This window comes from Battus philenor, unplaced genomic scaffold (genome assembly GCF_028537555.1).
Source record: "Battus philenor isolate CCGP_79_NKW_IND1 unplaced genomic scaffold, ilBatPhil1.0.hap1 SCAF_15, whole genome shotgun sequence".
Classification (NCBI taxonomy): Eukaryota; Metazoa; Arthropoda; class Insecta; order Lepidoptera; family Papilionidae; genus Battus; species Battus philenor.
The window spans coordinates 13897180-14185537 of record NW_027181677.1 but is presented as its reverse complement, the minus strand read 5'-3'; the positions used below and the strand labels follow the sequence as shown (position 1 = coordinate 14185537).

The 288358-nt window shown below is 35.8% G+C and overlaps 8 protein-coding genes across 12 annotated transcripts; 2 read left to right on the top strand and 6 right to left on the bottom strand.

Annotated features, from left to right (window-relative positions):
• Positions 1 to 60358: 60358 nt before the first annotated feature.
• Positions 60359 to 61033, bottom strand: LOC137918920 (sarcoplasmic calcium-binding proteins II, V, VI, and VII-like). The gene has a single exon (XM_068761855.1). It carries the CDS (start codon positions 61023 to 61025, stop codon positions 60474 to 60476), a length of 552 nt encoding a protein of 183 aa, XP_068617956.1. The 5' UTR covers positions 61026 to 61033; the 3' UTR covers positions 60359 to 60473.
• A 2667-nt stretch (positions 61034 to 63700) lies between these two features.
• On the bottom strand, positions 63701 to 64425 carry LOC137918778 (calexcitin-2-like). Its single transcript, XM_068761677.1, has one exon. The coding sequence runs from the start codon at positions 64397 to 64399 to the stop codon at positions 63848 to 63850; it is 552 nt and encodes a 183-aa protein (XP_068617778.1). The 5' UTR covers positions 64400 to 64425; the 3' UTR covers positions 63701 to 63847.
• Positions 64426 to 70772: 6347 nt separating this feature from the next.
• On the bottom strand, positions 70773 to 71499 carry LOC137918725 (sarcoplasmic calcium-binding proteins II, V, VI, and VII-like). Its single transcript, XM_068761608.1, has one exon. It carries the CDS (start codon positions 71470 to 71472, stop codon positions 70921 to 70923), a length of 552 nt encoding a protein of 183 aa, XP_068617709.1. The 5' UTR covers positions 71473 to 71499; the 3' UTR covers positions 70773 to 70920.
• A 6009-nt stretch (positions 71500 to 77508) lies between these two features.
• On the bottom strand, positions 77509 to 78143 carry LOC137918914 (calexcitin-2-like). The gene has a single exon (XM_068761849.1). The coding sequence runs from the start codon at positions 78111 to 78113 to the stop codon at positions 77562 to 77564; it is 552 nt and encodes a 183-aa protein (XP_068617950.1). The 5' UTR covers positions 78114 to 78143; the 3' UTR covers positions 77509 to 77561.
• A 28513-nt stretch (positions 78144 to 106656) lies between these two features.
• Sec31 (secretory 31) lies at positions 106657 to 142695 on the bottom strand. Its single transcript, XM_068761998.1, has 26 exons — positions 142645 to 142695; positions 142225 to 142451; positions 140732 to 140868; positions 134781 to 134950; positions 133385 to 133467; positions 131596 to 131712; positions 130632 to 130776; positions 129495 to 129644; positions 128003 to 128158; positions 126433 to 126504; positions 125126 to 125226; positions 124128 to 124240; positions 122486 to 122568; positions 121552 to 121608; positions 119622 to 119706; positions 119424 to 119534; positions 118529 to 118726; positions 117724 to 117932; positions 117222 to 117362; positions 115174 to 115357; positions 114728 to 114823; positions 114183 to 114649; positions 110470 to 110640; positions 108764 to 108889; positions 107706 to 107777; positions 106657 to 106914 (listed from the first exon to the last, which is right to left on the bottom strand). Exons 2-26 carry the CDS (start codon positions 142425 to 142427, stop codon positions 106726 to 106728), a joined length of 3636 nt encoding a protein of 1211 aa, XP_068618099.1. The 5' UTR covers positions 142428 to 142451; positions 142645 to 142695; the 3' UTR covers positions 106657 to 106725.
• Positions 142696 to 143494: 799 nt separating this feature from the next.
• On the top strand, positions 143495 to 159853 carry LOC137919034 (trichohyalin-like). The gene is made up of 12 exons (XM_068761996.1): positions 143495 to 143650; positions 145039 to 145214; positions 146527 to 146730; positions 147459 to 147579; positions 148499 to 148669; positions 149634 to 149755; positions 150834 to 150977; positions 152374 to 152473; positions 153404 to 153580; positions 156958 to 157131; positions 158557 to 158634; positions 159800 to 159853. The coding sequence occupies exons 1-12, from the start codon at positions 143495 to 143497 to the stop codon at positions 159851 to 159853; spliced, it is 1677 nt and encodes a 558-aa protein (XP_068618097.1).
• A 47-nt stretch (positions 159854 to 159900) lies between these two features.
• Positions 159901 to 284240, bottom strand: LOC137918944 (putative leucine-rich repeat-containing protein DDB_G0290503). 5 transcript variants are annotated; one of them, XM_068761885.1, is made up of 38 exons: positions 284105 to 284240; positions 282762 to 283874; positions 279730 to 280445; positions 278511 to 278646; positions 277588 to 277728; positions 276374 to 276463; positions 273835 to 273903; positions 262121 to 262228; positions 232396 to 232502; positions 231282 to 231416; positions 228324 to 228580; positions 226571 to 226683; positions 224642 to 224772; positions 222818 to 222962; positions 221849 to 221896; positions 217356 to 217523; positions 212643 to 213002; positions 210169 to 210300; positions 209791 to 209943; positions 190402 to 190566; positions 188868 to 188976; positions 188328 to 188486; positions 184185 to 185875; positions 183684 to 183880; positions 182826 to 182936; positions 182616 to 182712; positions 180689 to 180750; positions 179327 to 179464; positions 178665 to 178788; positions 177606 to 177776; positions 177041 to 177213; positions 175790 to 175907; positions 174322 to 174543; positions 166477 to 166637; positions 165144 to 165290; positions 164304 to 164506; positions 163604 to 163670; positions 159901 to 162064 (listed from the first exon to the last, which is right to left on the bottom strand). In XM_068761885.1, the coding sequence occupies exons 1-38, from the start codon at positions 284147 to 284149 to the stop codon at positions 161965 to 161967; spliced, it is 8382 nt and encodes a 2793-aa protein (XP_068617986.1). In that variant the 5' UTR covers positions 284150 to 284240; the 3' UTR covers positions 159901 to 161964. The 5 variants fall into 5 exon arrangements, with proteins under 5 accessions (XP_068617986.1, XP_068617987.1, XP_068617988.1 ...); XM_068761886.1 differs by lacking the exon at positions 221849 to 221896; XM_068761887.1 differs by lacking the exon at positions 273835 to 273903.
• On the top strand, positions 168127 to 172097 carry LOC137918945 (uncharacterized). The gene is made up of 5 exons (XM_068761890.1): positions 168127 to 168267; positions 169248 to 169359; positions 170616 to 170733; positions 171308 to 171428; positions 171824 to 172097. The coding sequence occupies exons 1-5, from the start codon at positions 168212 to 168214 to the stop codon at positions 172095 to 172097; spliced, it is 681 nt and encodes a 226-aa protein (XP_068617991.1). The 5' UTR covers positions 168127 to 168211.
• Positions 284241 to 288358: the final 4118 nt, after the last annotated feature.

Sequence of the window (288358 nt, the reverse complement as noted above, 5' to 3'; positions counted from 1 at the left end):
ACAGAGTTCTGGTAGAGCTGCTGTTAGGGCACTAACAGCAGCACTTTCTCTACTGTTCTCACTATTATCAGCCTTCATGTTTTTCACTTCTCTTCAAGATGTAGACTGACTTAGAATGCCTCCAACATTGGCTTTTATAGTCGTGAACAATATTGAATCGAGCATTCTAGAATGTTATTATTTTTATATTTGAAAGTTTTAAATTAATGACATTGTCAATTTTATTGCAAGCCAGCTGCAGTATAAAACCTCTACAGTCGTTACAAAATTATAATTTGGATACTCGTTGTAATAGATCCTAGTCATACCAACTTCTTGAACCTTTTCTAAGCATTTTGTGTGTAAGAAAAGGATATTTAACCACTTCAGAGTCACAAATATAATATTTAGCCATGACTCTGTGTTTGGCACTAATCGGTGTAACATAACTCCTGAAGATGCCCCGTGGAGGGATGAAACACGTGTTGAGTAATTTGGCGGTGGCGGTTGTGTGATTCGCATTGTTTGCCGCATACGCATTTATCAGCGGGCTGGCGGGCGGTGCATTTTGTTGCACGACTACTACTGCATGTGCGGAAGTGGCTAAATATTGGTCCTTTTCTTACTTAGAATGGACTTCCGCAAGGTAACGCCTGATTTCATTAAATATTTTGTTTGTGACAGTTATATTGACGTTTCCTGCCTTCGTGACAATATATATAAAAAATCCTTTAATGTTTCTAATAACCTACCTCGTTAATAGAGACAAATGTCTGTCTGTTTCAAATGATAAAACAAGCCGGCAGCTCTTGCGTTTACCAGATGCATGGCACGCGGCGAATGCAGATGATTTGATTACTTTAGAGTTATTAAACTGTAAATGGATATAGCGTGCCGAATGAAACGTCCGGGAGTGTGGTAAAATTCAATGATAATAATTAAAAAAATCGCAGACTTTCCGGTATGACATACCAGCTTACTGACATCTTTATTTTACATATTCAAAACTCCAACTATGTACCATCGCCTTGTTTTAAGTTTTATTAATATGCCAAGGTGATCTATTTATTTATTAGGATATATATTCTATAGACACTAGCATCTTTGCCATTGTTTTTACAATAACGTTTTTTCATATCGCAGTGTTTAAGTCTCTTAATCTATTTACTAACTTAAATAATAAACCATTTAAAACTAAGTTAAAGTCAAGTAATTATTATATTTTTTGTAAATTATTTGGTGTCTTGTTTATTTTTTACGTTCCCTTAACAATGTTTTATTTTTAAAAATATGATTCGTGCTGTATTTTTTTTTTGACAGCAAAATACTTTAAATCTTTTGCATCACTCTGAAAAATGTTACTTTTATTTATTTATTTTTTCTACTTGAATGCGACTGACCAATACGTTCCCGAAATAATAAGTGTATAGAGACAGCGAAATATTATTGTATTTCTTTTTCTTCTTTTCAGGCTTTTCGCCCTTTACTGAAAATCAAACGCCTCTTTCAAAGATTGTCATGATAACCATTCCTGTCACTGCATGTATCCAGTGATTTTTGGCGATCTTTGCTATGTGTGTTTATGTGGGTCCATCTAATGGAGGCTTACCTACGTCGAGTCTACCAACTCGTGGTTACTACTCGAAAGCCTTTTTGCCCCAATGGCCATATCGGTCGTGGAACAGCCGCTTCAGAAGAGCAATTGTTCGAGTCACATCGATGATCTTAATTCTTCTGCCTGTCTATACATTTCTGCTTCGACATCGCAGCGTAACTCCGAGCATAGCGCTCTCCATTGCGGGGTGGGGTGACCTTGACCATTGTTATGAGACCCGTCGTAAGTGATTTATTATTATATAATATTAATTAAATATTGATATTAATTTTAATATGTAGTAAAGTAAAGTTTGAAAACATTTTTATTATAGTTTGTCCTTTATGATTTTTCAATTTTTAAAATCGTCTTTTTGAAAAATATACAGCTACTGCAAGAGAGGCCACTCCCCAAAGATATTTATATATATATATATATATATATATATATATATACATGTGAGTGGGAATATTTAAATTTATAGTTCATGTATATTTGTAATAGACGATGTACGTCAGGTGAGGTGTATGCGCGATGTAATAAAGAACAAGAAGAAAATAAAGCATTTTCCGTTGTTAACGATTGTGTTGTGCCTCAAATAGAGCCACACACACACACGCATGCATGCACACACACACACGCACACACACGCACATACACGTATGCACACACACGCGCACACTCACACGTGCGCACACACACACACAAACACACATACGCACGCACACATATACAGAGGACGTCGCCCATGCTCTGGAAATATGATTAAAATAAAGAATGTGTCTACAGAATCGAACCAACGACCTGTAATCGCATCTATAATATTATTCCTCTAACACTACCACTGGTACCAAAGCTCAACACACCATACGTTAGTTAACAGCAAAAGAGCCATACTTTTAAAATTCTAAATCAATCACACCTGTGTAAAATGCGTGGTAAATATTCTCCTTAAAATGTTAATAGAAGAGGGGTTTAAAATCAGATAGTAATAAATGCTTCAAATTTAAAAAGAGAATCTGCCCCTGCAGATCTGTTAGAAAATTTTTTCTACGACTTTAACATAGTTAGTAAGCGCGTGAGCAGTGGCAGTTGTGTGATTCGCATTGTTTGCCGCATACGCATTTATCAGCGGGCTGGCGGGCGATGCACTTTATTGCACGACTACCACTGCATGTGCGGAAGTGGCAAAATATTGGTCCTTTTTTTACTTAGGATGGACTTCCACGAGGTAACGCCTGATACCATTAAATATTTAACATAGTTACCTGGTCACTTCGTAGGAGAATTTTATATTCTACACTTGACGGTGCTTAGGGCCACTTCCAGAGTCACACTGGCCTGTCTGGGTTACTTTCGTTTTTATTTTTTTTAATTTTGAAAGACTAAATAAATGTATCTAATAACATGACATTCTTCTCTCGGCCTATACAAGACTTTATTATGTAATATTTATTAGTTATATTTATGATTTAGGGTATTTAAAAAAGTAAATAGATTAGCAAAAGTTTACTAAAAACAAATATTAATACTTAGTACGATGCACAAAAGAATTTCAACGCTAATTGTAAAAACACATAATTAGATTTTAATATTCAAACGTATAAATAATTCAAACGCCGCCACAGAACTGGGACAATAATTGTTCTTTTCTATTATTTGTAAACCCTCTTTTGTAATTAGCGAAAGGATCGCGTTCCAATATGCTTTCTCTTGTGTGAGTTTTTCTTTTTAATATTGCTTAGAAAATGAGGTCGTTGTTATGCAATATTTCATTATTTTCCAGCAATCTTACCCATGAGATACGAGAATGGCTCAATTATTTATTTCCTTACACTTTATTTTACACTATAGACAAAAAATAAGAAAATAAACAATTTATATAGAGGTACAAAAGGCGATTTTATCGCTCGAGGCTATCTCTACTATACAACCTTTTGATGGAGATGAGAAATATGAAGAAGAGGGCAGTTTAGAGTGTACATAGTCTAGCCATAAGTTTTCTTAAAAATAAATCTTAACGCACTAAACTTGTAATTGAAAATGTCCATGCTTAGGTTAAACGCACACTTTTAAACGGTCGGGCCATTCGTCGATGGATTTACGAACGGTTTCCATTAGAAACTTGGTCACTGCTGCAGCTGAAGATTTCTTGAGCGACTCAATATTTGGTGACACTTCCCCAAGTGTCACCCAAAGACAGATGAAATGTAGGAAGTAAGTAAAAGAATGAAAGTTCTTAAGACGTATGGAAAAAGAGCTCGAAAATAATATATGTGAAAAGATTAATTAAAAGAAAAATAAAAATCTCTTTTCCAAACTAGTTAGGGGTACGACAAGCTCCCAATAACGGGAGCAAGTTAAAAAAAACTCAGAAATATGTCAAAAAGGGTCGAGAAAGATCCCAAGCTAGTGATGAATAAAGCAATATAGGTTTCGTTAGTAAGAAAAAATAATAAAATAGCTATTATTGTTTAAAAATAAAACTAGAGATAAAAATTACAACTAATAGTAAAATGTAAATCAAAAGGAAAAAATCAGTCAAAACTGTGATAATGTAACAAACTGTGGTCCAATCCAGAACATAAGATGAGGTAAAGAAGGTGATGCACGGGAGATGATTTAATTATGAAGAAAGATATAGATTGAACAGAATAAAAGGAGAAAGAAAAGAATAAAATGAAAAAAATATTACCGAAGTTGTAAAGTGCCTGTCCAACAAAGGCTTGGTGGAACGAAAGAAACAAGTGTATATATATTTATGTATATATATAGACATACATACATATATATAAAAACTGATGCGGTCCGGATAGGCACGCAGCTGTAAACAAAAATAATTTGAACTTTCTCATGTTCCCTCAACTAAACATCTCAATCGGTTACTCGGACATTTTGACAGCAACCTTCCTAACTTATCAGTTGGCTTAACTTAACTCTCTTTCTACATCAACTAACTTAAGTTTTACGCCTTTCAAGTTTTATGTACAGTCATGCACAATAACATTAAAGCAATTATAAACTTTACTGATATATATTATATTAGTTTTAACAACATTTTCTTGTAACGTAAATTCTGTTACAGGCTGTTTACATACATAAAGAAAATTAGCTTCGGCTTTGGACTTTCAATTCTGGTCTGTGCTAGAGGACATGGCCTGCTCTAAGCGTAACGCAAATATAGAGTCGCTTAAGATATCTTCGGAGGCAGCAGTGACCAAGTTTCCAACGAAAACCGTTCGTAAATCCATCGACGAATAGCTCGACGGTTTAAAAGCGTACGTCAAAGCTAAGGGTGGATACTTCGAATAACTAGTTTAGTACGTTAATATATATTTTTTACTCTACATAATTACGTATAAAACTTTAAAATAATATTATTTTTTTTAGAAATTATCAGATATTTTTTATTGTAACAGAACTTATGGCCAGACTATGTATACATACATACATATATATACCTCCTTTTTCTTCCTCCCGATAGACTTTCTATAGGAATGTTAAGAAACCTCCTGCATCCAGCGTTTTTAACGACTTTAATAAGGCTTTTTATGCCCTAATTTTAAGGCTTTTCGTACTTGCCATCCGTAGATGAACGAGGAGGTTTTTCACTAAAATATTTTTCCCATAATCTTTTTCCGTTTTCTTTTTCTTTCTTCTATTACTCATCAATTTTCTTGCATTCTTTTCTAAACCTTGTTTTTCTTCTACAAATCGTCTCGCTTCCATCGCCGTACCTCCAGAATACTACCAATTACAATTTCAGGAGGAGGCCTATTCCTAGCATGATCGTCTATGGGATAAAACAAACTAACTAACAAATATGAAACGGTAACAAGTGATACGTGGACCTAGACATAGTAAAAGTCATGAAAAGTCGATAGATGCAAGCAGTACAAGACCGTTTATCGTAGCAATTTTTGAGAGAAGCCTTTCAGTGGGCGTGTTTCGGTTGATATAATGTTGATGATGAACAGGTGATTGTACATAAAATATGATGATTAATATAAAAAGCTACTACAGTTGTGTCGACAAAATCTGTACTCACATGAATGTTGGAAATTGCTTTCGTATCACGTTTAAAAAAATATGTATTCAGTATTTTCATACGTTCAAATATTATATTGTATGAAAAAGTAAAAACTTAAGTTCTACGCCGGAGTAAGTGTTCTAAATGAGTCGTTATACTCGCTCCTCTTGACGGAAGTGGGGCAATGAGTTTGCAACGTCTTTTAGCCCAGTTTACAATCATCGCCCACATTGCTTTAATGTCCTTTGTTCTTTGGAGGCTGTATTGGATCGGCTGCAAAACATGCTTCTTATTTCTTTGCCCCATATTACAATGTTCATGCATTAAATGATACATATTTCAAAAAAGTTTTAATAATATATTAAACTTATCTCACTTTTTCACTTTTGTATCGTATAAATGCTAGGCATTGGTCCTCTGTCTCGCCTGATGTAAGCGATGACGAGGTTAACGGTATATGCTTGCCTAGATAAAACCTATTCACTCTTGCCTTAAGGACTCCTAAGTTATAGTTTGTTGGTACGGGGCACGGGGGGTTCCCTGAGTACCTCCACAGGTTCAAGCTCAAGGAGGACCCCTCGTCCTTCTGTGAACCGGGCGTGGACCAGACCGTGATCCACCTTGTGGCCCAGTGTCCCGCATTCGGGGGACTCCGGCTCGAATTCGAGTGCCGGTCTGGCGTTAAAATCAGGAAGGAGTCAATAGCCTCCCTGATAGGCGGAAAGGATACTAGGGAAGAATTCCTCTCATATTGCAAGGAAATAATTAAAAAAGTAATACAAAAAAATAAAAATTAAAGAAAATAAGAAAAATTTTAAATAGACGATTAGAAAAAATGTGATAAAATGTAACTCAAAATGTGATATAAAATGTGATAAAAATGTAAACGAAAAGAAATAAAGATAAAATGTAACATGTATGAGGGAGGAATCAAAGGTCACAGAGTAAAAGGGAAAGATAGCAGAAATGTGGCTTGAAAGAATAGATTGAAAGAATACGTGAAAAACGAAAGGAGAGAGTGGAAATAATAAATAATTATGTGAAAAAATAAATTGCCCGTAAAGACCCTGTCCCACCAAAGATAGGGGTACGAGAGGCCCCCAATAGCGGGGGCCATTAAAAAAAATAGTTTGTTGGTTCTAATAACACCTGTAGGCTGTTCCACTCCTTGGCTGTTCGCACTATAAAAGTTTTAGCGAAACGATTAGTGCGTGTGAAAGAAATTTCAACCGTATACGGATGTAATTAGAAATATGTTATAAAATATGTATACGAGTAATATATATGGCTTCTTCTTTTCAGCCGATGGACGCCCACTGCAAGCGTTCCCGCATCCAGCTACTTCCCGCGACCTTTTGTCCACTATGTCATCGGACCACTTAGTGGGGGCCTATCCTGTCACGTTTACCAACTTGAGGTCGCCACTCGAGAACCTTTCTGCTCCAAAGACCACCGGTACAAGCGATATACCCCGCCCTTTACCACTTTAAACAGGCATATCATATGCATATGTTATCTGTCGTACATATACAGTCCGTCTATAACATTTATCAAGCATATGTCAAAAGTTGGATTGCCTCGTTTGGTTCCAAAATTACATTTTTTGGTAAAAAAAAAAGCTTTAAGCCCTCGTCTGGTATCGTCCTGCAACCACCGCATTCGCCTGATTTGGCTCCGTGCGAATTCTGGCTATTTAGCAGGCTCAAAAGGCTTATGCATGGAAGCCGTTTTGTTACGATTGAGGAGACAAAAACCTTAAAAAAAGATCTTGAAGGCTATACGGGAAAAAGACTATTCCAAATGTTGCGAGGCATGGAAAAGGCAATTGCAAAAGTGCGTTTTATAAAACGGAGATTACATTGAAGGGTTTAAAATTGATTTGGAAGATTAAATAGATAATTTACATTTTGTAAATAAAATCAACGTACTTTTTGATCACAGTTTTATTTCTCTTCATCAACCTCTTTGTTGTAATAAATTTTATTTTATGTACCTGGTACTTCGTCTAGTAATTATGTGCCTCTGACAATCACTATAATAGATAACATAAAGAGTTATTAAAATAGGTGTTTACACTTAATAAATAAATACATTTAAAAAACTTTTAAGTTAAACGGTTTTTTGATACCTATTTTGTGGTGGTTGTGGAAAAATATGTACCTAGTCCGCCATATTGGAACGGCGTCCATCTTGAATTTTAAATTTTGACATAATCATCGTGTTTTACTAGTGTAGCCCTTTCATTTGATACCCATATTGAGGGGGTTAAGGAAAAATACGTAATCCGCCATTTTGTATCGACGGCCATCTTAGATTTATAATGTTATTGATTTTATTATATTGTATTGTCATCTAAATTAAATGTGTGTACCAAATTTCAGATCAATTTGACAACGGGAAGGTGCTTAAACTTCAATTTCTAATTTTGATCCGAATAAATTCCATACGGGTCGAACTAAATAAAACCGTTTAAAAAGCATGGAATGAGTGAATGTAAAGATCATTTGTCAACAAAAAGCTTCAAAGTCATGCATTCTTTAATAAATGAATGTACGAAATACTGTGAACCGAAAATACTGTCCTATTATTTTGCTATTAATTCTAAAAATGCCCATTTAAAATACGTATTAAAAGTAAAATTTAAAAAAATTACTAAATGCCACAAAACACCAACAGTGTCTTAATCTCGATCCTCCTATACAGAGTGTTTAGATAGTAGATGTAAAAGCTTTTAAAAATTTAAATCATAGCTCATTTGTCAACAGGCTTTAAATATTCTACACCAAATTCCAATCAACCTGTATAAAGTTATCGCTCTTAAAAATGTTTCATTAATTTATTTTTCCATTACAAGGTATCAGACAAACTTAAAGTTTTGCAAAGCCTGCGGGGACAATTGATAAACATGCATTAATTTTAGTACATAGTAAACCGAATTTTATAAACACTTTTTCTTATTACATTATCATTACGTCAATTATTATTACTGAAACCATTTATTTTGAATAAGGTACTGACAGTAAGCGAGCAGTACTTTGACCCTTTAAAGCCTTTTACCATACACCCTGTATATATATTCGAATTTCTCTATATTAACGTAGTAGTGATGTACTAATAATCTATCGATAGAAGCATCTATCGACAAAGATCACGCCCGTTCCAAATAACATCACACGGACAAGACCGTATTACCAACCATAAGTACACACTGCAAAGGCTCTAGGATAGCTCTGCCGACACCCTTTGATCGGCGAGCCGTGAGTCAGCCCCGGGAACACTTCACTGACCCTATTAGGGTACACCATTATCCCTGGATGCGCCGGAAGAGGGTTCGAGGAATTTATTTTCTTTTACACGGAACATTGGTAAACTTGGTTCTATAATAAATAGTATTGGAACACAAATCATATAGAACACATAAAAGTAATTATAGTTCCACCTGGCGTAGCAGTGTAGTGCTACGAAAGTGCTACAAAATTCGTAGCAGCTACGACTTGACCAACACTTTATATAAACTATAAAGATACTTCGTCACCATGAAAGAGGAATAGAAGACAGTATGCTATTTTGGCTGTTGCTCAGTCGGAAAAATAAGGACATGAGTAGGCAATCTAAATATACTTCTTTAACAACCTATTGTCAAGTCAAGCCAGTTTTACACATACCATCAAGCGCAGCCAAAGAAGTTCACACACAAGGTGAATAGATACCATGTTAAGTGCATCAGAAAAATAAAAATAAGCTAAATGTAGGCTGCTTCGAACTTAATATGATCCACTCTGATTCCGAGGTCGAGATATAGAAGAAGATCGGAGAAAGCACCATCACCTCCTTCATGAGCGTCGAAAAATGTCGCCTTATATTCTAGAAATCTCGAAATAGGTAGTACAATATACAATAAAAAAGAATAAGACTCAATAGTAAATCTAAAAGAGTGGAGCAAGATTTAAAACTAATCATGAATAAAGCCAATATAAGTTTAGTAAAAAAGAAATAATAATAAAATAGCTATAATTTTCTAAAAATAAAAACAGAAATAAAAATACAACAAAAAATAAAAAGTAAAAAATCGAAAGGTTGAGTCAAAACTGGGATAATGCAGCAAACTGTGGTCTATAAGGGAAGGTGAGAGAAGGATGGTAATGCACGGGAGATGACTTGAACGTGAAGAAAGATAGGTATGGTGAAGTATGAAAGAAGAAAGTAAAATAAAAGAATGAAATTATAAAACACTTTACCCGAGTAGTAGCGTTCCTGCACTATACATGATAGGAGGGTATGAGCGGTCCGCAAAAAGGAGGACCATTTTGAAAAGAAAAGTTACTTCCACTTCCGAAAGCAGTAGCACTGGGGAAGAAGTAGTGGAATAAACACCAGCAAACAGCTCTAAATATAAGATCTAGAATGTTTGAGGGTTGACGACCCCTGTGATACACGAACAGACCTCGATTGCGAGGCTACAGTTTTTGAAAGGCTGTTTCAAGTCACGTAATCCTGTTTTTGTCGTAAATATTTAAATTGTTATTTTAGTAAGAAAAAGACCAATATTTAGCCACTTCCGCACATGCAGTGGTAGTCGTGCAACAAAGTGCCAAACACAGAGTGCCGCCCACTCTGTGTTTAGCACTAATCGATGTAACATAACTCCTGAAGATGCCCCGTAGAGGGGTGAAACACGTGTTAAGTTATTTAACGGTAGCAGTTGTGTAATTCGCATTGTTTGTCGCATACGCATTTATCAGCGGGCTGGCGGGCGATGTACTTTGTTGCACGACTGCCACTGCATGTGCGGAAGTGGCTAAATATTTGTCCTTTTCTTACTTAGGATGGACTTCCGCAAAGTAACGCCTGATTCCATTAAATGTTATTTTAGTATTAGGATAAAGAACTCTTGTTAGAGGAACGAGTAAATAAAAGCAAAAAAATATATAACCAAATATTTGAAATCTGAGATGACATATATCCAACGTTGGACGTCATTCGATTGAAATGATGATGAAATACAATAACATATGGATATGTCTTGTAATTTTATAACATCGAGTTTTCATAATTATATTTTAAAATCACGATACCCTGGAGGTATGTCAATATTAATAAATACGTTCTTATCTCTAACTGACTGACAGAGTTTTTACTATCCAGAAGTCACTGAACGGTGGTGTTTAAAAAATTATTAATGATATTTTTTGGTCATCGCCTAATTATGATTTAAACATGAGATAAATCAACTTGATGATCGATAAATATTGTCTGATGCAATATGAATGTACAGTGCGTAACCTGTCAAACGTGCGAGATTAAAATCGTAATACTCCAATACGTAAAATTTTAATTGTCATATTTTCAAAAGTTTTTCAAGCTTTTTTTTGAAGAGCTATTTAAAAAGTATTATTAGGCTTTTAAATATATATAAATATATGTATGTTATATTTATTGATACATTTCATTTCATTTTTTATAGAAATTTGTTGTACAATACGGTGAAAAATAAATAAATAAAAATCACTAAGTTGTCTTTATATACATATTAGTGCGACCGTAAAATAATGTCACTTTAAGTTAAATTCATACGACTACATTTTTAACAAGTGTTTATTTCTAATCAACAATATATTCACCTTCGTTATCTACCTAACCTTTTTGCCATTTAGTATAAAACGTATTCAAAGTGCAAATAATGAGCTACCAAACGACAAACAAATATCGAGGTACGCAGAAATATATATATATAATGCTATATAAATACATATACATATATATATATATATATATATATATATACATACATTTATACATATTTATTTATATATAAATTCATATTTTTGTGTGACTGCTCGACTGTCTCAATTTTGACAAAACTAAATAATTACTAACACGTATGAATATTCGAAAAATTAAAAATATAATCAAAATGCACACAGATGAACGTATATATAAAGACACATACACACAAATATAAATATACACGTACAAAAGTACAACACATCAAAAGAGAAGTTTGGTATAATTTATAAAAATTTCAACAGTTACATTTTTCTTATAAAGAAAACTTCGTACAATTGACGTGTCAATGTCGTAAATTAAATTCGCGAAATAATTCGCATGTGTTCGCACCGCAACTTACCCTCATACGGACAGGCCCTACCACCCACCATTCAACCTCCTAAGCCTCCCCCCCTCTGCTCGCCATCGCCAAATGAAGCGATCGCGTGATCACAAACCATTCGTCAAAATTCAGGCCGTGGTTACATTTCTATACATACAGGCTGCACGGGTACTTCAACATCACTGGACGGTATTTGCTACGTATTGTTAACTTAAAAACTAAAAAATAATATGCGACAGTGATATTATATTATTCCATACAAATTAGTACTCGACATACAATTTTTGATTGCACTGGTATATTTTTTATAAATAATCGCATATTAAACAAAATAAAAGCTGTATGTTTTTTAATGGCCTTAATGCATTACAAGTATATGTCGCATCAATAAAAAAGTCACCTCTTATATATCTTTTTAGTTTTTTAATATTTGCAATCTGCAAATTCCAATACAACTTTTCAATTTTTTCCATAATTTTCTGGCACAAAATGGCGGCGATAGACAAAATGAATAAAGAAGGTAAAGTACCTACATGACTAAAAAGATTGATTAATTTGAGTAAAAAATTCACTCCTATCCGAAATGCAAATAATAAATACAATAACGTTGTTATAAATATTATCACTGCTTGAGTATCCAAAACTTTTGAGACATAACCAATATATATTTTTTCTTGTCTCCTGAAAAGTTGCATTTCAGGACTTGCTAAACTAGCTATACCCGCGACATCGTCCGCGGGGAATTAAACAAAATACATTTTTTTCAATAATTTTTCATTAGTAGAAGTAGCCTAAGTTATTTTTTATTACATTACCTACCTGACAATAAAGTCTCGTCAAAATAAGTTCAGTCATTTCAGAGATATCTCGAACAAACACAGACGGATAGAATAAAAAAATACATATATTATTTTGATACATGTACCGTATATATACATATATATGTATGAAGTAAAATGCTATTATTTTAACATTACAAACACACTACAATTTTATTCGTATGTATAGTTATGGCGTATATTTTACGAATTCAAATAGTGTCAATAAATATATACCTTAATACTATGGTATATAGTCTTTTATCCCTGAAGTTATTAGATAAATATATATATATGCAAAGAAAAATATCACTAACTAAATTCCGAACCAAAACGCATACCAATAAACACTAACTTTACAAAAAATTGCCTTTTATTTATAAAAATTCTAATTGAATATTAATAGCTAAAGTAGGACATGTCTATTTTATAAACCAATGTCAATTAATGTCCAATTAATATATACGGTACCTGCCATCTGAACACCCCTATCAGTTCAGTGCGAAGCATTGGATTCCCCTGGTATGACGTTTATCATTTCAGCATTGCTTCTTACACTAGACACTTGAATCAGAATTCTAGAGAGAGAAATTGGACGTTTTTTACATATATTTTGTATATATACCTCGTGCAAACAATTTTAGTTGCATATGTGACCCAGCGGTGGACTTTATTCAGTGCTATGCTATAGAGATCGAGCTAGGAAGGAAGATAGAGACTGGAGAGATTCTTACATATCCGCTAGAAGATCATAAAAGTTTTATAAATAATTGCAATATAGTGATAAGAAAAAAAAATAGCAGCTGAGACAAACAAATGCAAGGCAATGTATAGAATGTAAGTAGTAATGTATATAAAAAAGTTATAAAGCCAAAGATATTGTGAGAGAAGAAGAGAGAATGCGACATTATATGAAGAATGGAAGAAGGAAAATGAAGAACAAGACACTGAAAAAAATATTTCGTGAGCTCCAGAAAACGGCCATAAAAATAGTTAAAGTTTATATGTAATGTCGTAAAACTATATGTAAAGATCAGTATTAGTCTTTATTAAAAGATAAATGTTGTGGAGTTTCTTCCTCCTTCTTCCCCATAATTATAACACCTTACGAAGCAGAGTAGAGTCAATAATAAAATAGATTAAAAAATAGAATAGATAATAAGTTGACGATCAATATAAATTCTTTTGAAATTTCCAAAATTTAATAAACGAATTTTATTTTTTATCTTATCATAAAAACATCTTTGAAAATTACAGTTTCATTTATATTTTAATTCTGTCAAAATCTTTGGAGCTCTACCATGTTATTCTATTCTCTTGTTTAATTTTAGAATGTTATTCTAGAATAAAAATTTATTTATCCGCATATGTTTACATATAACCATAAAAATAAACACCCACTACCACAGCTCTGATATATACCAATGACGTTAGTAAAGTTGTTCGAGTAAGTAATCGCGCTGACGTGCGATGGTTAAAAACAAATTATTTCATAGCACCCTGTAGTTACATTCGTCATGAGACCACGCCGTAATGTGCACGCCTATGGATATAGTCTAGGAGCTGTAAATATTTATTACATAAAAAATTGCAAAACACAAATTATGGATTTTAATTAGCAAACTAAAAATATTAGAGAAGACATCTTATTTAAAATTACGTAAAATATAAAAACACAGTCTTTCAGACAAGGACGTTCAGGAATCACAAAAGTTTCTGAAATAAACATAATAGACAAGCCGACTACGTATAATCAAATTTAACTAACTTATAGAAAAACATAAAGTAAACACAAAAAACTTTGAATGATGTTTATTTTCATATAAATGTTTAAAACGATTAAATTTTTGAAAATCGGAACTCAAAAACGCTACTTAGAAGAATATGAAACCATTTTTTTTTCTAATTTTCCGTTTTTTTTTTATCTCAGGTGTAGTAGTTTACCATCTTAACATTGTGTATACATTATACTGCCTTTCCTTTATATATGTTTGCTTTTCAAAAATGGACAAGTCAAATAAGACAAAGAATAATGGAACGAAGGTCCAGTATATTCGTAAAAATATTCTTGGGGTCAAATATAATAAACCTGTTTTAAATTACTTAGTTTCGTACAAAATGTCATGAGTTTATAACACTTTCTTCCGTTTCTCTAAAACTTTTATGTTGTTCAAATTCCCAAAAGACTTATGTTGTATATTATGTTAATTTAAGTTTTAGTCATCTTTGACTTTTTATTTCATATTTTTATGTACTATTGTACTAATTAGTGTATCAAAACGTTAATATTTATCTATTATCTAAAGCTGGCAGAACATGTTAATAATTGTTACCACTACTAATAGGTCCAATAACAGACCAATTTTATGTACCTTTGGTTATAAATTTAAAAAAAGGATGAATGAAAAAAAATGTTTCGTCGTTTACAGCTCTCGGACTATAATGTAATCCAGATGTTACGTGGTGTTACGTTTTTTTCGTAGCACTCGCCGCGGTTTAAATAACAAACAAAATTAATACGACCGCCGCCGAGGCCGCCGAGTGGCGCTTAATCTGTTTTTAATTATAGACGAAGCGCCTGTGATATTTTTTTATGGATTAACAACGTCGATATAAAACTAACCTTAATAAACACACCTGTTTGGAATCTTTGAACTATTTTTACTGAATAAATCTTTCGATATTTTCTTATCACTTAGTACAATTTTTACAAAATACCTATAAAATATATTCTAAGATTGGATTTATTATATGACATTTGTTTAGGTGTACAATTTATAACATCTATTAAATACAGCACCCGGCGGTAAACATTGCACATCGACCTTTGGTAAGAGACAATCGGCTAATTTCGTCTTCGTAGTGCGTCATTTCTGTCGCACGAAATACAAACAGTCCGGTATCTATTAGGAGCTGTTAAAACAAGTATCATTTGCTTCTTTTGATAATTATTTTTATTCTCTGTATTAAATACACCAATTTTTCTATAAGTGGTGGCTTTAGGTTGTTGTAAAATAAAATAAAAAAAACATGTTCACATTATGTTTACGTATTTAATTATTTAGGAAAATTACAACTGTACGTAATAAACACAATTATACCTATTGTTAAAATAAGACATTGCAATAAAAATAATAATAATTCTAATTCTCAGTTCCTTCCATTTCACTACCTATGCTCTCAAAGAAGTTAGGTTTTATTACAATATCTTATACAAACAATAAAAATAATTATCAAAAGAAGCAAACGATACTTGTTGTAACAGCTCCTTATAGATACCGGACTGTTTGTATTTCGTGCGATAGAGATTATGCTCTACGAAGCCGAAATTAGCCGATTGTCTCTTTCCAAATGTCGATGTGCAATGTTTATCGCAGGGTACTGTAAATAGTATTACAACTTTATTACGCTGTCCTCATTTAACATTTCACGCCTACTGCAATACATCTGTCTCCTTCAAAAAATATATATCTATGGGTGGATATACCATAATTGACATACTTTCTGGCGTAAAAATCAGGGAGGAAACCATAGCCTCCCTGATATGCGACGAAAAAACTAAAAAAGAGTTCATTCACCTCTGTGAAAAATTATAGGAAAAGCAATAGATAAAAATAAAGATTAAAAAAGTAAAAAATTGTAAACAAACAACACAAAGATAAAATAAAAGCAAAATAAAGTAATGTGATATAGAATAAAAATAGAATATAAGTAAAAAATGTGATATAGTGTAACGTTGCAAGTTAACGTCCCATAAATCTTAGTTAAAATTTTAACCAAAAAAATATAATCACGAGAAACGTCTCATAAATCGCAATACAGCAAAAAATTGTTCAACCCTTAGCGGGCAACGGTACGTCTCAAGTGGCGTGGGGTCGTGGGAGCATGCTATTGGTTTAACGGATCTTTGTTTTTATAACAAAAATTCCAATGCGCCCGCGCACCAGCACACAGAGTTTACACCAGTGCTCGGCAGAAGGATCCTGGCCTCGGTCGCGTTCACTAGCTAGGTGTCGTCTCACGCACCGACGCACACTCTTTGTGTCGGTTGCGTTCACCAGCTATGTGTCTTCATACGCGCCGGGGCCAATTAGAATTTACGTTATAAATTCACGCCTTGGTCCTATTCATTCTCCGGGCATCATTTAGTTCACGCCACAACCTTTACATCGTCTCGCACCCCAAGGGGTAAGTGTTGAACAAATATTATGAAGACATCATTATTAAGTAGCGTTTATCTATAAGTTAGAGCTCAACATTTTGTCTGTGTCCATAGTTCCATCATTATGTAATCATTATTACTTTTCAATTTGTTTAATTGTTTATCTCTCCTATTATTGTTTTACATGCTTTACATTTTGTAACTCCGTTCTGACAGTAAACAATCACATCAACTGCTTTCGGTTTCTGCCCTTACTTCATCGCAAGCCATCTCCGGGTTTACTGTTAGCGGAGCAAATTGTACATATACTTATATATGTATATCATAACTGTGACATTTATTCACAGGTGCTACCTTTATGCTGCAAGTTTTATGCAGCGACTTTTATGCTGCGACTTTTACATTGCAAGTTTTACGCTTCGAGTTTTACACCGTTGAAATTATATCACCGTGCACCGAAACCGACACATACTGCAACCTACCGGCGCTCCCTGCTCTCGACTTGCTGCCGCCTGACCAGTCCTGGGAGATCGTGCAGCTGCCTACCACCACCATCAGGGGCGTACCGAACTGCGGTGTAAAATTAGACCAGGCTTTCTGCCCACTACCCTTAGATAATTAATTAAATACATAAATATATTTCTTCTACCGTTACCCTTTATTAATTTAAAATATATATTTTTCTTCAAAACGGCACAATAGAATATAAGAAAATGTAAAAGTAATGAGGAATGAATGAAAGGCGATACAGAGAGAAAGAGAAAGATAGTGGAATCGTGGAAAGAAAGAAATGAACGACAGATAATATAAAGTATGAAAGAAGAGAAAGAAAATAAAATAAAAAAAGTATGTGAAAAAATAAAATAAATGTAAACAAAAAGTCCCTGTCCCACTACAGATAGGGGGTACGAGAGGCTCTCAATAACAGGAGCCATTTAAAAAAAAATTGACACACTTGGCAGACGGGTTTGAATCGCAGTGTGGTATTATGGTACGCAGAAAACGCTGCTCCCATACTTGGATAACTTATCTGTGAGCGGTGGCAATCCTATATAATTAATGCACAAAGTTTGATTTATATAAAATTGTGTCTCGGGAATCGAATCCGCGACCTACGATCTTAATTACACATTTTCTTAACCTTTCTCTTTTTATCGTAGACAATAAAAAAGTTCTTCACAAGTAATAAACATGTAATTTAAAATGAACAATATATTCACCCATTTCAATCTTTTATATCTATAATTCTGTATATAAAGAGATATCAAAGTCCTATTTTTTCATGAAACACCTTTATGTTGATGTAAATATATATAAACGGAATACCAGCGTAACATTAGGTGTAGAGATCGTTTACAATCGTGTCGATATCTCCTGGCACGTGTCCAATACTCTCGAGTCCTCAGGATAACGTGAGACGGGAATTAGGTCGACCTAAGTGCACTAGGTCCTTGGAGAATCAGATAGTCCTTAACCATCGGTTATATCGTCAGATCATATCACCTACATCTTAAGTACGAAATAAGTAAGAAAAAATATAATTCTTTAAGTATCATTTTAAGGATCAAACGCCACATAACCTTCCACAGTTTTACAATACGACCTTAAATATTTAATTGAATCAGGCGTTACCTCGCGGAAGTCCATCTTAAGTAAGAAAAGGACAAATATTTAGCCACTTCCGCACATGCAGTGGTAGTCGTGCAACAAAGTGCACCGCCCGCCATCCCGCTGATAAATGCGTATGCGGCAAACAATGCGAATTACACAACTGCCACCATCAAACCACTCAACACGTGTTTCACCCCTCCACGGGGCATCTTCAGGAGTTATGTTACACCGATTAGTGCCTAACATAGTCCTAAAGTATAATACGTAAAATACGACCTTAGCTAGGACATCTGTTCACCTTGTAGTTGGCTGCCCTATACTACGCTGGCAGGTGCGAGGTTTCCATTCCAGATCATTAAGGCTCTATCACACCTGTTCTGAGTGATATGTTACCTGCTCACGTTGAATCATGATAGTTTCAACTTTTAAAGGCCCTCTACAAGACATAGGCTTCCCAAAGATATCTGTATATGGATATACCATAATCACCACGCTTATCAGGCAGGTTTGCGATCGTATTATCGTAGTATATTATTATGATGGGAATAGTAAGCTGCTGTTCATCCTCTGGGAGCTTGTTTAAAATTGATATAGTATACCGGGAATCAGAACAATGATTGCATGTCTTATTACTCTACTAATATCACTGGTGTGGTACCAGCGCTATTGGTAGAGATGCTAGACCAGAGTTCCCCAAACTTTTTTGTGTTGTAGACCCCTACTTACCTGATATTGATTTCCTATAAATTTCTAACTGTAGTGAAGTTTAGTGTTAAAAACTTAAAGTAAAAACACATGTCAATTTATAAATTTATTAATTGAATTTAAATTAAAACTACTCGAAATAAAATTTTGTATCAGTTATGTAAAATATACGTTACATTATATAAACAAAATAACTATATATAAAATAACATAAACAATATTTTTTTTTACTTCATAGGTACTTTTATAAATAACGCAAATGTTTTGATATTATAAGATAGTATGATGTAAGTAAATAGATACTATCAGTGTATGTGTTGAGATAGTGGATCTCAACACACATCGTGGACCCCCATTTTCATTTCATAGACCCTCAATTTTTTATAGCTGACGTAGACCCCTTGCAGGTTGTCATAGACCCCTAGGGGTCTATACAGACCACTTTGGGAATCACTGTGCTAGACCTACACATGACCTGTGCTAGACATAGACATAGTGCTATACATGAGTGGTTAGTTCATCCTTTTCAAACAATTACACATGTTACTAATAATCTTGGGGCCTCCCCCAAATATGTTTATGGTGGGATATACCACAATCGCCACGTGTGGTATTATGATACGCAGAGGATGGTGCGGCTAATTTTCTGGAAACTTGTATGTGAGCAGTGACAATCCTATATAATTAAGGCACAAAGTGTCATTTAAAATTGTATTTCGGGAATCGAACCCGTGATCTACTATCTCAAGTCTTACTCCTCTACCACCGGGCTACCACTGCTCTACTATCATTTCTACTTCACAATAAAATAAGCAGTGAAACCTTATATATTTATAGAACAAAGACGAATAGGTGAGCTAATAAGTTTTTTGTTGGAATGCACTAGTTTGACTCCTGACAGACATACATAAGGTAAATAGTATTAAAGTGAAATTTACTTTGAAAGTTCATGAAACAAAAATTATTAAAATATCTTGTTATATTGAAAATTTTATTTTAAGTGATAATACAATAGGAGATTGAAATATTCGACTGTACTAAAGAGTCTCTATGAGTACGAGCGATCTCTACTCCAGTAGTTTAAGACCCAAGCGAGCTTCCGTTCTATGCTCTAGTTACTCGAGGTCCAAAGCTAAGGTCTAATTTACAGGATCGTCTCCTTGTGGACATCCCTATAACTTAAAGCCCCAGAGGTCAGATAATTCGACGGTTATTTAAATTTTTACTAACATAAATTAATATCAAAGAAAACAAAACTATTACATCTACTGCATCGAACTAAATCTCCCGTTTCAAATAAATACCGATAAATAAATATGTCGCATCAAATAACCGGTCACGTACGCGAGCGGAATCAAAAACCGATTATCGCATCGAAACAAACCGATTACAACAAACGATTATCCTCTGTTTGTTTTTGTTTCAGTTTTGTACGATTTTAAACGCATGTATGCGGTTAACAATAATACACGTAGAGCGTACTCTTTCATACAACATTCTCTTTCATTTAAAAAAACTGAATGTTATTAGTTATATTCAAAGTTGTTTAAATCGTTGAAAGACGCCGGATATATGCCTCAACAGGTATATATGGTGGAAAGAGGCCTAATACAGTGGAATAAATAAATGAAATCTAAGTTCACTTATAAATGATGATTATCTATCTGTTAATTCATTTCTTTTTCTCCCTCTGATACTCTATTGTTTCTGAGGCAAGTGCAAGTGCAAATATACCTTATTATAAATATATATGTTATATACATATGTATGTATGTTTATGTATGTCTGTGTATGTTTATGTTCGTTTATTTTCAAATATGTATGTTTTGTACACGTAAACTACCCATTATTAGTACTTCTACCTTTTAAATACTATGGTTGTCTGTAAGAGGTTGCCTTGTGTGATAAGACCGCCTTTTGTACTTTTTTGTACATTATTGTGAAACCATTTAAATGTATCCTAACTTGTACAATAAAGAATGTGAAATAAAATAAATTTAGCATAAAATTCCAGTCTTAGATATATTCCACGATAGCTTATAACAGAATATTTAAACAAATGCCTGCCATCGATATATATCTCGGCTCTTATGGTGTTTAGAAATCGTCTTAATAATTCACAATATAAATAATCACACAGCCTTGAAAATTGCGTGCAGTAGGAAACATTTTCAAGTTAAAAGCTCTTTTGGTGTCTAAATTCGTAAAGCAGATGTTTCCTCTTACATGTTATCACTTTTCTCTTCAATTTGATCTTTCTGCGATGTTGTATAAAGTAAATTTTTAAAGTCGTGTCTGCTATAAAGGAACATGTAGCAGAAACTATATTTATAGGGTAACTTTTTAAATACTTACTCCGCTGGCTCAGTGACCCAAAGTGGGTCTTGGCCTCCGAAGCGAGAGACTTCCACTTTCCTCTATCTTGCGCCATCGTCTGCCATTGGTTGACATTCAATTCGCGCAAGTCTGCCTCAACGCGATCGATCAGCGATACCTGGGTCTACCCACTGGTCTTCGACCCCTCGGTTTTTCCAGGTACACTACCTTCACGCTCCGATCCGATCCTATTCGCTCCAAGTGACCAAGCCAGCGGATTCGTTGAGCTTTATATTCGCCAATGATATTTGGCTGTGCTACTAAAGTCTCAATTTCGGCATTCATTCGGAGCCTCCAAGATCCGTCTTGATTTCTCGCTGGTCCCAAGATCTTCCGCATGATTTTGCGTTCCGTCACTAGCAGTTTAACTTTTAATATAATTTTTAGTTATACTGCTGGTATATCTAAATAAATAAATAACTCACTGGGAACATAACTAATTTTTAAAATGCCTTTAGTATTCTAACATTGACCAGACAAGTCCATAGTCGAGCCGTTAATAAGAATCAGTACTTCTTTTATAAAAAGATTAATATATATGTAATACAATAAATTAAATGAAAACCCCAATCATGCTTTCATAAGTTGAAAAATAAATAAACTATGCAACACATCACAGTGAAGAGTACGTGAAAGCGATACAAGAAACAACAAATTAAAATCAAAACATTTCCATAGAATATCACCCTCTACCCGCAGACACGTCAGCCGTCAGCCCTTAGTCGGCATTCGTCACGCGCGGCGCGCGGACGTCAGGTATATTGCGAGGGGAAGCCCCGAACGGGGGCGCGCCGCCTTGAAATGACAAGGGACGACGCGTGTGAGCGATATTGAAATCTGAAACTACAAACAGTTTTCACGTATAGGGGATTCACGAGGGTTCTCGAAATACAGACATTCCAAATCTGAATAAACACTTCGCTGTTAAAATTTAAATTTATATTTTCATTTTAAATGTTTTATATTTGATATTGTGTGTTTATATATATTAACGGAAGAGTATATACTATATACGGGACTGCAAAATAAGTAGAGATAGACCAAAATGGACAGAACGGAAGTGGAAACTTTTTTTAACCTCTCATACAATATGTATCGTGGGTGGAGAATGTCTTTATGTACATTATAATTTTTCAAATAATTTTTATTAATTGCTATACTCGTCTTTCGACCTTTTCAATATCTTTAATTTTTTCCTCTAATTTCCTTCGCAATATCTTTCATTCCTTTCCAATTGGAAAACTTTAAAGGGGGCTTTTGTCGCATGACAAGCTGAAACCACTTATTGACCGATTGCTGATATTTATGTATAAATCTTCCTCCAAAGATCACGATTTGCCATGCCCACTGCCACTTGAGATGGGCAGTTCTTCGAGCTATATCGGTGATCTTGGTTCTTCTCCTCATCTCTGATTAGATCTCGCAGCGAAACTCCGAGGATAGCTCTCTCTGGTGCTCTCTTGCCTTCTTATTATGCCCGTCGTATTTAACCACATCTCGGATCCGTGTGTCATCACCGGCAACACACATTAGTCAAAGACCTTCGTCTTCAAACATTACTATTACCCGCATAATATTATTATTATTTTGTATAGCGTTATCGCTGAGAAAAAAGTGGCAGAAGAAACTCCTGGAACGCTTCCGTCTGGGATGAAGGGGTGTTTGCTTTTAGCCATTCTCATTGTCGAGCACAAGTTGCTTTTGATAGGCTGTGTATTACTTTATTATCTGTCTTATTATCCTTCCTCCTTATCTTCTCCCCCTTCCTTATTATCCTACTAGTCCTTTCGTCTAGACCCGTCTAGAGCATGTAACCTCTGAACGATGCGACGGCTGAAAATCCTGAGAGATTGTTTTTTAGGTAGCACCCCCTATAATAAACAAACTTGAATAGATAGCAGTACTGATTTTCAAAGATTACATTTCAATTTATGGAGTGGAGACCAGACAGAACAGACCGACAAACTTATCATAGAAAGTCCACTCACAATCTTCTGGGAATAGGCATACCAGCAGTAGAATCCTAACGTCTGATGATGATATGTCGATTACTAAACATGAAAAATAGAAAAGAGTTTATAAGTAAAAAGGTTTTACATATGCCACTAAATTTTTCTGAATATATTTTTCACGAACAGTTTACTGTTATTTATAATCTATATCTCATTTTCACGAACGCGCAAACCTTGTTGTAACTGACATAGATAACTTAAAATAGACTTATAGCTTATGTATTAAGGTTGTATTTCGTGTAACATATGTTTTTGTACGATATTTTCGGTTAACGCCCGACATGATAAATTCCAGCGATCCGTCATTTGTCATAACACTACTTATCTGTGTTGCGGTAAAATTCTATTTACGGAAATTGCTAAAATGTCCGATCTATTGCTATACATATTCTGATATCTAAATACGTTACAATTATATATCGGTAGAAGTGCTATTTAACGACACATGTAGACATTGCGACTTTTAAAAACACCAAAACTATATTTAGACTTTATATTTCTATTCCATTAAAGAAAAAATTACGCTAGAAATAATTACAAGTTAATATTGAAACTTCAAAACAAAATGTATCTTAAGTCTTATAAAACACGGTATGAATTACATGAAAAATAGATAATTAGCAAATATATTATGTAATATACAGGCAATAAAAAAAAAATATCATCAACAAACACATTCTTCTACTTCTTCTCTACCATTTAACGGTAGAGGTGAGGAGTGACAAAAAAAACTCAACTACCTTTAATTTGTACGTTGGTAACAATTGTCGATATAATCGCTATATATAGCTTTACTGTCGTAGAACATCCACAGCTGAACAAAAGCCTTCCCTTAAGTTGTATAAAAACTAAATACTTACTAAGATAAAGGAGTGGGATAGGCGTAAAGGAATCGTAAAATAGCCATGAACGGGGCAGAAAAGTAAAAATTATTAAGTCTATATTATAAAAAATACCGCCATTTAACTGTATATGTGAAGAGTGTGACAAAGAAATTCAACCACCTAGAATTTGAATGGACAGAAATTCATGGTTCATAATAATTGATATCAGGAGTGATAGTTTTAAAGCGATGAACATATTAAACATATTTTAGTAACTTTCTATATTTTATATAGCTTCAATATGATATGATTTTTAACAAGTTTTTTTTTTGTTAAATTTTTGAAATAATTTCTTTTTAAACGATGAATGATAATGAAAAAATGTAGAAAGTAACTAAAATATGTTTATTATGTTCATCGTTTTGAAGCTTTTACTCATGTAACTAATTATTCTGAACCATTAATTTCTGTCCTTACAAATTCTAGGTGGTTGAATTTTATTATCATACTCCTCACATCTACAGTTAAATGGCTTATATATATATATATATATATATATATATAGAGAGAGAGAGAGAGAGAGAGAGAGACTTGATAATTTTTACTTTGATTTATACATTTTCTTTATCTGCCCCTTTCTTAGCACTACTATGATTCCATAACACCTATCCTACTCCTTTATCTTTTTTTTATGGCCCCCGCTATTGAGGACCTCTCCTTCCACCCCCTATTTAATTGGGAACAGGGTTTTATATTTCTTAATAAATTTTTTTTCACCAGAATTTTTATTTTCGTTCTCGTCTTCCATAGTACACAATATCTTTTTTCCTCCTTCTATCATTCTACAATTCCATCTTCCTTTCTCAATCATTCCATTCCTTTCGTACATCCTCAAACACTTCAGTTATCCATTTCTTTAGTATCACAGTTTTAATTGGTTTAATTATTTTCTCGTGTACATCAATTTTATCACGGATTTATTTTACAATTGTTTTCTTTTTAATGTCAATGAATTTATTTTAATAACTTTACAATGTTTTATCTTATTATCTAAATATATTTCTTTATCTTAGTAAGGATATAGATCTTATACAACCTACTACTAAGGGAAGGCTTTTGTTCAGCTGTGGATGTTCTACGAGAGTAAAGTTACAAATATATTTAATGGAATAATACCAACAATTGTTGCCAACAAATCATTAGTGTGAAAAATCACACGGATATCATTGCAAGGCTCCAAATTGAAGGTAATTTTTTTAAATTGCCCGTCGCATCGCTGTTTGCAGAGCACAATACACAATCATTGAACTACTAAATAAATTACAAATGCATTTAATGGAGCGAAATGAGAGTTCGTTGTCTAGTCAAGTACATAAAATCAAATTGTCGAAGTAAAATCAACCACAAATGGTTTCGCAATCCGCGAACTTAATTGTTGGAATTCAATTAGTGAGATCGATCGTTTGTTTTATATTGCTATCGCGATATTTGATTCGTCGCATCATGGGACCATTCGTACTTCAATATAGAATCTAAAATTTAAAAATGAGTTCACGAAACTTTCGATTTCACATGTTATTGAACTATATATATATAAATATATTCAACTTTCGTATTCATTATTGTGGAGGTCATTTAACAAAAATATTTCACACGTACACACCCCTGGGTTTCCTTTTGAATATTTAAATTTAGCATTTTGATTAATATAAATACTAATACTAAATAATTAATTAAAAATATAATTAAGGTGTCTTATATGGGATTCGCACAATAATAATCATCATAATATAAATATGTTCTATTGTTTGCTTTTAAGTGTAGTATTTTTTTATGGTAATTGTCTTATTTTTGGTATAGGTATAAGTTTGTCATTTCACCTTTATTTATGCGCTCTTCTTTTAATTATCTTATGTTCTTTCGTATTTTTTCTACATTTTTTTTCTACATTCTACATCTTTTCTTCGTTTCTCTTTTATTCGATACCTTTCTTTCGTCACCACGTTCCTCAATTTTATATTTGTTTATATTTTTTTTATTCTATTCTACACATTTTGTTTTATATACATACTTATTTTTATTTACATTTTTTTCTATTTAATTATTTACTATAGTTCTTATAATCTAACTTTAATATCTATTGATTGTATTTACCGCAATACTTCTGAACATTTTGAGGTAATTTGGTCGTGGTCCTTCATCCTTTATCAGCGAGGATATCAAGCCCTCGCTAATCTTTGAGTACTCCGAATGCTGGACAGTCGGCTACCAGGTAGACCACGTACTGCTCCACGTCCGGTTCACAGAAACACAAGGGATCCTCCTTGAAGTTAAACCAGTGAAGGTACTCGAAGAACGTCCTGTGTCCCGTGAAGAACTGGACCAAGACCGCGTCCACCTCGATACTGCGGAAGACGTTATAGACTGAGATGTGACCGGGAAATATTTCCGCGATGTCGACGCTGACATGCCTTTCATATACCTCCTATTCCATTCATCAAGCGTGCTTTTTATGGTTACAGTTGCGAACGCCTATTATTGTTTATTTATTTATTTCCTTAATTGGAGATAAACGTACCAAAAAGTAGTAATAAAGTACAAACTAGAAGCATAGACATATAAAATTAGTTACAATTGCTACCTTATAACTATTTCACTGAAAACATTTAATGATTTATGGTCAAACAATGACAGAACAAGTAAAAACATTAATAAACAGGGGTCAAAGACTATGGTTTATAAACTTATATTATGTTTGTTTATATATCTATATCATATATTTATATTATGGTTTAAATTGTATTGTGTGTACCCAATAATTTCGAACGAAATTGTCTTTTAAAAGACACGAGAGAGCACGAGAATATATCAATATCACTAATATATGAATTGTGGAGGTCACAATTGGTAAATATATTTAAATTTGTACCATATTTTACTAAACTTTTCTGCCAATGGATGATCACTGCAAGGCATAGAACTCTTCCTAAGATCGCTATGATTGCCGATCCTGCACTGCCCAGTGACATCCTGCGACCTGAACTATGTCATCGGTCCACCAGTGGGAGCTTGCCCACGCCGCATCTACCTGCTCGTGGTCGCCACTCTAGAACCTTTTGGCCTCAAAGGCTATCGGTTGCACGAGCTATGTGCCTCCCTTCCTACCAATTCAGACGAGCATATATAAAGATAAAGCAGAGTTCCCCAAACTTTTTGTGTCGTAGACCTCTTGCCATGTTTTTCCGTCTTGGGTAGACCCCCTACTTACCTGATATTGATTTCCTGTAAATTTCTAAACGTTGTGAAGTTTAGTGTTAAAAACTTAAAGTAAAAATACATATTAAGTTATACATTTATTAATTGAATTTTAGTTAAAACTACACAAAATAAAATTTTGTATCTTTTATGTAAAATATACGTAACATTAAATAAACATAAAATATATACTTCATAGGTACTTTTATAAATAATGTATATGTTTTGATATTATAAGATAGTATGATGTAAGTAAATAGGTACTATCAGTGTATGTGTTAAGATCCACTATCGTGGACCCCCATTTTCATTTCATGGACCCCCAAATTTTTTTTTCGCTGACGTAGACCCCTTGCAGGTTGTCATAGACCCCCAGGGGTCGATGTAGACCACTTTGGGAATCACTGAGATAAAGGAATACACGAACAATGTATATTAAAGTATAGCTAAGATATATTTTCGCTTCAGTGATTTCGTTTTAGTCGATTCATCGAATAGCCAATTAACAGATGAATTGACGCAGCTAAGCTGGTACATTACAAAATATTACCACGGAACCCGGCAGACCGTCAAACGCATTCGAAATTTCACAGTCGGCTGGTGCATTATTGAAAAACTCTATCAGTGCATCGAAAATCTACGTTTTAATCCCCTATCATGGAATTTTGAATTGTTCGACGATTCAGCTTTTAACGGAGAGTAATAAAAATATATTCATCTGGTGTAATACAGATAATATTTATTTCTACAAAGTTACCTACTGTATATATAAACACTTTATATGATTGAAATTATAACACATATGCGTGAAAAATTATTTTACTATATTCAATCATCCTATATAAATTGATCGATTTGAAATATGGTATATTAATTTACTTTATTTTTTTTTCTATTCAAATCTGTCAGGACAATAACTTCTGGTAGTACAAAGTCTAGGACAAATAGTGAATAAAAAAATAATTTTAATATTTATTTTCAGCCCACACACGTCCACTGTAGGGCATAGGCTTCTCCCAGAGATATCTAAGGGGTGATTTATTATAATCTCTACGCTTGGCAGGTTCAAATTTTGTGCGATCAAATTTTAATATGCGTATTTCATTACATTATTTTTTATTTCTGAAACTACTTATTTTAGTCTACATAAACCATAAATTAATTGACAAAATTCAGCTATAAATTCACCTGTTTAAAACTTTTACACATATAAATAATCACACTGTGTGAAGTAATAGAAATAATAATTAAAGAAAAATTGTAGACACAATGAAGTCTCCACAGTTTTAATTTTCTATTTCTAAGCCCTACTGTGTATTGCATCTAATCCCTGGACTAATTAACTTTTGACCGCGTTTTACGGCATTTTATTAGTTTACGACTCCTTCCAGTCGTTAATTCAAAAGAAGCTTTATCTTTTCACAATTTTCTCTGAAGCCTTTTGTATGTTTACAACTTCGTCTACGTTATTGCTGCAGTGAAACCGCTGTATCAAAACATAAAGCTTTTATGAAAACTATTTATTTGTTGTAGTTCTTTTCACGGAGACGCTTTTCACGTTGACATTTAGTGGTCTGTAGCATGTTACAGGCGGAAGAAACACGCAGGACGATGAACTAAACAAACACGTTTGTTGATAAGGAATATACACGCAATAATAAAACAATAACTAACATATACTACAACTAATAAAAACAGACTAACTATGATATGTTACTAGGTATGGTGCGTGAGAGAGTGCCTTTGGTTATGGTACCCTGGTTCCTGCTTTCATTTTTTTTTAAATGGCCCCCGCTATTTGGGGCCTCTCGTACCCCTTGATCTTTGGTGGGACAGAGACTTTATTGGCAATTTAATTTTTTCACATAATTTTTTATTTTGTCTCTCTTCTTTCATACTTTACTTTCTCTTTCGGTCTATTATCTATCTTTCATGCTACATTTCTGCTATCTTTCCCTTTTGCTCTGTGCATCTATCATTCTTTCCCTTTTTCTTTTTATATTTTCAATTTACCCTGATCCTTCTCTTCTTCCCTGCTTTCATTTACACGGGCCTGCGCGCTAGTGGGAGAGATATCGGGGCGTGGGATGCGAGGGGGTTCCGCGTATGCAAGCTCGGCGCAGGCCCTTTAGGTGCGGGGCGCGGGGGGAAATCTTTGCATATGGCCGCTCTGCGCAATGGCAGCCGTCCGCAATATCTACTAAAGGTACCTTTTCAACCGGTTTCGTATAAATATGATTGGAGTTCTTATAACAGAGGAATGAACAGACCGATTTTTTTGGGTGAAAATGAAAGTCAATTTTCTCACGAAGAATAATTTTATTAGAATACTAAGTTAAAGTTTTTAATTAACAAATGTAAGATAAGGGTTGATCGTAGAGGGGTGAAAATTTAGGTTTGTATGTATTTTTGTATGCTGTATCATAATAAAATAAAAACCAAAAAAATTGTCTAAAAAATCAAACACACTCACCCTTATCACTTAGGGGTATGGAAAATAAATAGTAGCCGATTCTCAGACCTACTAAATACGCATATAAAATTTGGTAAAAATCGGTCAAGCCGTTTCGGAGGAGTTCAAGTTCGAACACCGTGACACGAGTTTTTTATATATTAGATTTATTAGCAATTCTTGTGTTATATTTAGCAAGAAGAGACTGAGACTTGCGATCGCAGGTCACGTGTTCGATTACCAGAGATGCAGTAATATACAATTCATTCTGTAAATTAATTATACAGGATTGCCGCTGCCCCCAATAAGCTTGAAGAGGATGGACAGCAGCGTCCTCTGCGTACAATAATACCACACTGCAATCGCCAAACCGCCTGCCAAGCGTGGCGATCACATACTCCGTAGACACAACGTGAGGACCCCTTACTAGGTCGTCCGTCACATAGTTAAGATCAGGGGAAGTCGTTAGATGTGGATAGCGCTGAACCGGCCATCGTTACGATCTTCGGAGAAGGCTCTTTGTTGTGCAGTGATATTTTGACTAAAACGACAACCTTTTTGCAATCTGGTGAAGCACCAACCAAAAACTGCATGAGTTCAATTGAATTTTTTCCCATACAAACCTTATACAGTACGCTTTACGCGAGGGATACGTTCAAAAAAAATCTTTATTTAGTTATCTGAAATTCGCGTATAACGAGGTTTATGATTAAACATAATCAAAAATTATTACAAAAAAATTCAAATCATTTTAATCAATCACTTTAATTCTGGGAACACTTTATGCAATACATACTCTTTGTTTTTTACGGAAATATACATCTATTGTCTTTTGGGTAACGTTTTGTTTACGTTCTTGTAAAATACGTTCATAACACCTAACACTGTTTTTAATTGTTTGACAGATGGTCAAGACACCATAGACAAGTTGATGACTCATTATATTTATACGCACTCTTTCGCGTAATTCGAGGCATTTGAGCGCGAAATTTGCAATTCGCGTTGTAGTGAAACCGCGTATAACGGGGTCGCGTAAAGCGGGGTATTACTGTATATATATCAATTATCAAAAATGATTATGAGAGTAAATTTTGCAGCTGTGTTCGAATAAATACATTACAATTCTCTATCGCCAAAACCCAATACGTATTTCTATATCTCAACATAAAGATATACATTATCATGATTTATATGCTACATATTTTTAACAGATTTTTTTAAAATTTACGTATGAAAGAGTGATACGTATATTAATATATAATTACTATCAATAATATATATTATAGATAGATATTAGTAAAAATTTTACTCCCTCCTTCGCGATATAATATATTCTTCTCTGGATCGCGTTCCCTCTCGATATTAGGACGATCAGGAATCGTTGCGCATTCAAAGCGATGGATCTAAATCTGTTGCTTGACAAGCTGATGGAATAATCACGAATTAAATTTTATTATTTATAACATTTATATATGTGTATATATATATACATATATATGCCTGCTTATTTTACTATGTTTATGGAGAAACCTTTCATTGTTGTCGCTGTCGGGTTATGGAATGAGCTACCAGAACCATTAAGATTCGCTAAATCGCATCCAGCTTCTAAAGAAAAAAAGCACTTCCTTGGCTTTTAAAATAGGATATCGTGTAGCATCTATTATTTATTCATACATTTGTAATACCTTTTCTATGTAAAATATGTATATTTTTATAGAGCATTTAAAAATATGGTAAAAGAGCACTTCCTTGGCCTGTAAAATAGGATGATAAGTAGCATTTGTTATTTATTCGTTTTTATGTAAAACCTTTTCCACGTAAAATATATGTATTTGTGTATATATGTATGTGTGTTTAGTAATGCATATAATTGAATGTATAATATGTAAACCATAAACTGCCCTCTCCTACATATCTCTCATCTCCATCCAAAAGTTGTCTGGTAGTGATTTGAACGATAAAATCGCCTCTTATATCTCTATATAAATTGTTTTTTGTTTAATTATTATCTATAGTGTACAATAAGTTGTAAATAAAATATTATAGTATATTTATATATAATTATAGCAGCCATATAATTATAGTGTTTTTTTATCTTAGTGATTATTTTCCTTCTCAACTTGATTTTTATTTTTTTCTTATTTTACTATAGATATTACTTGTTTCATCTACCTTCATTTATTTATCTCTGTACTAACGAAAAGGTTAACTGGCAAAAAATGCCTTCAGTATTAATTTCGTAATACATAATTTGTATACAGTGTTAAATAAATAAATAAATAGTTCAAGAGAAAACTATATAAAACTATTTTAGTAATTAAATGGAATGATAATATTAAATTAACCAAAGTATAAAATCATTAATAAAAATGTTACTCCAACCATATTGCGACATAACATATAATAATTTGCAACCACATCATAATATTATATTGAGAGAGTGCATAACAACTGTTATAAATAAAGTATTTTCTTTATAATTCGTAAATCTCTGTAAAACAAAAAAAAACTATAATAAAAGTCGGTAAACAGTCTATGTCAATATCTTTAAAGAAAGAAAACCTGTCTAAAAGTATCAAGAAGTGGTAGAGTTGATGCTATAAGACAGTAGTACAGTGCCGAACGAAAGCGAATTTTCGACGCCGTTTGGAGAATTCAATAAATAATCTTAAAGCTGACGGATGTGGTCCAAGTTATAAAATCTAGCGTAAATGCAAAATAATGTAACTTTTTCATTTATTTAAATAGTGTATATATACTTGTTTAATTTTTTTTATTTTTTGCTAGTTAATGTTTAAATATGGAGACCGTATGTTGATACTAATTAAACTCCCTGAAAATAACTCAAAATGTTATAATTAAAGCCTTATATACCTGTCCCTATCGCACACTAACTACGCAATTCAATAAATAAATCTCAAACATACTGTATACAGTACACAAATCATATATGTATGTATGCATGTGTATGTAAGTATATGTTTATATGTATCTTGTAAGACTTTGTTGCTCATCCTGTATGGGATATAGAGTTTATTGAGTAACTTTCTTCAATGAAGGATTGTGATCCTTTTGCACGTCACAATGTAAATAATGCTAAAGGCAGAAACTTGTAATGACCCTTAAATGTATAAGCTGCCTGTTGAAATGTAACTAGTTTCTAAGTTTCCTGAATGAGTAAAAATAAAAATGAAATAAGATAAATAAAATATTCAAAATTGATTTTTCAATAATACAGCATATTTATAATATAACAAACAGACACACACTACAAATGATAAGTACACCAATACCTCACTTTGCGTCATGGTTACGTTCCAAAAAAACACGGCGCAAATTGAAACGCCGCAAAGTGAATTAAGATTTTCTATAGCAAACCATGTAAAGATCGAAGATAGATTCCAGGATCACGAAAATACTACTTTTTAAAAAAATTGAACAAAGTAAACAATTAAAAAACAAAAGTAATATAACTAATAAATAAATTGGAATAATATTTACCTTTTTGTAATCAGAAATAACACGTAAAAATTTATTTAAATTTATTATTCTCTTTTAAAAAAAAGCACAACACACAACTCTACACACTACATAATTGAAACTGAATTCTAAAATTAGCAAAACAAAGTGAAAATAAAACTGTATTAAAATTGCATTGATTTTTAGTTAGAAAGGGAATCCCCGAGTTTTGTAGGCATGGCGCAATTAGAAACAAAAGTATTAACATCTTTTAGAAAAATAGAAAATTAAAAAAAAATTAAAGACTCGAACCCAAAACAACGCAACCTTGAAAATTTAACGACGCACAATGAAAATTAGTTCTAATTTTAAACAGCGACGCAACTTCGAAAAAAACGCAAAACGGAACGACGCATAGCGAGGTATTGCTGTATATACAAATTACCAAAAGAAAAATTATATTGTTTGAAGGAGTATAATTGTACAAAAACCCCTGAAAAACCACTGAAAAATTATGAAAGAGGTGATAAGTAAAAAGGCAAAACGATACCAACTAAGGTTAAGAATAAAGACAAGACAACAAAATGGTAAATATAATAAAGAAAATATAACACATAAGAAAAGTGTTAAAGTCCTGAAATGAAAATCAATATTAAAAATTTATCGAGACATACGAAAAGCGGAGAAAGAGAAACGAAAGGAAGAAGAATAATAATAGAGATTGTGAAGAACGGATGAACACAGTGATAACTTAAGTTACTTAGTATTAAAAATGTGTTCTGGGGAAAACGCTTAAAATCTCGTTCAAGTTTTTATTTCGTGAACACTATCACAAGTGTTTTTTCAGCTGATCGTGTTTTTAATTTTCTTTTTGTTATCAAGCTTTTATTACATGAACATATTATTATTAATGCCAGAGCTACATATAAGGTGCCAAAGAGCGGTTGAACCTCCTCTGGATCCGGAGCCCCACTGCCAATAATGGTAGCGATAGATCGAGTCAGAAATAAAGAAGTGAGACGAGCGAAAATAACCTAACCAGCGGAGTGGCAATCTGAAGGGGCAGTAGACCAGAGTTCCCCAAACTTTTTTGTGTCGTAGACCCCTTGCCATGTTTTTCCGTGTTGGGTAGACCCCCTACTTACCATTTCTAACTGTAAAGAAGTTTAGTGTTAAAAACTTAAAGTAAAAACACATGTTAATTTATACATTTATTAATTGAATTTAAATTAAAACTACTCAAAATTAAATTTTGTACATGTTATGTAAAATATACGTAACATTAAATAAACATAAAATAAACTATAAATAAAATAACAAAGATTAACCCTTACAAAATAGACGCCAAATGTTGCGTCAATTTTGTAAGGGTTAATCTTAAATCTCTTCGGCTAATGATGTCCAGTCTGTTGACCCCCATTTTCATTTCATGGACCCCTAAACCTAGGGACCTAGGGGTCTACCCAACACGGAAAAACATGGCAAAGACCCCCTAGGGTCTCTTACCTGATATTGATTTCCTGTAAATTTCTAACTGTAGTGAAGTTTAGTGTTAAAAACTTAAAGTAAAAATACATGTTAGTTTATACATTTATTAATTGAATTTAAATTATAACTACTCAAAATTAAATTTTGTATCTACTATACCAACTAAACCAATCTATTATACCAACGTCCTACAACTTGCACAATTTTATAAATATATATAATAATTTTTTTACTTCATAGGTACTTTTATAAATAATGTAAATGTTTTACATTAAATAGGTACTATCAGTGTATGTGTTGAGGTCCACTATCGTGGACCCCCATTTTCATTTCATGGACCCCCAATTTTTTTTCGCTGACGTAGACCCCTTGCAGGTTGTCATAGATCCCTAGGGGTCGATATAGACCACTTTGGGAATCACTGCAGTAGACAGACAACATGCACTATGTTAAGTTAGAACGGTAAGATTCTATAGCAAAGACCACGGATAGAAGACACTGGATGTAGACCGCTTCCAACTGATGCTTTTGGCATGTCTGGAGTAAGCCTTATTTTTTTGTTTCGGTGGGGGAAATCTTCCGGTGTTCAAGATGCCCTGCCTCTGGGGGGAGGGCAGGGGTATGTGGGATTCCTACCCACTAAATCCTCCCCCCTCCCGTGGTCGCCCTCTGCGCTAAATGGGGGACCGCGGTATCTCCCAGTCAGGGGTCGCCACGCGATCTTCGAGACCACGTTAAACCATCGTCCGCCTCAGAGTCGCCAAAGCTAGTGAGAGTTTAGGGCCCCCACCCTAAACTCCCGCGACTCCGAAGGCCCCGTTTATGCTAGGGGAGCACCATTCACCGGAGGGCCGACGCCAGGCGCGTCCCTGCGCTGTCGACGTCGTCTCCGAGCGGGATCTGTCCTCTGCCGATCCCGTTAGGCCGCCTCCTTCTGAACCATGACGGTCTCACAGAAAGAGGCCACGGCCCTCCACGCCGATGACCCGCTCAGCATCGCCGACACGACTGCTGACAAGATAAGTTCCTTGGAGTAAGCCTACATTAAGTAATAGACGAGAAATGATATATTGGTGATAAGATATACATATCCGCTTCATCTTATAAATTGACTCCACCAAAGCGTATTATAATATAAAAATGCGATGTCTCCTTTGTCCTCGCACCCAATATCCGTTCGCTGGACCAACTTTCCCGTCGGCCCGCCATGCAGCTGACGTACCAAAGCTCTCGACCAGCGCCACCTAGCGGACTCCGTACCAAACATCCCATCCTTTCATTTCCTGTTCCCGGTTTTTTAAAAGTCGAACTTTTTTAAATAATTGTTCGATTTTTCTATAACTTTTTTTTAATCGTCTACCACTGGTTGACTGGTAATAACGAATTGTTACTTTTAATGATAAGTCGCGGATTCAATTCCTAGTAAGCATTCACCTTTGGTAAATATTAAAATAAATGCAGAGAGAAGATGCCGCTTTTACGTATTCCTTTTTTAAAGTTTCATCTATTTTATGGTATCAAAATCAACCAGATTTTTATGAAAGTAGAAAAATTTTTACGCTATTTTAATAAATAGTCAGTTATAGACTTGTAACAGTAATAACCTTTAGCCTATTGATTCGCGTTTCCTTTTAATATATAATCAATAAAATATAAATTATACCAACCACCTATATTTAGTATAGTGATAAATATAGTAAACTACACAAAAACAAGTTTGTATATGCTTCTCTAAGCACAATCGAACCTCCAAGTCAAAATCCCTTCATGGGTAACCTTGAGTCTAATCAATCTTAAGATCTCAGCTGCCTCCCAATCTGGTGAAATTGTAGTACGTAACGACCCAAGACGAGGCTTCCTAGGAAGCCTTCGAGCTACCTTAAAACAGGTGTTAGGCTAAGCGCCCTTTTCGCCCTGTCCTCTCATACCCGCGGAACCTACAAATGCCATTTGGACAGCATAGTAACTAAGATAAAAAATCAATAATTCTGTTGTCTAAAACTTTTTGTTGTAAAAGCGTCAAAAGCATCAGAACTGTCAAAAAATAATTTAAAAATATCACCAATCTTTGTGATAAATTACTCTAACTACTGTTAGGAATATTTGTGAACATCATCATCATCAGGTGAGGCGGTAGACTTCCACTGCAAGGCTAAAGCCTTCCCCTAAAATCGCCACGAAGGCCATTCTCACGCTGCCATTCTTACGCTAAAGCCTTCCCCTAAAATCGCCACGAAGGCCATTCTTACGCTAAAGCCGTCCCCTAAAATCGCCACGAAGGCCATTCTCACGCTGCCATTCTTACGCTAAAGCCGTCCCCTAAAATCGCCACGAAGGCCATTCTCACGCTGCCATTCTTACGCTAAAGCCTTCCCCTAAAATCGCCACGAAGGCCATTCTCACGCTGCCATTCTTACGCTAAAGCCTTCCCCTAAAATCGCCACGAAGGCCATTCTCACGCTGCCATTCTTACGCTAAAGCTTTCCCCTAAAATCGCCACGAAAACCATTCTTACGCTGTTCAAACTATGTCATCGATTCACCTAGTTTGGGATTTACACACGCCGCGTCTATCAACTCATGGTTGCCACAATAGAACCTTTCAGGTCCAACAGCCTTCGGCTACACCAGTAACGTTCCCCGCCCATTGCTCCCTTCATACGAGGAAGAATGTTTCATATGATATCTTCAGAGAAGGCTATGTTTAATTCATCTGAAAACGTCTTGCAAACCACATGCGTCATTAAAATATGAACTCCAGATGACAAAGGCATATACAAGCTTTTTAATGGTAACTAAAACTAAAATTTGCCGAACTAATGCACCGTACAAAATGCGAGGCAGTTAACGACGCGAGACGTGATCAGATGCCTTTGATCTCGCCGCTCCGTCAAAGACCGCGCCGCGCCAATTACCGGCCGTCTCGAAGCGCACGCGGATATTTCGGCGAATTATTAAATCCTTCCATAATAATATGATTCTATTTCTTTTTATTTAGAAACTATATTTCACAGACATTTGCGTACGTGCCTTTGTTTTTAAACGGTTTTATTTAGTTCGACCCGTACGGAATTTTGGGTCAAAATTAGAAATTAAAATTTAAGCACCTTCCCGTTGTGAGATTGATGTAAAATTTGGTACACACATTTAATTTAGATGACAATACAATATAATAAAATCAATAACATTATAAATCTAAGATGGCCGCCGATACAAAATGGCGGATTACGTATTTATCCTTAGCCCCCTCAAGATGGATATCAAATGAAAGGGCTACACTAGTAAAACACGATGATTATGTCAAAATTAAAATTCAAGATGGACGCCGTTCCAATATGGCGGACTATGTACATATTTTTCCACTACCACCACAATAGTTGGTATCAAAAAACCGTTTAACTTAAAAGTTTTTTAAATGTATTTATTACAATTACATTTAATATTTCCGAAAGAAAATTTCCTCGCCTTTTTGCATGTCACGGAATTGACAGTCTCTTAAACTATTTCCTCTTTTAAATCGTAAAAAAATCACTTTTTTAATAAATTTCCCATCTTGTTTATTATAAACAGCCCCAAAACAATATCCAGTTTTTAAAATTACATTTCGTTCAACCATTTTCTTATACCTACTCCGTATTGGCATCCTCAGGTTGTGCGCCTGTATCTGTGCAACGGTTGCCGTATTCGCCACATCAATAAATATGATTGTATTTTAATATTGATAAAACTGTCAGCATGGGAAGTACACCTATTTATACTCCAGAGAAGGTTCTAGTAAGTTCGAGATAGTACTCGGTTAGAATTTCCGAGAACCGTACACAAAAATCTATAAATAACTTCAAGGTCACGTGTGTTCACGCGAATACGGCACTTATCTATATAGCACAAGGATGAATTTTCTATACAGTCCATTTTACTAGACCTATCTAGCTTTATGCAGCACTATTTTGTTTTCAGTGCATACTTGATCCTAGGGTTCCGTGTTTATTGTTTAGAGGGTTCTGTGGTTCGTGCTTTGTGACAATATCTTTATATCTAATATATAAAATTCTCGTGTCACGGTGTTCAAACTTGAACTTCTCCAAAACGACTTGACCGATTTTTACCAAATTTTACATGCGTATTCAGTATGTCTGAGAATCGGCTACTATTTATTTTCCATACCCCTAAGTGATAAGGGTGGTCCACCCCTAAATTTTATTTTTAATTTGTTAGAAAATTTTTTTGGTTTTTATTTTATTATGATACAACATACAAAAAAACATACAAACGTAAATTTTCACCTCTCTACGATCAACCCTTATCTTACATTTGTTAATTAAAAACTTTTATTTTTTTTTTGCAAAACAACGTTTGCGGGATCAGCTAGTATGATATAAAAACCAAAAAGGTATTCCCAAATATTTTCTGCAAGAAATCCCTTCTCCGGAATAAAAAGGCACAACAACCTGTGTATATATTCCATATGCACAGGCCCTTGGCTACTTCGTAATCCAACACTACCAAGGATCCTGTCTAGGTCCTAAAACAGCTGACGATGCGAGTAAACATTGATGAATCTCAAATAATGGAATCTAATAAAGAAAATAATTCAGAGTTTTATATACAAACTAGCTGATCCCGCAAACGTTGTTTTGCAAGAAAAAATAAAGTTTTTAATTAACAAATAAAAAATAAGGGTTTGATCGTAGAGGGATGAAAATTTCGGGTTGTGTGTATTTTTATATGCTGCATCATAAAAAAATAAAAACAAAATAATTTGTAGGATAAAAAATTTAGGGGTGGACCACCCTTATCACTTAGGGGTATGAAAAATAGATAGTAGCCGATTCTCAGACCTACTGAATACGCATATTAAATTTGGTAAAAATCAGTCAAGCCGTTTCAGAGGAGTTCAAGTTCGAACACCGTGACACGAGAATTTTATATATTAGATTAACCATTTTATGAACACATAATAAAGGTGCTGAAGACCACACGTGCAGCAAAGAACGTTTACAAGTTACAAGGGGGACAGATAACTTTGTTAAAGTTATTTGGAAACGAAAGATACAGGGTGCTTCTAACCTGTCTTATTGAACAACTATTGATAGAGGCCCAATAGATTTTCTTATGTCAATGGACATAGCAAGCCGCTATTAAAATGGTGATAATGCTTACCTTTTACCATCAACTTCTATAGCAAAAACATCCAAATTTTATTTTTCATTCTTTTGTAAAATTGAAAATTAAAGTGATATACAAAGTAGATCAAAGATATACGTTTAAGGAAAAATTATAACTGCAATAACGTGGAAATTGTGAACAAGAGAATGAGATGATGTATGGATGGAGAAAAAGAATGCAAAAAGAACGAAAGAAAATATGTTTCATAGAAAAGGAGAATTAAACATAAGAAATAACAGAAAATATTATTAAATTTAAAGATAAAGTCCCTGTCTCTCCGAAGATAGGAGTGAAGGAGAGGTATCAAATATCGGGGCCATAGAAAAAGCGTTTTTCCAAAAATAATTGACACATTAGAACACCATGGCCAAAATACTCGATAACTTTATAAAGCCTTACTGTAGATCCTGGAGGGAAATAACAGACCAGCAAGTATACCTCAGGACGTCCTCACACAAGGTACAAGCTGCTGTTATTGGATATCGATGGGGTGGGTCCAGCTGTGGACATCCTAGCGCTGAAATGATGATACAGTTCTCATTCGCTGGTGATCACTAAAACCATGACGAGACCAAACTACGATGAACCAAAAACCTGATACAGACCGGGCCAGACGAGACATATCTGAATATAAACAAGAAGCAATAGAAACGAAGTAATGAAATTTTGAATTTTAGCATTTCTGAAACTATACACGAAGTACATACGGATACAGACTACGTTAGCTTTGTATTGTAAACAGGTAGCACCTGAAATTGAGCGGCCGGACCCGTATTCATAGTGTGAACTACATATTATATTTTTAATAATTATTTTTATAATAATAAAATATAATTAATTTTCCGTTATAAAAAATTAATATTAATATGTTATACAACCAAAATATCGTCATTAAAATTGCTCTTAAAATTATACATTTTGTTCATAAATCGTTTATTGTATTTAATACTTGCTGACCCTACTGAAGTCTTATCTTGAATAATATTGTTGATTACTTTCCAAACCGGAAACAGATGACTTCATAGGCCTCCTGTAAAATTCGAAACAAGTACTGATTATTATAAATGCAAATAAGACTGGGGAGTAAAAAAAAGGCTACACCCTGAGTAGAAGTAGAATAATTGAAATAAGTCGTAAAATTATTACAAAACGAAGTAAGTTAAAAGTAAGCGACTTACTACCAGATTGTAAAAAAAGGAGCCAAACAATCTGGGAATTTAGATGAAGAAAGGCGATGCAAGGAGAAAGATTTACCAGTAAGAAACAACAGATTATGTACTATATGAAAGGAAGATACAAAAGACAAGGTGGAGAAAGAAAGAAAGAAGAATGTAGAGTAAAAATTAAGACCAGAATAACTTATTTTATTCCAATAGTAACTTACCTGCCCTACACATACCAGGGAGAACAAGAGTTTTCCAAAAACGGGGGCCTTAAAGAAATGGTCGACACGACCGGTCTCGCGCTCCGTATACAGCGACTTTCTGCGACCTAGACTCGTGGTCGATACTGGACCTCTTGACCACACCGGCCGATAGTTGCTCGATCGATGTACCCCTCCCACTGCCACTTCGCACTTAACATAACTTACAATAGTTAAAATAAAATAAGGATTTAACTATAGATACATCTAATCAGTGAGTCTCTATTATTTGCAATATAGCTCAAAGCAAGGCAATCAGACAGCTAAATTAAATAAATTTCAGTGCAAACATATTTCTAATTGTATGAAAATGTTCAATTTGAACTGCAAATAGCTTTGTCCAATTGCTAATGATTAGTTATTGTATTCAACGATATTTAAGAGGTACTTTTAACACAATTTTTATATAAACTCATTTCTGGTATGGTTTATAAACAGACGACCTTGGCCAGGATATGTAAAGGTTGTACTGGGATAGAAGATGAAAATGAAGTAATTTGAGGCTGTGTTATTAAAAATATTTTTTTCTTCTTCTTTTCAATCTATAAACGCTCTTTGCAAATTTTAGGCCTCTCTTCAAGAACGCCATGATCTCCGGTCTTGCGCATTCCGCATTTAGAGACCGCAACCTTGACTATTAATAATTCTGTAATAATATTTTCATTACTGTAAATAATTACAGAATTACATACACCTTTCTTGTATACCTTTATTGTAACTCTGTGTTTGGCACTAATCGGTGTAACATAACTCCTGAAGATGCCCCGTGGAGGGGTGAAACACGTGTTGAGTAATTTGGCGGTGGCGGTTGTGTAATTCGCATTGTTGGCCGCATACGCATTTATCAGCGGGCTGGCGGGCGGTGCATTTCATTGCACGACTACTACTGTATGTGTGGAAGTGGCTAAATATTGGTCCTTTTCTAACGCCTAACGAGGTAACGCCTGATTCCATTAAACCTTTCTTGTATAGTAAATTATATAGTAGTAACACCTGGTTGAAATAGCAGTAGAGAGGCCACGCGGCGCGTGCAGCCGCCGACGCTTTAAGGTTCTAGAGTGAAGATCACATTCCTGGGAGGGTCTACTACATCCACAAGATGGATTTATAACCTTGTGAAAGTATAGTTGCAATCCAGAAGGAACGGTGAAGGATAAGACGGAAGGTATGAAAGGTAAGGAAATGGAAAATTATATGACGAGTAAAAGAAGAACAAAGAAAATGTCAAGAAGGACGTAAGAAGAGTGAGAAAATAAAAAAAGAATGTAAACAAATAATAAGCAAAACTTTTCCTGTTAACCCATGACAGGGGTCGTATGAAAGTTGCCCAATAGTGGCAGCTGTTAAAAAAAACCTTATTAATGTCCCTGAAAGACGCTGAATCCAGAAATGAAGTCTATATCATATTTCATTACGTATTATTTTTCTTTTTTCTTTTGTGTATACTATTAATTTTCTTTTACTTACTTAACAATCATGTTTCTTAGGCTTTATTGAAATTAACCTTCATTAGAAAGCGTTCTGTATCTAACATCTTACAATGACATCAACAAGAACAGTTGAGTAGTAATAAAATTTTATTTTAATTGTTTATGTAAATTACATGGGTTGTGAATTTAAAAATCGCCTGCAAAGCTTCTGCTGTCGGTGACTTTAATTGAGTTGTTTGTGCCGAACGACGGGCATTTGGAGTGACGCACAATAACCCTGTGATTTATAAAATCGCTGGCAGCGACAGCGATGGAGATACGATGCATCTGCTTTTGGTTTATGGTCACCATCAGCTGACAGTGGCAGACATACTGTCTATTCACATGTTCAGTATGTTTGAATACAGTTTAATGTCATATTACGTTAGCTTTCATTTTATGAAAAGATTGTATTTTAGCAAAGTGTGTTAATGGCAAAATACCTTTTGCACTATATACGGTGCATAGCGAAAAGTATTTTATAAGGACTTTTCTTTTTGTATTTTATAGTAAGCGAAAGGTATTTTGCGGGTTCATTTGCTATGTACTTTGTAAAGAGTGAAAGGTATTATATCAGGACCATATATATTTCGCTTTGTACATTGCATAAATTTAAAGTTATTTTATCATCAACTTTTGCTTCGTACATTGCATAGAGTAAAAGGTATTTTATCGTCATCCTTCACTTTGTACATTGCATAAAGAAAAAGTATTTTATTAGCAATTTTCGCTTTGTACATTACATAGAGTAAAACGTATTTTTTCAACACCTTTCTCTTTGTACATTACAAAGAGTAAAACGTATTTTATCAACACCTTTCTCTTTGTACACTGCATAGAGTAAAACGTATTTTATTAGCATCTTTTGCTTTGTACATTGCATAGAGTAAAACGTATTTTATCAACACCTTTTGCTTTGTACATTGCATAGAGTAAAACGTATTTTATCAACACCTTTTGCTTTGTACATTGCATAGAGTAAAAGGTATTTTATCGTCATCCTTCACTTTGTACATTGCATAAAGAAAAAGTATTTTATTAGCAATTTTCGCTTTGTACATTGCATAGAGTAAAAGTTATTTTATTAGCATCTTTTGCTTTGTATATTGCATAGAGTAAAAGGTATTTTATCAGCATCTTTCGCTTTGTATATTGCATTGAGTAAAAGTTATTTTATCATCACCTTTCGATTTGTACATTGCAAAGAGTAAAAAATATTTTGTAGCTCCTTTTACCCATAAACGCTCATAGTAAGGCTTAGGTCTCCCCTCAAAGATATATATCAGGTATATACAATAATCACCACGCTTGGCAGTCGAGGTAGCGTTCGCAGTATGGCATTATTGCACGCAGAGGAAACTGTTGCCCCTCTGGCTGCCTCTCTTACTTGTGAATGGCAGTGCTATATAATTAATGCATAAAGTGTGAATTATATAAGATTGTACCGCGGGAATCGAATCGACGACATAAGACAGCAAATCTCAGTGCTCTACCACTGAGCTACCATTCCTCTGACTATTTTACCAGAACCTTTCGTTTTGTATGTTGTGCTCCTGTACCTGTATGCACCGTATAGATTGCTTTCAAATATGGCGCGGGTCTCATCGGACAACCGTACTAGCTGCGTCTGTACTCTGTTTTCTTATACTTTTCCGGTGACCATGAGTTTCTCACAAGAAACACGGACTGATATTTTTTTTAATTAAAATCTATATTTCACAGATATTAGCGTCTTTGCCTTTGTTTTTATATCTAAAATTTCCAAACTTTTTTTTGTACACGTTTTTACATGTCACAGTGTTTACTGAGTCTCTTAATTTTTTTACTAACTTAAAATATAAACTACATATTTAAAACTAAATTATAGCAATTTTTTTAAAATAATTGCTATCTTGTTTGTTTTTAACACGTTCACTGCGGCTTGAGGTCGATTCAGCCTCATGGTAAACTTTGCACTGGTGCGGCGCGTAAAACTCGTGTTTTCTCTCTAGTGCGGCGGCTGTTTACACTCAACCGTATGAGGTATGACAAAGACAAAGATAGCTTTCTTTATGTCTGCGAAGCATTGACTCAATATTGTAAAAAAATATTGATGAACATGAGGCAAAAAAGGCCTCTACCGCACTAGTAGGAAGTTCAGCTTGAGGCTGATTCGACCTCAGCCGCACCAGCTGAAAGATCTTCAAAATTGGGCCCGCAGTGAACGTGTAAATGACGCCCATAAAATTACGGTACGGGAGATCACTTATTCCTACTTCAAGTAGTGCGCCAGTATCTGTGCGGCGGTTGCCGTATTCGTCACATCGATCGCATCTTGAGTCTCGTCCGTGCAATACACGCACGAGTTCGTGTGACGTGATATTGCTACAGCCGCGTGATGAACTCTGTTACTGCCCAAGGGTGTCTGTTGTTCGATGGACAAGGATGTTCATCTCACTGTTTATCCCCTAAGACTCGTGGATTGTGATTCTTTAAACCTTCTGCACCGTAGCCTTGGCTAATGAGAACTTGTTTATGGACTTGGGTGTGAGCCAGATACAGGTTGTTTTTCTGTTTCGAGATATTCTTCACAGAGTAAGAACGCTTACTCAGGGAGTGCATCACCCACCACCGACACGCGAGGAGGTACATTTAGTTTTAAGTAATTTAAGGTTAAGATAAAATTTGTTTGTAAGCTATTAGGTCGAAGACCATCGAATCCTAAGTTAGATAAAGATGAAGAACAGCCTATTAAAGTTAACAATATTAACAACAATTCTGAATAAAATCGAAGGTCATTTCCTATTGATGCTATTGTAAATCTATGCAAGAAGTCTACGTTTAACAGTATACATCCTAAGGGTAATATAGGTGATGATGAATCATCTTAAAATAAATACGTTGTTTTTGAACATAGTACGCAGAACCTTGCAGCATATATGATACCTTCTCTTCAATTACATAAGTAATATCTCGTTACATAGCATGTACCATGTACGAACGTATATGAACGTGAGACCAGAAATGTAGTCCCTCACTCTGAGACTCATTATATTACGGATACTTAAATGGACCATGGAAATTAAATCAGGAATGGGAAGGTTCATAGGTGATAACTGACATAGCTCAACGGACTGACAAGTTGCAGCGATCAGACGACGCGTCAGATAAACAGCCGCTTAAGCCTCAAGGCTCTGGAGTGGAAGCTGTGAAGGATAAAAGGAAAAAATAAAAGAAATTGAGAAGAATGAAAGTGAGTGCAGAATAAAGATAAAACCCTGAAAAAATTATTTGTAAATAAAGTCCCTGTCACAAACAAAATAGGGATACGAGAGGCTCCTAATAGCGGGGGCCATTAAAAAAAAAGAGTGGAAACTACCAATAGGTAAGCGCAGAGTAGGATGTCCAGCTATAAGGTGGACAGAGAACCATATTAAGAACGTCGGAAGACACTAGATATTGGCTGGTCCAATTGGGTCCAAAAATCTATGGATTAGTTCTTTGACAATAGTGAATGAACGCCATTGCAATTTATAGGCGTCTCCCAATGATTTCCACGATGACCGCTCCTGCACACATCCAGCTATATCTCGCGACAATTAGGATTTCGAGGGTCTAAATAGTGAAGGGCCGACCCAAGCCACTTCTACCAGCTCGTGGCCACTGAAGAACTTTTCGGACCCAACGGCCGCCAGTTGAACAAGCGATGTGCTCACTGCCACTACAGATGAGCAATTCTTCGGCCATCAGTGATCTTGGTTCTTCAGCGGAACTCCACATTTATGATTAAATCTCATGAAGAAACTCCGACCATAGTTTCAATTACTATGGGTGACATTGAGTGTTCCCCCCTTAGCCTTTCTAAATTCCTTACACCACCCTATTTTTTTTATTTGGCTATTGGGGCCTCTCGTACCCATAATTTGTTGATAAGTTTTTCATTTATTTGATTTTTATTCTACTCACACTTTCATGCATCTCAATTTCTTTTATTCTTACCTTTTATCCTTCACAATAACTTTCATTTTTTTGTTCTTTCATTTCTTCTTACTTTCAACGCCTTCCTTGCGTCATCTTATTACTCTTAGTTGGTTAGGTACATTTTTTATTCTTTATTTTATTACTTACTTATTCTAATTTTACATTACAGTTTTCTTTTTTGAGGTTTTTACTTTTTAATACAATACTATAATTTTTAGGTCTATATATTTGACTAGTTCTTTTATATGACTAGTTTATGTTATATTTGGTACCTATTTATCTACTCTATTTTATTCCAATTTACAATGTCACTCTACACCACCCTATTAAATCGAAAGGGTTAAGCTCGTGTCGAGTCAACTTTCGTATTACCCCTCCCCCCTCCCTAATAATTAAATATCCCTACGTTGGGAAACACTTATTAAAAGTATTATGATTATAGCCCAGCCATGTAAAATACTAAGCTATAACCACGAACAGCACTCACTTTAAACGTACAAACAAAGAAATGTGTTTATTATATTCAATAAATTAAACAGGACTATCCTGGTTCAAAAAAATCATGTAGTCACTGTACACGTGTGCAATAAAACCGTGAGCAAATTCCATCATTAATCCGACACGTTAAATTTGAATAAACACTGGCTAGGGCCCCCACGCTATCCGGTTGCGAGGAGACAAGCCTGACGTGCGTCAAGTGGAGTCCATCCTCGTCTAATATTCATGGAACGCGTGTACAGCGGGGAAGCGAGTTTAATGGATTAGTAGTTTTTTTTATTTATGAGGTTCAGAGAAAAATTTTTGGTGAAGTGAACATTTTGATGGACAGTTCATACATACGGTAATACATATAAAAGTTTTAAAGGGGGTGAATATATAATTCATTTCTCAGTACAAAGTTTTAAAGCCTTTCAATCCTATTTCCAATTCACTTAGTTTAAAGTGATCACTCTGAAATATATTTCTTTTTTTTTCTACTGAAATGATATACCAGTAACTTATGGAAGTACAAAGTTTTCAGGGATCGACAGAAAACAATAATTAATTTTAATATGCAGTAATCCAAACTTAACATTCTGAAAATATTTCTTAAAAATGCTTTTTCTTAATATAATATCATTACGTGTTTTATTATTTCTGAAACTATTTTTTTTAATTAGCTATACATTCATCGTTTTAAAGTATCGTCGGCACATATACATCCTCACTGCAAAGCAAAGACCTCCTTCAAAGATATCTGGGGGGGGGGGGGGGGTATACCACAATCACTGTGCTTGGCAGGGGGGTTGTCGAACGCATCCTGGTTTTATGGTACGCAGAGAACAACGCCCATCCTCTAGTAACTTGTTTGTAAACAATAGTAAACCTATATAATTAATGCACAAAGTGTGAATTATATAAGATTGTATCGCGGTAATCGAACCCGTTACAAATAAGTCTCAGTCCTTTACCACTGGGCTGCCACTGCTCAAAATATATATAGGTACTTCATAGAAGAAGAAAGAAGATATATGTACATATGTGCATATGTGTGTACATATTTTACTTCTTTACCTTTCTTCAAATATGGCCGCGATGACCACAAGTTGAACTCCTCTGAAACGGCTTGACTGATTTTTACCAAATTTAATATGCGTATTCAGTGGGTCTGAGAATCGGCTACTATCTATTTTCTATACCCCTAAGTGATAAAGGTTGTTCACACTTAAAAAAAATTTTTTTATTTTTTTAACGAAATTTTTGGTTATTATTTTTTATGATACAGCATACAATAATACATACAACCATAAATTTTCACCCCTCTACGATCAACCCTAATTTTTTATTTGTAAATTAAAATATCAATTTTTTTTTGCAAAACAACGTTTGCGGGATCAGCTAGTATATATATATATTTATCTTTATTATAACTTAAGACACATGATATGTACCTCGTTCGAGTCCATCGAGTGTTATCTCCGTATAAGAACGAACAATGTTGTGAGGTACATGAATCAAAACTATTTCGACTTAATTTCCAAACGTTGCAGTACTAGATGCAGGTCCTGCGCCGCCGTCACGGCAGCGTGGCTCAATTACGCGCCATCGCAGTCACTTCGAGCCACTAAAGTTTGGATGCGGTAACTTCCATCCAATTCTATGTACAGACCAAAAAATGTCATGACCTCTGCCGATATCTCCCGACAAAGATCGCTATAATGAACTGTCTTACTCTTCTAGCCCAGAGAAATTTCCCATCTTTACTATGTCTTCGTTAAATAGTGTGAGGCCTACCCAATTCACTTGACTTGTAGTTTGCTATTCGAGAACCTTACAAATCCAAAACATGTTAGTTGGACAAGCGATGTGATCTCCTGCCACTTTAGAAGAACTATTCTCTAAGTGTCGTAGATGAACTAAGTTTTTTTGCGGATCTCCTAATTTCTGATTAGATCTTGCAGTAAATCTCCAAGCATAGCCTTCTCAATTGCTCGTTAGGTGACCTTAAGCCTCCTTATAAAGCCTTTCGTAAACAACTACATCTCAGATCCATATATGAAGTCTTTTGGACGAGAATAAAAATATCAATAATTATAATAAATTCATCCCAATGTATGAAGATGACATTCACGTTTCTATAACTTTAGAAAGCACCGATAGATGGCGCAGTTAGTTATTTGCCTTACAACATTGTTGAACGCAGACGGTCATACAAAACACTCTGATCAAATGACTAGTAACACATTCTATACTTTAAAATGCCGTGCTGAACTGAGAACTGCAGCAAGAGATTGAATCTCAGCAACACCTTAAGATAAGGAACGAACAAAACAATACGCAGATATTCTAAAACTAACCGGCCTCGTCGGAAACGACGTCAGCTTGTATATCTCAGAAGACACCAACTTCCTATCAGATATAAACGTTGCTATTTCTTCTACCACTCCTTCTTTCAGCACTAATGCATTGAGAAAAAAGAATTAGAATAGTCGTACAATAGAATCTGACTTAGTCGAAGTTTGGTCTCTTGAGTCAGAATGTTGAATTCAAGCCAGTAATATAGAAGGACGAAGCGGCTCAAGTCAAGGCTTAAAAGGAAGCCCCTGAACTTAGCTACCTAAAAGAGGTTTATGGTAAAATCTATTCACATCCTTTCTTCTTGAACTCGTTGAAACTATAAATGCCAGTCGAATTAAAAAAATCAACTAGATATTCATTATAAGAACGGAATTATACAATAGAAAATTATGTTAATTTTTTATAGAAGTTCATAAATGAGAAACTTTGGTGAAATATATATATAATAATATATCCTTAGTTTTGATCAATTTATTTGATAATCAATCGAGTAATTAATTCAAAAATTGTCTACAATTCATTTTAATACAACTAACGAAATAAAATATTATTATATTGCCACCTCCATTGAATTACTATTGTTGATCCGTGGTTGATTTCGGTGCAGGCAATCGAGAAACGTCACGCGGTCTCTCGAAGCTCGCGGTTAAGTTTTGCATTTGAATGCATTCGAATACACGGAACGATTTAAAAAAAACCAACCGCTACCGCAACAAAATTGAACAGAAGTTGAACTATTTTATTTCGTCCGGTATTTCTTATAGTTAAAGCATGGCTCATTTATACCAACTCGTTTAAAATCTACTTTCCTTATATATATGTACAGAATATACACATATATATGTATATCTCTCTGACTATCCTAATTGTGTCGGAATGATTAAAGATGCAGAGCACGTCTTTTTCGTATACCCCCGATTTAACGAAGCCAGGAGGTCTTGGGAAGAAGATGTAGGAGTCAAAATCTATCCTGAAACTCTGATAGCTACAATGCTATCCTCAACTTCATCCTGGGTACTTACGAGCGCGTATTGTACGACCGTGCTGAAGGACTTGCGAAAAATAGAGAAGGAGCGAAGGAAGCTGGCCTGAACAGCCACTTTACCAAAAAAAGCTGCGGCTAAATCCCCCCCGCGAAGTAATGCCTAGCAGCCATGCCGCGGAGACCAGGGATACCGAAGAAAGAGGATTGTTTTTAGTCGGTATCGACGCCTAGATCGAGTCCGACATACGGGGCACCACCATCAGGCCCTATGATACGTAAACGTATTTTTATACCTTTTAAAAAAAACTCACACACGTATATATACATATATATATATATGTATGTGTGTGTCTATGTATATATATATACATATATATATGTAGTGCTCTCACTAGGTAAACCGATTTCATAGTTATGATCGAGGGAAGCGGAATGCGGTCAGTGCAAGTCCAGGCATTGTAGCGATTTTTGAGAGAGAACAATTCCTTGCAGAGCACGTGTATCAGCTATTAAAACTAAATACGTTAAATTCTTACACTACAACGCAGTTATGTTTTAAAATTTTAACTTGTTTACATACAAAAGTTTATATCAAAGTTCTAACGCTAAGATGATAGATGACATTTCGTTAGAAATTTATTTTACTTTATATACTCTTCATTCCAGCTAAAAGATAAAGAATAGAAAATAGCCTTCTATTTTAAAAAATGTTCTCAATTTAATTGTACTACAAAGTGACGTAACAGAGAATAAAATTCAAGCACGTTTATGAATTTGAAGTCCAAAGATCGTAAAAGGCAATGATCAAAGATGTATATGTTTACTTATTTTGTGATACCATACATCCCTAGGTCTCTATTCAACTGCTACAATAGGTTTCCGTTGGAGAATTCAGAAAAGTCCCGTATTTATAGACGATCCACAGGTCTTCAGTTTAATCTTCTAATTGGCTCACTTTGAGCGCTAACTCTAACCGTCGGGTTAGCGGTTCACCCATATTCATAGTACACACTTTTAATTTATTTATTTCATAAAATTGTACATAGGTTTTTATTGCAGTTTTAGGAGCCTTATTTCGTCATCATCAGCGGCGCATCGAAAACTGGAATCCTACGGTGATATAAATCTTTATATGAATCGAGCAAAAGAGAGCACTCTACAATATTTCTCGACACGTGATTGGTTGACGATATTTATTGGTTATTTACATCGGTATAAATATGGGATAAGGTGGTTGGTTTAAATATATCATCGAGAAGAATATACCTTAATCGCCTGGGGGATACCGAGTATCGAAACCATGACCTACGATCGCAATTCTCGTTACCAATTTTAACTTATCCTAATTTTGAAAACACGTTTCTTAGTACTATATTAGGTCATTACGTTATTTATTATTTCTGAAACCATTGAGTTTTGGATATGGTGTATCATACATTAATTGATAGGAAACGATGTATATATTCAAATTCAGCTTTTACACCTATAACCTATATATGTATACATATACATACACAAACACACGCACACACAAACACACACATATATATATATATACAGATACACCATAGAACTACATTACTGTTGACCGTTGCATTAAAATCGTAGATACATTGAAAGATCCCGAGAAATCGCTGAATGCGGGCAACGCAAAGCTGGTCTCCCTGGCCACCTTCGGAAGAGGCCTAAGCCTTGCAATAGGCGTCTTTCGGCTGATATGATGATTTACAGCAATCATTTATATACATCATAAGACGGCTACAATATCCCATTTTGATTGGAGCTAGAATCATATCGGGTTTTCTTTTAATACCGTATACCAACTTATATAAAGCAACCCACGTATTATAAATGAGTCCTGATTAAAAAAAAAATATTGTCATTAATGTCACCAATAAAATTAAGTTGAAAAAAAAATATTTTTAAATAATATTTTAATAATCGTAAAATATACGGACTTGTCTATGGATACGGCGCATCGTTCCTCTGTCCCAGCGTTTACAATACAAACCGAACGCCGGTCTTATGCACTTTGCGGAATGCCTTTAAATTCCGTCTCCCTGCTAAAATCGCCACTGACAATCCAGCTGCACGGTACGCCAATTTGCATCTTATTACCTACACCAAAAGAGATGCATTCGAATAGCGGGGCTGCGAATAATTTAGAGTGCAACTTACGTCACGTTTCGTGTCATGTTAACCTCAATCAACTGTCGGTTGGAGCGAATCTGTTTGAAGGTTTTATATTTTTTATGCCTTCATTGTGATCCGCCCTAGACAAGTTTTTAATGAAATTAGAAGCGAACGCCACGATTAAACATTCATGGAATAGCTAATCAAAATGCACGTGCAAATTTAAAAAAAGAATTCTTTAAATTCGTTTCTAATTTTTTTTTTGGGTTATATTTTCTCAATGGCCAGACAAAATATTTTGATAGTATTTGTTGAGCAGAAAATACATAAACTATTAAATTATTGCACAGTGCATTTATGCTGTTATATTAATAAAAAAATAATAAATATACATCTAAAAGGCAATATAAAAAAATAGATAATAACTAAAAATTAAATAATTTATATATAGATACAACAGGCGATTTTATCGCTGGAGACGATGTCTACCAGACATCCTTTGGGGAAGATGAGAGACACGAAGAAAAAGGCAGTTTAGGGTAGTAGATATAACATCAAAACATATTACACAAAATATACTGTGTATATATGTATATAAAGATATATGTGTATACATATATATAAATTACACATGAAAAAATATTGCACAAATTGGAATAAATAACAAATATTTTGTCCTATTTAAGAGGAATACGAATTTTTATAATAATTATATAAAATATAACAGATACCATGTTTATATACAGTTTATTTATGTATTAGTTTATTATTATATAGTCGAGTGGTGACACTCTGTGTTTGGCACTAATCGGTGTAACATAACTCCTGAAGATGCTCCGTGGAGGGGTGAAACGTGTTGAGTTGTTTAACGGTGGCGGTTGTGTGATTCGCATTGTTTGCCGCATACGCATTTATCAACGGGCTGGCGGGCGGTGCACTTTGTTGCACGACAACCACTGCATGTGCGGAAGTGGCTAAATATTGGTCCTTTTCTTACACAGGCTGGTAGACGCGGTGTGGGTAGATCTCCTGCTAGGAGGACCGAGGACATAGTTCAGGTCAAACCGGTGGATGCGTACCAGTCATCTCAGCGTTCTTTTACGAAGGCCTATGTCTTGCAGCGGTCGTTCATCTGCTGAAAAGTAGATACTACAGCGTTTCTACTGTGTTTTTAATACAAAATCAAAATCACTTGCCTCACCTAAATTTAAAAATTAGACAAACTTTTACCAGGGCAACTCTTTGTAAAATAAATTAAACTGAGATCATGTAACAACTAGGGGAGATTTTAACAGCGATTACGCGTAATAACACGGTAATAAATATCCTGGAACCTCTCCAGGTAACCGTTGAGCTCGTCCCGGCCACGCGCGGCGCAAGTCAAGAGCGGTAGCTTATAAAGAAAATTACTGACTGTGAAATAATCATTTACAATTTCGACTACAACCAATATTAGTACGTAAAATATAGTTATGCTCAAATCCATGCCATAAAGAACTTAAAAAGATATATTCGCTTAAATTTGGAATGTGGTGTATATTGTTCTTATTATATATACATTTTTTTGTGACCCCTGCTATTGGGGGCCTCTCGTACCCCTATTTGTGGTGGGATAGGGACTTTATTAGCGTTTAATTTTTTCACATTATCTTTTATTTTCTCTGTCTTCTTTCATTCTTCACATTCTCTTTCGGTCCGTTTTCTATCTTTCATGCTACATTTCTACTTTCTTACCCTTTTGCTCTGTTCGTCTATCATTCTTCCCTTTTTCTTTTTACATTTTTCGATTTGTATTTTTATTTTACATTGTTACTTATTCTATAATTATTTTCTATCACAGTTTTGTTTCTATTTACATTTTTAATCTATTTATCTTTTTATACTCTGTTTGCCCTTTTGGCGATCTCTTTACAAAGGGATATGAATGCCTGATTATATATACATTGGAATTCTGTAGTTTCGGACGGCACCGATAGATGGCGCTGGCAGGTTTCTTTGCATAAACTTAAAATGGGCACCGGTCGATAGAATCGACATTAATAAAGAAGACTCGACAAGGATACGACATATATATAAACATACATATTTATCATTTTTATTAATCCATCTATTTCACTTAATCGTAACATAAGAAAGGCTTTACTACTTCGTTAATCTTTGTAACGGTTTTTTAATAAAACTTAATAGGCGTAGCAAAGAAAAAAGATACATAGAATGCTTTATAATGTACATGTAATATATATAGTGTTTAATTGTGTATAAATAATGTATAATTATAATTAAAATTTGGCACATCCAAGAGTTTGTTACATGAATAAACTATATATATAGTGTATAACTATATATATATATATATATATATATATATATATATATGTATATATACACATTAATCAATAAATAAAGTAATCAATCTTAATTAGAAAAGAAAGGCTTTTATAACTTCTAGCAGTACGAAGTCAAACATAACAGCCAGGATATGTATAAAATAATTTCTTTCGAAAATAAAAATATAAATAATAAATGTGCTTCTCAATAAATTGTACACATAATAACGACCGTTATCCTTCGATTTCGAAATGATTCCAAAATGTGTTTTTAGCAAGATTTCAACACAGTTAGACCAATTAGAAGCACCCTACATCAAGCGTCTTCCGATGATCTTAACAAAGTAAATTATTATGTGTGATTTTAGGGAGACTAAAAATAAACACTTTTAAAAGTGTTAATAAGATGTTATCATTTTAAATTTATTAAGGGTCATGACAAATCATTAAATTTAAAATAAAATACAGGTTAAAATTAAAAATTAACAAAATGAGGAGTTTATACTTGTAATCGCTTCCGGTTATGCCTTGAACCGTATCCACTTGCCTTGTTCCGGTCTCAGAACGATAATTCAGTGCGTAATTAGCAGTCGTCGGGCTCCAACAAAAATGTCCACTTCTGGGCGTCCCCGCACCGAAATTATTTTTTATTTACGACAACCTCTTTAATCTTAAAAAGGTTCCTTCTTGACCTCCTTTGTTTAAGGCTACAGGCTGTGATATCACACTGCTCTGTATTTTATGAATGGTACTCTAATTTATTCTTTGGTTAAATTTTATTTATTATTATGGTTGACATAAAATTTGTTAACTGGGTTCCGTTTAAATATTACAAAAAAACGGTTAATTTATTTTCGATTTCATTTAAATTTATTGTGCTTTAAAACCAAAAGTCAAAAGTTTGGTTTGTTAAATTTTGAACCGAATGTAGGCGATTTAGTCTAGTATTTTTCAACATTTTATATGCTAGGCCCCACCTTAGCCTTTCTAAAATTCTTGCGCCCCCCTATGTAGCATATATATTTTATATTAAAGCGAAAGGGTTAAACTCGTGTCGAGTCCACTTTCGAATTGCCCCCTTTAACAATCGAATTGCCCACCTATGTGACGTGAGACCCACGTTGGGAAACACTAGTCTAATAGCTTTCTTAACTAAGCAGAAGTATTAGTGAAAACTCTACCAGTACGTCGGAAATCCACTATTGGATCCAAAGCACGTAATTTTCGTTTTTTTAAATTACAAATTTCCGAAGAAACTTCCAGAAATTTCTTGGTATAAATGGAAGATATCAAAAGTTTAAAATGCATCAAATGTAGAAAAAAATTACAAGCGAAATTTATTTGGAACAACAATATTCTCGAATAGTTCCCGGGAGTTATAAGATAAGTGGAATTGTAAGCCGTTGATAGCGTAACGTCAAAAGATACTGTACCAAAGCAAGACAGATTAGAACCCTCAAATTAAACGTGAACCCAAACAAACCTAACACTGTACTTACAGGAGCAAAACGCATAGGCAAGACTGCAGAACGAAGTGACGCACGAAATCGAAGAAGAATACACTTGGAAATTCACCGTGAGGTCCATCTATCTTTGGGTTGCAGGTTAAGAAAAGCATAGTTGATAACTTTAACGAAGTAATATAGCTTGTAGACAAAATTGTAATTGGAAACAAAAACCAGAAAAAATGTCATTAAATATTCAGGACTTTAAACGAGTATAAATATTTAAACACTTTGAGAATAAATTGCCCTTTGATCATATATTAGAGACACTTAGTGCAGTACGATCAAGGATTTTTCTAGATTCCTCTGTATTCAAACGATCACACAGTGGACCGTTTTTGATTGCATGACATTGGTTCTTCTCACAAAAAAAATATGTTCTCCATTTTTATTCTTATATGCCTATGTTTAAAAAATTCTGAACCACCGAAACGTAAAGAAAACGATAAAGGTTAAGTTATAATAGAAATATTGAAGAGGTCCAAGGCACAATGAGGTTTTCCTTTATTAAAATCATCTGAGACGGATAAAATGACTTTAAACGCGGAGAGTTGGCAATATTGCAACGCTTGAAGTGTAATTGGATTAACATTATCTTGTCTGCTTTGGAATACGTCCTTGACTATGATCTTTGTTTACTTAGTAAGTATGTAAATACTTACATTAAATTTGACAATATTAGTTTCAGGTTCAATTCTTGAAGTCCTTGTCTCTTTCGTATACGTAAAGCAAACAGACAAACTCCGTAAGTTCAACTACTATAAAGTACGAAACATCTTCTCGTCCAATATACCTCAGTGCCTAAAAGCGAAAGTCAATTGTAAAACGTTAATAAATAAGGCAATAAATGAACAGAAAAGTATTAATAAAGCAAGCGAGAAACGGAAGGAATAGGGGTTATGCATAGAAGAAACATTAGTTTGAAAAGTAATGTTAGAGAAATTGTAGAATAAATTAATAAAAGATTAAAATAATTATTAAAAATGTTTATACTTTGTCCCAAAATCAGATAAGAGAGTACTAGAGGTCAAAACACAAAAATCTACGATCAATGTGTGTTACAAGTGATGATTTAGCTTTTATTTAATGACATTCCTTTTTTGGGACTTCCTGTTGCCCTGCCTTAGATTTACTATCATCTCTTAGATTTACTATCATCTCTTAATTTTAGTATCATCTCTTAGATTTACTACCATCTCTTAGATTTACTATCATCTCTTAGGTTTACTATCATCTCTTAAGTTTACTATCATCTCTTAGATTAACTATCATCTCTTAGATTTTCTTTTACTATTTCATCTTGAAATCTTCACATTTTCTTGTATACTCTTTTCTTTCAAACACAACTCTTAAAACACCAGGCGATAAATATTACACATAGACCTTTGGAAAGAGACGATCGGCTAATTTCGACTTCGTAGAGCATTATCTCTGTCCCTCCCACCAAGCCAATTGTCTCTTTCCAAAGGTGTATCTGTATATACATCGCCTTTTTCCCTCTCCGCATACTCTTGTTATTACAATATTGTTTACTGTTTTAAATTTATATCTTAATGATGATTTACCTCGGGCCTCATCTATAAGCTCGCTGTCGTATAACAAACCGTGATAGATGGAAACAGGAGTGAGATTTGTAGAAAAACGAAAGTATTAAATAAAACAGTGGACAGGCCACATGGCGCACGGAACAAATGGTCGCTTCGACTTTAAGGCTCTAGAGTGAAGTCCATGGATCAGCGAGCTCAAAATAGGACGTTCATCTGCAAGGTGAATACAACCTTCTTAAATTCCTCCGAAGATAAAAATCGCGTCCATTCCCCGGTGTTTGGCTTGTAGCATTTACATATAGATTAGTAGTGTTAAAACATTACATGTTCATATATGATTCCAAAAAACGCTTATCATTCCTTATCGAATCCATACTGTACGTGATACGATAAAGGTGTTAATTATCATAATAATTGCGATAAATTAAACCTACAGTTTCTTTAATTTAGCCATTACGTAGTATCCTGATATTTTAAATATTTTAAGCAACTTTTCTTAAATTTAGTAAAATTTTTGATATTAAACAAATGAACTAAGATTTGTCTTTCAATAATTACAGTGAAAATAAATAACGCAAATTAAATTTAATTTGGCATAAAAATATATAAAAAGTAATATGAAATAATGTGACATATAATGTATTATAGAAAATAAGTAAAAATGTAAAAAAAATGTAAAATGAAAAAAAGTAAAAAGAAAAGAGGAAAGAATGTTAGATGAACAGAGCAAAAGGGTAAGAAAGTAGAAATGTAGCATGAAAGATAGATAATAGACCGAAAGAGAAAGTAAAATATGAAAGAAGAGAGAGAAAATAAAAATAAACATGTGAAAAATTAAATTGCAAATAAAGTCCCTGTCCCACCATAAATAGGGGTACGAGAGGCCCCCAATAGCGGGGGTTATAAAAAAAATATATAAAATAATGACATGTAGTATATACCAAAAAGTATTACATTTTCAAGTGTTACAATCTTTATCATAATTTGTGATACTTTCTTTTCATCTCGTGAACGCCCACTGCAAGGTTTATACCTTCCCTCAAAGATCACCACTATGACTAATCAGACGCTGCCGGCATTTAGCAAATACTCGCAATTTTAATTATGTCTGTATCCAAATATATAGCTCGTTGCTAACAACCCGTCTTGTAAATAAAGCTTCCTTACAATGCATTGGCGTTCCTTCACCGACTATAATCGCAGTCTAGATATTAGCTGATATCTGATCTTCGTTGTTTCAGCTCGTAGACGCTCGCTATATAGCACAGGCCTCTAAAATATCTTTATAGGAATGTACCATAATCGCCACGTTTGGAAAACGGATTGGGGATCGCAATGCGGTATTACGGTATACACAGATCGCTTCTGTAAATCCCGTGTAAACTTTTTTGTGTCCAGTGGAATTCCTATACAATTAATGCACAAAATACAAATTATATATAAGAATGTATCACGGGAATTGAACTTGTGACCTAAGATCGCAAATCTCATTCCTATACCGTTGGACTCCTTTAGCAATATATAAAGTAACTTTATTGTCATATCTTTCACCCCTACTCCCATGCCATACAAATTCACTATAGATCTATTTCTTCTAGTATAAAAAATAATTTATAAATCAAGAGTTACCACTTTTACTGTTACAGTGCCATCAATATAAGCTACAAAACAGCGATGCCTTAAATATAGTGCATTGATGTCACCATTCGCTTTAGATATTGAAATGACTAACCTAATAAAATACTATATTATATCTTGAAGTAATAAACAAGTATTTTAAGTTCAAAATTTTGTATCTAAAAAGATGAACGTCCCGCTCATATATATATATATATATATATATATATATATATATATATATATATATATTCAAATTTAATAATAATTATAGTATATAATATGCTATATATATGTATGTATGTTTGTATATATGTATGTTTTGTACACGGTAACTACCCGTTATTTATACTTCTACTGTTTCCATACTATGGTTGTCTGGAAGAAATTTCCTCGTGTAATAAAACCGCCCCTTTTACTTTTTTGTATACTATTATTAAACTATGTATGTAATTTTTTAATAAGATTTTCCTTTAAGAACTGAAAACGAGTCGAGAAAAACAATCAAAATTTTCATATTAACTTACTATAATAGAAATCAATTTATTGCAATTAAATTTCAATTTAAATTAAATAATAATCATTATAAATACACGTATGATATTTATCACCACAGATCAGAGAAAGTTTTTAAAACGTAGCGGCACCAAAAATATAATTTCCCGGTTCATGGCAATCATCAGACGTGAAGTACTGGTTCCACAAATCTTGAAACCTCTCCCAACTGACTGTTGTTTCTCCGTTAGATATAACAGTGAAGGCAGCCTCCGCATCTTCTTTGATTAGACCAAACGATTCAAAAACAGAAGCAAACTCTTCACGATCAATGGAACCATCACCGCCGGCGTCTTCTAATTGAAACATGACCCTGCAGAATTGCTTTTGCCAATCTGCACTTGCTGTGGGATCATCAGAAAAGTTCTCCCACATAGAGACCCATTCCTCAGCTGTCACTTTACCATCTTTATCAGCATCAGCTGAATTCTGTAGTCCATCCCATATCTTCAATAACGAATCTAAAATATCTTTATATTTATCACCACCTACTCTCCAACCTCGTGCCTTCGCTATATTACTTGCAGCCAATTCAAAGTCATTCTTCTCCACACTGCCACTTGAGTCTGTGTCGAAGAAAACGTTGAATAGATGCAATAGCTTTTGTTTTCTGTAATCCGATATCATTTTGAAGACGACCAAAAACACAAATGACTCTTGTTAATATTTCGAAGGAACTGTTAATGTGTATTTAGATTTAATGCAAAAAACGATGATTATAAATACAGATAAGGAAAAATTATAGATAAAAAATTATCGTTATAACTACTGTAAGGTCCGATAGCTATTGATTAATAATATGCTGACGCCATATAGAATGGCAATTTGCTTCCAAAATTTTCAGATCTGCTCTGAAAAAGTTACAAGTAAGTAACCTTACAGTATGCTGTTTTATCTTGAAATACCTGATTGGCATCAGGTCAAACATTTAAAGACGGGAGCATTGCAATAAGAAAATAAATAACCAATTCTCCCTATGTGATCTTAGTCAGCTTTCAATGTCTCCTAATGCAAAAAACGTTATGCTAACATCTTATTCTTAGCACAATGTTGTAGCATAAATCCAGTCTTGTGTATCTTTAGTCTTCATACAGAGACGAATTAAGACGTTGATAGGTAACGATGCTTTGGTAAGCACTAAACATCTTCTAATCTTGGTACTTAAGCGGATCTCCTAATTTCTTATTCGATCTCTTAGTGAAACTCCCGGCATCTCTCCATTGCTGTCTGGATGACTTTGAGCCTTTTTATTAGAAGTGTCGTAAGTGACCACGTCTTGGATCCATCAAAGCAGCTTAATAAGAGTTATTTTAAATTTGAAAAGATAGAGGAAGGATTCTTGTCAAGGTAATTTTTGTACAATGTAATAGATCCACCATCCGTAGAATAGATTTTTGGAAAAGTGAGAAATTACGTGTCTGTGAGATATTTAAATATAAAATTGCCGATAAAAGTTACAAGATAGATTCCAAAAGTTAAAAGAAGAATGTGCTGCAGTACCATTATTGAATATATTAAAAGATGTCAGTAGCTAAAATATCTTAAAACTCTTCAGTGCTATTAAGTAAAGAAATACCTCTGCTTCATCTTCAGAGAAGTTAAGTAGGTTCTTACAGATGATAACTAGGATTTTGAGTCTATAATATAAGAGATACACTTAGAGAAAAATTTTGGTGAGAAAATTTGTGATATCGTACTGTCTATACGAAAATTAATATATTTAAATAATTGCAATGTAAATAAGTTATTCATTAAAAATAAAGATAAGTTTATAGTACCTTTCCCAAGGCTCCGTGAAATTCGTAACACTTTTTTAGATGACTGTACGACTTTATAATTATACACTTCCGTGTAAGTTTTTTGTATTATCATGTAGTTAATTTAAGATGTTTCTTTTTCGTCACTTCCTCATGACTGTAGATCATGACCAAGCGCGTCAGTACCTGCTACTATTTTTTTTTTCAGGTTGTTCTAGCTATAAAGCCATTTTATGGACCACATTGTTAACTTCTATAACCTTTTCTAGATTGTCTGTATCCCTTCGTGCAATGTGACCGAAGTAATAGAGTAATAATACAAAAACAGGTTGTGGACAGTTGGAATTCAGAGCTTTTTTATTGAAGTGAGATCGCTATGGGATTCTTAACTTTGGTCACCAACATCACAATGAAGAAAGATTAAGATTTAAATAAGGAGTCATTAAAACATATTTCATAGTCTTACGAATTTAGTAAGCTTGAAAATGAATTGCTCTAATTGTAAAATAAGAATATCGTGGAAGCGAACATTGAAAAACACTTCTAGGTTTGTTGAAGTCTCTTTTCGAATTAGGAAAATGGATGCGTACGAAGCGATTTGGTATTTCCGATCCTCACAGCTCTTGTATGGAAATCTTCCGGCTTTCTTCTTTCCTGAGAAATATATCCAGGGTCTCTTTGAGGTCAGAATGATAGAGACAGAGACTCCGTGCTTCTTTCTAGACTACATCTTCGCTTTCCATCAGGTAATTTTATGGTCAATGGAGGACTAGTACCGATAAAAAGGGGACTTTAGATACAAAGTTGTTTTAAATGATTGATATTATAGAAGAGCTCAATCTGATTCCAATTTCAATCAAAAATTGAGATCACCAAGCATTCTCTTTGTTGCAAATCGTCAAAAAAAAAATATTTCGTCGAATTAGTCCGTGTATTCCCAGGACGAAATGACTGGAAAATGCTTTTGGGATATAGCCTCACCTCCTAAATTTTAATAAGCATCAAAGTGTCATATAATAATGTGTATGAAGCATTTGTTCTTTATTAGAGTACTTCGTTTATAGCCCGTTCGTTTCTCCTATCAAGGATTTAACATTATCGGGTAGATGTTTTTGTAAATATTTTAATTTTATTAATCATTCTCCTTTCATAGTTCTCAATCTCTTATAAACTTTGTATTTGTATATATTACTTCTGTCATATACAACCTCTTTCTTCCCTTCTCTTTAATATCTTCTTTCACACATCGCTTTCCGTTCCTTGTTTTCATCGCTCGATCACAGTTTATTTGACTCGCATATAACTTTCATTGAAAAATATTATTTCTAATTATAATTTTCTTTCCAGTAAAACTCTTTTTATAGCTAATCTTATTAACTTTATTTATATATCTGTATTTTGTTTGCAGGCATAACTTAACGTGGAACTCGTTCGATCCTTTTTGTTTTATCGCTGAGTTTTTTTTATTCAAATTTGATTGATAAACGAATATTTTAATGATGATCAATTTTATTAATAGCTAATTTCTTATAATAAAACGAAATATTTTTATTAATAAATATTATTTATTACTAAACAATATCAATAGTAATACATACTAAAATTTATCAAAATATTATTTTAATTTATTTACTAACATTTGCGTGCAATGAACATTTCCATACAAAATTTTACTCACGTCATACATATGAATTAAAAACTAGATTTTCCAAAAATGAAATTGCCTGGTGCGTTTGGATCATCAGTCACGAAATACTCCTTCCATAGTTCCTGGAATTCTGCCCAGGATACACTCGACTTGCCTTTGGACATCTTATTGAACGCTGATACTGCGTCATCCTTGTTGAGTCCGAAGGAAGCGTATACGGATGAGAATTCCTCGCTGTCGATTGCACCATCACCGCTGGCGTCTTCGAGTTTGAAGATGAAGCTGCAGTATTGGCTTTGCCAGTCGTAAGCTGATGATGGATTCTTCGCGAATGCCTCCCACATGGTCACCCATTCATCAGCAGTCACCTGACCATCTTTGTCAGCGTCTGCCACACTCTGCAGACCCTCCCAGATTTTAAGCAATGCACTTAAAGTTTCCTTATACTGAGCATCACCAGATTTCCATCCTCGTTGCTTGGATATCTTCTCGGCAGCCAATTCGAAGTCATTCTTGTCGACAGATCCACTGTTGTTACTGTCGAAAAACTTGTTGAACAAGTACAAAAGCTTCTTTTTCCTGAAGTCGGACAACATTTTGGTTGAATGCGTTTGTTTACGTCGTCCACTAGCATTTATATACAGCCTTTGATTGCAGTTTGATAGCGGTTATCAATTAATCGCATTGTAAATCACCGACGCTCGACAGAGATGACGCACGCAGGCTTATCACTTCGCAGCCTATCTGCAATGCAGCGAAAGTGATTTCCGTACAGATGAATTTAATTTCAGACCCCCGGCAGACCTGTTTTAAAAAAATGGTACAGTCCTCGCCATTTTTTTCTTAAACATTTTTCCATTTAAAAGATAAACGTATAAATATACACCAATAAATTTATAGGAAAGATTTAAATAAGCTTATTTTAATAAAATAAATTAATAATATTATTCGACCTAAGAAGCTCTGTAGAAGGCTTTTTTTATGAAACTCAATACAGCCTTGACCAACGTAATGGAATCAGTAATCTAAACTCATATAGAGATCGGCGATCACGAGTAGGCCTTCCACTATGTGGACTGACGACACTACTAAGGTCTGTAATCTTTAGAGGGGGAAATGGTGCCAGCAGCTTGTGATTTAAGAACAAGGATGAGGATAGGAAGGCGATGAAAGGCAGACGATATGTAAGCGATGGAGAGATATATGTAAGAAAAGGACTAATATATAGCGACCATGCATGATTGTAAAAAATTCTGGTATGTAGTTTGTTAAATTTTTATATTTGTCTCTAATATAAAAATGGCATGTTATAATTTGACAAAAAAGTATTTGTAAATCTAACTATAACTATGGCTTCGACTTTACAGATTCAAGGCCAGATTTGCCATCGCATTGGATCATTGCAACCAATTAAAGATGCACAGCATAAATTATTGCAAATATACTTCATGGGCAATATGAAAGAACAGCTTGACCGGCGTCAAGAGATCAACACAGGTACGAAAAGAGCAATTCTTCAAGATTTGCAGCAAATGCTTCATGAACATCATGCGTTGGTCACGCTGTTCACGACTGCTTTAGAGCGCATGCGCAAGTGATGACTTTAAAGTTGTGATCAGAGCAGATAAAAGACCAGCAAGAACACATGAACGCATATTTAATGCTACCACAATCGATGAAGTGGCGATCCTGATTGTTGATGAAAACTTGGAAACACGTGATATTGTACTTACATGACGCAATACTGGATAACTACACAGAATATATGAAACACATCGTTCATATGACGCGTTACAATATCCGCTGATGTTTTGGCAAGGAAACGATGGATATCATTTTAATATCAAAATGATTAATCCATTGAATGATAAGATCGATATCATTGTTTTCATTTTAACTTGATAAACATTTTATTCTGTTTGCTTTTGGTACCCAAAAAAAAGTTGTCTCTCCTAAGTTAGTAGAGAGTAGCTGTAAGAGTCTTTAACCTATTAGGGGTTCTAAAATACATTTTTACTGTATTTGTTTCAGGTGAGGAAACTACCAAGAAGGTTAGTTCGATGAATTGTCACGCATATCGTTTGATGATTCGTGAAAATTCTGACAATTATTTGTGACATGTACGTTAAAATCGAAACGGAGCGCCTGACTTTTAGTCGGTTGAATCGAGCTAAATTGTGTTCGGAAGAGTATATTCATTTACGCGATGCAATTAGCACAGAAGGAGATTCAGAAAATGTTGGTCGATTGAATATTTTACCGGCGACATACACATGAATATGCGCAAGATGCAATGACATATGTTCGTCATTATGGTCGGCCAGATCTATTCATTGCATTTACATTTAATCCGAAATGGATGGAAATTATTCAATTGCTGATTCCCGGACCAACATCAAGTGATCACGACATCACCGCACGTCTTTTGAAACGGTTTTATTTAGTTCGACCCGTACGGAATTTATTTGGATCAAAATTAGAAATTGAAATTTAAACACCTTCCCGTTGTCAGATTGATCTGAAATTTGGTACACACATTTAATTTAGATGACAATACAATATAATAAAATCAATAACATTATAAATCTAAGATGGCCGCCGATACAAAATGGCGGATTACGTATTTTTTCTTAATCCCCTCAATATGGGTATCAAATGAAAGGGCTACACTAGTAAAACACGATGATTATGTCAAAATTTAAAATTCAAGATAGACGCCGTTCCAATATGGCGGACTAGGTACATATTTTTCCACAACCACCACAATAGTTGGTATCAAAAAACCGTTTAACCTAAAAGTTTTTTAAATGTATTTATTAAGCAAAAAATTCGGTCACTAATAAATTACATTGTTAAGCAACACGTCTTTGGGATTACTCGATGCTGGATGTATTCAGTCGAATGACAAAAACAAGGCCTACCGCATGCTCACATTCTAATTTTGTTAGTCGAAAGAATTCGGCCAGATCAAATAGATGACATCATATGTACGGAGATTCCTGCTCCTGAAACCAATCCAGATGATGATGTAATCGATGAGATCCATGATGCTGTAATCACGAATATGATTCATGGACCGTGTGGCGCTATCAATAGCCAATCACCGTGCATGGTCGACGGCAAGTGTTCCAAACGGTATCCACGAAAATTGACAGCAGAGACCATTACAGACAACGATGGCTATCCATTGTATCGGCGCCGATCGCCCGATGATAATGGTGGAACTATCACAACTAAAGTGAAAGGAAACGATTTCGTAGTTAACAACAGTTGGATTGTTCCATATTCGACACTTCTTTCTAGAACATTCAAGGCACATTGTAATGTTGAGTATTGCAATTCGGTCAAATCCATTAAATACATTTGCAAATATATCACGAAAGGGAGCGACATGGTAATTTTTAATATCCAAACATCTAATAACGATGAAATCACGCGCTATCAAGTTAGTAGATATTTGAACTGCAATGAGGCAATTTGGCCTATATTCTCATTCCATATTCGCGAACTTCATCCCACTGTTGTACATTTGGGGGTGCATTTAGAGAACGGTCAGAGAGTATATTTCACAGCGTCGAATGCTGCTCAACGTGCCGAAACACCTCCAGCGACAATACTGATCAGTTCCTTTGCGATCCGTTTGCACGAACGTTGCTTTACTCGGAAATGCCACGTTATTACACTTGGAACGCTACATCGAAGAAATTTCAACGTTGGAAGCAAGGTGATGCAGTTGCTGGTCATCCAGATATGCGTTCTACTGATACTCTTGGTCGTATTTACACAGTTCATCCGAAGAATAATGATTGTTTCTATTTGCGTTTGTTGCTGGTACATGTTGGAGGGCCAACATCATTTGAATCACTACGAACTGTTAATAGTTTAGTGTGTCCCACATTTCGTGCAGCTTGTCAAGAGCTAGATTTGCTTTAAACGTTACTCATTGGGACACGACAATCGCTGAAGCTTTTATTTCTGCATCTCCAAGTCAGATACGCACATTATTTGCTATCATCATTTCGACATGCTTCCCATCGAACCCATGTGACCTTTGGAACAAATATAAAGATAGCATGTCAGAAGACATTTTACATTGAATCGTGTCAGCTCAAGAAATCCCGATCTTGAGATGAACGAGGAGATGCACCAGGCTTTGCTCTTGATCGAAGATATGTATTACCTCATGTGCGGCAGTTTGTTAGGTTAGGAATGCCAGCCCCAGATCACAGAATGAATGACGCATTTAATAGAAAATTGGAACGTGAACGTGAACATGATCCACATGAATTAATCCAATCAGTTGAAACGAATGTACCACTGTTGAATCCTAAGCAGAAATCTATGATACACTGATTAATGCAATTGATGATGGAAATGATGGCTTATTTTTTTGGATGCCCACGGTGGAACTAGGAAGACATTTCTCATGTCATTGATTTTGGTCACATGCGAGATCCGAAATTCCAGTAGCAATTGCTTCTTCTGGAATAGCGGTCACTTTGTTAGACGGATGCCGTACGGCTCACTCGGCGTTAAAATTGCCTTTAAACCTACAAACTACTGAACAAACGACATATAACATTTCGAAATACTCTGCAATAGCCAAAGTTTTAGTAGTATCGAAAATCTGTAAATATGGGACTAATGCACAATGGCGCACAAACGCGCATTGGAAGCACTAGACCAAACATTAAAAGATCTGCGCAATGACTCGAGATGTTTTGGTGGTGCAATGATTTTTATCTGGCGATTTCCGACAAACATTACCAGTCATTCCAAGATCTACTGCTGCCGACGAAATAAACGCTTGCTTTACAACATCAAATCTGTGGCGATATGTAAAGAAACTTCAACTGTCTGTAAATATGAGAGTTGCATTGTTGAACGATCTATCTGCTGATGATTTCCCGAAACAATTGCTTACTATCGGTAATGGTCGTGTTCCTGTTGACGAATCGAGCGGTTTGATTTCATTTCCTCCAAATTTTTCGTCTCATCAAAAGACGAGCTTATCAACAAGGTATTTCCGGATATCATTGCTAACCACTAAAATACTAAATGGTTAAATGAGCGAGCAATTTTGACGGCTAAAAATAAAGATGTTGATGACCTCAATTTTATAATTCAAAATCAAATCGTAGATACTCTGTATTCATACAAATTAAAATTCATTCAAATCAATTCAAAAATTCAATTCATCAAAAATTCAAAATCGACTGTGTAACAAACGAGGAAGAAGCCACTAATTATCCAACTGAATTTTTAAAGTCCTTGGATGTGCCTGGTTTACCACCGTATTATTTACAACTGAAGGTTGGCTCAGTTCTAAACATGATGACTCATGCTTAGAAATTTAAACCAACCAAAACTGTGCCTGGAACGCATTCGGTGATAAGAAAACTGATACTTAAAGGAAAATTAAAAGATGAGGAAGTTCTTATTCCAAGGATTCCGATGATCTAAACAGATATGCCCTTTGAGTTTAAACGAATTCAATTCCCGATTATTCTTGCCTTCGCCATGACGATCAACAAATCACAGGGCCAATCCTTGACTATTTGTGGCCACAATTTAGAGAATGCATGTTTTTCTCATGGTCAATTGTACGCGGCATGCCCACGTGTCGGCAAACCATCCGCTTTATTTGTTCTTGCGCCTTACCAAAAAACAAAGAATGTTCTTTACCACAAGGTGCTCGAATGAAAATCCGATTAATGAATTAATCCGAGTGCATCCCAATTTGCACAACATAGTTTTCAATCATTTTTTTCTGACATGTGTTTGAAGTCTTTAATTATTATTACATTTTAACTTTTTATTCTCATTCTGTATTCATCATCATTTATCATAATAAAATACTTTTATATTCCTATCTATATTAATATTATTTTGTATCATTGTATTACGTTCATCAAAGCCTAAATTAGTTCAGCTAAAAGGTAACATGACATTCACTGACTGTTAGGCGGTACGAAGTTCGCCGGGTCAGCTAGTAAATAAATAAATCACAAGATAATTACATAAATTAGTTTATTGAATATAATTAAATACGATATAGTAAATTATTATATACATATTTATATTAATTTTTTTTACTAATAATGGATGCACCATTTTATTAGACGAAACTGAATTTTAAATTAAAGTACATATTGATTATTTCAAATTATAATTAGATTTCATAAAGTTCGAGGTTCACTGATGTGTATAAAATTATAATAAAATACAGCCTTTCACGTGCTTTTAAAGTTCCTTTAGGAAGAACTCTGTGGAGTTGCGAATAATAAATTTCCTGGTGCATTTACATCTTCACTAGTGAAATATTCCTTCCACAACCCATCGAACTCAACCCGAGAGATAGATGGATTTCCTTTCGAGAGCTTTACTCTTAAAACCCCAGGATTACATCGTTACCAGGATCTAGAAGCTGGAATGAGAAGTCGCTGTACAGCTTCTGCCACGGTGAAGGGTTTGAAGGATTCTTACAGTTAAATCAAAATATATCTATATTTACATTTATTTGTCCGCAAAAACATACAAAACTATTTAAAAAACAGTGTACTCCTAGTTTTTGTCTTCAAAAATTAAATAAATCGTTTAAGGCACAAAGTATACGTATGTACAATAAAATTTCGCAGTCAATTTCAGATCTGCCACTGGAGAAATTTAAAACCAATATTAAAAATGCTATTCAAAAATATATATTGTTCTATCAAAGAATACTATACTTATATCAATGCGTGGAATTAAACGTTGTTTATGCTCACTCAGGAAGGTAATTACTGTCGCGCGCTCTTTATAAAACTATATTTGTAAAGAGCAACTGTTGGGATTCTCGCCGGCTCTCAGGAGTCCCGACATTTTATATTCATTGACGATTCAAAAGTGCCTGTAATAGCCTGTTCGATAAAAGAGTATTTAGATGTTGATCAATTTTAATAATAAATAATTTTTAACAATAAAACGAAATATTTTTATTAATAAATATTATTTATTACTAAACAATATCAATAGTAATACATACTAAATTTATCAAAATATTATTATAATTTAATTACTAACATTTGCATGCAATGAACATTTCCATACAAAATTTTACTCACGTCATACATATGAATTAAAAACTAGATTTTCCAAAAATGAAATTGCCTGGTGCGTTTGGATCGTCAGTCACGAAATACTCCTTCCATAGTTCCTGGAATTCTGTCCAGGATACACTCGACTTGCCTTTGGACATCTTGTTAAATGCTGATACCGCGTCATCCTTGCTGAGTCCGAAGGAAGCGTATACGGATGAGAATTCCTCGCTGTCGATTGCACCATCACCGCTGGCGTCTTCGAGTTTGAAGATGAAGCTGCAGTATTGGCTTTGCCAGTCGTAAGCTGATGATGGATTCTTCGCGAACGCCTCCCACATGGACACCCATTCATCAGCAGTCACCTGGCCATCTTTGTCAGCGTCTGCCACACTCTGCAGACCCTCCCAGATTTTAAGCAATGCACTTAAAGTTTCCTTATACTGAGCATCACCAGATTTCCATCCTCGTTGCTTGGATATCTTCTCGGCAGCCAGTTCGAAGTCATTCTTGTCGACAGATCCACTGTTGTTACTGTCGAAGAACTTGTTGAACAAGTACAAAAGCTTCTTTTTCCTGAAGTCGGACAACATTTTGGTTGAATGCGTTTGTTTACGTCCTCCACTAGCATTTATATACAGCCTTTGGTTGCAGTTTGATAGCGGTTATCAATTTATCGCATTGTAAATCTCCGACGCTCGACAGGGATGACGCAAGCAAGCTTATCACTTCGCAGCCTATCTGCAATGCAGCGAAAGTGATTTTCGTACAGATGAATTTAATTTCAGACCAAAACAAAAAAATGGTACAGTCGTCGCCATTTTTTTTTCTTAAATATTTTTCCATTTAAACGGTAAACGTAGAAATATACACTAATACATGCTCATTTTAATAAAAAATCTTAATAATATTATTCGACTTAAAAAGCTCTGTAGAAGCTTTTTTAAAAACTCAGTACAGCCTTGAACAACGTAATGGAATCAGTGATCTAAACTCATATACAGGGTGATTGGTTACATATAAATGCTATAAAATGGTGAATGTATAGCTAATTAGCTGTCAAGTAATATATGGCGCGTCTTATCTAAAAATCAATTGTTACAGAAATAATAAACAACGTAATGATAATATAATAAGGAACAACGGTTTCAAAATTCGTATTGTTACATATTAAAATTAATCATTATTTACTATCTATTTCATCAGAGTTGATACTTCCAGTAGCCTGTTTTTTCTTTTTAATGGCCCCTTTGTTGGGAGCCTCTCGTACCCCCTATCTGGTGTGGGACAGGGACTTTTTATTTACATTTATTTAATTTTTTCACATAGATTTTTTTTATTTTCTTTCTCTTCTTTCATACTTCATATTATCTTCTGTTCATTTCTTTCTTTCCACAATTACACTGTCTTTCCCTTTCGCTCTGTATCGCCTTTCATTCATTCCTCATTTCATTTTACATTTTTTTTAAATTCTATTGTTATTGTATATCACATTTTTACTTAGATACTATAATTATTCTATATCACAGTATTTTTATATTATTTTGCTTTTATTTTTCTTTATTAGTTCTATTTCTTTGCAATGTTTAGTTTTTATTTCTTTCTATAGCTTTATTTATAATTTTTCTACAGAGGTTGATGAATAATTTTTTGGTTTGTTTCCAGGAGCCTGTTGCATATCAATAGAAATAATAAGGTAATAAAACATATTTCAGATAGATCACTGGAAGATTTGAAACGGGAGAGCACTGAGGTTCATAGCTTGAAGCATCAGCGGAAAGTTTCCAATTTATCGGTATTACAGATAGCATTTTGGAGAGTGTGCAGCGGAATTACACCAAATAACTCTCCCATCTTCTTTCTACCACCGTTTTGCTAACACTTTTATAGTGCGAACAGATTAGGAGAGGAACAATCTACCAGTGTCATTGTTTCTAGACAACAAAAAAGAAGTTTTTAAGACAAGAGTGAATAGGTTTCTTCTAGACCAGAGTTCCCCAAACTTTTTTGTGTCGTAGACCCCCTTGCCATGTTTTTCCGTGTTGGGTAGACCCTCTACTTACCTGATATTGATTTCCTGTAAATTTCTAACTGTAGTGAAGTTTAGTGTTAAAAACTTAAAGTAAAAATACAAAATAATGAATTTAAATTAAAACTACTCAAAATAAAATTTTGTATCTGTTATGTAAAATATACGTAACATTAAATAAACATAAAATAAACTATAAATAAAATAACATAAGCAATAAGTCAATATTTTTAGTGAGAAGGATAAACCTGATGCTAATAATAAATTATCAACATTTGGCGTCAATTTTGTAAGGGTTAATATTAAATCTCCTCGGCTAATGATGTCCAGTCTGTGGACCCCCATTTTCATTTCATGGACCCCCAAATTTTTTTTCGCTGACATAGACCCCTTGCAGGTTGTCATAGACCCCTAGTGGTCGATATGGACCACTTTGGGAATCACTGTTCTAGACAATCATGTTTCATCTTATACCTCGTCATTGCTTCAGATCAGGTGAGACATAGGTCAAATGTTTCGCCTATAAAAGACAAAAGAAAGTATAAAAGCCTTCAAGATATTTTTCTGGCGAATGATTGATATATCCCTTTAAAACTTTACAACTAATAACACTTAAACCTAATTATATTGTACATTTAGAGTAAAAAAATCTCGTATTCAAATACGTATGTAGGCGTGAGGTCACTCAGAGAGCAATGGAGAAAGCTATGCTCGACAGAGTGTGCGAGATCGAATCAAAAATGAAGAAATCCCCAGAAAAACCAGGATAACGGGTGTAGCTCGAAGAATTGCTCATCTGAAGAGACACGTCGCTCGAAACCGATGGCGGTTGAGGCCGAAATGTTCTCGAGTGGCGATCACGAGCACACCTTCCATTAGGTGGACCCAAGACATTACTAAAGTCGCGTAGTCTGTGGAACAGACAGCGTAAAACTGGTCAACGTAACGAACTTTACAGGGAAAAATGGTGCTAGCAACCTGTGATTTAAGAGCAAGGATGAGGGTAGGATGGCGATGAAAGGCAGACGATATGTAAACGATGGAAAGTTATATGTAAGAAAAGGACTGATATATATCTACTTCCGCTATGTAGCAGTAGTCGTGCAATAAAATGCACCGCCCGTAATTACACAGTGCCATCACTCGGTGTTTGGCACAAACCAGATGCCTCGTGAGGGATAAAACACGTGTTGGGTGATTTATCAGTAGTAATTCGCATTGTTTGCCGCATGCGCATTTATCGGCGGGTTGGCGGGCGGCGCACTTTATTGCACGACTACTGCTACATAGCCGAAGTAGCTATATATTAGTCCTTTTCTTACTAATGATGGACATCCGCAAAGTAACGCCTGAATCTATTAGGAAAGATATATGTTGTGAAGGAAGACGGGAAAGAATTTGTGAAGAATATATAGAAATAAAAATCTTTACTAATAAAATTATTTAAACGTAGCTGGGGTTCCGAGAGGTCCCTAAAAAGGGAGGCCATATAAAACAATCTTAAAGACAGACTTGCAGTGGGAGTCTATCGGATCAAATGAAGTTGTGATCTGAAATATTAAAATACTTTTAAATGATGTCTCTGTATATGTAGACTAGTCTATAAAACAAACGTTTTTAGTGACGGGCGTGTTTCTATGAACAAACGATAATTATTTCTATTGTTTACACCTTCCTGTCAACGTTGTAATGTTTATGTTTGTGTTTATCTGTAACTGATATACTTTTGACAGTTGTACAGTGTTGCCATGCTACGTCATCTTGTAATGTATACATATTTAAATATTATTTCGTTGAATTTATATTAATGATTTTTAAATTACAAATAGGAACATATATACTCCCTATATATTACCACGTCTCGTCTATTGAATCTCAAATGGTTACCAATCCGTGAGCAGAGAAATTTAAACACTTGCTTTGAGCATGTGACGGCTCCATAGTACAGACTTTCCACCACAAATTAGACACAGCTGCCTTCGAATCCAAAAGACGTAACCACGTGACGTAATGCGAAAACCTTAATATACCTCCATTCAACTTACTGGACCTCAGAAAAAAATTACGGCTGAATCTTTTGATGAGTTAGCCCGGCACATTGTCCTAAACCTCAAGGTATTTAACAGTCTGTAGCGATTGGGCAGCGACTTTAATTAAAATAATTTATAATTGAGTAAAACTTCCATGTTGTATTGTTTGTAATTATAAATTTCAGCTATGTTCACCAATAAGAAAAATTGTAAATAATGATAAAACACTGTCGTGACTCGCAGCTGGGAGAAGAAAGATACGTATCAAATAGCGGCAACACTCTCTCAGCTGTCTGCGTTTAGTAAAAGCAGAAAATTATTGTAAACAAAACACTAGCGATACAAATCAAAATTAATAAAAAAAACTAATTATCTCTGACTCATCTTAGCTTGAGTGATAGAAATTACCTAAACGCATTAAGCCTTTACAAAGGTTGTATAAATAGGGAAAAAAAAAAAAATAAATATATCCAGCAAAAAGCATGAGTATATTTCTTCACTTACTACTGATCACTGTAGTATACAAAACACTACACTAATCAGTAATAAAGCTCTACTGGCCGTTAAGAAAATGGTAGAGACATAATCTTTCTTTTAAGTTTTTAAAACAAGTTCCACTGCTAGTGAAACGACTTTAGCAAATAGTTTTGCCATTTCTGTTGTGTTAATTTCATTCCAGTTCACCACCCCACCTAGAACCGACATAACAATATACGTAATGTATATATATGTAATATTTATTAAAATTCAAATATAAAATAACTTAAAATGATCTAAGTGAAGGGATTAAGTTAAAACTACTTAACAGAGCTTAGGCTGTCCTGCAGTGCGCCGGATGTAATATAAGACTTGGAGCCGCACGTGAGGAGGCTTTTAAGGAGTAATGACCTTTAAAAATCGACATAAACTTCACAGGTTTACATATTATTGATTTCGGTTCATTATTACATTCAATTCAAATGATAAACTCGGTTGAGATATATGAAATAACTTTTAAATTGTAGAATATTTTTTAAATTTTATTTTATAGTAGTTGTGTATTGTGAAACTTCATCATCATTACTCCAATAGGACGCCCACCGATGGATATAGGCGTCACAATAGTTATCCAATAGGTCTGATTAGAAGGGGCCTGTTCCAGCGTTTTTCTACTAGATTAACAAGATAGTCTGCCCACCTAGATAATTCAAGAACTAGACTAAATTGTTCCGGTCTGTGGTCAACACACCGGAACTTTTAATTTCAGATCTGAAATTTTAGATCTGCTACCGGAGATATTTAAAACCAATATAAAAGGATATTATTGAAAACAGTATATTGTTCTATTCAAGAATGTCAAGCGTTCTATGTGATAGCCGTATTCCCATTAAGACCAAGGGTAAAGTCTACAAAGCCGTTGTAAGACCAGCTATGCTCTACGACTCGGAATGCTGGATTGTAAGTCAGAGACACGAGCAAACACTTCATGTCAATGAGATGAAGATGCTTAGATGGTCGGGTGGCGTCACTAGAATGGACAGAATACGGAACGAATATATCAGAGGTTCGTTTAAGGTAGCTCCGATCCCCAGCAAATAACAGGAAAATAGATTGCGATGGCATGGCCACATTCAGATTTAGTTGACCACGTAGTAAAAACTGTCTTAAGCCTCCCAGAATTCCTAAGAGGGAGAACGCGTCCAAAAGCTACGTGGTGGTCTAATATCGGAAAGGAACTGGAAACTCTTCAACTTGATGCAGAGACAACCCAGGATAGAGTGGCCTGGCGCAAATTGATAAGGAGACCCGACCCCAAACAAAGGGAAATGGGAAGGAAGAAGAAGAAGAAGTTCTATTCAAGAATGCTATGATCATGTTAGTGTGGAAATGCGCCTGAAAAAATTATTCTTGTGAAACTTAAACATATTAACTGTAAATAAGATATTGTACCATATGACATTATATTCACTATTTTCAACCCTGCGAATGGATACTACATAAACTAAAGCATACACACATGTTTTTTAATTTTATTTTTTAAATATTACAATATCTTTACCTTTTCTCAAATCATTGGGTAGGCTATTGTAGTAGTTTGTTATGATATTAATTTATTGCAGTTTCTGTTTGTGTTAAACTATAACTTTATTGTGTTTTTGTAATATTTATGTAAAAATTAGTACATTTGAGAATAATTTCTTTCATTGTAATACTTGATTATATGTAAATCTGTGTACATATAACTATATATTCAAAGATCAACTGTTGAATTTCTCGCAGGCTTAATGTACAACTGCCTATCGAGCCGGAGGTAGGTTTTTATACGGACAACAATGCCTACATTTTATGCTGATTGATTCGAAAGTGCTTATAATGACCAATTATAAATAAATAAATCACAAGATTATTACATGAATTAGTTTATTGAATATAATTAAAAACGATATAGTAAATCATTATATAAATATGTATAATTTTTTAAATAATAAATGCTTCACTTTATTAGACGAAACTGAATTTTACAATAAAGTATATATTGATTATTTTAAATTATAATTAAATTTCATAAAGTTCTAGGTTGAGACTCACTGATATGTATAAAATATTAATAAAATACAGCCTTTCACGTGCTTTTAAAGTTCTTTCAGGAAGAACTCTGTGGAGATGCGAATAATAAATTTCCTGGTGCATTTACATCTTCACTGGTGAAATATTCCTTCCACAACCCATCGAACTCAACCCGAGAGATAGATGGCTTTCCTTTCGAGAGCTTTCCGAAGATAGCAGCGGCATCATTACTCTTAAATCCCCAGGATACGTACGCCTTGACGAACTCATCAGAGTCGATGGAACCATCGTTACCAGGATCTAGAAGCTGGAATGAGAAGTCGCTGTACAGCTTCTGCCAAGGTGAAGGGTTTGAAGGATTCTTCGCATAACTGTCCCAGAATGAAATCCATTCATCAGCAGACACATGCCCATCTTTATCTGTATCGACTTGTTGTATTCCATTCCATATTTTCAGCAGAATCTCAAGGTATACCTTATGTTTTTCTTCATCAACTGTTCCATCTGATGATTTAGCCAATCCCTCTGCCATCATTTCAAAATCTTTCTTCTCGATTGTTCCACTGCCATCGCTGTCAAATGCGTTGAAAACTTCCAAGTACTTCTTCTTTCTGAATTCGGACACCATGCTTGCAGTTCACAGTCGAACAGATAGACGTTCCTTCAGCTAATGACTTTTATAGAAGCCTTTTAATACTGGCAGTTAAGATAAGTTTTTATCTGTCATTATGTAAATCACCTTGATGAGACGATGCTGTCATTTCAGGATTGTATGTAGTTTTAATAGATTATGTAATCAAGTTTTACACCTCTGATGTGTTAGGAGTACTAAAATATCTCTTACGCGACTTTAATTCAACGCGGCGTCCAAACTCATGTTCCTTCGTACATTGCGGAAGACGATAACTTCTTAATTTTTATGTATATGACAGAGATAAATATACATACTTGCTTCTAATTCAGAATTAGACATAGTAACATAAACATAGAGATCGATTAGGTCTCCAAAACTCGAAGTAATAATTATAATTTTTTGTGGTAAACGATATTTATAATATCTTAAATTATAAAATGCTGGACGTAAACGGCTTCCAATTGGACCTATTGGAAATCTTTGGAAGAGGCTTATGTTAAACAGAGTAGTTTTATAACTAAAACGATGATAAGGATGATGAAATTGTAAGTCTCACACGGATAGGAGTAGACTTATGAGATAAATGTAATCAGGCGTTATGTTGCGGAAGTCCATCCTAATTAAGAAAAGGACCAATATTTAGCCACTTCTGCACGTGCAGTGGTAGTCGTGCAACAAAGTGCACCGCCCGTCAGCCAGCTGATAAATACATACGCGGCAAACAATGCGAATTACACAACTCCCACCGTTAAACCACTCAACACGTGTATCACGCTTCCACGGGACATCTTCAGGAGTTATGTTACACCGATTAGTGCCAAACACAGAGTCAAATAGCAATCAATAATGAGATAAATATTTTAAAAATATACAAATATACCCTTGATGAACAAAGATCGGGTTATATTTGTTTAATTTGATTGATTATTTTTAGGAAATTTTAAACAGACCTAACATATATGCACCTGAACTATGTTTGCTATTATGCTAATTGAATGATTTATTTTTTTACGTTACTCACATGATAGGTTGCTTAGAACATCAGAGATCTTGAAATTCACTATGCCTGCTCATTCTACTATGTTTATGGAGAAATCTTTTACTGTTGTCGCTGTCAGGTTATGGAATGAGCTACCAGAACCTATTAGATGCGCTAAATTGCTGTCAGCATTTAAAAGAAAGTAAAAGGGCACTTCCTTGGCCTTTCAAATAGGATATTAAGTAGCATCTTTTATTTGTTTGTATTTATGTAATACCTTTTCCACATGAAATATATGTAATTATGTAAGGTAACGTACATATTTGTATGTACGTACACCATAAACTGCCCTCTCCTTCATGTCTCTCATCTCCATCCAAATGTTGCTGGTAGAGATCACCTCGAGAGATAAGATCGCCTCTCGTACCTCTATAAAAATTGTTTCTTTTTTTAGTTATTATCTATGGTGTACAATAAAGTGTAAATAAGTTAAGACAAAAAATTATTATCTATTGCGTACGGTATGAATAATCAATGTATTTACAATTATTAAAATCTGTATTTATTAAAAAAAAGAAGGTCTTAACATAGCTATCGTCAACTGTTTAGTCACTCATGATTAATAAGTTCACAAATAGAACTGCCTTTATTTGCGAAGTGAATATATTCATAAATGTGTGCAAAGATAATGTAATGAACAATAATCTACTATCTTTATACTCAGCTAATAAACGAAACGTGTAATTAGACAATATTGTGTAAACATTGTTCTTTTTTATCTTAACATTAGACAGTGTTGAAAAAGTTTTATCATTATGACTTTTGAGATACATACGAGATAGGAGTGAAATACTTCAACGCCGGGAAAACTCAAGCCTCTCTTCTCTGCCAAAAAGCATCCACTCTATCTCCACTCCTGCGAAATGTTCCTGTACTTTGAACACCTTTAGCTATTTGAATTGAGCTATTTGAATTGACTCTCATGCTAATGATCAACTAAAGAAACTACTTGGATCTATGGCTAAATTAGCTGGTAAATAGGTGGGTGTCTTGAATATGTTCAAGCGGTACTACACAAGGATAGTTGCTTATTCTATACCAAGATCAGGTCCGGTTATGTGTGGAATACGGCTACTAGCTTTCAAATAAATGCCAGCTAGAAACTCTTGACTTCACAGAACGACATGTTGTTCGACTTATAGGTGATAATGGCTTAAGACGCTGCTAGCGAATAGCAAGGCTGTCATTTTTCTACAGGATTCATTTTGGGCAATGCTCTGCAGAACTTCATGGTCTTATCCCAACATCCACGTTTCTCTATAGGACAAGTAAGAGGCAGACCACCTACCACCATTTTTTTTGACCCCTGTTATTGTAAACCTTTTATTTTTAAGAATAGTACTTTTTGGTCTTTAATATTTTTCACACTTACTTTTATTGTCTTTCTCTTCTATTGTTCTTCATATAATTCATTCATTTTCTATCATACATCACAAAATCTTATATTTTCGTTTATTCTTAATTTCCTTCTTCGCATCGCTTCTCATCCTAAGTAAGAAAAGGATCAATATTTAGCCACTTCCGCACATGCAGTAGTAGTCGTGCAACAAAGTGCACCGCCCGCTGATAAATGCGTATGCGGCAAATAGTGCAAATTACACAACTGCCACCGTTAAATCACTGCTTCTCATCCTTCTGAATAATTATAGTACAGGGTTTTTATCACAGTTTATCAAAATATTTCCTATTTTAACGATTTAATTTTTATTTCTATCACAGATGTTACATTTATCACAATACATTGTTTTCTTTTGCTTTTCATTCAACTTATTCTGATTCTTTATGTTTTTACAACAACCTGCCGGCTTACTTATTTTCTGAGAAATATAACCCGGGTCTCTTCGAGATCAGAGTGAACTGCTTACTGAGTCTGCGTGATTCATCTTTGAATGCGTCCTCGTTTTTCAACTGGAGAGTTAATGATAGAAGAGGAACTTGTTGATCGATAAAAGAAAATTTACGTCATTTTTCCTTTCAAACTATGTTAAATCAAATAGGTAACATCTTTTAAGTATTAAAACATATAATTATTGATAACAGTTTTGTTATCTCAGGGGGTCTTAATATAATATGCTGAACATTACGGTATTGTCAATCTGTTAGATATAATTTACAATAAGTTTGAGAGTAATAAAGCTTGAACTGAATACATTTCTTTCCTCTTGATTAATATTAAATTAAAGTAATATTGCTTCTTTATTTAATAGCAAACAAATTTACGATAGTTTACATATTTGAACACATTAAAATCTAATTACATTTATATATTTTGGTCCTTATTTATTGGTATCAATCCTGTTTGGATAGAAGCCTCCTCCAACCTGTCCCAAGCCTCTCTCTCCTGGGCATTTTTCATCCAATCGGAACCAGCTAGTGCAGATACATCTTTCGCCCACCTTTTTTATGGTCTACCCCTATTTCAGTTCCCTGGTGGCTCCGAGCATTGAGTTTAGAGTGACGAATTTTTGTTGCTGAGTATTACAACATTACCTGCCCATCTCCATTTGAGATGTAGGGGGTATTGCATATCATCGGTGACTTGGGTTCTCCTGTAGATTATTTATAACATTATATAGAGTGAGACGGATATACTTTTACTGGAAAATTTAATGTTCACGTTGGACATATGTGGAACGAGTTTCGTGTTGAAAAAACGGCCAAAAATAGCATCTATTTTCAAAATTATAGCAAAACTTCACTACTTATTTTTTCAGGTTTATTATGAGACTGCATTTTATTACTTTTCTGAAGGAAGTAGAACAAAATTAAGAAGTTATTATGAAAATAAATTATTAGTATATCAAGATTTAAAAAGTTGACCGAAGAGCAACCATCACTTCGAAAAAATACTAGGCCCATAAGGGCATGTTCAAATCACATCTTTCGCTACCTACCAAGGAGTTATGGACTCTTAGATTTTACCATGCCTCACTTACGGATGCAAAACCTGAACTTTTGACCTGAAGACTAGGAACAAAATACAAACCACTCAGAGAGGAATGGAAAGAAGGTATTTGAATATCAAATTAAAAGACAAAACAAGGAACACAGCTATCTGTGAACAACAATGTCTAACTAATACACTTTCCTATTCACTCCAAAAGTGGAACTGGGCAGGTCACGTGGCGAGGTTCGATGATAACAGGTGGACACAAAGGGTTATAAAATGGTCGGAAACACGAGGTGCCAGAGCAAGAGGAAGACCTAATGATGTGCTGACAAGATCGTGGCTACGGCAGGTCACAGGTGGCAGCAAGTTGACAAAGATGGAGAAAAATGGAAGGCTTTGGAGGAGGCTTTTACCATGAAAGGGTCCATACAAACTTAGTACAAAATTATCAAAACTAACGGGTGGGCCATAAATTTTTGCACTTTTGAAACATGTGTAGAAATAAAAGTACAAATGCTATTTTGATTATAATTTATTTACCGTAATTATCATTTATTAACACGTTCACTGCGGGCCCAATTTTGAAGAACTTTCAGCTGGTGCGGCTGAGGTCGAATCAGCTTCAAGCTGAACTTCCTAGTAGTGCGGTTGAGGCCTTTTCTGCCTCATGTTTCAATCATTTTTTTTACAATATTGAGTCAATGCTTCGCAGACATAAAGAAAGCTATATTTGTTTTTGTCATATCTCATACGGTTGAGTGTAAACAGCCGCCGCACTAGAGAGAAAACACGAGTTTTACGCGCCGCACCAGTGCAAAGTCTACCATGAGGCTGAATCGGCCTCAAGCCGCAGTGAACGTGTTAAAATTTATTTTTTAAAAATTACATCGTCGCGGTATGCTCCGTCTCGCCGTTGGCACTCCTGTAATCGACTACGTAAACTTTTTGGAGAAATCAAGTGTTGCTATTTGCAAAAAATTGCAAATTTTAAGTAATTTGTTTATGAAGATTTAAGGTTAACAGAAACTATGCGATAATCGAAAGTTCTCGAACTCGTGTCCTAGTGTACCCGGCGACGATGCCAGTCATTAAGGCGAAGCGATCCCACGTCGTAAATATACGTAACGTATTATCGTAAACCGGCCGAGCGTTGGAATTGCTTCGTATAATAGAATACGTAAGCGAGCGCAGCTTCTTCGGCGCTGGGAGTTGACAGATACGGCGCATCTGTCATGGTCGTCCGCACGCCCACTTCAACGAGGATCCAATAAAAATTTTGGATGCGGTATTTTAATCACACATTACATCATCATCTATATCAGAGTTCCCCAAACTTTTTTGTGTCGTAGACCCCTTGCCATGTTTTTCCGTGTTGGGTAGACCCCCCCTACTTACCTGATATTGATTTCCTGTAAATTTCTAACTGTAGTGAAGTTTAGTGTTAAAAACTTAAAGTAAAAACACATGTTAATTTATACATTTACTAATTGAATTAAAACTACTCAAAATAAAATTTTGTATATGTTATGTAAAATATACGTAACATATTAATAATTTTTTACTTCATAGGTACTTTTATAAATAATGTAAATGTTTTGATATTATAGGATAGTATGATGTAAGTAAATAGGTACTATCAGTGTATGTGTTGAGATCTACTATCGTGGACCCCCATTTTCATTTCATGGACCCCCAAATTTTTTTTCGCTGGCGTAGACCCCTTGCAGGTTGTCATAGACCCCTAGGGGTCGATATAGACCACTTTGGGAATCACTGATCTATATCATCATCATGTCAGCTGTAAGACATCTGCTTCAGGACGTAAATTTGTCTGCGAAAACATTCCAAAACAATTTTTAAAAAAGCAGTAATATACAGAGTGTTAATACATGATATTAAAATTAGAAGTATACACCTAATTTTCGTCTTCAAAAATTAAAGAAATAATTTATGGCAAAATGTACATACGTACAATATGAAACCACAACCAATTTCAAATTTAGAGAGATTTCAAACCAAGAATGCTATACTGGTGTTAATGCGTGGAATTAATTGTTGTCGCCGCTTATTCAGGAAGCTAATTATTGTCACGCACCCTTTGTAAAGCGATATTTGTAAAGAGCAACTGTTGAGTTTCTCGCCGGCTCTCAGCAGAACTATCTTCCGAGCGTGTGGTAGCTTCCTGTAGGGACAACAATGCCGACATTTTATGTTGATCAACGATTCCAAAGTGCTTATAACAGTCCATTCAAACAAATATTATTTTCATTTTAGTCGGCTTCTGCCATATATTTCAAATAGGACCAACTGAAAGCGACACATATCCTGGACCTTCCGGTGACCATAAGAAGGTGTTTATAGAAAGCTTATTCATAGAGTATACAAAACTGTCACTTGTGAAGTATAAATGCTCTCTCTCCGAAACAATGAGGCGTGGCGATGCAGACAGCAGCAGAGGCACCTGAACCAAGTGAAAAATTATCACGACCACTATTTGCTTTATAAAAAAATAGTCCATAAGAATGCAAGACCTGCGAAGTAAACTTTATAAAACTCGCCTTAATTGCACAAATCAGTATTTTTATTTTATTTTGCATTAGCATTTTTTGAGATTGTTGTGACTTTTAAATGAAAATAAAAATAAAAAGAAGACTTTTTTAGTTATAAATAAACTCACGTTCATTTTGTTCAAGGTGGATTGAAGACCATTTTAAGATTGTCGAAACACACTCGATGCAGAACATTTTCATTCAGTGTTTTTAGAAATTTGTAGAATAAACCCACTCCAAAAAGTAAATATACTATACAGAAAGTTGGCAAAAGAACTTTCTCGATATAAATTAGAATCAGAGCTTCCATATAATAATAGCGTTGTGCCTCTGAAAATTCATACAGTTTTTTTTTCGAGTCCGTTCATAAATGTCTTTAATACAATAGTTCTTCTTTTAAAACGCCCGCTATAGGCCTTAAAATAAATTGCCTCATTGGCCGATTTTGGGTTGCCTTCTTTCAGGGACTTCCTCAAATATTAACTATGACGACAACAAATAAATCTTTTTTTGTTTTATTCTCATTTCAAGCTTGCAGCAGTAATAAAATAAAAGTACTGAGCTATGTGATAAAGGCGAGTTCTTATTTCTATAACTTTACTTCGCATGGTGTGCATTCTTGTGCACTATTTTATTACCACCATTATTTATCACCACTAAGTGGGGGTTCGTTCTCCCATATAGTGATGGGCGTAGTCGCTGTTTGACTACTGGCTGGTGATCGCTTCTTGGGAAACTTTGATACCTAAAATAGTTATATTAAAATAAAACCTAAAAGTTGTTTTATTTTAGTTAGATTTGGCAATCTTCAAGATTCTCTATTACAAAAATTTTTTAAAAATCCACAACACTATGGAGCTATATACCGCATCAAATTAATCGACATTCGCACATCCGTATAGAATAGACTAATGCGATAAAAGAGAGTTCTAATGGCGATAGAGGGACCGCGCTCTGAGCGGGGGATTGAGGTCCGGGAGGAGAGGAGAGCGGAGGGAACGGGGAGCCACTCATTTGCCAAATTGTCTGGGATTATAGAAATTTTTTTATCGCCCACCCCGCATGTAGTGTATTACTGTTTTTTAACACAGAGCAGAGATTGTCCAAGGATTATACGTATAAATGCACAGACTTACTTTATCTATGCGACGCATGTGTTTAAACTGTGATATGGAGACTTAATTTTTTATCTCTCTCGCACATTTGTCCATCTAGAACATTCGATGCAGATAATAATAAAAAAATTTATATTTATTTCTAAAATTACTCCACCCTTATGTTGTTCTTGTGAAGAAAAAAGGTATGTAAATTTTTGCAGCAACTTTAAAACTAAGAATTTATAATGAGTAATAGAAACTTTTTTTATTGGTTGCCATTTTTGGTGACCTCTGGTGTTCCTCTGCTATGTGTAAGAAGGTATTATTTTGTATTAATATTTAACAATTTTCTATTCTTTTCCTCTCCCCTTTTTATCTTCCTTAAGACCTCATTCTCTTTCATTCCTTTCTATACCTTGTTACCTATTATACATCGCATCTCTTCATTTGTCTTCCCCCCAGAATACTCTAACAATTCTAAATTATTATATTTGATCTTTATTTTAACAGTTTTTGTTTATTTAAGTTTTATTTTGTATTCATTAGTTAATAACCCTACACTATTTGATAAATACATAGAATTATTTTATAATATTTCTCTAATAACTAGCTAGATGGCGCTAGTGGGTAAGCCTCATAGACATTATACTGTTTTACCCACATTTAGACGTTTTTAATACGTGCAATAAAATATATATTTATATATTTTAAAATTTTTGTTTGTCTTCCTGGACTTTGCAGAGCAGCTTAAAATTTTCTTTTCAGTTTTTTACAGTTTATACACGATATTTATCTCTCTTCTATTGACTTATGTCTTACTCCTTATTATTACTATTCCGAATATCATCCTACATTACTCCAGAAACATCTTATCTCTCCTTTTGAATATTTACCCATTTAACAGGTTGTTTTGAAATTTGCGCTATTATTTCACGCGCTGCAAATTTAATTATGTGATTGCCACTACTCACAAATAAGTTTCCAGAGGACAGCAGCGTCCTCTGCGAACCATAATACCACACTGCAATCGCCAACCCACCTAGCGTAGCGATTATGGTATATCTCTCCGTATATATCTTTAAAGGAAGATCTATGCCTTGCAGTGTGTGTCTACGGGCTGGATTTATCAATAAAAAAAATTCGTTGTTTATGAACGAAAAAAATCGTGAAGATACAGTGAGTAACTTAAAAATCATACGAAAACTTTCAATCCTATGCTATGATTCCAATAATATTAGTCTACGTGCTGAAACGAAGAAAAATAAAAGTATTAAGCTGATTGTATGAAATCACAACTGAACTTTGATAGAACACAATAGCTCACATTACTGGAGTAAAACTGGATAGATCACAAATTAGATATTGTACACCATTTTGAATTTCAAAACAAAATTAATATTACAAAAATGGCTTTGTACTTATATTCGTTCACGTGTGACAACTGATATGAACGAATATACAGGGTGATTAATGTTAAAGATTAAAATATATAAATATATAATGTATGGTACACTATTCATAAATCAATAGTTACGAAAATATAACATAATGTAATGATAGTATAACAAGAAAAATGAATTATAAAATTCGGATAAATATGTAAATTATTTATTGTTCACAATCTGCTCCTTTAGACTTTACTTCCTGAATAAGTAAGAAAAGGACCAATATTTAGCCACTTCCGCACATGCAGTGGTAGTCGTGCAATGAAATGCACCGCCCGCCAGCCCGCTGATAAATGCGTATGCGGCAAACAATGCGAATCACACAACCGCCACCGCCAAATTACTCAACACGTGTTTCACCCCTCCACGGGGCATCTTCAGGAGTTATGTTACACCGATTAGCGCCAAACACAGAGTCCGCGAGGTAACGCCTGATTCCATTAAACTTTTGTTAACATTTACTTCCTGAAGTTATTGACCATCACATTCCAATAGAAATAATAAATTAATATACATATTTCAGAGTGATCAGAATTAGGTGTAAAATGTTTAAGATGTTTTTTTTTTTAAATTGCCTATATATTTCCCATTTTAATGATAGACCTATAACCAATCACCCTGTATATCAAACTCAGAGCCGCAAGCGAGCCGTGTCCCACCTAGCGACGTAGCAATACATCAACATGGAACAAAGGCGGTGTTATAAAAGCCCGCGTGTATTTGGCCCTAGGCTAGAGAAAAAAAAAAACAAATTTCTTCGCCACATTCGTTGGCTACGCTTAATTCCAAGCTCTTTGTTTCGAAAGCAATTGTTAGATATACTCGAAGTTGTGTTTGTTTATGTCGCGGTAGAGTGGCTGCATAAGTACAGTAATACCCCGCTTTACGCGACCCCGTTATACGCGGTTTCACTATAACGCGAATTGCAAATTTCGCGCTCAAATGCCTCGAATTGCGCGAAAGAGTGCGTATATATCCATCTATCAAACAATTAAAGACAGTGTTGGGTGTTATGAACGTATTTTACAAGAACGTAAACAAAACGTTACCCAAAAGATAATAGATGTATTTTTCCGTAAAAAATAAGAGTATGTGTTGCATAAAGTGTTCCTAGAATTAAAGTGATTGATTAAAATGATTTGTATTTTTTTGTAATAATTTTTGACTATGTTTAATCATATAACCTCATTATACGCGAATTTCAGTTAACGCGATTTTTTTTGGAACGTATCCCTCGCGTAAAGCGAGGTATTGCTGTACCTTGAATTATTGAAATATATACGTGATAAATTCAGAAATTAATAATTTTTTAGACGAAGAAAAGTGACCTGATATATCCAACAGGATTGGCAAGTTGAAATGGCAATCAGAAATAGGCAAGCTCATAGAAGGTTTTCCGCCCATAAGAGAGACAGACTACCCTTCCTTCTCTTTCCAACATTCCTTTCTATATCATAATTCAAATCGTCAACATCTTATCAGCTGTTGGAAATACTAAAGCCTACAGCGTATTCCGAAGTTCTTAACAAGGTCACTCAATCAAGGCTACCTTATAAAGTGCAGTACTGTGTTTGTTATTGATATTTATTTTTATATATATATAATTATATATAGACGGTCCTACCAACCTAGGAAAAAAATACCTAGTTAATACCCAGGTTTAAATGATAATTTCATGTATACCTCTATATATATGTGTGTGTGTGTTTTTTTTCGAAGAGGTTTAAAATACGTTTACGTATCATAGGGCCTGATGGTGGTGCCCCGTATGTCGGACTCGATATAGGCGTCAATACCGACTAAAAACAATCCTCTTTCTTCGGTATCCCTGGTCCCCGCGGCATGGCCGCTAGGCATTACTTCGAAGGGGGATTTAGCCGCAGCTTTCCCTGATAAACTGGCTGTTCAGGCCAGCTTCCTTCGCTCCTGCTCTATTTTTCGCAAGTCCTTTAGCACGGTCGTACAAAATGTGTGTGTGTGTGTGTATCAATAACAAACACTGTAATCGAAAACTAAGGTAAAATTGTCATTTTTTTCCTAGGTTGTTACGACCGTCTAGAACATTTGCCAAGCGTATGTTTATCAAAAGTTGGAATATCATTTGGCTCAGTCCTAAAACAATTTTGAAGTATGTTTTGTATCAATAGCACGTCAAGTCACGATTTGTCGATGTCATAATGCATTAGTTCCTCGCGACTTTATTGCCAAATAATTGTACTGATATTGTTCCGTTAAAGATCAATGCGGAAACGCTATTGTAAATGAAATGAGGAGATAAAAATCTATCTTGAAGGCTATACCGGAAAAGGGCAGTTTCGACTGTTTTGAAGACTGGTAAAAACCTTGGCAAAAATGTGTTTTATCAGACGAGGATTACTTTGAAGGAATTAAATTTATTTGAATGATTAAATAAAGAATTTAAATTTTAAACAAATTCATCTTTCTTTTTGATCGTAGTATTACATCTATTTTACCAATATCTTTCAGTGCCCTAAGACAAAGATCTAAAACCACATGTATAAGTAAATTACGGCTCTGAAATGTGGTCTATTGCTTGATTTAACGTCATATTTGGTCAGCCGTAAAGGGATGTATGCTCCGCATTTCTCCAAGAGTTCAAACTAGATATGAGGAGATTCGTAGGCGAATGGAAGTAGCCGATTTAATCTACTACTTATTTTCGTTGATGTTGTTACTGTTAGCCCGAAGGCTTTTACAGCTTAATCGGAGCTAAGTTCACGGAGCGGAAGGGTCCATGAACTTAAAAACATATAAATACATTTAAAAAACTTTTAAGTTAAACGGTTTTTTGATACCCATATTGTGGTGGTTGTGGAAAAATACGTACCTAGTCCGCGATATTGGAACGTCGTCCATCTTGAATTTCAAATTTTGACATAATCATCGTGTTTTACTAGTGTAGCCCTTTCATTTGATACCCATATTGAGGGGGTTAAGGAAAAATATGCAATCCGCCATTTTGCATCGGCGGCCATCTTAGATTTATAATGTTATTGATTTTATTATATTGTATTGTAATCTAAATTAAATGTGTGTACCAAATTTCAGATCAATCTGATAACGGGAAGGTGCTTAAATTTCAATTTCTAATTTTGATCCAAATAAATTCCGTACGGGTCGAACTAAATAAAACCGTTTAAAAAAGAAACAAAGCTCGTCGTACTAGTTGCATGAAGATGTTCGCACGTAGTAAAGCGCTCTACCTGAGTAGATGCATTTGATGTGTTGTGAATAGGTTATTGCAGCTTCATAGAAAATATGTCCACGGAAACAGGAGGTCAAAAATTTACGTTGGGTGATCGTACCCCAGTTACAACGAAGACGCACACACGTAGAGGATCTATACCCGTGTAAGTGTATAGTGTAGTGAATGAGGTGTAGTGTAAGTTGTGCGAAGCGAGGACTTCTCGGCGGTCGGGAGCGACACGGGCCTGTTCCGACCGCCCTAGCTTGAACGCGGGTTAGGCGGGCGCGGAATCATGTATATAAGAGTGATGACCGTTCTGTGCATTCTTTTTTTTATGGTCCCCGCTATTGGGAACCTCTCGTACCCCCTATCTTGTGTGGGACAGGGACTATTCAACATTATTTAATTCTTTCACATATTTTTTTATTTTCATTATCGTCTCTCACACATCGTATGATCTTTCGTTCTTTTCATTCTTGCCACAATTCTTCTGTCTTTCCCTTTCGCTCTGTAACGCCTTTCATACATCCCTCATTACTCTTTTACATTTTTATAATTTTATTTCTATATAGGATTATTACAATATCACTTGGTTTTACATTATTATTTCTTTTTATTTTTGTTGTTTACATTTTTATTAGCTTTTATTTATATCTATTACTATACTTATTATTTTTCTACAAAGTAGAAGGAACTCTTCTTTGGTTTTTTCTTCTCTTATCAGGGAGGCTATTGATTCCTCCCTGATTTTCACACCAGACCGGCATTCGAAGTCGACGTTCTGTGCATTCAGACCGACCGGGCTCGATGTGAGGCATATATCTTGACGTCGAAACGGGGGCGGAGATTATTTTAATTTCGCTTTAAGTGTAGCTAGTAGCGTCGAATGCTCCGCGATATAGAGAAAGCGTTCCGAAGGACCGCCCGAGCTGAGTAGTGTTTTTTTTTTATGGTCCCCGCTATTGGGCCTCTCGTACCCCTATTAGGTGGGACAGGGTCTTTATTGGCAATTTAATTTTTTTCACATAATTTTTTATTTTCATTCTCTACTTTCATTCTTCACATAATCTTTCATTCTATTCTTTTATGCCACAATTCTGCTTTCTTTCACTTTTGCTCTGTGTCCTTTCATTCCTCCCTCATTACTTGTTACATTTTATCTTTTTTCTTTCATGCTGAGTAGTGTTAGTGTGGCGTGGACAGCAGCGTGGACCACAGGCCAGCCGATGAAGGATCCAGATCAAACCATGGTTCGCTTACACTGTTCGCGGTTAGGGAGCGGGCGACCGGACTCTAAAAACGGGTGTTGTGTTGTGATGAGTAGCGTTTGGTTCTGTTTGGTATAACACGGTTTCCTGTACGAAGAGGTGCAATGGTTGCTGGTGGTTTAAACCAGCGGATTCGCAAGTTGGAGTAGCATTAGATAGACCAATTCATACGTAGCTCATTATATCAGTGATTCCCAAAGTGGTCTATATCGACCACAAGGGGTCTATGACAACCTGCAAAGAGTCTACGTCAGCGAAAAAAAATTTGGAGGTCCACGATAGTGGATCTCAACACATACACTGATAGTACCTATTTACTTACATCATACTATCTTATAATATCAAAACATTTACATTATTTATAAAAGTACCTGTGAAGTAAAAAATTATTAATATGTTACGTATATTTTATATAACAGATACAAAATTTTATTTTGAGTAGTTTTAATTTAAATTCAATTAGTAAATGTATAAATTAACATGTGTTTTTACTTTAAGTTTGGAACACTAAACTTTACTACAGTTAGAAATTTACAGGAAATCAATATCAGGTAAGTAAGGGGTCTACCCAACACGGAAAAACAAGGCAAGGGGTCTACGACACAAAAAAGTTTGGGGAACTCTGCATTATATGAATACTTTCTTACTCTTTTTGATGTTCCGCATCAGTTCATGGGTCATAATTGCTTATTTTATTGAGGACTCATGACTCTACTGCGTTGTAAAAAAGACATAACTTTTCATTCAAATAATGACGTCAGCGAATAAACATTTGGAAAGATAAAAGCGGTATAAAAAAATTATTCGCAGAAATTGTCTGCAGCCATAAACTGTCGATCTGTCGGAGGGTAAGAGAAGCCGAGGAATCGTTTATTGCGTCATAAAACTTCTTAATGATCACCCTATTCGAGGATTTTAAAAACGTTATCCTATTATATTTTGTATGAGGAAAAAGTCTACGACCACACAGCGAATACGACCCTGAAGTTAAAACAGATGATCTCATTGATGTCATCGGAAAAATACTGGCCACTTACAACTAGACTTTTTGGAAACCTATAGCGGAGGCCTTTGCCCAGCTGTGGACCTCCTACTGCTGATATACTCGATGTTGTTCACGCAAACCCGAGCAAACCAAGTTCCTCTAAAGACATTCCTTTTGCCAAGCCTACAGAAAAGCTGGTAGGAAAAGTCATCGAAGAAAAGATATAGCCGTTGGACATTGGACTTAAAACAAAGGACTATCTCCTTAGGATCCGCCAAGAGAAAATAAGAAAAGAGAAAAAACTAGAAAATCAATTACAAAGCGATGCTAGATTTCCCACCACTGAACCTTTCTCTAAAATTGCATCATGTGAACAAAAGAAAGAAGTGTACGAAAAGATAAAATAAAAACGTGCTAGATTTGACCAGGAAAGCTAGATTTTTGGCATTTGATATATAGAACCATTTACAAACGGTATAATTACTTGTTTAACTTATTAAAGTCATGGTCAACTTTATTCATCACCATTTTCATCAGCATTTCAACCATAAGCCGTTAACTGCTAGAGATGGGCCTCACCAATAGATTTCAAAAAAGACCGTTGGGAAACGTAATGAACTTAAATTGGGTACATGATAGTTCAAACCCAAGGATGGCAACATGGAATAGAGAATGCAACCGAAACTGGATTCCTGATGAATAGAGTAAGGAAAGTTCGAGACGGCAAGTTGATTATCAGTTGTCGCACGGAGGTGGAACTGGAGAAGTTCCGTGGAGAGTTGAAGGCAGATAAGGTCCTGAACCTCGAGAAGGTGAAGTACAGCATCCATTGATCATCTTGTCATACCATAAAACAAACATAAAATCATTTTTCGAGCAATAAGTACCCAGAATAAAGGGGGCGTCCCTGAGATATATATATGACAGTACTTTGTACATGAGAACATATATATATATACGAAGTACTGTCATATTTTTTTCTTGTTCAAAATTTTCTCTAACATTTTTATATTACAGGAACTCTGCTAAGTTAATAAGGGGTTTAAGCTAAGTTATTCACCCTTAATTTTTTTAACTTGAATCATCACATTGCACCCAAAGTTAACGGATAATTTTTGAGTTAGTCACTGCATGTATTTACATTTATTAAAACGCATTTCTTACAGTAATAAACACTGTTTATTACTTTGTTATTATATCCAGACCTATATATAGGTTCTCACTTCATAACATAAAGCATAAACATACGCCTGCCTTAAATATATCTATGGAGCGATATATTATAAACACTATGTTTGACAGGCGGGTTGGAGATAGCAGTATGCCTGTCCTCTGAAAACTTGTTCGTAATTTGCAATCAAATATAATTAACGCACAAACTGTGAATTATATAAAATTGTATCCCAGGATTCTAACCATTGACGTATGATCCCAAGTCTCAATACTCTACCGCTAAGCTACCACTGCTAAATACACGTATTTATTACGTTTGCTAAAGTATTTGAATTGTTGAACTTGCATGATGAATTTAAACCTATGTGTTTATATCAGATGAATCTTAAAGTTGTGGCCGCTATATAAGTTTTTTTTAATCTTTATTGGCAAAACATTTGCCTCTGTCTCGCCTGATCTAAACGATGACTAGATCTAAGATGATACATGCTTGCCCAGAATAAACCTACTCACACTTTTCTTGAATGTTGCCAATCCTCTGGAAACTTGTTTTAATGCACAAAGTGTGATTTATATAATATAGCGTCCTGGGAATCGAATTCGCGAACTGCAATCGCAAGTCTCTCTCCTCTACCACTGAGCTACCAGTGCTGACTGAAACGCAGTTTGATCTTTAGCATTTATGACAAAGCGCTGAAGTTTGAGGTCGCCGATGGCTGCCCGATGTAATAATCTTTAAATATGCGATTTCGACTTCTGCACTGAATCATCACGATGTATCTGAAACCATAAAGCTTAGGAAACTCAAATTTGGTTAAAATATTTCTTTTACTGAGTTAAAATCAGCTAAGAAGTAATATTAATGTAATTTGTGGTAAAAATGAGAGGACGGTGTATATGTATATAACATGCCAAGTTTTTTTAGCATGAGGCGAGATCTCTAGAATCGAAGTAAAAAAGTAATTTATTACAGAAACGAATTATACTTTCCGTACAATGTAAGACTTTTGTAATTTTTTTTAAAGTAGATGATATTTCTGGCGTAAAAATCAGGGAGGAAACAACAGCCTCTCTGATAGAAGAAAAATCGACGAAATGTGACTTCCTGTCATACCGTAGAGAAATAATTAAAAAAGCAATTCACAAAAACCAAAGCTAAATAAGATTAATAAAAATGTAAATAAAAAATAAGCATAATAATGATAATAACTCTCAGTAAATTGTAAATAAATAAAATTATAAAGCTAATGTGCAATAAATGTAAAACAAAAAAAATAAAGAATGTAAATAAAATGATAAAATGCTAATGTGTAACGAGAGAGGAATGGAAGGTCACAGAGCGAAAGAGAATGGAAGAAGAAATGTGGAATGAACACCGAATAAAAGATTATAAGACGCATAAATGAAGAGTAAGAAAATAAAAAAGACTGAAAAATTAAATAAATGTAAACAAAATTCCCTGTCCCACACCAGATAGGGGGTACGAGAGGCTCCCAATAGCGGGGGCCATAAAAAAAAAGAAAAAAAAAGTAGATGATATTTTATGTTACATTTTCACTCGACTTTTTTTGTATTTGTAAAACGTCAAAGTTTTGATGACAAGTAGTTTGGGAACCAATATAACGTGAATCGAGGTCATAGTCCAGCGTGAGAAGTCACTGAAAGCTGGTAGCGTAATACCCAGGTAGATAATTGACGGAGGCTTACACCTTATATCAGCTAATATGATGAGGGACTGGTGTTTTCATTTTGATTATAGAAAAGTATTGTTTATATTATTTTCCTCGCAATTTTCTCCATTTTTCTAATTCTTTCACGTGTGTTTACGATATTTTTAAAATTAATTATTGAACTCGTTATTAAATTTTGCTTGATACGTGCTTTGGCTTTTAATGTTACATTGTACAGCTTATTTTCTGTCTTAGCGTATGGTAGCCACTCTAGAACCTTTCTGTCCCAACAGCTATCGGTTGTACGAACCAGACTCGAAACGAGTTTTTTTTATTAATTCTAATTTGTATCGCTAGTGTTTTTTTTTTACAATATTTATTTTTCGCTTAAACTAACCGCAGACAGTTGGTTGCCGCTATTTGATACGGATCTATCTTCTCCCCGCTGCGAGGCACGACAACGTTTCATAATTTTTTACAATTTTTCTTACACAATTTTCTCTTATGGGTAAATACAGCTAAAATTTATACATATTAACAATACAATTTGGAATACTCAATTATATATTAGTTGGTACATTATTTTATTTCAAGTCGCTGCCCAAGCGCTACAGACCGTTAAATGCCTTGAGATTTAGGACAATGTGCCGGGCCAACTCATCAAAAGATTCTGCTGTAGATTTTTTTCTTGAGAAGGTCCGGTAAGCTGAACGGAGGTATATTAAGGTTTTCACATAAGGTCACGTGGTTATTTCTTTTGGATGCGAATCGGGAGCAGTGTCTGAGTAAGTGATCAAAAGTCTCTACTGTGAAGTCTATTAAATAAAAACTACTACATTCATTTGCTAGGTTTCTCTATGCCTTGTAGGCTTTTATCGACTGAAATAATTATATATTAAAGTTATTTACTGTTTACTATCTTTCCCATATGACATACCTAAAGAAAAAAATATACTCAAGACGAGTTAGACTCGGCATGAGTAAACCCTCTACTGGATGGACCGTCGACACAGTTTTTTTTTTTTGCCCCCTCTATTGGAGGCCTCTCGTACCACTAATTAGTTGGGATCAGGGTCTTTGTTTACAATTAAGTTTTTCAGATCTTTCATCTTTATTCTTCTCAATTTCTTTTATTCTTTCCATGTTTCTATCACAATATCTTTCATTACTTCTTGCTTTCATCGCCTTCCTTCCATCATCTTATTACTCTTAGGTGGCTAGGTACATTTTTTTATTCGTTATTTTATTATTGACTTATTATATTTTTTTTAACACAGTTTTCTTTGAGTTGTGCTTTCTTAATACATTACTACACTATTCTTATTCTATTTTTCCTATTATTAATTGACTAGTTATTTTATGTGCAGTTTATTAGGTACCTACTTATCTATACTGTTTTTTAACGACACAGTTAAGATCACGGGAGGTTGTTGCATGCGGGCAGCGCAGGACCTTTCATCGTTGCTATTTTTAAATGAGGACAATACCTTGCAGTGGATATCAAGCGGCTAAAAAAAGTAGAAGAAGAATTTAAGGCTCTTGAAGGTCTTTAAGGTTTCTATCCCAACGGTGGCAATAATGTAACATCTAACATGAAATGACAAATTTAGTTTTATATGACACCACAGCGATAAACTAATTTATAAAGATCACTGTATCTAAAAAGCAAATAAGATTAAGTTATCTACAATAACATAGCTTAGGTTGTATGACTGGTATATACAATCTGCTTAGAAAGTTGTTACGATAAAAACGTATATGTTATTTTTTTACTCAACAAGTCTCACAATTATTATTAGACTTACATAATAATAATAATGATACTAATAAAGCATTATTTGATATGATAAAAGTTTAATTTCGTACTGTGTTTGAATGGATCCACTTTGGGTAAAAGCCTCCTCCAAAGCCTTCTATTTTTCTCTATCTTTGGCAACTTAGAGTAACCCTGCCGTTAAAATAAGCCATGAAACCATCGCCTCAATAATGAATGACGGAAACGTTAGGCCAGCATTTCTAAAGTTTTACGAAACCATTGTCAAAAAAGTAACAAAAATTAATAAATGAAATTGATATTGGGCAATAGAAACAACAATATGCAAATGTTAATCATATTAAATGATTATAAAATAGCATATTAAACCCAAAAATCTGTGACAAATTAGAAAATAAGAATACTGTGATAATGTTAATAGTATATAAAAACTAAGAAATGAGAGAAAAGGATGAGGCGATGAACGAATGGCAATCAGAATGAAAGAGAAAGACAGATCGAATTGTGGTATGAAAGAATAGTACGATAGACTATGTGAAGGATGACAGCTGAGAGTGAATATAAAATGACTGAAAGATTAGTATAGATAAAAAATAACCCTGTCCCAAACTAGAAAGGGATGGAAGCAGAGATCCCCAATAACGGTGGCCATAATAAAAAAATACATGACCTGCGTAGCCACGATCTCGTCAGCCCATTTGGCATTAGGTCTGCCTCTCGCTCTGGTACCTTCCGAAGACAATTATACATACTTAAAAACAATTGAATATTAACAATCGTGGAATCAACGCTGAGATAAATATATCACTAGAGCTGGAGTCCTTGAAAAAGATTTATTTAAATTTCAAATAAACTAAATATTTTACCTTCAATAAAATTAGTCAACGTGTTTTTGATCATACCTCGTATAAAGAAGGGTTAAGAATGTATGATGAAAATAAACCACGATCTCTCATACTTATAGTTCATCATCAATATAGTTATAATCAGTTGAACTTGTATAACTTGCCATCAGTTGATGATAGCAAGGGATAGGCCTCCCCAAAAGGTCGCCACGATGACCTGCCTTGCACTGCCTAATTCAGCGGCTTCCGGCGTCGTAAGTAAGCACATAATAAAAAACAAAACAATTTTAAACTTTAATTTGATAATGATATATTATCAAAGTAAAGTTATCAAATACGTTATAACTTAAGCACTGTACTAAACATTTAAGTTGGATAGTATTTCTCACTCGCAAGGAGCTAGTATCTCCAAGTTTTACGACTTCAATTTGTTTTCGTGCTATTTGAAATTATATCGCCGATAAAACACTTATTGCGGACGAAATGGAGTTTTTATTGCGGATTTATTCGAGCTTGTTCACTAAAAGTAACTGACATCTTTGTTAATATGAAGATCTTTATTTATTTATATCATATTCTTCTACTTCTTTGCCCACTGCAAGGTATAGGCCACCCCAAATATCGCCACGATGTCCGATCCTCCGCATCCAGGGACTTCTCGCGACCCTCACCATGTCGTCAGTCTACCTAGTGGGGGGGAGGTTTACCAACGTCGTGTCTCTGGTAGACAAGGTCACTTATGGTCACCACTCGAGAACATCATCATGTGGGTCCACCAACTAGGAAACTGATCTAGGAACAAACACAACGGACGGAAGGTGATGTTCGAGAGACGACGATGATAGAAATTGTGAAGTAAGAAAGGGACCAATATTTAGCCACTTCCGCACAGTGGTAGTCGTGCAACTAAGTGCACCGCCCGCCAGCCAGCTGATAAATGTGTATGCGGCAAATAATGCGAATTACACAACTGCCACCGTTAAATCACTCAACACGTGTTTCACCCCTCCACGGGGCATCTTCAGGAGTTATGTTACACCGATTAGTGCCAAACACAGTGATTTGTGACGGACGGTGCATTTTGTTGCACGACTACCACTGCATGTGCGGAAGTGGCTAAATATTGGTCCTTTTCTTACTAAGGATGGCCTTCCACAAGGTAACGCTTGGTTCCATTAAATATTTAAGAAATTGTGAAGGTCAAAAGGATATTGTGATATAAGATATTACGCAGGACGAAAAAAGAAAGTAAAATAAAATAATGAATTGAAAAAATAGTTTAAACTAGCTATAACGTCCATGCCTCACACATTACAGAGAGAAATTAGAGATCCACAAAAATGAGGGTCCTTAAAAAACTCCAGCACCCAGCCACGCCACGTTTTATTTACCACCGATGATAAATAAAATATATAAATGAAAACATGAATAGTTTTGCACAAAAAAATACCGATGTTAAATTTATTTACCATTCCGCGGTATCTGAAATGCGCTTAAAAATTCTTTCCGAACGAAATACACGAACGCCTGCCGTTCCCGCTCTGAAACATTCACGATGCCACCGCCGCACTCCCGGCAATTACTACTTCCGATACTTCCAGAACATTCCCCCTGTATTTCACAATCCGTTCCTCCCAACAGTGATTATAGATGAATCTACATTCACAATATAATAATGCATTACAGACTGCATACTGCTAATTATGATTTTGAAACGTCACAAGGAATTTTTAAAAATAATCCATAAATATGAATGCTAGATTCATGTAAAAAAAAACTTTATATTACTGGCCACAACAGCAACAATATTTTTTTGGTTTTAAATCATTCGTTCGCGTTCGAATTTTAATTTCAACGCTGTCAGTAATGTGACAGCTGTCACTGCATTTGAGTTGACACATTCCGCTGCGTAAAACTAATGTGTGTCCACTATCACTTGCATCATATACACCTATCCCCCAACTTACACGGTAGATACGTTCCCGAGAAAAACGTGTAAATCGAAAATTAAACATTTTCAAGTCAAAACTGTGTTAATCGAAAAGCTTGCATTTTACATAATTTTGCTGTTTAACAGTTGTGATTCTTTTCAATAATTTTAGGTGTGCACAGAAATAAAAATAAAATGCATTGACAAATTAAAATATTTAATATATTACGGAAAAAAAAAATTTTTATTTAATTACAATACATAAAACGAAAGAACAAAAAAGAAATTACTCTCATTTTTTTTTTTCGGAATCGAAGGTTCGAATTCAGTTTCAGCCGAATCGATGTTTGAAGCAGAAATATTTGCATTATGAGATATGGTAATAAAATCGGTTATTAAAACAAAAAAAAACTTTTTTTGAAAACCGTGTAAAAGCGAAAACGTGTAAAACGAGTACCGTGTAAATCGGGGGATAAGTGTACTGTGATCACTTGTGTTGATGAAGGGAAGAAAAAGAAGAGTCTAGGTTAATAGAAACTGGAATGAAATTGTATTATAATGACATCCAAGACAAGATTTTTTTATAAGCCACCTGAATAATGTTTACAAAATGTAGTCTTTTAAAATTGTATAAAAAATTTGCTATAAAATGTTCCGTTCACCGGTGGTTTTAAAAACTCAACTTTCTCTTTTGTATTTTCACTTCGTTTTACAGGCAAACAATTTTAAGCATTCCGTTGCATAAATCGAACGTTTCGTGTTTATTTTTTTTCTCTCTTCAAACAATGAAAAGCGTAAACCACTCGCATCCATTACCACAAACCTGCCTTTAACTACTTTTGCTCTTTATTTTAAACGCTATGGAAGGGGAATTCCCGTCGTGAATGACGTTTACTTAAAATACTCTAACGTTAATGTACAATTCTTAAAATATATATTTTTAAATATGTAGTTTTTAGATTCATTGATCTCATTGCAGAAGTGAAACTGTTGTTTGTTTTGAACAAAAATATTGTAGTTATTGAAGTGGCCAAAAATATTATAGTTGTGAATACTGGCCCGTTATCCCGTAGTAGGTAATCCGGTATAAAAAAAACACTTGCCGGACGGTTTAAACCTATAACAAAATATAATAGCATAACAATCACAATCTGAGTTACAATAAATCTTTTATTGCTACAACGGTTGAAGCGACACGTCAAGACAGAGATACACAGATTATAAAGAGAGAGTAAAAACATAGATGCGTTCATAAATCATGAGTTTGGATGCGTTCTAATGAACGCCACAGATTTATCCAAAAAATCACAATTGGTTTCATTCATTACTGATTACTATATTATAATGCATATAAATATTATTTCTAGAAGTTTTTGCACGTTGTGAATATCTCTTCGTCTTACAATTGAGAGAAGAGTTGTAGAAAAAGACAAAGTTAATACTAGATAAGTTACAATTTTTTTTTTGTTGGTTAAAGAGCTAGCAATGCATTAACACTCTGTCTTTTCTAAATTGTAAATACTTTATCTTGCTTATTGCAATTTATTCTGTTTACCCTACAATTTGGTATATTTTGAACTGTAATTACTATTACATCTGTGGTTTCATTATCTTGCATTTACTTCTGATTAATAAGTCATCTATTATTTCCTTATGATGAGACTTAAAAAAACACAGCTAAATCCATTCTTCATCAACCTAGAAGAAAAAAATGATCCATGTAAACAAACCTTTACAAGCTATTTACAGCTTGGAGCAACGAATGTCCTTCAGAAAGTAGCCCAAAAAAGTCTATATTCTTACAGAGGCCTAACAATATATTTATGATATTATATTGTACGTTTACAATCATTATAATCAACGTAAAAAATAGGGGATGTCCATAATGTACCAAAATTTCGAATGCAAAAAGGCTCTAATTAATTTGTAATAAACGAAGTCATATTTTAAAATTATATATGACTATAAAAGTATTATTGTACTATCATTTTTAAAATTCAAAACGAATATCTAAATGAAAAGAATCCTTGGGTTTCGCCCTAATATTTTGTTCTCATTTAGTCTATACCTGATAAAGTGTACATGTATAAATCTGTGTTCTATGTATAAATATATCTTCTCAAGTTCTTTGGACATGCCACCAGTAATGAGGACTCAATGGAACGTTTAGTGGTAAAAGGTAAATTGAAAGACAAGCGATCTCGTGGATGCTCTTCAACGAGATTGACAGACTTCATCATAACTGTCACTAATAAGTCAGTTAATGAATGCTCTCACTCCGCTACACACAAAACTACATGGTGACGCAGAGAGAGAAGGAGAGGCACCGGAACCGACCGGGGCGTGACCACAACCACTCTGTCAATGAACGAATGAAAAGAAGTTTATACATAAATAAAAGTGACGGAAGTATTGAATAGTCACATACGAACTCACACACATATAAATGGCGAAAATATCTCTCACCGACCCAGAGCTTGAACAGTTCCTCTCTTCTCGTTCGTCTTCCACTTCATCTCTTGTTGGAGCTAGTCGAGGAAGTCGTGGTAAATCTCTTCATTCTTAAATATACCAGGAGACAAACAAGATGTGACGTCACACTGGCCCACACACTAGTAACTACGTGCGATGCAGAGAGAGCAGCAGGGGTTCCAGAAACGACCGAAGCATGACCACGACCACTCTTACAAGATAAGAAAAGGACCAATATTTAGCCACTTCCGCAAAAACACAGAGTCTAATCGATGTAACAAAACTCCTGAAAATGCCCCGTGGAGGACTGAAACACGTGTTGTGTGATTTAACAGTGGCAGTTGTGTAATTCGCATTGTTTGCCGCATACGCATTTATCAGCGGGCTGCTGGGCGGTGCACTTTGTTGCACGACTACCACTGCATGTGCGGAAGTGGCTAAATATTGACCCTTTTCTTACTTAGGATGGACTTCCGCAAAATAACGCCGGATTCCATTAAACACTCTTACAAGAGTACACGAATGTGAAGAAGAGTTATGAGCAGGAGAACGTATGTAATTACGTACTTTTGTTATACATAAAAACAAATACATAATAATTTAAAAATGTTTTTCTTTTCGTATGCCTTTTTAGATTAAATAAAAAATAATTGTACACTGTTACATTACATTTATATAATATAAGTAGTGGTAGACCAGAAGACAGACTTGTAACGGGTTCGATGCCTAGAATCTAATCTTATATAATTCACACTGTACATTAATTATATAGGATTGCCTCTAACAAGTTTCCAAAGGATTGACAGTAGCGACCTTTAGGTACTATTATATCACACATGGGGATTATGGTATATCCTCTCAGATATCTTTGGTATATGTCTTGCATCGGAAATCTCCTGAAACGACATTTTATGTATTTATACAAATATTTTTTATTATATTATAGTATATTCTATATCTATTTAAATCAATAAAGTATTTATTACTAAGTTATGTTAGTTATTTTAAAGGAACTATTTTTTTTTTTATACATTTATCGTTCAATGTTTTTTATTTCATCTGTCTTCGCTATCCTTGTCCCTCGTTTAACGTGAACTTGAATAACTGGTTTTAACCCTTAAATGCATAATGATGAAAAACTGCAACATACCACTTTGAATACAATAGTGTACAGTAAATGCATAGTGCTTTATATCTGCAACTAAAGGTATTTTTTTAATAAATAAATACAAAAAATATTAAACAATTATTTTTTCTATTTATCCCTTCATTGTAGTGTATTTATCTGCAAGATATATATTTCATTAAAGTAAAAATAAGTCCTGCATTTAAGGATAAGTTTGCCTATGAGAGAGAGAGAGAGGGAGAGAGAGAGGGAGAGAGAGAGGGAGAGAGAGAGGGAGAGAGAGATAATCAGCTATATATCTCTTTACTCTGGTGAAGGATATACCCCTGTCGACAGCGAACATCTGAGTATCTTATTTATGGAAAAGGATCCCAAAGGACTGGTATGGTGGATCATCACAAATATTGTTAGGTATGGGGGCGAAGTGTGATCGGTGAAGGTTGACGCCAATACATTGCAATGAGGGTTCCTACAACGCGGATCGCTAGCCTCGCGCACCGTACCCGGACCCCTTACAACGCGATGTAACCAGTATCTGCTTGGTGAATTAATGAAATGTCGTCATCATGTCAGCCTGTACCTGCCCCATATAGGGCATAGGCCTCCCCCAAAAGATCGCTACAATGAACTGTCTTGCGTTACCCGCATCAACCGACCGGACTTACTTGGGGGGAGGGGGGGGGGCAATGCAAAGCACAGGACTCCCATAAAGGTACCTATAGGGGGATATGCTATAATCACCACGTTTAGCAGGTTGGCGATTACAGTGTGGCATTAAGGTACAGAGAGAACACTGCTGCCAATCCTCTGGAATCTTTGTAAGCAGTGGCAAAACCATATAATTAATGCACAAAGGCGTGAATAATAAAATTGTATCCCGGGAATAGAACCCGAGACCCACGATCGCAAGTCTCAGTTCCTCTGGACCACCACCTGCTGGACGCCAGGACTACCGGTTTTAATAATAGGATAAGGTAATAAAAAATGACGTACCAAATAAAAATATATTCATTTTTAATAATATCTTTAGTAACATAATTACAATAATCATTATATATTAATATTTCGTCTATCTATTGCAAACGTGCGTGAGTTATATAAGCCATTAAACTTATCTCGAATTTATAACACATACAACAGGAATTATAGTTCAGATTGCATTTTATTTATTAATAGCTCTGCACTGAAAATTACACATCGATATAAAATTTATCATCTGTATTTCATTCGTGCACTGTCAAAATGACATTAGCTGTCATGTGACAAAAGCTTAACAGCTGTCAAGTATAAAAACAAATTTTAATAAATTTAAAACTGCATTTTTATGTATTCACTTATTAAATATTTTTTAATACACCATTAAAACAAAATATTTGATTAGTAAACTGAAATTAAAAAAATTAAGAAAAAAAGTGACAAATGCCATAATTTACATGGATATCACTTACACGGTAATTCCCCATATAACACGGTTGGTTATTTTCGGTTCATAGGAAAATGCGTTGGAAAACATTATAGTTATCTATCTATATGCTCTGTTCTTGACTTTGTACTAAATTTATTAGTCTGAAGCATTCCAATACAAAATTTATACAGGTGTTTGTAAATAGTTGTAAAAACTTTAAATACACTTTTGAAAAATTAGCTGTACACATGTTTAGAGCTTACACCTATTACCAATCATCCTGTATATTTAATTTTATTAAAACAACTAGCACAAACAGGCATATACGAAATTTATAACGATCTGAGAGACATTAAAGTGCTGTAGGAGGTTACAATAGATTTGATTTAAAATAAAACAATCAATGCAAAATACAGCAATACATTAAAAATATAACAAATATGTTTTCATTAAACATTACAAAAGGAGTTATAAGTTTATTTCATGTGGAAAATGCAGTCTTTAACCTGTTTGTATATTTACCAATCTAAACCAGAGGGATTTTTAACCAAAAGATCCAGCTAAGATGATATAAAATTGGGTATTTAAATGTTTCCTTAATATGAAATTTATAGCGAATTGTAAGACTCTGTGTTTGGCACTAATCGGTGTAGCATAACTCCTGAAGATACCCCATGGAGGGGTGAAACACGTGTTGAGTGATTTGGCGGTGGCGGTTGTGTAATTGGCGTTGTTTGCCGCATACGCATTTATCAGCGGGCTGGCGACTACGCCAGCATGTGCGGAAGTGGCTAAATATTGGTCCTTTTCTTACTTAGGATGGACTTCCGTAAGGTAACGCCTGATTCCATTAAATATTTATAGTGAGAGTGTGGTATTGTATGAAATTGTATGGAATCCGTGTATGGAACGAATAGATCACTCTCTTCTATATCGATCAACGACGTGGAAGAGAAGAGCAGAAGAACACAAAGTAATAGGCATTCAGAAAGTTTTATTCAGAATTGTATTATTGGTGATGAATCAAAATGATCTTTTAATATTATTTACATACATAGCTTTATGTTAAAAGTTTGTAATGTTATATCCATAGAATAACTGTTACACTAACAATGAAATGATTTTAAAAAAGAATTGGCACAAACTCCTGAAGTGTCCCATAAATCAACGTCAAATCGAAAGGTAAAATGGAAGATGGTAATTGTGAAAAAAAATATCGTGTATTTTTCGAATTAATGCCATTATCAGAGGCAAATTAATTTAATGAACCCTATGATATTATCTCACTGCAACTACAAATATTTGTTTAATTTCTTCACTATTATTACACTGTGACTAAACCTAACCCATCCTAACCTAACCATTTGAAAGCAATTAATGTCAAACAAAGATTTCAAATTTACAATAACCAACTTTAACCTGACGTTTCTTAATGTGATACATTTATATATATATACATATATATTGACTTTAAGCAAATATACTTAGCCTCTTTTATGCCTTTTCACGGGATTTCAGTTTGACGTTGATTTATGGGAAAAAAATAACTTTACATATACAAATAATTTTAAAATAATAAGTAACAAAGCTGGTAGACGGTGGTCCAACGACATAGTTGAAGTCGCCGGATGTCGCTGGTTGCGGGCGGCGCAAGACTGGTCAATACCAGTTTGGCAAGACCTCTGGTCTAGATTGAAAGAAGTGGTGTTAAGGTAAAATGGTGTTTATGTTCATCGCACGTAAGCCTGTAGTTGAGTAGCAAGTTGCAGAAGCAGCTTGAGGCCTGGTAGGAAGCCGGCTGCTGCTGCGAAGTCCGCTCCCGATGCAAGCGAGGTGGCGCACTGCAATGCGTGCCCGTACTCCCGGGCCTGAACTCCTTGGACACACGAGTGTAGGGAACCCAGTGCGCTTTCCGACAACTGGTAAGAACAATATAATTTAAACTCTATTCACAAAAGCCTAACGACTATATTTGCTTAAATTAATGACATATATAACATGAAATAAATATTTGCATTCCTATATAATAGCTATATTTCTATATATACGTTAATACATAGCTAATAGTTTCAGGGATAAGATACTCTATAACAAAGTAATAAAGTATATATTTATTTACACTATTTGAATTCGTAAAATATGGACCCATATCTACATATATATATAAATAAAATTTTAGTGTCTGTTTGTAACATTAGAATAATCGTATTTTACTAAAGCATATATGTATATAATATATATAGCAAAATATATTTTTTTTCGTCTGTTTGTTCGGGCTATCTCTAAAATGACTGGACCTGTTTTGATGGAACTTATACTGGCAGGTAACTAATATAATAAAAAGTAACTTAGGCTACTTTTACTATAGAAAATACTTAAATAAAAATAATGTTTAATTCCACGCGGATGGTCACGGGTATAGCTAGTTTCGTCATGATTGACTGAGGCAATAAAATCTTTATGCCAATATAAATAGCAGCTATATTCCTATGTATGATACAGATAATTGACGCCCACTAGTTTTAGACCTTATTTAAACCATAGACCAGTGAACCAGCGCCTTGTAGTGGGAGTCTATCAGCTCATAGATGTTCTAAGATTGCTTATAAATCTCCTCGTTTATTATAATTCTATTATTGGTATTAATGAAAAAGTAATTTGTTATGAACAACTTGATCAAATTTATTTTTGTATCACAATCTCTGCTTACCCTGTATTCACGCAACAGATCATATAATATCTCGAGCCTCCTTTGAACGTCGTCCAACTTTTTCTTCATTTGCTGAAAAAAAATGACAAATTAGAAATTCAAATTTCAAATTCTGATTTTTTTACCCACACTTGTAAATTTCGTTATCATATAGTAGGTACGCTTACATCGTTCACAAATTTCGCATTCTCGCTCTATTTATTTATTCCTTCTAGTTTGGGTAATAGCGGATTTAGCATCTTCTTTTCAGTCGATGGATGCCCACTGGAAAACACCGGCTTCCCAGAAAGATCACCACGATGATCGGTCCTGCGCTGCCCGCATCCGGCGACTTTCCGCGGCCAAAACTATGGCCTCGGTCCACCTAGTGGGGGGGCCTACCCCGCGTCGGTCCACCAGGTGGGGGGGCCTACCCCGCGTCGGTGCACCTTGTTGGGGGGCTACCCTGCGTCGATCCACTTAGTGGGGGGCTACCCCGCGTCGATCCACCTAATGGGGGCCTATCCCGCGTCGGTCCACTTAGTGGGGGGGGCCTACATCGCGTCTACCGCCTTTTGGTTGCCACTCGAAGACCCAATCCTCCACTTAACACCTTGCAGCCAAATTATAAATATCATATATTTATTCAAGTAGACATTTATACCTACTTTTAAATCATTAATTATTTGAACATATATAAAATGTCTCTCCGTAAGCTTTTACTATTAAACTACACTTGAATCATTGAGAAAATTTCGCATTGAATATTTTCAAACATACCTTTCGTCGATGTAGTGACTATAGTGCTACCGAAACCGGAGTACCGCGCCTTAGTTAAATGCGGTGAGGTGGGGGGCGAGGAAGATAGTGTAAATCGGCCTCTCTATATAATATCTATAGCACGGTAGAGAGGCAGCATTATAAGTGTGATAGAGCTAAAACCTCCCTCTAAGCCTCTCTATTCTCTCTATAAGAGAAATATCCCAATAACGTAAGCTAATACCAATAGCTCTACGTCTCACTCCGTGAGAACTCTTCGGCGTTCAAACCCTCTTCCTTTTAAACCCACAAGGACTTACTGGGTTTGCAGCGAGGTTGGAGCACTCGGCGCGAAGGGAGTCAAACACGGTCTGTATGATGGCGTGCTGCTCAGGAATGGGTTGCTTCTGGACTGGAGTCGGCTCAAGTGGGGGCTGGCTCTCCACCTGGAAACAAAATTAAATTATATTCCATATTCACTGATTATCAGAGATGCCCACTGCAAACCATATATCTCCCCAAAGAACACACCGACCAGTCTTGCGCTGTCTGCAAAAAAATTGAAAGCATAAACTGATCTGATCTAAGTGATCGACGGTTTTTCTACTTATATATACCGAGAGGAGAGGCATTTTCCCAGTCAAATTGTATGACTAAATAGGTAAGTTACTGTAAGATACTGACCAGCCTCCCTGATAGGCGGCGATGACAAACAGGCGTTCATATCCCTTTGTAAAGAGATCGCCAAAAGGGCGATAGAAAGAAATAAAAAAACAGTGTATCAAAAGATAAATAGATTAAAAACGTAAATAGAAACAAAACTGTGTTAGAAATAATTATAGAATAAGTAATGTGTAAAAAAAAATGTAAAATAAAAATATAAATCAAAAAATGTAAAAAGAAAAAGGGAAGAATGATAGACGAACAGAGCAAAAGGGTAAGAAAGAAGAAATGTGGTATAAAAGAATGGAATGAAAGATCATGTGAAGAATGGACGCAGGGAACGGAAATAAAAAAAAAACTTAGTGAAAAAAATAAATTGCCCAAAAAAGACCCTGTCCCACCACAAGATAGACGTACGGTAATAGGGGGGGGGGGGTCATAAAAAAATACTGACCATATTATAATATAAAGAAGGAATTCGAGTTAAACCAAAAAAATTGTCAGTGTAAAAAAAAGTATATTTATTCTTTATGAAAAAGACTGAAAAAAGAGTGTTGAGTGTATAAGAGAATGTCTAACCAAATTTAATAGCAAAGTTCTACATATTACCTTATCCAAGCACGTATAAAAATATTAAGGTATCTTCTACGATTATTTTCAATTGATTTAGCTAGAAATAATATTATACTGTCAAATACTTCCAAGTTCTTTATTAGAACACACTGTTTATAAATACCAAATTTATAAACCTTCATTATTTATTATAAAAATTTGAATAAAACTCTGAAAACTATTAAAAACAGACGATGATACGACTTACACGGGCCGTCAGCCCCGACTAGCTCGTTCATGGAATTCGTCCTTTGTTTCCCGACGTCACCTTTTTGTGTGATATCTGACGTCACAATATTTAGATTCTAATATGACACGTTTTTTCTTTTTTCTATTGGGTTCTGTATATTATTACGTTAAATAAATAGTGTAACTGATAATAGGCATATATATTACTCTATAAGCACGTTCACTATAAAGATGTTTGGAAGTGAATTGTTCTAAGTTTATAGAAAAACAATTTCTTAGTACTGTCATAAAAAAATATCAAATCCACAGAGTTTCTTGTTAGTTCTGTCTAATGTGTTACGAAATATCTTAAACTTAGTTTTAAGGCATTTTTGACTTTAAGTTTGAAATGAAAGTAACTAAAGTGAAAAATAACTCCTGGAATCGTTTACGCTGTAAAATGATATTTTATATAGTTAAATACCTTTAAAATTTAGTTCATGATATTTATTACCATTAATATAACACCTTTTAACACAAGTGGTTTGTGAATAAAGCACTTTGATATGGTCATTCCACGAACCTGCTGATTGTAGACAGGCTGTTGTTGATAGGTGGCGTAGCCCTGCGGTTCTGGGTGGTACTGAGGTTGGTACGGCGCCGCGTATTGGGGCTGCAGCGGCACGTGTTGCGGGGGCTCCGCTCCGAAGAGCGGGTGGGTTATCGGCGCCTGCGCAGCAACCTCTTGCTTTGGCTGGAAATAAAAATCAAATTTTAAAAATCGAGTTTGAACTTATTTATTGTTTAATTGTTAAGCTTATTACTATTACAGATTAAACTGTGCGAGTGAGATGGCATACGGAGATGGCTTAGTAACCCTTTTTTAACATAATATATATATATATATTAAGAATCTTTCACAAACAAAATGCGTCTTCACCTTTTTACTGCCCTTTTGAGAACTTTTCATTTACATCTGTCAAAAAGAGCACCAAAAATTAAAAAAAAAACAAAGGTAACCGTGTACATTCAATCTAATCCAAAGTATAAATATTCGAAAATATTTAAGAAATAATTCTGAAAAACTGGCTTAGTGGAAATTAAGATTTCTGCAGTGTTTTAGAGGTAATTGTACATGGCGAAACAATTAAACCTCTTTTACAAATAGCAACTCTATATCTACATATATATATATGCACGTATATTGACCCCATTTCCGAGATCTCTCGATCAACCCCTTTAAGTGTGGGCTCGTGCCTCTTTATTACTATTAGTTTAATGACTTTTAGTTTTTGCTCTTTACTTGTTTTTAGCTTCACATTTTCACTCTTTTTTCTAACCTTCTTCATAATTTCTTCTATACTTTTTCATTCTTAATACTTCTTACTTATATCGCCTCTCATTCTTCTCCACGATTCTTTTAATATCACAGCTAATACATTAAACAATACGCTTGGGAGGCTGCTGAAATCTTTGCTCGTTTCGGAGAACGCTCAATGGAGTCACCTGGGTCGAAGGCCGCCAAGGGAACCTCGGCTTGAGCTGTATAAACCCATTTAAGACCCAAGAGATCTAAACCTCGACTTGATAGGTTACTATTGCTTGACAAACATTACTTCAGAAAACGTTAGCACTGGGAGAACTGGCAAGAAAAAACTCCAGCAAGGCTTCTATCTAATAAAGCCTACAAATGTTACTTAACAAACTCAAAACTAAGTTAGTATCGACGTGAAAATGGTGGAACGATAGTATTGTCTACAGCAGTGTTTCCCAACGTGATTCGCACGCCCCACGGGGGGGCCTTGTGATTATTAAGGGGGGAAAGTCGTGGACTCGACACGAGTTTAACCTTTTCGTTTTGACATAAAAATGTATATGTTACATAGCAGAAGAGGGGGGGATGGGGAGAAAGGGAGGGTATTGGAGGAGAGGAGAAGGGAAGGGGGTTTAAGGAGAGGGGAAGGGGAGTGGAAGGGGTTGGAGGAGAGGGTGGGGAGGGGATGGGGAGAAGGGCACGGGTAGGGGAAGAAGGGGCTAGAAGGTGGAGAAGGGGGGAGCATAAGAATTTTAGAAGTCTAAGGTAGGGCATGGCACATAAAAGGTTGAAAATACTAGTCTACAATTATGTTTTTATTGGTACGTGATTATTGGAACAATAAACCAAAACGCATGCTCTATCACTCGACTATAACGATTTAGTATGAAATGATAGTTTTGTAAATTCAGTTACGACTAATTAAAAACTTCATGCCAACTGGTACAGTCGAGGAAAAAAAAGTGTTTCAATTTTATTTATTTACTTATTATTTTTTAAAAATTCCAAACGAAATTTCCTTTATCTGGGAAGGTCACACAAAATTAGAGGGCGTTTTTTTCTTTTTTTTTTAACCTCTTGTACTATATTCTTAGTAAAGCATAAAGCTAACTACAGTGTTCAGTAGGTAAAGCAATTATTCAAGCTTTATCACTAAATATGTAACAGCATTACTATGTTTCAGCCTATATAGGCCTAATGCTTGGTATAGGCCTCCCCCAAAGATATCTATGAGGAGATATACCATAACTGACATGCTTGGCAAGCAAGTTGGCTTCGTGTGTTATTCCTATGCATATGTCTGATATATATATATATATATATATATATATATATATATATATATATATATGTGTCGGAATTGAGGAGCGCCGAGCGTAACGAAACCTCGGATGATCAGTGAGTTCGTCTATGTTCGGGTATAATCGGCGTGCGCGCGCGCTTCGGCAGCCATAGTGCGCGCACGTCGCGCCGGGAACATCGCGTTCACTCAACTCTACTCTTTTGTTAATTCTATTATTTTAATCATTTTTTTAAGTTTTTTTTTTCTTTTAATTATCATAAGTGATCCGCGACAACTTGTGTTAAATTTCACAACCTACCCTCAAGTAGAATTTTGAATACGGAAGGGTATACCAGGAGGATGTTCCTCACCCTCTTCTGTCAGATATTCCACTCCCCCCTCCGTCCTATATATAAGATTGTATCTTGGGAATCAAACCCGCGACCAGTTGTGAATTTCAGTTTGATAATCTTCTTAAATTGTGGAAACTTACAGATATTGAAAATATATTTGTTTTACAAAAGAGAACCTTCCGAGCTATTCACAGCTTAGCGCCACGAATATATTTGAGAAATCGTTTTAAAGAGGTCAATATGCTTCCAGTGGCCTTACAATATATTTATTATAATATTTTATACGTTTAAAATATCTACGACAAATTCAAAAAATAGAAGACGTCCATAGTGTATTTACAAGGCACTGTGAAAACTGGCTGTTTCAAAGTTTCGACTGCTAAAAATCTGTAATTCATTTGTAATAAACGAAATAAAATCTGATTTTTCAAGAAAATTCCACACAACAATATACAACTAAGAAGTAAATTGACGGAAAAGGCTTATTATTCAATAAAAAAATATTTAAATGACAAGAATCCTTGGCAATGATGTTGCCTGATTATTTTGATTTCATTTAGGCTATATCTGGAAGAGTGTGGATGCATATATCTGTGTTAAACTTTATTAAAATATGTGTTGTTGTGAAGTTTCTTCCTGCTTCTTCTCTACAAGTATAACAACGCATAAAAATGTGCGACGCAGAAAAACAAAATAGATTTTAAAAAAATTGATGATCAATCAGATTTCTGACAAAAGCTTCAATGTTGAATAAAGGTATATTATCATATCTTTTACCTTTTCATCTTACACACTAAACGATACACATAATTACTAATCTTTCGGTAAATTTTATTTTCTAATAAAATTAAATATAAAAAAAATATTGATTAACAGTTTTTTCCTCGACTGTACTCCCTAAATACCTCCACGTGACGCCTATTTTCAATAATGTGCCCCCACTGGCGAGTGCCGGCGTGTATAGCCGACATCTCTTCGGTGCCTATCTGCTAACAAGTTCATTGGACAATTTACTGGAGGTGACCTTCAATAACCAGGGGTTCAGAGGAACCTAACATCAGTTTGGTCTTGTCTTATTATAAACGAAATCTGTAACAAACTGGTCACGCGAAACCAGGTCTATACGCCATCAGTTCAATTTACTTTTATAAAAATGCGGTTACAGGTGATTACAGAAGCAACCCCCGTATAACGCGGTGATTAATTGACAGCACCTTTGCATTGTCACTATTACCAATCACCCTTTATATGTTAAATAGACAGGATTAGTTTCAATACCTGTATGTTGTACTGACAAGTATCAAGATCAATATAAAAAAGTAATTAAAATATATTTAAATTCGTACCTTGGATTTAGAAGTCATCATGGGTGGATCGTTCCAGCCGGGAGCCACTGTTCGCGATGTGGGCGGGGCGGGAGGAGGAGCATCTGTCCCAATAGCCCCTCCTATTGGACCCGCATACCCTCCATTCATAGCTGGATTCATTGGATTCATCGGTGGATTGATTGGATTCAAAGGCGCTGGTGGAATAGGGTTCATTGGAGTTGGATTTAGTGGGTTTAATGGTGCAGGGTTTATGGGGTTCATCGGGTTTAGTGGTGCTGGGTTGATGGGATTGATTGTGTTCGATGGGTTTCTGGTGTAGCCAGGAGCGGGGACGCTTGCAGCGCTATACTGGTCCGGCAAGGGGCTGTGGTAACCATAACCTTGTGGTTGAGAGGTGATGGGGTTGGAGTAGCCATACTGGTTGTACATGGGAGCTGCTTGCACTGACGGATCGACCTTGTATTTCGATCTGCTCGTTATTCCACCTGGAAATATATATATCAAGCTACATTAAGAATGGACAGTAATGAAGAACTGGTTTTATTCTGGTTCGAGTGGGATACCTGAATGAGCACCAACACTGGGCGGACGTGCAGTGGGTGGACCCTGCTGCACCTGCTGCGACTGCCAGCTGCCCGCGTCCGTGGCCAATGGTACACCTGGAGACATAATCAAATATTTAAAACTTTATGGGCCCTATAATGCCCTGTGCATTACAATCTTATTTGTAATATATATATCCTTAATTAAAATATTTATTTATTTTCACATCAAACAACTTTTGCATATTAACAGAGGTTTCTGTTTTGTTCATTTTACCTTTATTTCACATTAGTGTTTTTTCCCTTCCTTTAATTTCTTCGACCTGTATTATTATATATATATTTGCGGAACGGAGACATGTCTTCGTCGCTGTTCATCAGGAGGAGATGATGCTGTCTTCATTAATCTTCTCTTCTAGCAGAAGCTCTATCACTACATTATTAAATGTCAGTTAAAAGCAGCTTACCGGAACCGAAGGCACCGGCGATGTCGTTGTGTGTAAGATGGGGCTGATGTTGCATCTGATGCGGCTGGAGCGGCACCTGGGGCTGGTGAGGCATGTGGGACTGATGCCCACGCGTGTGCGTCGAGTGCGTGCTCTGCGCACTCTGCGTGCGGGCGCGTGAGTACTGCTGCTGCTGTTCTTGTTGCTGCCATACATATTAACATATTTATTAACTAGCCATGCCCGCGACTACACGTGGAATTTAAATAAAATAGTTTAGATATTTTTCTAAAATAAATGTATCCTTAGTAACTCTTTATTACTTCCAACTAACTGCCGGTATAAATCCCGTAGAAATCGACAGAGACATTTCAAAAATTAGCCGCAACAAATAGAAAAACACACGGACAAAAAAAATAAAAATCCATTCTTACTGTGGTATATACATGGCATCTATATACACATAGTAAAAAGCGGTAATTTTAATGAAGTATAACATTAAATAAATAATATAGCATTCAAGTTTTAACAGAAAACTTGAATCAAGATATGTAGAACTTGATTTGTTGGCTCATTCCATCGCCCACTGTAAGGTATGGGGGGTCTCAAAATATATTTATTATAATAATCATCACGCTTAGCAAGCGTGTTGGTGATCGCAGTGAGGTTTTATGGTATGCAGAGGACGCTGCTGTCTATCCTCTTGAAACTTACTTTTGTGCAGTCACAATACTATATATATATACTAGCTGATCCAGCAAACGTTGTTTTGCAAAAAAAATTAAAGTTTTTATTTAACAAATGTAAGATAAGGGTTGATCGTAGAAGGGTGAAAATTTAGGTTTGTATGTATATTTGTATGCTGTATCATAATAAAATAAAAACCAAAAAAATTGTCTAAAAAATTAAAAATAAAATTCAGGGGTGGACCACCCTTATCACTTAGGGGTATGGAAAATAGATAGTAGCCGATTCTCAGACATACTGAATACGCATGTAAAATTTGTCAAAAATCGGTCAAGCCGTTTCGGAGGAGTTCAAGTTCGAACACCGTGACACGAGAATTTTATATATTAGATATATGATTGTATGCCGGGGATTGAACGCGCGACCTACGATCGCATATCTCAGTCCTCTACCGCTAAGCTACCACTGCTAATTACATGGTTGATAGTTCATTTAAAAAGAGCAACTGTTCACTTTTTCACTGACTTTTCTCAGATCAGCGTTCTGAGCCGATGGTATTCTACTATATATGTAAAAATAATTGACGATATAAGTGTGTGTAAATGTATATATATTTTTTTAATGGTCCCCGCTGTTGGGGACCCCTCGTTTCCCTATCTCGTGTGGGAGAGGGACTTTTATTTCTAGTAATTTATTCATATTTTTTATTATTATCATTCTTCTCTTTCACGTATCATCTTATCTGTCGTACTGTTTCTTTCATTCTACAGTTTTCCCAGTCTTTCTCTTTTATTCCATTAGCCGTACATCCATCCTCAACCACTACATTCTAGGTTTCCTTACTATTTTATTTTGCAACATTATTTATTGTTAAAATATTTAACACGTATTTTCTCTGCATTTATCATCTTATATTATACTATTTATTAAACTATTTTTGGTACTACTATATTCCTTTTATTTCTATATTTTAGTGTTCGTTTTATTTTTACCTATTGTATTTATTACCACCTTCCTGCAGTAGCTGAGGAAGCATTCTCTCTCCCCTTCGTCTTGCATGATGGCCGAGATATTCCTTTCCTCTATCTTTTTGCCCATCTGGCATTCGGAATCTGCGCGCAGTCTTCCGAACGCCGGACAGTGGGCCATAAGGTGGACCACGGTCTGGCCCACGCCCGCTTCACAGAAGCACGAGGGGTCCTCCTTGAGCTTGAACCTGTGAAGGTACACAGAAAACCCCCCGTGACCCGTGAACAGCTGGGCCAAGACCGTATCCATCTCGACACTGCGGAGCACGCGGTAGGCTGAAGCCGTATCTACAGTTACCAATTATGGGCGTGGCTAAGTTACACGCTATAGTTCATGAGTACACGTGAACTTACCTGCTGCAGTCTAAGCGCCAGCTGTAGCCTGTTGACGAGCTCGTCGCGAGATCCCTGCAGCGCTGCCAGTGCACTCTGCAGACAGCCCTGCTCTGCCAACCGGCTGGCGTATTCGTGCAGGGAGACGTCCACCTTGTCCACCTGCAACCAACACGACTATGACCCTCTGTCTCATCAAGTTCAAGGAGTATCCTTCTTACATCTGTGACCTGAAGGTGGACCATAACGTGGTGCACAACATAGCTGACTGTCCTGTGTTTGGTGTACTCCGCTCTGATTCAAAAGTCGAAGTGGGGAGAAAGATAGAGGGAGCAGGCATCGTCTCCCAAATGGAATAGACAATCTGCGACCTACTTATCATAGCATTCAAGAGCTTTTGATCGAAATGTATGAACTTGTTTTTTTATGTCATTTATATGGTTAATATTATAATTTACACTAATTGTTATAATAAATAGTTGAAAAAAGATATTTTAAATTTTAAAACGAATAAAGTAAAAACCTGTTGTCCGCGGCCTCGTGCAGCGGCTGCGCAGCGCAGCAGGAGCGCCAGCTCAGCACGGCGAGCGAGCGCCGTGGAGTCACCGCGACCACCTCCAGTACCCCCCGCCGTTGGTAACGCATCCCCGCGCGCTGCGCACACGTAGCACAGCGCTGCGGCCGAACGCAGCGACGGATCCGACTCACGCGAAAGCTTCTCACCCAACATCTCTGTTATATACATGTTACATATAATATAAAGGACTTCCTTGGGAACTTTCATCACCATTACATCTGCCGATAGACGCCTTTAACAAGGCATAGACCTCCTTCAAATATCGCCACAAAGCCTTGCGCTGCTTCTCCATATAGTGAGGGGTCGACCCACACCGCGTCTAACGGCTGCTGTTCTTATTTGAAATCTTATTACATCACAATTTAATTCCTTCAATTACTTTTTTAATTGCGTTAGTTAAACCTCGACTAAGTTTAAGTTCACTGTAAAAGAATTCACAGCAAAAATATTATTTGTGATTTTAGTTTAGTAACATTTATTTTGATTAAGGAATTTATACATTTTCCAAGAGACAAAGACTTCCAAATTGCTATGACTAAAATACAATGATATTTCTCCATCTCAATTGTGTGTTCTTGACTGAGCTGTCTTGGTCACGTGACTTTTCAGACTCCCTGCCATGTCTTCCTCACCAACATACTCCATATATATATAGATTCAAGGGCAACTTCGAATATTCATTTCATCTCCCAATGTCTCATCTTTCTCACGCAAAACATACATGATCATCTTAAGTTCTTCACCAACTTACCACAGTAGTGTGCCAACGCTTCACCGTCACAATGTGTGACAAGCGCAGCGAGGGTATCCTTCCAGCTGGTGGACGCTGCAGCCTGCACCAGGGTGTCCCACTGCGACTGCAATAGACTCCCACTCAGCAGGGAGACGGGATCCTGAGCAGTGCTGTTCAGGTGATACTTCTGAACTTTGTACAGCAATTCTTGACTGCCTATAGTATATATTCGCTATTATTTATGAAATATGTTATTGTAAAACAAAATATAATTTATTCTATCGATTACATTCTTTGTATATCACTCAAGCCAAATCAAATGTTGCCAAATTTGAGTTATATATATAAATAAGTTTGTGTATGTATTATATGTGATTACTCATATATATTATTGATTTTTCTTTTTTGATTTGATCATATAAACAAATTGCGCCATAAATTGAAAATCAGATAGATTCCAATCAAACCATAGGTTGTATGTAAGAAATGGAAATACGAGAATATTGCCAATTGTACTTCTCTATTGTTCTGTTACTTCTGTTCTACATTTTTACATTCGCATTGTGTACAAAAAATTTTGAGATAAATAATTGGCTGTTGAGTCAATGGAAAATGGGATATTGGGGCGTGGACCATTGGGAGATGGGTCATTGGAGAGTAGGTCTTTGGGGGATGGATCATTGGAGCGTAGGTCATTGGGAGATGGGTCATTGAAAATCAGGTCATTGGGGGATGGATCATTGTTATTGCGGATTGGGTCATTGTCATTAGGGCATGGGTCACGGTCATTTGGTGATGGGTCATGGTCATTGGGTTATTGTCTTTGGCGGTTGGGTCATTGTCATTGGTGGTTGGGTCATTGTCATTGGGCTATGGGTCATTGGGAGATATTATGGAATTTAATATTACTTACCCAAGGATGCAATAATAAGTGCATCCGCCACTCTCTTCGCCTCCAAACACAGCTCCACCGCCTCCTCCAGGTTGCCGCACACCAATGCGCGACAGATTACACTGGTCGAATCTAAATTCAAACGATTTTAAGTTAATTTCTACAACTATTAATTCTATACCTGAATTATTAAAAAAGAGTGTTGTTATAAAACGTTACCTTCTCCGTTGGGAATGACGACATTGGACACCGCGGGTCCAAGATCGATGTTAGCCAGCTTCCGCTCGATCAGCGTGTGCGCATCCTGTGAACAAACATTCTTATTTAAGAAGGCATTTATTTTTGCTTTCAATTTATATTTTTAACCCTTTCCACTCCAAGGCTGTTATGTAGCATCGATAAAATTTAATTGAATTATAGTATCTTGCGATTCTAGAATATGTTTCATTCATTCGTGATTCAAACATTTTAGCAACAAAAATCTTTCCTGTTTTAAAAACTTTCCGCAAAAAGAAGTATTACACCATGTCGAGTATCACTCGACAGTTGAGCTTGTGGAACAAAATCAATGTCGAGTGACACTCGACATTGGAGTGGAAAGGGTTAATGTTTTATCATCCATGTATTATTTTTTTCTTTCGTTTTCTGAGCGCAAACAGTTGGAGACAGTTCACCCAAGCTTTAGCAGTAGACTCGGCAATGATAAGTAAATTTAGTCGTAGTTTCAGCCCATAGACGCCCACTGCTAGATACTGCAGAGGATACTACTGTCTATCTTCTCGAAACTTCTTTCTTAGCAAGTGGCAACCCTATATAATTATTGCAAAAAGTGTGAATTACCTAAGATTGAAGGTAAGGGTCGTGAAAAACAAACAACACACCAATGATTTAAAAAAATAAAATTTAAATTAGGAAATAGTTTAACTGACTGACATAAAACAGATATACAGAGTAAGAAAAGGACCAATATTTAGCCACTTCTCTTACCGCACCGTGATGTTTGTGATGAGTGTGTGATGGTCACTCTGTGTTTGGCACTAATCGGTGTAACATAACTCCTGAAGATGCCCCGTGGAGGGGTGAAACACGTGTTGAGTGATTTAACGGTGGCAGTTGTGTGATTCGCATTGTTTGCCGCATACGCTTTTATCAGCGGGCTGGCGGGCTGTGCACTTTGTTGCACGACTACCACTGCATGTGCGGAAGTGGCTAAATATTGGTCCTTTTCTTACTTAGGATGGACTTCTGCAAAATGACGCCTGATTCCATTAGATATACAGAAACGAGAGCAAAAAAAAAACTTAAATATTAAACGTAATTCTTAAAACAAAGGCACGGACGCTAATGTTTGTGAAATATAGATTATTTATAGTTTCGTGGCGAAGCATTTGAACTCTACCTCGCCTGATGTTAACCGATGACGAGATCGAAGTTACTACATGCTTACCTAGAAAAAACCTATTCTCTTGTCTTGAATTAGTATTCAACTTTATCTAGGACATTTCTAAAATTTAACGCTTCTTTTCCAAACTTGAGAAGAAGCTGTAGTTTATACTCCATATACACAGACAGACATGTGATATTTTTAAATTTAGAATAGGATAGATAGATCCTGTGGGTTCTGACTCGAAATGAAACACCACTGATTCACAAGGAGTCCTTTATTCACAAATCAGATGGTCACCCTACTTTAACACAAAGAATACTTTCGCTTAGTCCAAACTTCGCTTCGAAATCGCTCAAGAAATCACTGTCCAAATAACTTACCAAATAGTCACATTGTATCACTGATCGTAGATCTTAATCTTATAACTCAAACACAACACTGAACTGTCGACATGGGTAGTACATCTATTTATACTACGGATAAGGTTCTAGTAAGTTCGAGATAGTACTCGGTAAGAATTTCCGAGAACTGTACACAAAAATTTATAACTAACTTCAAGGTCATGCTTGTTCACGACACTTCTTGATCTCAGGGTTCCGTGATTATTGTTCAAAGGGTTCTGTAACTCGTGTTTTGTAGCAATAATGACATATACTAATTAATAAACTATATATTTAACATTAGCATATGTGTGAGCGTGAATTAAGTATATACATGTGTGCGTGTGCATATGCTAGTGTTTGCATACATGCATGCACTCACCGATAGATCAGTGCTGGTGTCAGTTGAGAGCTCAGCTTCCGTCTCCGTTGACTCGCCCTGCCCAGTTTAGGGAAATCCCCGCAAGTAAATAAATGTTTAGCTTATGTTAGCATATGTTATGTACTAGCTAATCAAAACGTATAAAATTAACAAGTTAATTTTATTATTGGGTTATATTACAAACAATTTAATTAAACTAATGTGTATTAGTTAAAAATTAATGATCGGGATAAGTTGGTTTAGTGCTTTTCAACGTTGGGCCCACGTCTCACAGGTGGGTAATTGTTTGTTAAAATTTATTAACGTAGTAGGTATATTATTAACATGCGAATAAATAAATGAAAATAATCCTTGACGAGGATTTCGCTTGAATATTTTGATTTAATTTAATCTATATTTGACAAAAGGTGGTTAAAAGTGTTGCTGTGTGCGCAAGCGCATTTATCAGCGGGCTGGCGGGCGGTGCACTTCATTGCACGACTACTGCTGCATAGCGGAAATAGTTATATATTAGTCCCTTTCTTATTTAAGATGGACTTCCGCAAAGTAACGCCTGATTCCATTAAATACCGATTCTTATGAATTCTTACTGCCTATGCGGTTTTTCAGATGGTCAATAATTAATTTTTATACACGACATTATTTTTAACGTAAATTTATATCTTTAAAAATACATTTAACAATTTTTTTTACATTTAATAATCCCTATTTTAGAGTGGGAAGCCGAGTCCCAAAACTGGGGCATCATTATCTAAATTGAACAACGAGTTATTTTCTTTGGTAAAAAAAAATAAACTTTTATAATAATTTTACGTAAATCACTTATCCCGATCACTGTTAGAATACAGATAATAAAAAGCCATTTAGCCAGTTATATACAGACAAACAATATTATTTTAATGTCCCAACATATATATATATACTGTGAACTCACTCGGCTGAGAGCGGCGTCGTTTCTCACGTCGCTAGAGGGAGCTGTATTCTTGAACTTGGAGGGTATGTCATCTTGCTTGAACCCTATGGAAATATACATCTAAATATAGTATTATACCAAAATATTAGTAATTGATATTAAATAAAACTAAAATCATTAAAATTAAAAGTAAATACTTTAAGACTGGATTTGGATAAGTTATTATTTATACTAGTAAAAACCTTTGAGCTACCAGAAGCAATAAGATACGGTAAACCGCTGTCAGAATTTAAAAAGATTGTAAAAGAGCAATTCCTTGGCTTCTTAAACAGGATACTGTGTGTCTTTTGTTATTGATTTGTATTTATGTAATGCCTTTTTCACGTATATATATATATATATACGTACAACAACGTATATACACAAGAATATTTTACATAAAAATACATAAAACATTTATTTATGTGTATAGTAGTATATGTGTTTGTATGTATGTACACCCTAAACTGCCCTCTCCTTCATGTCTCTCATCTCCATCCAAAGGTTGTCTGGTAGAGATCGCCTCGAGCAATAAGACCTCCTTGTACCTCTATATGAATTGTTTTTTTTTAAGTTATCTATGGTGTAAAATAATGTGTAAATAAATAAATAAAATAAACACTGTGATACACAAGAGCAGAAAAAGGAAAGAATAATTGTTAATATAACAAATAAATACAAGGATGCTAATGTATATGGGTTATAGACTCAAAAAAAAACACCAAAAACAGAAAAATGAATAACAAAACCTTAGTTAATCATCATATCAGCCTTAAGATGTCCTCTGCGTGACACATGCCTCCTTCTAAAATAGCCATATTAACCCAACTTCAACTGCCCGCATTCAGACTTATTCCGAACTTATAATATTTACAGAGCGAAAGAGAAAGATAGTGGAATTGTCGAAAGAAAGAAATGAACGACAGATAATATGAAGTATGAAAGAGAAAGAAAATAATAAAAAAAATGTATGTGAAAAAATAAAATAAATGTAAACAAAAAGTCCCTGTCCCACACCAGATAGGGGGTACGAGAGGCTCCCAATAACGGGAGCCATATAAAAAGAAAAAAAAAAGAACTTATAATATTGCTTAAATAAATTTTGTTCAGCAGTGGACATCCTGGCTGATAATGATATTTTTGCGATGCACTTATCAAATTATGTTTAATTTCGAATAACTTGAAATGAGGGCAAAGATCTCTAACTAACAATGTGTTGCCGGTGATGACATACGGATCCGAGACGTGGTCACTTATGATTGATCTTATAAAGCCCAAGGTCACATAGTTACGCTGCGATATCGAATCAGAAATGAGATTCAATCATTTCATTCAATCATTTCATTCAATCGTTTCATTCAATAATTTCATTCAATCGTTTCATTCAATCATTTCATTCAATCATTCAAATCAGAAATGAGCAGAAGAGCTAAAATCACCGACATGATCGAAGAATTGATTGTCTGAAGTGGCATTTAACGGGACACGGTGCAACCGACGGACGTTGGGTTCTCGAGTGGCGTCTATAGACACCCAGGTCATAGTGGTCATCTTCGGGAGAAACCTTCGTGTTTCGTGTATCAGCTGGCATGTGCAATAAGGATAATGAAGATAGAGTACGAACCAAGCAAGTTGAGGACCTCGGTCCGGAAGGTGGGCAGGAAGCTGGCTCTTAGGAAGAACCATACGTATCGCTCGCCCTGTTCGGTCGCTGCTTCACCGCGCTCGCGACAATACCTGTACACGTTCGAATTTGGTATTTAAGATCACCCTGTATTTGATAATTACTAATACTTAAACACTATTGGCAGTCTAAAACATATAAAATTTTTAACCACCATCATAACACAAGACTAATACACTGTTATCAATTTAGCTGTAAAATGTCCACGGCTGGACATAGTTCTCCCATAGATTTCCAATATTCTAAATATATATAATAAAGCAACTTATCGGTCTAAATCAGCGATTCCCAAAGTGGTCTATATCGACCCCTAGGGGTCTATGACAACCTGCAAGCGGTCTACGTCAGCGAAAAAAAAAATTGGGAGTCCATGAAATGAAAATGGAGGTCCACAGACTGGACGTCATTAGCCGAGGAGATTTAAGACTAACCCTTACAAAATTGACGCCAAGTGTTGATGATGTTGATAATGTTATTATTAAAGCATCATCATTCATCCTTCTCACTAAAAATATTGACTTATTGGTTATGTTATTTTATTTATAGTTTATTTTATGTTTATTTAATGTTACGTATATTTTACATAACATATACAAAATTTCATTTTGATTAGTTTTAATTTAAATTCAATTAATAAATGTGTAAATTAACATGTGTTTTTACTTTAAGTTTTTAACACTAAAGTTCACTACATTTAGAAATTTACAGGAAAACAATATCAGGTAAGTAGGGGGTCTACCCAACACGGAAAAACATAGCAAGGGGTCTACAACAAACGACAAAACGTTTGGGGAACTCTGGTCTAAATAATGCAATGACAATGTCTGACATATGACAGATGATAGAAGAAGAAAGTCTAGAAGTACACCCACATTCAGCGGGGTACAGGTCAGGGTATCAGAGAGGTTTGCATAAATCCTCTGTAATTGATAACTCACTCTGCCAATTTCTCCGTTGCCCCAGGCTCCCTGCTCAATGTCAGACTTAACACATTGTCCAACTGAGCCGCTTTCTCCACGATCTCCGGATCGCTGACCACCTGAAAAAAAGGATTAAGATAAGCCTAGAAGAATATCAAACTATATGTTTAAAAATTAATTGCGTATTTCTTTAGAAATATGTGAACATTCTGTATCAAAATAAAAGGTTTATTCTCTATTCATTGTCCATTTCGCAACCTCACAAATGAGAAAATGCAAACAGTAGTAGGGGAAGCAGTGTTGACACATGACATATGTCATTACAGGTTGTTCCGTTCCATTAAAAATAAAAAACTACATTATTAAAATAACAATTTCCTTCAGCCTAGACTACTAAAATCATTAAAATTTTTACATAATTATCCTTACACTTTTCAGAAAGGAAAAAAGAAAATTGCGCAGAATCTTGAAATATTTTTGAACATATATTTTTTATTCGAACTATGCGCTTTTGATAATTTAACTTCTTGCATTTGAGAGTTCACTTTGAAATTCGCAAGAATGAAAGTTCTGATTGAAATTCGCGCGTATGACAGTTCACAGTGAACTTCCCGCGTTTGAGTTTGCTTTGAACTCTGTGCGTTTCGCTTTGAACTTCGTGCGTTTGAGTTCGCTTTGAAATTCGAACATATGATAGTTCGCTTCGAACTTTGCGCGTTTGACAGTTAGCTTTGAACTTCGTGCATTTGACTGTTTCTTTTAAAATTCGAACCTGTGACAGTTCACGGTTAACTTCCCGCGCTTGACATTGCTTTGACCTTCATGCGTTTCGCTTTGAACTTCGTGCGTTTGAGTTCGCTTTTAAATTCGAACATATGACAGTTCGCTTCGAATATTGCGCGTTTGACAGTCAGCTTTGAACTTCGTGCGTTTGACTGTTTCTTTTGAAATTCGAACGTGTGACAATTGGCGTAGAACTTCTCACGTTTGACATTTCGTTTAACCCTTAATAGCCTAGAGTTTCAATTTTGATACCAATCTTTTAAACCGAATGTTCACATTACTATTAGTTTTTTTTTATAGGTTGGCTGTACGAATTTTACCGTTGTATAATATTCTTTCCAATGAAATAAAATAAAAACTATTTTCCCTTCATCAAGACCCTCAAGCTAACACAGTAATATAAAAAAAATCACTTTCGTAAATCAGGCTATTAAGGGTTAAAACTGTATGCCTGCCAAAAGATATGTCAATAACTTCTGACAGCATAGTCTATCATGACAGCTAGTATATATATAGTATATATAAATATTGTGCTATATTACCTGGCTAATGTAAACCATCCTCTGGGAGGTCTCTTGAGGACATTTGTCGAAGGTCACCAGCTTGCCGCCGAACTGAAAGAGAAGATGTAATATAAAATGTGTTTGTTCATATAAAAATTGAAACTTCGGAATGTCTTGACAAATTGAATTATTTTTTCTGAACTCTATGCTTGTCAATCTATGGTCTCCACTCTTTCTTTAGATCCTGGCGGTCCCAAACCCTTGCCATGTTTTTCCGTGTAGGGTAGAACCCCTACTTACCTGATATTGATTTCCTAGTCAGTGCAAAGTAGCGAAGCTCTGAGACTGCGACTCTCATTTTTTTACAAGTTCAAAATGTATTGCGACCACAAAGCGAATACCAACATCCTATAACTTACACAATTTTACAAACATATATAATAATTTTTTTACTTCATAGGTACTTTTATAAATAATGTAAATGTTTTGATATTATAAGATGGTATGATGTAAGAAAATACGTACTATCAGTGTATGTGTTGAGATCCACTATCGTGGACCCCCATTTTCTTTTCATGGACCCCTAATTTTTTTTCGCTGACGTAGACCCCTTGCAGATTGTCATAGATTCCTAGGGGTCGATGTAGACCACGTTGAGAATCACTGATCTAACCAATATGATCACTTTCATCTTCAGATCATCATTTTCATCTCATTTCGTCTGATAGAGGAATCTTGTACATAGACCTGTTCATTGCAGTGTCTATGTCGCCAAATAGGCACAGGGTTAAACCATGTTTTAGCGCCATAAATACACATTTATCATTTATCTTTTTTTTATACTTTTTAGTGGATAATGGTACTTGTAAATTAACTAAGCAAACCTTTAAATGTATATAAATAAATAAAATTGTAAATAGTTTATAATTTTACTACATGCTTATGAATATATATACGGTATATATAGTAAAACTAGCTGATCCCGTAAACGTTGTTTTGCAAAAAAAATTGATATTTTAATTTACAAATAAAAAATAAGGGTTGATCGTAGAGGGGTGAAAATTTATGGTTGTATGTATTCTTGTATGCTGTACCATAAAAAAATAAAAACAAAATATTTCGTTTAAAAAATAAAAAAAAATTTTTATGTGTGAACAACCTTTATCACTTAGGGGTATAGAAAATAGATAGTAGCCGATTCTCATACCTACTGAATACGCATATAAAATTTGGTAAAAATCGGTCAAGCCGTTTCAGAGGAGTTCAAGTTCGAACACCGTGACACGAGAATTTTATATATTAGATTACATTTTTTTAAGTTTTCATCTGTCTGTCTGTTCCAGCCAATTACCGAAATGGTTGTTACTGGACTCATACTGGGAGGTAGCTGATGTAATAAGGAGTAATTTAGGCCACCTTTTATTTTCAAAAATTATTAAACGAAAATAAAAAAAAATTTCTTTGTTAAACTTCACGCGGACGAATTATTTGTGAAACCTTTGATTAGGTACGTATCACCCCCCCTGAATAACCTTGCCTTAAAATAATTTAAATTAATTGCGACAAATTTCGGTAGCAAGTCAAGTAGTTACGAGGTTTAAATAGTTACCGCAAAACGAGCGCCTGCTGGGCGACGCAGCCACCGCGGCGCACGCGTGGGCTGTGGGGGCGGTTGCGCAGGCGCAGATCGGGCCACGCTGGGCAGCGCGCCCAACGAGACCGCACCGCCGAATGACTCCAGCATGTTGCTTTGGTTCTGTGCACTCTGTTCAATCATATATATATATATATAAGGAGACAGATGACTTTTAACCTAAGACCTGATCCCGCATTCGGGGGACTCCGGCTTGAATTCGAGTGCCGGTCTGGCGGTAAAATCAGGGAGGAGACAATAGCCTCCTTGATAGGCGGAAAGGAAACTAGGAAAGAATTCCTCGCTTGTTGCAAGATAATAGTTAAAAACGTTAAACAAAAAAAATAAAAATCCAAATATACAATAAGAAATGTGATAAAATTAAACTCAAATGTGATATATAATGTATTATAGAAAATAAGTAAAAATGTAGAATAAAAATGTGAAATGTAAAAAGAAAAAAGGAAAGAATGATAGATAACAGAGCAAAAGGGTAAGAAAGTTGAAATGTAGCATGAAAGATAGATAATAGACCAAAAGAGAGAGTAAAATATGAAAGAAGAGAGACAAAATAAAAACTCATGCGAAAAATTAAATTGCAAATAAAGTCCCTGTTCCACCATAAATAGGGGTACGAGAGGCCCCCAATAGCGGGGTCATAAAAAAACCTAAGACCTGTTTAAGAGTAGAAGAGTTCTATAGCTTCTCTGGAAACCTCAGCTCGGGACACTACATTATATTGTAGTACCGGATGCAGCTGCTAGCTGTTAAATCGCTTAGCCAGGTGCCTCATGGAGTGACCCAGCTAGTCCAAAGACCCCCGATAAGAGGATCTCGGCTTAGACTGTCACTCATCTTGAAGATCGCAGATTCAAATGGTTTGAGGGTGCAGTGCAAAGGATTGCCTGGGGGAACCTGAACACGGGCCTTCCCCAAATATCGCCTCGATGACCAGACCTGGGCTTTCGAATCCAAAGATCTCCCACGACCTTGACCTTAGGTCTCCCCTACTGACTTCTTGTCTATCTACTCGTGGTCGCCACTCGAGAACCTTTCGACCTCGAATGATGTCGATTTCACAAGCGGTGTTCGCCACCCTCTAATACTTCAGAAGAACAATTGTTCGAGATATCCTCATTTCTAATTCCATCTCGAAGCAAAGTTACTCATCCTCCCCATTGCTCTCTGGATGACCGGAATTTTTCTTAAACGCCTATCGTAAATAGAGAGATAATTAAGTAAGAGAGAGAGAGAGATAATTAAGTAAGAGAGAGAGATAATTAAGTAAGATAGAGAGAGATAATTAAGAGAGAGAGATATAATTAAGTAAGAGAGAGATATATAATTAAGTAAGAGAAAGAGATAATTAAGTAAGAGAGAGAGAGAGATAATTAAGTAAGAGAGAGAGAGAGATAATTAAGTAAGAGAGAGAGAGAGATAATTGTAACAGCTAACAGTAGACACTGACCGGCTGTGTGTGCGGTGCTGCGAGCAGCGCGTGGACGGCGACCTGCTGCTCGAATGATGCGCTTGCGATCAGCGCCGGGTTCCGAGGACACCAAGACACATCGAACATCCACGCCGACTGGTGGCTGACTTCCACCACTATCTCTCCACCCTGATGATTACAAAAACAAACATTTTATTCATCACAGTCGCAATATATACAGGTTATCACTTGCCGTATACGGAAGACAAAGAGAGATATATTAGATAGCGTTGAGAGAATAAAAAATCACCACCAGCAATATCTCCTTCCTCATCATAAATGATGGGACTCATAGTTCCAGCGATATTTTAAAAAGGCAAATAATGTAATAAAACAAAATAAAAATTAATTATAATAAGGATAAAATACAGTCATGAATAACAATTTAATTGCAAATAAAATTCATATTTATTTTCAAATGAAAATTATAAATGAAATTGTGTAATGTAAAAAATTAAAATTGCGAAAAATTATGCGAGATGCCAATAAAGAAATTATAGAAATAGAAATCATCTGACCCCCTATAACAGTTAAGATTCGCGTTATAGGAAAACGCGTTACACAATCTCGTTAATATGAAGTGTTATAAATCCTTCATATGACGTTGTATGAATTCCTCGTATGAAATCATATAAAGCCCTCATATGAAATGTTATAAATCTCGCATTTGAAGTCGTATGAAGCCTTCATATGAAGTCTTATGAAGCCCTCATATGAAATCATTTGAAACCCTCATATAAAGTTGTAGAAAGTTACATATGAAGTCGTATGAAGCCCTCATATGAAGTCTTATGAAGCTTTCATGTTACCCCACATATCGTGTTACATACAATTCAATCGTATTTAACTTCTTAAAGACGGTTTAATCGATTTTATAAACATACAATTGCCAGTGTGCATGCATAGGCGATATTTACCATGTACATCTCGATATAGATTTCACGGTTGATAAATATACTAAGAATGATTTAAATGACCTTGATTTCCTTATGTTTTGAAGTCAAAAGACTTCAAGTAATAATTTTTACTTAACAACTGCTCTAGCGGCAAATAAGTAAATATTTTCATCATCACAATATAAAGGATGATGAAAAACGGATACAAAAGGATACTCACCGGTTTAGTGTTATTTGGATTCCAGCAAATAAGACGGCCATCTTTGCCAGCGGAGAGCAGAAGATCAGGATCCTGTCGGCACCACGACAACGACATCACTCCCTTCTCGTGACCCTCCAGTGTGACCAGGGGTGAGGCAGCAAGCCTTTAACATATTAAACGTTTGTTCTAAAATCAACATTATGTACTTTATAATAAAGTACTTTTTAAATCTTGGCGACTTTATCACAGGTCTTGAAGAAAGAAGTTTTTAGAAAGTGGACAGCAGTATCCTCTTAGTACCACACTTCGATCGCCAACTCTTCTGCCAATTTTGGCGAGTTGGACAGGCTAGATCAGTGTTTCCCAACGCGATGGCAATTATATTGAGGAGACAATTTGAAATTAGACTCGACACGAGTTTAACCATGTCACACAGGAGTCGTAAGAATTTTAGAAAAGCGGGGATGGAACATGACAAAAAAAAAGGTTGGAAAATTCTAAGCTAGATTGAATCAACATAGTTAGTGGGCGGTGCACATGGCACGTGCAACCGATGGCAGTAGGGGCCAAAAGGTTCTCTAGTGACGACCACGGGCCGGTAGACGCGACCAGGGTAGGCCCTCCACTAGACCGACAATAGATAAGGTTGCAGGAAGTCGCTAAATGTGGTCAGGGAAGTGGCAGTTGGCAGTGCACATCACTCGTGCAGCCGATGGCAGTAGAGGCCAAAAGGTTCTCGAGCGACCACCACGGGCCGGTAGACGCGACGAGGGTAGGCCCTCCACTAGACCGACAATAGATAAGTTGCAGGAAGTCGCTGGATATAGGCAGCACAGACCCCATGCCTGTGCCTTGAAGTGGGTGTCCATCAGCTGAAAGTAAGATTAAAACTGACCCCAACGCAAATAGTGGAAAACCAGAACGTTTGCAATAACAAACCTAAAGATATGATATGAAATAAAAAAGTATCAAGAAAGTTCACCTGAGATCCCATAGCTGGATGACGGGTACTTGATCATCTTCAGATGCGATGCAGAGCTGGGTGGCCACCGACGGGTGCCAGGCTAGGGAACGCCATCGCGTACGCGATTGCGAATCGCTGCAATTAAATTTATAGTTCAATTTTAATTCTACCCATATGGACTCCGAAACTACTCTACAGATCTTAACTATTATACATACTTGGTTATTGGTGCAAAATCTTTAAACGAGTAAATATATTGCATATCTCATAGAAAATTAATGCTTACACCTATTTCCAATCATCCTGTATATTGAACGTCAATGCAAAATGTCAAAATGTCAATAATTATGCAATATGCAAAATGAAAATGTCAATGTGATTGCCAAAATTAACAGCGCCCCGGGGACGACAAATAAAGCCAAGCGATCAAGGTCTAATAGAACACTAATTTCTTTTATTAAAAATAATGCATGTCCATTAAAAAGCAAATATAAAATCAAAATGCATGTACTTTGTACACTATATAAAGTGATCACTCAGAGATACGTGACACTAATATATCTTTTCTATTGGAATAAGACAGACCAATAACATCAGACAGTAAACTACAGTAAACTCTACAAGGCACATGTAAAAGAACTTATTAAATAATAATAGAATGTAAGACAAGACTCTAATGTATTAAAAAGTCTAATCTAAACAAATGTAATATCAAAAGATAATGTAAAAAAAGGTAAGAATAAAATAAAGATTAGAAATAAAAATTTTACCTAGCCACCTATGAGTAAAAAAGATGAAGAAAGGAAGACGATGAAAGCAAGAAGGGATGAAAGAGCAAAAAAAAATTGCAAGATGTTGTGAAGGATAAAAAGAAAGAATAAAAGAAATTGAGAAGAATGAAAGTGAGTGTAGAATAAAGAAAAAAACCTTAAAAAATTATTTGTAAATAAAGTCCCTGTCCCAAACAAAACGGGGGTACGAGGGGCTACCAACAGCAAGGTCCATAGAAAAAAAAAACTCTACAAGGACAGACAGTAAACAATAACTAACTTTATTATATTTTATTCCGAATTTAATCACTTTTACTCACATTATATATTGTTTCTGTAACCATTATAAACTGTTTATGAGCGATATATTCAGAACTTTAAGGTTTTTATAACAAAACACCCTGTATATATGTATAACCGTCCCTCAACCGTGAACTAAGGAACATCCTTTAATCCCATTGCGGGTGTTGTGAAACCCATTCTTAGCAGAACTCTACTAAGCGAAAGTAAAATTTCTACCAAAATATCAAATCTCTATGTCTTATAGTTTCAGATATATTGTGATGAGTCAATATATAGGTGGAAATCGCATGCATATACAGATAATTTCCTTGATAAACAAATGGTTCAAACTAGATATTTCGAATTTTCTTGATTTTATTATATATAGAACACAATGTAATACTGTGTGTAATCTTCAGTAAAACTATTATCATCATATCAGCCATGGGGCATTCACTAACGAATGAAGCTTTTTCTGTAGAAAAATATGTAGAATATATCGCCTTCATTAAAATATGTGGAATATATCGCCTTCATTAAAAATGGGGAATTTCTTGCCTTCATTAAAAAATGAGGAATATATCGCCTTGATTAAAATATTGGAAATAAATCGCCTTAATTAAAAAATGGGGAATTTGGGGCATTCATTAAAATATGGGAAATATATGGCCTTCATCAAAATATTGGCTATATATCGCCTTTATTAAAAATGAGGAACATATCCCCTTCAGTTAAATATGGGTATCATATCTCACCTAAGTTTCATAATAGGTTCATTCTTTCTTAAATCCCATACAACGCATCTGTTCGCAAATGTTGAACCCAAAATGTGTTGCACCTGAAAACAAAATTCAATTTTTCTTACAATTCAATTATTATCATTAATTCTAGAATTTTTATTAAATGATAGTTATACCCCTGTCTACATGTTGCTGTTATGCATCTAATTAAAAATAAAAAGGCTTTTTAGGAAGACTTTTTTCATAAATTTTTGTTCTAGCATAGTTATCTCTATATTTAATGGAATCAGGCGTTACCTTGAGGAAGTCCATTCTAAGTAAGAAAAGGACCAATATTTAGCCACTTCCGCACATGCAGTGGTAGTCGTGCAACAAAGTGCACCGCCCGCTAGCCCGCTGATAAATGCGTATGCGGCAAACAATGCGAGTTACACAACTGCCATCGTTAAACCACTCAACACGTGTTTCACCCCTCCACAGGGCATCTTCAGGAGTTATGTTACACCGATTAGTGATTAGACTCTGTGTTTAGTCCTTTTCTTACATAGTTATCTCTAGTCTAGTTAATTGTAATTTTGACAATGTCTCACAGAAACTTATCTTTAATGCAACAAAATACAATTAGGTGATATGGTAACCTCCTATGTCCACCCTATGTTGTACTACTGTACATATACGACTGATGATAGCTTTTTTGTTGGTTGCAAAATTTATTTCTATTCCTAATTTAAATATGAATTTTAATATTCTGAATTTATTAACTAAATTTTCATGTATGACTTAAATTTTTTTTTATAAATATTTAATTATATTGATTATTGATTTAGTTTTATAAATACTTTTATAATGTGTATTTCATTATTACTTCTTGCACAAATTTTTTTGGGGAAAATATATTTTTTTAACAATGTTTACCAAGGAACTTATCTAGTGTGTAAAAATGAGTTTAGTGTACACAGATGTGATATTACTCTTGTTATTGTATTAAATTTACGATTAAGAATACTGAGTAGTCAAGTAATTGTTTAAAAGAAAATTATTTAATCAGGTGTAACATATATTACCTATTCGTTATTAAAATTTTGTGTACATATAAATACATATGTAATTGTCAAAGCGATCATAAAAAAACATCCAACATTTTGTGAGCTTAATATAGCCCTATATGGTCATAAATGTGTAATTATGTAAATTAAGTACAGTATCGAAAAAACCCTGTTATGCTATTGTTCAAGCGAGACAGATAACTGTAACTAGTTGTGTGACAGAGTCCACATTCTTTTGCGTAGATATAGAGCCGACGACATCAAGGGTTTGCTGCCCCTGACCCAAAATGAGTGCAGTGACACTTGGTTGAGCAAGCCCTTTGAAACAAGACAATCCATTGTTAATTTTAAAATTTTAAAATTACCTGCTGATTCCAAGCCAGACCCTGCACATGATCATACGGTTGGTTCTTGTTGCCTGGTGCCATAGGTTGACTGGTGTTGTTCAAGTCCCAAATGAAGATCTCACTCTCTGAAGCTCCCGATGCGAGCAGGTTCCTTTGATATGGGTTTATATCGAGAGCTGATACATGACCTGTGGGTAAACAAAATTATGTCAAATAAAATAGGTTCAAAAATGATTGTACAGTTGAAAATAAATTATGTTCTTTGCTGTTCATCCTAAAAGGTATAAAGAGTGATTACATGTATAAAGCCTTTAAATGGGTGAATGTACAAACATAAAGCTTTAAACCAGTGATTACCAAAATGGTCTATATCGATCCCTAAGGGTCTATGACAGTGATTCTCAACCCATGTGCCGCGGCACTTTTGTGTGCCGCGAGATTTTAAAAATGTGCCGCGAAAAATTTAAAATATATATAACACATATACAAAAAAAAATATTCAACGTAAATATTTATATATTGAACCAGCTAATTATATTTAATTTACAAAACGCTTTTCTTAATCCCTAATTATGATAAAGTCATGTTTATGTATTAAAAATTGTCTCAAGTCTACCACACTTGTCTTTTTCAAAATGAGCATGTTGTTTGTGTGATATTTTAAATTTACATGATTTTCCATTGTAATACTAATCTACCCTTTGTAAAATTAGAAAAGTATTTGATTCGTATCCTTATTAATTTGTTGGCATGTAGTTTCGATAAAAAAATAGGAGGTATATTGACTTTGCAATGCACGTATTCTTTGATTTACAATATCTAAGACTTTTCAGATTTTATTCCATTCGATGAATATTTCTGTAATTAAAAAAGTTTGCTGTTTATATCTAAAAAAATCCCGAGGTTTGCTGCTAAATTGTTTCACGAATACAATGGCAGCAATTATTTAAATAAAATTCGATTTTATGCATTAAAAATTGTATTTGTGTGAAAGTTATATAACTTCATAAGGGTTATATTTTTCATTTCCATAAATTACAAATGGTTACAGAATTTGTATATTTATAAATTTAAATTTATATATTCTTCGATTTTTTTGACAGTATTTTTTTTGTTTTTTTCAGACCCCTTAAAAATGGACAAATGGATAAAGAAAAAAAAGAATAATGATGATGATGATGCAAGTAACAATAATGATGACATATACGACCAAAGTAATGAGTGTTCCTCTGTTTTAAGTGAAAATAGTTCTATTTTAAAAAAGTATATAATTCCTAGAAAATATAACGACAATTTTTTAAGATTTGGATTCACCTCATCGTTAGAAAATAACATAGTAGTCCCAGAATGTATTATATGCAATTTAAAATTATCAAATAGTGCTATGGTTCCTAGCAAACTTCTTCGTCACTTGGTTACCAATCATCCCTCTTTATCAACCAAAGATAAGAACTATTTTAAAACGTATCTTTCAACAAAAGTAAAACAAGGAAAAAATTTTAAAAAACAATTTTGTGTGTCCGAAAAAGCTCAGTTTGCTTCTTATGAAATCGCGGAATTGATCGCAGTAAAATTGAAGCCCCATAATTTAGCAGAAGAAATTATATTACCTGCTTGCCGTAAAATAGTCAAAACGATGATTGGTGAATCAGCCGATGTTGAAATTTCCAAAATACCCCTTTCTAATGACACTATACATCGCAGGATAAAAGATCTATCAGAAAATATCGAGCAGAATACTACAAAAAATCTTCAAAATTCCTTTTTTGCAATACAAATAGATGAAACCACCGACATCACAGGAAATTCTCAGTTAATTGCATTTGTTAGATTTATCTATGAAGATGATATTATAAATCAATTTTTATGTTGTCGGGAGCTGTCAAATTTTACAACCGGGAAAAATATTTTTGAAGTAATTAATTCATATCTAGAAAAAACAAATGTCTCTTGGAATTTTTGTATTGGAATTTGCACAGATGGTGCACCCTCAATGACCGGGCATATTAAAGGATTTGTATCTTATGTAAAAGAATTGAATCAAAATATAATAGTTACACATTGTTTTTTGCATAGAGAAGCTCTTATAACAAAGTTCCTGTCACCAGATTTAAAGATAGTTTTGGAGCAATGTGTTAAAATGGTAAATTACATAAAATCAAGACCATTGAAAAACAGATTATTCAAGGAACTATGTAAAGCAATGGAGTCCAAGTATGAATCTTTGCTACTCCATACTGAAGTAAGATGGCTATCCAGAGGAAAAGTCTTATCTCGGGTTTTAAAATTAAAAAAGGAAATGAAAGCTTTTTTTGAACAAAATAATAATATTGAATTTGTTGAAATATTAGAAGATTTAACATGGACAACGAAACTTGCTTATTTGTCAGATATTTTTGTCATTTTTAACAGTATTAATTCAAGTATGCAAGGTTCAAATGAAAATATTTTAAATTCAACTGATAAGTTGGTGGGGTTAAAAAGACAAATTTCTTTATGGAAAAAGAAAGCCCAAGAAGGTAATTTAGAAAAGTTCGAATCAGTTCCTAAAGACGGGTATAAAATTATTAAACAAATTGTTCTTGATCATTTGACAACATTAGAGGAGAGAATTGTTTATTATTTCCCGGAATTGGATATTAATAAGTTTGATTGGGTTCGTAACCCATTTCTAATTACGGACACTGCTGTATTTGAGTTAACTTTAAATGAAGAAGAAGAGCTTATTTTGCTTTCAACTAATCGAGATTTAATTTTAAAACATTCTGAAGAATCACTTAATACATTTTGGATAAAAATCAGATGCATCTATCCACTTTTATCTAGAAAAGCTTTAAATATTCTATTACAATTTTCCACATCTTATTTGTGCGAATTCGGATTTTCAGCATTAGCCAATATTAAAACTAAAAAAAGATCAAGGTTGTTAAATGTAGAAGACGATATGAGAGTAGCATTGTCATTTTTACGACCAAATATAAATGAAATTATCGAAAAACATCAAGCTCAAATTTCTCATTAAAGTAGTTTAGTTAATTAGCTTTTAATTTTATATCGTTAAGAAAACTGGCCATTTTGTTGTATTTTTAGATTATTTACATATAATACAATTTTTATGGTTCTTTTTATTCAGTTTGTCATGCCAACAAAAAAACTTCTGTTGGTTTTTTTTCTTTATGTGCCGCCAGATTTCAGAATAGTTAAAAATGTGCCGCAGGTGAAAAAAGGTTGAGAACCACTGGTCTATGACAACCTGCAAGGGGTCTACATCAGCGAAAAAAAATTTGGGGGTCCATGAAATGAATGAATATGGGGGTCCACAATAGTGGATCTCAATACATACAATGATAGTACCTTTTACTTACATCATGCTATCTTATAATATCAAAACATTTACATTATTTATAAATAATAATATAAAGTAACAGACTGGACATCATTAGCCGAGGAGATTTCAGATTAACCCTTACAAAATTGACGCCAAATGTTGATAATTTATTATTAAAGCATCAGATTCATCCTTCTCACTAAAAATATTGACTTATTGCTTATGTTATTTTATTTATAGTTTATTTTATGTTTATTAAATGTTACATATATGTTACATAAAAGATACAACATTTTATTTTGAGTTTAATTTAAATTCAATTAATAAATGTATAAATTAACATGTGTTTTTACTTTAAGTTTTTAACACTAAACTTAACTACAGTTAGAAATTTACGTGAAATCAATATCAGGTAAGTAGGAAGTCTACCTGACAAGGAAAAACATGGCAAGGGATCTACGACACAAAAAAGTTTGGGGAACTATGCTTTAAACCAATGGCATGAATTTGCAATCACCTCTGTATGAACTGATAACATGGAAATATGTTACATTATTTTTTTTTGTCTATTGGAATTTACAGACCAGTAACTTCTGGCAGTACAGTCTGCAAGGACAGATAAACAAGAACTAATTGTAATATCTAGAAATTCGAATTAAAAATCACTTTTTTACTATAATTTCATTACATTATTTATTATTTCTGGAATCACAGATTTCTGGGTAGGGTGTACCATATATTAATTAACAGCAAATGACCTATACTTTCACCCCTTCCTTTAAAGGTTTTTCGTCTATAATAAAAAACCATGTTTAAATGGTGTACCAAGTTTTTATATGTACAAAAAGCAGGTATCAAAATGAAGACGTGCTTTGTTCAAATAGACTATTATATGCATTTAATAACCGTCAAAATACAATGTAGACGGAAGGCAGTTCTGCTGAGAAGAACCGGTGAGAAACTCAACAGTTGCTCTTTACAAATATAGTTTTATAGAGCGCTTGACAATAATTAGCTTTCTGAGAGAACATCAACATTTATTATATTAACATTGGTGTAGTATTCTTTGATACAATAATTACACTCTTTTTTAATATTACTTTTAAATCTCTCCAGTGGCAGATCTAAAATTGTAGAATTTTATTGTACATATGTATATCTTGTGCCATAAATGATTTATTTAATTATTGAAGACGAACTAGGAGTATATAGCCTAATTTAATTCCTAATATAAATACTGTATTTATCACTGACAAACAAGCTGAACATTATTATAGATATATTGTGATGCAACTGTAAGAATACCAAGTTGATTGAAAATTTCCTGCAAAGACTCCTGTGCTTCCAATAAATGACCCTATTGACTTCATTGCCTAGCAGCTAAGTTATTTAAACTTTGTTGAGAAAAACATTTATTAAATAATAGTTCAAATGAGATTTGACAATGATTCAATGTTCGGGAAACTGGCTGCAGATAATGTTATCAAAAAATAAATGTTGACTGACCAATAGAGATAAAGTTACTCATAATATAGGTTAAAATGGCAATCATTGACATTCCTCAATGGGTTATAATTACAGAATAATTTTTTAATTTGGATTTTCATACCAGACAAAGATTCTTATAAAATTTAAGCCAGTCACAGTTGTATAGAAAAAAAAACATACATAAATATGTTCTAGTATTAAAAGATATTATTTTATGTCTTGCAATAACAGTTTTAGTATAAAATTGAACAGTAATTTTTAAGAATTTCCCTCACTACTTTTAAAATTTTCTTTCTTGCAAAAACTATCCTCACATGTAAATTAAGGTATAAATATGCACAACAAAACCACAACACACACCAGATTATTTGGGAGAAGTTACATAGCAAGTTTGCGGTTGTTCAAGAAACCACAAGGATGTTTATGCTCAAGATTACTCTACAACATTCATTTGGGAATGAGGAGATTCATAGATAAAACCAATGTAAACATAGTGCAGCAAGTTGGCAGATGCGCAGGCCATATAACACATAAAAAATGGCCGCTAGAATCTCAAGTCTCTCAAGTAGAGTCCATGGACCAGGGAGTGCATCATAGGATATCCAACTACAGGGTGGGAAGATGGCCTTGTTAAAGCCTATGACCAGCAGTGGACATCAGATGAAATAATTATGATTATATTATTACACAATGACATCCAATCACACCACTACTGTTTCTGAAGTGATTTCTGATGTATTCGCTGTCAGCCTGGAAGGCTTTTTCAGCTTCATTGGAATTGATTTATTGGAATGGAAGGGTCCAATCCACGGGCCAATTTCTACCAGTCCTATTGGAAATCTCTAGGGTAGAGCTATGAATAATAATGGACAACTAATTGCTAAAATGATGATAATGGAATGTGAAGAGAGACATAATTAGTAAATCAGCACATATAAACAAAAATAATGAAATGACAACCATACCAGTATACTGACATAGATTACAAACTGACCTAGTCTTTGCTTTTAGTAAGTATGTTAAAGAGCTTTTATATCACATGAAAAATTCAATATTTTTTAATATATTTTCCTAAGAGGGACGGTAGAGAGCTTGATAGTTATCAATATTGGCTATTAAGAATCTGGACAATTTAAAAGGCTATATGACTTACCACTGTGCTTTGAACTACTCCCAACAAGTGCATCTCCTGAATTGCTCAACAACTTCTCCGAGTTATAAAACTGGAGCAGACCACCATCACATCCTCCAACAACCACTCCAGCCCCTGACCACACCAACTTTTGAAATCTGCAAATAAATTTATGTATATTTCAAATTGTTGGACACATTAATTTTTTATGTATCAATATTACATCAAAATGATTAATGACACTATGAAATAACTCGTCCAGAATAGAGTTCATAACTTAAGACCTAAAGGTCATCCAGCTTTGTGATGGATTGGTCCCAGACTAGGACTCGCACGAAAATGACACTGAATCCTTGAACATGAAGTGTAAACATGCAGTTGGAGATTATAAGAAGCATTATGCTGTACAACATGGTTGCACAGACTTATTAAGACTAGGGGCCACTCGGGCAAATCATGAACTGATGGCGGGCCGATGGCCAGAAGTGAAGGTAATTAATTTTTTATATTTTATTCTGGAATAGAATACAAATTATTTTTGCTGTCGGCAGGCTACCAGTATTTGACCGTCGGGCCGCGGTCTGTGCATCCATGCTATACAATTTCTATGATCATAGCTGAACTGCTTAGAACGCACATTTAAAATTGGAAACATTAATATAAATATAAATATTTTTTATCCTTCTTTTGGTGATGTGTCCTGGTGAACATTAATTATAATTAGGACTCTTTTAATACTAGATGCTGCAGCTAAGACCAGCTCAAAACAACTGTTCTGCTAAGAGCATTTAACTAAAGACTAACTTTTATTTACCGCTAGACATATGATTTTATACTTTAAAGTTTTCCCCAGAAATTTCCAATAGGAACAGTCCTTTTTTTTATTCCAAATTTGTTGAATATTCTGATCCCAAAATTCTCAACCATTAGATCATAGCAATGGGAATATATCAATGCCTGAGTACATACACATATAATAGTAGTAATATACTGTTGAATAAAAACTGCATTTATGTTAATTGACAAGGAAATGTGAATGTAGCCTGTTGACCATATTTTCAGAATAAAGTATTTAAATGACAGTAAATTTTTTGTGCAGTCAACAACGATAATAAGAAAATTAGGCATTAGAATTATTAATTTAATTCAAAATGTATAATAAAAATTTTATTATAAACATACAAAATCAACAAAAATATGACTTTAGCTACTTGCATTATAATTATTATCTAAATCCATTTCTTTTTTGCCTTCTGTGCTAATCTACTATCAGTCTGATGAATATAAACAAATGTGTTGAAAAGAGTATGTGAATAAAAAAGTTTTTATTACCTTCTTTTACATATGAAAAAAAAACTTGAATATAAATATAATACATTGAGTTAAGTTTTTTGTTATGTACATTTATTCAAATACAGTGTACGGACTAAATTTAATTGAACACTTCTTCAATAAATATATGTTTTCGACCGAATCATTGAGATAATGTAAATAGTTATGAATGAAACACCTACTTATGTTGTGTTTGCAGACTGGACTTCAATTCTAAATCCATGCCGGGTTCCTCCAAGTTCAATGAATAGAGTTCCAGGAAGGAGTTTGAACTGAAGGACGCATCGACTTGCTGAGCCGCCGTACCGGCAGCCAGCATGATCGGATGCTGCTCCGCTGGCGACCAGCTCACATTCACCGTCCTCTTCAGCTCCTTAATCTTCATTTTTAAGCCACTATTTCACTGCAACTAACAGTAACTTATATGACAAACAAACCGGAGACTAATGTTCTTTGGAATTATGTCACCTCTATTGATAGAAAATACACGGTCTCAATAACTAAAATTATCAGATATAAATAATCAATGAAAGTTTGGAACGATATAAAATATTTTTCTAACTAGAACATGTGTAATTACAAAGAAATCTTCAAATATTCACCATAAAAACACCGAGTTGGCACTTCCAACGTGGCTGACGTAAATATTTCCAATTTGACAGTTTTTACTACTAAGATTACAGACTAAAAATGTCTTTTAAAATATCTTAAAGCATATGTAATATAAAAATATAAATATTGTATAAGAAGCAATAAACAGATCGTTTATTTGATAGTAAATATTTAAAACAACTATTAAATGTTACTTTTGTTTTTTTTAAAGCACGCTGTGCAGTATTTTACCTTGTACAATTAAAGTTTACCGTAGCATAGTTAGCGTTAATTCATTTAATATATCAGCAGTGACATACAAATTTAAGTTATTTAAACAAGTATAAAATTTAAACACAGTTTAATGACAGAAATAGATGCTGCAAAAATAACACAACACGGTATTCAGCAAAGAAATGTATTTAAATTTTGATAAAGGCTTTTAATTATTTCTTTAAACAATCCTGACGTAATATTAAATTTTATATTAAATATATTAAATGTTATATCAATCAAAAGGTACATTTCATTAAATGCTCCCAATTTTACAATTTCCATAGCAACGTAATAAATAATTTTCTTATTAAAATTCCTTGTAGTCATATTTAATTATTAAATATATTCTGCAAAATTCTGGCAGCTACAGAAGAAATAACAGATAATGAAAAAAAAAAAAGATTAACGACATTTATCACATAAATACTTGAAGATTGAGAAAAGGGATTTATAATAAAGAAAATCTGTTTAGCAACATAAAAATAAGTAAGACTGATTAATTTAATTATTTTTAAATATTTCTGTTCAAGTTAAATTGATGAAGAGTTTATTCTTAATATGTTATATATTGTTTCAAGTTTAACCATGCCTCTCGTTATGAGCAAGGATGAGTGGTCTCGAATCATGGGCTGGACCGACCTGGGCCGTGAGAATCCGGAGACAGTGAGGAAGAGAGAATATATTAGGTATCTCGCCGACACCAGCGCCGCTATGACAAAGTCCTGGCCTAACTCTTTGGAGGTACACAACTATTAATAATAATTCAGTTACAAAATATACAATTGAGTAGCAATAGTCTAGTGCAGAGATTCCCAAAGTGGTCTATATCGACCCCTATGGGTCTATGACAACCCGCAAGGGGTCTACGACAGCGAAAAAAAATTTGGGGGTCCATGAGATAAAAATGGGGGTCCACGATAGTGGATCTCAACACATACCCTGATAGTACCTATTTACTTACATCATACTATCTTATAGGCTATATCTGGCTGCAAAACAACATACTCGTTACTTGTCCCGTATTATGGAATATAGCAAGGAAATTTTTAATTTCCTTTCCATCGTCATACCTATTGGAAAGGGGGTTCAGCGCTATTACCAATCTCCTAGCGAAAAAAAGAAACAGACTGGACATCATTAGCCGAGGAGATTTAAGATTAACCCTTACAAAATTGACGCCAAATGTTGATAATTTATTATTAAAGCATCAGGTTCATCCTTCTCACTAAAAATATTTTCTTATTGCTTATGTTATTTTATTTATAGTTTATTTTATGTTTATTTAATGTTACGTATATTTTACATAACAGAGACAAAATTTTATTTTGAGTAGTTTTAATTTAAATTTAATTAATAAATGTATAAATTAACATGTGTTTTTACTTTAAGTTTTTAACACTAAACTTCACTACAGTTAGAAATTTACAGGAAATCAATATCAGGTAAGTAGGGGGTCTACCCAACACGGAAAAATATGGCAAGGGGTCTACGACACAAAAAAGTTTGAGGAACTCTGGTCTAGTGGATATTTTTTTTTCTTAGTTTTATTTAAAATTTTTATTTCTTGCAAATTATATATGTTTTGTGGTAATTATTATTGTTACTTCATTAAAGTCACTTTACGCTTTATAAGTAAACTTGTAGGAGCTACATTACATCATCGTCTGGGGCGCTCTAAAATAGTTCTCGCTTTGTGATTCGCTGACGGTTTTTATTTGTTGTATATTGTTTTTATAGTTTTAAGAATCGGTATAAATATGAGCTAAGTTTGATACACACATCTATTTTAAGTTCGTGTTGTCTTTACCTATAAGACCTACCGGCTCTAGGAAGAATCCCACAAACCTTTGCCTAATATATACATTGCATATGATATACTATAGATTCATATAATGTTTACTATTATACTGTATTTTTTTTAAACAAACAAATATTTAAAGCAAACTACGTGGGTAGTGATGTCATCATTATAGCCATAGAACCACAGCTGGGCATGGGCATCTCCCATGGATTTCAGATAGGAGCGGTTGGAGATGGCCTGTATCCAGCTTTTTCGACGACTTTTATAAGGACATCTATTCTGATGAGTAGCAAATGAAGATGTCATCATAAAGTTTTAATTTGTAAAGAACGTGAACAAACGCAATGAGGAACTTCGGCGTGCGCGCATCGAAGCTGCCGAGCAAGCGAACACGAACTTCTACAAGCAGTACGTGAAGCGAAAGCGGGAGGAGCAACAGCGTTTGCTTCAAGACGCCAGGGATGTTTATTTCAAGAATAAGGACTCGCCCAAGATGTTCCTCAGGTACACGACGAAAACGTTTCATTCATCTCGAAGCTTCGATCTGAAATTGAATCAGAGATGTGATCCGCATAAGAAACAGTCACAGATGTGGTTTGAAGAATTGCTCGTCTGAAATGTCAATGGGCAGCGCATATGAGGGTCGAAAGGTTCTCGTGTGACAACAAGCCGGTACACTCTGCCTATTCACACTGGGTGGATCGATGGTCACAGTCAAGGAAGTCGATTTATACGAGGTCTATGCCTTGCAGTAGGCACTCACCTGCTGATAATGAATATGTGGTGGAGTTTAACAGGTTAGGTAGGCAATGTTAGAGACAACACCTAGCGAGCTGGAGCACAAAAGTTAAAACGCTTGGATGAAAGATAGACAGTTTATTTTAAAAGTCATCCGCCTACAACTTCAGATACACCAACGCCGTAATAAATTACTTGTCATGCGAATTAAATAATTTTTACATATAACTTTCACCACTCAATTGTACATATTAAACATTGATTCAAAATTAATTTAAGATAGTTTTTAATTTAATATTCCATCAATAACCAAAGATTTAATACAAATTCACAAAACAACAACACATGTCACATGACACCGTTCGCCATTATTATATTTTATAATATTTTTCGGCGTGAGACATGGTTTTGACAACCGCCTACAAATCATACGCCGCGCGTCCTTAGTTTTTGCGCATGCGTAGACCGATGGATTGACAGATAAGCGAAAGGATTTTGACAACTGTGATTATTTCGTTACAAATAAAAGAAATCATCATCACAGTCTTGGTAGAGCAATCGGGATAATAGCAGTCTTAAGGCCTTCCTCGCGGTCTATCACTAGATCCGTCTACCGCAAAGGCCTTAGGATCTAGAGCAATTCACCTTACCCTGAAGAACAAGTTTTTTTTCATAGCATCGACACGAACACGGCAAAAGTGCTTTAAAATTTACTGATAGGCATTTCAAAAAAAGAATACTGGTATTATACGCAAAAGCGCTTTGCTAAAAGTGATTATACAAGCTGCTTACGATCTTTATACACATTGCTTACGATTATACTTATGATCATCATACACGTTGCTTATGCTCGGTATACGCGTTGCTTATGGCTATCATACGCGTTCCTTGCGGTCATGGAACATGATGCTTATGGTGCATACAATAAGAAATAGATACTTATGGTTATCATACGCGTTGCTTATGATCATCAACATCGATTTAGGCAACTCGGCCTTAATCATTTGTTTTATGGAGATTTAAAGGAAGCGGTGTATTTTTTATTAACAAAGTGCTAATCTTCAAGAGTTTAATCTAGGGCAGTGATAGAAACGGTGACCCAGAAGGAGCGCGAGGAGCAGATCAAGTTTATGACGGAGCTGCGGCGGCAGGAGGCTGAGCGCAAGGACCAGGACGACAAGGACATCATGCGCAAGGCGAAGGAGTGGAATGAACTCATGGAGACCAGGAAGAAGCGACGATTCGACGCGAACAAGCAATACCAGAAGGAGATCTTGGATCAGTAAGTCTTTCTAATACATCACATCAGGGCGCACAGACACATACGATCGCAGTGTGGTATTATGGTACGCAGAGGATACTGCTTCCCATCCTCTGGAAATTTGTCTGTGCAGCAGAATTTAAAGACCGCCTATGTATTTTAGCGATTACTTAATTATGAAGATAGGTGTAAAAGCTCTTTAAATTGTTGGGTTTTTACATCTATTATCAGTTATCATTTATTCCTATGTCCCGAAGATGGGGCAGAAGGCGTCCACAGTTTGTCGCCATCCCGTACTGTCTTGAGTTTCACGCTTTACTTGGCTCCATGTCATTCCAACTGCCTTCAATTCTGCAGTGATAATCCGCCGCTAGGTTTGCTTTGGGCGGTCACGTCTTCACCTTGGGTATTCCATTCTAGAGCTTGCCTCGGTTTGTGATCAGGGTCTCTTCATAGCGTGTGGACTATCTAGTTCCACTTGCGGCGCTTGATCTGCTGGTCGATCTATTATCAGTAACTCCGTATAGATTTTTTTTTTGGCGGTGTAAGCCCACTGCTAGGTATACACCCCCAGAAAGATCGCCACGGTGTCTGGTACTGCGCTGCTCGTATCCAGCGACGTCGCGACCTGAACTATGTGGTCTGTCCACCTAGTGGAGGGCGTTTACCCACGCCGCGTCCACCAGCTCGTGTTTGCCACTGGAGAACCTATATGTATATAGGTTATAACTGATTCAATACTTGCGCAGAGCGCATGAGGTCTCGGAGAGGAACAGGAGAGAGTACGAGACAGAGTTGAACCTTCAGAAGCTGGACAATATGAAAGCGGACGAAGAGATGGCGGCTATTAAGAAGTTTGAAAAGGAATTTGTAAGTTTTTCAATTAAACATTGATTAATACAGAAGCTAGTCTAGTGAGCAATTGTCAGTTTATCACCCTGAAGCGAGGTTTGTAGATATTTTTAAGAGACATCTCTTTTTTGCCTGCTGATATCTTTGAGACCGATGTCACTGTACTGTTTTCTTCAGAGTTAGTATTTCTGCTATTTATAGAACAGTAATAATAGCAAGTGAGAAAAACAGACGATACGAGTAATCGAAGGCATCATACAAAATTAGAACATATTATTGAAATATACGATTGATGATGGACGTCCGCTGCAATGTTTAGGCCTCTCTCAAAGACCGCCACGGTACTCGATCCTGTGCTGCCTGTATTCAGCGACTTCCAAGTCCTTAACTATGTCGTTGGTCCACTTAGTGGAGAACATACCCACATTATATGTATGAACATAAATAGATGATTAAATTAACTGAAATGAAAATAATTATAAATAAAAAACCGGTCAAGTTAGAATTTATAAATATAACGATAAATAATACTAAAAGGATATTGCAAAATATCAGACTTGCTCTATGTAAAAGGTCTCTCACATTAGGCGGCAGAGGATTGAAGACTACTTATATTTATGCAACCAATTACAATCCTTATTTAACAACCAATCACACGTGTCTTCTGTGTGAGGCGATGGAAGATTGTGCGACAGAGAAGGCTGTATATAAATACGGATGCTCCTAGTTTTATATCGCATTTAGATGAAGCTGTAAAAACCATAACCGGTTAGCAGCAATAACTTCACCAGATATCGTCGTAACGATCGTATCGTTTATATCGCACAGTAATTTATAAGGTCTGTTGTTGTCACTACATAGTTAAATGCGAATAAACTTTGATAAAATACGTCCCAAAATTTCTACTATCACTTTATATTTGTGTGTGAAAACAAAGAAAGAGGCAGAGAGGGCGCGCATATACGCAGACGCCAAGCGTTCAAAGGAGGAAGCGGACGCCCGGCGCAACGAGAGGGCTGCGAGGGACCTAATGGACGAGCGCCTGCTGGAAGTGCTGCGACGGTCCAAGGCCCGCACTGACCGTAAACGCAAGCAGACTGAGAAAGACGTGAGTGCATTAGATTTTATTTCAGAACTCTCTTTTCTACTGATTGACGTCTGCTGCAAGGTATAGGTCTCCCACAAGTATCGCCTCGATGACCGGTGCCCACATTCAGTAACACTTAGTGTTCCCCGCCATAATTCAGTTCTTTGAGCTATGTTGGTGTCTTTAATTCTTCTCTTCATTCGATCTCGTAAGGAAGATCCTTGTTCTGTTGCTTTCTAGGTGACCTTGAATCCTCTCACAAGACTCTAGTGCCTTACTTTCCTAAGTGGCCCAAAGGTCTAAGTTGGCGTGACCTTATAGTTGGAGCCTATAGAGGAAAGTTCAATCTGATTTTAGCTTCTATCAATTTGGGATCATATGGTATTTTTACGAAAGTAGAATCTTTGTTATTCCTATGTGGATAAAGGTGTTGATTAGGTTTGACCTATAAGAGTACCTTTGTTAGAATAAAACTCTACGAACAGTTAAAAGGACATTGGGCTACCACAGCTTTAGATAGTAATGATCTAAAATTTTGGTTTGTCTTCACGGGTTCAGCTATTGTAACTTGTAAAAACTCGCATATTCCATAATATATATAACCTATATTCGATCTAAAATAAATATCGTTTTTTTTGTCGAGTTTTGGGAATACGGTAGAAATGTAGCTACAGGAGGTCTACCGAATCCTGGGTATACGGTAACATAGAAAGAATTATATTAATTTTATGGAAACTAGAGAAAGATATAACCAGATTATCTATATTTCTATACGCTATATACTGGCAATTTTCTTACATATATCAATATTCTTAAAACACTTGTTAGAGTCTACACTTCCATTTTTGGTGGATAGTCCACTTTCTTGACTTTAGTTTTATGCCTCGGACTGCTTCATTGGTGCTTCATACATATGCTACAAATATACTTCGTGTTAAATACGTGTCCTTTCTTCTTACTAACCATTTGTAGTTCAAACTACCAGGTCCAGGATGAGAAGCTTCGAGTCTTGAACGCGATCAGCTCGCGCCTGGAGAGCGGTGACGCGGCACGCGAGGAACGCGAGCGACAAGCCCTGGAAAAGGCCATGAAGGAACGCGAGGACAAGTTTGTGTTATTCTAAGTTGTATGCTTTTGGCTGAACAGTCGTTATCATGGAGGTTGTATAAACATTCACCAAAGTAACTCATTATCTCTTCTTCAAGATACTTTGTAAGCATAAGTTCATGTTTGATGATTCAACCTCTTTGAACTTCTTTTTACGTGTGCTATTAAAGAAAGAAAAGACAGTTTCTTTACAATGTCCTTCAAAAAGAATATATTACAGTGATTATAAATGAAAGTCTACGGTGAATCAAAGGACTGAGGAGATTTATAGACGAACGAAAGTAACAGATAGAGGCAGATGAATTGGCAAGTTTCAGAAGTAGTTGTCAGGCCGCATAGCGTGCAAAACAGTTTCTAAATTGAGGGCCGCTAGGACCTTGAGTGCAGATTACGAATCAGCAAGCGCGAGGTCAGGACAAAGTGGACATATGAACTTAAGATCTTCGAAAAACGACGAGAGCAGGTTTTTAATCTGTAGGGGGCGGGGAGGAGGTGATAGACTAGCAGTAGACTAGCAGCCAGACGTCTTACGGCTGAAATGATGATAATCGACTAACCAACACTGTAATAATGCGTTTTTATGGCCCCCGTTTTTTGGGCCTCTTTTCCCTACTTTATGCAGGTCGTGAGTTACAAAATCGGATAAAATAAGTTTTTCCAGTTTAAATTTTTTTCTCCATTATTTTTCATCCCTCATATTGTATTTTATATCTTCCTTTTATGCTTCATATAATCTGCCTTTCCTGATTTGCAAATCCTCTTACTTGTATCTCCTCCCTTCTCTCATCTACATTCAGATCACAGTTTTTCACATTGTTTATTACAGATTGATTGACTCATTTTGTTCATTTTATTTATTTACATTTTAGTGGTGAAAGTCTTATTCTTAATTATAATAATTTTACATTACGTGCTAACACATAACGGTTTGTAGCCTGTCTCTGGGTAACTTGTACTTGAATACCAGCTGATCAACACAATCAACTTTTACTCCCGGTTCAGCATTCTAGACATCATATTTACGTTCTTTATTTTCCTCACATTGAAGTTGTGCTAAGATGCGCTACTGGTTCTGCAGGGCTGAGGCACAACGGCAGGCGCGTATAGAGAGGCAGCAGAAGCTTAAGGAGGAGCGGCTGGAGATCCACCGCCAGTTCCTAAAGAGCGAAGAACAGCGCCTTCACCACCTGCACACTATGCGCTCGTGGGACCTTGTCAACAGGTAAAATATTTACTGTTATTAATTGCAAATCTAACTGAGCGAAACGCAAAAGAGTTTAGGACAAACCAAAGCGCGAGGCAATCGACTGCCAGCGCCATCTTTGGGTGTCATCTGAAACAAAAGCGCCTCGAACGCCATCTCTTATGAAGTATTAGAAACAGCTTATATATTAGAGAAAAGCTTTTACACGTATTTCCAATCACCCTATATAAGTGTTTATTCTGAAACATGTTACAATGTTTTTTTTTCTATTGAAACGCGACAGTTTGATAACTCTTGTAAGAACAATGTCTGCAGGCATAGATGGTAAACAATAATGAAATTTTAATATGTAATAATACTTACGTTTGCGCCTTAAACCTGTAAATTTCGAAATATAGTAATTAAAAATCAGAAGACGTCTTATTGCAGAACAATACGCAAACTAGGTAAAAGATATGTCCTTTTCGTAGACCTTCCTTAGCGGAATAAACTGTATGCAAAACTATGTAAAGATCCGGCGTTCCTTCCAATAAATACGACTTAAAAACGTGCGGGACTTTGGATGGTCATAGCGTTAGTTCTAGGTTAGGCTCCGGTGGAATTGCTACCTACCAGAGTATCAGCTCAGACTCACAGAGTTCACAAATCGACTCTTTGATAAGTCAAATAATAGAATGAGACATGTATTTTGTATAAAGGGCTCAGATTTATTATATATCTAACCAGTGGCGTACCTGGGAGGGGGGGGGTGCGGTCCGCATCGGGCGGCACTTACCTTGGGGCGGCATTTTTTAAATTTACTTATAGTTGTAAAAAGCAACTTTTTTATTTTAAATTTATTTTCTTTCTTGAATAATAAATGATTATTATAAGTTTAATATTTTTTTTTATATAAATTGTGATTAACTTTATGATTTCGAACATTATTCCTCGGTGTATATAAATGCATTTTAGTGTAAATTTTGGATTCTAATTCAAGAACAAGATAATAATTTTATTTTATTGTATTCATTAAAATTCGTTGAATTCGTAAAACGATCTTTACGACTTTGTTCGGCAAGTTACAATTTTTCCTAACTAAAATTTTTTGAAGTCAGTTTATAAATGTCATTTCTTTTGAAAAGTTTATATGATTACTTTGAAGTGATATACAATATATTTTTAAATCAAAAACCACTATTTGATTGACATATAATAGAAAGGGTGGCAAACTGGAGATCGCCCCGGGCGGCAAAAGTTCTAGGTACGCCACTGTATCTAACTATATATATATATATATATATATATATATATATATATATATATATATATATATAACTTTACAAAATTGCAAACATAACTAGCGAAAGTATACACGAAATTGCTACTAGCACGTGGAATGGTGTGACGTCACATCATGTTTGTCTCCTGGCAGATTTAAGAACGAAGAGATTTACCACGACTTCCTCGACAAGCTGCGACAAGAGAAGAAGCGGAAGACGAACGAGTACAGAGAGGATCTGCTCAAGCTCTGGGTCTGTGAGAGATTTAAATTCTTTTACATAACATAGGCACGGTCGATTGTTACTGGCTAGTGTTACAAAACGCACATAAAACTAGACTAAAAATAAAGAGAAAACGTGTGTGTGTGAGTTCGTGTGTTACTATTGTATACTTCTATCACTTTTATTTATGTATGAACTTCTCATTCGTACACTCTTGTCAGAGTGGTAGTCATGTTCCGGTCGGATCTGGTGCCCCTTCTGCTCTCTCTGCGTCACCATGTAGCTCGGTGTGCAGAGCATTCATTTACTGACTTATTAGTGACAGTTCTGATGATGTTCATATTTAATGGAATCAGGCGTTACCTCGCGGAAGTCCATCCTAAGTACGAAAAGGACCAATATTTAGCCACTTCCGCACATGCTTCCGGTGTTGAGTAATTTGGCGGTGACGGTTGTGTGATTCGCATTGTTTGCCGCATACGCATTTATCAGCGGGCTGGCGGGCGGTGCACTTTGTTGCACGACTGCTACTGCATATGCGGAAGTGGCTAAATATTGGTCCTTTTTTTACTGATGATGTCCGTCCATCTTGTTGGAGATCATCCACGAGATCGCTTGCCTTCCACTTTTCCTTGCACCACCGAACGTTACATTGAGTCCTCATTACTGGTGACATGTAGAAAGAACTTGAGGATTCATATTTACATGATGCGTGATGACCTCTATTATAAGTTGAGTCCTTTGGGGTTCGAAACCTTGGTTCGATGGACCGTTCATGGGATTCTGAGCATCAGTCACAACCACCACATCGAGGCATCAATTTACCGCATCATAGATATATATATATTTGAAAATACTTCGCAAAGCCCATTCGAAAGTATAACTATTTTTTTCATTGCTCTGTTTCAATACTATTATTAATGATTTTGATGGTGATAATAATGAAGTTTGGTCTGACAGAAAGAGCGCGATGAACGCGATGCCCGCGAGCTTGCAGAGAAGCGATACTTCTATGGCGAGTACGCGGAGCAGCTGATGCGGCAAGCCGAGCTGAACACGCTGGCGCACGGCGCCGCCCTTCTTCAGGAGGCCGCCGCCCACGAGCGCCCGCCCTACGCTCTACACCGTGCCATTGACGTGAGCAGTTACTTTTTTATACAATATAACATTTCTATTCTAGCCACACAGCACGCTTGGAGCTGGAAAAGTTAAGATGAAGCAGCAGCTACAAAACTGATGGCCGAAAGATCATTAAAGTTTTTTTTAAATATCCTTTGTTATTGCAAGCCTCTCGATTTCTCCTATCTCGTTTAGTGACAGGGAACTTAAAATGTTTAATTGATTATTTCATATCCTTCTTTTTATTTCTTTAATCCTCTTTCATTTTTCAAACATACTTCACATGATTTTACACACTCCTTTTCATTACCTTTCATCCTTCACTTCACTTCTCAAATATAATACATGTGATATATTGGGTTTCTTATCTTTATTCATCACAATTTATTTAGTGCGTAAAATCTTTTGTTTTACCGTTTTCTTATTTTCATTTTTTTTTGTAATTGGCTTCATTTTGCTCACTTGACCCTGATATCTTTATTTATGAGTTTTATTTTCATGAATTGCCACTTTTATAATCCCTCTGCAATATTTTGGGAGGGTGGACGCGGTCTTGGCCTAGCCCTTCACGGGGCACAGGGGGTTCTCTGAGTACCTTCACAGGTTCAAGCTCAAGGAGGACCCCTCGTGCTACTGCGAACCGGCATGGACCAGACCGTGGCCCACCTTGTGGCCTACAATCCCGCACATGCACGGATGCGCAGTGCCCTAGAGACTGAAACAAAGCTAAAGATAGACATAGAGAGCATCGCCGTTATGATGGGCGATTAAAAAAAATATTTTGGGAAGATCGATCGGAACCTTGAGGTTCTGGAATAGAAACCACCGCATCCGATGTAAGATATGCCCCGCAAATGGCACAGGTTTACATGATCACTCTCGCTCCAAGTGCTTCACTGTACCATCGACGTAAGCACACGCTTTACTATGCAATAGATATACACCAGATAATTGATAATTTCAATATAAGCCACAAACTCCTAGATATGCTGGCCGCTTGGACATGGAGTTGAGACCACAGATAACAGTGGAACATTTCAGATGACGCAAGAGTTCAGTGCGTTTCAATAGGAATATGCCAAATGTCACATATACACTGAATTTTTCTAGAATACGTTTAAACTTGTTTTTGTGCGGTCGTTTTCTTTGCTATTGCTAGTGCAATTTAAAGCATACATTTAAAGCAATTATTTAAAAAGTTACAATGTAGGTAATGTATGTAGCTACCCGAGATATATATATATCTATATATATCTCCATATAATGATTATATGGAGATCTCCCAATCAAACAATAGTACGTCAAACATTAATCGCTAGCGCTGTCTCGCTCACACAGTACCGACACGCAGACCAGTGCGGGTTCACACACCCACTAGTTGTACTACGCAAAATGTATATAGCAGCAAAATAAAGCAAGAAAAGCAAAGAACGAAGTAACGTAGGAAGAATCCAGAAGAGAATCAAGAATCGTTCGAAGAACTTTTACTCAACGAACTATCTCCTACATGCCAACTAAAAAAGTCTATTCTTAAATTTGCTTACTAATCCACCGCACAATAGGTTCGTGTGATAATATTAATATAAATTTATCGAATGCCATACCATATATTATTAGCAAATGTAGTATACATTCACACCTTTAAGCTTTTATATTATATTTAAGCAATGATGCTTTATACAGGTGTTCGCATTTTATGCGAACTGCGATCGTGTATCGATGCTAATACATGGAGTTAGACTTGCCCACATGGCGACTCCACAGTACAGACTTTTCATCACTTACTCAGACACTGCTCCGGAATCGAATCCAAAAGAAGTAACCACGTGACCTTATGTGAAAACCTTAACATACCTCCGTTCAACTTACCGGACCATCTCAAGAAAAAATCTACAGCAGAATCTTTTGATGAGTTGGCCCGGCACATTGTCCTAAACCTCAAGGCATTTAACGGTCTGTAGCGCTTGGGCAGCGACTTTAAATAAAATAATGTACCAACTAATATATAATTGTGTATTCCAAATTGTATTGTTAATAACAGGTTGTCAAATCCCTTCCGCTTTTTTGCTCTTTATTCAATGCTTTAAAAAAGTGTTACAGTGATCGGATTTAGTTCAAATATGCGCCGTTTTGTTCGATAATCTGTTTCCATCTAGACGGCAACTTCGTAATACCTCCCTCGTAGAAGCCCCCCTCCTTATTTGCGAAGAACTCGGACAGCCACTTTTCACAAACCTCTTTTGAGTTCAACTTTACACCACCAAGGGCGTTCGCCATGGACAGGAACAGGTGGTAATCACTTGGCGGTATGTCCGGACTATATGGTGGATGTGATGAAACCTCCCATCCGAGCTCCCGTAGCTTCTGACGAGTCATCAACGAAGTGTGTGGTCTGGCGTTGTCCTGGTGGAACACTACACCCTTCCTGTTGGCCAATTCTGGACGCTTCTGGTCGATTGCCTGCTTCAAGCGGTCCAATTGTCACCGGCCTTCGACCACGACTGTTTTCGCTTGATATTGTCGTATGTGATCCATTTTTCGTCGCCAGTCACCATCCGCTTCAAGAATGGGTCGAGTTCGTTCCGTTTCAGCAGCATATCGCAGGCGTTGATTCGGTCCAGAAGGTTTTTTTGCGTCAAATCATGCGGCACCCAAACATCAAGCTTTTTTTTGTATCCAGCCTTCTGCAGATGGTTTAAAATGGTTTGGTGACTAACTCCCATCTCCTGGGCGATGTCACGAGATGCCACATGCCGGTCTAACTCGATGTAGTCCATGATTTAATCGGTATTTGTCGTCACAGGTCTTCCGCCGGCTGGCTTATCCATGGTGTCGTTTTCGCCGGCTCTGAATCGTCGAAACCATTCCTCCGCGGTTCGAAGTGATAGAGTACCATCCCCCAAAACACCATTAATCTCACGGAACGTTTCTCTAGCGGATTTGCCTTTAACGAAGGAAAACTTTAAAATAGCGCGAATTTCGGCGTTAGTGAACTCCATGTTTACACGTCTATAACTGTTGAACGCAATATCCAAACTAATCATGCATAGCGTCGTTTTGTAGGTTATGTCAAGACCTTTCAAAATAATGTATAGTATTGCCAGATACGAGCTCTGTAGCGCTTAGTACATAGCCGCGAAATTCAAAAGACAAAAAGGCGGAAGGGAGATATTTGACAACCTTTATGTATAAATTTTAGCTGTATTTATCCATTAGAGAAAATTGTGTAAGAAGAATTGTAAAAAGTTATAAAACGCTGTCGCGACTCGCAGCTGGGAGAAGAAAGATCCGTATCAAATAGCGGCAACCCTCTCTCAACTGTCTGCGTTTAGTAAAATATAACACTAGCGATACAAATTAGAATTAATAAAAAAAATACATGGGGTTGTCTCCAGCGCTACTGCAAGCAGCGGCGGCTGTACCCGCTGCCGGAGTTGCCGCTTCCGCTGCAGAAGCACTTCCCGCAGTACGCGCCCACCGATCGCTCGCAGCGCTGCGAGCGACTGCGCATGGCTGGGTTTACATGCGAAGAGGAGCCCGATAAACACGATAGCGGAACAGACAATAAGGTAATACTGACTCTTTTTATATGACCCCCGTTATTGGGGGCCTCTCGTACCCCTATTTATGGTGGGACAGGGACTTTATTTGCAATTTAATTTTTCAAATGATTTTTTATTTTATCTCCCTTCTTTCATATTTTACTCTCTCTTTCGGTCTATTATCTATCTTTCATGCTGCATTTCTACTTTCTTACCATTTTGCTCTGTTCATCTATCATTCTTTCCTCTTTTCTTATTACATTTTTATTTCACATTTTTACTTATTTTCTATAATACATTATATATCACATTTGAGTTTTATTTTATCACATTTCTTATTATTTGGATTTTTATTTTTTGTATAACGTTTTTAACTATTTTCTTGCAACAAGCGAGGAATTCTCTCCTAGTTTCTTTTTTGCCTATCAGGGAGGCTATTGTCTTCTCCCTGATTTCAACGCCCGACCGGCACTCGAAGCCGTCTACTAGTACAGTTGGATCTACGACATAGTTAACATCACGGGAAGGCATTGAATACGAGCAGCGCAGGAAGATTCAGTAATTGAATCCAACTCGGCGGGGCAGCGCCCGTGAAACTATAAAATATCATCTCATGATGTGAAGATGATGAAGCTAAAATTGCATACCTGTATAGTTTGGGTTTGGGGTTGTCTGACGGTGTTTGGGTGTATTACTTAAACGGTTTTATTTAGTTCGACCCGTACGGAATTTATTTGTTTATTTATTTAAGTCAAAATTAGAAATTGAAATTTAGGCACCTTCCCGTTGTCAGATTGATCTGAAATTTGGTACACACATTTAATTTAGATGACAATACAATATAATAAAATCAATAACATTATAAATCTAAGATGGCCGCCGATACAAAATGGCGGATTACATATTTTTCCTTAACCTCCTTAATATGGGTATCAAATGAAAGGGCAAATTCAAAATTCAAGATGGATGCCGTTCCAATATGGCGGACTAGGTACATATTTTTCCAAAACCACCACAATATGGGTATCGAAAAACCGTTTAAGTTAAAAGTTTTTTAAATGTATTTATTTTGAAGAAGAAATACGAAATCGGGTGGTGATTCACCCCTACACGCTAAACGCGTATAATAATAATAATGAAGCTTTATTTCATTCCATACTTAAAATTAGTAATTTTTAATAATGGTTTTGATAAGTTTGTGCTAAGTTTGCATGAACTCTCCAAGGTGAAAGCCTCCTCCAAAGCTTTCCATTTTTCTCTATCTTTATCAACTTGGAGCCACCCGTGCACCTGCCTTAGCCTTGATCTCGTCAGCCCATCATTAGGTCTGCCTCTCGCTCTGGTACCTCGTGGTCCCGTCCATTTTATAACCCTTTGTGTCAACGCGTATACTGTCATATATATTAATAGATAGAAATTTATTTTGACTAAGTTTGCCGTGTTTTGCTTTAGCTCGAAAGGGTAGAGACGAAACCGGAACCGGCCTATGCCAGGAGAGGTCCCGCCAATGGACTCCAGAGAAGTTCTAAGGTAAATTTTTAATTCAAGCGACAATTTTGGTGTTGGATTCCATCCGAATAAACGGTTTTATTTAATTCGACCCGTACGGAATTTGTTTATTTGGGTCAAAATTAGAAATTGAAATTTAAGCACCTTCCCGTTGTCAGATTGATCTGAAATTTGGTACACACATTTAATTTAGATGACAATATAATGTAATAAAATCAACAACGTTATAAATCTAAAATGGCCGCCGATACAAAATGGCGGATTACGTATTTTTCATTAACCCCCTCAATATGGGTATCAAATGACAGGGCTACACTAGTAAAACACGATCATTGTCAAAATTTAAAATTCAAGATGGACGCCGTTCCAATATGGCGGACTAGGTACATATTTTTCCACAACCACCACAATATGGGTATTAAAATACCGTTTAAGTTAAAAGTTTTTTGAAAACCTATCTAGGTTTGTATATTCAGCGTCTGTTCCTACAATTGGAATGTCTTATAACGATATACCTCGTAACAATTTACTTGTAAAACAAAATGTATGAAACGTGTTTAAATAATAAAGTATATATATGTATTGGTTTAATATCATGTCTATTTTAAATATTGCGGTATTTTTTTTATGAAGAAAACTTTAGGTCTTAAAAATAAGACTGTTTTTTTTTTGTTGTGCAGCGATTTCTCGTGGTAATTGTGCCTTCTTTTGACATCATCCGACATTTATAACTTCATACTAAAGTCGTCGTTTCAGCCCAGAGATGTCCACTGGCGTAGGCCTTCACCAAAGATAACCATGGAGGGAATGGCGATGATAGCAGTGTGGTATTATGGTACGCAAAGGACGATGCTGTCCATCCTCTGGAAACTTGTTTCTGAGTAGAAGCAATTATATATAACTAATGCACAGTGTTAGATTGTTTCGAATCGAACCAACAGTGACTTACAATCGCAAGTCCCACTCCTCCACTACTGGGCTACTATTGTTTCTTTTTTAATTTATCCTGTAGTTTATATGTATAGTATGTTTTATGCTAAATTTATTGCTTGATTTGAACATAAATTTTTAGGTCCTTATATAGTTCTTTTTACAGGAGTAGTTTATATGTATAGTATGTTTTATGATAAATTTATTGCTTGTTTTGAACATTAATTTTTAGGTCCTCATATAGTTCTTTTTACAGGAGGATCTAACACTCCCAGCCATCACCCTGGGCTCGGCGAATGCAGGGAAATAAAACGAGTCATTTAGAAAATATTTTATTTATTTATTTATTTAATCATCATTCAACTTTGTTCTTGTATTTTATTCTTTTATAATTTATAGAGCGTTTATGGCACAACAGGTAGATGGGCTTGTGACTAGACAGTGTAAAAATTTTTTTTGTGAACACGCCGAAAGTTTTTTTTTTTGGGAAATTTTAAAACTACCCGCATTTGTATGATTTGTGCACATTAAATATTCGATGGGAAAATGGTTGTTTTCTTAAAATAAAACTTAAAATTAATTTGGAACTAATTACAAGAATCTTTGGTCGCATTGAGTGTAGATTTGTCTGCCGGTGGATTGTATGACTCAGTATGAACATGGAAATGCATGGAGTCGAATCACACTATAGATATTTCATTAAAATAAATCGAGCAATAAAAATATTAACTTCATTATTTTAGTTTACTATTATTTACCAAAATAATTTCATTAAAAATCATTTAATATTTCATTTTAAACTATGAATCTGTTTTAATTTGGTGAGTTATAATAATTTATAGATATATGTTGTGTGCGTGTCAACAAGTGTTGCCAGTTATTATATGTAATTTCTTAGGAATGCGGCCAATAACATCGATACACGTTCTTTGATACAGTCAAGTGCGAATTAAATGAAAATATATATAAATATAACCAATTAAAAAAAATGTCACTTCTAACATTATTACAATAGAAATACATAAAACCTTATTTACAATGTCAACAAATAAGTATAAATAAAAAATAATATGTCGTGCGAGCAACGAAGCCGGTGTCCTAGTAGAATATAAAGAAATTTATTTCAAAAATGAAAACCGAAACGGCTGCTCGAGTACAGCTGCACTGCAAGTTATATACCAAATTTAATTCAGCGCCATCTAGTGACATTCACGTTTACTTGACTGCAAACGACTTGCTCTTAGGGATTCCCCGTAAACTTGTATTATGGATAGATGGATCGTATAAAAACATACTAAGATATACAAGACGGCATATTAAAAAAAATCTTTACGCTCTTAAAGTAAATTACTTTTACCTTGTTAAAACAAATATGACTATAATACGTACATATTAAAATTGAATTAACTAAATGGCATATTCAAACAATTTGATTTCAGCGAAGTTTTTGTGTATACATTCAAATTTATCAAAATTAGTTATAAAATGTAGTCAGAAAATTAGAAGATATTAGAGTAAATAAATAATATAAAATAAAATTCGAGATAAAAACACTTGCAGTACAGCAAGTATGTCGTGGAACGTTCGAGAATGCGTCGGTCGAGTCGCTAGCTTAATCTAAACTTAACCTACCTTGTACTTTATTGCGTCCCAATGACAAACTTAAAGTCTAACTTATTTAATTTACAAATTAGATATGTCATGGCAAGTTGAGTTTTAAAACAATTTGGATCTATAACTGGCATTTGGTTTCTATTGTAACTAAAATTCTATTGTAACAATTACTTGAATGCACCGTAAAATGTCAACTTAAAATTAACTCTATTACTATAACAATAAGAATGAAAATTAAATTTTAACTTCCAGTAATCACAACCCATTCAAAATTATATGCGATTACATACACTGGGTATATACGCACACACCATTACATCATCAGTACGGAAGACCACGTCGAAGACCAGGATATGTTGGGTCTCGTGGTCTTTACAACTTAATCACTAAATAAAATAAATAAAATAATTTGGCACTAGTCTAATACTTGGTACGGTGAGGGGTCACGGGACAAGAGATGGTAGGATGAAGGGGTCCTTACTACCTGGGACGAAGGTTTAGAGGGTACAGAGGATATTTCAGGCGTACAGTACAAATCTAATGATAAGGAATTGTCACCAATAATTCACGGATTTTCTTCTATGTATGATGTATGTATGAGACTAAATCTTCCATACAAACTTTTAAAACTAATAGTCTCTTTTACTTTTACCCCACGATAATACTTCGCAGACGATATTTATCACCATTTTCATAGCGAATTAGTTCAGTCTTCATTATGTTTTCACATATGAATTCGTGTGTCTTGACCCGTGCGGGCCATGGTGCGGGTCAGGTCGCGGGTCACGGTGCTGGTCAGCTCATGGGTCACGGCACGTCCCTCGGCGACTCCAGTGCCTGACTAAGGCAGCGGCTGACCGTCTCCAGCTTGTTTAGGTAAGCATTCGCCACATCACCTCGTTGTTGACTGCGTAATAAAATGTGGTTAATATACAGGATGGATTATTTTTGTGTTGCAAAAGAGATAGATGTTTATATAAAGACTAGCTGATCCCGCAAAAGTTGTTTTGCAAAAAAAAATTGATATTTAAATTTACAAATAAAAAATAAGGGTTGATCGTAGAGGGGTGAAAATTTATGGTTGTATGTATTCTTGTATGCTGTATCATAAAAAAATAAAAACAAAAAATTTCGTTAAAAAAATATTTTTTTTAAGTGTGAACAACCTTATCACTTAGGAGTATAGAAAATAGATAGGAGCCGATTCTCAGACCTACTGAATACGCATATTAAATTTGGTAAAAATCAGTCAAGCCGTTTCAGAGGAGTTCAAGTTCGAACACCGTGACACGAGAATTTTATATATTAGATTATATTTTGGTAACATTTTTATCACTATTTATATATCATCACCATCATTATCACCTGAACAAGTGTATAGACGGCGACCATGAGGCAAAAGCCCCATACGCCGGAATGATTCGGCTGTATGGATGGGTGTTGTTTCAGCTCATAGACTTCCACTTCAAGGCATATTCCTATTCTAAAGATACCTATGGGGGTGATTTATAATAATTGCCACGCTTGGCAGTCGGTTTGGCGATTGCAGTGTGATATACACAGAGGACGCTGCTGTTAATCCTCTGAAAATTTGTTTGTGATGAATTGGTGTGTAATCGCATATATAATAAAGTTCCACGAGGTATGTCAGGCCTTTAGTTTCTTAGTTTTAAATCGAAAATTATAAATATATTATAATTATATAGCATTCAATAGTTTTTAGTTGATGTAAATGTATTGAATTTGATTTATTTACTCATTTGCATGATTGTTATTTTTAAATTACATTAAACACGAAATTAAAAAAACTTTTAAGTTAAACGGTTTTTTAAAGGTTAGCTGTACGTATTTTACTGTTGTATAATATTCTTTCCAACAAAATTAAAAAAAAATCTATTTTTCCCTTCATCTAGACCCTCAAGCAAACACAGTAATATTAAAAAAAATCACTTTCGTAAATCAGGCTACTAAGGGTTAAGTAATTTAAAAAAACTGACATTGTTAGGGCGCCATTAAAACAAACAAGAGACGAATGATTTAAAAATAAAATAAACATCATAGTTGAGTTCAATTTAAACAGTAAACAAAAGCACGGACGATAATGTCTGTGGAATATATATCCTAATAATAAAAAAAATCCCTGAAAGTTACTTTACTTTCCTGTGATCATATTTCAGCTTGACGTTGATATATGGGAAACTCGTGTAAAATATATTAGGAGGAGATCGGAAAGTAATGTCGATTTAAGTTAAATTTACATGACTACGTCTTTAACAAGTTTTTATTTCTAATCAACAATATATTCATCTTATCAACGTTTTGCCATCTAGTATACAAAATCAATGCCGGATCGGTAAATATCAATAGGATTTTCTGTAAAATATGTCGAAATAAACGACATTACTTTCCGGTCTGCCTGATAATTGGGAAGCAATATTACACCTACCTGAGTAAATAGAACTCTGTCCTCGGAGTGTTGACTCCGCACGGGGTCTTCCTCACCTCGTCACCCGCTGGTAACAAATAGTAAACAGTTATCATGATGAACAAGCCTTGACATCGAAGATATACTGTCGGATGTAAAACTTCTCCGTAGATTTTCAATATGCGGTTTTCATTTATTGTATAAATCATCAACTATCCGAGTTACTACACTTGACGGCCCCCTGGCAAAAAAAGGCTGTCATCGCACGCGCGGTACTTGACATCGGTAACTTATGCTTATAACAGATATAAAATAACAAATAAATATTGACTACAGATAAAAATAGATTTTAGAGGATTTTTACAATAAGAATAAGTACATGCTATCGTATTCCATTAAGAAATACAGACAATATTATATAATAAAAAAAGAAAGAAAAAAAACAAGTCAGTCGGGCGTGAATTAACGCCTGCGGACGGTGGGGGAGGGGAGGGGGTTAAAGTATGCAAATAACGTGAGAACATTTTTCATTATTCCAGCCACAGGATGTCCACTAGACCTAAGCTAGGATGACCTAACCCTCAAACATATCTATTACGACCAGTTAGAAGCGTTATATATCCAGAGGATCATGAAAAGGCTCTCTTGATGTCTGTATGATTAAAACATATTGTAGAAAAAAAAAGCCTTAATTATTATTATTAGATAAAAATGTATTTACCGGTCCGTGAGGCCAGCGAGGTAACGGATCCTCGGAGTGCGCCGTGCGGGGTGTGCAGAGCAAAAGGAGCGTTAGGGGAGTGAGGAGTTTGGGGTGCTTGGGGGGCGTGCCGAGCGAGGGGCGTGAGGGGCGATTGCGGCGCGGGTGTGGGCACTAGACGCAGCCGTCGAGCCAGCACGCGGCGAGACTCCAACGGCGTCCCGCTGCACACAAGCAAAACTCAACTCAAATGCACACACAATATGGTATATATTAACAATAATCATTATTATAATATATATAATACCCTTTATAAGTACTGTTATCTTTTCCTTACTATGGTTGGTTGTAAGAGATTGCCTTGAGTGATAAGACCGCCCATTGTACTTTTCTGTATATTATTGTATCTTGTCGTGTACAATAAAGAATATTAAATAAATAAAATTATTCCTGATATACATGGCTCTTTTGTAGAGGTTAATATAGGAACAATATTCCTAATTTTTTTTTCGAAAATATCAAAAAAATTCCTCTGATGTATGTAAAAAATTTTTGGATAAATATAATTGACTGTTTAAAAAAATGATTTTTAAATTTATTTACGCAAGATACATTGTATGTATACCCTAAACTACACTCTTTTTCATGTCTCTCATCAAAAGGTTGTCTGGTACAGATTGCCTCTAGCGATAAGACCACCTTTTGTACTTGTATATAAACTGTTTCTTTTTTTTAGTTATTATCTATGTGATTTTGTTATATTTACTTTATAATTTTTATATAGTTTTGGTGTACAATAATGTGTAAATAAATAGATTATAAAGATAAGACATAATTAGGTGTGATATGATATGAGATTACATGGCGTGTCTCGGAGTACAGGTGTCTGCTGTGGGAACCCCCGCTTCATCAGCTCGTAGCAGACAAGCAGCAGCGCGACGAGCAGCCTGCCGCCGTCGTACCAGGTACCCCATGCGCAGAACTGTCACCACCACCGTCACAACACACCTGCAACACCACACCACAACACTTACAAATGGGGACAACACCTTATTTGTAATAATGGTACGTGTAAAACCGATATGCACTTGAATAATTTAGATTATGTTTGGGAGGTTTAATTAATGTATAATACAACCTATATAAACATATATAAAACAATAACGTAATAATAATAGAGTAAGAAAATTCGTGTTACTAAATATAAATAATAATAATTGTTTACTATCTGCTCCTGTATAGACTGTACTGCAAGAAGTTGAAACACTGTTACATTCGAATAGAAAATTTAATGTAACATATTTTAGATTGTTCACTTTGTACTTTTATCTGATAAATGTGCTAAGTACATCTTTTAAAGTTTTAAATAAATATTTAAAAAAAGATATCCACATATCTTTTGAAAACTCCATCCACCATGCCAGTCATCGTACTAAAATAAAACTGTAAATAGACGTAATTTAGATTTTTATTTTAAATCTCATAACTAAATTTAAAAACCTAAAAAAAATTACCAAAAAAAAATTCAAATTGATTTTCGTTAGTGAGAAACAGTTTGACATTTTACTTTGACACTTGCAATCAATCGTCATGTATATATCTTCTATTGTGATATCTTTTTTACTAAACTTTTGTCTAAGTTATTGACATTTCCATAGACAGCTCTACTTCGCTATTTTTTTTATATGGTCCCCGTTATTGGGGACCACACGTTCCTCTATCTCGTGTGGAACAGGGACTTTTTATTTCTAGTAATTTATTCATATTTTTTATTATTATCATTCTTCTCTTTCATGTATCATCTTATCTGTCGTACTGTTTCTTTCATTCTACAATTTTCCCAGTCTTTCTCTTTCATTCCATTAGCCATACATCCATCCTCAACTACTACATTCTAGGTTTCCTTACTATTTTATTTTGCAACATTAAATATTTAACACGTATTTTCTTTGTAATTATCATCTTATGTTATACTTTTTATTGTACTATTTTTGGTACTACTATACTCATTTTATTTCTATATGTTAGTGTTTGTTTTATTTTTACCTATAACGTCGCTATTAGCGGGCGAAGGTTAGGGGGAGAGAAGGGTGCAATTACCACACATCCTAATTTTAATTCAAATAATTTAAAACAAAAGTATTGTGGTCGTCCTGGCAATTCAAAGCGCGACCGTAGCGGTCTGTGTACTTACTTGAACAGTTTCTTGCCTGTCGGCCGTGATTCGCGAGGCTGTGCTAGTGAGCGCTCGACCTGAGCATACCCGGCCAGCACACGCTGCAGGTATCGCTTCTGCCAAACTAAAGCCTTGCGCCAGCTCTCCAACCTTAAGCACCGTCCGTGCAAGTACCGGATCTGCGGACAATACGCGCTCTTTATATATATTTAATGTAATCAGGCGTTACCTCGCGAAAGTCCATCCTAAGTAAGAAAAGGACCAATATTTAGCCACTTCCGCACATGCAGTGGCAGTCGTGCAATGAAATGCACCGCCCGCCAGCCCGTTGATAAATGCGTATGCGGCAAACAATGCGAATCACACAACCGCCACCACCAAATTACTCAACACGTGTTTCACCCCTCCACGGGGCATCTTCAGGAGTTATGTTACACCGATTAGTGCCAAACACAGAGTCATCAGACTACTACTAGCCACTGCATGTGCGGAAGTGGCTAAATATTGGTCCTTTTCTTACTCTTCATATATATACTAGCTGATCCCGTTGGCAAACGTTGTTTAGCCATGCATGTTATTCCTAGGAAACAATAAAAAAACAAATAAGAGTTGATCGTAGAGGGATGAAAATTTAGGGTGGTATGTATTTTTGTATGCTGTATGATAAAAAAATAAAAACAAAATTTTTATCTAAAAAATAAAATAGATTGGGGTGGGCCACCCTTAACATTTAGGGGGATGAAAAATAGATGTCCGATTCTCCATCCAGGCTGATATGCGCGTTAAGATTCACGAAAATCAATCGAGCCGTTTCGGAGGAGTTCAATCACGCAAACCGTGACACGAGAATTTTATACATTAGATTTTATTTTAAATTCTCTTTCCCATTTTCATCGTCTCTCATCCTTCACAATTTCTCTCTTTATACTCTCACAGCATTCACCCACATTACATTCACACATCGCCCCGCCATTCCCATCCTATATATATCTTAGCACCTACATAAAACCTCCACAACTTTTTTTGGACTAAACTCTCACTGCTACGCCAATGGCATTTTCAAGTTTGAGGTAGCAAGGTCTACCTCTTTTAAAGTAGCGAAGGTCGAGGGAATCTGTGGAAACCTGGGCTCGGACAGCTGTTACTATTTTACCGGATTGGGAAGCCACAGAGTTCCTTAATAGCTTTGGTGAACGCTCCATGGAGTGATTAAGTCCAAGGGCCCCCTAGGGGACCTCGGCTAGTATTCCCAAACTAGGTTTTTCCGGTTGCTATTGCCTGGCTAATGTCACTACTACTACTTCAGAAAGAGTCAGCACTGGGAGTAGAAATGGAGAAAGAAACTCTAGTAACGCTTCTATTTAGTATGATCGACCTCTAGGCATGTCTTGCAGTCGACAACTAAAAAAAATATACCTATACTTTTTTTACAACCACTGCTATTCTTAATTTAAATTCCTCAAACGTAGATATTGAGTAATACATTTTATTTTAAAATTAAAAAATATATAAAGCTCTACTTCCCTTTTCTATTTTAATATCAAACACGTTTACTTTCGTTTATATAAAACCTCTTTACATGCTCGCAATAAAACACTGTCCGATATTCAAATAAAGATCTAACATGACAGTGCAGTTTGACATTCACCTCGGAGATGACAGTGTGAATTGATTTGTATTATTGATTTATATTTTTTACAATTTTTATTTAATTTTTTTTTTGAAAATGAAATTATTTTTAAATCTGTAAGTGATGTCAAAAGCAATGGAGCCTCCAAAGAGCGATTCACCGAAGCTTCCGGACATGATGTAAGTCACATTGTAAAGATTGAATCGTCATCGTTATTGTAAGGCATAGAACACCCCCTCCCCCCAATTATATCTACGAAGGGGATTTACCATAATCGCTACCCTGCAGGCAGGTTGGCGATCGCAGTGTGATAATACGCAATACGCAGAGAATGCATCTGTCTATCCGCTGCCGTGTATATAGGACTGCCGCTGTGGCAATCCTATATACACCTGGTAAATTTATTTCGATGAGATTAAGATATATAACGAATTTTACATATTACAGAAGAAACGTAACACTCAGAATGCAATAAAGTCAAAGTATGGATGTCGGGTCCAACGTGTTCCAGAGGTGTCGATTGTTGTTCTCGGGGCTGACGACCCGAGTAGTAGTTTTAAAGAAGTCTCCGTGCATTGGGGTTCACTTTTAAAGTTAATCCTACTATTTCCGTTTTAACAGCTCATATATAATAAGCTCATATAAGCTATAATAATTATTTGATGAAATTATAAAAAAAACGAATAGTAAGGCCAGACTAGATACACTTCCACGGAGCAACAGAGCTTAAATACGAACTTATCTGTGAAGAGAATACAAAGTCATTCGGGACTTAAACTTGACTTTTATAGCATTTGATTCCTAAACTGCATTATCATTTACACTGTAGTAGGAATTTTATTACAAAAATTTGATAGTATTAAATCTATTGCTTAGTTAATATGTCGCAACATAGATGGCGTTCAGATCGCTGTAAGTTTGGACGTTGCCTATAGATGGCGTTGATAGTCCACCGCCACACGCCTGAATTAGCAGAAAATACAGGATGAACGTAAACCCATCATTTATCGTGTCAGTTGATAGACGCCTACTGTAAGGCATTAGCTTCCCCCAAAGATTACTATGTCATCTGTTTTTCATATGGGGCACCTACCCATTTTCGGAATGAAATGAAATGAATTACAAAAATCCAACTTTATAATTATTTTAATATCTGCAGTATGTGTGGCGATCATCCTTCCGTCACGAAGACGGAGCTGAACACCAAGGAGTCGCGGCCGGAGAAGGTGAAGATGAAATCACCTCCGCCCCACTCTAGAATAACACCTACGGTACGTACTTGTGGTAATTGGATCGCAACTCACATATCCGAACCGAATTGCACTGAGGATAGTTTGAGTCAAATTATTAGCTTTTTCCTCCTATCATACAAGATTAGTTGGTAGTTCATTAACTTGTACCAGCCTTTTTATTAAAAAGGCAGGTGCTTTGTGATTTACGTACCAGCTTACATATTTCCCAGCATTGGACATCATTCCTTATGATATAAATGCGAAGCCCCTTTTTCTTACAGTGACCATACCTGGCTACTTAGTTTCAATGGGTATTAACCTTTTAACTGCCAAGCTGTTTTGGCTATGACTTCCCCAGGTGCCAAATGGAAATATCAAGTGTAGACTTTCCTTATGTGAAAATTTGGGATCTTTACATTCTATGAATGAATATAACACATTATGTATATCATTATGTACTGAGATGGCACTTAATTTCATGGTTCTCATTGGCACCCATGGTAACCGCTTCAAAAACATGCTGCAAATCGTATACCATCCCGTGATCCAGTTGCTAGGTGCCTAATGAAGCTAATAATTACCGGAGGGTCGGAAAAAAATAATATTCCTTAGATGTACAGATGAAAAATTGTAAGGTAGCCGGCGGCCCTCACGGCACCTATTGTTGGGTATCGTGAGGTAGCCGGCGGTCCTCATGGCACTTAAAAGGTTAAGACACATGTATTTGGGTTCTTTGTATTTTAGCTTTCCGTAGGTTGTATGACGTAACTCGTAGAATAGCTGGTCTAAAGTGGCAGTGATCGAGGTACATCATTCGTACAACCGTTGGGGTGAAAAGGTTCTCGAGTGGTGATCACGAGCCAGTAGACGTGGACCTTCCGCTAGATGGGCTGAAGACATTGTCAAGGTCATAGGCAGCGGAAGACTGCTCATGGAGCTATCTTTGGGAGAGTCCTGATGATGAGGATAGGTTGACCAATGTTTAGTTCAAATGAGGATTATTATGTCTTGGTATTGGATCTTTTTCGGATTTTAACCAAACCCATTTTATAATGTAGCATTTTTATTCCATGAATAGAAATTTTTAGATATGACAGTTTGTAAACGCGATATTTTGACTTTCAAACTGAGGTTATGTGACTGGCGAATGATCTATGTAGTGACGTATAGACCTCCACTTGGGCTATCACTGAAAATGAATATCAGCTTCTAGAGTGTTCGAGAAATCCAAACTGCTACCCGATCTTCTTGGTAGTTCTGTCAAGTAGTGGTTTATAGTAAAAGTGTGTTCACAGTCGTCGCGTACGGAACGACCACAGCAACGCGCCATATCCGAGATGGTTCTTCGCACAGCGGAGCCCACGCCCCTGCAGCGTGCAGACTCGTTGCCAGCCAACAAGACCCTCGTCTATGGTATGTAGTCTTGGAATGGCGTACTCTAGGAGGACGATGTTGAGGGAGGAATTTGTTGCGGCATTCAGATTCATATTATTGAGGGACACCATTCCATGGTGTATCCAAAATACTGAGCATCACCTTAGTGATTTAGTGAGTAATAATTCTGAGTATTTTTGCAGCAGCGTATCTCATGTACAGACATCAAATGTTTCTTTACTTCGCTAATATAAGCATGTGTGGGCACTTTTTTAAAATATAACAATTCTGTAGGCGCTCGATATTTCGGCTTTCGGACAAAGATTGACATTTGCGAATGATCTAGAATGAATAAATGAAGTTTGTGTTTTAAACAAAGATATATTTATGGCATGACATTCATTCAATCATTCACCATGGTTATCATCATTATGATGTCCTGCCATAGAAGCCCACTGCAGGGCATAAGGCCTTTGTCAAAAACATTGCAGACATTCAGAGCGCCCAAACACAGGGTTCATTATGCGAGTTCGCTTAAAAATTTAAAGATATGTAGATGATGATGTAAAGTGTGTTATATACGGTGATGGGATCCGAATGGTGATTGTTACAGCAGCGCTGGGCAGCTTCCGCTGGCCGCCGTATCTGCTTTGCGTGTGGGTGCTGGTGCTGGTGTTGACCCACGCGCTGCACGCAGTTGTCGCCGTGCTGGAGACTGCTCTGCCGCCCCTCAGGTACTCACGTGCTTCTTAGATTTATTTTTTTGGTAGACTGGGCATGATCGTGGTTTTTGCACGGCTCTTTGGCACTTTGTAAGACGGAGCTCTCGTCTGATCCGTTTATTTCAACTCTGGGCTTGCGTTTCACAACTTTCACTACCGTGATAACTACATGACTTTACAATAGAAGTGACATTTGACGCGATTTGTAAAAATTAAGGCGCGTTCACATTATGACATTACTTTTGCGCCATCTATTATATTCGCTGCGTAAACTGTCAGCAAGGAACTAGACGGGATCCTTGGCAGTGCTGACGTCCGATTTATCTAAGGATCTTTCTGTTAAGTTTATGGATGTAGGGTTTTGTGCAGGCGTAGATATTTTGTGGCTGAATCAAAACCCGTTGCAGGAAGCTGTGCGTGTATTTGCGCACGTGGACAGAGGAGTCGTGGCGTGCGGAGGCGGAGCTTAACCGCAAGGCGGCGCCACTGGCGACGGGCGCGTGCACCGCCTGCGCGTACGCACTGTACGGCGCGCTGTACGCACTGCACGCGCTCGCGCTGTGGGCCATAGAACCACTGCGCGCGGACACCGATGAGCGTGCAGGTGCCGCAGATCTTGCCGACCTCACCACTTACATCGAGGACGTTGGCAGCAAGACCAACTTTGCTCTCAAGCATTAATATGCTACTTTTCATATATATATATATATATGTATATATATCAATACCATTTATTTTCGCTTTGGCTCACCATTCAAAAGATACATTGATTTTAAATAAAAACAATATAATGAAAAATCGATAGTATCATTTACTTCAAGTTTGCAGAAGTTTTTGTTCTCTCTTTGAACCAAAATATTACCGTGAATACATAGAATGAAATATATGAACGAAATTATGTAGAAACAAGTGAGAAGTGCCTGAAAAGTGTTTGCTGCGGTATAAACATTAAAAAAAAAATTGCTTTTTACAAAATGCATATGAATATATGTACGGTACATATATATTTTTTTAATTTTTGTCTATTTCGGCGGTTTTGAAATGGCTGGACCGATTTTGAAGGGCTTTATACTGGAAGGTAGCTGATATAGTAAGGAGTAACTTCGGCAACTTTTATTTTAGATTAATTCTAGAAAGAAAAAGATTTATTAACATAAAAAAAATTGTTAAATTCCACGCAAAGTAAAAGGCTGACATTCTTATAATAAATTTAAAATTTAACTAATTCTTTTAAATTATAATATTTATCAGTCTTTGTAAAAGTGACCACAAAAACGACAGAGTTTACTGTGGGCACTTTTCAGTGAAGTTTTAGAAACCACATGGATGAGTTGAAGAATGCTATAGTAGAGTTCAATCTGATTCAACCAAATTGAACTCTTTTGACATTCTTCACAAAATGTATGTTGATAATATCGGTAACAAATAAATTACAAGAATGAGCTATAGTTCATTTGCGTTAAGAACGTCAGCAGTAAATCGTCAACCTACATACCGCCGCGTTAATTAAATCGATGGACAAAACTGTTGCATTTCTGACTATGTTTTCAACTGGTCACTGTAACTCCACTTTCCAATATTTATTTATTTGTATGGAAGATTTACACAAGGTAAATATTCAAAATAATAGTGTAGACAATGCCGAAACTCTTTTTGCTAATACCCGTATTAAAGCGGAATTTAAACAATGCACCAACACTTTCAAGACATTCGTTCCCACTTCTGGGCGTCCCTCGCTTGTGCGTGGGCACTCCCCTCTCCACAAGTATAGCACGAATGTACCATTTCCGTTCAAACAGTATAGAAGTGCTGGTACTACTATCTGGTCTTTTATAGTTCCTGGAACTCTGTTCTGCGGGTTTTTAAATTCGAAAAAACTGTACAAAGCCAAATGGTTGACAGCACTTATACCACTAAATCAAAGGTAGAAATAACAAAGATAAAATTAATTCATTCAACTTTGGAACTTTTAACTCTTATTGATCGACAAATTATAATCTATTTACTTTTTTATTGTTGTATTTTTAACTCCACTCTCTACTCTTTGCAAGGTGTTATGGTTGTGAAAAAGAAGCAGGAAGAAATTCCAACATAATAACACATACATATATATTTTTCCAGATATAGCCTAAATGAAATCAATATAATCAGGCGACGTGACTGCCAAGGATTCTTGTCATTTAACAATATGCTTTCTCCGTCATGTTACATTTGATATGCGTTTTTAATTTTGTAAATGGTAGTCTAATAATGTATTGCGGCATTTCATTAAAAAATCTAATTACTTCTACTACAAATGAATGAGAGCGAGGTACACTTATGGGATTCATATATCAGTGTGTTGATACCTCTTTTAATTTTTTTAAAAACAATAAAACGACTGTTGTATTTTTTCGTTTTACAAGCAAGTAAAGTTTATAATTTCGTATACTTTTTGAAGTCATAAGGAATTTTTCGGCGACTCGAATCGATTTTGAACGTTTTCGTTCCGGTTTATATACTTAAAATAGAGATGGAGAGACAATTAAGAATGATTGACTGTAGTGTGGGTCCACCTTTGGGATAGCTCGGCTAAAAACTAGCTCTAAGCTCTTGACAGGTGATAATAAGTTAGAACACCGCCGACGAGTAGACAATCTGTTAATATTTCATAGGATTCATTTAGAGGAATGTCTTTCGAAACATCACAACTTTCTCGCACCATCACCGTTTCTCTACTGACGACTAGGAAGTCTGTCCACTACCATCTTTACGTAACAAGTGTTTAGACACAATGTTTTTGAACCGCACAGTCGAGTATGGAACATGTACCGGCTTCCTTATTTCTTGAGAATAACCCAGGTCTCTTCAGGGTAAGAGATCGTCGCTTTTCATCAGACGAGTTAATGGAGAAAATTTTACTTACCGCCTGGTCCTTGTCTTCATGCGCATGCGCAGGGGCCGAGGTTGAGCGTCCGTCCAGCTCGCAGCGCAGCGCCTGCAGCTCGACCTGCAGCTGATGCAGCTCGTTCTGCAACCGCTGCCGGTCGGCGCGCAGTGATGCTACCTCCGGGTGCTCGCTGGCCAGACACTTCCGCAAGGTTGCGATCTCGCGTGCCAACTCGCTTCTCGGGCTCTCGATCTCAGTCTACGAGTATTATTATTACATCATTAACACCACAGTTGGGCATAAGCCTCCCCAATACATTTCCCATATGCATCCAGGGTCACACAACTATTATGTCATCTATCCATCCTTTAGCTAGACGTACTACCCAGCAGATCCGCGGTCTTCACACCAGAACCTTAAAATCCTGTTATGTGACCTGACCACTGCCACTATAACCTCTCAATAAGCTGGGCTATATCTGTTTTTTTTTAAGAAATAGAAATAGCTTTGTATTAGAATTGACAAATGCTTTTGAGGGTTTAACTATAGATGACAATTTTTTTTAATTGTCCCCGCTATTGGGGACCTCTCGTTCCCCTCGTCTTGTGTGGAACAGGGACTTTTTATTTCTAATAATTTATTCATATTTTTTATTATTATCATTCTTCTCTTTTATATCTATATCTGTTAGTTTTTTTAACGGATCTAATTTTGATTAGACGTCGTGGAGAAACTTCGAGCATACAGTGGAGGCGAGACCACGTATCGGTGAACATGAGCGTAGGATGACCACATACAAGGTGGGCAGATGCAACCTTTATTGAAAGTTTGCGGAATGGATCTATTTCCAGCAGTGGACATTTTACTATTTATAAAAACATGATAATAATGTACATCTGATATTATGAAGTCAATCAAGGCATTTAACATATTCATAAGATTAAAAATAACATATGAACATCAAATAACTAATTCCTTTACTGTAGCACGTGGTCGAGTAAGCGTTCCCACTGTTGGTACTCTTTCCTGTAAATTTAAACCTTCAACAAATATTTAATGGAATCAGGCGTTACCTCGCGGAAGTCCATCCTAAGTAAGAAAAGGACCGATATTTAGCCACTTCCGCACATGCAGTAATAGACAGAGTGACTCTGTGTTTGGCACTAATCAGTGTAACATAAATCCTGAAGATGCCCCGTGGAGGGGTGAAATACGTGTTTAGTGGTATAACGGTGGCAGTTGTGTAATTCACATTGTTTGCTGCATAAGCATTTATCAGCGGGCTGGCGGGCGGTGCACTTTATTGCACGACTACCACTGCATGTGTGAAAGTGGATAAATATTGGTCCTTTTCTTACCTTCAACAAATTTCCTTTCCTTCTCCTTTCTTCCATACAGTGAAATAACCCCAAAAGTCAATAAATTAATGTCGGCAGTTTCACGATTTATTGTTGATGTTATTGTCCCTGTTGAAAAGTCTTGGTTGCTTCCTAGCAATGCTCACCATGGAGTCGTTGGCTTTTCTGACCGACAACTTCCGTTCCAGTTCAGCGATGGTGGCGCCCTGCGTGTTCAACAACTCCTTGCTTCTCAACAGCTCAACACCAGCCTCGTGTTTTAACCTTCGATTAAAGATATACTATTAATATTTAGGTGCATAGAATTTACCAACTGTTGATGATAGCTCTATTTTTTTATTTAAGGGAATCAGGCGTTACATTGCGGAAGTCCATTCTAAGTAAGAAAAGGACCAATATTTAGCCACTTCCGCACATGACCCGGTGTTTGGCACTAATCGGTGCAACATAACTACTGAAGATGCCCCGTGGAGGGGTGAAACACGTGTTAAGAGAATTAACGGTGGCGGCTATGTAGTTCGCATTGTTTGCCGCACGCGCATTTATGATCGGGCTGGCGGGCGGTGCACTTTGATGCACGACAACCACTGCATGTGCGGAAGTGGCTAAATATTGGTCTTTTTCTTACTATTTTTCTTTGTTAAATAATTCTTTTCAATAATTACGTTGGCGAAATGCCCACCGCATGTATTTTTTATTTGTACTTAATGTACAAGATATCATATTTATTATCTGTGTATATATCGATACCAGAGACATCTATTATCATCTATGTTAATTTTGTATCTGTGGTAGAAAAAAAATCAATTAGTCGTTACTGAAAATACGATTTATTTATTACAAAATGCTTGTATTAGTATATTATCATCATTTCAGCCCTAGAACATCCACTGTTGGTCATAGGCTTGCGACATAGATTTTCAAAAGGAAGTAAAGGACCTAGATCCTTGCTTTTATTTGAACCTCGCTTACCTTTATAACAGATTTGGTGCAATAGATCGCACCTGAATCTGTATATCGGAAAGTAAGGGATGGGGTAGTGTTAGAAGAGTCCTACAAAGACCCACAATTGCTATATCAAGAGCATAAGATTAAGAAATTTGTCAATTTTGGTTCAATTATCGAAAACATGAATTTCACACTCAATTTAAAGACATTAGCCTAAAAATAGAACGAAAAGTTACCGTACCAAAGATCGCACGGGCAAAGAACGTGTAGGCTCAAGAGGGGTAGAGAGAAGGGGTAAGGGGTACGAGGAAGGGGCGAAGAGAAAGAGGTAACCGAGAGAATAGGAAGGGGAGGAGAAGAAGGGGAAGAGGATAGGGAAAGAGAGGAGAAGACTATGCTACGCCGTTGAGTCGCCATGTAGCAGAAATTAGGATAGTTGTAGCTTTTACCGTTTAAGGTCCACCAGCTGCGCGCGAAGGTCTGCAGCAGCTCGCGTGCGCTCTTCCAGCTGCAGGCGCGCAACTTGCAGCTGCACCTGTACCTCTCCCCCACGTCCGCGCTCCGCCTCCAGCTTGGATTTCAGCACTGCCACCTCCGCTTTCAGTTTTTCCATCGTCTCCATCTAGAACAGAGTACATCTGGCATATTTGCGTACAAAGTTTTTCTCTTTTATTCCACAGACATTAGCATCTGTGGCTTTGTTTTACAATTACTTTCTTTTTACAATTTTTTTTGCTCGCGTTTCTGCATGTCAACATTGTTTACTAAGTGTCTTAAAGTATCATTTATCTGAGTTACTAACGCTAGATGAGTTGGTTTTGTCTTTTGAGATGCTTAAGGTCTTGGAGCCGGTTCTCGTTTACGACTATTTCTTGTTTGGTAGCTGCCTCTACATTCTAAACAGTTCTCCTCTTTCGCCCTATCATTCTCCACCGCCATGGCGTCCACGCTGATCACTTTGGCTTTAACTTCTTCTTCATTCACAATATATAAAAGACTGTAAAGTGTACGTACATTGTTTCGTAATGTGTCTTGAGCCTGGTGGGCGGGGTTCGGTGCTGGCCCCGCCTCCAGCTCTGCCACGCGCCGTCGCAGCCGTTGCTCTCGCTCTAGCAGCTCAGCCTCCGACTGCATAGCGCTCTCCAGTCGCTTCTTCAGTATTTGGATCATGTTCAGGTCTTGATTCTATAAAAATGCCACACGTTAATACTGCTATTAAGATTTGTTAGTAAACCCAGTATGAACGGAGCGTGAAGGATCAAAATAAAAATATTCTTTATTGGAATAGGCTATTCCACATACATAAAATGTCGGTATTGTTGTCACTAAAGGAAGCCTCCATCACGGAAGGTATTTCTGCTAAAAGCCGGAGAGAAATTCAACAGCTTTTTATTTTACAGCTGATGATGTCGACGATGTCCATTATAAAGTTATTTCACTTAGCAGTACAGTAAGTTTAAATTTAATTCGTATAAAACAGTACTTCATACATGAAAGCTGTTTCCACACTATCACTTTTGATTTATGACGTCACTAGATGTTTTATCACACATGAAACACTTCGTTTTCGATTATATAAATACATTTAAAAAACCATAAAGTTAAACGGTTTTTTGATACCGATATTGTGGTGGTTGTGGAAAAATATGTACCTAGTCCGCCATATTGGAACGGCTTCCATCTTTAATTTTGAATTTTGACATAATCATCGTGTTTTACTAGTGTAGCCCTTTCATTTGATACCCATATTGAGGGGGTAAGGAAAAATACGTAATCCGACATTTTGTATCGGCAGCCATCTTACATTTATAATGTTATTGATTTTATTATATTGTATTGTCATCTAAATTAAACGTGTGTACCAAATTTCAGATCAATCTGACAACGGGAAGGTGCTTAAATTTCAATTTCTAATTTTGATCCAAATAAATTCCGTACGGGTCGAACTAAATAAAACCGTTTAATAAATATCAACTAGGCTGATGGTTAGTATAAACCTGCTCAAGCGCAGAGCATAGCTCGCGCCAAAATTCTAAAACCTAAAATTGTTTTGCGAAGGTGAAGTCGTATCACCTGGAGGCTCTCGGCGGTGTCCTTATGTGAGTCCAGAAGTAGTTGCAGGCGGCCTGAGTTGTCGCGCTCGGCCTCGTATCGCAGTTTCGCGGTCTGCCAGTCCTGCACCAGCTTGTCCCTTATCCTGGAACATAAACTTACACTAGTAATAGATTCAATAAGGCGAATGTCTGTAAATTATTTTAGCAGTAGTAGTAGTAGTATGGTATTAATGTGACATGTGTTGGTACCGGTTGAGCGTATTTATTCTGCAGATAAAGCACCCACATAAACACAAACACACACTCTTACTTTAGTGGTAGTGTCTAAAGGAGATGTCGGTACAGTACTCATTTTAAAGACTCTATTATAATACATATTTCTATAATTGTATATAAATATGTATTATAATCGGGTCTTTGGTCATACTTCTTCTATAATCAATTCTAAATCAATGAAGCGGTGTACTTTTGTAAGACTACACTACAATTATAGAGCGTGATAAATGATTTTAGTGCCATCTATCGGCGCTTTTTGAAGTCTCAGACTTCCTATATATTTAAGTTTATAGTTAAGACATTAGATCTAGTTGTGGCGTGATTAAAAACTAGATGTGGTCTGAAAGGTTGTAGGGTGGCAAGGTGTCAGGGTAGGAAGGTGTAATGGTGGCAGGGTGTTAGTACCGATTGAGCTCTGCGATAAGCGCGTCTTTGTCCTGCATCCGCGCCTCCAGGTGTTCCAGCTGCAGTCGCAACCTGTCGTTTTCTGCCCGCAGCCGGCACACGCGCTCCGACGACGTCGAGTGGATCGAACTCGAAGACCTGTGTCCAACGACAGAACAAAGACATCAAATATTAACAATTAACATTACAGTTAACACGGTACCCCGTATAACAATTGATTCGAAAAATTCATATGCATTCCAAATGACGTTTTCAGTTTTGATTTTAACAAAAGGCACCTTTTTTTAAACCAAGCATAGTTTTAACTTTTAGAAAAGAGCGTAATATGGGGATATCTGGGCGCGTTATATGAGAATGCTCGTACGCTGTCCTATAACGCGGAACTAGTCTTTCGTACAGGATTAACTACAGAATTTTCGATGATCCCACTACTAACTATTGTGGCTACCTACAATGTCAAATTCTTTTAAGACATGGATAGATAGTGATTTTAAAAACCTCAAAGTTATAATTAAATAATAATTAAAACAAATAATAAACAAAAATAAAATGGCACTCATGGGTGGGATAACATTATAACCGTATATTTAAATGTAAAGCATCTGGTAAAATATTCCAATGTCTGAAGACGAAGGTCTTTGACCAATGTGTGTTGTCGGTGATGAGACCTGGTCATTTACGACCAGCCTCATAAGGAGAATCAAGGTCACCCAAAGAGCAATGGAGATGGCCATGCTTGGAGTTTTGCTGCGAGATCGAATTAGAAATGAAGAGATCCGCAGAAGAACCAAGATCACCGATGTGACTCGATCGAATTAGGAATTAAGAGATCAGCAAAAGAACCAAGATCACCGATGTGACTCAATATACCCCAGTGTCTGAGGACGAAGATCTTTGACCAACGTGTGTTGCCGTTGATGAGACCTGGTCATTTACGACCAGCCTCATAAGGAGAATCATGGTCACCCAAAGAGCAATGGCGATAGCCATGCCCGGAGTTTCGCTGCGAGATCAAATGAATGAAGAAAGTAATGAAAAGATCCGCAAAAGAACCAAGATCACCGATGTGGCTCGAAGAATGGCTGGTCTGAAGTGGCGGTGGGCGGGGAACATTGTGCAACTTATGACTTGACCGAAAAGTGAGAGTGAGAGTAAGAGAGTGACGATCAGGAGCCAGCAGACGCAGCGTGGGTCGACCCCAAACTAGGTGGAACAATGGCAGTGTTAAATCGGAAGAAGTAGCTGGAGACAGGGTAAGACGACCGGTCGTGGTGATTAATGGAGAGGCTTGTGCCTTGCAGTGGGTATTTATCAGCTGAAAAGAGAAAGGAGATATTATCTCATAAAAAAATGTCTACTCACTTGGACGTATTCAAAGCGAGACGTGGTATCTCCTCGTGTTCATCGCTGCTACCCGACAGGATCTGCATACAGAGCAACACATATATAATGAATGTATAGCTCGTTTGATGTTAATTAAAGGTTACAAAAATAAATTATGTAACATATTTCAGAGTGATCATTGTATATAGATAGGATGATTGGAAATAGATGTTCTTCTTCTTCTTCTTGAAGTGCCTCTCCAACTACTGGAGGTTGGCTATCAGCTTCCTGCTCTCTTCCTTATTTTTGGTTCTGCGTAATAGCTCAGCAGCGCTTGCGATTCCGGTCCACTCTCTAATGTTACGAAGCTACGACTTCTTTCTCCTACCAACCTTCCTTTTACCAGCGACCTTTCCCATCATGATAAGTTGAAGGAGATTGTATCGTTGGTGTCGAAGAACGTGTCCCAAGTAAGCGATTTTCCTGCGTTTTACTGTGAGCATTAGTGCGCGTATATGGCCGATTCGTTTCAGAACTTCGACGTTGGTCACCTTCTGAGTCCAGCTTATGGACAGCATGCGTCTATATGTCCACATTTCGAAAGCCTCTATACGCTTACGAAGGTCTTCCTTTATGGTCCAGGCCTCACATCCGTACAGTATAATAGGCCAGATGTAACAGTGAAGCAAACGGGTTAAATAGGTGTTAAAGCCTGAATTCACTGGCCGTACCGTGGAGCGGGCTTTTTTCGTGCTCGTTCCCATTGGGCGGTCTGAGCCCCCAGTAGTACACGAACGATTGCCGCATTACAAAAATTGACAGATTTGTGGTTGAGCCTGTACTTTGTGGCTCCGTCGTTGGTCGCTGATTTGAAATAAATCATATACCAAGTGTCTCAATTCTATAATAACTTGTATATTTTTACTCTGTGGTAATGTTCTAAATATATCTGAATATTTAGATGGATTTCAAAAAGTGTTGGTACCGTCATAGCCACAAAAAAGCTAAGCGCGTTACTACATTTTGCCCTTCTAGCGACAATCAGTCAGCTTTGTGTATATACAATGCATTGAAGAAATTCACAAAAAGGAATAATTCTCTTATGTTTTTAAATATTTAAATAAATTTGTTTATTGCAATAATCACATTTTTATTAGATTGACACAGGTGTGGATCACCGGTGGCTCATCCCGTCTCATAGGACAGACAAGAATGTACCACCGGTGGTACACCCCGTCGCGAACTTGTTAAAAAGTTTATTCTTCACCTATAACCAATCACCCTGTATACATGGATGTTGAAAATTATTAAAACTTTTCGTATTAAAGGTATTGTAAGTGTTTTATCTTTACCTTTCTGTAGATAAAATATCTAGAAACAATTCTAGGTATATTTCAAAGACAAGATTGCCTTGAGAGAGAGATGTACTCTTAGAAGTGGGGCAAAAGGAAGAAATACTCTTACGGGGTAAGAGAATGAAATATCAGCAGAAGCACTGTCTGTGTGTTACTCCATCTCTAACGAATACATAATTTGTATGGTCAACACGACTTGTATGAGTGTTTTGTTGGTACGCACCTTTTTTTTGTTTCGGTGGAGGAAATCTTCTGGTATTCAAGATACTCTGCCTCTGGGGGGAGGACAGGGGTATGTGGGATTCCTACCCACTAAACCCCCCCCCCCCGGTGGTCGCCCTCTGCGCTAAACGGGGGACCGCGGTATCTCCCGGTCCGGGATCGCTACGCGGTCTTCCCTCGCGCCGTGCTATTTTTCGATAGCCCGTCCCGGGGTATGCATAGATACGCTACCCCCGAAACCTTCGTGGTGCTATCACGATGGTTTGAGACCACGTCGAACCATCGTCCGCCTCAGAGTTGCCAAAGCTAGTGGGAGTTTAGGGCCCCCACCCTAAACTCCCGCGACTCCGAAAGCCCCGTTTATGGTAGGGGCGCATGTTGGTACGCACCTGATCCATGATGTGTTCGTCGAGCGCGTGCGAGTAGTGCAACTGATCGCGCAACGCACGCTCCAGCTCAGCAGTGGGCGAGCGAGACAGAGCACGTCTGCGCAGAAACGACTGACGTCAATCATACAAATTCATACACATACATGTACAAGAAAATTAAAGAAATACTAATTTCTGAATTAATCGTGTGTAGAGATACACATCACGAACCTGTCCACCATGTCTCTCATGTCATGGAGTTCCATCTCCAGCTCGTGACAGCTTTCAACTTTCTCGCGTAGTTTTGCCTTAATCTCCCCAACATTGGTTTCTTCTCGTAATCTGTGAATTAAACATCAGTATTCATCGAGTTGTTTCGGTTTTTTCAATGCGGAGGTCATAGAAGCTGTCTATGACTCCTTCGCCACCCATAATTCAGCCATCAAGGTTTATTGTCCATAAACCAAGAAGTCCTTTGGTCACAAGAAAAGGAAGAACTGCCCAATTTAATACTGACACTTCTGTCACTACGTTACTCCAGGTCCAGGGAAGCGTGAATGCTTCCTTTATTTCTCAGCAGACTAACTGATGTGGGTTCATCAAGCCAGAGCTGCACCTCTTTCTACCATGGATGTTACTTTTGAGGAATATTGTCATTTCAATCAGTCAAGGTAATGGACACTATTAGAACCTTGACAGCACGGAGGACCTGGACCCATAAACTATGGAGAAGTATACTTTTGTCCACAATATAGATGGCTAGTAGATGGTCACCTACCTACAACCTGTAAAACAATGACAAATACAGTCACGTAAGGTCAAGACCCTCAGACACGAGGAAACGACTAAGAAGAATATTTAGCAATGGATGTACTATGACTTAAATGATGGTAATGAACCAGCGAATTGTGGCGCCACCATTGTGCTCTGTCTAACAACAAGCGCCATCTGTTGATGAATTGCTTTATTACGTTTGCGACATCTAGTGCTGAATAGTAGAACTAATACATTTATAACATTGTTGCTATTGTATGAATAAAGTCCTTATTTCGTCATACACTTTGCCATTAGTATTATACTGGTCGTTACCTGGCCACCACCACCTCGAGCTGGTTTGTAAGCTGTTGCTTGTCGTCGGCGAGCTGCTGTATCTCGCGTCGCAGCTCGTCCACCTGTCGCTGCAGCTCGTCTTTGTGCGCTGCTTGCTCTGCCGCCTGCTTTGCGGCCTGACCCGCGCTGTTCTTCAGCTCGGACACGTCCAGCTTTGCTTTCGCTAATTCGAAGGCCTTTGTAGAAATTAAATATAAGTAATACACATCTTTATACGTGAATATAAAATAAGAGATCTGTTGTAGAATATAAAATGGCTTCTAGAAGCTTTTCAACTTCAGTAAGTATCATATGGATTTAGTCCAATACCCAATGACAACTACGTGAGACATCGGTTCGTTTGGCTTAATGCGATCTATCTTGGGCTGTCATTTCATTGGCTGTCCTTTCACTTTATCAGACGAATTCCAGATGCAGTAAAACTGAAGGTGGAGTCCAAATATTGAAATAGAATATTAATCTAAATAATACATAGCTCACCTTATCATTTAGTTCCTTCTTGTTAAAGTCCAGCTCGTGTTGCAGCCAAGAGATCTGCTTCTTAATCTTCGCCAGCTGTTTGCGGTCGCTGCAGGCCTGTCTATCTGGCGTCTTCCTCTCATCTTCACCTTTACTTTTCGGCGATGGACTACGAGATACCATTTGCAGCTGTTCCTTTAGAGAGGATATCTCATTATGGTAAGCGTTGATGTCCTCGTTAAGCATTTCTATTTCAGTTTCCTTGTCTTTAAGTTTATCGTTAATATTCTTGAGTTCTTCGATTTTGGACATTAGCTCGCTGTTCATAGAGTTAACTCGTTCAAGTTCGTTTTCACTGTTCTGTAACCTTAGTGATGCGTTCTCCTGTTCCTTCTCCAGTTTTGTCATTTTCTGTTTGAGTTCCTTATTGAAATTGTTAAGTTGGTTTTTCTCCTCGTTGACCCGGTCCATGTCTTGATTGAGTGCTGCGATGTTGGCTTGCATCTGATAAAGTTCATTCGTCTTCTCGTGTAATTCTTCTTTTAGATTATCAAGTTCTTCAGTCTTGTCATGTAGACATCTCTGTAAGTCATCCAGTCTGTCTAAATGCTGGTTAAGACTGTCTATCTGTTGATTCTTCTCTGACACTAACTGCTCTAATTTCTCCAGCTGTTTTATTCTTTCTCTCATTTGATGATTCTCCATGTCATATTTCTGTAACGCTTCATTTCTTTTTTGAAGCTCGTCAACTTTAACTTCTAATTCACTCAATTTGTTTGCTAGATTGCGTTTCTCTTTAGCTAATTCTAGCACCATATTCTCTCTACGAAGAATATCTTCTTTCAGCAAATGTAAGTCCTTAGACTTGTCAGTAACCTCTTGTGTCATTTCTGCTAATCTCTGTTCCAATAGCTTCTTATTGCTAGAAAAAGTCTCCAGTTGATTTTCATAGAACTTCTTATCGTTCGCCATGGTAGCCATTGTGTTTTCTAATAATCCTTTTAATTTTTCAACTTCTTCCTTCAAAGCAGGGAACTCGCAAAGTTGTTCTTCTGCGTTTTTCAAATTGGATTTGCAGTCTTCAAGTTCAGATCTAGATTTCTTCAGTTCATATTTGAGCTGGGACAGTATATTTGGGAAATTTTCCTGGGTTATTCCTAATTCTCTTAAGGAGGTGATGTCTTCTTCTCTAGTTTTGTTGTCGGAAGTCTCGAGTGAGAAATTAATCTTTTTCGGTTCGACGCTTATGTTTTTGCTGTCACTGATATCTCTGTTGGGGTATAGGGAGCAATTGTCAACAATGTTCTGAGGTGAATGTTTGTCGAGGAATTTCTCCAGTTTACCGAAGACTGTTGTCTCGTTGACGTTTCGTTTGTATTGACCGTCCCTGTTTTGGGTGGAGGTCAAATGAGCGGGTAGGGAATCTGCTCGCGGGGTAAAGCTGACCATGTCGAAATGTTCGTCGATGTTCAACGAACTCATATTGGGTCGTAAATCTGGTGGCATCGTCCTATTTAAGCTCTTATCTTTATGTTCCGGGTACAGAGCTCCAGCCAAACTCATATTTTGTGCTTTCAACTCCGCTCTTCGCATTTGTAGATCTTGTTCATCAAATTCAGATATTGACACAACATCGCTTAGGGTCCTTGCCGATGTTTTACCATCAGCCGGCTCGCTCCTTTGGTTCTGGTCGTCGTCTTCCATCTTAGCAGCTGTGGAATGAATCACGTCTTAAAACAGCACGGTTAGACAGTTCGTTTATAGCTACACGAAAACAGATTTTGGATGTGGTCCAAATGAAAGTAATAAAAAACATATTATTCTACCAATGACGGCATCGGAGAAAATCTTTTCAGGTGATATTAGAGAGTAAATGTATCATTTACACATACTAGAGACTCTTAAAATTATCGTGAATTATTAGGATTCAAGGTGTTGAATAAATTTTTATTAATAATAGAAATATAATAATCAAGAATCCTGTATTAAAGTTTACGCAATTCATTGTCGAAAGTACTTTTAAGTAAGATAAGGACCAATATATAGCTACTTCCGCAAATGCAGTCGTAGTCGCTGATAAATGCGCGGGCGGCAAACAATGCGAATTACACAACTACCACCGTTAAATCACTCAACACGTGTTTCACCACTCCACGGGGCATCTTCAGGAGTTATGTTACACCGATTAGTGCCAAACACAGCTCACTCTCACTAAGCATGAGCTCACTCTGTGTTGTGTACTTTGTTGCACGACTACCACTGCATGTGCGGAAGTGGCTAAATATTGGTCCTTTTCTCACTTAGGACGGACTTCCGCAAAATAACGCCTGATTCCATTAAATATGAAAGTACATTTGAACCGTTATAACATACACGTATATGCTATATAGCTTTTAGTATGTTAAATAAATATATAAACAATTGTTACATTAAACATCATCATCATTTCAGCGCTGGGACATCAATTGGTGGACTTCCACTGTAAGTTTCCATATTTTTTTTATAATTAAGCTGTTCTGAAAAGAAGTACACGCGCTGAGGCATGAGCGAAGACAACACTTGCGTAAGATAAGTTCTTACGTAGATCTTATATAAGAGTAGTTTGTGTCATATGGACAGTTTACTTGTGGGGCTAAGACGGGGGTAAAGGCTGTATAGTAAGTAGTAGGCTTTAATATTTAATGGAATCAGGCGTTACCTGGCGGAAGTCAATCCTACGTAAGAAAAGGACCAATATTTAGCCACTTCAACACAATTTCACTTTCTGTCTATGACAGAGACTTTTGAAGTAATTTTCAGTACATTATTTATTAGCGATCTCTGCATCCTTTACAAGTTTTTCTACTATATCTTCTTTCGTACACAATCTTTCCACACATCGCCTCTTCCTTCGCCGCATTCTTTTACTATCAAAATTTTCGCAATTTTGAATTTATATCCACCCCTCTAAGTTTCTTCAAGTTCAAGTTCAAGTTCTAAGAGCAGGTGCACGTACTACGCTGCATTTGATGGTCTGTGATCTACATTTCAGAAACTTAAGGCTAAAGCGGATATCGATTCTGTGCCAAATGACCTGCCTACTGCCTCTTCATATTTCCATCAACTGGACAATATCAGTACGGTAATTTGTATACAAATAAAGATTTAATACAATATCAATAAACGTGGAGTCGCGAAAATGGTTCAATTATCTTGACAATTGCAAATTGTTATGAATACAGAATATCACTTGTATCTCTGGCAATCAGCGCCCATTGTGAAACACGACGGTAGAGCGTGTGCCCATTATTGGGAGCGAAGCTGAATATGACACATTATCCATTTAAACGACATAAAGGTTATTACGAAGTGTTTGTTGGTGGCAATAGATTCTCTTTTTTATATAAACTGTTCCCCGCAATTAGAGTACAAAGTAATAAGAAGTTATTGATCCATCGCATTCTATAATGTAACATTTATTGTTTAAACATTATGTAAATAAATAAATTCTGCTATCGACAAATACTAACTGATGCAAGCCTTAAAGGACAGTATAAATCTGTGGCGCGTAAACTGATTCAATAAATATATTATTTACAAAAAAAAAATCAATTTCCTACGCAATAGTCGTTTTTTTCATACGAATCTTCTGCAAAATACTAGAGAGCGAGAGCAAGAGAGACAGAGATAGGGTGAGAGAATGTGATAGAGTATTAAAAAGAGAGAAATAAAATCCTTTAAGTTGTTAAATTTTCTAGATCATGGTTGCACAGACTTATTAAGACTAGGGGCCACTCGGGCAAATCATGAACTAATAGCAGGCCGGCCGCCAGAAGTATAGGTAATTAATTTTTTTGGTTTTATTCTGGAATAGAATACAATATTTTTCGAATGTACGAGAGTATTATTTTTGCTGTCGGCGGGCCACCAGTATTCGACCGGCGGGCCGCGGTCTATGCATCCATGTTCTAGATGGACTTGGAATATAAAGTGATTGTAAGAAAAAAAGTTAATCTTAGAAGAGCCTATTTAACCATAAACCTTTTATAGGACCCGTGTCAAACCATAGCGCGAGGCAATCTACTAATGGCTCCATCTATCGTCAACTTTCGAAGTTACAGCGCTCCGACATACATATGCGTGTATACATGTGTATATACGTATGTGTGCATTTGCGATACTTGCCTGCAAGGTCTCGCAGCTGGCGGTCGCGTTGTACCAGCGCATCATTGAGACGTCCGTTATCTGCGGCTAAAGCCTCCAACTGCGCTTGCATCTGCGCTGTGCGTTGCTGAGCGGCAGCCAGCTCGCGTTCCAGCGCAATTATCTTCTCCTTCACATTGCCTGTCAGGGAATAACAACACAATATTAAGTTCGGAGAAAGAGAGAGACAATGAGATCCACAGAAGCACTTAATTGAAACTGATGCGTAAGAGAGACGTCAATATTTATGTGTGCCAAGCATGGACGCTTAAGTCTCTTCAAGATATTGAATGACGGCCTGTTCCAACGGTTCTTGCTGAAAATTTATGGAAAAGGTCTATATCCAACAATGGACACCCTATAGCTGAAATGAAGATCATAGTAATATTTCGGCTGGTAATGTTACATCACATCTAATGTTTCAAGTCCAAAGTTAGATCCTTCATGAAATTTTATTCCACCGCCTGGTCAACTTGTGATTATGTGAATTAGTAATATTACTATTTATGTGAATAAACTTACATGAATCTACATAGACGTGTTGTTCCTGACTGCCCTTCTCTTCCAAGTTCTGTTTCAATCGGGCCAGTTGTTTGTCCTTCGACTCCAACTCTTCCTTCAACCTTTGCACCTTTGGAGACAGTTTAGAATATTATCTATAACATTCAGTTAGTAATAAAGTACGAAAATAAGTTGGAATAAGTAGGTGCTTGCAATGATTTAAATTGTGCTCAAGTATGGGTACTTAGAGGGCGTTAGTGTCGCACGAACATAGTTAAACGTTAAGAGAGCTATGTAGTAAGTTAGATCTAATAAATAAAGTAGTCAATAAATAGTTTTATGCGAAATTTACAGTCTAATGATATTAATACGAACAAAAAGTGTTCATTTGGCAACTAAATGAATTCAACAGGTTTCGTTGTCTAAGTTGAAGACCTAAGGTCGCCCAGAGAACAATGGAGCTATGTTTGAAGTTTCACTGCGAGATAAAATAAATAATAAACAAAAATAAAATGGCACTCGTGGGTGGAATACCATCACAACCGCATATTTATATGTAAAGCATCTGGTAATAAATCACAATGTCTGAAGACGCAGGTCTTTGACAAATGTGTGTTACCGGTGATGAGACCTGGTCATTCACGACTAGCCTCATAAGGAGAATCAAGTCACTCAAAGAGCAATGGAGATGGCCATGCCCAGAGATTCGCTGCGAGATCGTATCAGAAATGAAGAGATCTGCAGAAGAACCAAGACTATCGACGTAGCTTGAAGGATTGCTCGTTTAAAGTGGCAGTTGGTGGGGCACATCGCACATGCAACCGATGGCCGTTGGGGCCGAAGGTTTCTCGAGTGGCGACCAATAGCCAGTAGACGCGGCATGGGGGGATCCTCCACTAGACGGACCTATGACATAGCGAAGGTCACGACGTTTGGGGGAGGCCTGTGCCTTGCAGAGCATCTATCGGCTAAAAAGAATGTTATCTCATCTCCTTTTAAGTATAGCGATACCTATGTTGGTATACATTGCTCTTGTTTTTACGGGTAAAATTATAATTTCAATAAACATAATGTTGTTTGTAGATTGGTGATGTTTAGTTCGCAAATCACTAGCTACTAGATTTAGTCGACAATAGCTTAGCCGCCTTCATCTTGTGCCTGCTTGGCTACACCCTTTGTTTGCATGTACTTATCCTCGGTTGACGTTGATGCTGTTAGCCCTAAGACTTTTACAGCTTCATCGGAGCTCTGTTCACGGAGCAGGAGGAAAATTCCGTGAACTTAAATGTTTACATGTATGCGCTTCTGTATCTGTCAATATTAGTGACTTATTTACTATTTGTGTGTGTGTACATGGGTACGTCTACAAACATTTGTGCGTCTTTGTGAGAAAGTATGTACTCGTTCGAGCGCGTGCATGCAAAGCATGTGTGTGTGAGTGCTTGTGGGAGAATTTGGGCAAGTGTATGTATGTGTGAATAAGGATGTACATGTATATATGTGTGCGGCGTGTACATACACATTCGTGTGCGTGTGTGCGTGGTCACGCGCTCACCTCTGCAGTGGCGTCGTGCAGGCGCACGCCGAGTTCTCCGTGCGCGGCGTGCGCGAGCGCATCTGCATCGTGCCGCTGCCGCGTGAGCCGCGCCGACAGCGACGAGATGCGCAGCGCCTGCTCCGACATGCGCGCCTGCAGCACGTCGCGCTCCGCACGCACCTCCTGCTCAACATACGTCATTATCGTCACCACCCAAACCGTACGTTCACTGTTACACTTTCTCAGCTAATCAATCCGATGAAATTTAATATGTTGTGACTAATATGTTGCACATGTCTGTGTCGTTTACACTGCTTGGAGCTTTGCTGGAAGGTCGAATCAGCAATAAGATCCGCAGAAAAACCAGGGTCACCGACGTTGCTCGAAGAATATCTCCTTTGAAGTGGCAGTGGGTGAGGTACATCGCTGGTGCAACCAACCAAGATCCGGTAGACGCAGTGGGGGTGGCCCCCCACATGATGGATCGATGAATTAGTTAAGGTTGCGGAAGCGATCTTTGGGGAAGATATAGACCATGCAGTCAGCGTCTACCGGAGGATATGATCATATGTAGTGAAGTCACTAAATAGTTTAACTTAGGCACTAATAAGTATAAATAAACAAACACTTAAGTACAAGACCAAAACACTTTGTGGTCTTGTACTTAAGTGTTTTTATTTTTTAAAGCCTATATCCCACTGGATATAGGCTTTAAAAAAATACGTAACGGCTCAAGCAGAGACTACTCAAGGAGCCTTCGAACTTCGCTACCTTAAGACAGGTTTTATGATAAATGCGCTCTGCCCTTTGTCCTCTTGGAACTGTGAATTCTTCAAAGGATATTTGGGCAGCAGTGTAAGGTAGATCAAAACACACACAGACATACGTAAACACATACATACGCGTATGCGCACATCACTTTCGAGGACAATTAATGTTCACACTATTACCTCTTTTTTTTTAAAAAAAAATGGGTTTGTATTTATTAGTGCAGTTTTTTGTCTACTTTGTTAAGTTAAATAATTATAAATGTATCGTTTGCATTAAATATATTATTATTGCATAGGCCCTCTCCCTTTATTTTAATTGGACCGGCAAAAACCATACTTTCTATTTACTTTCAAAGGATAAAAATAGAGATAAAATTCGTTTATTCAAAATTGGAAATTTCAACAGAACTCTTATTGATCATCAACTTTTTTAAAAATTTATCTTATTTTTGACTCTACTCTGCTTCGCAAGGTGTTATAGGTGTGGAGAGGAGCAGGAAGAAACTCCACAATCATTTTAAGCAGGGTCAAAGCGGACTCGGAGGTCATTTTTTATGTAAGAAAAGAACCAATATTTAGCTACTTCCGCACATGCAGAGGTAGTCGTGCAACAAAGTGCACCGCCCGCCAGCCCGCTGAAAAATGCGTATGCGGCAAACAATGCGAATCACACAACCGCCACCGCCAAATCACTCAACACAGAGTGCCTCTCAATATTAGTCCTTTTCTTACTTAGGATGGACTTCCGCAAAATAACGCCTAAATATGTCATTTTTTATGTTTTTTTCTGCTGAAATAAAACCATCACAGCTTGGAAGACTATTCCGATATTGCTCTTGGTTAAGACATGGCTCATCACCAATTTACTGATGCTGCAACTAATAATTTAATTCTCACTATTTGCCCTCATGGATCTTATATAGACCAGCCTGGATTAATTGACTTTCCTCGAGACATTAGGACAGACAGAATGAACATGAATGTTGGCAGACAATAGGATGAGGTAATGGTGAACAACGAGGAGATTACATATATATATGTCATTAATAAAATTAAAAAATTACATGATTGAAAGCCGTCTTCATCTGTCAACCACCTTAACAGGTCCTGGTTTGATGATCGCAATGTTGGACGCAGACCACTTCCAACTTGACCTATTTAAAATATGGGGGTGGCCAGGCCCAGCTGTGGACGTCGTATGTTGCAATATAAAGTTTACTGATCTAGGCTATATCAAATAATATTACACCACTTTAATTACTTTTCGACCGTTACTCTGTATATATTAAAGCTATAAACCTAGTTTAAATTTACGAGATATTCCATTATATTGGACATTTCCTCATCACAACTGCTTTGACGTTGAAATTAGATAGATATTTCAATTTAATTTAGTATTAAAACATTCATATAAAATTATTCCCTTATATCCTTGACTTTAAATATAAATCGAATAGTCCACTTTTTTGACATATTAAGGCATCCCCCTACCCCTCTTCAAAAATCGCCACAATGAACGGTCTTACCACCCACATCTAGCAACATCTTGCAACCTTAACTATATCGACTGATCACCTCGTGGGAGAACCCATGTGAACCAGCTCGTGGTCGCCATTGGAGAACATTTCGGCTCCAACGACGACGTACGAGCGACGTTCCACTGCCACTTCTGATGAGCAATTTTTTGGGATTCATCACCGGTAACACATTCTGATCAAAGACTTTCATCTTCTTGCATTTCGGTTAGTACAATATGAATGATATGATCATCGAATAATTATACCTTCGAAACAAAAATATTTAGTCACATTTCGTTTCAAACATTGATGTTAGACAGACAAAGACGGGGTAAAACACTAGTCAACACGAAAGGCAATAAAACCACGGTTTATAACCTTATTTAACGCCGGTTCAGTTTCACGAAACCGCAAGCAGTTAACGCCGCGCTAATTCCACGGACGGACTGAACGCTCGGGGCGGATAGGTTAAATTTAACCACACGTCCCCAATTCTAGGCGCAGTGGGACAAAATATTAAAAACATGTTTGCTTCCAAACATCATTACTCGTAATTGATATAAAAAACGTAAAGATAGCCTATGTTTTTAAACGGTTTTATTTAGTTAGACACGTACGGAATTTATTTGTTTATTTATTTGGGTCAAAATAAGAAATTGAAATTTAAGCACCTTCCCTTTGTCAGATTGATCTGAAATTTGGTACACACATTTAATTTAGATGACAATACAATATAATAAAATCAATAACATTATAAATGTAAGATGGCCGCCGATACAAAATGGCGGATTACGTATTTTTCCTTAACCCCCTCAACATGGGTATCAAATGAAAGGGCTACATTAGTAAAACACGATGATTATATCAAAATTCAAAACTCAAGATGGACGCCGTTCCAATATGGCGGACTAGGTACATATTTTTCCACAACCATCACACTATGGGTATCAAAAAACCGTTTAACTTAATAGTTTTTTAAATGTATTTATTTCAATGTACAAAAACAGCTATGTACATACAGGTGATTAATCATACATATAAAAGCTTTTAAGAAGTACTTTTGTAAGTAGAAAAAATGGTATCGAACAGACTATGTTCTTTCATTATAGATAGATGTCAGCAAATTTACAATAGTTAAATTGCATCTAAAATATTTTATATCTATGCCTCAAAAGTTAATTATTAGATTTCATTTCATTAATAAAAATGCTTGTAATTTGTTCTCGTACGTTAAATTTCAGCCACAGGTCGCCCACGATTGGACAAAGGCCTTCTCGTACATTTTCAGGCAAGCACTGTAAGCCCCACAGTGGGGCAATTGTGAAGTGGAATCACCACGAGTTTAAATCTTTAATATAAAGGTTATATGTTAAATATGACGGCGCATCATATGCTATATATATATACATTGAAAAAACCCAAACGAGAGGAGTAAAGACGGGCTAAAATGTTTAAGGAAATAAAAATTCCATTTTTAAATTTCCATCTGAGCTTGTGTCATATGAATGGAAGTCCTCCCGCTTGCTGCTTCCTCTTGGAGTTATAAAAAAACAATTGACAAAGAACATCTTCTTCTTTTCAACCAGTGGACGTCCTCTGCAAGACATGGACCTCCCCCAGACATCCCGAGGACCTGTGCTGCTCAAATCCAGCGACTCCGTATGAGAAGCATACATGGGCTATACAAGTCTACCTACAGAAGCAAGGCATAAGTAGAAAACTCATGATCTATGTGACCGGACAATTGTACCACCTGGGAGGACTCGCATAAAAAGCAGACCGCTTCTTTCTTGAAGAGCTGGAGACAGCCGCTCAAGAACTATGTCTAATGAAAAAATATTCTTTGACCTTTGTGTCTATAGGGTCGACAGGATTTCATCACCAGCTATTTGAAACTTCAACGGGATTATTACAAGGCTAATATCATGTACATAAATAATAATATCCTGCAAATTGACAATTAGAGTAACCGCCATTTTGATGATGTCATATAGCAATGAACCATTTAAATAAATTGTACCGTCAGCTGTACAGATAAGCGAGTATATATATATACTTTTTGGCGACTGACTGGGTCATTTCAAACCTCTATATATCTAGGACAGAATTCCTCTCATACTGCTAGGAAATAATTAAAAAAGGGATACAAAAAAAAATAAAAATTAAAGAAAATAAGAAAAATTTTAAATAGACAATAAGAAAAAATGTGATAAAATGTAACTCAAAATGTGATAAAATGCAAACGAAAAGAAATAAAGATAAAATGTAACACGTAATGAGGGAGGAATGAAAGGTCACAGAGTAAAAGGGAATAGCAGAAATGTGGCATAAAAGAATAGATTGAAAGAATATGCGAAGAACGAAAGAAGAGAATGGAAATAATAAATAACTATGTGAAAAAATAATTTTACCGTAAAGTCCCTGTCCCACCAAAGACAGGGGTACGAGAGGCCCCCAATAGCGGGGGCCATTTAAAAAAAAAACCTCTATATATATTTATATGTTTTTTATACTTTTCATATTGACAGTTTGAGTAGCGATGCATTTATGATTGTTCGTTTGTTCTGCCAGTCTATTGTTACGTATTATTTTACTGTTACCTAGTTTTATAAAAATTATAACTAAATTACCACACCCATTTGAATTTATGTAATCTGTTTATACAGTCCACACGCTCGCTAACATTTTTGGTCCTTCGAGCCGGATGTAAACCAGCGACCTATGATCTACAATCCACACGCACGCCAACAGTACTAAAAGATAGCTATTTTATGTTAGTCACCAATAAAACCTATCAAATGTTTATTATCTGTGTCGTTATAGCAAAATAGTTCGTATTGTATTTATCTACATTCCACGCTTCACCGAGCTTTGGTTTTTTTTTTCTCGGACCTGACTTGCATTACTGACCATGTGGCATTTGCAAATCCTGCAGGTACGAGGAGGCAGGGCTTGAAAGCTTAATCACTTTAAGTTACAAAAGGCTCTCAGGAAAGCCTGGGCTCACCCAGCTCGGCAGACGCTTCATGGAGTGACTCTTGGTCTCAAGATGGCATGTCTTAATGCGTATGATTGTTTTGTAGATGGTGGTATCTACAATCAGCGAGTATGCGTATTGAGTTGCAAAATCAAAGTTAGATATCCCGTTCGAACCGGACGATCGTTGGGAGTTCTAAGTCTATGTTCAGGACTTCACTTGGACCCCGTAGCTCTGTTTTATATGACTTGGAGACTCATGAGGATTTTCATTTACAAAAAACTAGCTTGGATATGTATGAGTGGTTCTAATTACAGCAATTATATTAGGGGGGCCGGAAAGTAATATCGCTTTAAGTGAAATTCACACGACTACATTTTTAGCAAGTTTCAATTTCTAATCAACAATATAATTATCTTATCAACAACCTTTTGCCATCTAGTATACAAAATCAATGCCGGAGCGGTAACAAATCAACCGGTTTTTCTGTAAAATGTGTCGGCAGAAATATTACTTTCCTGTCCCCTCAATATAAGGTCACTTTAGTATCCGAGGCGACGAAGAACAAAATTTAGTTTTTCATCCATGACAACATCTAGACGAAGGACTTTCTGCTTGAGGAGGTTTAGTTGTGAAAGCATCTAACCTCTTTATAACTAAAGAGTACCGCAAAGAGCTTACATCGGTCTGGTATCTTAATTTGTATTCATTACTAGCTGATCCCGCAAACGTTGTTTTGCAAAAAAAATATTTTTAATTTTCAATTTAAAAATAAGAGTTGATCGTAGAGGGGTGAAAATTTAGGGTTGTATGTATTTTTGTATGTTGTATCATAAAAAAATAAAAACAAAAAATTTCGTCAAAAAAATAAAAAAAAATTAAGGGTGAACAACCCTTATCACTTAGGGGTATGAAAAATAGATAGTAGCCGATTCTCAGACCTAATGAATACGCATATAAAATTTGGTAAAAATCGGTCAAGCCGTTTCAGAGGAGTTCAAGTTCGAACACCGTGACAAGAGAATTTTATATATTAGATTGACTATTTACCAAACTTTCGTTAAGATAGAATTAGGCACATATAATGAACATTCGCAGAGTCGCGAAAAGTCGCTGCATCAGCGCAAGACCGGTCTTTCCGGATTCGGTCCAGATCTTTAGGGGGGAGGCCTATGCCTTGCATTGGGCACATATCGGCAATAGAAGAATGCTATTGCTATGTCAATACGACAAGGTTTATTTATCTACACCAGCAGTACACATATGTTAAATATACATTTAAAGTTATCTTATAAATATTGGTTCTTTTATGTGGAACAACATTAACAATTCACTATATACATTGCAGACAGATAAGACCAAATCAAATCAAAATAAAATTGAAGATGAATGATCGCACATAGGAAGCATCTGGCTTATAAGTTTAAAAATCAAAAAGTTTGACAGTGTTAATAACTTTAATTTTTTTAAGGTTTTATTGAATGATTCTCAGGTTAATGTACGAAGCCACGCCCACGCGCCGGACCAAACTAAACAGTTTTAGTAAAGTTTACTTTAAAATTCACTTTAACAACGTGACCTGGATTTCGTATAAGCAAATAAACATCTTTAATTTTAACTTGTACATTCACTTTTAACGTATCGAGATAAAACGCATTTGCCATGAGTTTCAAAAAATCCTGAACATGTTTTTTTAATTATTAAAATATTACGCGTTTCATATTTTCGCTCGTGCAATATTTTTGTTTTTAAAAACAAATTACTTTTGAAGCAATTGTTGCTTAAGTAATTCTTGCTAGCAAAACAATTCATGATTAATATTCAGTGCTTGACGTATCAGAATTATTGACGTAATATAAATAGCAGAATGAGCAGTATTACATGTAAAATGTTTATATATATGTTCATCTATGGAACATATATTCAAATAACAATGGTTCAGATAACAAAATGATGGTATAACAAGAAAACACACAAAGACTGTGTTTGGCACTAATCGGTGTAACATAACTCCTGAAGATGCCCCGTAGAGGGGTGAAACACGTGTTGAGTGGTTTAACGGTGGCAGTTGTGTGATTCGCATTGTTTGGCGCATACGCATTTATCAGCGGGCTGACTGGCGGTGCACTTTGTTGCACTACCACTGCATGTGCGGAAGTGGCTAAATATTGGTCCTTTTCTTACTTAGGATGGACTTCCGCAAGGTAACGCCTGATTCCATTAAATATTTAAGAAAAAGAATTTTAGAATTTTAATTTCATATAAAATTAATTATTATTTACAATCTGTCCCTACAGATTTTGTACTGCAAGAAGTTATTGGCCATTCGAATTGCAATAGAAAAAAAATGTAATATATTTCATAGTGGTAACTTTTAACTAAAACGTAACATATATAATCATCCTGTATATTAAAGAGATACAAATTTACCTATTAGTGACTAAGATCGTATTCTAATATTATAGGAAAACAAACAAACAGGAAAATTACTAATAAAATGTTTCTTCAAACGAAAACATACTTTGGATAATTGAACAAAGAATTAAAATTTAGTTCAGAAACATCGCGTTATTTTCATATTTAAGTGCACGTGTACTTTGGCAATGTACGTTGTTTTCGAACGTGACACGTCAAAATTTGGCGCGAAAACGACGGGGGAGGAGACGCCATGTTGGACAGTCAATTAACCGACTATTATAAAATCCTTTTAGATTTACATTTTAATGCTTTAATAAAATATTAGTTGTGTTTACTTTAGGAATCCATGTTTGTCCACTTTAGTTCTTGCCAAGCGATATATTTAATGACATACTAATTTATTAATGTATATTAAATTTACAACATAAAATTGAAAATAATAGTATACTTTAAAAATAAAACTACGAAGTTATAAACGCGTTCTGATTCTAGAACAGCCTAAAATCAATTTACTTTGATGTTTTTTGTGATCTCTTTCAATATTAATAATTAATACAATTGATTTATATAGTATGTTTTCTTTTAAACATCCTTTACACTCTAGTTTATTATTTCCCAACGTTAAGCCCATCCCCTGGGGGAGCAATTTGATTGTTGAGGAAGGCAATTTGAAAATTGACTCGACACAATTTAAACTCTCAATCTGGGCTAGAATTCAATGCTAAATTTCGGTGTCAAATTTATCGAACAAACAAATCTTAAATAAATTCCGTAAATAATTTCACACAAGACCAAAACATCAAATGAATGTATAGCGTTGTCAAGTAAGCTTCCCTGTGACAGATTGCAGACTTCGTGAAGAACATCGCATTCGTATGGCACGTTGAAACTTCTTTAGTGTTTCAAAACTTTTGTAAAAGCTTTAACATAAATATATACATTGTTTATTTCCTAATGATTTATTTCTAAAGCCTATATGAGTTACCTAAACGAACTATATCTATGGTACACATATTCAAAAATGAATGATTTCAGACAAATTAATTAACACCAATACCTCGCATCGCGTCGTTTCGTTTTGCGTTTTTTTCGAAGTTGCGTCGCTGCTTAATTAGTACTAATTTTCACTGTGCGTCGTTGGTTTTACGAGGTTGTGTTGTTTCAGGTTCGAGTCTTTAAAGTTTTTTTTTTGAAATTTTCTTTTTTTTTTCTAAAATAGGGCAACACTTGTTTCTAAATGCGCCATGCCAGCAAAACTCGGGGATACCCTTACTAACTAAAAATCAACGCAATTTGAATACAGTTTTATTTTCAACTTTGTTTTGATTATTTTAAGAGTTGTAATGTAGTGTGTTGTGCTTTTTTAAAAGAGAATAATAAACTTACATAAATTTTTACGTGCTGTTTCTGGTTACAAAAAAGGTAAATATTATTCCAATTTATTTATTGGCAGAGTTATATTATTTTTGTTTTTTAAATGTTTACTTTGTTCAATTTTCTTTTTAAAAAGTAGTATTTCCGTGACCCCGGAACATACCTTCGATCTTTACATGGTTTGCTATAGAAAATCTTAATTCACTTTGCGACGTTTCAATTTGCGTCGTGTTTTTTTGGAACGTAACCACGACGCAAAGTGACGTATTGGTGTGTAAATAATACAAGTAAATATATATTAAAACTATTGTTAACCATCTGTCGCATTCAGTGATCAATTTGTAGATATGGGATAGTTGTAAAAGCTATTATCAATCATCCTGTGTAATAAAGAGAGACAAATCTATTGTTTATTTTTTATTTTCTGCTTCTAAATTCTAGTTTTTCTTAGTATATTATTAGTAAGAAATGTAATTTTTAAAATTCGAGATATTATATATTAATGTTAACTATTGTTTACTATAAGTTCCTGCGAGAAGTTATTGGCCAGTTATATTAAAATAGAAAAAAAAATTATCGTAACATATTCTTTAAATATCTATAATGAATCAACCTGTATATATAAAAGCTTATATCTCAAAACAATTAAGAATTAAAAAGCATTTTTAATACATACATAAGTTTTCAAACAAATACGAAATAGTAAATTCAAAGTACATCGACGTTTTATATTCCTAAATGTAGAAAACTATCTCACCGTTAAATCGGGCAGGCCCATTGCAATGTATTTTCTGAAAACACTCAACACAAACATCACCCAACACGACACGACACGAAACTACATCTCCGAATGGCTGCAGGCTACATTTCGAAACTCAGATGATTGGATGCGTGAGGGTAATGGTACTGAAATGAGAGTTGTCAGGACCTTGCGGCAGCAGAACACGCTCTGGAGCATCGGGAGAGACTGACGCCGCGAGGGACGCGATCGTGCAGACGTCTACACCGATGTACTAACCGAGCGAACAAATTGGATGCGGTATTTAAATTGAAAGTTTATTGAGTTTTTTTATTTATCGATTTTTCATTGCTAAATTTTATTTAATACGGACTTAATACCTTTTATCATTCTCTACCAGTCAAGGCAATATGGTGCAGAAATAATGCGCATGTGTTTAAATTTTACAAAAGTTAGTTAATTATATGTATTGTACATATACTATATATACATAGTAAATACTATACTTATTAAGTTTAAGTTATATATATATATACACACACACACACATATATATATATATATATATATATATATATATATATATATATATATATATATATATTTATATAAAGTTTATTTATTACTAAAATCATTGGAAACTTAAAGACAGAAATAATGTTTTAAATTATTCTGTCCAAGTCAATTGACATGATATATACAGGCTGTTCCGTCATAAGTATACACATTTTAGATAGTCGGATCTATAGCTCATTTGTCAGCAGAAAGCTTTAAGCTTCCACACCTATTTTCAATCAGCCTGTATATTTCATCCGTTGATTGTCAGATGGAGAATACTTTATACTATCTTATAACGTTATTTATTATCTGTGAAACCATTGTTTTTTGATAAGGTGCACCATAGATTAACTGGAAGTAAATGAGCTATACATTCATCCCCCTTCAAATCTTTTAATACTTATAATATATCGCAAAAAATTTTTTGAGGTAATTTAAAATCAACTATACAAATTGATCGCTCTGAAATATGTTACATTATTTTTTTTTTCCATTACAATACGAAAGGCCAACTTCTGACAGTATAAAGTCTACATTGACAGTTAGTTGACAATAAATAATTTTAAAATGTAGTAATTAGAATTTTGAAGCTTTTTCTTATTACATTATAAGTACGTTATTGTATCTAAAATCATTTATTTTTGAATAACATGTACCATTTCTTACATATGTTTATTTATCATATTGAATATTATGCCGCATCCAAAGTTCTTAGCATACGGAAGACTAAATTTAGCACCTCCGCGGCAAGTGCGGGTCGCAGCAGGGCTGGCGCTCGCACGCGTTTTATGTTCACTGCCTACCCTCGTTGCGCAAGCGGATTAACACGGCAATAAGTCAAAGAGTTAAGATGCATTTTGATTGCCGTTTTATTTTCCTTGTTGATACAGTTGGTATTACGGGAGCTGTTTTAAAACACCGTAAACAGGTGATTTGGTTGTTATTTTTTACGAGTTTTATTTTACTTCTTAGTTTTAACCCATAGCCGTTCACTGCAAGGCATACCCTTTCTTTAAAGATATCTGTGAGGTATTTAATGGAATCAGGCGATTAGTGACTCTGTGTTTGGCACTAATCGGTGTAACATAACTCCTGAAGATGCCCCGATGATTTGGCGGTGGCGGTTGTGTGATTCGCATTGTTTGCCGCATACGCATTTATCAGCGGGCTGGCGGGCGGTGCACTTTGTTGCACGACTACCATTGCATGTGCGGAAGTGGCTAAATATTGGTCCTTTTCTTACTTATATCTATGAGGGTATATACCATATTCGCCACATGTATCAGGCAGGTTGGTGATCGCAGTATGTCCATTTTATTTAAACTTATTTGTAAGGTGCGGCAATCCTATATTAAAGTACATAGCGTGAACTATATAAGATTATATCCCGGGTATTTATCTTTGCTATGATCGTAGTTTTATTGCAAGATAAAAAAGAGATCAGCAGAAGAACTAAAATCACCGAATTAACTCCAATAATTGCATGTTTGAAGTGACAGCGGGTGGGGAACATCGCCGTTCGGACCGAAAGGCTCTTCGGTTTCAACCACGAGCCACTAAGCCTGTTTCCGAGTAGACCGACGACTAAGTAAAGGCAGCGTGGAACCTACACTTTGATCTTAGCCAAAAGGCCGAGAAGCGACCACTGGGGGGGTTTTAGTGGGTAGGAATCCCACATACCTCTGTCCTCGCCCCCGAGGGAGGGCATCTTGAATACCAGAAGATTTCCCCCACCGAAAAAAAAAAAGCGTGGAACCTGTCGTCGTGGCTATCTTTGGGGTCCCCGGGACCCATGATCGAATGTCTCAGTTCTCTATCACTACAAATACTCGCTGTTGGATTATATCTCTTTATTCCACGCTATATATACTGATAGCATGATAAAATACTAAACACGCGTACAAATTAGTAGGTTGTCTATAAATGTGCTTAAAAACACATAATTATTTAGTTGGTGGCAGCCCTGTGAAGAGCACCAATATCGCATAATAGATAGTAGCACGGGTCCCGTCTGCCACTGGACGCTCAAATGGGGTCGCGTATGACCCGTGTATGACTCACTCGTGACGCACGGGAGGGGCAGGGGGTCTATTGTTTTATACCAGGGATGATTAACTGCCGGCCCGCGGGTCATTTGAGGTCCTTTAAACGTGTTTATGCGGTCCTAGCATTTAAATTTTTTTTTAATAAAACGGTAGTGCATATTAAACCAAAACATAACTTTTTTTTAATTTTACGTTTTCTTATTTTAATGTTTAACACATGCCATGTGGGGCGTATACGACCACCGCTGCACTTTCCGTTCCGACCATTTGCAGTTCTCATTGAAAAACAAAGGATTCTTAAACAAATGAATTGTAAGTTTGAATATAGATAACTTGACATCACTTATACGCGTACTTAATGCACATTAAAGTTATAGATTTTCAGTAATGAAAGTGTAAAGCATACGTCTTAAATGACTTTTTTAATTTTTTAAAGTGTAGGTCATATACGCAGCCTGAATGAAAATCTTCAAAAATTGCCGCGACACGGCACGTGTTAATATAAATAAAGCTTTGTAGATTATTAACAAGTGTTATTTTATGCGCGGCGTGCCAAACAATTTTACAATACCCGGCCATAAATATTGCACACCGACCTTCGGAAAGAGACAATCGGTTAATTTCGGCGTTATCTCTGTCGCACGACTGACAAAACGTCACATAGGTAGTGTGGGACAGAGATAATGCTCTACGAAGCCGAAATAAGCCGATTGTCGCTTTCTAAAGTCGATGTGCAATATTTATCGCCGGGTATTGTAAATATATTGGCTCCTCCTTTTAAAAGGTTGCTCACCCCTGTTTTATACAATAAACTTTTACTTCTAAATTTTAATCAACTTTTACGACTAAAGTGGCGAAATAAAGTGGCTAAGTAAAAATTATATATTCAACCAAATATAGTTTGTATTACATTAATACCATAAGATTTTTATACAGTATGATTGAAAATAGATTCAAAAGCTTTAGAGATTTCATGTCAAATAAAATATACTAATATTTACGCCCTTTAAAACCATTTTAATTGCTGACTTATCTCATTCATCACCAGCACCATTTCAGCCGCAATACGACTGTCGACGTCAGTGGGCATCTATGAACAGATGTGATGATAATTCAAAATTTGAAAACTAATTTTTTTAATTTATCATTACGTCATTTATTGATTCTGATGTCATTCGATACTGGATAGGGTTCCAACTTTAAATATTTAACACTCACATCCAATCATCCTGTACATTTCTCTTCTAAATAAATAAAACGAATAAAAAGCACGCTCTCCAGCTGCGCACGCGTCGTTGCAATGTCGCTCAATGTCAGCGCCGAGGCCACGCCCATCAGTGGGGAATCTGTCGCGCACTTGTATCTCATTCATTTGAGCTGTGCATTGTGCAAACCCTATCACTAAGTTTAGACAAACTTCTGAGCCTCGCAGTGGGTATCTATTCACTGCAAGACATAAGCCTTCTCCATATATTTGTAAATAGCAACTGTCGATTTTTTCACCGGCTCTCAGCAGAACTGCCTTCTGAATCAGTGGTAGCTTCATGTAGTGCTAACAATGCCGACATTTTATGTTTATTGACCATTCCAAAGAGCTTTTAACAGCCTAGTCTAATAAAGAATATTTTGAGACATAAGCCTTCTCCATATATTTGTAAATGCAACTGTCGAGTTTCTCACCAGCTCTCAGTAGAACTGCCTTCCGGGTCGGTGGTTGATTCTTGTAATGCTAACAATGATGACATTTTGTGTTTATTGACCATTCAACAGGGCTTTTAACAGCCTATTCTAATAAAGAATATTTTGAGACATAAGCCTTCTCCGTATATTTGTAAAGAGCAACAGTCGAGTTTCTCACCAGCTCTCAGCAGAACTTCCTTCTGAACCGGTAGTAGCTTCTTATAGTGCTAGCAATGATGACATTTTATGTTTATTGACCAGTCCAAAGAGCTTTTAACAGCCTATTCTAATAAAGAATATTTTGAGACATAAGCCTTCTCCATATATTTGTAAATGCAACTGTCGAGTTTCTCACCAGCTCTCAGTAGAACTGCCTTCCGGGTCGGTGGTTGATTCTTGTAATGCTAACAATGATGACATTTTGTGTTTATTGACCATTCAACAGGGCTTTTAACAGCCTATTCTAATAAAGAATATTTTGAGACATAAGCCTTCTCCGTATATTTGTAAAGAGCAACAGTCGAGTTTCTCACCAGCTCTCAGCAGAACTTCCTTCTGAACCGGTGGTAGCTTCTTATAGTGCTAGCAATGATGACATTTTATGTTTATTGACCAGTCCAAAGAGCTTTTAACAGCCTATTCTAATAAAGAATATTTTGAGACATAAGCCTTCTCCATATATTTGTAAATAGCAACTGTCGATTTTTTCATGGGCTCTCAGCAGAACTGCCTTCCGAGCCGGTGGTAGATTCTTGTAGTGCTAACAATGACGACATTTTATGTTTATTGACCATTCCACGGGGCTTTTCACAGCCCATTCTAATAAATATCTAGATTTTAATTTTACAAAAAATGCTGTAATTTATGCAATGCGTACGCTGATAAATTTATATGAATACATTCACTGCATCTACCTAAAATACGTTGGCACACCTTGTGGGGATTCACCCACACAACTTTTCCTAGCTCGTGGTTGCTGTTCGAGATCTTTTCAGCCGGAACTCTCCCCAGGCCAAAACCTCCAGGCCTCCCCCGAAAATCGGTATAAAGACTGGTCCCGCGCTGTCCAGTCCACGTAGTGGGGGGTTTACCAAGGCGTCTACCTTTCGGCCCGAAAGGCCATAGGCTGCACGCGCTTCGAGCTATTCGATGATCTTGGTTCTTCTACGGATAAGAAAAGGACCAATATTTAGCCACTTCCGCACACTATCTGTGTTTGGCACTAATCGGTGTAACATAACTCCTGAAGATGCCCCGTGGAGGGGTGAAACACCAGTTGAGTAATTTAGCGGTGGCGGTTGTGTGATTCGCATTATTTGCCGCATACGCATTTACTGGCTGACGGGCGATGCATTTTATTGCATGACTACCATTGCATTTGCGGAAGTGGCTAAATATTGGTCCTTTTCTTACTTAGGATGGACTTCCGCGAGGTAACGCCTGATTCCATTAAATCTTCTACGGATCTCCTAATTTCTGATTTCGATCTCACAGCCTTCTCTGTTGCTCTCTAGGAGACCTATACAGCCTACCGTAAACCATCTTATTAACTTATTAATATAATAAACTAACAAAATGCCTACTTAAAATACGTACATATGTACGTGACGGTATAATTTAAGTTGAATATTGAATAAAATGTACAATTAGGATTCTTTCCTCGTGTAATTGCAATCGGCAATGAACAGAGAATAGTTCAGTGACAGAGGTCATCGAGCCGTCATCCAATTTACTTTCATTGTGAAGATCGTGACGCCAATTGAACCATCACGCTGCCGGCATGCGTAAGCGCATGCAAATAAGACATACAACATACATCGAGATATTGAAATAATTCAACATGTAATATATTAGGGGGACATGAAAGTACACCAATACCTCACATTGCGTCGTGGATACGTTCCAAAAAAACACGACGCAAATTGAAACGGCGCAAAGTGAATTAAGCTTTTCTATAGCAAACCATGTAAAGATAGGTTCCAGGGTCACGAAAATACTACTTTAAAAAAAATAGAACAAAGTAAATATTTAAAAAACAAAAATAATACACTCTGCCATAAAATAATAAACCCTGCCAATAAATAAATTGGAATAATATTTACCTTTTTTACAACCAGAAACCACACGTAAAAAAATATATAAATTTATTACTCGCTTTTAAAAAAAAACTCAACACACTACATTACAACACACTACGTAATTGAAACTGAACTTATAAAATTAGCAAAATAAATTGAAAATAAGACTCTATTTAAATTGCTTTGATTATTAGTTAGAAAGGGAATCCCCGAGTTTTGATGGCACGGCGCAATTAAAAACAAGTGTTGCCATCTTTTAAGAAATAATAGAAAATTGCAAAAAAAATTAACGACTGTAACCCAAAACAACGCAACCTCGAAAATCTAACGACGCACGGTGAAAATTTGTACTAATTAAGCAGCGACGCAACTTCGAAAAAATCGCAAAACGAAACGACGCAAAGCGAGGTATTGGTGTAATAAATTTAAATTCACACGACGACATTTTTAACATGTTCTTATTTCCAATCAACAACATATTCACCTTCGTTTAAAAATCAATCGGTGTTTCGGTAGAATATGTCGACAGAAACGACATTACTTTCCTGTTCCCAGTGACATATAATATCGTATATTGCCAACAATTAGATAGGAGATTCAAAAAGATCTAATAAGGGCTTAATTTAAAATTATTACTGACAAAAGGTTTAACTTAAAAAATCCTTCAAGGATATGATTGTACGTATATATAACATTATAATTACTTCTACCTTTTCCATACTATGGTTGTCTGTAAGAGATTGCCTTGTGTGATAAGACCGCCCATTGTACTTTTTTGTATATTAGAACTAGCTGATCCCGCAAACGTTGTTTTGCAAAAAAAAATTGATATTTTAATTTAAAATTAAAAAATAAGGGTTGATCGTAGAGGGGTGAAAATTTATGGTTGTATGTATTCTTGTATGCTGTATCATAAAAAATAAAAACAAAAAATTTCGTTAAAAAAATAAAAAAAAATTTTTTAAGTGTGAACAACCTTTATGACTTAGGGGTATAGAAAATAGATAGTAGCCGATTCTCAGACCTACTGAATACGCATATTAAATTTGGTAAAAATCAGTCAAGCCGTTTCAGAGGAGTTCAAGTTCGAACACCGTGACACGAGAATTTTATATATTAGATTAAACTATTTAAATGTATCTTAACGTGTACAATAAAGAATATTAAATTAAAATTAAAAAAAAACATTATTCCATAATATATCTTAGGTCTTCCTTTTCTTAGTTCTTATTTTCAGCCCCCTAAAGATCGCAAATATGACCTGGTCCAGTGCTGTCCGCCTCCAGTGATTCCTTGTAACCTCTATATCATCGGTCTACCTAGTGGAGGTCCCCAACCCCACGTCTACCAGCTCGTGGTCAAAAACTGCCAATTCAGACGAGCAATACTTCAAGCTATGTCAGTGATTGGTTATTTATTTATTTACTTTACCGGAGATAGACAGTAACAAAAGGCAGTAAGAAAGTACAAACTTAGAAGCTTAGAAATATAAAATTAGTTACAGTTGTTACCTTATAACTATCTCACTGAGAACACATAATGATTTATGGTCAAACAATGAAAAAATAAATAAAAATAAAAAGATTACTAGACAGATTACATATTATATAAAGGTATTCTGCAGATTTCCTCATTTTTGATTCGATCTCGCAGCGACAGTCCGAACATAGACCTATCCATTGCCCTCTGGGTGACCTTGAGCCTATTTATAATTCCCGCATAATTTTCATTTATTTATTTATTAATATTCTATGACAAAAAAACAAGATTGTCATATATATGTACTAATATGTATTAACAAAATTTTTGCCTAAGAGAAACTTTTCTCTAATAGATAGACTTACATTTAATAGAACAACGTTTTCATTCAATATATCAAATATACTTTCCGGCACAGAAAATATTAGTTTGACAACGGTGATGTGTAATACGTATGAGTTTTAGAAATAACCGCTGGACAAGCGCCAACCACGACAAGGCCAATGCAGGCCACCTCCGGTTGAATTTAATAAGTTCATTAAACAAATACTCTTAAATAAATTCGAAAATTACGTGAACGATTTCTTAACTTATAAATCTTGAAAGTTAATTATTCTACTATACTAAGGATGTTGTAAAAATAAATACATTTAAAAAACTTTTAAGTTATACGATTTTTTGATAGCCATATTGTGGTGGTTGTGGAAAAATATGTACCTAGTCCGCCATATCGGAACGGCGTCCATCTTGAATTTTAAATTTTGACATAATCATCGTGTTTTACTAATGTAGCCCTTTCATTTACCTATATTGAGTGGGTTAAGGAAAAATATGTAATCCGCCCTTTTGTATCGGCGCCCATCTTAGATTTATAATGTTATTCATTTTATTATATTGTATTGTCATCTAAATTAAATGTGTGTACCAAATTTCAGATCAATCTAACAACGGGAAGGTGCATAAATTTCAATTTCTAATTTTGACCCAAATAAATAAACAAGTTCCGTACGGGTCGAACTAAATAAAACCGTTTAATGACCTAAAATCAGTTTAAATTTGTAGGTTTTACTTGAATAAGATATATAACAAAAGATGGCGTTAGTAACACTGTAATTTTGAACAGCGTCGACAGATGGCGCTGGCAGTCGATTGCCTCGCGATATAGTTTCACAATGAGCCATCCGTAACACTATCTCCTCAGACATTCAGTATACTGCACGGAAGACTATCACCCATATACTGCAGATTTATCGCAGATCACTACTCCAAGGTCAACTTTATAGCCTATATTTATTTTCTTATTTAATTATTACTATTTACTAGTTATTTAATCAATGTAACATGACCGTGCTCCAGGGAACTGTGGATGACTAGCGTGCCTGGGTCTACCCGTGGTGCCATACTGAATACAATCCATAGGCCTTCCCAAAAATATCTATGGGAATTTATACCATAATTGCCCCGCTTAGCAGGTTAACAATCGCAGAGGACGCTGCTGATCATCTTCTGGAAACTTCTTTGTGAGCAGTGACAATTCTATATAACTAATGCACAAAGTAAAAAACTATATAAGATTGTATCCCAGGAATTAAAACCGCAACCTAAGATTGCAAATATCAGTCCTGTACCGCTGAGCTACCACTGTGTATTAAATTTCGATTTCCCAATTAAGAGATCGTTAAAAGGATCAACTCTACGGGCATTTATATATGCGAATAGGAATGGATAAATCAAAGACCATTGAATTGGCCGAAAATAATATTGATACATACCTGCGCGACTTGACGCAGCTGGTCACGTTGCATGCGCAGATCTGCGACGCGCTTGAGGGCTGCGTCTTCAGCTCGGGTCAGCGCTTGCACCGCATCCCTCACTGCTCCCAAAGCCCCCACCCATTCAGCACCATCCGCCGCGCCCGCAAGCTCCTGAACAATATACGAAAAAATATAGAAATGGTTAAGGATGACAGAGAGAGAGGGTGAAAATAGGAAAGTTTATATACCTGTCCCAGAAATAAGATGGGCAAACGAGAGGCCCCAATTACGGCTATTATGTAAAAAAAAGAACACAGTCGAAGACAACCGAACATACCCGAAGATAATCGAAGTTAGTCGAAGATAACCGGACATCGCCGAAGATGAAAAACTTACCTGCAGGTGCGCGTTCTTGTGGTCGCGCAGGGAGACGTCCTCGCTGGGTTCGCTGCAGCACGCGGAGGCCTGCTCGTGAGCCTGCTGCAGCAGCCGCGTACGTGCGTGCACCTGCGCCTCCAGCCAGCCACACTGCAGGTCCACGACACATGTCACCATAATGATACGACAATCACTTTTTTATAATTACAATCTTCATTTTCTATTTATAACATAAAATATCTTAAAATAAAATGCAATTTTTAGGAGTATTGTTATTCGGATAAAGAATTGGACTTATTTACATTCTCACTCACTATGTTCACGGTGTGTCACGGTGTTCGAACTTGAACTCCTCCGAAACGGCTTGACCGATTTTTGCTAAATTTTACATGCGTATTCAGTATGTCTGAGAATCGGCTACTATCTATTTTCCATACCCCTAAGTGATAAGGGTGGTCCACCCCTAAATTTTATTTTTAATTTTTTAGACAATTTTTTTGGTTTTTATTTTATTATGATACAGCATACAAAAATACATACAAACATAAATTTTCACCCCTCTACAATGAACCCTTATCTTACATTTGTTAATTAAAAACTTTAATTTTTTTTGCAAAACAACGTTTGCGGGATCGGCTAGTATACGTATATATATAGGTATATAAAGAAATTTCATTTCTCTACTGTGGTATTTTGACAGCACTATCATATGTCATAGTATTGATTAATCATAAAAGTTTCCCCTTAGAGGGTTATAAACTAAAATAATAAAAATAACTTTACAATAAACTATTAATGTCGTTTTTTTTTTTTGCTTTCAGGTAAGATTATTCTATCATTTTGTGTAAATACAAGGTAAAATATGCTAATGTAACCTAAGTACGAACTAAAATAATAATAATGTGATCTGTTTTCAGAAGCAACGCTTTATTGTTCTATTGTAAGATTATATTTATATATAAATACTAGCTGACCCGCAAACGTTGTTTTGCAAAAAAAATTGATATTTTAATTTACAAATAAAAAATAAGGGTTGATCGTAGAGGGGTGAAAATTTATGGTTGTATGTATTCTTGTATGCTGTCTTGTATCATAAAAAAATAAAAACAAAAATATTCGTTAAAAAAAATTTTAAGTGTGAACAACCTTAATCACTTAGGGGTATAGAAAATAGATAGTAGCCGATTCTCAGACCTACTGAATACGCATATTAAATTTGGTAAAAATCAGTCAAGCCGTTTCAGAGGAGTTCAAGTTCGAACACCGTGACACGAGAATTTTATATATTAGATATATATGTATATGCATACTTCGAATTTTGGGGTATAGATAGACTCATAAATTTAAAACTTGATATTACTAGTAACGCGAAGTAAGAGTTGACAACCTGCACATAAGCTTTTAGTTTAAAAAACCTTCGACAGAACTACGGTTTCAGCACAAGGTTCTATGAAACTTCGAGTAAAATCATCATGTTTTCTAAGGCTTTGCAATATTCAACATAAAACACGTGTTACGTTACGAATAGAAGATAAGATCTAAAAATATTTCTTAGATCACTCTGTATAGATTTCGTTTATGCAAATGAGTAATAACACACCCACTGCTTCGCCTACATGTAGCTTTCTTTAAATAAAAACAAACTGAATGAATACGTTGTTACAGCTGGGATCGACAAACTTTTCACTTGCCAAATATTATTGCAGATGCAAATAGAGAATGAAAACATTGCTAAGCTGTTAGAGGAAGAAGAAAGGCGCCAAATCTTCTTGGACTATTGTAAAAAGATAATAAATATGGTAATTAAAAGCAACAAATCCTAGTGGAGTAACATTGGAATAAGAAAACAAATTTGATAGTATATGATGATGTAAAATTTAACAAAATTAAAATATATATGAAATAATTGTAATGTAAAATATTTTAATAAACAAAAGTAAATGAAAAAATAAATAAACATAGTAAAATAGCACTCAGGAGGTGAAGCAGAAGTAAGGAAGGTGATGTAAGAAAGGAAAATAAAGCATGGAAAGAAATGGAAGAGAAGAGAATGTATTGAATAAAAGAAAGATGCGTAGAAGATTAAAGATGAGGATTAAAATTTTTAAACCAAAAAAAAATAACTAATTTTTTTTTTGGTTAAATTCCTCGCGAACGAATCCGCGGGTACAGCTAGCAATGTATGAATAAATACACTTACAACCTAGACACGTGTTCTATAAAAAAATAAATATTACCAGAAATGTAGATAAGGGGGGAAAAGGTGATGTGTGAAATGAATAAAAATGTAAAGGATGTATGGAAAGAGAAAAAGAAATGGTAAAGAAAGGAAATATATTAGAAAATATTTATACAAATTTACATATACAACACAAAGCAGGGGGAACGTAAAAAATATTAAAAAGGACAAATATAGTAACTAGCCATGAATAACTTGAAATAACTTGAATATGTATCAGCAACTTAATCTATGATAAGAACCATTAACTCACTTGCTCCTTAATCTTCTCCATCAGTTCAGCATATTTATCCTCATCTTGATCACATGTCTCGCAAGTAACTCCACTCTGGTCAACCTTCTCACTTCTCAGCGACTCTAACTCTCCCAGCACCGCTCGCATCTTGCTGTCTCTTTCATCGATAGTCTTCTTCATTGTCTCCAACTGTTCAAGTACTTCTGCTTCCTTCTTCGTCTTCTGCTCCAATTGGCTTTCCAAGTTAGCTATAATATCGCGTAGGAGAGACACCTTCTCCTCTGAAGACTTGAGTTCTTCATCAGTGATTGCCTTTCTCGATTCGAGGTCGGCGAACATTTGGTTCATCTCTCTGGTCTGTGTCTCCAATTGCTCCACCTGAGTTCAATATATTTTATTGCAAATTTAATTTCAAATCGATATCGGACACCCGTATAACTTTTACAAAAGATGACACTGAAAGTTTTTAGAGTACTAAACAAATAATTACGACGCAATTAATAATTTATTATTTATCAGAATACACACACAAAGGCTACCATCAGACCAGGAGATTTGCAAGTTAAACTAGCTGTAGGCTTATATGCCTTGGACAACAGATATTGGACTTCTAAAATAGACGCTACATCTGCACTAGTCTTTTTGGAAATAAAAGTCCAGTATTGGAGATCCTGTGTCTGATGATAGTCTCCAAAACTAATTTGGTACACACCTCTCTGTAGCTTTTTCACAGCCTTTTACAACTCAGTAAATACTCCTTCAGTAATTTTAAACCGTATTTCATAGTTATACATATTTTTTGGGAATAAATAAAAATACAGAAATAGTATAAAAATATATATGTAAAGAAACTAGTAACAATTCTATTTTGTATTGTGCCGCGCTTATTTAACGTCGGTAAAGCGGTCGCTGTTTAACCTTGACAGTTCATAGATGGCGTTGTTATTAATCGTGTTATGATGGCGTCCATAACGGTCGCCAGTCGGTAAAGCAGTTGGCATTTTAAATGTCAAAGTGATTATTTAAAATATTGCAGAATAATTTTTTTACAGGAATCGACAATTAAAATAATAAACTTTAATGTCGTCACTCTGTTTTCAGAACAACGCATTATTGTTTATTTCAAGCATATACCTACATAGACGAGAGAAAAGTTTATAAATAATTTTATTAATTTTAACTGGTCAGCTCCAAAAGCTTTCAGTGTCACCAGTGTGTATACGAACATAGGTACGTAACAAATAAACCAATTGATTCTAATTTCTATTCAATATCTAAATAAATAAAAATGGAGTATGTGTTTGTATCATTAAAATAACGTCTTTTTATTACATGCATTTGATTATATACATATAACAGTTTTAGAAAGGCTATAGTGGGGCATGGCATATAAAAGGTTGAAAAATACAGTTCTAGAACATAGCGTGCGCGTCTCATTACATATATATATATATATATATATATATATATATATATATATATATATATATATATATATATGTGTGAATGTGTGTGGTACGTACATCAACTTTTTTTTATTTTGTCTGTCTGCTATAGCTAATCTCTGAAATGGCTGAACCGATTTTAACGGTACTGGCAGGTACTAAGGCTTCTTTTATTTTACAATTTTTTTTGAATGAAATAAAAAACTAAATGTTTTATTCAATTCCACGCGTACTAAGTCGAAAGCACAACTATTGTCCAATAGACATACAGATAAAATTATTGCAATGGTAACATAAAAACAATTTAATCTACAATATATATAAAAACTTTCCACTAATTTATTTTAACACATATTTCTACATCTAAATATACGACAGTAGTAGCAATAGCTCCGATAAAATACAGAAAAACTACTAAAATAAATAAATATAATTTTACTAACGCTTTGCTACAGGATGATTAGATATAGATGTAAAAGCTTAGGGGTATATGTAACTTAATTTACAAAAAAAAAATATATTTTCCATTATCATTATTAAAAAAATAAAATGTTTACATCTAAGACCAATCACCCTGTATACTCAAACATCATCGAATAACTTATTTTGAATATATATTGGTATGGCACTAATTACGTGTGATGTTCAAATTAAAGGGCTACCGAAGCCGCTGTACCGCGTCTTGGGTAAGCGAGCCGAGGTGGGGGGGGGGGTAGAAAAAAGCATGAGCAACGGCTGCAAGCGTTGATATTAAGATACCAGTTATACATATATCGTATGTTTAAATAAATAAATACCTGAGGCATGGTATAGCGGTTTTGTTGGCACAATAGAGCAGTTAACTACAAAGCTAAACAAGCTAAAGCTATCGAAGTGCATGGGTGCGGACTCACGTGAGGATCGTGGCAGCGCGTGCGCAGCTCGCGCACCTGTGCACACACACGCAAGCGCTTAGTGTGTGTTCGTGTTAGTTCTACACTACTATTAGTTTGAGATGGACCTTGGAGCTGAAAGGTACTCGAGTGGCTACCATGAGCCTGTAGCCGCGTGGGAAGGTCTCCCATTAGGTGGACGACGACACAGTTAAGGTCACGGGTTTTTGGGAAGGAGGAGGGGGGGGGGGGGGGGGAGTACGACTTGCAGTTTCCTGTTAAGAAGTGCGTCCATAAAATACGTTCCCTGTTCACGTTGTGAAAGTGAGTTGTTTAGTTTGAAAAATGTGACGCTGGTAGCAGGTGGGTGTTCAGGATATTATTATAAAATACAAAATATTAACCCTTTCGCTGCGGAGCGACTAAAAATAAATTACTCTCTCAGCAGCCTGAGCGATAATGAGTAGTCTGTACGAACGACATGTATTCGGTTATATGACGAAATATCCGCACAGGAAGCTTGTGCAGCTGTCGTGTTGCTAACAAGGAAATTATTGACACGATAATGTGAAAGAAATGTACGCTGTTCGCCGAGAGAAAGCGTCTATAACCGAGCGCCAGAAGGCGCTGTTCGTTGAAAGAAAGCGTCTATAGTCGATCGCCAGAAGGCGCTGTTCGCTGAAAAAAAGCGTACATAGCCGAGCGCCTGGAGGCGCTGTTCGCTGAGAGAGAAAGCGTATATAACCGAGCGCCAAAAGGCGCTGTTCGCTGAAAGAAAGCGTCTATAGTCGATCGCCAGAAGGCGCTGTTCGCTAAAAGAAAGCGTCTATAACCGAGCGCCAGAAGGCGCTGTTCGTTGAAAGAAAGCGTCTATAGTCGATCGCCAGAAGGCGCTGTTCGCTGAAAAAAAGCGTACATAGCCGAGCGCCTGGAGGCGCTGTTCGCTGAGAGAGAAAGCGTATATAACCGAGCGCCAAAAGGCGCTGTTCGCTGAAAGAAAGCGTCTATAGTCGATCGCCAGAAGGCGCTGTTCCCTGAAAAAAAGCGTACATAGCCGAGCGCCTGGAGGCGCTGTTCGCGGAGAGAGAAAGCGTATATAACCGAGCGCCAAAAGGCGCTGTTCGCTGAAAGAAAGCGTCTATAGTCGATCGCCAGAAGGCGCTGTTCGCTAAAAGAAAGCGTCTATAACCGAGCGCCAGAAGGCGCTGTTCGTTGAAAGAAAGCGTCTATAGTCGAGCGCCAGAAGGCGCTGTTCGCTGAGACAAAGCGTCTATAGCCAAGCGCCAGAAGGCGCTGTTCGCTGAGAGAGAAAGCGTATATAACCGAGCGCCAGAAGGCGCTGTTCGCAGCAAAAGGGTTAAAGGATCCCAACCAATGTCTTTAAATTTGTTTATTATTAAAAATCATATTTTTTTTTAAAGTGTGGGACGGGGGAAGGGAGTGAGATCGCATAGTGTGAAATAGACAGCCTCATATAGTTATTAATAAAAAAAATACTTAAACCGTTTAGATTTTACGAGAACTATATTTAATTAAAACATATAATTTTTTATATTCATACGAATTAATATTATATTAAATATTCCGATATTGTATATCCTTATTTGTTATTTTAAAATTAATAAAAGTTAATAGCAACAAAATCACATGCCGTGAAAGAAATAGCATACAAAGTGCAGTTAGTATTTGCAAATGTTAATATAGAAACAACAAGTCGTTCAATTGACAACAGATGGCGTTCGCATCGTCTAAAAATACATGTTCATGTAAACACATTATTACCTCAATAACCAATATAATAACAATTGCCTTTTATTTTGTACTTAAAAAGTACAGTAATGTATATTAACTAAATTCAATTTTTTTCACATATAGAGTGTTTTGTTAGTTTTAGTAAGTCCTGTAAAAGCCTCGTTCAACCTACTCCATTCTACTCTATCTCTAGCCACTCTGTTCCATGTTACTCCTGGTTATTTAATGTGAGAACATTTCGAGCTGGAACATTTATTTACGATTTTCTTTGACAGTTTTTACAGTTTTTTTTTCTTTGCTGTTGCAGGGTTGTGGTTTCTATTTTCCACGTGAACAAAACCATATTGTCTGGTGAATACAGTATGTGCATCTTGGTAGACAGTAACACAATATTATTTAAAAATTAAAAACGTCGAGTGATTTTGATCTCTACCTCGCCTGATGATAAGCGATGACGAGATCTTCGATGCTACATGCTTGTCTAGAAGAAACCTATTCACACTTGTCTTGACTCCTTAGTTACAGTTAGCTGGAAACAATTACGCCGGAAGGTTGTTTTGTTCTATACCTTCGCTATTCACATTATAAAAGTATCAAAACGCAAAGAAACCATATGCAATAGTATATTTCTTTAATTTTAATGGTGCATGCATGGTGCATACCTCAGCAAGGATGCGTGCATTGGACAGCAGACGAGCAGCCAGTCGCGAATTCTCATCTCGCAACTCGGTAAGGCGATGCGCGAACTCATCGCGCTCGTGCTCCCTCTCAGCTGCCTGTTCCTCCACAAACTGCCTCGTGGACCTCAACTGCCTGTTGGCAGCCTCCAGCTGTACACACACACACCCATTAAACCGCATATAATGATAAACATACAAAACAAATGAAGATATATCTCAGTGGTGTACGGCATGGACAGGTCCAAAGACCGATGTTATACACTCTATATAAAGTTTAGTAGTTGTATTACCTGATTTAGTTCAATAATTTATTTAACACTTTTTTTTTCTATGAATCTTTTCATCATTTCATGAAATTATTTTCATCATCTTATCAGCCGACGAAGACCACTGAAAGGTAAAGGCCTCGATCAAAAATCGCAATTGAGACAGGTCTTGCGCTCTGCCAGGATCCAGAGACTTCCAGAACTTCCCAAACTTAACAATGTCATTGTCCTACCAAAATGGAGCACCTACTCATGCTACGTCTAAGTTACATAAGCTATGTTTTATGGTGCTAAAGTTAAAGTTAAGATGGTCTACTTCCGTCCACTTTATTGTGAAGATGCAACTACATATGTGCTGTAATAGTATAGTGGTCAAAATGCCAATTCGTCATGTTGGAGACCAGATTTCGATTTCGTAGATAGATACAGTGGGTATCTACCCTATATAAGTAGATAAAACATACCACAATTGTAGATAACTATAGATAATGTCTAGAAGATTTATCTACATATGTAGCTGTATACATTGACGATATAATATTTATCAAAAGTCTTCTTCACTTGCTTCTAATTTTCAGCACTAGTCCATAAGTCATATGCAATTGGTTTGAGGTGGTAGCCAACAAGTAAGGCTTTCAGCATAGTTACTGTAGCAAAGCCTTCCCACAAATACATCTTAAAATGAGGTTTAATCATCAAGCCTTATAACATAGTGTGCTTAGTTACACGAATAATGAAGGTATTCACAAAACAAAGCACATATATATATATATATATATAGTCAACATTTATTTACATACACAGCAGGCAGGGTAACGAACGATATGTACAATTAACAAAGACAGAACATTTTAACACTGAAACAACAATGGTAAATGCATGAAACTGTTTTATCTTATTTTCTCTGAAGTCAACAAATAAATACATATGACAAAAATTGTGTTTCTGTCTTTCTGGACCTTCAAGAGCAACCTACCATTGTCTGCAAACAATAAACATCTATTAAAACTACCAAGACTTTTGTTGAATAAAATATTTTGGAACTAATATAACAGACTACACACCCTTGAACAACGTCATTGAGTTGCCATCTCCATTCCTTTATCGGACTACTAGGCGCAGGCAAAAGTTTCATCCATACGTTGTTGACATACCCAAAAGTCGAACTAAACGGTTTGACAGCTCGTTTTTGGTGAGATTCGGAACGACCTGCCTGGGTCTATTTTTCCTGACGAGTTGAACTCTGGAGCATTTAAGAGTAGAGTGAATTGGTTTCTTTCGGATGGGCGTGAACCACCTTCGTCTTCATCCACACTTTCCATCAGGTGAGGTGGAAGCAAAAGCCTATTCGATTACAACTATATATAATGTTTCCCAAAGTAACCCTTGGTGGTCCATGGGAGACTAGAGAGGTTTACATAGGCTTGACAAAATAATAGTTCACATTTCAAGGTCCACGAAAATTTATTGACTATCTATAGTGAAGAATTAAAATATTTGTTGTTGGTTGAAATAAACATGAACTGATTGGTTTCTTTATCTGTGTGGTCAATGCCAAAACGTAAACTTGGATGGAATTACTTTTATTTGTCGACTTTATTTATCTGTCGTCGACGCACAATCTAGTTATTAATTAACACTGTGTAGTTTCAACTCAGCTGAAACGTAATATCTTATTTATGAATTTTGACGAGTTTTAGGAATATGATACAAATTGTAAAATAATTGCGGCGTTCCACAGGAACAAAGTATATTTTTAAAGTGATACGAGGGTCAAACTGAAAGTTCTTAGAAAATCAAAAACTAAGCATTCTAGCAAGTTATTAGTTTTATTATAACTTTTCAAAATAGCGTCCATTTACATCAATACATCGCTGCATTCGATGGAACCATTGAGAAAAGCACCTTGCCCACTCGGCCTTAGGGGTCTCTTCGACGGCGTTTTGAAACGCAGCCACTGCTTCTTCGGCGTCCATAAAATGTTTTCCTCGAAGTTTTTCTTTTATTTTCGGGAATAAATAAAAATCGCAGGGTGCGAGGTCGGGGCTATACGGTGGGTGACCCAGTAATTCCACGTCTGAGGTCGCCAAATAGTCGATCGTTTGCCTGGCGGTGTGCGACGAGGCATTGTCGTGATGAAGGAGGATCCTGCTGCGAGGTCGTTTCTCTCGAACTTTTTCCAAGACAAGTGGCAAACAGTTGTTAGTGTACCACTCTGCATTAACCGTTTTCTGATCCTCTAAGACAACTGTCGCGTAATGACCTGTCTTTCCGAAGAACGAGGCCACCATCTTTTTTCCAACACTTTGACCTCTCTTCACTTTAGTTGGCAACTCTTCGGAAGGAAACACCCACTGAGCAGACTGTCTTTTGGTTTCCGGATCATAACAGTAAATCCAGCTTTCGTTACCCGTTAGTATGTCGAACACAGCATTTGAGTCACCTCCGTTAAATTTTTGGATCATTTCTCGGCACCAATCAACACGGCGGAGTTTTTGAGCCTCGGTCAAATTATGCGGTATCCAGCGGGCACAAAGCTTCCTGACCGCTAAATGTTCATGGAGGATTTTGTGCACTTGACTCATACCTATGCCTAGACTTGTCCGAATCTGCTGATAGGTCACTCTTTTGTCAGTCTCTATCATACGCCGCACAACACTGATATTGTCTTCAGTCGTCGCTGTAGAAGGCCGTCCCTCACGCAAATCATCGGTGAGACTAGTTCGACCACGTTTGAATTCATTAAACCAGTTGTAAACTGTGGCACGAGATGGGGCTTCATCGTGAAAAGCCAATCGAAGTCTATCATAACTTTCTTGTTGACTTATATGACATCGAAAGTCATAAAAAATCATTGCACGAAAATTTTCTCGGCTTAAATTCATTCTGACGTGCACAGGCAATTTTCAATTTGCCGCCAAATCGTAAAACAAATGACAAATGAATGAAATGTATACTCAATATTATTGGTAAAGAGTTCTATTTTCAAAATTTAAACTTATTTTTTTAATATAATGCTTCTAAGTTGCCAGTTCTAAAAACTTTCAGTTTGGCCCTCGTATATGACAAAAAATATTGGAAACTTTGATCTAAGCCTTATTTGACCGATATAATCTTTGTGTTAATCGCTTCTAAACTTTAAATTATTAAGAAAATATTAGGCAGAAATTTTGATTGTGTCTGCCCATTCTTCTCTGTTAAAATGTGCTATAAAAGTAAATAACATATGGCCAAGAATTATTGCGAGTATAACTAATGCATGTGGTGTTATCATGCATTGACACGATGACAATTTAAGAAGGCAGGTTTTTACAGCGTCATAGTATGTGACGTGACAGAGGATGTCTTAGCGTGCTGTGACGTAAGCTAGTGTTTTGAAACGTGCTGTGGTGCTACCTAGCATGGCATGGCGTTCCTTGTTGTGTACGATGTAAGTGTGTAATGTAATCAATCTGGTGTGTAATAGTGTTCTGTGAAGTAACCCAAAGTAGGCTATGACGTAATGCCTGCTGTATCATAGGGTAGTTTTTTTATTGTCCTCGTTATTGAGGACATCCCTCCCTTTCTCTCTCTCTCTCTCTCTCTTTCATCCTTCACTTCTTCCATTTTTTTTTCTTTTTACACTTTCGTAATTTATTTTTCCATTGTTTAGTAACTTGCTTATACAATACAGACTATTCTACACTTTTTCTTATACTTATCACATTTATTTTCGCATGTGTTATCAAATTTTTATTTTTTATCCGACCTCTGTTTTATTCCGTTCTTAAATATTTAATGGAATCAGGCGTTACCTCGCGGAAGTCCATCCTAAGTAAGAAAAGGTCCAATATTTAGCCACTTCCGCACATGCAGTGGCAGTCGTGCAACAAAGTACACCGCCCGCCAGCCCGCTGATAAATGCGTATGCGGCAAACAATGCGAATCACGCAACTGCCACTACCAAATTACTCAACACCTAGGAAGTGGCTAAATATTGGAGGTTTTTTTACTTATTCCGTTCTGTTACATCTCCCGCTACTTTCTTGTAAAATCTCAGAAAAATGTGACGGTTCCATCTTCTACCATTAGGAATGCTATACATAGTGTTGTTTTTAGTAAGGTACTTTTGTAGTGTATTATGAAAGATTAGTAATAGGCTACTAGACGTAAGAATGATATGGTGTGCCATATGAAGCAGTACAGTGCAGTGTAGTGTTGCGTCGTTACCTGAAGGCAGCAGGCCTTGTGCACAGGAGCATCAGCCGCCCGCCTAGCCTAGCGTACGGTGTGCGGTGATAAAACAAACCATATATTTATACCATAATATGTATACATAAAATAAAATATAAACAAAGATAACATAAATATAAAATCAAAAACAGATTGTATAACTAAATATTATGGCGAAGAAAAAGAAGCGAGTTGGGTAAAGAAAAAAATAAGAAAAAAAGAAACCGAGAAGGGCGTGAGATAGTGTTAATAAAAACCAAATAAAAAATTACTGCTCAAAAAGTCCTTGTAGCTATAAGAAAGGAGAAACCAAATGCCCCCAGGTTAAAAGGCAAAACAAAAGAGACAAAAAATATTAAATGAGATTTCTAAAGGAATTGAATTTAGCATATAGCAACAATATATTTTAATAGCAAATGTTAATTATCATCATAATTTCAGCCGTATGTCTACTGATGGACATGGGTCCTGCATCCTCCCAGACATGGGCCCAGCGTCTTCCCACATCTATCCACCTGGTAGGTGTGCCGCTACGTAGCGCTTGCTCATCTTTGGCCATCTGTTCTGCTAGCCATATTATCTGCCAGCTGTTACCTCATCTTGCCAGTACGAAACAATTGAAACTGATTACAAAATCTCTAAATATATTAATCTTAAAATCAATTATACTCAATCCATATTACGTATTAATTGCAACTTTCCACAGGTTGTTTTTCGTCACTCTAAAGAGCGTGTTAAAGGAAAACCTAGGCGGCCTACATATCTGGTATAATGTATTGGACTTAAATTCCAGGCTTCGAAGGAAGTTCTGGAGATAAGTCAGTCTACAACCTGATACGAGTTGTTGACAAGCCGCCAGGCATAATTTATGTTTTACGCTGTTATCATTTTCGGCTTCTTCTTAGGGCAATGCTAAGGAGAAAAGATGAAGAGAAGCTAAATTTGTTGGTGGAAGGGATTAATCACCTGCTGGTGCAGATCATCGCGTTCACGCTGCATCAGTTCCAGGTCTCGTGCAACCACGTGCAGCTGCGTTCGAGGAGACGCGTCGTCCAAGGAACGGCTTGCTCCAGCTCCTCGCCTCGCGCCCGCTTCCGCACACGTGCCGTATCTGCAGACGTCACCAGTATAACACAACCAGGTTAAAAACAGTAGTCTAACACCACTTAGATAAGATCTACAATATTAGACCAGCAGTATAACACCGCTGGTATTACACCACCATTATCACACTACCAGTATTGCACCAGCAGTATAACATCGTTAGTATTACACCAGCAGTATCAAACTACCTGTATTACACCAGCAGTATAACATCGATAGTATTACACCAACAGTATCAAACTACCTGTATTACACCAGCAGTATAACACCGCTATTATAACATCACTAGTATCACACTACCTGTATTACACCGGCAGTATAACACCGCTATTATAACATCACTAGTATCACACTACCTGTATTACACTACCAGTATAACACAGCTAATATTACACCACCATTATCACACTATCAGTATTGCACCAGCAGTATAACATCGTTAGTATTACACCAGCAGTATCAAACTACCTGTATTACACCAGCAGTATAACATCGATAGTATTACACCAGCAGTATCAAACTACCTGTATTACACCAGCAGTATAACATCGATAGTATTACACCAATAGTATCAAACTACCTGTATTACACAAGCAGTATAAACACCGTTTATATAATAACAACACTAGTATCACACTACCTGTATTACACAAGCAGTATAAACACCGTTATTATAACAACACTAGTATCACACTACCTGTATTAATCCAGCAGTATGAACACCGTTATTATAACAACACTAGTATCACACTACCTGTATTACACCAGCAGTATAAACACCGTTATTATAACAACACTAGTATCACACTACCTGTATTAATCCAGCAGTATGAACACCGTTATTATAACAACACTAGTATCACACTACCTGTATTACACCAGCAGTATAAACACCGTTATTATAACAACACTAGTATCACACTACATGTAATACACCAGCAGTATAACACCGCTATTATAACATCACTAGTATCACACTACCTGTATTACATCGGCAGTATAACACCGCTATTATAACATCACTAGTATCAAACTACCTGTATTACACCAGCAGTATGACACCGCTATTATAACATCACTAGTATCACACTACCTGTATTACACCGGCAGTATGAACACCGTTATTATAACAACACTAGTATCACACTACCTGTATTACACCAGCAGTATAAACACCGTTATTATAACAACACTAGTATCACACTACCTGTATTAATCCAGCAGTATGAACACCGTTATTATAACAACACTAGTATCACACTACCTGTATTACACCAGCAGTATAAACACCGTTATTATAACAACACTAGTATCACACTACATGTAATACACCAGCAGTATAACACCGCTATTATAACATCACGAGTATCACACTACCTGTATTACACCGACAGTATAACACCATTATTATAACATCACTAGTATCACACTACCTGTATTACACCAGCAGTATAACACTGCTATTATAACATCACTAGTATCACACTACCTGTATTACACCAGTAGTATAACACCGCTATTATAACATCACTAGTATCACACTACATGTATTACACCGGCAGTATAACAGCGCTAGTATTACACAACCTATATAAAGGGGGCTACCCACGCCGCGACTACTGGCTTGTTGTCAATACTCGAGAAACTTTTATCAACGGTTTAATTAATAAATATATTATTGTTTACCCTTCTGCAATGACGTCCGAGGAGTGACCGCGGTCATTCATTAGCTGAGCGATCTTCATCATGGCTGCCTCCAGGTCCGACCGTAGCAGACTTTCCCGCTGCAGACACTCCGCCATCGCTTCCTCCATGGTCTGCAATATGATATAGATGAATATGAATGATAATCAAAATACACCAATACCTCACTTTGCGCCGGGGTTACGTTCTAAAAAAAACACGACACAAATTGAAACGACGCAAAGTGAATTAAGATTTTCTATAGCAAACCATGTAAAGATCCAAGATAGGTTCCAGGGTCACGAAAATACTACTTTTTAAAAATAAAATTAACCAAAGTGAACATTTAAAAAACAAAAATAATATAACTATGCAATAAATATATAGGAATAATATTTACCTTTTTTGTAACCAGAAACAACACTTAAAATTTATGTAAATTTATTATTTTCTTTTTAAAAAATAGCACATCACAATACATTACAATACACTAAATAATTGAAACTGAACTCTAAAATTAGCAAAACAAAGTGAAAATAAAACTGTATTCTAATTGCATTGATTTTAAGTTAGAAAGGGAATCCCGAGTTTTGATTCCATGGCGCAATTAGAAACAAAAGTTTTGTAATCGTTCGGAAAAAAAACAAAATTTCAAAAAAAAAATTGAAGACTTGAACCCAAAACAATGCAACCTCGAAAATCTAACGACGCACTATGAAAATTAGTACTAATTAAGCAGCGACGCAACTTTGAAAAAAACGCAAAACGATACGACGCAAAGCGAGGTATTGGTGTACTCCAATGCCTGAAGACGAAGGTCTTTGACTAGTGTGACCAGTGACCTACAAATTCAAGACGTGGTCGCTCAAAAGAAGAACGAAGACTCACGGTCGAAGCAATGGATACAGCTATACTTAGAGGTTTGCTGACAGTCCAAATGAAGACAATAGAAATGGGGAGATCCGCAGAAGAATTACTTGTCTAAAGTGGCAGTGAAACAGTAGACACAGCATGGCTAGCTCCCCTCCCCCCCATTAGGAGGACAGGTGATATAGTCAAGGTTGCAGAAAGTCGCTGGATGAGGGCATTATATGGCTGATCACCTTGGCTTCTTTCGGGGAAGAGCTGTCTTCCAACGGTAGTTCATCACCTGTTATTATAATGATGGTGATGAACCAATTACATATGTAACCATCGATTTTAAATGTTCTTTTAGTCACGAGTGGTTTCTGTCAGTTATGTTCGTTTGGCATTTAAAGCTTCATCTATTTTGAGGCGCTTATTTCCGCCCCGCGCTTCAACTAAGTAGTTACATTACTTATTCTACGAGTACCAGCCTTTGGAAAGCCAAGTTCTATCTTCGCTTAAGATTTAAGAGACGACTGGATGTCCGTCTGATGATGAGGTAAAGTAACTTGAAATTTCGTTTCCAAGAGTGAATTTCCAGTTTATGTTTTGATTGACCATAAATTTAATAATTCTACTTGGAACTAACTCTATAATATCATCATCATCATAGGTGATAGACACCCGCTGCAGAACATAAGCCTGGTCCAAAGATTCAGCGACTGGACAATATGGTTGAACCAAATTTATAAAAATATCCAGGTATTGGTTCCAATGATTTTCTGAAAATTTGCCGTATAAACTACAATTGTCAACATCACGTCATTTCAGTCGTGGGACATCCACAGCTGGACAAAAGTCCTTCACAGATTTCCAATAGAATTCCAAAGACCCCAAATAGGTCGTATGTATACCTTGTAGGTGGACATCCTAAAACTTAAATTTTTAGAAGTAGTCGCCCATCGCTTAACTTCTAAATTTAATATTCGCTATAAACTCAACCAATAAACTATTTTTTAGTAAAATCATTTTCAGTTTTGCTTAAAATTCTTCTCCAATAATTATATGGTATAAAAAAATAAGAACCTTCTTATGTAATTCACAGTTATCACAGGATCTCTGCTTATCTTCAATATCTTCCTCCAACTCCGTTACTTCCACTCGACTGGACTCCAGCATCCTGTTTTGGGGTCCGCCTTCTGTAAATGAATTAAACCTTATTTCTCTTTCCTTTACACTTGGTACATTTGCTTTATTTACTAGCTGTGCACGCGACTTTGTTTGCGTGGAATTTAACAAAAAAAGTCTATTTATGTTAGAGATTTTTTTTTAAATAAAAGAAGCCTAAGTTACTCCTTACTACACATCAGCTACCTGCCATATTTTTGGCTGGACCGATTTTGACAGAACTTATACAGTTCTGTCAAAATCGGTCCAGCCTTTTCAGATATTAGCCAGAACAAACGGACAGACAACGAGAGAAAATATAAAAAAATAACATTTGTGCCGTATATATTCATATTCAAAATATATACACATAATATATATATAAAAGTGATTATTTTAATAATACATACAGACATCCCAATTTTATTTACTTATATAGATAATAGCGCTATCTGTTGACGTTGTCAAGTCGTAAACTCACAACTAGTTAATTTTTATAACAATTTGCCTACCAAACTATTAATAGTAGTCCACCGTTGGGCCGAGTATATATATAAACAATATAAAACAGAATAAACACACTGCATGCCTCACATGAAGCGCAATTAAATAAATGTCGATACAATACGGTTAACATTTTAATTATTTACAGAATATAAATAGGACTGACTAAATATTATTATTAAATACAAATACCTAATGACATATTTTCCACGTGACGATCCAGTTTTATTTATTTTTATTAGTAATTTTAGCACCGTTATTTAAAACGCTTAATATATTCAGCCACTGTTGTATTATTATTTCCACAGCTGGACATATGCCTCCCCCATATATTTCCAAAAGGAACTGTTGAAAGCGACATCGATCAAATGCTTCCCGACTATCTCAACTAGATCATCTATTTGCCCAGCACGTTCTATACTGGACTAGCTGGTCAGTCTCTTGTTCTGATCTGTTATGCCCGATGTTGTCTACCTATTGCCACTTCCACTTTCCAACCCCTGGACTAAATAGACTACTTTCATTCATCAACGGATCTACTTATTATTGATTTAATCTGGTGAAGAATTCTCTAGCATAGTGTTAATAATTCCAGGTGGTTTGATCTTCCCTATGCATCCTCTGCAGGTTCTTGGTACTCCACTATAGAACCTTAAGGCCCCAGCGGCATCATCATCATCAATCAGCTATAGGACGTCCAATGCTGGATGGAGATTCCTTTTAATAGCGGTTTGGATACTTGGAAAGTACCTTGAATTTTTAATAGGACAGATTATAATCCTGCATTAACCCTTAATAGCCTAGAGTTTCGATTTTGATACCAATCTTTTAAACCGAATGTTCACATTACTATTAGTTTTTTTTTTATAGGTTGGCTGTACGAATTTTACGGTTGTATAATATTCTTTCCAACGAAATTAATATATATATATATTTTTTTTTTTTTTTTTCCCTTCATCTAGACCCCCAAGCAAACACAGTAATATTAAAAAAAAAAAAAACACTTTCGTAAATCAGGCTATTAAGGGTTAAGAGTTTTCCGACTGCCTTAACAAAGTCATCGGTTCAATTTCTGCTTGTCACTACGTGGTGAAAACTTAAATCTTGTGTCCATTTTGACGTCCCCTGATTCAGAAGTAACATAGTGATGTTAAAAGTATCCACGTACTGTTTGCAGCGAGACGAACTGATAAATCCAGCAGTTCGTGAGCCTCGTGTCTCAAGCGACGCAGCGAGTGCTCCAGCTCACGCTTGATGTCGGCGCTAAGGTCGCGCTGGTGTCGAAGGAATCCAGCTGCCCCTTCCTCATCGAGCGCTGCGAGGATCGAGTCCAGCTCAGGCGCGAAGTGCACGTGCCGTCCACGGGACACGTCCAACTCCACGCTCGTGTCAGCCGAAGTCGGCTGCGAGTTCTCCTCGAACGACCTGGAAACAGTCACGCCTTTTTAAAAATTATCATTCCATTGTAACGTTTACACTCTCGAATGTTCTTTGCTTTGGAGACCTTTATACAACATACACTTAAATATATCTTCTTTTTAGCTGATAGATGCCCCGTGGAGGGCTGAAACACGTGTTGAGTGATTTGGTGGTGGCGGTTGTGTGATTCGCATTGTTTGCCGCATACGCATTTATCAGCGGGCTGGCGGGCGGTGCATTTCGTTCCACGACTACCACTGCATGTGCGGAAGTGGCTAAATATTGGTCCTTTTCTTACTTTGCATACGCCTTCCACAAAGATCATCACGATGATTGATCGTTCACCGCCTGCATTCAGCGACTTCCCACAACTATAACTATATCGTCAGTCCTTCTAGTGGGGGGGTCTACCGACGCCGCGTCTACTGGCTCATGGTCGCCACTCGAGAACCTTTCGGCCCCAACGACCATCGGTGAGCGATGTGCTCCGCCCACTCACCCAGCAAATTTTCGAGCTACATCTTGCATTGATTCCTCTACGGATCTCCTCATGCATAATTCAATCTCTCAACGAAACTTCGAGCATCGCCTTATGACGCCCGAAGTAAATGACCACTTTTTTATATATATTTTATAATAATTGCGATGACTCTATGGAAGACTTTGCAGTGGGTGTATATCGGCTGATATGATGATGATATATCCCTTTTCGATGTCGCCACAGTGGCGGCATTCGCAAGACGTCGTAAATTTCGGTGACACCAGTCTGGAGGTAAGATATCATTGATATAAGTATGGATTTCTGTATCATTTAAATTTAGATACTCTGTATATCGCACGTGTTATTTTAAAATAAAAAAAGATCTGTATATATCAAAAAATCAGTATTCCAAATTTAAATTTAAACGGGATATTCTTCAAAAATGAGAGTCTAGGAATGATTGTGAAGATGAGATTAGTGATGATGAATTAGAATTTGAAGTACATGATGAGAATGTGAACAGTGAAAGTGACGATTACATAGTTCCTACTAAGAGACAGAATGTAATAAGAATTGACAATGTCATGAAGAATAGTGAAGATGATGACGAAGAAGTACAATTAAACATAATAAATCATTATAGACACATATTTGTTTTTAATCAATAAGAGAGAAATAAAAGAAGCTAAATTTTCTCCGACCATCTGGTACTCCCATCAGAGAAATTTCCCGATCGCAAAAGGTTAATTTTTCTTTTGGAAGGCTCGATAACGAGGTCGACAGCTTAAAGTTCATCTCGAGCTTAAACTTGGCGGGGTGCCATTGTAAAATTTCGCGAACTGCGCCTCATATAAATAGACGTGAAAACAAGACGCATGCGAATTCAAACGCAGACACATCTATTCGGTGTTCCATGCCTGGAAGTCTTATGTACAATATATATCGCACCATCAAATGTGTACAGGATGATTCATCATAGATATAAAATCTTTAAAAGAGTCGATATATAGCCCGTTTATTTTAAATTAATATACAGTACCCGGTGATATTGCACATCGTCCTTTGGAAAGAGACAATCGGCTGATTTCGGCTTCGTAGAACACTATCTCTGTCTTACACAACCGATGTGACGTTATGTCAGTCGTATTTCGTGCTACAAAGATAACGCTATAAGCTACCACCATCTCAGAACACTGATCTGCCGACAGCTGGCCAGAAAATCAACAGCTGCTCATTTAAATGAAGTTTAACATAATTTTTAATGTATATATTTAATATCAACCATGTAAATGAGTCAACAAACTAAATTTCACGCATTAGAACAAAAGATATAATAAGATTTATTTAATAATATACTTTTAATTTTAGATTTAATGCTAAGGAAAGGAAGGTCTAAGATATATTATGGAATTTTATTATATATACGCACATTCAGACCCGTGAATAACTTTTTGAGGACGAAATTTGTGTGTTACATGTTTATTTATTTATATTTCTTGTATTTATAACATAAGCCGCTCAGAAGCTTCTGCGGTTAAATCAATTTTTTGATATTTTCTGATATTTGAAAATTCTGATGAAATAAATAATAATCTTATTAGTTATTAAAGGATTTACTCCTTGGTAACTTTTGTCTAGGTTAGACAGCCCTTTTTTAATATCTTCTTAATATATTGTATAATAATTTCAGAAACCATTGTGAATATGTCCATCTAAAAATAAATGTTAGTTTATTATTTTTACATAAATTTCTTATCTTTTTCAGTTGCCAAAAGGTATAAATCCTAAAATTTTTAAGATGCTGTCATTATTTCAATAAATACTTACGTTTTTATTTACACACTCTGTACATATCTAAAAGACTTTATATACTTTTCTAATTAAATTAATAAACCAAGAAATTAAAACACTAATATATCATAAAACATTAGTATTCTCTAATTTTGTGTTTTGAACTTAGTCTTATTGGCTTCTGAGCGGCTCATATATCTGTCAATATTATTCTATACACACGCCTTTACATTGCGATAAAGGTTTGAATGCTATAATAAGATGTATTTAATAATATAGTTCTAATTTTAGATTTTAAACTAAAAACTGAAGATCTAAGAAATATTTTGAAATTTTACGAATAAAGATTTTCTGGTAAAGATCAAGAAAGCTTTAAATATGTGATGGATAAACAAGTCTGCGTCATAGGTGGGGGGGAGTGGTGGTATGACTCACTGGTGGTGGGGCAGCAGTGTGGCGAGAAGGCGCCCTAGCACCGTGCGGTTGAGCTCGTCCTCCGCGCTGGCGCAGTACGCCACCAGCTGCCCCACGGCACGTTGCAGCGTCGTAGCCACACGCTGCAATGCGTCTCTGCAACAAATCATTTATACAGGGTGATTGACTATTGGTGTCAAAGCTTTGAATAAAACCATAAGGCGATGAGATGATGAGGCGATGGTGCCACTTTCCACCTGTTCCTTGAGCTCCACTTCTGACTTATACTTTTCTTTTGCGAATACGAGAGTTCTAGACCAATTGGTATATAAAGTCGTAATCCATATGTTTCCTTCCACGTGCGATCACTTTTCTACCTTTATTTTATAAGATGTGTTCTGATCTTTCTACAATTTTGTATAAAGTAAATTTTTAATGCAGTGTCACCTATAAAAGAACACATAACAGAAACATTATTAAGAAAGGGACTAATATATAGCTACTTCCGCTATGCAGTAGTAGTCGTGCAACAAAGTGCACCGCCCGCCAGCCCGCTGATAAATGCGTATGCGGTAAACAACGCGAATTACACAACTACCACCGTTAAATCACTCAACACGTGTTTCACCCCTCCACGGGGCATTATATTACACCGTTTAGTGCCAAACACAGAAGTTCACTCTGGCGGACGATGCACTTTGTTGCACGACTACCACTTGTGCGTAAGTGGCTAAATATTGGTCCTTTTCTTACTTAGGATAGACTTTCGCAAAATAACGCCTGATTCCATTAAATATTTAACATGCTAGTGTCTGCACTAAGCTTGAAAGTTCTAACTTCGTTGGCGAACTATTGGTTTTTATTTATCCTTCATATATCCTTTTTTTAATGCGCCTCAAATATAAATATGAGAAAGAGTCCGCCGCGTGCCAAAAAACATGAGACTTCCACTGATAGAAAGAATCCCTTTCGCAGTGCCGGTCTCGCGCCGGTGCGTGATACTTTTGTTTACTTATTTTTTTATTTTATTTATCTTATATATGCAAATAAACAACAAGACGAATGTCGGCTTCTGACTGACTCCCATGTTCAAGAGACACAGGCAGTGAAGCTGTTGATGTGAAAGTGTCATTACCTCTCCTTAGTGACCTCCTCGAGCTGACGGTTCTGGTCGAAGCTGTTGTTCCTCCGCTGTCGCCATTTGTCCGTCTCACCGACCCCCTCCTCGCGAAGGCTCGCCACCTGTGAACCATATTTAAACTTCATATTTTTTCTACAATAGCTCTGTTCAAACAACTTGACTACGACGAAAAACCTAACAGATATACGAAAGGAGTTTATATATAATGCTTCACTTATATAATTCCTAACAATTCAATTAAAAAAATCAGTGGCTTTTGAAATAACAACGTAAAAACAATATAGTAAAATCGATTTCAAAATTTACTAATTATTAACATTAACTATTATTTATTAATTGTCCCAAACTCTGTACTGCTAGAACTTATTATCTCACATTTAAATAGAAAAATTACATTAATGTAACATACTTCAAGAGTGATCATAAGATGGACGGATACATCTAAGCCAAGGTCGCAGAAAGCTGGATAGGAAGAACCGGTAATCATGCCGAATTTGGGTGGGATTTTGCCCTGCAGTGGGAATCTACCGGTTTATATAACAATGATAGCCACTGCTAGATACCTTTCCTTCATATTTAAATCGCAAATTGTCAGTAATCCACACGCACAGTTCATCAGTAATGCTGAAACTATTGACATAATTATGCTCCGATGTTACTGTCAGTAATATCGGAGCATAATTATGTCAGTAAAACCGAAGCACGCTATTAATGATATTTCTTAGCAGTAATATTGGAGTATGGACATATTTGTAATGTAAATATTAGAACACGGTTAAGTCAGTAAAATAGAAACTCTGACTTTTGTATACCATAGTACCGCTGAACGCAGCATTGCCAATATCATCACAATAGTCAGTAATATACAAACATTACTGTCAGTAAAACAAGAATATTCACTATTTTGACAAAGAAGACTAATACGATATAATTCACGGCATATTTTACATTCCACCATTGGTAACTTACCGTCAACTTCCTCAACATCACCATTGTGATCTGATCACATATCTTGTATCACTTCGCGTCACACATGTACATAAGTCATTTACACACACACGTAATTTTAAATCATTGCATTATACACATATATTTATTTATATATATTAATTCATAATAACCTTTTCGTTCGTAGATACCTTATGTTAACAGACAAAGATAAAGATTCATTAATTCAAAATTGGAACTTTTAATAACCCATATTGATCGTCAACGTTTTTTTCACTACATTGCTTCATGGTGTTGTAGTTGTGTAGAAGAAGCAGGAAGAAACTCCACAACAACTCATCTTTTAATAAAGTTTAACATAGATGTATACATACACATTATCAGATATAGCCTAAATGAAATCAAAATATTCCGGCGACATCACTGCCAAGGATTATTGTAATTTATTATGCGATTTTTGTAAATGGTAGTCGGATAATATTTTGCGGAATTTTACTAATAAATCTGATTTCGTTTATTACAAATGAATTAGAAACTTTTACAATCGAAACTTTAGTACACGACGCCTTGTAAATACACTATGGATGTCACCTATTTTTTTGAATTTATTATGATTATTTTAAATGTACAAAATATTATCATAAATATATAGTGAGGTCACTGTAGGAATATTGACCTCTTTACAACGCTTTCTCAAGGAGATTCGCGGCCCTAAGCCGTAAATATCTCGGACGACGCTCTCTTTTACAAGCAACTAGCTGATCCCGCAAACGTTGTTTTGCAAAAAAAAAATAAAGTTTTTAATTAACAAATGTAAGATAAGGGTTGATCGTAGAGGGGTGAAAATTTAGGTTTGTATGTATTTTTGTATGCTGTATCATAATAAAATAAAAACAAAAATTTTTTTTAAAAAATTAAAAATAAAATTTAGGGGTGGACCACCCTTATCACTTAGGGGTATGGAAAATAGATAGTAGCCGATTCTCAGACATACTGAATACGCATGTAAAATTTGGTAAAAATCGGTCAAGCCGTTTCGGAGGAGTTCAAGTTCGAACACCGTGACACGAGAATTTTATATATTAGAATATCGCATAGCGTTATATATTTTTTATATATAAATTAAGTATCAATGTAAACATACGTGTTTTTACTAAAATATGTTGAATAATTTCTCGATACGTAATTGTTATTTTGTCTTCTTTTCCAATACGTTAGCAAAGTTTGCAGAAACAAGAAACAAATGAATATCATGATTTTATTTTGAGTTGTTTCCGTTTTTTAAATAAAAGAATATAATGCCAAAATTACGAGTATTAATAAATAACATGCTTCGAACTGAGCCCACAACTAACTTAGACAATATTTATTTTATTTTACAAACTTTATTATCACCTTAATAATTTCCTTTACCGTTTGATATGATTTTTAAACTAATTATTTATAAACTCCCACAATGATATTTTTTTACATAATTGTAATGGAATAGGCGTTTGTCTTCCATCTCACCTGATGGAAAATGTACATGAAGACGAAGGTGGTACACGCCCATCCAAAAGAAATCTGTTCACTTTACTCCTAAAGGCTCCAGAGTTCAACTCATCAGGAAAAATATACCCCAGGCAGGTCGTTCCAAATCTTGGGGACTCTCACCAAAAACGAGCTGTCAAACCGTTTAGTTCAACTTTTGGGTTTGTCAACAACGTATGGATGAAACTTTCGCCTGCGCCTAGTAGTCCGATAAAAGAATGGAGATGGCTCAATTAGTTCGAAAACAGCCTTCGAGGACTCTCCAAAGTGCATCCTATAAAAAACAGATGGCAACTCGACGACGATGCTCAAGAATGTGTAGTCTGTTATTTGCAAAGCTACCAGATGATATTTGGCTGCACCGTCCAAGAGGAGACTGCAGTACTCCATGCAGGATCAAACTTGGGCAATGTAAAGATTAAACAGCTGTTCAGAGCTGAAGTACCTAAGTACCGCCGAGAAAAAGAATTGATAATTTCTTGAACGCCGCTTGTGTCATAGACTCAATTTTTATCTATGGCACATGGGTTGATGATCGCAGTATTTTGGAATCAGGCGCTACCTCGCGGAAGTCCATCCTAAGTAAGAAAAGGACCAATATTTATCCACTTCCGCACATGCAGTGGTAGTCGTGCAAAAGTGCACCGCCCGCCAGCCCGCTGATAAATGCGTATGCGGCAAACAATGCGAATCACACAACCGCTACCGCCAAATTACTCAACACGTGTTTCACCCCTCCACGGGGCATCTTCAGCAGTTATGTTATACCGATTAGTGTCAAACACAGAGTCTAAGGTGAAACACGTGTTGCACGACTACCACTGCATGTGCGGAAGTGGCTAAATATTGGTTTTTTTCTTACTTAGGATCGCAGTATATTATGATATGCAGAGGACGATGATGTCCATCCTCTGGAAACTTCTGAGCAATGACAATCCTATATAGTTGATGCACAAATGTGAGTGATGTAAAGATGCCCACTGCATGGCACAGAGCTCCACCATTGATCACCTCGATGGCTGATCTTGCGCAGCTAAAGTCTAGAATCCCCGCGACCTTGACTATCATCAGTCCACCTAGTGGAGTTTCTACCCACGCCACGTCTACCAACTCGTGGTGGCCACTTGAACCAATTTAAACACGATCATATCAACGCATTCGTTTTGCTATTATATGACGATTAGTAACGGTCGATTTAATCTACATTCGAATTCACGGATTTTAGTTTAGTAAAAGATTAATATATAGTTATACAGAAACATACGCAACAATATGTTTATCTGTTTACTGCAATATCTAATAATTTTAATGTTATATATGGTCAACATTATGTAATAATATTAATATATATTTATTGCACTACAAAACACAAACCTGAAAAAATGTAAAAAATTTAACAAATCATAAATTAACACACACATGATTACATATTTTAATTGTTCCAAACAGAATGGTATCTGTGTATGTACATGCTTGTGTGTGTGCGCGCGTGCATGTGTGCGATTACGTATCATAGGGTCTGACGGTGGTGCCCCGTATGTCGGACTTGATCTAGGGGTCAATACCGACTAAAAACAATCCTCTTTCTTTGGTATCCCTGGTCCCCACGACGTGGCCGCTAGGCATTACTTCGAGGGGGAGGCCCCCCTCCCCTCGAAGTAAAGCCTAAATAAGTCGCAACTTTCCCTGATAAAATAGCGGGGGGGATTTAGCTGCAGCTTTCCCTGATATAATGGCTGTTCAGGCCAGCTTCTTTCGCTATTGCTCTCTTTCTCACATACGAGCGTGTGTGCGTTGAGAACAGACTACGCTCGCTTACTATGCCCCTAATTCGTAAGCGATGAAGGTTAGATTAGGTTAGGTTAGGTTAGTTAACTCTTTAATCCAGGTTCACTAGAACAGGCCTAAGGTCTGCCTGTCGTAAGAGATGACTTAAATGGAATCAGGTTTGAGAGCGTTGGAGATGGGCGCCTTTACCCTCCACCTAATGCAAACTCGAGAAGGATATTGGCAAGTGGTCTAACGAGAATTTCCCCTACTGCTTCCCCCCGGATGCAAAGAACCAAGGGGCAGCTGCGAGTTCCGTAGGAGATCCGGTAGACATTCTAAAGGTACCGAAGACGACCAACGAGGAGGTTTTATTGAGTAGGAATATTATATATTTCAGAATGATAAATTTATACAGGATGCTTTGTAGATACAAGTAAAAGGTTTAAATTATTATAAGTGATAGATGAGCATATTTTATTGGGTTGTTCGGAAAGTATTTTTTTTCCGACTGAGGTTTCATTGTATTTTTTCACAGCTAGCTTTACACTTAAGTCCCATTGTCATTATATGTTTTGACGCATGACATTGCAAGGCTTGTATGTAAAAAGGTAGTTTACCTTTTTACAAGTTTTGCCGGTGCTATTTTAAGTATGGAAAGAAATAAGCAGCAGTATCCTCATATTTTACTTTTATATTATAGAAAAAGTAAAAATGCTGTTCAAGCTAGAAATAAATTAACGGATGTGTATGGAGAAAATGAAAATACACATACGCCAATGCAAGAACTGGTTTACAAAATTTCGATCTAGCAATTTTGATGTCGTAGATGCACCTCGTTCTGGAAGGCCGGTTGAAGCTGATAAAGACGCGATAAAGGCATTACATGATGCAAACCAGCGAATTACAACATGTGAGATCGGTGAGTGGTTAAATTTATCGAATTCAACTGTTTATGACCATCATGAACCTCGATTTATAGGTTCCCCGTGTCCTCACGGAGAGTTTGATCAGATACACCTTTTGATTATTATTTGTTCCGGTCACTGCAAAATCTTTTTGGACGGTAAAACCTTTACCTCAAATGAACACATCTAAATCATCTGGACCAGTTTTTGGCCAGCAAAAAGCCAAAAATTTATGATCGTGGAATCATGCCACTACCAGAAAGATGACAAAAGGTGTTGGATCAGAATGGCCAATATAAATTTAAATAAAAATTTATTCATTACACGAATATAGTCTTTCATTTTCACCACAAAAAACTAAATTACTTCCTGAACAACCCAACACATTATATGCACCCATTTAAAGGCTAAATATTGTATTTATGTAAGTATGTATACATGTGTATGTATGTTTATATGTTTTATACACGTTTACTACCCATTATATATGCTTCTGCTGTATCCATACTATGGTTGTATGGAAGGAATTTCCACGTGTGATAAGACGGCACATTGTACTTTTTATAATTATACAACTATGTATATTTTCTAGCATGTACAATTAAATTTATATCTATATTCAATCAACCTGTAAAGCAGAATGCACAGGTGGGTAAATGTAACAACTTTTATTATAAAAAATCTACGGAGCGATATCTCTATATTTATGAACTATTTGCACATACATGGTGATATTATATTCATATATATACGGTTTATGCAGGATGTTTAAAAAATTTTCCACATTTTCGATTATTACGAACAAACAACCGCGTCGAGATTATTGAGAAATATATTTGAATATATGAAGAGCTTACCGCAATGTATGCACTATAAATATCTCGGCACTTTACGTAGAATATTAAAATAGGTCAAAACTTCTTTGTTTACAGTCACGGTCCGTTTTGACGGTGATTTTAACTACAACTGATCTGCGACGTAATAAGTCTTCAATCTAAAAAAATGTGGGTAGTTTTAAAACAAATATTTTCAACTACCCACAATCATTCATTTTTATATATTTAACTAGATAACTGGTCATCTTTATCATTTCAATCGCAAAAAGCCCACTGCTGGTAATAGACTTCAAAGATAAAGGTAAAGAAATAATTTCTTTATTCAACATATATATTTACTAGCTGATCCCGTTAACGTTGTTTTGCAAAAAAAAATTAAAGGATTGATTGAGGAGAAAATTTAGGGTTGTGTGTATTTTTTAATGCCACATAATAAAAAAATAAAAATAAAAAATTACGTCAAAAAATTTTTAAAAAATTTTTAAGGATGAACACCCCTTATCACTTAGGGGTATGGAAAATAGATAGTAGCCGATTCTCAGACCTACTGAATACGCATAGAAAATTTGGTAAAAATCGGTCGAGCCGTTTCGGAGGAGTACGGTAACTAACAGTGACATGGAAATTTTATATAATAATTAGATTTTTTAAATATATTTTATTTTTTACTCTACTATGCTTCGCAAGGCGTTATAGTTGTGGAGAAGAAGCAGGAAGAAACTCCACAACAACACATCTTTTAACTTAACACAGATTCATACATATACACTTTATCAGATATAGCCTAAATGAAATCAAAATAATCAAGCGGCATCACTGCCAAGGACTCTTATCTATATCGTATTCCGTTAATATATTTTTAGTATGCGTTTTAAATTTTGCAAATGGTAGTCCAATTTTCAGATTCCGTTTAGTACAAATATATAACAGATTTTTTACAGTCGTAACTTTTGGTACATCCTGTTTTTCACAGTGCCTTTTAAATACCTTTTTTTAATTTACTATAGTTATTGTAAAGCTACGAAATATCATAAATATATTGTGAGGCCACGGTAAGAATATATATACACCAATACCTCACTTTGCGTCGTGGTTACGTTCCAAAAAAACACGACGCAAAATGAATTAAGATTTTCTATAGCAAACCATGTAAAGATTGAAGATAAGTTCCAGGATTACGAAAATACTACTTTTTGAAAAGAAAATTAAACAAAGCAAACATTTAAAAGACAAAAATAATATAACTCTGCCAATAAATAAATTGGAAAAATATTTACCTTTTTTGTAACCAGAAACAACACGTAAAAATTTATATAAATTTATTATTCTCTTTTTTAAAAAAAGCACAACACACTACGCAATTGAAACTGAACTCTAAAATTACCAAAAGAAAGTGAAAATAAAATTGTATTCAAATTGCGTTGTTTTTAGTTAGAAAGGGAATCCCCGAGTTTTGATAGCATGGCGCAATTAGGAACAAGTGTTACCATCTTTTAGAAAAAAAAAGAAATTTTCAAAAAAAATTAAAGACTCGAATCCAAAACCACGCAACCTCGAAAATCTAACGACGCACAGTGAAAATTAGAACTAATTAAGCAGCGATGCAACTTCGAAAAAAACGCAAAACGAAACGACGCATTGAGAGGTATTGGTATATATATATATATAAATATATATATATATATACACATAACACATCAAGGTAACCACGAACAATCAAAATCAAAGACTGATTTACAAGGGAAAATTGGTACAAAAGCTTTAAAACGTTGAATGTATATGTACCCCATTTCTAATCATCCTGTATAAATTGATCACTTTGATTATACATGTTCCAATAACTTACTTTATTCTATTCAAATGCGACATGCCAATAAATACTGGCGGTATAAAGTCTGTAGGTACAGACAGTAGTAAACAATAATTAATTTTAATATGTAGTAATTCGAATTTTGTCATTTTTAAACGGTTTTATTTAGTTCTACCCGCACGGAATTTATTTGTTTATTTGGGTCAAAATTAGAAATTGAAATTTAAGCACCTTCCCGTTGTCAGATCGATCTGAAATTTGGTACACACATTTAATTTAGATGACAATACAATATAATAAAATCAATAACATTATAAATCTAAGATGGCCGCCGATACAATATGGCGGATTACATATTTTTCCTTAACCCCCTCAATATGGGTATCAAATGGCTACACTAGTAAAACACGATGATTATGTCAAAATTTAAAATTCAAGATGGACGCCGTTCCAATATGGCGGACTAGGTACATATTTTTCCACAACCACCACAATATGGGTATCAAAAAACCGTTTAACTTAAAATTTTTTTAAATGTATTTATTTACTGTATTATCATTACATTGTTTTTAAATCCATTGAGTTTTAAACAAGCCGTATTTAACTTCTTTAACTTATATCCTGTATACGGACATTTCGCCGCAATGTAAACACATCCTTACCTCCATAAACATAACGAACAATATAATTTATTAATCTTGTATTATCTGTGACAGCGAAAACAGTTAAACTACTTATAATTACGTCGCGAACGCGTCCAGATGTCTTCAGCCTTTTACAGATATAGAATTTAAAAAAAAGTCCATACATGTGCGGTAATAAAAAATATGGTGCCCTGTAACTAAGACAAGCTGAAATGAGCTTTAAGTATATAGACTCTAGATTTACAATCTTTTATTAGTATTTTCCGGCGTCAAAAAGGAAAAAAGCTATGCAAATTAAAGCTTAAATATATAGTTCATAGAGATTTATTTTAATTGTACTTGAATATCACAATGAGTAGACTGAATACCCTTAGTAAACAACTTTATGTTAATATTCTTTTTTGTCTGACTCTACACTGTCGCCTTATTATTATTAACTGCGGTCAAAATGGCATTTGCAGATTCCAAAGGTTTGAAATGGCAGGACGTAGAGTGCTCCTGGCCTAAGACCTTTATTAAAGTAGCGAAGCCAGAGGGCTCGAGTGGAGCCTCGACTCGGGCACTTATATACAGTACAAGGCGATAAATATTGCCACATCGACCTTTGGAAAGAGACAATCAGCCAATTTCGTAGAGCACTATCTCTGTCCCACACTACCTATATGACGTTTTATCAGTCGATGTATTTCGTGCGACAGAGATAACGCTGTTTTCTCTTGTCTTGTTTTCACGTTTGATTTAGTTAGCTGTTAAATGTCTTGGATTCTATGGTGATGATCACGAACCGGCAAACTTAGGCTATCGACCTCGAACCGTAATTTATACAAAACCTAAATTATTAGGGATTTAATCTTATAATTTTACCGCTAAGATAATCCTGGATTGTACCTTAATTCAGTCATATACATATTGTTGAATTAAAAAAAATTTTTGCAAGACGATCTACTAAAACTTATCTGTCTATAAAGATATATTTCGATCTTATGACAAATTTCGTTGAAGAACTATTCATGTCAATATTGAAATATTCCGTTGTTCTAACCTTCGAAGAATATCTCGCAGTAATACGCCATAACATCAACCTCGTAATATTCTAGTAATAAGTTCGAAAGACGACAAAGTTAAGGCTAGGACGCTAGATGAAAGCCGCTTGTAACACGGTCTGTTAGAAACCTTTGAAAGAGTTCAATGTCCAGCCGTGGACTTCGTGCAGGTGAAATGAATTGTTGATTGAAATTTGTGTGTTGTTTAATTTAAATACATTACCTTACACTATGGATATGAAAGCCAGCCTTTGCATGGCTCCATTCTGTCAATCTTCTTCAATCATGGAAACTGACTAGGAGAGTTAAGCTCAAAATATTCCGGTCCAAAAACCGTGTTGCTATATGGCTGCGAGACGTGGAAAGTCACTAAAGATATCTTGCGTTGACTCCAAGTCTTCGTCAACAACTGTCTTCGACGTATTCTCGGTATATACTGGCCTGAGAAAGTCTACAATGTAGAATTCTGGAAACGCTGCGGTGAGATGCTGATCGACCAGCAGATCAAACGCCGCAAGTAAAACTGGATAGGCCACACGCTCCGAAGGGACACAGATCACATACCGAGGCAAGCCCTAGAATGGAATTCTCAAGGAAAACAAAGACGTGGCTGTCCAAAGCAAACCTGGCGGCGGATTATCACAGTAGAATTGAAGGCAGTTGGAATGACGTGGAGCGAAGTAAAGCGCGAAGCTCAAGACCGCTCGGGATGGCGACGTACTGTGGACAGAGGGCTGTCCCATCTTGGAGACATAGAAATATTTAAAAATAAATGATATGGACGAACAGATCAAGCGAGACCTTCATGGAATCACGCAATTTGTGTGAAATTTACATCGTAGAAAGTCCTAGAAAAAGATACGTGTAGATACCATTACTCCGATAATTTAACTAGCTACTGTTGCATGCATAAGTAAACAATCGATGTATGTCAAACAACAATAAATCATCGCCTGAACCCCTCTTACCGCAAACGTAAGTTAAAACTGCTTGGTAAAATCATTCCATATCACTCGCGATAAATGGGTCATCGAACGCTTTCATTTACGATCTTACAAATTTGATATCTAAAAACACTCTGATAAGGTTTATTTCCGTTCGAGCAAATCTTCGTGGGGAGCCGAGTGGGGTAGGGACGAAGATAACGCTACGGGATTGTTATTGCTCGAGCTGTTGACACGGAACACGTGGTGAGCGTAACTCGACGCCGTGGAACCGGCATCCATTGCTGTCATTGTTTCTACGATAGACCTATTGAATGATTGTAACCTATCAATGGATCTTTGAACTTTGTTATGAACGATGCAAGGCTAGCGAGATGAAATATTCAAACAATTTACACTGGAATAGATTGATTGTCTATATATATATATATATATATATATATATATATATATATATATTTCCTTTGTTACGTCCTACTTGAAACTACCTTTTAGATATCTTTCATCTTTTCTTATAACTTTTCTAATACCTCATGGAAGGTTCTTATGGCAAAAGATGAATTTCACTATCAAAACTTTGCTTCTTTCCACATTTCGCTATTAAATTGGCAGGTTTTACAGTTCATGCGCTTATTCAACAACTATGTCATGATCACACAATTTTTTTTCTATTGCAATAAGTCATGTCAATAACTTCTAGCAGTGCAAAGTCCATCGGAACAGCTAGTTCTTCTTTTTAATCAATAGACGCCTACTGCAAGGCACAGGTCTTTCCTGCGCCGACTGACTTCCCGCGTCTAACGTGGTTTGGCGGTGGCGGTTGTGTGATTCGCATTGTTTGCCGCATACGCATTAATTAAAGAATTTGTATATAGTGATTTGAAATAGGAAGAGAAGGAAGGTGCTCAGGAGGGACCCTGATCACATACCGAGGCGAGCCCTAGAATGGAATCCTCAAGGTAAGCGAAGACGTGGCCGCCCAAAGCAAACCTAGCGGAAGATCACTGCAGAAGTGAAGGCAGTTGGAATGACGTGGAGCGAAGTAAAGCGCGAGGCTCAAGACCGTTCAGGATGGCGACGTAATGTGGACGCCATCTCGAGGACATAGAAATAAATGATGAATGATGAAACAACGGTTGGAATTATAGTCAGACTGCAGTATATTTAAAAAAGCATGTCCACATTATGAGTTCTTTTTAAATGTGTACTTATTATTTAAAATATATTGAAGTACCGGCCCTTGCATCCCGTATCTCCCCTACGCGGGCCAAACAAACACAGGCTATTTTTGTTTGCGGCGCCTCCGACGAATTTAGAAACAATGCATTTATTACCGCTACACTAAATTTATATGAGGTTATTGTAAAAGGAATTGCATTTGAAAAATTGCTCGTTCTAAAATGCATGAAATATTATATCTACGTGAGTAATAAATACATTTAAAAAACTTTTAAGTTAAACGGTTTTTTGATACCCATATTGTGGTGGTTGTGGAAAAATATGTACCTAGTCCGCCATGGTGGAACGGCGTCCATCTTGAATTTTAAATTTTGACATAATTATCGTATTTACTAGTGTAGCCCTTTCATTTGATACCCATATTGAGGGGGTCAAGGAAAAATACGTAATCCGCCATTTTGTATCGGCGGCCATTTTAGATTTATAAAGTTATTGATTTTATTATATTGTATTGTCATCTAAATTAAATGTGTGTACCAAATTTCAGATCAATCTGACAACGGGAAGGTGCTTAAAGTTTAAATTTCTAATTTTGACCCAAATCAACAAATTCCGTACGGGTCGAACTAAATAAAACCGTTTAAAAACTAAATAGGATAGGAAACAGAAACTGAATTCATGTCATACCTTTCCAGGCTCTGTTATTATATTTTACAACCTTTTATATACGATGCCGCAACTTAGCCTTTCTACAATTTTTACGCCCCCCTAAGTAACATTTTAAACTCGTGTCGAGACTACTTCAAGAACAATCAAATTGCCCACTTTTGGGGCGCGGGCCCCACGTTGGTAAATACTGCTATATATTATAGAATATTTTTTTTCAAGTTTTATTTTTTTTAAAGTTACCGTTTCTATTTATATATTATAATTGTTTTTATTTGGTTCACAACTCGATATATACACCAATCACACTTAATGACTTTATTACATTAAAAGATAGTTTAATTTCTGATATATAGTGACCACAATATGCATTATTTACATTCGAATTTTTTAAAACAGGCTTTTTTTTAAATTTTACTGCAGTACCCAGCGATAGATATTGCACATCGACCTTCGAAAAGAGACAATCAGCCAATTTCAGCTTCTGTATGTTCTTGTACTTCTGTCATAATATGTATAATTTCAATTTAAAAATATTCGTCTGCGTGTTTTAATTTGCGTGATATATATAGTAATATAATAATTTACATATAATATATTGCGTTTAATTAGTCTAAATATAAACAGTTGAATTAACAACATATAATGTCAATAGCCATTCATAAAGCAGTCCCCAGTATCGACCTATACTCAAAACGAGAGGGGGATGTTTCTATAAGAGAGGAGGGAACGTCGCAATGGAGTGACGTAGCGATGACGTCACTCGTAATGGAACATTCTAGAAACGTTTCTCTACAAATTCAATATGAGACCATAGTTATTCATTAAAATTTACACCAATATAAAAACAAATTGAATTTATTTAAATGTGATCACTTTATTTATGTTCTTAATGAACAATTAGTTAAAAATTATCTATTTTTAATACAACATGATTTAAAACGTGTTTAAATATGGTGAACTGTTTTACAGGAAAGGTTCTCAAAGGGCTACCATAAACCATCAGACGCGGCGAGAATATACCCCCCACTAAGTGAACAACGACATAGTTAAGAAGAAGGCTGAAAAGAAGACTGAAACACATACACCTTGGATAGTTTCTATCTGGTCAAAAATAATTATTATTTATCATCTGTATCTACATACTTTGTACTTCTAGGTGTAATTAACCAGTTGCATTCAAATAGAAAAAATAAGCTAATGTTATGTGACTGATCATATGCCGGCAAATGAACTATACATTCACCCGCGTGAAGCTTTTACATCTATATCACCCTGTATACTTGACAAATGTGGTAGATTATGTTTAAGCTCTTACCGCCCTTTTGTCGGCTTCTATTGTGTATAGTACAATTGCATACTAGAACATAAGGATGCGTTTCCGGGAATCGAAAATTGTCGACGAACATTTTTCAAAAATCGAACATTGTGTGAACGTGTCCTAAGTTTCTTTTTTTTTCAAGGATCTGTTATATATATATATATAGCTACGAGGGCCAAACTGAAAGTTTTTAGAACTGGCAACTTAAAAGCATTATATTAAAAAAATAAGTTTAAATTTTGAAAATAGAACTCTTTACCAATAATATTGAGTATACATTTCATTCATTTGTCATTTGTTTTACGATTTGGCGGCAAATTGAAAATTGTCTGTGCACGTCAGAATGAATTTAAGCCGAGAAAATTTTCGTGCAATGATTTTTTATGACTTTCGATGTCATATAAGTCAACAAGAAAGTTATGATAGACTTCGATTGGCTTTTCACGATGAAGCCCCATCTCGTGCCACAGTTTACAACTGGTTTAATGAATTCAAACGTGGTCGAACTAATCTCACCGATGATTTGCGTGAGGGACGGCCTTCTACAGCGACGACTGAAGACAATATCAGTGTTGTGCGGCGTATGATAGAGACTGACAAAAGAGTGACCTATCAGCAGATTCGGACAAGTCTAGGCATAGGTATGAGTCAAGTGCACAAAATCCTCCATGAACATTTAGCGGTCAGGAAGCTTTGTGCCCGCTGGATACCGCATAATTTGACCGAGGCTCAAAAACTCCGCCGTGTTGATTGGTGCCGAGAAATGATCCAAAAATTTAACGGAGGTGACTCAAATGCTGTGTTCGACATACTAACGGGTGATGAAAGCTGGATTTACTGTTATGATCCGGAAACCAAAAGACAGTCTGCTCAGTGGGTGTTTCCTTCCGAAGAGTTGCCAACTAAAGTGAAGAGAGGTCGAAGTGTTGGAAAAAAGATGGTGGCCTCGTTCTTCGGAAAGACAGGTCATTACGCGACAGTTGTCTTAGAGGATCAGAAAACGGTTAATGCAGAGTGGTACACTAACAACTGTTTGCCACTTGTCTTGGAAAAAGTTCGAGAGAAACGACCTCGCAGCAGGATCCTCCTTCATCACGACAATGCCTCGTCGCACACCGCCAGGCAAACGATCGACTATTTGGCGACCTCAGACGTAGAATTACTGGGTCACCCGCCGTATAGCCCCGACCTCGCACCCTGCGATTTTTATTTATTCCCGAAAATAAAAGAAAAACTTCGAGGAAAACATTTTATGGACGCCGAAGAAGCAGTGGCTGCGTTTCAAAACGCCGTCGAAGAGACCCCTAAGGCCGAGTGGGCAAGGTGCTTTTCTCAATGGTTCCATCGAATGCAGCGATGTATTGATGTAAATGGACGCTATTTTGAAAAGTTATAATAAAACTAATAACTTGCTAGAATGCTTAGTTTTTGATTTTCTGAGAACTTTCAGTTTGACCCTCGTATATAGCTGATCCCGCAAACGTAGTTTTGCAAAAAAAAAAATTAACAAATAAAAAATAAGGGTTTATCGTAGAGGGGTAAAAATTTAGGGTTGTGTGTATTTTTGTTTGCTGTATCGTAAAGAAATAAAAATAAAAAAAATCAAATAATTAAAAAAAAAACTTTTAGGGTGAACAACCCTTATCACTTAGGGGTATGGAAAATAGATAGTAGCCGATTCTCAGACCTACTGAATACGCATATAAAATTTGGTAAAAAATCGGTCGAGCCGTTTCAGAGGAGTTCAAGTTCGAACACCGTGACACGAGAATTATATATATATATATATATATATATATATATAAATCAAATTTATTTCAAAATGAACTTAATTGGACTAAAAGATTTTCAATAAGTATTTCAAGTTATCAAATAAAATATCAAACCATGTCTTTAAACACTTCACGATGTACACTGTACACAGAACATCTCACAAGTTACGCGCTAAGTAACATTTGCCAACAAGCACATGTCTCCCCTGCCCACTGTACCGACACTGGTTTCCCATCCACTAATATATTTAGATTCGTACAAATTAGAAGATCTAATGAAAAACGGTCGCCGTTCAAAACTTAACCGTCTTTAGTTTAACTTTTGTTCGATTTTGAACCTTAATGTACGAGAATAGAGATAAAAATGTCCCGGCGTGAGAATACGGACGCTCAGCGCGAAAGGCGCGTGCGTACCGTCCGAAAGCCAACGTCACACTGCATCATAGCTTCGTTGCATCCGCGGAGTTTGTTTAGTAGCAAAAAAAAGATCCAACGCGAGTTCTCCCATACTGACCGCATCTATGTTTCAGCTAAACTTTTAAACCTTCGCTGAAAAGTACTGTTTGTAATTATAAACAAAAAATATTCAGATTTTTTGTTTTTTTTTTTCGTCTTATTTTTCAAAAATAAAAGATACTTAAGTTTTTTTTTTAATTCGGTTCTATATTCTATTGTGTATTCTATATCTATTGTGTGATTCGCATTGTTTGCCGCATACGCGTTTATCAGCGGGCTGGCGGGCGGTGCACTTTATTGCACGATTACCACTGCATGTGCGGAAGTGGCTAAATATTGGTCCTTTTCTTCTTAGGATGCACTTCCGCGAGGTAACGCCTGATTCCATTAAATATCTATATTCATTCATAGACAATAGCGTCAGAGCCTTTGTTTTTACATTTACGTTTAATATTTCCGACGTTACAGTGTTTACAAAGTATCTTAATCTATTTTAACGACGCCCTACCAATGTCAAATTTTTAAAATTACGTTTCGTGCGAGCACTGCCTTATCCCTCCTCCATATTGCCATCATCAGGTCGTGCACCAGTATCTTTGTGGTTAGTAAGAAAGGGACTAATATTTAGCCACTTCCGCACATGCAGTGGTAGTCGTGCAATAAAATGCACCGCCCGCCAGCCCGCTGATAAATGCGTATGCGGCAAACAATGCGAAGCACACAATCGCCACCGCCAAATTACTCAACACGTGTTTCAACCCTCCACGAGGCATCTTCAGGAGTTATGTTACAACGATTAGTGCCAAACACAGAGTAAGTTATGTTACACCGATTAGTGCCAAACACAGAGTCAGTTATGTTACACCGATTAGTGCCAAACACAGAGTTTTATTGCACGACTACCACTGCATGTGCGGAAATGCCTAAATATTGGTCCTTTTCTTACTTAGGATGGACTTCCGCGAGGTAACGCCCGATTCCATTAAATATCTTTGTGGTTATTACCGATTTCAAATCTGGCTGAATCTCGCTTACCAGTCTTATTGGATATCTTAAGAGGAAGCGCATGTCAGGCAATAGACACCTTATTACTGAAGTGATAATAAAAGATACATAAATTCATTTAAAATTGTCAAAATGAATCCTTCAGTTTAACAATAATTATAATCACAAGACTCAATCAACAATTGTCAACTTTAATTGTAACATATCTAGGTCACAGTGATATTGGAACAGTGCCCGAATATCATATCGTCTGCATTTGGTACGCGACGCGATGACTGTCCAAAACAAATACAATTTATTAATTTTCTGCGTAAATGTCTTAAAATATATATTATACGAAATTTATGTTAGATTGAGATGTGTCATTGAAATTCTTCAATATCGTTTGGAAGAATACGATATATGTTAACGATATAAATTACAAAAAAAAAATTAAACTCTTATCGTGTTTCTGGCCACAATACTTTTATTTTGAATTATTCTTGCGCGTTCGAATTTTAATTCAACTTATTGACTGATTTGACTTCGGACGCTGATTTATTAATTCGAACGCCGATTTGAATATGGACGCTATTTTTTAAATTCGAATGCTGATTCGATTCGAACGACGGTTTTTTAATTCGAACGCCGATTTAAATTCATCGACGGTTTTTTTATTAGAACAACAATTAAAATTCGGATGCTGGTTTTATTAATTCGATCGCCGATTTGAATTCGGACGCTGATTTTTTAATTCGAACGCTGATTTGAATTCGAACGACAGTTTTTTAATTCGAACAACAATTAAAATTCGGACGCCGGTTTTATTAATTCGAACGCTGATTTGAATTCGGACGCTAATTTTTTAATTCGAACGCTGATTCGATTCGAACGACGGTTTTTTAATTCGAACGCCGATTTAAATTCATCGACGGTTTTTTATTCGAACAACAATTAAAATTCGGACGCCGGTTTTATTAATTCGAACGCCGATTTGAATTCGGACGCTAATTTTTTAATTCGAATGCTGATTCGATTCGAACGACGGTTTTTTAATTCGAACGCCGATTTAAATTCATCGACGGTTTTTTATTCGAACAACAATTAAAATTCGGACGCCGGTTTTATTAATTCGAACGCTGATTTGAATTCGGACGCTAATTTTTTAATTCGAACGCTGATTCGATTCGAACGACGGTTTTTTAATTCGAACGCCGATTTAAATTCATCGACGGTTTTTTATTCGAACAATAATTAAAATTCGGACGCCGGTTTTATTAATTCGAACGCCGATTTGAATTCGGACGCTAATTTTTTAATTCGAATGCTGATTCGATTCGAACGACGGTTTTTTAATTCGAACGCCGATTTAAATTCATCGACGGTTTTTTATTAGAACAACAATTAAAATTCGGATGCTGGTTTTATTAATTCGATCGCCGATTTGAATTCGGACGCTGATTTTTTAATTCGAACGCTGATTCGATTCGAACGACGGTTTTTTAATTCGAACGCCGATTTAAATTCATCGACGGTTTTTTATTAGAACAACAATTAAAATTCGGATGCTGGTTTTATTAATTCGATCGCCGATTTGAATTCGGACGCTGATTTTTTAATTCGAACGCTGATTCGATTCGAACGACGGTTTTTTAATTCGAACGCCGATTTAAATTCATCGACGGTTTTTTATTAGAACAACAATTAAAATTCGGATGCTGGTTTTATTAATTCGATCGCCGATTTGAATTCGGACGCTGATTTTTTAATTCGAACGCTGATTCGATTCGAACGACGGTTTTTTAATTCGAACGCCGATTTAAATTCATCGACGGTTTTTTATTCGAACAACAATTAAAATTCGGACGCCGGTTTTATTAATTCGAACGCCGATTTGAATTCGGACGCTAATTTTTTAATTCGAATGCTGATTCGATTCGAACGACGGTTTTTTAATTCGAACGCCGATTTAAATTCATCGACGGTTTTTTATTAGAACAACAATTAAAATTCGGATGCTGGTTTTATTAATTCGATCGCCGATTTGAATTCGGACGCTGATTTTTTAATTCGAACGCTGATTTGAATTCAAACGACAGTTTTTTAATTCGAACAACAATTAAAATTCGGACGCCGGTTTTATTAATTCGAACGCCGATTTGAATTCGGACGCTAATTTTTTAATTCGAACGCTGATTCGATTCGAACGACGGTTTTTTAATTCGAACGCCGATTTAAATTCATCGACGGTTTTTTATTAGAACAACAATTAAAATTCGGATGCTGGTTTTATTAATTCGATCGCCGATTTGAATTCGGACGCTGATTTTTTAATTCGAACGCTGATTTGAATTCGAACAATAATTAAAATTCGGACGCCGGTTTTATTAATTCGAACGCCGATTTGAATTCGTACGCTAATTTTTTAAATTCGAATGCCGATTTGAATTCGGGCGTTGATTTTTTAATTCGAACGCTAATTTTTTAAATTCGAATACCGATTTGAATTCGAACGCTATTTTTTTTAAATTCGAACGCCGATTTGAATTCGAACGCTAATTTTTTAAATTCGAACGCCGATTTGAATTAGAACGCTAATTTTTTAAATTCGAATGCCGATTTGAATTCGGGCGTTGATTTTTTAATTCGAACGCCGATTTGAATATGAACGCCGGTTCAAATTCGAACGTCATCAGAGATGTGATCGCTGCCGTTATGTTAGGGTCCTGTAAATTGATAATCTCTTAGTCTGTGTGAATACACATCTCGATCATTCTTGCAATCATTTTTGGTTTGATTTTTATGTTATAGTGCTCTAGCATAACTTTCGCTGCTATTCGCGTGTATTGGACCCGTGCGACATAATAGCTCCTTAAAATCATCCCAAATGCAATGACGACAGTAACGTTACTGGCGGTGTTTGAATTCGAATCCTCTTTTGTATAAGTGACATTATTTTTAAAAATTTGCTTATTAGGTCACACCGTATATTTTATTTTATATAAATACTACTGTGATTAATAAGTAAGGTGAAGTTATCATTTAAAACTCCCGGGCAATGGGAAGGCAGGTAATTTCTTCCAATAATATATATATATATATATATATATATATATATATATACATAACAGTGCATTTTCTTGGAAGCGTGTAGACATAAATTTCCCTCTAAAAAGAATTTCGAAAAAATTATTAAAAACTGTCAAAATGAGAGGATTTAAATATAAATTAAAATAATCAATTTTGGTAATAATTTTAACAAAAATTTTTGGATAGTTTTAAATACGTCAAAATTATTTATTAAAATTTCCAACAATATGAAATAACATATGAATACTGAAATAATTGCAGTGAATTATCCAAAATGAGCTGTGAAATAAAACATGCAACTTTATCTCTCTATATATATATTCTCGTGCTCTCTCGTATCTTTTAAAAAACAATTTCGTCCGAAATTATTGAGTACATACAATGCAATTTAAACCATGACATAATTATAATAGATATATTAACAAACATAATTTAAATATATAAACCATAGTCTTTGATCCCTTTTTAATAATGTTTTTATTTATTTCTTCATTGTTTGACTATAAATTATTATATTATATGTTCTCAGTGAGATATTTATAAGGTAACAATTGTAACTAATTTTATATTTCTAAGTTTCTAAGTTTGTACTTTTTTACTGCCTTTTGTTACTGTCTATCTCCAATAAAGTAAAGAAATAAATAAATACATAAAATAAGTAGAATTCTATACCTAAAATTCCTTTAGTACTAAAAAAGGTTGCATTTTCGAAGTACAATTTAAATTTAAATCCGTCACTTGATTCAATGCGTTAACTAAACAATCTTATTTGAGTTTAAACTGCAGTGCAGACTGATTAGGAATTTTTTATGTTATTCGCTTATCGACAAAGGCGTCAGATCAGAGTGACATTTGACCTACCGTCCACGAGCTAGCGATATCTCTTCCTTGTTTTATATTCGGCATGTCTAACGATCAAGGCTTAGATCAATGATAACCAAAGTGGTCTATACCGACTCCTAGGGGTCTATGACAACCTGCAAGGGGTCTACGTCAGCGAAAAAAAAATGGGGGTCCATGTAATGAAAATCGGGGTCCACGATAGTGGATCTCAACACATACACTGATAGTACCTATTTACTTACACCATACTATCCTATAATATCAAAACATTTACATTATTTATAAAAGTACCTATGAAGTAAAAAATTTATTATATATGTTTATAAAATTGTGTAAGTTGTAGGATGTTGGTATTCGCTTTGTGGTCGTAATACATTTTGAACTTGTAAAAACCTGAGAGTCGCAGTCTCGTGTTTATTCAATGTTACATATATTTTACATAACAGATAAAAAAAAATAATTTTGAGTTGTTTTAATATAAATTCAATTAATAAATGTATAAATAAACACGTGTTTACTTTAAGTTTTTAACACTCAACTTCACTACAGTTAGAAATTTACAGGAAATCAATATCAGGTAAGTAAGGGGTCTACCCAACACGGAAAAACATGGCAAGGGGAGACAAAAAAGTTTGGGGAACTTTGGCTTAAATAAAAGAATTTATTAAAAAAACTATGTTCAATATATAATTTAGTTTCTATTTTTTTAACGTAGGTACTTTGGGAAAATATATGGCAACACTTAAAAATTCACCAGAATGTCGACCAATGGCAAACGTAGTGATTATTTGTTGAAATGTTAAAATACAATTATTACTCAGTATGCTAGCATCTGTAGCCCAGCTGTACAGGACTGAGACTTGCGACCGTATGTCGCAAGTTCGATTCCAGCGATACAATCTTGTATATTTCACACTTTGTGTATTAATTATATAGGATTGCAACAACTCACAAACAATATTTAATAGAATCAGGCGTTACCTCGCGGAAGTCCATCCTAAGTAAGAAAAGGAGCAATATTTATCCACTTCCACACATGCAGTGGTAGTCGTGCAATAAAATGCATCGCCCGCCAGCCCGCTGATAAATACACGTCTGTGTTTGGCACTAATCGGTGTAACATAACTCCTGAAGATGCTCCGTGGAGGGGTGAAACACGTGTTGAGTGATTTGGCGGTGGCGGTAGTGTGTGATTCACATTGTTTGCCGCATACGCATTTCATCAGTGGGCTGGCGGGCGGTCTATTTATTGCACTACTACCATTGCATGTGCGGAAGTGGCTAAATATTGGTCCTTTTCTAACTCACAAACAAGTTTCCAAAAGACGGACAGCAGCGACCTCTCCGTAACATAATGCCACACTGCGATCAAATTTCTTCTATTCGTCAATTTCTTTCCATACTTTATTTGCCTTAACTCAACTTCCTTATTTCGCCTTTAGAGTATTTCCTTTACATTGTTTATTTTTGTTCTATTTTTATTTATTTAAATATGTTACATTAAATTTTTTTAAAGAATGGTTCTTTTACGTTTTTTTTGCCCCCGCTATTGGAAGCCTTTCTTACCTCTAGTTAGTTGGGATCAGGGTCTTTGTCTACAATAAGTTTTTCAGATTTTTCATCTTTATTCTTCTCTGACTGTCATACTTTTCAATTTCTTTTCTTCTTACCTTATTTCCATCACAATATCTTTCATTATCTTTCATTCCTTCTTGCTTACATCGCCTTCCTTCCATCATTTTATTACTCTTAGGTGGCTAGGTACATTTACATATTCTATTTTTTTTTATCAGTTTTCTTTGGGTTGTGCTTATTTTTCTATACTGTTTTGTTTCTATTCTTTTACGGTTTGTAAGTTATGGGATGCCTGATTTTATTGCATCACACCCATTTGTTTGCGATATGTCAGGTGGAGGGAATGCTGATGAAGTGGGAACAGCGCTTGCAGTATTGTGTCACCAGCCTGTCATATATGACGCTTGGAATGTAGAAACCCTGTGATCGATTCCACAATTAAGAAGGTCTTCAAGACGCCTCTTTATATTCTTCTGGAAGTTGCAGAGGGAGCAGTGAGATGCGCATGCTATGAATAGATTTGGGATGACAATTTTATTCCTTTAGTACTGACTGTATTCGAAACGATAGCTCTTTTTTTTCTGTAACAACATCCAAATAGCATAGTTAATATTCCAATAGCACAATATGTAACGTGAACCCTTATACAGAATGTGTGACCTCCACAATTCATATGTTAGTGATATTGATATATTCTAGTGCTCTCTCATATCTTTTAAAAAACAATTTCGTTCGAAATTATTGAGTGCATACAGTGCAATTTAAATCATAATATAAATATATAAACAAACATAATATAAATATATAAACCTTAGTTTTTGATCCCTGTTTAGTAATGTTTTTATTTGTTTTTTCATTGTTTGACTATAAATTATTATATGTTCTCAATGAGACAGTTATAAGGTAACAACTGTAACTAATTTTATATTTCTAAGCTTCTAAGTTTATACCTTCTTACTGCCTTTTGTTACTGTCTATCTCCAATAAAGTAAATAAATATGAACCAAATCTCATATAAATATACAATTATGCAGATATTTATACACCTCGCCCGCCAACAGACTATAAAACGCTCCACATTGCGTGGAAAAAATAAAAAACCTATAACAATACATTTCACCATTAAAAATCGTAACGAGATATTTCTGGTGCAACAGGAAATGCAACGGAATTACCACCGTCGGCCCAAATCGTGCTCCTTTAATAACTTAGTTAACATTGGCTATAAAAATACGCTTTACTTTTATCAAGCATAGAAAAAATACACATAAGTACCTAAAATTTTTATTTATTCAAACTTAAATTTAAAGGCGAGAAGGATTTCGTCCTACCATATTATAATGGACTATTTACATCGAAATTTTAGTAATTAAACCGAACTTAATACAGCTTCTTTTTTATTGAACAGTGTCCCCGCGACACTAACGCCCTCTTCTTTGAGGCCCCCACTCTTGAGAGCATCTCCTACCACCCATAACTTATCGGGGACAAGGATTTTATTTATTTAATATTAATTTTTCCACTTTCTTTGTTTTATTTTCATTCTCTTCTTTCATTCATCACCTGATCTGTTTATCCTTTTGTTCCATTATTTTATCTATCTTTCTCTTCCATTCATACATTCTCAATCACTTAGACAAAATAATATGTATATTAAATCTAGTTCAATGAACAAGAGCTGTTAAAGTTTTTACACCTATAATCAATCATCCTTTATGCGGCTTCTACACAAAGTTCTATCATCCTGTATCCTATGTACGATGGTTATAGCTATCGATCGCAAAAGTCAGAGCTCTGATATATTTAGTCCACTTCCTAGCTAGAGTAGTGCATGGTGTTCTTTGCTAGGCGGGCAGTTGTAACGTTCCACTCGAGCAGACGCGCTTTTTCGATCCCAATTAATGGGTCATGCTCACGTAATACACGTAGTGGTACAGTCAGCAGCGTGTACAAAGTACTTCTTTATAAAAGTAAAAGCTTTAAAAGAAATTTAAATATATATATATTAGGGGAACGGTAAGTAATGTCGCATTGTGTTAAATTCACACGACTACATTTTTAGCAAGTTTCTATTTTTTATCAACAATATAAGTAAGAAAAGGACCAATATTTAGCCACTTCCGCACATGCAGTGGTAGTCGTGCAATGAAATGCACCGCCTGCCAGCCCGCCACCGCCAAACTACTCAACACGTGTTTCACCCCTCCACGGGGCATCTTCAGGAGTTATGTTACACCGATTAGTGCCAAACACAGAGAGACACTCTGCGGAAGTGGCTAAATATTGGTCCTTTTCTCACTTAGGATGGACTTCCGCGAGGTAACGCCTGATTCCATTAAACATTATCAACAATATATTCAACTTCGTCATTAACAACCTTTTGCCATCTGGTATACAAATTTTTAATGCCGGAGCGGTACAAATCTAACAATTCTGTAAAATTTGTCGAAGTTTTAGAAATAATAAATAACAATCAAAATCCGATTCAGAGCGATCATTTCATTCAGGTTGATTGAAAATGTGTCTAAAACGTTTCGTAACAAATGTCCCTTTACATTTATAACCAGGCATCCTGTATAAAAGATTTAGTTTTAAATCAACATGAATAATACAAGAGTATAAAGGTACGTTTTTTTGGTGCCGACTGTACCAACGCCAACAAGTGAGTGCTATCTAAAGAAGCCAGTGCAGTGTTGCAGTGTACATTAGTTTTGTAATGCAAACCGTATGGAGTTCAGCTGGACATGTGGAAGTCTATTCCACGTCTGCGCTGTTGCTTTTAAAGCTCATAATAACTTGCTATTGATAGATCACGCCATAATTACTTCTTCTTAGTATAACCAATCATTATTAAGTTTTTTCAGAAAGGTAGTGCAGTATGCAATGATTAAAAACAAGACTCCAGAGCAGTACAGTCGGGCAAGACCTTTTTTTTTTTTATTAATTCTAATTTGTATCGCTGGTGTTTTTTTTTTTTACAGTATTTATCTTTCGCTTTAACTAAACGCAGACAGTTGGGAGAGGGTTGCCGCTATTTGATACGGATCTTTCTTCTCCCAGCTGCGAGGCACGACAGCGTTTTATATTATTATTATTATTTTTTTTACAATTTTTTTTTTACACAATTTTCACTTACGGGTAAATACAGCTAAAATTTATACATATTAACAATACAATTTGGAATACACAATTATATATTAGTTGCTACATTATTTTATTTAAGTCGCTGCCCAAGCGCTACAGACCGTTAAATGCCTTGAGATTTAGGACAATGTGCCGGGCCAACTCATCAAAAGATTCTGCTGTAGATTTTTTCTTGAGAAGGTCCGCTAAGCTGAACGGAGATATATTAAGGTTTTCACATAAGGTCAGGGCAAGACCTTTAGGCAAATAAATCAAATAAAGTAGTGAATATTGTAGCACATATAAATAAAATTGGCGCTAGCTAAAAATTGTAAATATTTTGTGATGTTAAAACGGTCGCTGCGATTGCATTACACGAAGTAGGTATGCCAGAAACAAATTTTAAAATCCTCCCTACGCTTAGTATAAGTCAAATACAGATGCATAGACCGCGGCCCGGCAACGAATACTGGTGGCCCGCCGACAGCAAAAATAATACTCTCGTACATTCCAAAAATATTGAATTCTATTCCAGAATAAAACCAAAAAAATTTAATCACCTATACTTCTGGCGGCCGGCCCGCCACCAGTTCATAATTTGCCCGAGTGGCCCCTAGTCTTAATAAGTCTGTGCAACCATGGCCATTGATAGGTACAGTCAAACCTCCTTTGTTTGTGACAGAAAAATATCTGGCCGTCCACGTAGTCTTAGTACGAAAAAGACGATCAAAGCAGTAAGGGAAAAAATCGTAGATATCTTGCACGAAAGCAAAAGGTTGAAGAAAGAAGAAGGAGATGATAGCACAGCAGCCAGTCTATACAATGCAAAGATATTCGCTTTGATGGCAAGTCAATGTTTGCATGCACAGATATATATATATATATATATACGGACAACCAAATATATTATAATTTAGACAGGACAAAGTCTAGTAAAATTTTAAAAAGATATAAAGCTCACATATATGTGACAATTCTATATTGAAGTTGCCAGGGGTCAATGAACTTATACTCTAATTATATTAGGTACTTGTTTATATCTCGGACAGTAATTAAACTTCACCGGACTTGCGCGTTAGCCCTGTTGACAGTCGCTAACAAACCTTTGACCCTTATCACAAGGTATTAAGATTCAAAATTAAAATCGTCACACGAGATTGGAGTAATTAAGTATGTTTCCTCTTCAGCTGCTCTTAATCACACTACATGTATCATTTACTCTACATTTAGTTTAGTCTGTGAAGTATTAGAAACAGTTCATTTAATTTCACAAGTATAGTAAAACCTCCTTGCTCACGCATCCTTTATTCAAGGATTAAAAAAAACCACCCAAATTTCTTAGTAATAATAAGTATATACATAATAATAAAAGGATTCCAATAGGTATCCAGTCCAAAAACCTTTGTAAATGACGTCATATTGACTAATAATAAAAGTTAACGGGATCATCTAATATTATATAAAAATACTGAGAAACTAAGAAATGAGGGAAAAGGATGGAGCGATGAACCAATGGAAATCAGAATGAAAGAGAAAGACAGATCGAATTATGGTATGAAAGAATAGAACGATAGACTTTTTGAAGAATGACAGCTGATAGCTAAAATAAAAAAGAGTGTGAAAAATTTGCAAAGACAAAAAACAACCCTATCCCAAACTAGATAGGGGTAAAAGTACAGTTCCTCAATAACAGGGGGCATAAAAAAATCCTTTATAATTAATACATGAAAACGTGAATTATTTAAGATTTTATTCTGATAATCAAACTCGCGACCAACGATCGCATGTCTCAATTCTCGACCGCTGGGCTACCACAATTTTACATACAATTTTTTGATTTATATTTTTTAGTTTTTTTATAGAATATATTTCTTTAAATCCGCCAAATACGCGCTTAATGGCCCAACCTGCACTTGAGCAAATCATCAAATTCTTTCTCATAAGATCCGCAAAGAATAGAAGTGAACTGTGCCTTACAATCTCGGTCGTTTACTGATGGATAACGTTCATTTAAGGAATAAAAAAATAAGTAATTTATTTTAAACATGTCAGAAGCTAAAACGGAGGCGCGAGACGAGAACGCCTTTGAGATGAGTCAGTCCACGGCGCCGGGTCCCCGGTGCAAAATAAACTTATACATGAAAAAGTCAATTAGAAGCAACGAAGCGAGCTTCTTAGATTTACGACCTGGAAGGGAGGATGGAGGGGGGAGCGCAAGGGTGCCAGCCTATTCATAGCACCGTCTATGGGACAGCAAATTGACTTGATTCTTATCCCATAACCAAACGTATGCTATTCTTATATAGTTAAGTGTTTATAGCATTACGAAACCTCTTTTCTATCAATTTTTCTTTTCTCTTCATAAAAAACTTACTTAACAGTAAGATTTATTGGATTATTGCTGTTCTTCATTCGTTTTTATTTTGGCTCTAATCTATATATATACTAGCTGTTCCCGCAAACGTTGTTTTGCAAAAAAAATAGGGTTTTAATTAACAAAAAAAATAAGGGTTGATCGTAGAGGGGTGAAAATTTAAGGTTGTATGTATTTTTGTATGCTGCATCATAATAAAATAAAAACCAAAAAAATTGTCTAAAAAATAAAAAAAATAATTTAGGGGTTGACCACCCTTATCACTTAGGGGTATGAAAAATAGATAGTAGCCGATTCTCAGATCTACTGAATACGCATATAAAATTTAGTAAAAGTCGGTCAAGCCGTTTAGGAGGAGTTCAAGTTCGAACACCGTGACACAAGAATTTTATATATTAGATAGTCACTCAAGAAATCTTTGGAGAAAACAGTGACCAAGTTTCCAATGGATACCGTTCGTAAATCCATCGACGAATGTCCCGACCGTTTAAAAGCGTTCGTCAAAGCTAAGGGTGGACACTTTGAATAACTAGTATAATATGTTAAAATATCTTTTTCACTCTACATAATCACATATATAACTTTAATTAAAAACTAAAGAAGTTTTTTTTGTAACAGAACTTATTGGCATAAATTAGTAGTCTTAGTAGATTATTTAATGAAATCAGACGTTACATTGCGGAAGTCCATCCTAAGTAAGAAAAGGACCAACATTTAGCCACTTCCGCACATGCAGTGGTTGTGTCAAGTGTTATCAGTCCTCTGTGTTTGGCACTAATCGGTGTAACATAACTCCTGAAGATGTCCCGTGGAGGGGCGAAACACGTGTTGAGTGAATTAACGGTGACGGCAAACAATGCGAACTACACAACGCATTGTTTGCCGCACGCGCATTTATGAGCGGTCTGGCGGGCGGTACACTTTGATGCACGACAACCACTGCATGTGCGGAAGTGGCTAAATATTGGTCCTTTTCTTACTTAGTAGATTAGTTATTTGGCTATTCATTTTTTATTTATACAGGATGGTTAGTTAAATGTAAATGCTTTAAAAGGTTAAAGGAATAGATCTCTATCTTAACTATATCGTAGGTACATCTAGTGGCATGCCTACCCACATCGAGTCTACCGGCCTGTCTGGTCGCCAGAGAACCTTTCGGCTCCAAAGGCCATTGGAGGTACGATGTATCTCGCAAACTGCCACATCCAACAAGCATTTCTTCAAGCTACGTCAATGATCTTAGTTTTTCTGATTCGTTCTAAATATTACATTTACTGTCCATAAATTCCATTTGTATATCTTGCGGAACTATATATGCATACCACCCAGGCCTATGAAGGATTTATTATCTTTCTGTAGGTGAAATTCAGGCTTCTAAATGAACAGAAAAAGGAGAGCTGATAGTGGTAGAGTTTGCGTATTTAACATTTTTACAGAGACCATTTACAATTTCAACATGAACGCAACGATAGCGTCCGAATTGAAATTCGAACGCGCAATAATGAATTAACTGAAAAGAACTGTGATCGTACTGGCCAGTAATATGAAGTGTGTTATATTTCATATTTCGAAGCTTAAAATACATTGTCTTAACTAAGAAAGGGACTAATATATAGACTTCCTACCGAGTGACTAGGGTGTTTGGCACTGGACGGTATAACATCTGAGGATGTCTCGTGGAGGGGTGAAACACGTATAGAGTGGATAGTCGGTGGTAGTTGTGTTTCGCATTGTTTACCGCACGCGCATTTATCAGCGGGCTGGCGGACAGTGCACTTCATTGCACGACTACTGCTGCATAGCAGAAGTAGCTATATATTAGTCCCTTTCTTACTTAGAATGGACTTCCGCAAAGTAACGTCTGATTCTATTAGATGCATTGTCTTAATTCGTTATATATACTCACATCTTTATCTGGGTTCGCTCGCGCCGCGTCTCCATGAATCTTGTCTCGGAGCGCCACCAGCTCCAGTGGCCAGTTGGACAGTTCCGCGTCAGGGTCTGACAGCAGCACCTGCACACAACATAACCCAATTCAATTCATACCAACTGATCCGACAGATGTTGTATCAGCTTTGTATATATACAATTTTAATTTAATTTTACACTAAGGAAATAGTACAATGGGCGATCATATTTACAAAGCAAATTTATTTAATACAACCTTAATATGAAAACAGAAGAGGCATAAGTAGCGGCAGCAGGTAGTTAACGTGTATATAGACAAACATAACGCACTTTTGTCATAGCTTTTTCAGTTCCTCGAAAAAGTTGAAATAGTTCTTTTCCATTAAAGCCTTTAAGGCCTTATTTGATTCGGTTTTCATATCCTCAATCAAATCTATAACTCTTACATTAGCATATGTGCCTTTATTTTCACAATTACGTATATTTTTCATATTCTTTTTTGTTCATATTTTTGGATATTAGTGTTTATGTGTCTTAAACTTTTTGCTAACTTAAATCTATTTAAAACTAAACTTGAAAGTCATAGTAACATTGATGTCTTGTTTGTTTTTAACGACGCCGTAACAATGTTCAGTTTTTAAGATTACGTTTCGTGCGACCACTTCCTCGTCCCTACTCCATATTGGCATCCTCAGGTTGTGCGCCAGTGTCTGTGCGGCGGTTGTATTCGCCACATCGATGAACCTTGCGATCGCATCTTGAGTCTCGTCCGTGCAATACACACACGAGTTCGTGTGACGTCATATTGCTACCGTACGATGGAGGCTGTTATACAGCCTACATCATCTGTCGTTCGACAGATAACTATGATCTTCACAAGAATCCAAACTAATAGATGCTAGAATCAAATTAAGCTCTCATGTAACTGTCTAGGGATGAACAACACGCGGCCCGCTCATCATTTCTAAAAGTCAATTTATTTTATTGGCCATCTCTCATAAATGTATTGTTATAAAATGATTTATAATAAAATGTTAGTACATACTAAACCAAAACAAATAATCAAAAATGACAATCTATCAATTACGGCTGATATTGATCAGCTTGTATCGAACAGTTTGTAAATTTTTTACTTTTTATTTCTCTAATTTTTTATTCCAATATATAAATAAATAAAGTTCAGTAAATCATAAGTGTTACTTTATGGGTAAATTAATTTTTTATACATACTGGCACGTTGATTACTAAAATTCCTCGCCCCTGTAATAGACCTTCATGTTCTGAAGTAGAAACCATGTAACAGCAAATGTAAGACGTCTCACAAGTACAACATTTTAAGTGCTTATAAATACACTAGGTGCATATATAAGAAGCAATCCTATTGAGAATCTATAGAGATGCGGATAGCGGTGATGGAAGATGCTCACTCGGTATTTGGCACTTGTCGGTGTAACATCTCCTGAGGATGCCCCGTGGAGGTGTGAAACACGTGTATAGTAGATTAACGGTGGTAGTTGTGTTTCGCATTGTTTACCGCACGCGCATTTATCAGCGGGCTGGACGCGGTGCATCATTGCACGACTACTGCTGCATAGCGGAAGTAGCTATATATTAGTATCTTTCTTAACTGATATATTTGTAATAACTGCCTTGTTACCTCACGATTAGTTACTTTTACGAAAACCTTACTCGTTGAATGAAAATATATTTAACGAATTAATATATTAGGGAAACCGAAAAGTGATCTCTTTTCCGTCGACATTTTTTCAGAAAAACCGATTGATCTGTTACCGCTGCGGCATTGATTTTGTAAACTAGATGGCAAAAGGTTGTTGATAAGATGAATATATTGTTGATTAGAAATAAAAATTTGTTAAAAATGTAGTCGTGTGAATTTAACTTACAAGCGACATTCCTTTCCGGTTCCTCTAATAAAAAATTACATACACACACAAACGCACTAACGTATATATCAATATTAATTACTTGAATTTATTTTTAATAGATAGGTGCCAACTAGAAGGACATAGGGTTACGTGAAGATCTTTAGGAGAGCCAAATATCGCCACTACGACCGGATGACCTTGACTAAGTCATCGCTTCCCCTAATGGGGGGCTTTCGGGGGCGTTTACCCGCTTGCAGTTGCCATATGGAAACCTTACGGCTCCAACAGCCATCACTTGCACGAGTTATGTGCTTCTAGCTACATCGATGATCTTTGTTTTCAAAGAAAACTTAACAAAAAACCTGTCATAATTCAATGTTTTATAAAATAACAAGCAGAGCAGAATTTATGAGTAATTTAAATTCTATTATTAACTAGACACATACACATATATCTCCCATATTTCCTCGTCGCAAATGTACACGTAAAATTCACAAACACGGCACTAGGGCAATGCGATCAAAAATAAGGGCACATTCACACAAAATATTAACAAGAGTGTTCAATTGACCACAGATATGTAGTCACTAAAGAAAATTATACGCGACATGACCCCTGCAACCATATCATCTCACCACCGATTGCGACGTTCAAAACAAATAAAATAATTATATACCTTATTTATATGTGATTAAGGATTATAATAAAGCAATAAATTACTTCAATATAATGTTATTATGTCATTAATTAATGATTGTTTATGTTCGATGTTTGATATTGGTATCTTAAGTATAGACCAGGGGTTGTCAACCTGCGGCTCGTACCACATGCGGCTAATAGAAGGAATATTTTTGATTGCAATCAAAACTAACCGGCGTTTAAAATAATTTTAAACTATTGTCAAGTTGAATAAAATAAATGTGTTTTATTTCTAAATTCAATACACATATTTTATACAATCTATACCCGCGGAATCGTCCGACTGAAAGTTAAGAAAAAAAATAGTTTATTTTTATTTGTTTAATAATTTATCCAAAATAAAAGTAGCTGAGAACAAGTCCTGTCAAAATCGGTCCAACCATTAAAGAAATTTGCCGGAACAAACAGAGAGCCAGACAAAAATTTTAAAAAGATGTAATTATGCATATACATCTATTTAAAACAGATATTCTAATTTTATTTATGTTTTCAGAAAAACATAATTTTGGTGTGTGTGTATATATATTATATATATACATATATATCTACATATGTGTATGTATATATAATCATAAAATTCTACTATCGTGATGATTCCGTTAGCTTGTCAAGGAACAGCTTCCGAACCTTCGCTATTTCGCGAAATTTAGTTAATTATATTCAATAAAGTGTTTTATTAAAAAAGTCTGTCAATATTGAAATTTCCAAAAATGAGTCTACCAATATTGGAATTTCTAAAAAAGAAGTTTATCAATCTTGAAATTTCCGAAACACAAATCTGTCAGTATTAGGATTTAAAAAAAAAGATGTTTATCAAACTTGAAATTTCCAAAAAAGAGTCTATCCATATTGTAACGTTTAAAAAGAGTCTATCAAAATTGAAATTTCTAAAAAAGAAGTTTATTGATATAGAAATTTCCGAAACAGAAATCTGCTAGTATAAGGATTTCTAAAAAAGGTGTTTATTAATCTTGAAATACAATTCTGCATACTTTTTAAATATGTATTTAATTGCGATACGCGTATCAAGGAGTCTGATCTACCCTGCCATAAGCTTAAAGTAATATAACTGATTAGTTCCTGGAAGAAAAACTAGAATGGTATACATTCTACTACAATAGTGTCAAATCTATCATATAACAATAAAGTATTAGCAGTCATTAAAATTAAATAACAAAGATTTAATTTACTTTTAACTCTTGTTTCTCTTAACGAACTCAGGTATTATTCTCTTAGTTTTATTAAGTAGGCATTTAAATGCGCTTTTAAATCGTCGATTATTTTAACATAAACAAACGGTTGCTCTTTTTTAATGAAATTTAAAAATATCTATCATGTAAAAGGGTCAATAAAGGAAGTTCCACATATCTACATATAGATCTACTGAAAACTCTTAAATGCTATAATAAGATTTATTTAATATTATACTTTTAATTTTACATTTAAAACTAAAAAACGGAAGGTCTAAGATATTTTTTGTAACTTTATATTTTTTAAAGACAAAACTTAGGAGTCATGAGTATATTTTTATTTCTTGTACTTATCATGTGTCTGCCACTATCTTTCATATCAGATTTTAAATTATCATTTATACATAACATGCTATTAAAACTTTATTACGAAGCAACCATTAGAATACCAATTTGTGTAAAAATATCTCTCAGGGAATATTTAATGGAATCAGGCGTTACCTTGCGGAACGTTAAGTTAAAAACTGAACATGATTTTTTTTATGACCCCGCTATTGACGACAGGATAGTTTTTCATCTTTTAATATTTTTTTTTTACTTTTTTATTTCAATACAAACTGAACATGATAAGGGCGTTGTGCAAAACAAACAAGACATCAACGATAAAAGAACTTAAGGTTTAAGTTAGGAAATTGTTCAAGAGATATTTCATTGTAAAATAGTAATAGACTGAGTTTCTTGTTAGTTCTTAATAAGTAGCGGGTTACGAACTAACGTAAATTTTATATTCAGCTGACGATTATAGATGATAGTAATATAATTTAAAAGCTTTATATATATTATTAAACGTTTTATTTTAATTATATTATAGCTTTATATATTATTATTAAACGCTATTTGAAAGCTATTTTGAATAGCGTTTAATAATAATAGTAATTTAAAAAAAAATCATTCACATTTTTTTTAATCCATGCACAAAAAAGCACGCGAGACGGCGTGGCCGAAACATCGCGGTCAATCGCGCGAAAAATGCGCGCCAAAATTGGCATCGCGCCAGCGACGACAAGATGGCGACGACCCACGGCGCGTTGACTGCACACTCGCGAATCTAATCACTCCATATTTCAGTTTCTTTGCTTTTAAAAATAAACCAGCTATTTTAAGTGTTCGTGTAAGACGTCTAGACTCGTCGCGAATAATAAAACTGTATTACTTAGTGTGCCAAATTGTTTTATCCTACTTTTTAAAAGCAGAAAAAAGTTCTTATAGGTTTTTTTGTTACTAGTGAGTTGATTTAAAATTTAAGAGTAGAGACCAAAGCGCAGCGAAGGAAGGAAGTACTTTGGTCCGGCCAATAAAGTCCACCGACTGACACATCAAATTAAAATTAATGTTTATCTGTATCCTTCCGCGTGGGAATATGGAATAATTTATGTAGATATTCTTATATCATATATTATTGCTTGCGTACTTTTTTGTCGCTCTTCTTGCATTCTTCTTATAATCTTTCATACTTCATCTTTCTTCTGCCTTTCTCTTTCATATCACTATTAAAATTTTTGACTATTTAAAATATTTTTTTAATGTGATATTACATTGCGAATCAGGAGTCTCTCTACTATGAAAGTGGGAAAAAATTAGAGACGGAGTACCTAAGCATCAAAAGATAAAATACGTTTATTTATTATTGTAACTTTTAACAGAACTCGTTATTGATCGTCAATATATTCTCTCTACTCTTCGCTATATGTAATAGATGTGGCGAAGCAGGAAGAAACTCCACAACAACACATCTAATAGGTTTAACAATACAGATTTATACATATATAGCCTAAAGGAAACCAAGATAAGATATCTAAAGGAATTCAGGCAACATCTGCCAAAGATTCTATCATTTAAATATTTGTTTTGAATTTTGTCAATGATAGTCCAATAATATTTTGTCCTGCTCTATTTTATAAAGGTAGCAAGTAGCTAGGCTTTTTTAACTAGTAATAATAATAATAGAAAATTTTATATATAAGGTTATCACAGGAACACGCAACACGCTTTCATTTCGCGCCAATTTTCTGACCCAGTGATTACTAGAGATATCTCCACGGTATATGCTCTAGGTATATACAGGATTATAGGTGGTTTTAATAGGTACTAATATCTTCTGATACCCCCTGAATAATTGGTCCACTGCGCTTCCAAAGTGCATTTTTCACAGTATCTACTATTATTTATATTGAACACTTCTCCATACTTAATCTGAAATTTTTTAAATTTTTCTTAGCTACACTAGAGACATCTACGACCACCAAATAATCTGTTACTGTTTTTGTCAACTTTTTTTATTATTCTTTATCTAAATCGTCTTATTTTGGAATATATTCCCTTTCAAAATTAGATAGTCGATAAACTGTAACATTTCAAAAGAATATATAACACAGAGACTCTATATTTGGCACTAATCGGTGTAACATAACTCCTGAAGATGCCCCGTAGAGGGGTGAAACACGTGTTAAGTGATTTGGCGGTGGCGGTTGTGTGATTCGCATTGTTTGCCGCATACGCATTTATCGGCGGGCTGGCGGGCGGTGCATTTTATTGCACGACTACCACTGCATGTGCGGAAGTGGCTAAATATTGGTCCTTTTCTTACTTATTTCAAAAGAAATTCAAACATTTATTAGCGGAATGATTGACATCTGTTATTGGCCAAAACGAAACAATACCTGCTATAAGCGGTAAAAATTTGTAATGAATGTGTCTTTGCAACTTTTTATGACTGTTTACATATTCACAAAGGGATCGTTGGCACTCATTAAACATGTTTTACCAATTTCTTAGATTTTGAAGAAACAAGTGTTTTATGACTTGGACTGCAGTTGCATTCTTTTGTGGTTTAAAATGTTACTGTCGGTGTTATTTCTTATATTTAACTTTTTTGGGTCCTGTTTAGTAGCACTTAAGTATTGGCACGTGCAAGATGTGACATTAACATTATCTGTATTCGGAAAATATTGACTACGGCTTTTTTCACATTTTTTCTTCTGAAACTGGCAAAACGCAAGCAAATCACGCTTGAACAGCAAAGTGCTATTTGTATGCTTCGAGAAAAAGGATACAGTGAACGTGAAATTGCAGCAGAGCATAGTTACTTTTTGTTAAATTTTTGATTTTATGTCAATATAAGTAATTGAAGATCGTTAAATTTTGTTTTATTTGATCTTATATTACATATTAATTGTCCCCCGCCTACTTTTCTTTTGGCTGCACTTCCTTAAAAGAGTGTAATTTCATAAGACATTCTTAGTAATTTTAAAAACACCAAATCGAATCGCATATCACAGAGATCGCTAACCTCTGGTCATACTAGATAGAAGCGATGCTGGAGTTTCTTCCGCTACTTCTACCAGCGCTTACGCTTCCAGAAGTAGTTATTATAGTATTATCCATCTCCCTTTTTACGGGTAAACGGGGAATTTAGATTGACTGTTAGAGAATGCATTAACCCTTAAATGCATAATCATGAAAAACTGCAACATACCACTTAAACATAAAATGTACTACACTTAAAAAAGTAAATGCATAATAGTGCATACCTGCAACGTAAGGTTTTTTTTTTAAATAAATCAGTGGATAGAATGTTACATATATACATACACTAGCTGATCCCGCAAACGTTGTTTTGCAAAAAAAAAATGTTTTTAATTTTCAATTTAAAAATAAGGGTTGATCGTAGAAGGGTGAAAATTTAGGGTTGTATGTATTTTTGTATGTTGTATCATAAAAAAATAAAAACAAAAAATTTCGTCAAAAAAATAAAAAAAAATTTTAAGGGTGAACAACCTTTATCACTTAGGGGTATGAAAAATAGATAGTAGCCGTTTCTCAGACCTACTAAATACGCATATAAAATTTGGTAAAAATCGGTCAAGCCGTTTCAGAGGAGTTCAAGTTCGAACACCGTGACACGAGAATTTTATATATTAGATAAATTTGTATTGTTCTCTGCATTGTAGTGCATTTATCTGCAAGATATATATATTTTTTAAAATATAAAAGTCGTGCATTTAAGGGTTAAGACTTTAAGTCCGACTTTACACAACGTTCATGAAGTTTATATAAATACAGACTAACTCAGTATCATCTCCCCCAAACACCGTCAGACTATGGTAGTAATGGAATTATTTCTTCTGATATCTTTGATGTAAAATTACTTTTTTATGTGTTAGTACAGTATTTTAATTTGTTTTTTAAAAGCTACCATCACTACCATCACTACTAACGTCAGGTGACAACGAAGTCAAGCGCTGTTTTTTCATAATTAAAGAAATTTCAACTTCCTTCTCACTCTATTCCTAACATACTTTTTCAAAGTATTTATGTTTGTCTATAGCATATAAATGATTTTGCTAGATGACTTTTCGCCATCCTGTGACAAAATCGATCTCAATGTTAATAATCCTTGATGTCGCGTGATTATTTTGATTTCATTTAGGCTATTAAAACTTTATCAAAAGATGTGCTGTTATTAAGTTTCTTCCTTCTTCTCCACAGCTATAACATTTTGGGAAACAGAGTAGAGTCAAAAATAAAATAGAGGAAAAAAATAAATAAATTACAAGTTGAATAAAGAGTTTTGTTAAAAGTTCCAATGTTGAATAAACGAACTTTATCGTTGCAAAAATTAAGAGACTTCTCGTTAAAAACAAACCACGACAAACAATTTTGACAGTACTCTCTTGTTAACTTGACACAGTCTTAAGAATTCTGAAGTGATCCAGCCTGATAGCCTGATGAGGCAGATATCTGAAGGTTTAGCTCCTTTGCTGCAGAACGTCTAAAAATGAATTACTCTCTCAGTAGCCGGCGCGATAGTAGATTTTCTGTACGAACGACACGTATTTGGTTATATCACGAAATATCCGCACAGGAAGCCTTTGCAGCTGTCGCGCTGGTAACCAACAAATTAATGACCATGATCATGCAATTATTGGCACGATAATGTAAAACAAATGTACGGCGCCAGAAGGCGCGTTTGCTAGGAGAAAGCGTCTATAGTCGAACGCCAGAAGGCGCTGTTTGCTGAGAGAACTCGTCCATAGCCGAGCGCCAGAAGACGCTGTTCGCTGAGAATGAGCGTCTATATTCGAGCGCCAGAAGGCGTTGTTCGCTGAGAATGAGTGTCTATATTCGAGCGCCAGAAGGCGCTGTTTGCTGAGAGAACGCATCCATAGCCGAGCGCCAGAAGGCGCTGTTCGCTAAGAATGAGTGTCTATATTCGAGCGCCAGAAGGCGCTGTTCGCTGAGAATGAGTGTCTATAGCCGAGCGCCAGAAGGCGCTGTTCGCTGAGAATGAGTGTCTATAGCCGAACGCCAGAAGGCGCTGTTCGCTGAGAATGAGTGTCTATAGTCGAGTGCCAGAAGGCACTGTTCGCTGAGAATGAGTGTCTATAGCCGAGCGCCAGAAGGCGCTGTTCGCTGAGAATAAGTGTCAATAGTGGAACGCCAGAAGGCGCTGTTCGCTGAGAATGAGTGTCTATAGTCGAGTGCCAGAAGGCACTGTTCACTGAAAATGAGTATCTACATTGGAGCGCCAGAAGGCGTTGTTGACTAAAAAGAATGTCTATATTCGAGCGCCAAAAGGCGCTGTTCGCAGCGAAAAGATTACAGTCAGGACTAAAGGACGGATATGTTATCATCTCCCAACCAAACTCTCTTACGTTACCATAATTGAAAAACTCTTCTTCCAACTTCTTGTTATATTATTGTCTGGTGAAATGGCCAAAATTGTACTCACACGCGTTTTGCGATAGTGAAGATGATTGCGATCCGGCATCCCTCACATACTGTACTTCACCAACACACACGTAACACAAACACTGATGTAACACAAGTATCTTCCAGAAGTAACACAAATGTAACACAGCAGTAACACACTATCCTTCCAGCGACGTGATGTTACTGTTACCAATAAACCTTGGTCTATTAGTGTGACGCAAATCAGCGCGGTGCGAACTGGCTCGCGGCCAATCGCAGAGCGCTGGAAACGCCAGCTGCCAAATGTTGGCAAAGCTCTCTGTTCCGGGTTTGATGGACTTTCAAAGCACCCTGCTGTTACGAGTAACAACTCACGTAATTTCTTGTATATACACAACGTGTTTAGCTAGATTCCAGATCCCATGACTGAAGACACTGTAAGATACGCAAAGGCTAAAAACATGGACTTCATCGTCATAACTTGGAGTAATTGAGTTGAAATGATCAGTTTACTTTTATTTCCAGAGGACAAGAATTAACTTTGTCAAAAAAAAACATTTGTATACATGTATATCTGGCAGTATTAAGGATTCGATTTTCTAAAAATTACATCTCTACGTTTTTTTTTTTAATGCGACGAATCATCCTTTTTAAATTTGCTTGGTTTGACACAAAGCGAGGGCGTTTAAGCCTATTCAACATTTGAACAGTGATTAATAAGGGGTACCACAGGGAACTCAATTCGGACCTATATGTTTTGTCCAAAAATCCATCTCTTAAACCTTAATAGTAACTTCTTTTGAGCTGGTGAATGCCCACTACAAGGGATAGGCCTCCCCAAAGATCTCCACGATGACCAGTGCTACACTGTTCTGCATCCAGCGACCAATGGGGCCAATCTTCAGGATGGACACAAGGTACCTCCGCCCTCTGGTGGAAGAACAGGGTTATGTGGGATTCTCACCCGCTAAAAACCCTTTAGGAGTCGTTTAAGGTACCTTTGGAGGAACCGCTGGATCTACTACGAAACTCACAGCTGCCCCTCAGTACTGTCCCAAAACACATCACTGGAGGAAGCTGCAGCAACACAAGACCACTTCGCGTCGCTACCTTTCCTGTTGAGTAGACGATGAAGGCTCTCATACTCAAGCCCTACGACAGTCAGGGGATGCTTTACCCCTATTCTAGCGAACGAGGCTAAAAGGTTATATCATCTCTCCATCTACAGGTATCTTTCTAATTCAGAACCTTTCTGCCCCGAAGGCCTTTATGCACGAGCAATATGTCCCGATCACTGCCACTAGTACCTCTTTAACCCTTTCGTCCCGGATGGTACATGTACCACAAATGTGTGAAAACCCCTGGAACCTAAAACGATCGCTCGTTTTCAGTTGAAATTGTACCAGGCCGTTGTTTATGCGTTTGGCTTTGAGGTTATGTACAAAAATCGCACGCTGTCCACATAACTCTAGCTAGTCCAGCGCTAATTTCCATTGTCTGCACGTGGTTTTGGTGTATACATTTTTTTGATAAATTTTATGTTTTAATATTCCGGAACGAAAGGGTTAAGTTACATTGATGATCTTAATTCTTCTTTGGATCTAATTTCTGATTCCATCGATGCTACAAGCATAGCCTATATATTTTATTGCTAGTTTTAACAAAATTATCCAAGAACATTCTAGTATCAAAGTGCTAGCTGTTCTTCTTTTCAGCTGATGGACGCCCACTGCAAGGCATAGGCTTCCCTCAAAGATCACCACGAGGACTAGTCCTGAGCTGGCCGCATCTAGACTTCTCATTGCACTGAAAATTACCTCATAGTAGATACACCTTGGGAATGCTGTCTTCGACTCCAGGTTTCAATGTTCATTATGTAATTCCTCTCAGATCTAACTTATTTCAATCTTTTATGTTACAATTTTTGACACAAATCTTGTTAAATTCAAAACCATCTTCTTCCATTACGGTATATATATGTCAAATACAATTTTGATTACTATATACTACCTACAAATGTTTCAGTTATACATCGGCGGTTTAATTTGAATAAAATAAAAACTAAATTTAAAAAAAGATACTAGATGCATCTTTACACCTACCCAAGTGCAAATATGACCGATTAAATGAAATTTCAAAACATGATAGTGTATTATGTTTGTCAGCAAGTGTAAGCAGTTACTCACGTTTATCTGCTCCTGCACCTGATCCAGAACCTCGTGGCGGACCTCCTGCAGCTTACGCTCTATATCCCCCTGCAGCCAGCGCCCCCAGTTTAGTCACACGCACGTGTTAGTTGCATTCCAAGCATGCAGAAGAGAGATACACCAATACATTACACAGTATATATATACACATAGTTTGTCAAACCAATATATGCGTTATTATCATTGACAGTTAAGCTATTATCGGTTGTAGCGTACCTATAGTCCCTCAAGATGGCACTTGGATGAAATATCACAGTTATTAAGTACAATTGTACTTGTTAATTACTGTTTGGTTCAATCTAAACAGTATTAACTCACTGTACTATGAACTTATACTGGATTATGTTTGGTTTTAAAAATAATTGTATCACATGTTCACAAGTCAAAAAACAGAGCTATTTTAAAGTTTATTATATCTATTTTAAAATTATTCACTGCGATATAGCATACCGTATTGGCAAGTTGGAGAAGCAGTATGGAGGTCACAAAGCCCGCAGAACAAATGACCCTAGAGTTAAAGTAAGATGTCTACCCACAATATGGACAGACCTTGTCGAGGTCCTATTGAAAATCTATGGAGATCTATGTCCAACTGTGGGCGTTCTAAGGTTAAAATGATGATTAATACTCTATTATATATAATACTGTGAATTTGTTTATAAAATGTAAATTCTTTATTTATTGTTCCAAATTAAATTCATCACTTTCAGATTGATCCCTGTCCGATAAAACGCAGTTTTTCCAATGCTTGATGAAATTATTTTTATAGATTTTGAATACAGCATATATTGGTTTGACAGACAAAATGCTATTAACACGGCATCCTATTAAGCTTCATTCGAAATCAGACGTTATGACGAGCGGCTTATGGTCTATTGTGGTTTGAAACGCTCGAAGATATATTTATGGTGCAAGTTATTGTACATGGAAGAAGAACCTTGAACCTTATTACATAGAAATTTAAGTATATTTTACAATGTTTTCTGCAAACCATGGAAAGAGGCATTTATGTTTAAGCGTTGCATATACCTAGTAACATATATATTACATTAAAAAAATGTTTATACATTCCTACATTTGGACTATTTATATTTTTTATTATTATCACCATATTTGACATGAATTTCGGAAAATAAATGATTCGATTTGAACACTAAGATAATTTAACTAATTTATAATATTAAATGTCATATATTACACGGCATTTGATTTGGCACATAGTAAACTATATATAGATTAATAAAACTGATAGTGATTCTCAAAGTTTCAACCTATTAAAATTTAATAATACACTCAAATACGAGATTTCTAACAGACATATGCGACAGACGCCATGCAATATTTTAATTGAAAATAAAAAGTTTACACTTTATTAGTTGGTATGCAACTTCACACATATATAACTAATGCAATTCGATATTACATATAACAGTTGTAACAATCTTTATTAAAATATCTTGATAAATAAATAGGGTAGTCAAATGTAAACAATACATATATAGTTTCCGATGTTAGAATTCGAATTTCAAATTTAAATTTATTCTTAACCGTTATACGGTGGAGTGGGGAGAGAAGCAGCGATAGCTTCGTTTTTCATGCGGGAATTTTAGTCTCGGTGTCGCATTGGACGGAAGAACACGGTAGCGTATTTAAAAGTCAATTGATACGACCGTTATAGTACTTTTTTAAAATTTAAAATTCGAATTCTACCAGACGCCCTATATAACTAGATAGCATTACATGAAAATGAACTGAATATAAAAAATATTAAAATTTTAGTTTAAATAGAAAAATATGTTACCAAAACTATTACTATTTATCATTTTTTGGTGAATATATATGTATTTGATATATAAGGAAATCAATGCATTATGAATAAGTTTCATTAAGTTTAACTTGAACTTAGTTTCAACCAGACGCCCACTGCAAGGTAATGGTCTCCCCTAGAGACATCTATGGGAGAATATAGCATAATCGCCACGCTTGGCAGGTTTGGCGATGTGGTATTATGGTAGGCAAAGGACGCTGCTGCCCATCTGGAAACTTATTTATAAGCTGTGGCGATCCTATATAAATAATATACAGAGTGTAAATTACATATGAATGCATCCCGGGAATCTAACCCGCGTCCTATGATCGCAAATTGCTGTCACCTAAAATAAAGTGCATATTTACACTTCTTATACATTTATATATGCTTACTAAAATTAGTCTTACTCTAAATAATCTTGTAATAAATTTAAGTTCATTTATAAAAAAAAAATGTAAACACATCCTTACAATATGGAAGAATTTTTAAGTTTATTGTACAGGACATAGCAGAGTTCGATCTGCATTAATTATTTGACAAAATAACTTAACTTATTAGTATATACATAAAGAATGCAAATACTATCTTCTATTGCATAAAATTCGTGCCTTTTAATTACATTTGACTTATGGTTATTAGGATGGGTACACACCGGATGTTATATTTGGATGCAAAGACGGTGACACACCCAGAGCAATGTTTACTGACCTTTTCCAACTCCAGGTCAATGTCCTGTTGGTACATCGACATTGATACGTTCCCCTCAGCTGTTTGGATGTGAGCCTTCAGTTGAACGAGCTGAGAAAAACAATTAATATATCATAATTTGAACCGCAGGACAGCCTTCTAATCTATAGCAATATTACCTAACATTCTTTGAGCTATGCCCTAAATTTTTAATGGAATCAGGCGTTACCTCGCGGAAGTCCATTCTAAGTAAGAAAAGGACCAAGGCGACCAAGTCGGTTCATTTTATTGCACGACTACCATTGCATGTGCGGAAGTGGCTAAATATTGGTCCTTTTCTTACTTATACCCTAAATTCTTACGCTCCCTATGTGAAGCCTTCCTGTGGGGCGTAGGCACCACGTTGAGAAACACTGATATATAGGCCTTCCCAACATAGTTAAAAGATAAAATTATTTTTTTCGACGTTGGAACTTTTAACAGAACTCTTATTGATCGTCAATTATTTAATTTAATTTTTGACGCAACTCTGTTTCGCAAGGTGTTACAGTTGTGAAGAAGAAGCAGGAACAAACTCCACAGCAACACATCTTTCAATAAAGTTTAACAATACAGATTTACACATATACACTTTATCAGATATAGCCTAAATGAAATCAAAATGATCAGGCGACATCACATATCCCCTTCTCACCATACATACTACTACAAATATAATAATCCAATATTTGCATGAAATAAGAAAATTTAATTTAAATGTGACGATTATTGTAAATTTGAATGATTTTATAACTTCCGCGTTTTAAATAATTAGATAAATAAACGTCAATACGGTGTCGCCACATATGTATTTACTAAATAGTGCCAAACACAGAGTCTCTAATCGGTGTAACATAACTCCTGAAGATGTCCCGTGGATGGGTGAAACACGTGTTGAGTGATTTGGCGGTGGCAGTTGTGTGATTCGCATTGTTTGCCGCATACGCATTTATCAGCGGGCTGGCGGGCGGTGCATTTCATTGCACGACTACCACTGCATGTGTCCTTTTCTTACTTAAGATGGACTTCCGCGAGGTAACGCCTGATTCCATTAAATAGAATTTACTAAACTTAATACAAGATGGCGCTAGTGACTATATACTTTCAGAAACTGTCGATAGATGGCGCTGCGCGGCTACATGTATACCTAACAAATTCCTCTATCGACTGGTCAAATGTTATGTGTGCAAGCTCACCTGTTCCTCTAGCGAGGCGACCACCTCACCGTGTCTGCTCTGAAGTTCGTTCACGTATGCGAGATGTTCACTCCTCAGGTCCTCCAACTGCTGTTCGAATTTCTTGTGCATTTGCTTAAGTACTTGCTCCATTGGGGTCGACTGCGGAGATTTCATAAGATATATAATACGAGATGAATGATATCATGTAGCATACAGGGTGATTGGTTATAGATATTAAAGCTTAACCCTTAAATGCATTATGTTGCCAAATGTATACATACCACGTTTCTTTTTTTTTTTCTTTTTTAATTCTTGTGGTATGTGTTTCCGAACGCACTTCGACGAACATAGATAATAAATATATTGAGTGTCAAAAAAGAAATTATGCAAGTTTCGGCGGCAAAACTTTTTTTTAATAGATATTTGTAATTATTAAATACCTACCAGGAAACATTTTTTCCAGGCTGCAATAAGAAACCATGCATTTAAGGGTTAAAAGGGGTGGATATATAGCTCACCTGATAGCAGAATGCTACTTATTTACAATCATCCTGAAAGTGATCACTCTGAATTAAGTCACAATTTTTTTTTATTGGAATGCAACTGGCAAAATATTTCTGGCAGTACTTCCCAGTCCAAGGTCCGCAAAGGCAGACGGTAAAATATTTTTTTTAATAATTCATAGTAATGCAATTTTGATACGTGATGCTATTTAATATTTCTGAAATAATTAATTGTTTGATTAATTTTATACACTTCATTCACCCTTTTCAAGCTTTTACACCTGTAAACCCATTCACGAATCTGCCTTCGCGATAAAAAATAATATTATTGATAAACATGGCTTCATTTTGATTTAACAAACAAGGTTCTTGTTGGATATTCCATAAAAATATCAATATTAATTTTGGCGGTTATTAAGATATTTAAAGTAAATCTACCTCAAAAGTAAGCGATGGGAATTCCGCGCTGCGCGTGCGCCGTCTGCAATCCCCTGCCGCGGCATCCGCGCATTCTGAGGCGGGACTTCCCGGCGGCGACACGCACGCACGCCCCCTCCACACTTCCTCCGAGTAACTACAACATTATTTTTTTTACCTTGCTTACAATAGCTAAGTGGTAGTGTATTTGAAGATTCCAGGTTTTGATTAACGGTGCATAGAGGGCGCTTACCCTAAAAACCTCTTTACAAGTATCGAATAGAGGGCGCCCATGAGTCTCGATTCTGGCCACTAGCATACTATAAATTCAATTGACCACATTAAAGCGCTTTCTATTCTCCTTTAGATAATGTACGATAACTATAATACCTTTAATATTTAAAGGAATCAGACGTTACCTCGCGGAAGTCCATCCTACGTAAAAAAAGGACCAATATTAAGCCACTTCCGCACTGCCATTCTCTCTAACTCTGTGTTTGGCACTAATCGGTGTAACATAACTCCTGAAGATGCCCCGTGGAGGGGTGAAACACGTGTTGAGTAATTTGGCGGTAGCGGTTGTGTGATTCGCATTGTTTGCCGCATACGCATTTATCAGCGGGCTGGCGGGCGGTGCATTTTATTGCACGACTACCACTGCATGTGCGGAAGTGGCTAAATATTGGTCCTTTTCTTACTTAGAATACCTTTAGATGGAATGCCGAAAGAGCCCAATTTAATAGAAGCATTTGCATAGTGCTACAATAAATTTTAACAGACGAGGTAATAGTAGTAAATTTTACTTAATTACAAAAACTATATATAGCCAAGTTTCATTAATCCGAGACCTTTTTTTTAAAAAGATATACAAGATTATATATGTCTTATTATTGTTTAACTTATCTAAGAGTCGATTCAGGAACTCTGAGTCCCTGGAGTAATCCATAACTGATGCTATAACCATCCAATGCCTTCTGCATTGTTATGTTTCTTGAAAGGTATGTTTACATAGACTTGCAGACGGTTTATTCGACAAAAAAAGTCTAGGAAATAGATATCATTTATTGCTTATTATTCTGCATGAAGCTGTCTGCTGATTTTATAACAATCTACAAAACGCTTCCAATTTTAAAATATAGAATATTGCTTACCTTCTTTTCCTTAGCAGCAATTAAACAAAATTTATTATTAATTAGTGTATCAAATATATAGTACATTTATGATAATTGTAATTTATTACCTTCGCTCTAAATCTGTGCATTTCTTTTCAAAATACGTTCTTAAGTTCTCCATCTCTTTGTCATGTTTTATGCTTAGTTCTTCTCTTAAGGCATCAATGTCTGCGTTTCCCGCTTTAACAGCAGAGAGGAGTTCCCTCAGGCGTCTCGTCTCTATGGAGTATGACTGCTTATCCTGTTGCAACTGACTTTCCAGGTCCTTTATCTCTGTATCATAATCTATTCTCATTTTACCAATTTCATCGCATAAAACTTGTATTATACTTTCACGTAACTTATTCCTCAAGTTTTCTTCGATGTATTCTTCAAACTTATTGAGAAGCGTTACAATTTTTGTTTCAAAACCATTTTCAAAGTCAGTTTCTGATGACCTCAAATCTGATTTGGAGTAGTTTACTGTGATCTCCTCTCTATCAATGTCCCTTTCACCATTGGAGCTGTGTATAGATGTTGCTCCACTTGTCTCCGCAGAAGATATCTTTGTTTCATCCTTCGCCATTGTTTGATAATGAATATAGTCAGATATCTGGGCTTTGATCGTGTCATGGTCAGAACATGGACGCTCCGCAGCTATATGCTGCAGGTTTTGTAGTTCAGCGACCAGGTGGTCGTTGTCACTTCTGAGCTGGTCGCGTTCCCTTACGGATCGCTGTAACGAGACGGTGAGTTCTTCGATTAGTTCGTCACGTCGCGTTATTGCGTCTTCGAAATGCGTAAGCTGAAAGGACAAACAAGCGTTCAGTATGTAGCTATACACCTACAAGCTGAAATCGGACTAAGATATAAAGTTGGACTGGCCTCTTGTAAACGCAAAGATGTTTCATAGAGGCAGTACCAACCCTTTATAGACACCCTGAGTATTTATGAGGGCGGTAGTGGGTCCCAAGACAAACGGGGGGCGTTATAAAGTGCAGGATGCTCTAGCCTAGTCTATTATCTAGTATATATTGGTTAAGTTTTAATTTTATTTCAACTCATATTTTGTGTCGGATACTGTTGTATCATTGCTGTTTTGAATTATATGTTGTTATAAAAACATATTTTATTTTCAATTAATTATTTATCATGAGAACGTTAAGCACGATTAGCAAGAGAGATAATTGTTTTTTAATTTGTATTTTTTATAGATAATAAACATTACTATTACTTTTTGTGAAGAAACATTGGAATTTTTTTTTCTTTGTAAGAAGGCAGTAGTCCATAAAGTGTTGGTTACCTATGAGATGAAATTTAGAAGAGATAGCAAGACAAGAGAAAGAGAAATTGGAAAGAACTTTTCATCCTAAACTTTAAGTTATATATGTGGGTCCCCAAAAGAAGATTCAAATACTTTTAATTTTCTTTCTTTTTTGTTATACCATACTTTATGTAGACATTAAAATATTTACAAAAGACAGACTTCTCAGAGGCCATAAACCCATACCATAAACCCATTGTCAACCTTTAAGTTTATCAGAGAAACAAGAAACATGCGCAAAAATAAATGTACAATCCATGCTTTAGTTAATAGTATGAATAATTAGTTGCCAGTAATTAAATATTTAATAAAATATATCAAATATTATATACACACACAAAATAAATCCTATAAATATAATTAAAGTGTATCATGCAATCATATAACAGATGGTGTTATAAAAGTAATGTCAATAGAGATATGTGCTCCATTGCCTTTTGACAACTAATTCTCTATATATCTACATCATAAATGTCAAAACATAATGACATTTGGCGCCAATTGTAAAAATTAAGGCGCATTCACATAATGACATTATTTTTGAGCCACCTGTCACAACAAAAAAGTTTGACCATTAAATTTAACAATTTAAGAGTATTTTAGTCATGCAGTTAACTTAAATAGAAACTAGCTTAGAGTTATATAAATATTAATAATAGAAAAAATTTGTCTAGATGGCAAAATATTTTGTAATAACAATATTTTTGAAAAAATATTAGTTGAGGGTAGACAGATATGAGTCATGTAGGTGTTTGATGTAATCTCTCAAATAGAGATGCATTGTTAGATTTATGTTTAATTTTATAGTTTTTATCTTTAAAATACATGCCAAATCAATAGAAACATAAGCTACTCAGAAACTACAAGGTAAGCTGCTGGGAGACAATGACCATGTCATAAACCAGCCTAGCACACTGTTAGGTGAAAATAGAAAATTTCTGCAGTATTGAAAAGTAATGAAAGTTTGTTGTACAACAACACTCTTTTCAAAGATTCCAGTAAGGCTACTTCATCAACAATATATATGGCAGCCTTTATTTCTGAACTTTAACAAAAAAAATCTGATCTAATTTATTATGCAATGAAATATCTCTTGCTTTGTTGTGCCTTGGAGTAAAGGCCTCTTTCAACTCATCAAAGATAGGTACATTAAATCCTTTTTTATCACATCTATTCTTCTTTTGAAGTCAAAACCGTTTTAACAAATCAGTCATTACTTTTATGTATATGAAACTTTCTCTTTAAAATTAATAAGCTAACAATATTTAGTTAAACTATAAACCCAATTTTAGTTTAACTTTCTGATTATCCTATATATATTGTTATTGCAAATATTATATCTACACTTTTTTTATCAATAATACATGTAGGTATATAGTATTAGCTTTCTGTTGACCAAATAAACAAAAGATACCAACAATATATGTGTCAAGAAAAACAAATATTATAATTTATTTAAGTACACCATGAATATTTTAGTTATATATATATACTTGAAATATAACTATATGTACCATTCTTCACTTTGTAGTAGTTGGCACTACATTCAATAAAACGTTCATTTACCCAACATATATTCAACTACTAAAAAAAACGAGACCGCTCTAAAACCATGTTTATTCATAATTACTAAATTACTCTTTTAAACCTTCTAACAAAAGCATAAAAAACATTGAACTCTGTGTAGGTAATGAGAAAAATCAAATTAAAGGTGAGAAAAAGTGACAGGAACATAAAAAACAGAAACACCACAAGCATCATGCAAATGCAGCTGCAGTGACCACACAACAAAAATACCTTCACTTCATACTCCTCGCATATTGTTTTATAGTCTGTGGTCAATGTACTCAGGGATGCCATCTCCTCACCAAGTGAAGATTTTGCTTGCCTTGTTGATTCAAACTCCTTCTCTTTTGTGTTTTCAACAGTCATTTCCTCAACCAGTAAATCCTTTTCAGTCTTATCACTAGACATACTCTCAACTGGAGACTTATCTGGTGACTGCGGTTCATTTTTCTGTTCATGATCGAACACTTCTTCAATCTGTACACTCTCTTCACCAACAATAAATGGAGTCAGTATTGGAAAAGCAGGTATTTCCTCTATATGAGTTTCAACCATAGTGCTGCCTTCAGGTGGTGGTCCAAATATGATTTTGGCAGCTTGTATAGGAAACTTTGGTACTCCATGACCTCTAATATCCAGCTTTATGATCTCTTCTGACCCAGATTTACTTGGTGAATCCTCAGCTTGACTTTTAGATATATCTGTATTATTAGAATCATTATGTTCATTAGATAAATGTGACTGATTAGTGATATCTTCATTTAGAGAATCAAGATATTCACTTCTAAGTGAACCTTCTGGACTGTCAGGTTCATCTTTTTGTAGTTCTTCCTGACTTTTAGACTGCTCTGATTGCTGCACTTCTTCACTACCATACTCTTCTTTTTCATTAGCACTAGTTTGGGCAGATATTGGTTTAGTATCATGGGTATCTTTTGAATCTGATGAGTTGGCCAAATTGACCGGACTCTCCTTACTAAGGTGAACATTATGTTGAATATCAAGATTCCAAGAGTGCTTTGAAGGATCTTGTTCCGATTTACTGTTAGCATTAGAATGGGAAGGTGGAATAACTGTGCTATAACCAGATACCACCTCCTTGTCATCTTTTAATATATCATGGGAAGTGCTTGCTTGATTAATATCATCAGACTCTGTAACGGAATATTCTAATCTGGAAGGAATATGCTCTGATATGGATTCGGTTTTACTAAAGTCTTCGACATCCTGGGATTTCGCGCCTTCCGCAATCTGCCCGGTATCGAGGGCAGATTCCGTTTCATCGTCTACAACCGCTCCCGAGGTAGGTATCTGTTGAGAATGTACGACATCCGGAAGGACATTCTAAAAATACACAATAAAAATAACTAAGCGACGTAAATATTACATCGGTAGCTTTCAAAATACGGCAGTATTGATATAATATTTGAAAAAGGGACAGACAATAATACTACAAACAGCCTGCTCTTGTGCAATTTAAATCAAAAACATTTCGAAACATTAACGTTTATAAATATCCCCGGTAACTTTTTTGAAATAATTCATAAATAGAAATCAACAAATCCTAAACTTACTTTATGTTCTGCGGTTTGTGAAATTGTTTTTTCTGTGTCATCCATAATTCAAGAAATTCATATTATATTCACGCCAATAGCACATAGAAAATTCACAAATATCGTCGTCAAGGCGACGTTTATTTCAAACACAATATCGTCGTACGTACACAAGCGCCATTTACTGACTGCGGCGTTCCGTTTTAACTTTCAATTTAAGTCGCGTCTTATATGTCTTGTATTAATAATTTTTCGTTTTTTATATCAACTAATAAAAAAAATATTTTTCTATTAAACATTATTTAAATAAATTAGTAATTATATAATTTTGAAATAAAAACTAAAATGAAACGCGATAAAAACAATATACAAGTGGTAGTCGGCTTAAAATTTTATGCGTTAAACGTAGTCCTATCAAATACCAAAAAAAATCAAATCGATTCATTGACAGTTAACTATTTATATTATATCATGTGCAGGTGCAATCGATTGCCAGTCCGACTTGGCTTCGAGTACCAAAAACATTACCAAACTTTAACTGCGTCACAGGCACGGCAATATCTCAAGTAATCCGCCAAATGTACTTGACAAAACAAATATTAAGGGCATAACACTCTCACACAAACAGATGATCCTGAACAAATCAAATAGCAATAAAATAAAACGAAATAAACAAATAAAATAAAATAATAAAATAGTAGTTATAAATAAAGGAAATAAATAAACTGTCATACAACACTATGATAAGTTAAACTAAATAAAACTGTAATAGCTTGAAAAGGAATAAGAGAGAAAAGTCGATGAATGAGAGAAACAATAAAGATAAAGGAATGAAAGACTACGAATGACGAACGATAAGAAAAGAACGAATGATCAGACGAAGAATAGAAGTCAAATATGTTAATAAAAATTAATCTGATAAAATTATTAACCCCTAAATGAAATGTCCCAGAAATGGGTGAACGAGAGGTCCCCAATAAAGGGAGCCAAAAGTAAAATGTACGTGTGGACATGACGCAGCCATTAGTGTATTTAAAACACATATACAATCTGTCGTCAAGGATTGCTCGAAACAGATCCCAGAGGAAGATATCTTCGGAAGAACCCCGTTACATGATACAAGATGCCTTCCGAGACGCAAATATGCCATGCGTGTATAGATGTAAGGCCGGTTTAAAACGAAATAAACCAATCGGTTTAAAACAAAAAAAACCGTTTAAAACCGATAAATCCCATTTTTTTCGATTTTAAACGTTTAGTGTTGACGACTATGTTTTTCTTAAATATAAACACATTATCTATTCCAAGCGTAGATATTACCTAGTTAAGTTGAAAAACTATTACCTAGTTAACTATATTGGTTATTTTGAAAAGATTTATCAATCAGTTTCATTCGGTTTAAAACCAAACTCACACATTTGCACTTCTCACGCGGAGAGACGTCAAGATGCAACGTTGCCAGCTCGCCTACTCCACACCACACACACACATACATAGCGTGTAGCGTGCGGACATGTCAGTGTTGCCAGTATTGTAAAAAAATGTACAAATTTGGATTCAATATAAAGGTACTCGTACCAAATATGCCAAATATGACAATAAAAAATGCAAACGCAATACGAATACCTACCTATTATAAGTTTAATATTTATATTTCAGTAGCCTTTTGTGAACAATTACTCGGATTACTCCTATTCCTATTCAATTAAGTCTAATATTAATATAAGTCTAATATTTGAAGATATTATTTTAACTTGGTTTGGTCATACCATACATACATACCATACCTAACGTTGTCTCTTTCATGTGCAAGTAAAACAGAGGGCATTCACTGTGTGTGTGTGTGTGTGTGTGTGTGTGTGTGTGTGTGTGTGTGTGTGTGTGTGTGTGTGTGTGTGTGTGTGTGTGTGTGTGCATAGCAATCGGCGGTGGCTCTCTGTCGGCAAATTCTTTGAACAGAAATTGAGGAGTGGACCTTTGAGTAGACCTTAACTACTTAGAAATAAAGGTCAAAACTCCTATCCACAATTTCTTTATGATTTAGGTACATATTTTAATCTATTGTATGTAATATTGTTTCTTTATAATTATAGTACTTTATATGTAATATACTTACCTACATAGGTATAAACTGCATAGGTAACAAACACAAGACCAAGTATTGTCGATAATGATGAGTAAAAACACTGTTCTTATATTTTCGTAGGCGAGTTTTAAACCGTTTAAAAAGATTTATTTGGGGTTTTAAACCGCCACTTTTGGTTTTAAACGTTTTAAATCAGCTTTTTTACATCTATACATGCGTGCCTCCGATCGTTACTCGTATATGCTAACTTCAACTTTAAATGCAAATATTACAAATTTTATTATACCATTGTTATTTTTATAGGGTCAATAAATTTAAGATATAAATATAGGAATAATGGTATGTAAATATCTTCGAGAATATTTCGTAACAATTCTATTTAATTTATTCTGAATATATTATGTACTTAATACATTTTTAACTGTTATGGCTGGCACACACATATATAGGATACATTTTCAATTTTTCAATGATCTTGTTGACTTCAAGTTACGCTTAAAAAGTAACAGGATCCATTCGATAACCAACCTGTCTCTTGGTAAATGATGTCGGATCGTATATGACGAAAACCTCTGATCATACTGGACAGAAGCGTTACTGGAGTTTCTTCGGACACTTCTCTCTCTCTCACTCTCTCTTTACGTCTTTCAGAAGCGATAGTAGAAATATTAGCCAGGCAATAGCAACCGGAGGATCGGCCCTTTCAGGACGCTCTTGTGTACGAATGCTAAGCAGGTATTACCGAAGAGTGACAGGCCAAGCGAAGGTCACCTCATGGAGAACCAAATGACTCCATGATGCATCAGCCGTAGTGATCTATGAACTCGGCTGTCTCCCAATCTGATGCAATAATAGTATGCAGCAGTTCAAGCCTAGGTCCCCTTGTAGGGTCCTTTGAACCTAGTCACATTACCTTTCATTCCTTCCCATTCTCTTCCATCCATATATCGTCTTCTCTTATTTCTTTGGCTTTTACATTTACCTTATTTTTTATGATTCTTATTGGCAATATCACAGATTAAGTTTGTCATAGATTTAAAACGGATTTAAAACTTTTTATTACTTTTGTTTATAACCTTTTATTATTGCTCTTATAACTTTTCTACAGAAATCCAGAACGGTCTGGCGACCCTCCACAATGCTTACCAATGAGACGCTGTTGTTCTCCTCTTTTGTCTCTGCTAGACTAGACTGGAATTCCATTCTTACCAACCCTAAGATTTCCTAAGATTGGACAGTAACATGCACAATAGTCTCGTCCACGCTCGAGTCACATATTCACGAGGGACTGACCTTGAGCTTAAATTTATAATGGTACTCGGGGAATCCCCAGTGCTTCGTGAACATTTGGACAAGCACCAACCAACTCTATCCGGCGAAGCACTCGGTAGGCCGTTACGGCGTCCTGAAAGAACTTCCCCGTTACCGAATCCGTTGTGACTACCATGTACCTCCTGTTTATTGCCAAACGTATCCAGCCTAAGCAGTTGCTTAACGATTGAGACATGGCATTCCTCATATACTGGTCTCTTTATATACTTCAAGGCCGTATCTTTGGCCAGCTGGTCCGAGCTATCGTTGCCCTTCGTCTCCATGTAAGGTTTTACCACATATACCTTCACATTCTTCTCTTTTGCTCTTGCTTTTATATTACTCTCTTTCATTTTCGAAGTTAATGGATGGAGGGAGTCGCACTACATCACATATGACTTAGTGAACTCGATGGCCGCGTACCCCGTCGCTTCAACCCATGCCAGCAGCTCTGCCTGGTATATAGTGCAGAACTTGCCCAGCTTTAGTTTCTTACTGTAAAACTATGCGGCACCCTGCAAAACGCCACGACCACCTTGTCTTTAATACGGTTGTCATTGGTGTAAATTGCCGTTTACGATGCCGCGATGCTAATTTCGACATGCTCCGCACTTTCACCCAAGCAGAACTCCACACCAAACTGTTTAGACGGATGTGGAAGTCTCAAGTAGGTGAATAAAATTCCACAATCAATTTAAGATCTGCCATCGGAGAGATTTAAAATCAATAATAAAAAATATATTATACTGCTGTTAATGCGTGGAATTTTGTTGGTGCTCACTCGGGAAGCTAACTTGTTGCGGACTCATTATAAAATTATATTTGTAAAGAGCAACTGTTGGATGTCTTGCCGATTTCAGCAGAACTGCCTTTTGAGC

Excerpts from the sequence above, each read along its gene's own strand:
- LOC137918920 (XM_068761855.1), bottom strand. The coding sequence starts at position 61,025 with ATGATATCGGATTACAGAAAACAAAAGCTATTGCATCTATTCAACGTT.
- LOC137918778 (XM_068761677.1), bottom strand. The coding sequence starts at position 64,399 with ATGTTGTCCGACTTCAGGAAAAAGAAGCTTTTGTACTTGTTCAACAAG.
- LOC137918725 (XM_068761608.1), bottom strand. The coding sequence starts at position 71,472 with ATGTTGTCCGACTTCAGGAAAAAGAAGCTTTTGTACTTGTTCAACAAG.
- LOC137918914 (XM_068761849.1), bottom strand. The coding sequence starts at position 78,113 with ATGGTGTCCGAATTCAGAAAGAAGAAGTACTTGGAAGTTTTCAACGCA.
- Sec31 (XM_068761998.1), bottom strand. The coding sequence starts at position 142,427 with ATGAAGATTAAGGAGCTGAAGAGGACGGTGAATGTGAGCTGGTCGCCA. Across the intron at positions 140,869-142,224 it reads AGTCTGCAAACACAACATAA|ATTTCAAAAGTTGGTGTGGT; the intron begins GTAGGTGTTTCA and ends ATTTATTTGCAG. Across the intron at positions 117,363-117,723 it reads CACGAGGCCGCGGACAACAG|GTGGACAAGGTGGACGTCTC; the intron begins GTTTTTACTTTA and ends TGTTGGTTGCAG.
- LOC137919034 (XM_068761996.1), top strand. The coding sequence starts at position 143,495 with ATGCCTCTCGTTATGAGCAAGGATGAGTGGTCTCGAATCATGGGCTGG. Across the intron at positions 157,132-158,556 it reads ATAGCGGAACAGACAATAAG|CTCGAAAGGGTAGAGACGAA; the intron begins GTAATACTGACT and ends GTTTTGCTTTAG. Across the intron at positions 158,635-159,799 it reads GACTCCAGAGAAGTTCTAAG|GAGGATCTAACACTCCCAGC; the intron begins GTAAATTTTTAA and ends TTCTTTTTACAG.
- LOC137918945 (XM_068761890.1), top strand. The coding sequence starts at position 168,212 with ATGTCAAAAGCAATGGAGCCTCCAAAGAGCGATTCACCGAAGCTTCCG. Across the intron at positions 168,268-169,247 it reads CCGAAGCTTCCGGACATGAT|TATGTGTGGCGATCATCCTT; the intron begins GTAAGTCACATT and ends TAATATCTGCAG. Across the intron at positions 171,429-171,823 it reads ACTGCTCTGCCGCCCCTCAG|GAAGCTGTGCGTGTATTTGC; the intron begins GTACTCACGTGC and ends AACCCGTTGCAG.
- LOC137918944 (XM_068761885.1), bottom strand. The coding sequence starts at position 284,149 with ATGGATGACACAGAAAAAACAATTTCACAAACCGCAGAACATAAA. Across the intron at positions 182,937-183,683 it reads CTCGAGGTGGTGGTGGCCAG|ATTACGAGAAGAAACCAATG; the intron begins GTAACGACCAGT and ends TTTAATTCACAG. Across the intron at positions 165,291-166,476 it reads ACAGGCAAGAAACTGTTCAA|GTGTGTTGTGACGGTGGTGG; the intron begins GTAAGTACACAG and ends GTGGTGTTGCAG.